This window comes from Typha angustifolia, chromosome 7 (genome assembly GCF_048772165.1).
Source record: "Typha angustifolia cultivar Huaian chromosome 7, ASM4877216v1, whole genome shotgun sequence".
In the NCBI taxonomy this organism is placed as follows: Eukaryota; Viridiplantae; Streptophyta; class Magnoliopsida; order Poales; family Typhaceae; genus Typha; species Typha angustifolia.
Window position 1 is genome coordinate 15624372 of NC_133245.1, and position 202987 is coordinate 15827358.

At 38.6% G+C, this 202987-nt stretch overlaps 34 protein-coding genes, 4 non-coding genes and 1 pseudogene across 54 annotated transcripts; 20 read left to right on the forward strand and 19 right to left on the reverse strand.

Moving 5' to 3' along the window:
* Window positions 1-1579: 1579 nt before the first annotated feature.
* Window positions 1580-2422, reverse strand: LOC140763066 (CDGSH iron-sulfur domain-containing protein NEET). The gene is made up of 2 exons (XM_073101101.1): window positions 1993-2422; window positions 1580-1918 (listed from the first exon to the last, which is right to left on the reverse strand). The coding sequence occupies exons 1-2, from the start codon at window positions 2226-2228 to the stop codon at window positions 1813-1815; spliced, it is 342 nt and encodes a 113-aa protein (XP_072957202.1). The 5' UTR covers window positions 2229-2422; the 3' UTR covers window positions 1580-1812.
* Window positions 2423-3462: 1040 nt separating this feature from the next.
* Window positions 3463-5125, reverse strand: LOC140763064 (fasciclin-like arabinogalactan protein 8). Its single transcript, XM_073101099.1, has one exon. The coding sequence runs from the start codon at window positions 5024-5026 to the stop codon at window positions 3755-3757; it is 1272 nt and encodes a 423-aa protein (XP_072957200.1). The 5' UTR covers window positions 5027-5125; the 3' UTR covers window positions 3463-3754.
* Window positions 5126-10413: 5288 nt separating this feature from the next.
* LOC140763223 (growth-regulating factor 12-like) lies at window positions 10414-11724 on the forward strand. The gene is made up of 3 exons (XM_073101311.1): window positions 10414-10648; window positions 10727-10966; window positions 11060-11724. The coding sequence occupies exons 1-3, from the start codon at window positions 10549-10551 to the stop codon at window positions 11485-11487; spliced, it is 768 nt and encodes a 255-aa protein (XP_072957412.1). The 5' UTR covers window positions 10414-10548; the 3' UTR covers window positions 11488-11724.
* A 2267-nt stretch (window positions 11725-13991) lies between these two features.
* LOC140763757 (uncharacterized) lies at window positions 13992-18850 on the forward strand. The gene is made up of 7 exons (XM_073102094.1): window positions 13992-14388; window positions 15120-15580; window positions 16548-16662; window positions 16951-17607; window positions 17967-18041; window positions 18305-18424; window positions 18513-18850. Exons 1-7 carry the CDS (start codon window positions 14071-14073, stop codon window positions 18777-18779), a joined length of 2013 nt encoding a protein of 670 aa, XP_072958195.1. The 5' UTR covers window positions 13992-14070; the 3' UTR covers window positions 18780-18850.
* A 1601-nt stretch (window positions 18851-20451) lies between these two features.
* On the forward strand, window positions 20452-27194 carry LOC140763143 (uncharacterized). 2 transcript variants are annotated; one of them, XM_073101204.1, is made up of 13 exons: window positions 20452-20790; window positions 20890-21074; window positions 21154-21257; window positions 22214-22297; window positions 23313-23416; window positions 23493-23579; window positions 23966-24168; window positions 24413-24614; window positions 24721-24771; window positions 24865-24963; window positions 25185-25244; window positions 25398-25522; window positions 25836-27194. In XM_073101204.1, the coding sequence occupies exons 1-13, from the start codon at window positions 20587-20589 to the stop codon at window positions 26941-26943; spliced, it is 2616 nt and encodes an 871-aa protein (XP_072957305.1). In that variant the 5' UTR covers window positions 20452-20586; the 3' UTR covers window positions 26944-27194. The 2 variants fall into 2 exon arrangements, with proteins under 2 accessions (XP_072957305.1, XP_072957307.1); XM_073101206.1 differs by having other exon boundaries at window positions 25401-25522.
* Window positions 27195-28040: 846 nt separating this feature from the next.
* On the reverse strand, window positions 28041-30683 carry LOC140763762 (4-hydroxy-tetrahydrodipicolinate synthase, chloroplastic). Its single transcript, XM_073102099.1, has 3 exons — window positions 30255-30683; window positions 29493-29573; window positions 28041-29141 (listed from the first exon to the last, which is right to left on the reverse strand). The coding sequence occupies exons 1-3, from the start codon at window positions 30356-30358 to the stop codon at window positions 28214-28216; spliced, it is 1113 nt and encodes a 370-aa protein (XP_072958200.1). The 5' UTR covers window positions 30359-30683; the 3' UTR covers window positions 28041-28213.
* A 1692-nt stretch (window positions 30684-32375) lies between these two features.
* Window positions 32376-37001, reverse strand: LOC140764041 (bZIP transcription factor 29-like). Its single transcript, XM_073102489.1, has 4 exons — window positions 35556-37001; window positions 35301-35433; window positions 35080-35164; window positions 32376-32717 (listed from the first exon to the last, which is right to left on the reverse strand). The coding sequence occupies exons 1-4, from the start codon at window positions 36572-36574 to the stop codon at window positions 32497-32499; spliced, it is 1458 nt and encodes a 485-aa protein (XP_072958590.1). The 5' UTR covers window positions 36575-37001; the 3' UTR covers window positions 32376-32496.
* A 969-nt stretch (window positions 37002-37970) lies between these two features.
* Window positions 37971-38061, forward strand: LOC140764092 (small nucleolar RNA R38). Its single transcript, XR_012104968.1, has one exon. It is a non-coding gene; the product is annotated as a small nucleolar RNA R38 (small nucleolar RNA).
* A 165-nt stretch (window positions 38062-38226) lies between these two features.
* Window positions 38227-38312, forward strand: LOC140764097 (small nucleolar RNA snoR20a). The gene has a single exon (XR_012104973.1). It is a non-coding gene; the product is annotated as a small nucleolar RNA snoR20a (small nucleolar RNA).
* A 4344-nt stretch (window positions 38313-42656) lies between these two features.
* On the forward strand, window positions 42657-46685 carry LOC140763480 (NAC domain-containing protein 37-like). Of its 2 annotated transcripts, none has more exons than XM_073101686.1 (4): window positions 42657-42781; window positions 44620-44785; window positions 44904-45179; window positions 45941-46685. In XM_073101686.1, the coding sequence occupies exons 2-4, from the start codon at window positions 44623-44625 to the stop codon at window positions 46441-46443; spliced, it is 942 nt and encodes a 313-aa protein (XP_072957787.1). In that variant the 5' UTR covers window positions 42657-42781; window positions 44620-44622; the 3' UTR covers window positions 46444-46685. The 2 variants fall into 2 exon arrangements, with proteins under 2 accessions (XP_072957787.1, XP_072957788.1); XM_073101687.1 differs by lacking the exon at window positions 42657-42781 and adding an exon at window positions 44482-44537.
* A 1602-nt stretch (window positions 46686-48287) lies between these two features.
* On the reverse strand, window positions 48288-48812 carry LOC140763551 (histone H3.3-like). Its single transcript, XM_073101795.1, has 2 exons — window positions 48741-48812; window positions 48288-48638 (listed from the first exon to the last, which is right to left on the reverse strand). The coding sequence occupies exons 1-2, from the start codon at window positions 48810-48812 to the stop codon at window positions 48288-48290; spliced, it is 423 nt and encodes a 140-aa protein (XP_072957896.1).
* Window positions 48813-49052: 240 nt separating this feature from the next.
* LOC140763525 (histone H3.3a-like) lies at window positions 49053-49759 on the reverse strand. The gene is made up of 2 exons (XM_073101746.1): window positions 49646-49759; window positions 49053-49523 (listed from the first exon to the last, which is right to left on the reverse strand). Exons 1-2 carry the CDS (start codon window positions 49715-49717, stop codon window positions 49185-49187), a joined length of 411 nt encoding a protein of 136 aa, XP_072957847.1. The 5' UTR covers window positions 49718-49759; the 3' UTR covers window positions 49053-49184.
* Window positions 49760-53008: 3249 nt separating this feature from the next.
* Window positions 53009-54898, reverse strand: LOC140762599 (arginine decarboxylase 2-like; annotated as a pseudogene).
* Window positions 54899-56219: 1321 nt separating this feature from the next.
* Window positions 56220-58421, reverse strand: LOC140762723 (arginine decarboxylase 2-like). Its single transcript, XM_073100638.1, has one exon. It carries the CDS (start codon window positions 58362-58364, stop codon window positions 56508-56510), a length of 1857 nt encoding a protein of 618 aa, XP_072956739.1. The 5' UTR covers window positions 58365-58421; the 3' UTR covers window positions 56220-56507.
* A 1908-nt stretch (window positions 58422-60329) lies between these two features.
* LOC140763382 (arginine decarboxylase 2-like) lies at window positions 60330-62518 on the reverse strand. Its single transcript, XM_073101556.1, has one exon. It carries the CDS (start codon window positions 62458-62460, stop codon window positions 60598-60600), a length of 1863 nt encoding a protein of 620 aa, XP_072957657.1. The 5' UTR covers window positions 62461-62518; the 3' UTR covers window positions 60330-60597.
* Window positions 62519-64249: 1731 nt separating this feature from the next.
* LOC140763900 (V-type proton ATPase subunit c1) lies at window positions 64250-67290 on the reverse strand. The gene is made up of 3 exons (XM_073102276.1): window positions 67073-67290; window positions 66705-66990; window positions 64250-64646 (listed from the first exon to the last, which is right to left on the reverse strand). Exons 1-3 carry the CDS (start codon window positions 67146-67148, stop codon window positions 64514-64516), a joined length of 495 nt encoding a protein of 164 aa, XP_072958377.1. The 5' UTR covers window positions 67149-67290; the 3' UTR covers window positions 64250-64513.
* A 401-nt stretch (window positions 67291-67691) lies between these two features.
* Window positions 67692-72168, forward strand: LOC140762785 (uncharacterized). 4 transcript variants are annotated; one of them, XM_073100733.1, is made up of 9 exons: window positions 67692-68736; window positions 68856-68933; window positions 69465-69600; window positions 69720-69839; window positions 69949-70015; window positions 70189-70416; window positions 70723-70771; window positions 70839-71103; window positions 71997-72168. In XM_073100733.1, exons 3-6 carry the CDS (start codon window positions 69550-69552, stop codon window positions 70374-70376), a joined length of 426 nt encoding a protein of 141 aa, XP_072956834.1. In that variant the 5' UTR covers window positions 67692-68736; window positions 68856-68933; window positions 69465-69549; the 3' UTR covers window positions 70377-70416; window positions 70723-70771; window positions 70839-71103; window positions 71997-72168. The 4 variants fall into 4 exon arrangements, with proteins under 4 accessions (XP_072956834.1, XP_072956835.1, XP_072956833.1 ...); XM_073100734.1 differs by lacking the exon at window positions 70723-70771 and having other exon boundaries at window positions 67697-68736; window positions 69450-69600; XM_073100732.1 differs by lacking the exon at window positions 70723-70771 and having other exon boundaries at window positions 67701-68736.
* A 2030-nt stretch (window positions 72169-74198) lies between these two features.
* LOC140762784 (rho GTPase-activating protein 3-like) lies at window positions 74199-79135 on the forward strand. The gene is made up of 5 exons (XM_073100731.1): window positions 74199-74925; window positions 75886-76006; window positions 76081-76200; window positions 77947-78177; window positions 78276-79135. Exons 1-5 carry the CDS (start codon window positions 74471-74473, stop codon window positions 78846-78848), a joined length of 1500 nt encoding a protein of 499 aa, XP_072956832.1. The 5' UTR covers window positions 74199-74470; the 3' UTR covers window positions 78849-79135.
* Window positions 79136-81564: 2429 nt separating this feature from the next.
* LOC140763305 (transcription factor bHLH14-like) lies at window positions 81565-83121 on the forward strand. The gene is made up of 2 exons (XM_073101431.1): window positions 81565-81881; window positions 81976-83121. The coding sequence occupies exons 1-2, from the start codon at window positions 81619-81621 to the stop codon at window positions 82970-82972; spliced, it is 1260 nt and encodes a 419-aa protein (XP_072957532.1). The 5' UTR covers window positions 81565-81618; the 3' UTR covers window positions 82973-83121.
* A 51-nt stretch (window positions 83122-83172) lies between these two features.
* LOC140763306 (GDSL esterase/lipase At5g41890) lies at window positions 83173-84679 on the reverse strand. Its single transcript, XM_073101432.1, has 5 exons — window positions 84434-84679; window positions 84218-84348; window positions 83877-84119; window positions 83525-83780; window positions 83173-83427 (listed from the first exon to the last, which is right to left on the reverse strand). The coding sequence occupies exons 1-5, from the start codon at window positions 84675-84677 to the stop codon at window positions 83189-83191; spliced, it is 1113 nt and encodes a 370-aa protein (XP_072957533.1). The 5' UTR covers window positions 84678-84679; the 3' UTR covers window positions 83173-83188.
* A 1130-nt stretch (window positions 84680-85809) lies between these two features.
* Window positions 85810-88249, forward strand: LOC140763427 (probable lysophospholipase BODYGUARD 3). Its single transcript, XM_073101618.1, has 4 exons — window positions 85810-86451; window positions 86529-86863; window positions 86950-87149; window positions 87681-88249. Exons 1-4 carry the CDS (start codon window positions 85896-85898, stop codon window positions 88003-88005), a joined length of 1416 nt encoding a protein of 471 aa, XP_072957719.1. The 5' UTR covers window positions 85810-85895; the 3' UTR covers window positions 88006-88249.
* A 277-nt stretch (window positions 88250-88526) lies between these two features.
* LOC140763882 (probable protein S-acyltransferase 12) lies at window positions 88527-92827 on the forward strand. The gene is made up of 7 exons (XM_073102257.1): window positions 88527-88917; window positions 89576-89828; window positions 90548-90639; window positions 91427-91553; window positions 91639-91724; window positions 91896-91961; window positions 92624-92827. The coding sequence occupies exons 1-7, from the start codon at window positions 88717-88719 to the stop codon at window positions 92738-92740; spliced, it is 942 nt and encodes a 313-aa protein (XP_072958358.1). The 5' UTR covers window positions 88527-88716; the 3' UTR covers window positions 92741-92827.
* A 10240-nt stretch (window positions 92828-103067) lies between these two features.
* Window positions 103068-108225, forward strand: LOC140762239 (CBL-interacting protein kinase 9-like). 2 transcript variants are annotated; one of them, XM_073099912.1, is made up of 15 exons: window positions 103071-103439; window positions 104040-104102; window positions 104609-104680; window positions 104887-104994; window positions 105092-105172; window positions 105717-105770; window positions 105862-105987; window positions 106064-106153; window positions 106322-106444; window positions 106588-106695; window positions 107232-107348; window positions 107444-107500; window positions 107754-107828; window positions 107911-108015; window positions 108084-108225. In XM_073099912.1, exons 1-14 carry the CDS (start codon window positions 103269-103271, stop codon window positions 107980-107982), a joined length of 1317 nt encoding a protein of 438 aa, XP_072956013.1. In that variant the 5' UTR covers window positions 103071-103268; the 3' UTR covers window positions 107983-108015; window positions 108084-108225. The 2 variants fall into 2 exon arrangements, 1 of the variants encoding a protein (XP_072956013.1); XR_012104710.1 differs by lacking the exons at window positions 107232-107348; window positions 107444-107500; window positions 107754-107828; window positions 107911-108015; window positions 108084-108225 and having other exon boundaries at window positions 103068-103439; window positions 106296-106444; window positions 106588-106613.
* Window positions 108226-108441: 216 nt separating this feature from the next.
* On the reverse strand, window positions 108442-111720 carry LOC140762240 (uncharacterized). 2 transcript variants are annotated; one of them, XM_073099914.1, is made up of 8 exons: window positions 111512-111718; window positions 111363-111436; window positions 111197-111278; window positions 110708-110758; window positions 110305-110405; window positions 109640-109793; window positions 109371-109553; window positions 108442-108580 (listed from the first exon to the last, which is right to left on the reverse strand). In XM_073099914.1, the coding sequence occupies exons 1-8, from the start codon at window positions 111659-111661 to the stop codon at window positions 108467-108469; spliced, it is 909 nt and encodes a 302-aa protein (XP_072956015.1). In that variant the 5' UTR covers window positions 111662-111718; the 3' UTR covers window positions 108442-108466. The 2 variants fall into 2 exon arrangements, with proteins under 2 accessions (XP_072956015.1, XP_072956016.1); XM_073099915.1 differs by lacking the exon at window positions 108442-108580 and having other exon boundaries at window positions 109377-109539; window positions 111512-111720.
* Window positions 111721-121849: 10129 nt separating this feature from the next.
* Window positions 121850-122883, forward strand: LOC140762819 (uncharacterized). Its single transcript, XM_073100775.1, has one exon. The coding sequence runs from the start codon at window positions 122075-122077 to the stop codon at window positions 122780-122782; it is 708 nt and encodes a 235-aa protein (XP_072956876.1). The 5' UTR covers window positions 121850-122074; the 3' UTR covers window positions 122783-122883.
* Window positions 122884-123175: 292 nt separating this feature from the next.
* On the reverse strand, window positions 123176-124398 carry LOC140762820 (protein FATTY ACID EXPORT 4, chloroplastic). The gene is made up of 4 exons (XM_073100776.1): window positions 123960-124398; window positions 123822-123886; window positions 123642-123729; window positions 123176-123561 (listed from the first exon to the last, which is right to left on the reverse strand). The coding sequence occupies exons 1-4, from the start codon at window positions 124186-124188 to the stop codon at window positions 123452-123454; spliced, it is 492 nt and encodes a 163-aa protein (XP_072956877.1). The 5' UTR covers window positions 124189-124398; the 3' UTR covers window positions 123176-123451.
* A 341-nt stretch (window positions 124399-124739) lies between these two features.
* On the reverse strand, window positions 124740-125552 carry LOC140763645 (uncharacterized). The gene is made up of 2 exons (XM_073101931.1): window positions 125061-125552; window positions 124740-124975 (listed from the first exon to the last, which is right to left on the reverse strand). The coding sequence occupies exons 1-2, from the start codon at window positions 125507-125509 to the stop codon at window positions 124879-124881; spliced, it is 546 nt and encodes a 181-aa protein (XP_072958032.1). The 5' UTR covers window positions 125510-125552; the 3' UTR covers window positions 124740-124878.
* Window positions 125553-126506: 954 nt separating this feature from the next.
* Window positions 126507-135382, reverse strand: LOC140763258 (DUF21 domain-containing protein At2g14520-like). Its single transcript, XM_073101364.1, has 13 exons — window positions 135053-135382; window positions 134872-134948; window positions 134668-134751; window positions 134451-134564; window positions 133205-133291; window positions 132308-132447; window positions 132131-132218; window positions 131749-131822; window positions 130866-131038; window positions 130430-130698; window positions 128730-128776; window positions 128408-128654; window positions 126507-126844 (listed from the first exon to the last, which is right to left on the reverse strand). The coding sequence occupies exons 1-13, from the start codon at window positions 135228-135230 to the stop codon at window positions 126791-126793; spliced, it is 1632 nt and encodes a 543-aa protein (XP_072957465.1). The 5' UTR covers window positions 135231-135382; the 3' UTR covers window positions 126507-126790.
* Window positions 135383-137667: 2285 nt separating this feature from the next.
* On the forward strand, window positions 137668-153667 carry LOC140762086 (uncharacterized). Of its 3 annotated transcripts, none has more exons than XM_073099699.1 (14): window positions 137668-137830; window positions 137914-138056; window positions 138739-138908; window positions 138999-139145; window positions 139369-139420; window positions 140403-140577; window positions 141716-141798; window positions 142468-142680; window positions 143527-143649; window positions 144469-144604; window positions 148680-148787; window positions 151449-151514; window positions 151595-151860; window positions 152425-153667. In XM_073099699.1, exons 1-14 carry the CDS (start codon window positions 137761-137763, stop codon window positions 152503-152505), a joined length of 1833 nt encoding a protein of 610 aa, XP_072955800.1. In that variant the 5' UTR covers window positions 137668-137760; the 3' UTR covers window positions 152506-153667. The 3 variants fall into 3 exon arrangements, with proteins under 3 accessions (XP_072955800.1, XP_072955801.1, XP_072955802.1); XM_073099700.1 differs by having other exon boundaries at window positions 143527-143643; XM_073099701.1 differs by lacking the exons at window positions 137668-137830; window positions 137914-138056 and adding an exon at window positions 138389-138442.
* Window positions 153668-154866: 1199 nt separating this feature from the next.
* Window positions 154867-158237, reverse strand: LOC140762088 (probable serine/threonine-protein kinase At1g01540). 2 transcript variants are annotated; one of them, XM_073099703.1, is made up of 7 exons: window positions 157386-158234; window positions 157117-157221; window positions 156883-157005; window positions 155808-155978; window positions 155603-155732; window positions 155305-155514; window positions 154867-155213 (listed from the first exon to the last, which is right to left on the reverse strand). In XM_073099703.1, the coding sequence occupies exons 1-7, from the start codon at window positions 158021-158023 to the stop codon at window positions 155109-155111; spliced, it is 1482 nt and encodes a 493-aa protein (XP_072955804.1). In that variant the 5' UTR covers window positions 158024-158234; the 3' UTR covers window positions 154867-155108. The 2 variants fall into 2 exon arrangements, with proteins under 2 accessions (XP_072955804.1, XP_072955803.1); XM_073099702.1 differs by having other exon boundaries at window positions 155603-155978; window positions 157386-158237.
* A 1913-nt stretch (window positions 158238-160150) lies between these two features.
* Window positions 160151-164412, forward strand: LOC140762089 (uncharacterized). 3 transcript variants are annotated; one of them, XM_073099705.1, is made up of 6 exons: window positions 160155-160677; window positions 161748-161902; window positions 162114-162180; window positions 162402-162453; window positions 162557-162658; window positions 164201-164412. In XM_073099705.1, exons 1-5 carry the CDS (start codon window positions 160341-160343, stop codon window positions 162639-162641), a joined length of 696 nt encoding a protein of 231 aa, XP_072955806.1. In that variant the 5' UTR covers window positions 160155-160340; the 3' UTR covers window positions 162642-162658; window positions 164201-164412. The 3 variants fall into 3 exon arrangements, with proteins under 3 accessions (XP_072955808.1, XP_072955806.1, XP_072955805.1); XM_073099707.1 differs by having other exon boundaries at window positions 160151-160677; window positions 161802-161902; window positions 162557-164412; XM_073099704.1 differs by having other exon boundaries at window positions 162557-164412.
* On the forward strand, window positions 163650-163731 carry LOC140764089 (small nucleolar RNA Z199). The gene has a single exon (XR_012104965.1). It is a non-coding gene; the product is annotated as a small nucleolar RNA Z199 (small nucleolar RNA).
* Window positions 163982-164075, forward strand: LOC140764093 (small nucleolar RNA R64/Z200 family). Its single transcript, XR_012104969.1, has one exon. It is a non-coding gene; the product is annotated as a small nucleolar RNA R64/Z200 family (small nucleolar RNA).
* A 680-nt stretch (window positions 164413-165092) lies between the features above and the next one.
* LOC140763738 (protein REVEILLE 5-like) lies at window positions 165093-174253 on the reverse strand. 2 transcript variants are annotated; one of them, XM_073102066.1, is made up of 9 exons: window positions 173846-174253; window positions 171958-172015; window positions 169732-169855; window positions 169484-169660; window positions 169259-169378; window positions 168553-168662; window positions 167583-167642; window positions 165595-165695; window positions 165093-165498 (listed from the first exon to the last, which is right to left on the reverse strand). In XM_073102066.1, exons 1-9 carry the CDS (start codon window positions 174115-174117, stop codon window positions 165483-165485), a joined length of 1038 nt encoding a protein of 345 aa, XP_072958167.1. In that variant the 5' UTR covers window positions 174118-174253; the 3' UTR covers window positions 165093-165482. The 2 variants fall into 2 exon arrangements, with proteins under 2 accessions (XP_072958167.1, XP_072958166.1); XM_073102065.1 differs by having other exon boundaries at window positions 169259-169381; window positions 173846-174245.
* Window positions 174254-175869: 1616 nt separating this feature from the next.
* LOC140763739 (beta-carotene 3-hydroxylase 1, chloroplastic-like) lies at window positions 175870-178841 on the forward strand. Of its 2 annotated transcripts, XM_073102069.1 has the most exons (7): window positions 175870-176444; window positions 176536-176595; window positions 176702-176908; window positions 177124-177249; window positions 177345-177401; window positions 177533-177625; window positions 178707-178841. In XM_073102069.1, the coding sequence occupies exons 1-6, from the start codon at window positions 176025-176027 to the stop codon at window positions 177611-177613; spliced, it is 951 nt and encodes a 316-aa protein (XP_072958170.1). In that variant the 5' UTR covers window positions 175870-176024; the 3' UTR covers window positions 177614-177625; window positions 178707-178841. The 2 variants fall into 2 exon arrangements, with proteins under 2 accessions (XP_072958170.1, XP_072958168.1); XM_073102067.1 differs by lacking the exon at window positions 178707-178841 and having other exon boundaries at window positions 175871-176444; window positions 177533-177917.
* Window positions 178842-178897: 56 nt separating this feature from the next.
* Window positions 178898-182604, forward strand: LOC140763736 (mitogen-activated protein kinase homolog MMK2-like). Of its 2 annotated transcripts, none has more exons than XM_073102063.1 (6): window positions 178898-179058; window positions 179457-179586; window positions 180351-180488; window positions 181082-181414; window positions 181926-182109; window positions 182193-182604. In XM_073102063.1, the coding sequence occupies exons 1-6, from the start codon at window positions 178898-178900 to the stop codon at window positions 182360-182362; spliced, it is 1116 nt and encodes a 371-aa protein (XP_072958164.1). In that variant the 3' UTR covers window positions 182363-182604. The 2 variants fall into 2 exon arrangements, with proteins under 2 accessions (XP_072958164.1, XP_072958165.1); XM_073102064.1 differs by having other exon boundaries at window positions 180351-180413.
* Window positions 182605-183370: 766 nt separating this feature from the next.
* On the reverse strand, window positions 183371-188157 carry LOC140763735 (ferric reduction oxidase 2-like). Its single transcript, XM_073102062.1, has 9 exons — window positions 187794-188157; window positions 186203-186379; window positions 186006-186102; window positions 185728-185910; window positions 185388-185622; window positions 184905-185232; window positions 184582-184825; window positions 183789-184498; window positions 183371-183701 (listed from the first exon to the last, which is right to left on the reverse strand). The coding sequence occupies exons 1-9, from the start codon at window positions 187819-187821 to the stop codon at window positions 183562-183564; spliced, it is 2142 nt and encodes a 713-aa protein (XP_072958163.1). The 5' UTR covers window positions 187822-188157; the 3' UTR covers window positions 183371-183561.
* Window positions 188158-189275: 1118 nt separating this feature from the next.
* On the forward strand, window positions 189276-195486 carry LOC140763830 (mechanosensitive ion channel protein 1, mitochondrial-like). Its single transcript, XM_073102194.1, has 7 exons — window positions 189276-189483; window positions 190016-190924; window positions 192175-192446; window positions 192973-193073; window positions 193889-193996; window positions 194528-194749; window positions 195343-195486. The coding sequence occupies exons 2-7, from the start codon at window positions 190086-190088 to the stop codon at window positions 195445-195447; spliced, it is 1647 nt and encodes a 548-aa protein (XP_072958295.1). The 5' UTR covers window positions 189276-189483; window positions 190016-190085; the 3' UTR covers window positions 195448-195486.
* A 1246-nt stretch (window positions 195487-196732) lies between these two features.
* LOC140761879 (uncharacterized) lies at window positions 196733-199387 on the reverse strand. 2 transcript variants are annotated; one of them, XM_073099398.1, is made up of 3 exons: window positions 197680-199387; window positions 197204-197328; window positions 196733-197115 (listed from the first exon to the last, which is right to left on the reverse strand). In XM_073099398.1, exons 1-2 carry the CDS (start codon window positions 199195-199197, stop codon window positions 197212-197214), a joined length of 1635 nt encoding a protein of 544 aa, XP_072955499.1. In that variant the 5' UTR covers window positions 199198-199387; the 3' UTR covers window positions 196733-197115; window positions 197204-197211. The 2 variants fall into 2 exon arrangements, with proteins under 2 accessions (XP_072955499.1, XP_072955498.1); XM_073099397.1 differs by lacking the exon at window positions 196733-197115 and having other exon boundaries at window positions 197203-197328.
* Window positions 199388-202987: the final 3600 nt, after the last annotated feature.

Sequence of the window (202987 nt, forward strand, 5' to 3'; positions counted from 1 at the left end):
TACTTTAATCAAAATTCTCGCAGTAAAATATTCACATCTCTCTGCTAAGTTTGTAATGGACCAAGCTTTTTTCAATTCGAAGTACCAAGAGGTTTGTGCAGGCAACCAATTAACATGCATACCCATCACAACATGCTCGAAAAGAGAGCTTTAATTTTGATCTACACCAGTAACATTTTCTAAATTATGCATCTTATGCAGAGATTAATGTCACTTGTTGATATAATGATCCTAACCCGAATTCAATGAATAGCTAATGACAGTCATTAGCTGCATTACATTATGGTCCTGCAGTACTTTCTAATGAATAATCTAATGCAAAATACAAGGAAACCTATAGTATAAGTGGTGCATCAGACAGTAATTGTCGAAAGCAATAAAGTTCTACGAAAACTGAAATAATAGTCAATACCAAACCAAACATGAAGCCGTCATAATTTTCAGGCAGTATGCTACTAAACTAAACATCTTCCAATGCCGTCTAATTATGTGATTTACCAAAAATTTTGAATCACCAAAGAATACATCATTTTCCATCTGTAATTTTCATTTGGTGACAGTCTTGGATCAAAGAACACATCGAGTGGCCCAATTTGTACACCCAACAAGATACGCCTTGGCTTAAGGCCCTCCTTTGTTAAGACAAATTCTGACTGAACAGTTGCCCTCAAATTAGCTCACACCTACTCGGCTTTTGGAAAGGTGAACAACATTCTTATTCTTCTATTGCTGAACTTGAGTCTCAATTTCTCAAAATTGACAGCATGGGATCAACAATCATCATCAAATGGCCAATACCGAAGTATATACAAAACCTTGAACCCACTTCCTGCTGTCAAGCCAAATGAAATTCACTATGCGATTCTATGCTACCATCTTCTGAGATATTTTATAATATTAAACAAGAAAATTAGACCTGTCTTAACTAATTCAGTTCAAAAGTTCGCCTATCATATAGCAAAGAATATAAGATATTCGCCATGCCATCCATCCAAAGAGTCTTCTCCGTAGAACAGCCATCTCCAATTCATTCAACCACATCATCTGATAATTATTTTAAAACTCACGAATACAACCACCAATGCTATTTAGTATTCATTAAGCTATCATGTTGATTATTGTTCCTATAGACATTTGATACCATTAAGCATATCATATGATATTTCTATTAAATTGGTAGCACCAATTGTAAGTTATGTCTATTCGATGAGCTTAACAATCTCCTTAAAATGTTTGTCCACAAATTCACATCCAACACCTAAATAGCAGTTTTGACGGAACTGAAGGAAAAAGAAAGGAACATATGTTACTCTTCTTCTGCAGGGTGATTTAGGAAGATGAAAATGCAAGGTTTCCTGAAAAGATTGGGTTCCTACCAGTTTTCGAGTAAAGGTACTCTTAGTACAAAATCCCGATACATGTTGATCTTTTATACTAAGATGTAGCCTAACATCATCATTTAGGTTAATGGAACAATCAAAAGAAATGAACTACTAAAAGTATGATATATTAAGATTTTGAAACAATAGATTCACTCGCTCGAAAGTGTACATAAATATGAATTTAAGTGATATAGATCTGACAGTCAACTATAAATCCTCTAATCAAGCAATAAAATGGCATCCAATAGAATAACAAGTAGGGCAATGCATCCAAGACATGTATCATACTCAAGACACCCAATTAACATAATAAAAGTAAGAAAATTAGAGCACAGTAGCGATGACTCTTTGCCTCAAGTCCATCAAACTTATAACATGCAAGAAGATGTTTGATACCATGCCGAAAAGAGGAGAATTAAGGAAAAAGACCTCATTTTTCCTTCTTGAGAAGCAACGGACCCACGTTATCCCCGGTGGCCTTGTTGTGCTTCACATGGCTTCCATCGCACCGCGGAAACGTACCCGACCTCCAACACCTATATATAAAAGCTAGATTGTTACAGGAACCATAAGAGCAAAAAAGGAGTTTACGCATGGATTATTTAAGTACCGGCAATAGGCGGTGAGGGGCTTGGAGAGATCGGCGAGGACCACGGAGTCGACGACCTTGCCCTCTTCCTTCCGGATCGCGGGGTTAATTCCGCCCTCCGCCCTCACGATGGCCACGTGGCGGCGGCGAGAAGGAGGAGGAGGGAGGGATTGGATTCGGCTCTTGTGAAGGATCTCCGAGGACGCGGTGTAGGAGACTCGAGCTCCGATCGCATCGCACACCATGGAAGCTGCCATCTCCCGGTCTGCTGTAGTGGTGTTAGGTGAATTGCTCTACTTTTTTCTTGGAGGCAGGGGAAGGTGGGAGAGATGAGGACGGCTTTGATTGTGTGGCGAACACGAGCTCTTTCGCAGCTTTGGTGGGACCAATGACTGAGACGTCATTAGTCCATATGGGCCGGCCCGTTAGGACGTGGGCGACGATCCAGGCCGAGGCTCAAATGGACTCCTCCTAGTTCTTAAAAATAGCATATCTACCGAAATATTACAACTTCGGGTAGTACTAAGATAACGCACAATGATGTTATTATGTTTTAATCGTTCACTTCGAGCTCAATTCTGAACTAAACGATGCCACTTAGGTAGAATAACAACATAAGATGCAGGGAAGTTTCGAGAATGGGCCCAATGAGACCGACTCGGCCGGGAATAATGACTGCGTGTCCGCGTGCTTCAGCAAAGGAGACCGTAAGCCTTTTACCAGTGCGTGAAACGATTCTGACACCACCTCAAAGGCCTGGACCAAAGAGAGTGGCCATTATGCACGCCAATCCATTCGTACCTTTCTTTCAGATTTACACCCCTGCGAGGCTAACACAGTTGGCTCGAGTGGTCAAGGAATACCCAACTAAAAGGTCAGGACGGTCTAAGGACCTCCTTTCCAAAAATAATTAAATAAATAAAATTAAAAGGTCAGGTTAGCATGATATACATTACACCTCACTGATTGTGTATTTCCTGTGCAACAAGCACATCAGGCTCGACCATTTGATTCCTGAGAAATAGAAAAAGAAACCACCATTTTGCATTTTTGCTGGTACATTACATTATGAATAACTACAAAATGCCGACAGAGTTAATTATGGTTCATGAGTGGCATCCATTTGTTAATTACTGACAGAAGCATTTAACTGTTCCACTTCAGTCAACAAGCTAAGTGTGGTTAAGTACAAATCGTCTATTACATGTTCTTACACCAGCATTAACTATTCTAAAGAAACACCCAAACCACTTCTAAATCTTAATAACAAAAGCTAAACGGCGACCACATAATGAAAGAAGCTCCATCTCGGTGGGCTCCCACTTCTATGAAGAAGCGCACATGGGCTCTGCGGCCACCTCAAAATCTACTTCATTCTTTCAAAATGGTTCAACCGTCGGGTCCAATTCTGACCTTTAAATCATATTATAAGAAACATAAAGAAAACGTAAACATAGATTACGTGGGAACCACGCCTGTCATCAAGAAAAATAAAGGAAAATCTCGGATAAATGCCCCCAACCAAAGCAATATTTCAAACCCTAAATGGAAGGGTAAGATGAACTCAGAAGAAGGAGATGGTTGTTCCTAAACAACACAAGAATTAGCAAATCACAAGCGAAACGAGAAGCAACACATCGATCAGACTAACAAAAAAATTCGAACAAACAGCCCGTAATAACCGAGAAAGAGATAAAAGGATAGAGAAGTCATCAGTTGACGGGAGACGGCAAATGGTAAATGACGCACTCACTCTACGTGATCTTAAGGGGATCAAACACGCTCACAAGATGGATGCGATCGCCCACGAAGCCAAGACCACCGTCCCTAGGGTTCCGACCGACCTCGCCACCACCGCTGCCGAAATCTTCTCATCCGCCTTGTCTGCCTCCGACACAGGTGCATCCGACGGCGATGACTCCGGCGCGGACATCGGCGGCGCCGGTGGGGATAGAGCCGCCGGAGACGGTGCCTTAGCCTTCCCCTTCTTCTTCTTTGCCGGCGCCGGAGCCGTGGCGGCCGGGGATGGCGACGGCGTCAACGCAATCGGCCCAGGAGCCGGTGCCGGCGCTCCTCCAAATAGCTCGCTCGGGAGTAAGAGGTTGTCGACGGTGAGGACGCACACTGGGGTATCATCGAGAACAGTAGATGCTATACGTGAGGTGTCAACGCCGGTGTCAAGGGAGATGTCGTCGCCGCGAGAGATGACGGAGAGGTCGTACTTCCCAGAGGCGCTCGAGGCCATGGTAGAGATCGTTCCCTTCGCCGTCTTAAGCGAATCCTTAGGAGTATAGGAAGGCAAAGCATGGTACTGGAGGAGAGTGACCAGATCAGCACTGGAGAGAGAGTTGACATCCGGAGCGTCTTTAGCCTTAAAGGCCTCATCGTTGGGCGCGAAGAGAGTTAACCCCTTGTCCATGGCGGACTGATAGATCTTAAGCACACCGGAGGTGACGATAAGCGACGCGAAGGTCTTGCAACCGGCCTTCTCAAGAAGCGCTGTGAGGTTAGCCGACGAAGCCGACGGCGCATCGAGAAGCCCCGGGAAAATAATCGGCGCCGAGATCTCGAGCACGGAGAGGTTGTACGGGATCTGCTTCACCGACTTCGTGTACGAAGCGTCGAACTTCGCTCCGGGCGCGGCGGAAGCGAAGCCGACCTTACCGCCGCGGAGGTTGGTGATGTTGACGAACCCCAGGTTCCCGGCGGCGTTGCCGGTGGTCTGGTAGAGCGTGGTGGTGAGCGTGGTGCCGCGTGGCAGGTCATGGAGCTTCTGAGGGTCGAAGTAGTCCAAGAGGTTGAGGAGACGAAGGGCATTCTTGATCCCGGCCAAGCTCTGCTTGGAGGATAGCGCAGCCATGGCGGAGTTGGGGAGAACGAGACAGGTAACCGTCTCCCTTGAGTTGATCTCATCGCATACCTTGGTCTGGGTTAAGTAGCTATTGTACAAAGAGTAATCGGGGTACTTATCAAGGATCGCCGTGATATTGTGGCCATTTGTTGCTGCTAAGAGGAGGAAGAAGGTGAGAAACAGTAGAAGGAGAGAGGAAGCCATGGCGAGTAAGTGGGAGACAGAGGCCAGGGGTTTAGGAAAGAAGGGAGCAAAATACCACAGAGTAGGATGGGTAAAATGGGAATAAAAAGGAAGGCATGCAGTGGGAGTTAGGGGTTAAGGACTACGGAGGGTTTATTTTTAACCACAGTTGAGAGTTAACTCGAAAGTGATGAATGAGCACATGAGAGTGCCGATATAGGAGAGTAGAGGCCGGTGCATAGGTAAGCGAGCCGGTGGTGCAGGATGACTCTGTGATTAGGTAATACTTCTACGACGTGCCTATAGAAACTTTCTATGCTACTGCTTTATCTGTCGTAAGATTAATGAATTGAGATTAAGGAGTAGTGTCATTAACGGTTGTGATATGTTTATCGTATAAGAATGAGTTTGTATGAATGGGTGCGAGAAGGATAGGAGCGTCCGTCGGTCACAGCTGGAAAAGGTAAATATCAGGGTTAAAGTTTCGGAGCTCGAAGCTTTCAATTGGATCCCGTCACCTCCGGTTAGCCGGTCACTAAACTGTTTTTGTTTGACGTGTCACTGAAATACTAACTACTTGTCTACGAGAAAGGAGTTAGATTATGAATTTTAACATTTAATCTAATTTTGGATTGTATTTATAAAATTCTTGTCGTAAAAAATTTGTACTCAAATCTTCAACAAAGACGAAGAGAGACAGTGTTAGTGTGTTTTGGTTGTTATAAAAGATTTACTATTTTATGATGTTTAAAATGAAAGCTAAGAGTGAGACGATATTTATAGACTTCTTTAAACTAATTTTACTTCCTCTTTTAATATATGAGTGTACTATCTTCTTTTATTATTATTATTATAACTATATTTTGTCGATATATTATTATAAATTTTGATACTGCTACTTTAAACTAATTGGAATAGCGAGTCTACACAACTAAGCCGAATTATTAATTTAAGTTATCAAAACACCGCAATAATCATTTTGAATAAAAATTAATCCTACAAACTCTATAGTTATACATAATGATACCTATCAACTCTATGTTAACTAGTTATTATATTATCTTTTTTCCTTACATACCAATACCCACCTTTGAATTAGATAATTAAATAAATCCCGGTAATAATTAACACCGTCACCCGTTTAACAATTAATTTAGACAACCAATCTATCAACAACTCAAATCTGATTAAATTAAATCTAAATCTTTTTAAAAAAAGAATAATGGGTTAAATCGAGGGGAGGCTTAACTTGCATAGTCAGGACGTCGGATCCAACCAATGTTTTCTTCAATTTGGATCACATGCACACTCCGTATGATAGAATATGTCATGTACAATCCTGAGCTACAGCTACCAGCGTTGGATTCCATTTCTAGTTCCGCCACCCGCGCCAACCTCCGACACCCCTGTCGCAAGTTTCAACTGGCAGGCTAATGAACGCGAAACCCAGAATCCAGCACTAATTCCAACTTCTCCGATCCGAATCTCGAAGGCCCCCCGATCCAACTTTTCTTCACGAAGGAGGAACTCTATCTCTATGTCTATCTCTCTCTCTCTCTCTCTCACACACCCACACGCACACACACGTAAAGAAGATCCCTAACCAAAAGACTCGCATCTGAAGAAGGAAAGAGGAGGAAGTGCCATAATCATAACTTATTATAAAGTTAGACCACTACTTTTTTCCTTTTCACTTTTCATCAATCGAACACATGTAATTTGTATATATAGGATAACGCATGTGGAAGGTGGGCTGAGCTGAGAATGCAATCTCGCCCAACAGTCGTTCCTTTTAATAATTGTCATGAATACGTGCATGTGTAGAATTAAGTCTCCTCGAAGTGTTCCGGTAATTCAACTTAAGAGACGAGAACACGTGGATGAAGTAGTTCTTATAGTGCCGAGATGGAGACGGCAGTCAAAGCTATAAATAAATGCAATGCATCATTATATATGGAAAATAGTACATAAAACCAGTCATTTATTCAATAAAATAATTAGGCAGAGTAGCATCTTCTCCGCTATATCAGGGAAGAGCAGCGTCGTCGACTAGGAGAACGAATTCCCAGAAATAATACCTAAAAATGTGGTATGCGAGCCAAGTTTCGGGCCAACTCTGAACTCTCCACAACTTGGATAAAAGAACCAAGACTGGGGCCCAATTAAATGTGGGCTTAGGCCGATATTTCACAATGCCGAGACACGGCCTGCTAAAGATCGTTTTGCCTCCTCTGCTTTGATCGACGACCTTCTCTAATCTCTAGAGGTTCTCGTTAGGAATCTCGCCATGGCTTCGTCTCGCGATAGCTTTCCCGTGGAAGAGCTCTCAAAAGAAGAGGTATGGGATTCCATTGGTGTACGCTATGGGATTTCATTTTCGTCGACTCTATGTGCCCTTTCATGTCGATCTTTGTGACGGTAATTTTATCTTTCTTGTTAGGGAGGTTTCAAGATAACTAGTGAGTTTCATCAGCTATTCATTGCATATAATTGAATCGAATATATAAGCTTTATATTACCTCCTTATTTATAAGTTCTCTCACAAAGAGAATCTGCTTCACAATTAATGCTCGTCAGAATGGAATACTTTAGTATTGGCAAGAGTCGAGAGTTTTTCTCTCGCTGTGTATATTTTCTTCTGCTCACAGGAATACAGGATATATCAACTATGCTTCAAGTATACAACATGTAAGTGAACAACTATGACATTCTTTAGAACAGTAATGGTGTCCTTGAACTCCCAGGATCATAAGTTATGGTTCCATAGGAAATTCAAGTGAAAAACAAAGAAGATTAACTATTCTGAGCATTTTCTAGCTTCTTGGATCCCCTTAGCAGGGTAAGCTACCCCATATAAGCCTCATCCTCATTTGGTGTACCTGGTTATCACTCTGGATTTTCTTTTTCTTTAAAAATAAAAATAAAATAGAATTAGCTGTTTCATCTGACTTGCAAATATATGCCAAAGATCAACGGTATCTATAGAATTTAAAAAAATGACAAGACGATCAAGTACAGCTTTAGTTTTGGAGGCCGTTTTAGATCCTCATAATCCTGCAGGCCATCCGTCTCCTCTAATAATAGTTCTACGAAGAAACAATATTATTATGATATAAAATATAATTTTAAGAAATAGTATTTATATTTTTAAAGTATAATAATTATAATGTTTAACTGTTAAATTATGTTTTAGAATAAATCGAGGTTCAGAAAACTAAGATACTTGATACCTCGAGGTGCCTTCCGGGTGACACCCAAAATATACGTCATAAGCTCGCATCTTTTTATCCACGTTTATGGAACTAAGCCGTTGCATCGCGGTAAGTGAGGATGGACACGACTATAAAATGAACGGCAGTTGTAAATTGCCAGTTGCCATATAGAAAACTATCACTAAGTCTTGTTTAAAAATTTGAACTGAGGTAAGCAACAAAGCCTGACATCTGGCAGGGTGTCAGACGTGGTCCTCGTTTAGCACGTGATTCCAGAATAAAAACTATACGGAATAGTTATCGTTATCCTCTACTTCGGATAACAAAACTGTTGTATTTTTACTTCCACGCCGACTCAGAACCCGAGAAGCCGTCCGCGAAGGGACAAGATTCAACATCTAGAATGATTTAACGGTGGACCTTGGATGCCGCATATAAAATGCCTATGGGGAACAACTTTACCGTACTTATGGGCAGCTGGCGTCTGTCATGGAAGAGTGGGCAAAGGCGGGGAGCCACGCGGTCCTCTCGACCCGAAGCGTGAAGTCTTTTCACGTGACCAGGAGAAGCACCGCCCGATCTCCACCGTCCAGTTCAACTCACGGAATCTCTCTCCGTTGCTCCCCCCCATCTTTTCCTGTAGGGATCCCCGGAGAGACTCCCTCGCCTCGTTTTCTGCACGCATATTGAAGGACACATGGCAGATGCCTAGGCACGGTTGGATCCTTGCTTAGCAAGGAAGGGTTGGTGGAGAAATGGCGGGCCGCGAAGAGGCGGTGGGGGCCACAGACCGGGAAATCACGCAGTCCGATGTGGGATGGGGCGGAGTTGACGTTGTTCACGGTGGGTTGCGGAGGAGGGCGGGAGGAGGGTGGTCTGCCCGCAGATAGAAAAAGAAGAAAAAGGCTGACCGATGTCAGAGAAGTGACCCTACGACCCTACGTGTACCGTACACAGACACATGCGCCGCGCCCTCCTCTCTCGTCTGAAGCTCCTTCGCTCTCTCTCTCTCTCTCTCTCTCTCTCTCTCTCTCTCTCTCTGGTCTCTACGCATTTGAATTCTAACGGACGTTATCACGATCGTTATTAATCTGGCACGGCTTATAAAACACGGGTTGGTATTTGGACCGTGTAAAGGCGGTTTAAGCGCACCATTAGCCTCTCAAATTTATGTTTTCTTAATGCAATTAAAATTATTAAATACGTGTGATTGGTATATTAACACACAGCTAACGACACGACTAAATAAATACTGTATACTTCAGCCGCACTTAATCTACTGTGCCCTCTGTAGAAACACAACCTATCCTGGTTTTGAGTTTGTGGCTTTGAAGACATGCCTCGTCTATATAGGCTTTTGTTCTTTTTGACCGGTCTGGTGTTACTATAGTTCGACTGTTAGCAGCAACTTTTTATATGAAAAAAAAAACATAACTAATCCTGAGTTCTTAGAGATGGTTTCTCAAACATAAGAAAGCAGTAGGCGAAATATAAAAAACAATGTAGTTACATCTCGACCATCTCAATTATTACTATGTCATCTTCATCCTTTAAAAAAAAATAACAAACTTTATAAATTATTTAAATGTATTACTAAGTTTTCTCATCAATCTCATTAGAAATTTTGATATAAATAATTTTTAAAATTTCCTTCTATTAGGAGAGGAAAAAAGAATTTCTAACATAATTCCTCTACTTAGTTAGTTAATTATGTTAATTTTTTTATATGATTTCTAATAGAACGGTCTTAATAATATGACTAGATAATTTAGAAAGTATATAGGTTTTTATTTTTGAGACAGTAAAAGTGATGCGAAGTGAGTTGAGAGTGAACAAAATTTTAAGTTAAAAAAAAAAACAAAGAAAACTAGGTAGCCAATACAGCAACGAAATTGAAATTTACGTAGTCGTAGTGGTGATTCAAGAGTATCTGCTTATTAAAGATTCACTCGCTCACTCTTTATTACCGCATAGGACGGCAGCGCGCTGTATACCTATCCATCAATGTGTTCGAGAAAATAAACTTTGCTTCTCTCTTTGTCATGCTGCTTTTCTTGGAAGTCTTATGCATTGATTTCCTTGGAAGCCGCCATGATGACTGCCATTACGGTTAATCCCGTCAGAATCCGTTAGGTTGTAACGTCAGGCCTTATATAAACCCTTTTAGACTGCCATCTCTGACCGCTCCCCCCCGCCCACCCCCCCCCCCCTCTCTCTCTCTCTCTCTCTCTCTCTCATCAATATCTTCTCACACAAACGGCTCTTGTCGCCAAACGTTAAGCCAAAACCATGACCGCCATTTCAAGCAACTAAGAAGAAACCCACAACGCCATGGCTCTAGTCGAATCCAAGACAGCTGAAGAAGAGCAGTACCAAAACGCACTTCCACCCCCCTCTAAAGTCCCTCGCCTCTCTTCAGATTCAAATTCAGGTAATCTTTTTGTTTTATTTTATTTTTACTATTCCACTCTTCTTCTTCTCTTGATTTTTTCCCTTTGGGTTGTTGTAGGGGTTGTAACTATGGCGGCTTCGTCTCCATTGCTTCTTGGCCTCGGACTTGGGCTTGGGGCTTCCCCTGCTTCGTGCTCTCAGAAGCGAGCCTTCACATTTATGCAACTGCAAGAGTTAGAACACCAAGCCCTCATCTACAAGTACATGGCCGCAGGCGTCCCTGTCCCTGTCCACCTCGTTCTCCCCATTTGGAAAAGCGTCGCCGCCTCCTCCTTCGGACCCCACCACTACCCCTCTCGTAAGCCCTCCCCTTCTTCTCCTTCCACTATTTCCTTTCCATAAGCAATCCATTGTAAAAAATCACAAGGGTTGGTGGTTGATTTGAATGCAGTGATGGGATTCGCGAGCCTCTGCTTGGACTACAGGAATAGCATGGAGCCAGAGCCAGGTCGGTGCCGGCGAACGGACGGGAAGAAGTGGCGGTGCTCGAGGGACGTGGTGCCGGACCAGAAGTACTGCGAGCGGCACATGCATCGCGGCCGGAACCGTTCAAGAAAGCCTGTGGAAGTAGCAGGTGGAGGTGGAGTTGCCGCCATCGTCCAAGACCATATGAAGGATCACGTCAATGGCACAAATAGCAGCATTAGCAGTGGCACGCAGCTCTCGATCTCAGTTGCAACCAATGGGTTAAAGTTGACGCCTTCCGCTACTAATGGCAGTGTTAGTAATAGTAGCAGTAGCAGCAACAATGTTTCGCCGCCAAGGCTTGGATTCTCACCCACCAGCGTCTTGAATGTTTGCAAAACTGGGCCTATTTAGTTTATCATCTTGCGTTCGTTGTGATCCTTTTCGGGTTTGGAGTTGTAGTACTTTGTAGGTTAGATGTTTGCGTTTAATTTTGGAGGAAGGAAGAATGCACGAGTGTTTGTTGATGTGCTATTCGATTTCAGGGAGAGAAACCCAAGGAGACTTCCTCTGTTATTAACTCTCCATATGTTTTATCTATTCGGAGAACTTCTTATTTCATTCATATGGCTTAATTATTTTATTTGTCTACCTCCGTCTCTTTCTTTCTCTTATTTTTTTGGTAGATGGTGTAGATGTTAATGTGCTTCCAGTTTTGTTCTGTAGCAGAGCGTGTTGTTGGGTCATGAGATCAATGGTTGGACCTTGTCAGGGGGCGGTGTGGGTTCGTACAGCTTGTTGTTTGTATGACAGTAGTATGAATACAGTGTCTTTGAGATAGGACTCGCCAGTTCATTGGATGGTCGTAATTTCGTATTCAGAATAGGGTTTAAGCCTTTGCTGCCGTGTTGCTATTTACTCTTCTGCAAAGCTGTCTCAGAGCTAGACGACACACAGGCTTGATCAGCAGTAATCCTAAGATATCAAACACACTTCCTGAGTCAACATCCGAAGTCATGGTTTCGAATTTTGATTTCGTTTTCGATCCGTTCTGGCTATTATAGTGTGTTGAACTAAAAGTTGATAATCATTTATATGCCTTATTATTTTGACTCAACGCTAAAACTTCAGTTACCGCCCTCCAGTTTCACCTGTTTGAAGTATTTTTACTTACAATATTGCAATATAGTGCATGAAGCGTATCCATCTAGCAGTAGGCGATGATTGAATTTTAATTGTTTGAAGTATTTATAGAAAAACTAGACTCCTACAAAAGTATATAGATGTTATATTAATTTTATTATAAATAGACTAATACACCTTTTTATTTTATTATAATTGATTATATTTTTATTAGTTAAGGGGTATTCGTGGGTAATAAAATTTTTTGGCGAATGTATGTAAAAATAGTGATAATTCAAAGGTTAGGGGGTAGGGTTTAAGCCTTTGCTGCCGTGTTGCTATTTACTCTTCTGCAAAGCTGTCTCAGAGCTAGACGATACACAGCCTTGATCAGCAATAATCCTGAGATATCAAACACACTTCCTGAGTCAACATCCGAAGTCATTGTTTCGAATTTTGATTTCGTTTTCGATCCGTTCTGTTTATTATAGTGTGTCGAACTAAAAGCCGAGAATCATTTATATGCCTTATTATTTTAACTCAACACTAAAACTTCAGTTACCGCGTGTTGCCGCTCCTTCAGTTTCACCTGTTTGAAGTATTTTTACTTACAATATTGCGGTATAGTGTATGAATCGTACCCTTCGGGCAGTAGGTGATGATTGAATTTTAATTGTTTGAAGTATTTATTGAAAAACTAGACTCCTACAAAAGAATATAGATGTTATATTAATTTTATTATAAATAGACTAATACACCTTTTTATTTTATTATAATTGATTATATTTTTATTAGTTAAGGGGTATACCGTATACGTGGTTAATAAAAAATTTTAAGGAATGTATGTAAAAATAGTGATAATTCAAAGGTTAGGGGGTGGGGTCAAGTAGAGCTTGATCGAGTCGGTCTCTCATCAAGCTTGAATTAGAATTAATTTTGAGTCTATATTTATAATCAATTTTAAATTAAAATTATTTTAATTCGAAGCAATTTTAAACTAATATAGAGTTCGAGCCTAAACAAGTTGATAAATAAATAATTTCAAATCTTACTTAGTATAAGCTAAAATTTGAGCTTGAACCAGCTTGAGTTAAATTAAACTTAATTTAGGTTTGGTTCTAAGTTTAAAATATTAACTCACAGGATTAAAATTTCATAACTAAACTCTATAAGATCATAGTATAAAACAATCCACTTAAGTTAATCTTAAAAATATAATACTTATTATATATATAATAATTATTATTTTGAGTCTCATCGAGCTTATTTAATTGAGTCAGCTAATAATCAAGCTTAGCTTGAAATTATTTTTAAGCTGAGTTTGATTGAGTTTTATCAAGCTGAGCTCGAGCCTGACTTGATTATTTTGACGGCCCTATTAACGGTCTAAGTAAAATAAATTTTAATTGTTATTATCATGTTTTACGATTACCAGTATTATTATAGCAAATAATGTGTTATTGCCGGTTGATTTTCTTTTATGCTATATTATTAATAATTATTTATCAATCACAAATACATACGTTATAAGCTAGACAAAATAGCTAGTATCTCTGATATATTAATTAGATAAATGAATCAATTTCATGAACAACAACAAGAAAAAGAAAGAAGAAAAACGTATATAACAATCTGACTTGTAAGACAAGTATAAAATGAATCCGACTTAGAGAAAAGAAAATATACTTCCTTTTGTTTGCCCAAATCACCCACCCAATTAAGCTTATACACGTCGAGTGTATAAATGCATTTCTGAACACTTGGGAGGATTAATAGGAAAAACATAGGGTCCATAAAACAAACCGGCTCGCATGATCTTTAGCAAGTTAAAAGGAGTCCAGTCGACGGGTCCCTTCCCCTCGCCCTTTGGATACGATGGCGGCGAGCGAGACGAGTCGGTCGGAGAAGAAACCCCGCTCTCTCTTCGATCTGCCATCCGATTTCTTCAACGGTTGCCGCCTACTCCGTGCTCATCCCTCGGAAATCCTTCCTCCAATCCCTTCTCCTCCTCCCTCCTCGACCGTTGACGGAGAAGGCGTAGGAGAAGAGGAAGCAGGACTCGATTCGAAGCGGGAACCGGAGAAGGCTAAAGAGACCTCGTCGTCGCGGTGCACGTGTAACATTTGCAAGGCCGAGTTCGACTCCTTCCATGACCAGCGCTCCCACTTCAAATCCGATCTCCACCGACTCAATGTAATGTTAACACTCTCGTCCTCGCTTTATCTCTACTTCTTTATTCATAAATTAGATTTATAGATCACTCGAGAATTTGAGAGCTTTATGACTGGATTTAGTTGTTTATTGAGATGCAATTAGCTAAGTCTGCAATCAGTAAGTATGTATTGTGTTATTAATCAGTACGTTATGAAAATTTTCTCAATTGATTGCAGTTATGAGTTATGACTGCTGAAGAGTTTAACTTTTATTTATACTTGTAACTTTTACGTATCAGCCAAGGAAATTTCCTTCTTCCTAAAATTAGGATAAATGATCATAATAAGCTTCTTCATTTATTACTTCGTATAGATTTTAAAGATTGATCAAAGGTGGATTGGATGGTTTGTCCTTGTAGTGTCTCTTATCTTATCATATGAAGCTAACATAATGTTTATTTGGGGTCTAAGATGTAAAAATAGTTCTGCCCTGATAATTCTTATATCTGTTGAATAGAATAATCCCATTTCTTTTCCAACTAGGTGTTTTTAAGTTTATCATGCGTCATCAGACAAGAACTTTCCCCTGAAGTTTTGAAAGGACGGTGCTTCTGTTGAGTTTAATAACTGATATACTTTGGGAGACTATATTTTGAAGATAATATTTGTACGCTATGTTTGCATTCAATATACGCCCTCACATTTCCTGTCATATTTTTGCCACCATTATGTTTTAATCCATCCACTTCTTTGTTCTTACATGTTTCTTAGGTTAAGCTGAGTATTGCTGGCAAAAACACTATCAAGGAAGAGGACTTTGATGAGTTGGATACTGATTCTTTATTCGAGGACATGGAAATATCTAGTATATCAGGTTCAGAAGATGAGTTGGAAAATGGACCTATATCTAATCAAGGATTATCAGGGAAAGGCAGGGAAGAGTTCAGACAAAAGTTGTATTTCCGTTTCAATTCAGGAGATACTGTTTCTGTTTATAGGTGCTTGCTGTTGGATGAATCTGAAGAACCATTTGGCAACAATAAGTTAAATGTGGGGATTTCTGGATGTACCTCATATGTTGAGGATACCGAGTTGATTAACAGATTGAAGCACTTAATATCTGAGCCTCGAGATAAGAGGCATTTACGGATAGTTTTACTTGCTTGTGGTGGACATTTTGCTGGATGCGTTTTCGATGGGAATTCAATTATAGCACATAAAACATTTCATAGGTAGGTGGAACACTTTCTTAATCCTTCATGCTTATGATCTTTTTGTACTAATTCACTATATTTGTAGATTGTACAATTATTCATGCTGTTGCATACTTGCATAGTGGGCTTATTGCAAAATTGCATTGTGTCTTTATATGAGCTGATTATTCTTGGAATTCAGAATACTGTCTATGAAACACTTAAACATAAAATATCGTATGTATATAGATGATTTTTATTCTTCTTGTTCATCAAATCACCGTTAAGATACTTATCCAATTAGCTTATACTTATACCAAACGTGGACTTGATACCTTTTGAGTTGCTACTAATTTGAGAAATACTTAGTAGATTCTTAAATAATTTTTCTTATGTTCTCTTTTTTGTTTTTGGTTCCTTTATGACTATTTTCTATTAGCTGTGCATTTTACATATTTTGTGATATAGACAATTTGGAGCGCATATGTAGCTGGTATGTCTTTTGCTAGCTACCAAATATTCATTATTGGACCTTGGTCACCAGCATTCTGCGGCAATCAGTTCTTACTTTACTTTAGCTAAAATACTTTGTTTTCTGATACTCATTTTGGTTGATTGTGACCTTCAATTTGAGAGAGGCCTATAAGGGTGATGCTATTCTATCTGGACCATAATGAAAAACTTGTATGTGCTTTTCCTAGTTCTGGTCAAGTTATTCACAGCTTAAAATAAGATTTTATGGTGATGATCTTTAAGCTATTCTAAGTTTGAGTTTGAGGTCTCATGTTTTTGTGTCATAGATAGAGCAAGGAAAATGTGCAGTTATTGTTGTAAATTATTAAATCAATTGTTATTCTAGCTTAATATTCTCTCCCTCTTTACATGCAAATGCAGGCCTAATTGCACAGGGAAACTATTGCCAGTCTGTGCATTTGTTATTTCTTTTATTTGGAATACTGCATTTAATTGCGTCCTATTAACCACTAAATTTGTATTCAACTTGTAGATATGTTGTAAGGGCAAAAGCTGGCAGGAAACAATCTGCCAAAGATGCGACTGGGAAGGCTGCAAATTCAGCTGGCTCGTCTCTTCGACGGCATAATGAAGCAGCATTAAAGAAGGTGCCAATTGATCAGCTTGTAACACTGCCTTGTGCTGTTTTACTTCCTTGCATGCATTACTGCATGCATTACTCAGGGCAGTTCTATGCAGACAATGGGACTCACTATTTTCTGCTGCTAATTGGTTAAATACCTTCCAATTGGCTCAGTAACTTAATACACCATTAAATATGAATCTGATGTTGGACAAAGAGTACAACTATTAGCATTTGAAGCTTCAAATTTGTTTTGATATTTCTGGCTATTCTTCTTAAATATATAAGTTGATTTTAAAACTTGTTGTTGCAGGAAATTCAAGAACTAATTGTTTCTTGGAAGCCATACTTTGATTCCTGCTCATCTGTTTTCTTGCATGCTCCATCAAAAAACCGTCAATTACTTTTTGATGGGGAAAAACCTAATATAAGTTTCCACGGCTGCAATATTCAACATGTCCCATTGACAGTCCATCGACCAACCTTGAAGGAAGTCAAACGAGTATATAACCAATTGACTTACATAACCTACGAGATAGCAACTGCTGTTGTAAAGGAAGTTTTGCCTTCTGTGGATGACGAAAGTAGCATTCAACACTCTGATGACGTAAAGCTGGATAACTACTCTGAACTCGTGGAGCCTAGTTCCAAGTCATGTTCCAGTGTAGAATGTCTGCCAAGTAACAATGAAGTCAGAAGCTTATCATTTACTGAAAGTGAAACAACACCTTTACACGAGGCAGCAAAATCTGGTGATGCTCAACGAACTCTGGAGCTGCTCGAGCAGGGTCTGAATCCTTGTATTAAGGACTCAAGAGGTCGAACTGCATACATGATGGCAACAGAGAAGGAAGTCAGAAACACATTTAGAAGATATATGGCTTTAAACCTTGATAAGTGGGACTGGCATGCTGCTAATGTGCCCAGTCCGTTGACAAAGGAAATGGAAGAATCTCAGGCCGCAAAACAGGTCTATTCATGCTTTTGCAATTAAACAAACTTAACTTGCAACGTTACCAGTAATAGCTCAAACATGTTCCTTTAGATTATGCTGTCACTAGTGATAACTGTTGTTTTTAATAGGATCCTTTATGATCTACTTAGTTAGGCTCATGTGTGTAATTTCTCTTATCTACAATTTCTACGAGGTTCAGAAGCATAACAAAAGTAGCTATGCTTTACGCATCTAACTAGTAAAATATAACAGTGCTGTAGTTTCTGTAGTATTTAAACACGGAGGTTATGTAATATCTGCATTCCTCAAATACTCTTGTAAAGATCTACTCCCTTAATTATTACAAGTAGACATAATGCTGGTTGTATATGCAGGCAGAGAAGGATGCCAAGAGGAAGGCTAAAGCAAAAGAATTGAAGAAACTGAAGAAAGCAAAAGAAAAGGCGAAGGTCGTAGTTCCTTTACTTATATACTCTCAGTCAAGATAATGTACATGTACTTTTAATATCACATTTTTGATGTTGAATGTATTATTGTTCTTTACTATCTTAGTTAATTTTCGTAATGGGTGATGGTAAATGGAAGTTCAGATATATTGCATATTGATGCAGGACTAGCACTCTACTTCTTGTAGGCATTAGGGCGAAACAAACTTGAAATGTAGCATATTCTTTCATCTGATTTATTTTTTCCCCTGTTTTTGAAACTGCAGGCACAGGCATCCCCATCACAAAATGCCCAACCAGCCGTTTCACACAGCCAAGCAGTCGTGCCAGTTTCAGCTGTAAAGCAACAGCCACAATCTTCCCATTCTGTTACCATTTCAAAGGAGGTGAGACATAAACTAAAGGATCCTGCTCATCTTCTAAACTTGCAGAATTGATGTCCTTTTCTCTAAGCTTTGTGCATCTACTGCTCAGGAGGAACAGAAACGGGCACTAGCAGAAGCGAGAGAAAAAAGAGCAGCTGCAGCAGAAAGAAGAATAGCTGCTCTTACAGTTCAGGCATCTAGCACCACAGCAGCTCCGGCAAGTAGCTTGGTAGAGCCCAAAGGTGGACCAAGTGATATTACCTGCTCATGCTGTAATGCTTCCTTGGCTGGGAAAGTCCCCTTCCACAGGTATCACTACAAGTATTGCAGTACCTCATGCATGCATGTTCACAGGGAGATACTAGAAGATGGATGAACATGATACCTCTTATTTTAGATTCTTTGATACAAAAGTAGACTGACGTAAGTATTTCCCAATTTGTCTTATATATATTGTCAAGTTAAAACTGGGTTGGAGCATTTCGTTGAAATAGACTTGACAGGATCAGTACATAAAATGGATGGGCCTGCTATCCTTTAGCAGAATAAAAGATTAAAAAAAATAGAATAACTTGTCATAATGAAATCAATAGCAAATGCAAACAGCATATGAGAGTGACTCCACAAGAATTAATTACAGTTAAGAGCACCTAGTTAAGCGTCCGTGAAACAGTAATATTCATAGATAGTTAAGGCTGCAGTTGCAACTGAAATTACAATGCCGAAGATGCTATTATTGATGACCTGCTGCATTGAGACGTGAGAGGTCTCCATCCTTCTGGGCTGCATTAGCCAAGCAGCGGAACAGTCTCCCACTGTGATATGCACAATAACAAACAAGGTCATGGCAACGTATGCACAGATCTTCTTCGCATTTAAAAGGATGTGTATGTGATTTAAACTACAGAGGTAACTGAAGAAAAGATCAAGTGACAAGCCAGTATTAGATGTGCATGCAAGAAGCTTGTTGATGGAGAAGCAATTGTGTTTAGATAGATAGAGAGAGAGATAACGAACCTGTAGATTACGAGGAAAGTTTCATGCAGTGTTCCAACCACTGAACCAGTTATATGTGGACCATATTTAACATCTGAAGTCACGGAAGCATATTGAAAAGGACGTACGGAAATGGAGAAATCCTGATTAACGCAATGGCCCTTAATTGGTGAAACCAATCTCCGTCACCAGCCACCCTAACAACAGCTGCTTTCTTCGGCCAATTTTCCAGCCAACCCTGTGTATCAAGTAGAAAAGAGACTTGTTGAAGAACTAATTTAAATTATCAGTTGAAACTTATTTAGAGCTTCCAGCCAACCCTGAGAGTAATATATGTATTGATATTTTTTTACTGTTAACTTGATGAAAGATTAATAAAATTTATCTCTTTTATATATATATATGAAGATTGATTTAAACTAAAATTTGATAACAAATAGAGAATTAAATTTAGAATTGAAGTCTATCTCATATAAAAATAAAAAGTCAAATTTAAATTACTAGTATTAGTGATATTTCATCTAATTAACACATAACTATATCTATTAGCATAAGAAAGAAAAATCTCAACAAAATAAAATAATATAATTTAATCTTATTGAACTAATATATTCTTTTTTAACGTAACGTGGTGTTGGAACCGGATATAAAAGTCTATTATAACTATTAGATTATAATTATAAATTTTAGAAAAATATTAAAATATTTATAATTTATATGCATTATCACGTGCTTTCGAATTCGCATTTGACCGGCCCGATGGTCCCATCTTCCTGACGAGATGCCCGACTGTGGTCAAAACTCAAAATTTCCTATTCCAAAGTATTCATAATTTTCTAAAGAATATTAAAAATATAAATGTATTATATGACATGGATTCGAGTAGTGATTAATGGTTTGATATGTGAATATGTAGTATAGATACTAAGAGATTCCATCAATTATAAACATTATTTAGATATTTAGATGTTAAAGAGAAAATTAAAATATTGCAAAAAATAAATAAGAGGATATATTACATACGATTAAGCAAACGAGTTAGAGATGTCTGTGCAAACATATGGGTTCGATTCCCAATTCAACGGAAACCACAACGAATCCAATTACTAAAACCAACTCCTCCTGTTCCCTTCCTTTCCTCAGATTCCACGGCCACCGCTCTGGGATACCGAGAGGAGAAGACGGCAATGGCGGTTGAACCCACCGGTGACCCCGCCGCGAGGGACGAAGTGTCGCCACGTACGCCGTTAGTTCCTAAACCTATGCCGACATCCGAGGACGAGATCCGAGCCGTCGCTCGCAAGTTCTCCGACCAACCCGTCCAAAACCCCGACCCCGGCGTCTGGGCCGTCCTCACCGCCATCTCCAAGAACTCGCGCCTACGACCTCAGGTTTAAAGTTTTAAACCTTTTCACCTCAAATCCTTAAACCCTAACTTTGATTAATTATACACTCCGTCCAACGCTATCGCCTTTCTTGTTTCATTATAGGGCATGAATATTCTCTTGAGTTCGGACGAGCACTGCCTTGGCCGATGCGTAGAGGACACGCGTTTTCAGATCGCGGCGATCGCGGTGAGCGCGAACCATTGCAGAATCTTTAGGGATTCTGTTGCGGTTGGTGATGGTGAATTGGACCCAACTTTGCCTGTGCCAGTTTTTATCAAGGATACAAGGTTTTTGTGTATACCGACTCTCCTAGATGCTTTTAGAATATAAAACTTACGTTTCTTAGTGTAAATTTTTGGTGTGCAGCACGAATGGGACATTTCTTAATTGGACGAAGCTAAGAAAGCGTTCTCCTCAAGCTAGGCTGCAGCACGGTGATATTATAGCTTTTGTTGCTCCTCCTCAAGACGGTAATGCACCACTGCTACTGTAATTCTTGATAAATTTGATTGTGTTAGTTTCTTAATAAGATTTGTGATGAATGTTTTGTGTTTGATATGCATGTAGCAGTTATAATCACTATAAAGAAGTCATAACGGAATAAGGTGAAACTTATTGAAAAGAAGAAAATTTTGTGCTGATTATACAATAAATGTCGACATAACTAGGTCAAATCAAGAAACATTTTCTTAATACGAGCTACACAAAGGACACTACTGAAGCACTTGGAAGAGAGATTTAAAGCATTTTAGGATGTAGTTATATTATGGGTGATTTATAAATGCTGTTAGTCATCTGGATACAATGCTGGAATCACAATTTCGTTTTATACTTCCTGTATTTACATCTTTTGCACAAGGGCTTTCTTGTAAAGTTTACTTATAGAAATCTTATACTTCATTTTCCTTATAGGTGTAAGAGTTTTTATTTGATATAACATATATCACTTCTTTGCAAACCTATGCGATATAATTGTAGTGTGCAATATATTTGTGTGTCTTTCTAATTATCTCTGCGTTCCATTTCGTTAGAGGGTGTGGCTACTGTATTTTATTTGTATAACATTTAGATACTTCAATATGCTCATCTCTATAACACATAGAAAACCTCCATGTAAACAGTGTCTATTGATTTGTACTTTGAAGCAACTTTATTTCCCTAATTCATGTGATGTTTGAATTTTCTTCATTTCTTTGTGTCTATTAGTTTGTTTAAGAGCTTCATTAATATTCATATGTATATTTCTTGCTGCTTTGTATATTTGGTACCCTGGTTTGCTTTCTGATGTTGTTTTTTTTGTTATAATTGTCATGTTTCTAATGCATTATGATGCTCATTAATAACCTTTGAAATGGTTAATGGCTTATGATTTTCATGGCCTTCTTTCATTTCACTTAATTTCTTCTTTATTTTATGTGCTTTTCAGATAACTCCTATGCCTTTGTATATCGTGAAGTTTGTAGGCTCTCTTCCATGGAAAATGGAGGAGCAGGTTTGAAAAGAAAGTCAGGTAACTAATAACAAGTATGTCAGTGATGTGCATCCATTCATTCATGAGCTTGTGTTCAAAAACGTGTGCTCGTCTGTGCGCTTCTCTTTCTACGTGAAAAGCTGACCAGTCAAAGTTCTAGTAGTTTTTCTCACAATGGACAGTTTCTATTGATTTGAGGGTGAAATTGGACATTGATAGGCATCTTTTTTTCCCTCATACTGTTATTTGGTTATTGACGCTCTATTTTCACACTTGTGAATTTTGGGAGTGTTAAAGAACTAGGAAATGCTTACATAATCTCAATTAGATTAAAGCTTCTTATAGTGAGAATCTACTTTTTTTTTATTACTTGGATACTTTTCACAATGAAACTCACATTTGGTTGTTAATACGAGTCAATTATTTCCTTTCCTATTATGAATAGACTCCTAGCTTGGAAAGATGGACAAGGAAGGTTGGATCTCATGGAACTTTGTTTGGGTGTTACTGGTTTTCTTTTGTTTGAGGCTTGGATTTAACATTCAGAAATCAACAATGATTATCTTGAATAAAGGATACTGATAGTTGGCTAGTTGCATGAGTTTCGCTTTTATCTGGGTGGATAATTTCAGGACTCTGACTCTTTTTTATCTTTACCTTATGTGCATACGCTATTGTCTTGTAAAATTTTCATATCTTAGTTAGTTTTCTGCCTTTTTATTTAAGCCCCTGTTTGCTTCAGGATTATCTTTTTCTTTGTTCTAGGTTAGGGAACACTATTCTAGTTTAAAAAAGAAATATCAAATTATTCTTACTCTAACTTAGAAACATTATTCAAATTATTCCACACATAAACTGAGTTATAATTTTTCTCTTAATTTAGTTAAAGTTATTTTAAAATCATTCTTTTTTTTCTATCACTCCCTATCTCATTCCACAAACCAAAAGCTCTCGCTCGAAATTTCAACCGAATTTTCCCGCACAAATTTGCCCCACCTATGGCATTGCATCACTAAATTCTGGCATATCCCATTTCTTGCATGTAATCTTGAAGAGGAGTCTTGTGCTGATAACAAGAGACTTAAGGGTATTGGTATTGGTGCTCCAGATGGGCCTGTTTCACTTGATGATGTTCGAAGTCTTCAAAGATCTAACACGGTATCTCCCAAAAGTGTAGACAAGATGTTGTTATAATGGTTATCCTCTTAACTGATCGATTTTATAAAATATTCAGGAACTTAGGCAGCAGTTGGAATCACATGTTTTGACCATTGAGAGACTGAGCAGTGAAAGCCGTGCATCCTCAGATCGGCATGAAAATGTATGGTCTGCTTTATCTGCAGCATTTTTGTGTGCAATGCTTAAGATTATCTGTATCTTTGCACACAGCAGGAGCAAAATTGATAAAATAGTCTCTAAATCCGCTTGCATAAGTATACTTTTGAACTTTATATGCCCGTTCTCAGCATTTCATCTACTGAAATTGTCCTTAGACACCAGATCTGAAGTTCTTGAACTAATGTACCTTGGGGTAAAGCATTTTAATTCCTAAGACTCATCATTCCTTTTACCTCTTTTTTTCACCAACTTGTACTTCTGTAGCAGGCCAGGATATTAACTTCTACTTATTGATATACTAATAACAATTATATACTCTCTGTCTCTCTCTCAAATTTATACTCGTTCATGAATAATTTAATTTTCTAGGAACTGAGGGAGCTAAAGGAAGTGATGTCAAACTCTTACATCGATCAAATTAAAGAGCTTCAACATTCATTAGATGATAAGAAAGGGGAAGTGGATGTGCTTAGTGCATTGACTGTGGAACTGCGGAGTTCTATTAAAGATCTTAATGAGAGGCTTACTGCATCCAAGCAATCACGTCTTGATGCTGATGAGATAATTCAGAGGTAAAATTGCGATAATGGCCATATCTTTTTTCCTGTCAGATAAGAGGTGCACAAGTGACACAAAGTACAATCGTCTTTCTTTTGCTTGAGTTGATATGCCATGGATCTCCCTGCCTCTGTTCTAATGATGACTTCCTAAGAATAAATAATAGATTGTACCCCAAATAGTGAAAGCTGGATTCTGAGATTATCAACATGTGCTTTGTTGTAAGTAGTAACATCTATGCAAAACTGATTTTGGCAGCCAGAAAGCAACTATATCTGAACTTGAGGTACAGCTAGATGAAGAAAGGAATCTGAGAAGAGAGGAGAGGGAAAATGCTGCTGCAGATTTGAAATCTGCACTACAGAAAGTTCAGGCTGAGGCTCAAGAGGAAATAAAACGGCACGCTGATGTTTATGCTAGACAACATAGAGAGCAACAAGAAGTAATTAGTAAGCTTCAGGTTGGTACTTTTAGCACAAGTCTAAGTTTAGGTATCTGCCAGAAAAGAAACACTATATAAGCAAGCAATTTACTAGGTGTTACATTTACTTATTTTGGCTTTTCAGGAGTCAGAAAAAGACAGCCGGTTGCTTGTGGAAACATTAAGATCCAAACTGGTAGAAGCTTTACTGAGCAACAAATTATCTTTATAAATCAGCATATCTCTGTATTCCCCTGTTATGTGATATAACCCTGCCCCTGTCATACAGGAAGATGCACGGGAAAGCCTTGTTACATCAGAGAAGAAAGTTAGGCAGCTAGAAATTCAGGTTCAAGATGAACAGCTTGCCTCTGCTAACATCAGAAAAGTATGCTCAAACTGATCCCATTTAGTGTATGAAAATTAATTATTATGCTTTTCTATATATTGGAAGAACATTTTCTCCACATAAATGGGCTAGCTGTAAACTATTACTGTCTCCTGATCTTAGACTAGCTCATACAGTATCAGTAGAAATTAAACAGCATATCTATAGAATATTTTGTTTGTATGTGAGGCCTCATTCTTATTACTGATTTTGTCTGACAGAAATCAGAAACACTGGAATCGGAATTGAAAATATTGAAGAGTGAACTTGAAAGTGAAAAGGTAGGAATAATGTCTTTGTCACAATTGTCATTCAAGAAATGTGACTTAAAGCTCTCCTAACTATCCCTAATAGCATTATCTTATTAGAGCATTACATTTTTTTTTAAAAAAAATTCTTCCATCTTTATCTGAGAATTCAGTATGTTGTCTTAGCAGGTAGCCCGGGAAGAAGCATGGGCTAAAGTCTCTGCACTTGAACTTGAAATATCTGCTGCAATTCGGGATCTCTCTATTGAGAAACAGAGGTTTCAGGGAGCAAGGGAAAGAATAATTCTTCGGTAAGGATTGGAATTCTTCTTTCTTAGCACTACAAGCAAGGATTTAAGTGCCACCGACATTGGTTGTACCGGTGACCTGTTGGCAACTCGGCATGATGCGCTGGGTGATACAGCCTGTGCTGCTTGCCATTGCCATAGTGTTTGCTGACAAAGGGCGTGACTGTTTTTCTTATTCTTTTTTGTTTGGTGGGGAAACGGGTGAGATGAAGCTGTGGATGTGCAGGAGAGAAGATTGTACAGTCATCATCAAACAATTCAATTTTTTATTTTGTAATATTGTTCTTTCTTTAACCCACTTTTTGCTTACTTGTAGGGAGACCCAATTGCGTGCCTTCTATTCAACGACTGAGGAAATCTCTGCAATGTTTGCAAAACAACAGGAACAACTGAAGGCAATGCAAAAGACTTTGGAGGATGAGGACAACTATGATAATGCATTAGTTGATATTGATTTAAATGCACGATCTAGAAGCCTAAACATTGTCTATCCAAGAGGAACAGAAGAAGCTCATGCGAACAACAATGCGAGAGAAACTTCTGGTGCTTCTACCCCAAAGGGTGTGCAGGCTACCTATGTTAGCTCGAGTGACGATGATATCAGTAGTACGGAAAAGCACGATTGTGAAATTGGAAGCCAAGATGGCAACACCCAAGACCTAGAATGCACAAGTGCAGATAGATTACCGAACGCATTTGGTTCAGATATTGATGGTGTTGGGACAGCAGTAGTTCCTGGTGAGGACCCAACAGACACTGAGCGTGTCCTTGGAACAGAGAGCCAGGTGGCAGATGCTGGCTTTGATGAACGGAATACTATATTGCATAAATGCAGCAATCTGGGAGGAGACACAATGCAGCTTGACGATGAAGTCCAGGTCCAAGAAAACATGGAACCCTTACTGAAGCTTCAAGGTGTCAGCGGTGGTTGCTCTCAAGCAAGACTGGAGGATACAGAGACCGGCACAGTTAGGACTGCTGATCTTTTGGCCTCAGAAGTTGCTGGCAGCTGGGCAGTGAGCACTGCTCCATCTGTCAATGGGGAGAACGAGTCTCCAAGGAGCATGGCAGATGATGGTGATGATGAGGATGCTAATGCTGCTGCAGCGCCTTGCTCGGACGGCCAAGCGGCAGGTAGCCAAAGCAATATAGTCAGTGGGATCATAAGGCTATCCGAAGAACATCATGCACTTAATGCCATGATAGGAATAGTTGCACCTGATTTCAGGCAGCAATTCCAGGATAGTGGATGTGAGGGACAAAAGAGTGATTCTATGTCAGATGCAGAGACAGAGGAAGGTAGCAACAATGGTGATGGCCATGAGGCCAGTGATGGTGATGAGGATGCTGAAGATAGCAGTGATGGTGGTGACGACCCTACGGAGGGCGCCAATGAGGTAACAATTGAAGATTCTGTCGGATAGTATGGAGCTACATATCTCGAGTGGTTTTTGTTATGTCATCATTTTGTTTAAAATCTCTTAGCTCTCTTTTCCTCTCTCTTTTCCTTCGCTGATTTTCATGTATAGTAGTAGTCTACTTTTGCCCATCCAACGGAAGGGGAAATATGTATTTCCTACTGTGATTTGGTATGGGTTTAGCAAATGGCCTACCGGCGCATGATGTTTGACTAGCGATCTCTTGTTCATAATTTAATATTTCTGCAAAGCCTTACAAATCATGCGTTCTACTTGTGAAATTCGAAGGGCCTCTTATCATTTGTAGAATAATTTTTATTCTAGTATTAATTCTTTTATACTAGTATAAGTAATAATTACTTATCTCAATGTAAGTTTATTAATATTTACTCCTATCTTTACTTATCCTTCATATAATATATTTATATTTATTAAAAAAATATTATTTAAAAATAATTTCTCTCTTACCTCTTCTCTCCGGTCCACTTATTCTCCGTTCATTATAAAAAATAATTTAGCAATCTATCAAATTATTATATACTATATTAGTTTATAAAGAAACATCATAAAAAATTGTATTATATTTTTCTATATAAATTTAATAAATAAGCGTAGCTATATCTCTATAAAACTTATCTCACAAATACATATGGAACTTATTTCATTAAGTGAATGCCCAGGAATTTGTATCATGGAACCTCCATTTGTTTAAATGCTCGGATTCTTATTGTGAAATGAGAACGACTAATCTAAAGAGTAGAGGTATCTAGGGCGGCTGGGGAAGGAGGTTAGTTAAAGAATAACTATGCGCCAATTGACTAAATTTCTGAATTGGCTCTTTATGCCTGCATGCAAATAGACAGCAATTTATATGAAAGCTTTTACACAAAGCCATCGAACGTGAACGAAAAAGAGGGCCTCCCACAGCCAAATAGAATTCAAGCTATGGAGTATCACTCTCTTGCCAAAGACTTATTTAAATGAGAATAATATAATATAAAAAAGCACGTACGTTGAAAAACAAACTGCACCACAGCTTACCAGTGATTGCTCAAGAACCTCTTTAGGGCATTTAGTGTTGTTAAATCTCTAAAGAAAATCAGTCATTGTTAACACCAAGAAGTATTATTGATCTTATGTAATGAGTTTAAAACTAGGGCTCACAAACATACATACATTGCAATCCAACAACCCAAGTTACCATCATTACTCTCTCAAAAAAGTTATAATCACTACTACAGAGCTACTTAAACAGCTTACAATAAGATAACCTACACTAATACCTACTGATCAACACAAAATCATCATCATCAAGAACTTGCACATCTTTTCCCCCCACAAAATTCTCGCGTCCTATTGCTTCAACTATTCTGACAAATTCAATTCTCTTTGCAAGGGGAAGAGGAACATAAGGCAACCTGAAAACAGGTCTTATCACCCCAAGCTGAGCTAGAGCAGTATTAACACCTATAGGATTTGGCTCGCAGAATAGCCATTTAATTAAAGGCATCAGCTTTGCATTCAATGAAGAATTCTTCCCCTCAAACATGAGGTCATGCATCAGACCAGGAACAAGGTTACTTGTAACAGAAATAACTCCAGTGGCACCATATTCCCACCTAGAATCATGACACTCGTCGTCATTCCCACTCCATATCACTATACCTCGATCTACATAAGCTTTAATCCTATCATTTCCGACACACTCCTTAACACCTGCCATATTTGCATTCTCGGAAACTGTATGTATAACAGGAGGAGGAATGTCTTGCCCAGTCCTAGAGGGCACATTGTAAATGATTGTTGGGCCCATTGAGAGGACAGTCTCAAAATGAGAGACCAATCCTTGCATCGATGTCTTTCCATAGTAAGGATTAATATGAAGAGCTGCATGCATACCTACAGCAAAGCCCTGCTCAGTTGCATGAACCGCTTCTCTTGTCGAATTGCTTCCTGTGTTGCCTATCACTTTGATTGATGTGCCAAAGCAATTAACAGTATGCCCAATGAGCATGATATGTTCATCCCAGCTCATGAGGTGACCTTCTCCTGTTGTTCCTCCAACAATTACCCCTTCAGCACCACCAAGAATCTGCATGTGCATCAAGGAATCATATGCTTCTAGGTCAAATCTTCCATCCGGCAAATAAGGGGTTTTTATTGCTGTAATTAGTCGGAGGCTTTTAATATCATCCACTGAGGTTCTGCAGAGCCAAAACTAAGAGTTCAGCAGAAGATTATGTAGGTGGGAAGAAAGCCTTCAAACAATCATGTGCACAATGGAGCTTTCTAATAGTTGTTTAACATGATAATGACAAATATATATGTCAAACAAAATCATAAGTTCCTTAAAATTTAAGTAAAGAAAGAAAGATAACTTATCACAGAAATGCAAATGCCAATTCCAGACAAAATCCAACAGAACCTCTTTGGACAAATACTGATAGATTCTTGAATTCGCTATATCATTTATAGAGATATGGAGGATGCACAAAAGGCAGAACAATAAGACGACTGAAAAAGCACTTCACATCTCCTTCAAGTATATCGGAAACCTGTTCTTAATCTCGAGACTCCGCATAGGAAGATGATGATTTAGAGTAACAGCTGCTTCTGGAGATGTCCATCTTCTGGTCCTGGATGAGTATATGAGGATAAAACATTAGATCACACACATATATTTGTGAAATCAAACAGGCTGAGAAAAAGTCTTAGACAATTATTGAGCTCTGTTAAACTTCCTTTAGTAGAAAATGCTCCCAACTCATATGAGAGATGATGCACCCTAAATCAAAGTTTGTGAGAACTGCCTTGTAAAAGATAACGAAATAATATAGCTGAACCTAAATATCATATCGCAATGAGAAAAGGGCAAAAAAGTATCTATGAACATAATAATACAGATTAGTAAGCATGCAAGTTCTCTACAAGGGTTTAATTATTCAAAAATGGAGATAATTGAAACCTAAAAGCATATGAAACGTGAGTTAACTTTGGTCAAAGACGGATTTAATATATTTTAAAAGGTAAACTAAGTCAATAACACAACTCTGCCAAAAATTCTTCTTTCCAGTGGCATTTGCTGATTTCTCTATTCCTCTTCAAGAAAATGCAACGACACTAGCCATTGCTCTATCTAGGTCATCACTGCGATCCTCACTAGTATATGCGGTCACAAAATCCCTAAAGCATTATTAAAAACACATCTATACCTTATCGATTAAAAAAGAATCCCTTTTTAGTAATAGAATACATTTCAGATCTTAGAAGCAACTCATCTACATTAAAAAAGAAAAAACCGATGCAAAGAAGCCCACCTTTGATAGGTGCCCCCTGCGGGAGAACAGGGTTTCAGCCCGAATCTCAAGGATGAGGCATCCCTGGAGCACAAGCTTTGGTTCATCAGCAACACAGACGACATCCTTATATGCTAATCTCTCCCAGTCGCCAAGAGTAAGAACAAAAACAAAAAAGGTATCAGCAGCTTTCGAACGGCGAAGCGAGGGCAAAGGATTCAAATCAAAGAAGCACGAATCGAAGTCGGAGGAGTGGCGGTTGTGGTGGCAGCCGAGGAGGAGAAGTAGATGAGAGACGAGTCGTGAGAGATGAGCATTAGGAAGGAGTTCACCATGGTATGGGTTATTCGAGACTGGTGTATTTCCGATGGGGAGGCGCAGGAAGAGGTTGTGGGCGGGGAAAGAGCGCGACTATTTTTAGGGTTTCCGCTTTATAGCGCAGCGCTAAAAGCCTTAAAGAGTTAACTCCATTAACGTAGGATTTGTCACTTTTAATTAGGGCTGTAAATAAACGAGCAGCTCGGGCTCGGCTCGGCTCGTTGTGAGCTGAGCCGAGCCTGAGCCTAAATTTGAGGCTCGAAATTAATTTCGAGCCGAGCCTGAGCTTGAGTTGGCTCGCTCAGGCTCGGTTCGATATGCTCGGTTTATATAAAAAAATTAGTATTCACAGTCACACAGCTTAAATTTTCCAAATCTTACCCTCACTCAGTTGCGCCTCGTCGTCTTCCTCCTCAAGCCATCGCCGCCTCGTCCTCCTCATTAATCGGTCGCCGCCTCGTCCTCCTCCTCAAGCCGTCGCCGCCTCGTCCTCCTCAATCGGTTGCCGCCTCGTCCTCCTCATCCAGCCGTCGCCGCCTCGTCCTCCATTGGCAAGCCGCGCATCATCCCGATGGAGGAGAGCCTCGCCGGAGGGGAGTAGAAAGTAGTCTTCTCCTTCGTCACTGCTCCATCGACGAGCTCGAGAAGCTTCGCCTCCCCCTCGCTGTGCCCCTAGGAGGTCTCCCCCCACCACCACCGAAATATGAGGAGAAGAGAGCTGAGGGTTTCGTGGAGGATCTGCTATTTGGACTTGTGATTTGTTGATCTCTTTGGTCATGGTGGGTTTAGAGTATTTGGTATTTTGGTTTGATTGATTCGAGATGCAGTTTTGAGGGAGAAGCTGAAGAAGATCCTAGCGTCGGACTTCTTCACCACCATCCATTTCACCGTTGCCATTGCCTCCTCCTCCTCCTCCTCTAATAAAGCTCGGGCTCGGCTCGAGTTGAATAGAACCGAGCTTGAGCCTAAATTTGAGGCTCGAAATTAATTTCGAGCCGAGCCTGAGCTAGGGTCGGCTCACTCAGGCTCGGCTCATTTACACCCCTACTTTTAATGCGTAGATTGTAATATTCATCCAGTAACAGTAAACTTGTGATTCTAATCATCAATAATATTAACTTATTGGAGTATATATATATATATATATTTCTTTGATTAAATTATTTTTATCTCGTATAACAAATTATTTTTCCCACATGAATTTTGTTTTATATCACTTAAGCTTAAATTACAAATACAGAAGGTGTTAGCTCATGACGAAACAATTTAAATGATCATATCTTTCTTAAATAAATATGTATTCTTAGATGAAGTTTTAAGTGGCTTAGTCATACTAAATAAAAGTTTTCTGTGGGTAAAATTATTCTCTTTAAACCGATAATAATTTTAAAATTAAGAATGGCACGAACACTTAAAACTAATTTTAAAATTAATTTTAAAATTAAGAATGACTAACCTAACGTCTGCAATTTAATGAAAAGTGCAGATGTGGGGATGCAAAATAATTTTCTCGCTAAGAACAGGGATAAAATATATTTAGCCCTATTTATTTTTGTATATAATTCTTTTTTTGTTCTAATAGTAATTTGAATTTATCTTATATCTCAATGCTATTGACGACTGGGACTTTTTATATGATAGAACTATGTGCAGTCCATTAATAGCGCTGCTGTAAGTAATAATATATTGTGACATGGTGTATTCCGTAAGAAATGGATGTTATTTCACATATTGCACATATGTAGATGCATTCATGTCAATTCCGACTACCCAAAAAAGAATTATTAAATATTTGAAAGAATATTAAACATCAGAAATTAGATACAAACAGTTATTTCCAAAGTAAATATATCTCTGAGTTGGCTTGACAGAATTAAACAAATAAAGTGAAACCTTTTGATCAATGTCCGCAATCTACTATGTATATCTTTTGGAGCTAATCAAATCATTTGTTTGATTCATTATTTGTGGCAGCACCATTCTGCTGCTGCTGCTGCAAGCGGTAGAAGGGGATCTGTGCAGATTGTTGTTGCTGCTGATGCAATTGAAACATCTGAGAGTTGATTGGCATCTGCTGTGGCAAATTATTTGAAGAGCGAGAATCGCTCAGCTCTCTAGCAGCAAGTTTTAGACGTTGCACTTCAGCAGTCAGCGCCTCATTCAGAGCTGAAAAATGAATACAACTACTTAGCATGCAATTTAAAATTATGAAGGATTAACAGGTCAAAGTAGTCATTATCATTTCGATCAAAAACTACATTTAGAATGGCAGAAAGGATTAACAGGAAATAACTTGCATGAGCCATCCAACAGTAATAACTTAATTGCTAGTAGATGAGCATTAGGACTTCATGTACAATAATGGATGCAGATAGATGGAGACAGGTGTACAAGCAATCATTTAATAGAAATAGCAAAAGTGAATTATCTCTTGTAGTAGAAATAGCAAGTGGAACTCAGGTTTGGTGCAACATCATTTATCTGGTACTATCTGGTACCTAATATATCGCAAGTTTTTTTTTGTCTTCTGTGTTCATGTAATCTTGATAAACACTTGTGGTGAATTAGAATGGACTTATTCACGCAGGTAGTGAAATGATTTGTGCTATATGTTGATTTGGTGGCTATGTTATAAGCAATTAGGCATTTAAATCCTGTGTTTAGCAATTTGGACAATGCAGAATCTGAAACTATATGCATGTTTTTCGAGGTCATCTTTCTAGAATGCTTTTACATCTCAAACTTCCTACAGTTTCCCACTGGAGAAGGTTGAGAGAACTAATGTGCAGCACATACTGATCTTTACTTTTTTGTCCTGGCCATAAAACCCATGAATAAGTATCAATCTTTAAGTAAAGAACAGTAATAGCCAATACCATAAGCTTTGGTTGTAATATGTCAAACAATTAGGCTCACTCAGTTAATAGAGGCTTAATTCATTGCAGAACTTCAGTTATTGAATGAAGGAGTAAGAAATCACAATTAATAGCAGGGAAAATTGGACGTGCCCAAGTGAATAACATAAGATTTTTAACTACATATCTACCATACATATATAACGAAGAGCTTAGTTTCTCTCCAAGCAAACCTCGTGTGGGTCGATTTGAGTGGCTGCCAGATATGTGCCAATGCATAAGTTATGCACCTCCAATAGCTCTGATCGTGTTTGAATGCAGGTACAAGGAGGTGTTAGATGTGATAGGCGTGATTAGAGTGATTGGATGTGTGTGACTTATTCATTGGCGCATATCCAATGACTCGTGCGGACTAACCCAGCTCGGACATAACCCCAATCCATAAGGAAGTCACCTAGGAGGAAGGATGGCAAGTATAAACTTACATAGGAAAGGCCACCGTTTTCTCTTTTTGGCCACTTTAGATAAACGGAGAAACTGAATAACATCACCAGGGCATGACATATCAAAATAATACAACCTTCTAACCTATTTGGCAAAAGCAGATAGGAGGGGTTATCCCTGATAAACCCCCTTTCTCATTTTAAACCTATTTCCCATATTTCTCCCCAAAAGCAAAAAAAAAAAAAAAAAAATCTATTCACATTAAACTAGACAAAAAAAGGCCAATTTTATCAATTTTATTTCTTATCTATCATGACCAAACACCATTCTTATCTTATATTATTATTCAACACTTATCGTAATTTTTCCAACCAAACATGCAAAAATAAATTGGGATAGAAATTTCTTTTATCCCCGGATAAGCTATCATTTTATCTCAATCCTAATTCTTTACTATCCTGCAATCAAACTGGACTCTCAATAGTAACTGGTAAGGGAAGTCACACCATATTCAACGATAAATTCAGAAAATGAAGATTATGCAGTTATTTAGAAATCTCAAGAACTTAGTATGAGGGTAGATTTGATTCAACATTGTGGCCATGTAAGCATTAATAAACACCAAAGGGCACCATGAATCAGTAACAAAGACAGTCTATTTGCATAAAACCAATCTTCTATCACAAAGACAAACAGGATCAATCTATAGTTGGAAAAGATATAACTCAATGAAAGTGTCTAGCTCCAATGGATAATTCATCAATGCTGAAATTTTCCTGATCAAGAGAACACAATCTCGCAGGGGTTGGAGAAGACAAACAGAAAAAATTGCACCATTATTTGAATTTCTCAGTCCATAAGGATTTTTCATAAGTAATGATACTATCTCAAAGTCTACACATATTTACATGTAATTTGGTTGCAAAGGAAGCAGGGGACTGTAGATTTTTATAAGACATCTAATATATGAAAGAAATGTGTGAGTGTTGCCTCAATCTTTAAGTTGTGTGGTTCTATTTAAGTTGTCCCATTCACCCACTTTATAGAACTAGAATGCTTAGGCTAACAAAAAACAACTACTGATATGACTAAGTCAGTGATTCCAACAAAGTCAAAATGGCACCTAAAATTCTCGATACAGTTCATTAAGAAATCTAAGGTTGCAATTTGTTCCTGTCCACTACAAGATCAATAACTGAAAAATGATGTTTTGACTCAAAGGAACTTACCATCTCTTAATTGTGCCTGTTGCTCCATGGCCTGAAGGCGGAACTTTAGTTCACTGTTCTGATTTGCAAGCCCAGCCGAGTCTCTCTGAAAAAGATTGATAGAGTCAACATAAGGGATCTAACATATATCTTATCTACTGTAACAGATAATTCAAACAGAATCATTGCTTTCGATCATAATTAAGGCCCATCATAGCAGTGGAAAATGCATAGATAACTACCTGCATCAAAGTCAGCTGCGCTGACAATGTCGTGGACTCTGTCTGCAATGTCTGCACCTTGTGCTCCAATTCTGCAATATACCTCATCTTCCTTTCCTTGGAACGCGCCGCAGATTGCCGATTTGCCAATATCCTGTCAAGAAGAAACACCACAATGAAATTGATCTCAATTCATCTTCGTAGGCAATATAAGATTCAAGAACAGACGCACAATCCTACTAGGAGATACAAAGATTGTTTTTTTTTTTACAGCACCTCTTGACCCGTTTCGGATCGGCAGATGCCATCTCTGCCAGCTTCTCATTCGACATGATCTTCTTCATCTCCGCCGCACTGAATTCCCCATTCCCAAACTCCAGAGTAAACTTGCCGAATGCCCCATCCATCCCATTGGCCTTTGAGCCCTGACCTCCACGCCGCCCCATGGAAGAAGGCGGCGGCTTTGGTGACTCCTCGCCAAAGCTCAACTTACCAATCAAGCTATCCATGGAAAGACTCCTACAATGGCGGGGTGCCGCCGCCACAGTACCCGAAGGAGGAAACGCCGCCTTCTTCTCCACATGATTGGCCCAAAACAGCGCACTACTCCCGCCGCTGTCGTTGGCGCTGCTCTCGCCTTCATTCTCACTACTGTCCGCGCCATTCGTCTTCATGCTGCTTCCTCGGCTATCCAATTCCTCGCGCTTATCATCGTCCAGGCCCTCAAGATTCAAGAAGGCGGTGAACAAGTCGTCGCCGGGGTCCCCTTCGCCTTTCTTCTCTCCGTTTGCTTCGCCAGTTGTAGCGTCGAAACTGAGACCCCAACCAGCCTCCAGCTTCACCGCGGGCGCTGGCGGCAATGGCGGGGAAGATTGGAGGAACCCGAACGCGATGTCGCTCCGGGAGCGGCGGTGGGATTTCCGAGGCGGGAGACCGGAGCTGGGTTTCGGGATGGTAGTGGAGGAGTGAGAGGTGGAGGAGTGGTCATGGTCGTCCATGGAGGCGTCATTGGAGTCGGAGAGGGAGGAAGGAGTCAGAGAAGGGAGGGAATCGAGGGAGAAGAAAGCCGGCTGGGAGTGGGAGCGCGAGTGGAACCCGCCATGGCTAATGCTTGGGGTCGGCGCAAAGCTCTGCGGGGAATTGAAGGGTGGAGTCGGCGGAAAACCGTGCCGCTTGCCCATTCCACCGCCGACTTCCGGGTTGTGACTCGCCGGGAAGTGAGCGTTCGGCATTGGGTTCTGGTACGAGTGGCTTCCTTGCAACTGCTGCATCATTGCATTCTGGGTCTGCTCCATTTACCTCTTGTTCTTAAGAGAAACAAACAAAACCTATGGCAATCGACGATGTCTCCTTTGTCGGAGATTTTAACGGTGGTGTCACTCGATAAATTGTTTAGATGTATAAGTTTATCAGGAGACGCGTTGATATCTAAGCAATAGTACTGCAATGGCTTTAATGAGCTTTAATCACGCTTTAAGAGCCTTTACACTACCGTGTGGAGCCCATAGAGTAATAAGGGAAAGCAAAATCGCGAATATATGAGGAAGGTGATCATGGCCGTGGATTTGGACATCCAGCGGCGTTAACTGCGTATTCCTGTGAATTAATGAGTGGATATTGGTGGGGGATGGTGGAGATCACATTGTTCGACGTGCGAAATCGTCCGGAGGAAAGAAGAAGAAGAGGAAGAAGAAGAAGAAGAAGAGGAAGGTGGTATGTGTGGTGTTTTATTTGGTTGTTAATGTTTCCCATATTTTTATCGTCGCATGAGGGGGGGAAGGGTGATTCGTTCGCCGGCTGTTTGACCCGGGACACGGAGGAAGGGTAGCACGTTCTCATCCCACGTGGCGACGGTGGGAGGAACCGTCCCCGTGAATCTTCACGTGGTAGTATGGCAAGTGGGGCCAGCTTTGGCCTCCGACTGAAGCTTCCAAATTAGACTTGAAACAATGAACCCAGACCAAGAACTTTTGGTTCACCATGCACTTGGAAATCACCCAACTATACTATATACTGCTTTTTATTAGGATATTTCCATCTAGCAGGACATAGGACATGAATATAATATATCTAGAAAGATGATGAATAGTAGCAGAAATAAGAGTGTAATAACATAACAAGGTTGTTAGTGTTACAGCTTTAGTTATGCCATATTATGGAGGGGATTAGCAACGCGAGCAAGAGGACCAATAGAGCCCAAGAAGGAGAAGGCTCAGTGCCCGGCCCAATAATAATATCGCTCTACTTCCGCAGCAATCGTAACCGTCCAATCAAATCTCTCTTGCCAAACATTAAAAAGCATCGGAGCCGCTCAATTCGGCCAAAACCCTAGCCTCCCTCGCCTCTACAATCCCTTTAAATTTAAGTCTCCTGCTCACCCGTAGAAAACCAACCGCAGCCGCTCCCTTCTCCCAATTTGCACCATTGGTGCATCCATAGGTAGTCTCCCAGTCCCAGTCTTTCGTTCCTCCCTTCTCGTTTCCTTTTTCTTTTTGGGATCTAAATGACGAGAACTATCTGAAAGGAGCACCCAGTTTATAGATTGGGTGTGATGATACTTATTCTTTCGATTGAATAGGAAGATCTGATAGATTCCCCTACTTTGCTTCTATTATTTTTGAAAGTTTGCAAGGATTTTTGTATATGTTTATGCTAATCTATAAGGTTCTTGCTTTAAGATTAAGATAGCAGCGATGTGGATGATGAGAACATAAGCCAAATACAGTTATCCCTGTCTGACGAAATCACACGGATGCTGAAAAATACGCGATCTGACACATCCTTGATGTTTAGATTCTCTTTATTTTATGTATATTTCTTCTTCTTCGTTTGAGAGGTTTGATCTCCCGATTTCACGGCACATTATACAAAACTTTCTACTAGCTCTATATTGATATTTGTGAGTTTTTATATATTTCTTATATTTTAATCTTCTAATTCTCTTGGTGCCGATGATGACATGCTAAGAATCTGAAAGCAGATTATTCAATCTGCGATCTTGTTGAAAATTCAAGAACTAGGACGGTCTGAGGCATGTTATTGATGAAGAAAATGTTTCGATTTGAATGTTTTTAAAACCAAAGTAGTTGTTTTATAGCCTAAGCCATAACCCAATGTACACCTAATTTAAATTCCAGATTACAGTTCAGTTGGGAGATCATGAAGGAAATTATAAGTGCAAAAAGCAATAGTATTTTATTGTCTCTAATATATATTGTCATAAATATTATAAAATAATTAATTATTTTTACCACCTATAAAATTAAATTATATTACGTTTGGAGAGTTATAATTTTTCTAAGTTTATAATCTGCGCTCCCTTGCGAGTTCATGATACCTTCCAAGTAATCTTATCATTGTAAAGTAAAGCATAATTTGTCTGGCAATTATGTGGAATTTTCTTCCACAAATTACATAGAACAGTCTTCAAGGAATCATCACTCTCCAATGGTGTACATTTAATTAAGTTGGTTTAAATTTATGATATTTGAATGGCAATACAATTATTGCTATCTCGGTTCTCCGGGAAATATTTTTTGGGCCCCCTCCTTAATCATCAAATTATCAAACATTTAGAGTTATCTTAACCAACCACCACCAAATCTCATATGAAGCTGCCAGTTAACTTCATCGTACAATGAGGATAAAATCCATCTAACATTGCCTGCAACAATTAATCATCGAAAAGGACATGTAATTAGATCTTCACTTAGTTGTCAATCAGCTCAAGCAACCAAAGGATTTATTTTAGGATGTCATTCTTCCATTGCTTTAAAAGACAGGAGGCACGGGTCAAAATCACTATTGATTCTTGATCAGATAGCCCCTAAAAGCTTTTAAGTAAGGTAAACTAAATCACTCTACAAGTATACCCCTCTATAAATTAGATTAATAATAAATTGTTAAATTTTTTGAATATCGATTTACAACTTTACAGAGTGAATATAAATTAATATATTAGTTTTGTGTGCTAATTTCATTATTTTAGATAATTCTACCAATGCTTTCAAGAGATTCTAAATATTTATTCCATCTTTATATTTAAGGGGACATACATGCAAGAACAGTAGAACACCAGGAGCAATTTGTAAGTCGCATATTCCTCTCTTAAAGCTGCGGTGTTAACTGTTAAGTTAGTTTTTAATAAAACCATAATAACTAAAACACTATTGTTTATTAAAGTTTAGAATGTAAAATATTAATGAATAATTTTTCTCTTACAAAAAGATAGTTTTTTTTCCTAGTATTATGATATTCGTAACATTAAACATCTTAGCTTTTAGATAATTTATATAGGGGCAAATGATATTTCAAGGGTGATTACTTACGGGATGGTATTTTTGAAAATGTTCACTGGTAATTAAGATAATATTTTGATAATTTTGAAAATGTTTATTAATATTTTCAGTAGTAATTATGTAAAAAATTCTAAAATTGTGCATGGAGATCCATTAGATCCAAATTTGTTTCTGATGAACTGTCGGCCAAGTGTTGGGCCGCAAACTTTGGGCCTTCTCTGGCTTAGGCCCGACAATTATTTTCTCTGGATCGAAGTGGAGTCATTAAGGCCCAACTCAGGCTTAGCCTTCCTTCTCTCTCTCTCTCTCTCTCTCTCTCTCTCTCTCTCTCTCTCTCTCTCTCTCTCTCTCTCTCTATATATATATATATATTATATTCATGGGATTAGACAGTCTATTTCTCAACAGTATTAATATGAGGTGTAACTTAAAAGATAATACGCAAAAGTACTCGCTTTAAAACGCTGCTAGTCTTTTAGAGTCGCATCTAAATATCTAATCCTGCCTCATTATTCTGGAAAAAGCCATATTGTACAATAAACATCAAACTTATTTGCTACCATATCATTGCTTCATTTACCTAGGGGAAAGGCCATCGATGGCTTTCGAGAACAAATAACCAACTGAATAATTCCTTCCACTCAACTCTGTGCCTTTCGAATTGGCAAATGAGAGGCATAACAGTAGAAGTTTCTTCATGCGAGCAATCACATCTGACACAAGCTCTCATATATCCACGCATCTTAGCAGAGGCCAAGATGCATGTCTCTCTAGCTCTAGCAGAACCACACCATGAGCTAGTTGATCTCAACGTACCTTCCATCTACTCACTGGACCCTCACCTCAAAGTGATCTACAAAGTGGATAGCACACGCATTTATCATTCAAGTCTAGTATGTATGTATGTATGTATGTATGTACGTATGCATGTATGTATGCCACCAGTTACCTCTCTTCACCTTTCTATTCATCTCTTTCCACACACTACTGATAGTAAAAGTTGTCACACTCCATTGCTCCTTCTCCACTCCCTCTCTTGTTTCTGAATCTTTCTATGACATTAATCATTCCTACATCCAGGCCAAGGCTGGCAAGTTGGCTATAACATCAGTAAGTCTACTTCTCAACAGTTGACAAACCCAAGGGAAAACAGGGTGAAGAAAAGATCAGTAGAGTTAGCAATCTGAGAGTAGCTAGGTTGAATGTACCTAACTGGCTAACTACTAATTAATTTCTTCTTTTCCAAATCACTCAGCACTTCACCGGCATTATCCCGTATAGGAAGGCAATGATAAGCCAGGGCCTAAAGATAGAGGCTTGAGGCTCACAACCACACCACACCACACCACACCAAAAATGGGACAGGAGTATAACTCAAGTGTTTGGCTTAGGCCGTCCATTTTTCCTCGTTCCATTCATTATAGTATTGTACCCAAACTCCTTTTACCGACCTCCATCAATCCATCCATGGATGCAACGAAAGTTTATATACTATATACTATAACCGGCAGCATCAAAATTCTACACATGAACTGATATCTGATATGATAAAATAAGAATATTAATGAAAAACTCGTCTCAAAATTGACACTAAATTCTATAAGCATTACAGCAAAGTCTGCTGCCTTTTCTATTATTTTATTTTAGGTATGAGTGGAATAGTGAAAAATAAAATAATATTGCTATCCAATATGGGCCCATAATGTGGTCCGCCCCATGATTGGAGGAGCTCGGATAGATCGGCGCCGTCCATTTTGCCATCACACCGCCCCACTCCTGTGGAATTTACAAGCTTAATCATTCAGAAATGTTATCTTGATATTTGGACTAATTTGCTTAAGGATAGCAAATTCATATAGATAATTTTGGAATGATTAAAAGGAGAAAAAAAAGAAAGAAGAAGAAGTTAGGACCAACAAAATATAATCGATTATGAACTAAGTATCCTTTTAAACTGCAGCTCAGTGGGATATATTTGATGATAGGCTGGTAGATGGATGACCACATGTCGTTATATGGGTTTATATCTAGCTATCTTTCAAGCAAAGCTAACACAAAGACATCATGCTCTAATACAAATAGCACTTTCATGACATCTAGCTGTTCTACGTATTAGCAAGGCATTAGTGGCTACCGGAGATGTTAATACCTGCTAATTAACTGGGATATAATCCATTTAATTACGGTTGGGCCGCATTAAGAGCCCAATTTAGATAGCATCTTAGCGAGAAAGCATCTCAAATGGGGGCCATTAGAGAACAATTTGGTAGAAGATCACTTGCGAATCCATATTGGTTTAGAACTCGCAGTGCATCGATCTTTTTATCCCTTTGATATGTTTATCTTCTACGTAAAGTACTTTCCTCTCGACCTACCGGAGAGTAACACGTGGGCCGACCAACATCGGCATACGTAGATTTGTCATCTTCCGCCAATTCCTTATTCGAGAGACATGTCTCTTCGTATCCTTTATTATTATTTTTTCGTTCCACATACACATAAACACGTGTTGTTCTCAGAACTAGCGTATGACTTAGAAAAAATCCATTATCGATCACATTATTATTGCCTCATTAATGAGTCTTAGTTGTTAATATCACCGTGAAATATCTCACTTACAAATGATAAATGAGCTGTTATACGAGCCAACAAAGTTTGCCATCATAAGATTAGTACATCCAATGAGGGGAACAACCCAAAATAAAAAATAAAAAATAAAAAGAAAAAAGAATTTATGGGAAGAAAGAGTGTTGCTATAGAGGACTGCAGTAAACGCACGATTCCCAATAAACCACAATCGCTAACCAATAATACGCCTGATGTTAAGATTATTAGGGCCTGGATGTGATTGTACCCCAAGGGACCCTTTTATGATTAAGATAGATCAAAAGGTGCTGCCCAAAAGAATACTAGTGTAGTCTAGTGCAGTGTAGTAGTGGTGGGGGAGGTGTGACGTCAGCCCTTTCATTCCATCAACCCACGCGCAATCGAAAGGAGGGACCTCCTTCTTTTCTTTTTATATATATCCCCTTCACTCTTCTCTCCTTTCTCCTCCTCTTCTAATTAATAGAGAATTCTCTTTTCTTCTCATTCGTTCTCACTACTACTCGATCTCCTTTTAAGAAGTATTTGTATGGCTTCTTTGTCTTTCTTTGTTGTGTAACTCCTTGCTGTAGAAGAAGAGGCTAGGAATTGTGCTTTAAGGTCAGTTTCAGTCATCCTCATGGTTGTTTGGTCCTTCGTTTTTCTTTGGATGTGTGTGTGTGTGTGTGTGTGTGCATTTGGTGATTATATTTGGTCTGATTATGATGGCATCAGCGTGATCATCTTTGGAAATGGAGCACTTGGTTCTGTCTGAAAGAGAACAAACAACTTGCACTAGATGTCCTTCTATTGTGCGACGGTTTCGTCTATATAGCATGTTCTGCTGCAGTTTTTAAAAACTAAAGCATTCTTTGTCCTTTTCCATTGTTGCATGGGCTAGTTCCATGGGGTTTTCTTTGTAGTCTTGATACTTGTATATGGTTTTTGTGGCTATCAATCTTGAAAAGTTATAGGGCATTGGAGAAACTAATAGTATCTTGCGTATACAATCTGATAATGATAGTAAATTTATCTAAAATCAACTTTATCTTTAAGAATTATGAGTTGGTTATGACATATGCATGGCTTCTCTTTGGTATCTGCATTCATTTGAAATCCAAAAACTCAGCACAATTACCACTTTTAGATGGTGAATGAGTCTTATGGATCCGAAATTTAACCGGATGAAATACTAATTTTTCTGATTGTCTGGAAGAATCCAGCATAATGCTCCTTTCCAATTTTCAGAATGAGTATATTTCCCTATAAATTATCTTTCATTAACTACTTTGGAAGAAAGTCTACCTATTCTTGTTATTCTTGAATTTGTTGCTGCTGATCTATCTTCTATCTCCAGTATGTTTTTATAGATATTTGAAGGATATATCTATCCTTCCCACTCTTCCTCGCGGGCAGAAACTCTAGTTATGACCGCCTCTCTCTCTCTCTCTCTCTCTCTCTCTCTCTCTCTCTCTCTCTTACACACACACACCTACACGCACACGCGCGCGCGCGCGCGCACACAGAGGCACACATTGCAAAGGCATTCGCACCCACATTGCAAACACTAATCTCCAAGAGGATTGACCCCCTCTATAGACTTCTTTCCTTCTTAAACTATGCTTGTTAATATGAGTGGATAAGATGTCACCTGGAGACTTTGGAGTCAGTAAATTACAAAGCCCAAAGTCAGCATATGCCACAAAATTCCTAGACAAAGGGACAAAGTGGTCAGAGAATGCCGTGTAGAGCTCATACTTGCCAAGCCTGATCCAAGAAAGTTCGCCCCTTTCTCCTCATGCATATTCCTTTTGCTCCCACAGCATCTCTTTTTTTATACGCTTTAACAAGAAGCGCGTGCTATCTATCGTAGCAAAACTCAATTATTCTTTTCCATCCTCTATTTGTCTCAGTTTAGTTACCACTTCCTTTCTCTCTCCCATTCTTGGTTCAAAAATAATGTAGCTGATGTAAAGATACTCGTAAATATGTGACTCATGTGCAGGACACTATCTTCTTTCTATGCTAAAGAATTAACTGGTTAATGATAAACTCAAATACTATTTTGCATCTTCTATTGTCTGTTTAGTATCGTGCCTTTGATTTCCTGTAGACTGTCACAGGGTACATGTTGTTGGTGAATCATTTCCACCACCACCTGGAACAGACATAATCATTAGAAGGACTGCAACATTTGTCTGGTTCATATTGAAACTTGGCATGGCCAACCGCCAGCATAGCAACCACCGCAACTTCCTTCCAATTTTATCACACAGAAACCCACGAAATAAGTACTCTTTTATGCCGGCGTTGGTCTTCAGGTGTAGGATAGGTGCAAGTGGTCAGTTTAAAAGGGTTTCATGACGCATGGCATTATGTGATTTGGAATTCTCTTCACTATATTTGTTGCTGTTTGAGCTACAGGTGTTTAAGTGACAGGTTTGGTGAATTTTATGTAGGTGATGGACTCCATGGAATCATGCATTCCTCCTGGGTTTAGATTCCATCCGACTGACGAGGAGCTTGTTGGTTATTATCTTAAGAAAAAAATTGCTTCTCAAAAGATAGATCTTGATGTCATCAGAGACATTGATCTCTACAGAATCGAGCCATGGGATCTCCAAGGTTAGAACTTGCAAGTTTGACAATCACTTGTATTGGTCTCTTAAATATCCTGCTAGCTATGTAGCATTATAAACTAGTCATTATGATCTTTTCTCACTTGATTGTTTGTGTTTTGAAGAACGCTGCAGGATTGGGTATGAAGAGCAAAGTGAATGGTACTTCTTCAGTCACAAGGATAGAAAGTATCCTACAGGGACAAGGACAAACCGAGCGACGATTGCGGGTTTTTGGAAGGCGACAGGGAGAGATAAGGCCGTCCATGACAAGAACAAGCTCATCGGCATGAGAAAGACTCTTGTCTTTTACAAAGGGAGAGCACCCAATGGGAAGAAGACTGACTGGATCATGCATGAGTACAGGCTAGAGTCTGAAGAGAATGGACCACCACAGGCAAGTTCAACAACATACATTATTACCGCACTTATGCATCCGATCGTGTCTACTTAGGGCGTTTGTAGATGTAGTTGATCGACAAGTACCATAAGTGGGGCAACTAAAGTTTGGTAGACAATTACTGTAGATGCATGCAGTACAAGTAGATTAAAAGGTGAAGAAGCCCTTAGAACATCTTTTATCTTCAGGATAAGAGACTGTTACTTTTCTACCTCCTGAATTCTTTACTATTTTAGACTAAGTATGCATTCGTACAGAGAACAACAAATAAGAAAACCAGTCATTAGAAAAACTTTTTTTTTCAAAAAAAAAAAAAAAAAAAAAACAGAGTGAGAGAAACACTTTTTGAAGTTACACCATGCCGATGCCCTTGTGCTTGAGAAAGACTTGCGTAGAGAATCTTCTAAGAGTTGTGAACAGTCTTGTCTCGGAAGAGGAGAAAACTAAGTGAACACGGCAATTTTTTTTTCTCTGCCCCAATTGCAACATGTGAAAAGCTTCCATCCCACTAAAACTCAGAAAGAGCACTAGCTTCTGTTTAAAGAAACACCTAGCTTTTGAGCAAGTTTCCTTTGGTCCTCACTTTTACATGCCTATTCCTTAAACTGTGGTCTATTAGGTTGTACCATCTTATCAAACAGTTTGAAGTGTCTCCGCCTCATTCCAACACCCTTTTCGAGAGAAGAAAACACTTACAAGTTACAAGAGTAACTCTTCATCTCTGAGTTCTGTGTTTTTTAACTGTGTGTCTTCTTCAGGAAGAAGGATGGGTTGTGTGCCGAGCTTTCAAGAAGCGAACGAGCTTCAGCTACTACGGTGAGAGCAGCCGGATGAGCTCCATCATCGTCGATCCTATTGAATACTTACAGGGGCAACCAAAGGCTCTTCCTTGCAAGCATGAGTCTGAGCTCGACAATCTGAACTTGTTGAACTCAGACGACTTCATCCAGCTCCCGCAGTTAGAGAGCACCAACCTGCCAATAGCGAAACAGCCAAGCCAATCATCAAGACCCTCCGAGATCGGCGACGAAGAGCAACTACTGAGAGGACACCATTCTCTTGGCAAGGTGACAGATTGGAGAGCGCTCGACAAGTTCGTCGCTTCACAGTTGAGTCCTGAGGAAAGATTCGGAGTTGATCAGGTCGTCGCAAACTACGCTGACCATGAATCTGAAATGGAGCTGATGTTGCTCCAGAGTGGAAGTGGGTTCTTGAGCTCCGGTGGATCCGAGCGCGATATAGGCATCTGCATATTTGAGAAATGAGTATTCGGGGTCTAAGAAAATTAGCCGCTTTCGTTTTTAACTTGATTTATCTATCTTTATCCTATGATCTATGTATGTTTGGTATTGTTTACAAGTGGTCGTGGCCCTGTGCAGTGAAGAAAGGAGCTACAAATAGCTCTTTGTGCAGCTTTCTTCTCTCTCTATCGGCCTATTTGTTGCTGTTTATCTTCTTGTCCAATATGTCTTCCAGCATGAATGGAGAACTTGCGTATTAAAACGGAAGAAAGTACTTAACATGTCATGAGAAATTTAGGACGATACAATTAGTACACGCAGATGTGCAATAGGTGGTGGTACGATTACCACTGTTATTTGTTTTTCTGGCGGGTAGGCAATAATTAGCTGAAGATATTGTACGCTCAGGCATTTCAGCGAACAGGTTACATGCGTTACTCTACCATAAACAGTGAACGAAAAAATTACATCACCTCTTTATGGAAATGTCCAAACTGTATATTTCCAGCTACATCACCGCATTTCTGACGAATACGAGTAGGGTTGCTCATATTTTACTTGTGTTTTGCTCCTTCCGCCCGTGGGTTATTTATGTTCCATGCTCATGCATGATGCATCCTTGGATCCGTCCTGAGGTTATATATGATAAGCTTCTTCTCTAAAAGACTTCTATAAAGGCTCCCAAAATTTAAGTGAGGGCCGAACATATTCAGTTTTAACCCAGCCCATTCGCATGAAGGTCCACTGGATAACAAGAGTCAAGAAGTACTCGCTTCGGATGAGAGAGAGAAACCCCAACTAACAAACTGATTCCCTTTTTTTTTATAAAAGAAAATCAACAATAAAATCGCTTTAAAAATATAATGAAGCCTCAAGCCTGCATAAAAATTTCACTTCTCTTGAATTCCATATGACAAAGAAACATAACTCTTAAAAGAAAAGGTCTCCCAGCAATACTGCTGTTGAAAAGATATGCACATCGTTATCTCTATGGTCAAATTAAACGACAATAAATACAATATTTTCTGTATAGGTTTAATTTGCACTGTCAAGTTTCAAGCAACATCACAATAGATATATCATAACAAAATAGACGGTTCATGTTGGTCATACTCCGAGAATATAACAAACATGGAGAAGAACTATATAAGACTAAAACAAGCGTACAACTACAAAAAATTTCAATCAAGGAGAAAGCACTGAATCACGAGTATAAGACTAACTTTGAAGATCGAAAGAACTGAAACCGAATCTTTCCAGCTTGAAGAAAAAAAGAAGCTGGGCGACATTCCTGTAATTCCATTTTGTACGGTGCCTTTGCGCGATTCCAACAATCCCACATTTATTTAAAGTAGCTATTATCCATACCAATAAGCATGAGATTATAAATATTTCAAGAAGATCCGCAAATGAAGCATTATCATACTATTCAATCAAGACGAGCCTGCTACAGAATCAAGAATAGGAGTGCAAACCGCATAAGATCGAGAAAGATAACAAAGAATTAAAACTCGTCCGAGAAGCCAACTTGATACTATCGCGAGCGCGAAAGCAATCACCCCTTGAGCAGAGCCCAAAGTATCCAGATGAGTTCTAGAAGTTTTCAGAACAAGGTAGAACGGAAACAAATTGCAATATTTATGAAACGCATATTTCCTACAATGAACAAGAAATTCTTCACCGCCATGTCGATTTCTACAATTTTTATTTATCAAGGAAACTAACAAGCACTAACAACGCCAAAGAGGAACGCGAATGAAACGATCAGAAATTCCAGTGCAGGAAAGCAGACAAATGAGATCGCTCAGAAAGAAATGGAAAAGATACGATCACCAACGCAACTGGCCGAGGGTAGCTCGCGGGGATTGCTAAGCTCTCTCGCCACGGATGCGCCGAGAGAGCTGAATATCCTTGGTCATGATGGTGACGCGCTTGGCGTGGATGGCGCAGAGATTGGCATCCTCGAACATGCCGACAATGTAGGACTCCGCCGCCTCCTGGAGGGCGAGCACTGCGTGACTCTGGAATCGGAGGTCCATCTTGAAGTCCTGCGCGATCTCACGCACCAATCGCTGGAACGGCATCTTGCGGATCAGCAGCTCAGTCGTCTTCTGGAACTTCCGGATCTCCCGCAGCGCCACCGTGCCTGGACGGAAGCGGTGGGGCCTCTTCAGCCTCCCCAGTTTGGGGTTGCGGATCGTCTTCCCGGACCTCGCAGCCTATTGACTCAAAATTAGGTAAGAGTAGGGGTTCGATCGGATCGTAGATATAAGAGATCGGAAGCAAGAAAGGTCGATGGGGAGAGGAAGGATGATTGATACCTTTTGCGCGAGTTCTTTACGGGGAGCGCTGCCTCCGGTGGACTTGCGGGCGGTTTGCTTCGTACGAGCCATGGGCGACGAGGGAGTGGAATGGAGTGGTCAATTGCATGGGGTAGTTTATATAGTGAGCGAAGACCCTAGGTCCTAGGATTCGTTTGGCGACGGTTATGGAGTGGGCCCACCTCGCCAGCTGTGATTACTAGTGGGAATCGCACGGTCGTGATTGGGTTTCGACAAGCACGCTGTCAATACACTCTTTAGTCTTTATTCGTTCTTTGTAAATTTCCGTCTCCTTCTATCATTTATTAATAGAATAACAAAAAATTGTATAGATCGAAAATTCTTAAGACAAGTACAAGAAAAGAAACTAAAATCTATCAACTAATTACGCCATCGGAGTTCTATGCTGAGAACTAAGTAAAGATATAATTTTGTTAATAAGAACTAAGATCGCTCGCCACGGATGCGGCGCGCGAGCTGCAAATCCTTAGGCATGATGGTGAGGCGCTTGGCGTGGAGGGCGCAGAGGTTGGTGTCCTCAAAGAGGCCGACGAGGTAGGCCTCCGCCGCCTCCTGGAGCGCCAGCACGCCGTGACTCTGGAACCGGAGTTCTGTCTTGTAGTTCTGCGCGATCTCCCGGGCTAGTCTCTGGAAAGGCAGCTTTCGGATCAGCAAATCCGTCGTCTTCTGGTACTTCCGGATCTCCCGCAGCGCCACCGTTCCCGGTCGATATCTGTGCGCCCTCTTCACTGCTCCGGACCTCGGCGCCGACGTCCTTGCAGCCTTCGCAATCAATAAAATTAAATAATAAATTTCACATTAATTTCTTCAAAAGCTTAAGCCGTAGTAATATATTATAAAACTATATATATATATATATATATATATATATATATAAGATATACCTTGGTGGCGAGTTCCTTCCGCGGAGCCTTGCCGCCTGTGGATTTGCGAGCAGTTTGCTTGGTGCGAGCCATGGGAGTGTGGAAGGGAAGAAGTTAAAAGAAGAAAGAATCAAAATAGCTTTGTGTAATGAGGAGGTAAGAGCTACATACGTATGGGCTATATATATATATATATATATATATATGTGGATGAGAGAAAGGATATGCCAAACAGAGTCGGCGTTGGGAGAGGAACAGAATTCGGATTAGTGAAATCGGACGGTGAGAGGTGGGTTTGGTTTGGATGCACGTCCGAGTCGAACTCGGAGCCTAACCCGTCAGGACGGCTCCTTTCAGCTACATACGTAACCTAATCTGATGTAATTTCTAAAATAGATTCCTGAGTCCGAGTTCGAGTCGGAGTCATTTACACTATTTTACTTTACCTTTTGTCTTCTCCAACAGTTCAATAAGATCGTTCTTATCAACCTATCTATTACTTGCAAATAAGAAGATAAACTTAAATTAATTATAAATTTACTTACGATTACACCCCATTAATAGTAGAGTAGCATCGTCTCTCCCGTCTTTCCTCTCCTTCCCCACCGAAACCTCCGTCTTCGCCGCCACCCCATGGACTGGAAAGAATGAGGCATATTCAAGGCCGACCTCCCAGGACTCAAGGAGGAGGAGATGAAGGTGACGGTGGAGGAGCGCAACGTCCTCCACATCAGCGTCGAGCGCAATAGTGGCAAGTTTACGTGGCGTTTACGGTTGCCGGAAAATGCTAAGATGAATCAGGTCAAAGCCACCATGGAGAACTGGAAAGGAGCAGGTCAATAAGCCCGAGGTCAAATCCATCACGATCTCTGGCTAATCAGAATCTGTCATTTTGAACAAAGGATATCAACGAATATGGAGCAATCATGGTGTATATTAGTGTCCTTTGTATTAGTATGTGCTCATGTGCAGTTAAATATTTTGTTTTTGAGAGTCGAGAATATTAGTTGTAAGGTATTTTGATGTGCAAATAAAGCATGGTATTGTGCTCCCTTATCTAACTTATTTTTGTAAGACTATCTTTCATTTTAGCCGATCACTACTTAACTGAGTTCAGAGTAATACTATCTCTTTTAGCTGATTATTTATATGGTATACCTCAAATTTAAAAATTGATTGGCTTTGTTATATGCCATTTTCGGATCAACCCGAAGATGGGAGTGCAAAAGTTTATATTTAGATTTGAATTGGGACTGAGGAGGATTAGACTTAGGTTGGGTTTGGGTGAGAAAGAAGAAAGCTTTTGTTTAAGGTGGAGAAAGAAAATGAAAAAAAAAATGAGCGCAGAAGTTAAAGTGTACTTTGATCATATGTTAAAATAAATTTTATTCTAAGGGCATAGTTATTGTAAATCTCTCACATGTACAACTATGCTATTAAACAGGTTTGCTCGTTTCGGAATTATATTGATTAAATTCAAATACGAGCCAGATTAAAAAATTTAAAAAGTACGAGCTGAAATCGTAGCTCATGTTTAATGAAATGAATTCGAGCAAGCTCGTGAACAGCTCGCTTGACTTAACGAGCTGAACACGTGTTGATAAAAAATTATTATTATTATTATTTTTATATTATCTCTAGAAAATGCACAATAATATTCTTAGGCATGAGATGTGATAGTGGATATATCACTGCACACAATATCATATCTAACAAATCAAATCAATGAGTGCAAAGTCAAACCAAATAGTTGAGAAACCTTAAATTTGACCCGGATAGCTTACCGATCAGCAATCTAGTTAATCTTACTCCGAGCACCCATTCTACTATGTATTTCTCCTTGTATAAATACTTCAATTTTTTTATAAAATATAAATTTCTGAGTAGTATTTTTCTTATCTAGAAATATAATTTCTTATTTTAGAATAACAGCTAAATATTATAATAACTATGTTCTAAAATATAAATATATTTATTCATCAAAATTACATCTTAATACAACACACTAATCCAATTACTAATTTATTTTTGATATCTATCCCATCGATCCACTCTATATCAAATCAAAGGGTATTCATAATAATTTTATAAAAATAAAATAAATTTTCATCTATTTTTTAATTTATATTACATAAAAAATAATTATTGCTCCTCATTCTAAAATAAATTTTTTATTTTAAAAATAATAAAAAAATAATTATTTTAAAATAAAAATTATTTATAAAATAAACAAGTTCTTATAAATATAGTGTAGCTGGTGAACATATTCATTGTTATATATATATATATATATTATAAGCCTTGTACGAATCCACTTTCCTGGGGTTAGAAATTTTTGGCGAACCTAATAAGCAAAAATCCAAGAGAATCTACCACCCAGCGAATGAATTATTATGATCATCTATCGCTAAGTACCATGGACATGGTCCAACATAGTCACACTTGCATTTAACATTTACGATGCTTCATGCCTGCGAATCCTAAACATCCAATGGGATAGTTCCACAGAAGATAATCTCTGTCCTAGCTGGTCCATTCGGCATATGTCCGAATAAGGAGAATAAGGACCACATATATTAAAGTAATTCATTGTATCCATCATATAAGTTAACTCTCCAGGCTACTATTTATTCCATGTAATTAATGCTCCGTGGAATATACGTAGCTTTATACTCTGGCGTATACATATATATATAATGCCTAGTATATATGTACTAACTACATGGTGGCTCATGCCTAGTATATATATACCTAAATTATATTAGCAATATTCTTAGGGTGGCCAAAGATTAAAGAATCGCTCGTGACGAAATTAAGCAATTAATTAAGGATTAAGAAGGATTATGAATGAATGATGCAAGGGGGAGGGTTCATATATTATAAATGCGATTCCATACATAGCAAGACATAGCATTCAAATTGGCAAATAAGTTGTGTGTTTTCTTTCTGGTACTAGTAATTGCACATTAATTCTCGTACCTTTATCATCACATGGTGGTGTAAGGCTAATAATGTGAAGCAACCCGAGGGATAGTAAACCAACTGTACAAGTGAAGGTCTTTCTACTATCGTATATGGAACGATGTGGGCAAATCACAACGTCAGACACACGTTTAAATAGATAGTAACAACTTCTTCACAATAAGATACATAGAAATCATAAAGTATTTTGATTAAAGAGCACAAATCTTATATATAGCCAACAAGACAACTCGTTACAGCAAATCCAACAACTGACCACACAAATAGGTATCCAGCTTAAACGACAGCCATACACATGCATGGCTTTTATTTAGTAGATAACCAACTCCGCGCTAAGAAACCCTAGGGTCGACCACAACATGGCAAAGCGTTGATTAGCCGCTTAATTACACCGCAAACCACCTATTTGTTATCATTAGTTAAAGGCGCGACCTTCACTTCTGGGAAGAGGTAAGGCATGGTCCCAAAAACCCTAGTTAAGAGTTCTTGCTCAAAACTAGCCCAGTGCCCTTCTTCCTTTGCACGCTCCCCAATCGCCGCGTACATCACTCTAGGGTCGTGCATAAAATTCTTAAGGCTGTCGGCCGCCGTGGTGCCAGAATCCAGCATCGTGATCTTAAAGCCGGAGCTACCATCACTCTCCACCCTAGTAATAGTCGGGCCCCCGAATAGGTTGTGCCTGTTCCCAAGAGCCTCCTGGTACGCACCTGCCAGGAAAATACCAACGTAGTAACTGTGCCCGTTTAGATCGTGCAGGGGAAGTGTTTGAGCTCCTCCGATGAATTGGTCGATCTTGCCGTCGCTGTCGCAAGTGAGGTCGACGAGAGTCCCTTTCTTCGCCGGCTTCTCGTTGAGCCGGTGTATCGGTGTCGTGGGAAACAGCTGCTTGATGCCCCAGAAATCGGGAGTTAACGAGAAGACTGATAGGTTCATGTGGTAGTTGTAGGTCGTCTCCTCCCCCGCGTAGAGCTTCTTCAAGAGACGCTTGCTAAGCTTGAAGATTTCCACTCCGTGCTTCTTGAGGTCCACCGCGTGGGTGAGAGAAGACTCGTGTCTGGCAGCGAAGGAGGACCTGATATTGCTATGAAGAGTCATCGGATTTCCGACGAGCCCCCCGATCTTTTCCATTAGCTGCTGCGAGTCGAGGGAGTCGCTTGGCTCCTCAACAGCGGAGAGGGCCTCGAGGATTAGGACCGAGTGGTGCGACACGAGCGCGCGGCCGCTCTCGCTGCAGAGGACCGGATGCGCCACGCCATTCAGGTCGCACTCGAACCTCGCCGCCTGCACCACAGCCGCCGCGTACTCCTCGATGTCGTACTCCACCGACATGTCCGAGTTCGCCGATCGTGTCCCGTCGTAGTCGATTCCGAGGCCGCCGCCTACGTCGAGTTTGCCCGTGGGAGCACCCATCTTGACAAGGTTGCAGTAGTATCCGACGGCCTCGCGAACCGCTTCTTCGACTTTGGATATGGTCGGGATTTGGGATCCGATGTGGAAGTGGAGTAGCTCCAGGCAATCTAGCATGCCGGCCGTCTTCAACCGGTTCGCCACGGTGTAGATCTCCTCCTCGAGGAACCCGAACTTGCCGTGCTTCCCCGAGGTAGACCCGAAGTGCCCCGGATTGGTCGTCAGCAGTTGGCTCGAATCCCGATGACGGGTTTCACGCCGAGCTGCTTGCTCGCCGCGATCACCGTGTCGAGCTCGTCCTCCATCTCTAACACGATGATGGTGTTCAACTTAATGGCGCGCGCTATTAGCGCGAGCTTGATGTAGTCCGCGTCCTTGTAGCCGTTGCATACGAGGAAGGCGTCAGGGCTACCGTCGATCAAGCATTTCATGGCGAGCAAGAGCTCGGGCTTGGATCCGGCCTCGAGCCCGAACGCGTAATCTTTACCGAACCTCACCAAATCCTCCACGACGACTCGGTTCTGGTTCACCTTCACCGGGAAGACGCCTTGGTAGTGAGAGTTGTAGCCCTTGTACTTGATGGCTTTCTCGAAGGCGGCGTTAAGGGATTGGAGACGGTGTTTGAGGACGTCAGGGAAACGGACGATGAGCGGAAATTGGAGGAAACCACTACTGGCACTTTGGATTGCACCTTGAATGGCCTCATAGAGGTCGATCTCTTGTTTGGGATTGGTCTCAACCCCGTTGATCTTAACAGAGATGTTCCCCTTTGAGTTAACGGTGAAGTATGGCTCACCCCACCCTCGGATGTTGTAGAGATGTCCAAAGTTGGTCGACATTATTACTCACGATTTCAAAAGTTTAGGATAGGAGAAGGTTTGTAGAGAGCTGTGCATGAGGAGGCAATGCCGAGGGGTTTATATAGAACGTTCGAAGAGATAATACCGGGCGAGATCTTTATTGCCTCCATTGACGGTCCAGATAGATTGTATTTTTTTTTGCATTTATTGAACTGGTGTTGATTAACTCCATGAAATGACACTGTTAGCATGTGCTTGTCCTTTCTGTGCGCTATATAGTTTCCACGCAATAATGTGCGTGCGTATGTCCAAAGTTTTTCAAAACAATCGTCCTCTCACAAATATCAATCGGCAGATTTTTATATCATTATCATAAACTCGAGATAGGCTCGGGAGCCCGCCTATTGTTACTAACTATAAATTGTCGTGCCTCGGACCCACCCAATGTCCTAGAATTGGACCTTGCCTGGCCCATGTATGGAGAAAAAAAAAAAATAGGGTAATTTTTTTTTCACCCCTTGAACTATTTTTTTTTATAAATAACCCTTTGGGTTTTTTTAGACACACACTAACCCCCTTAATAATTAGAAATACCTCACCCCTTAATGCTGTTGATGGAGTCAGTGAATTGACCAAATTGCCCACCCACTTATAATGGCAAAATAGGTATGTGGTTTAGCTAATATTAAATATTTTTTAATTTTTTTATTACTCTATTAATGTTACAAAGAAAAAGAGGAATAGTTCACACTTTGTTGTTCTTTTATCCCTCCGTCATCTCAAGCCCCTATTATTGAAGAACTCACAAAACGAAGGAGTCTTCATGAAGTAACTTGAATCCCAAGGAGGAGGAGGAGACAAAGATTTGAAAAGCTATTGGCTTTTTTTATTATTGTCTCCTTTTAGTTTGATTTTTGTTAAGGTTCTCTTATATGGGTTAATGGGTGGGGGATAGGAGGCTCATTGGAGTGCTTTAATGGTGGAAAAAAAAGTTTAGGGCCAAAATTATTAAGAGGATTTTTTTTTTTTTTTTTTGAAGTCTATATGATTGATACGAGGATATGAGATTAGGTCAGCTTTTATTTGAAAATCTAAAATAAGATGGGAGAACGGGTCTATACGATGCTTCTGCTTAAATTTAAAAACAAAAGTGGAGTTTTTCTTAATGGAGGTGAGAAGTTGAAAATTTTAGAGAATGATGGGATGTTGCAGAAATTTAAAAAAGAGAGATGGAATCTAAGGGGTTTTTTTGTCAGTGCAACATTATCGATCTCATTGGATGACGAGAGCCATATATGCGCAATGAACATGGAATATAGAGTTCGAGGTTGGCGTAGATCGTTTGGTCCATTCAAGCTTGGGTTTCAAACTTGTGAATAGTAGTGCATAGATGGATGTAATACTCATGCATCCGAAGCTCATACACTAGTTCCACTACATATTGATGCATTGAAGTGCTTAATAATACTTCTAACATACGCAACACGTCCACTAAGAGCGATAGCGCCACATGAACGCATAGCCATCCATATACCTGGCTTTTTATTGATCGGTTAGATGACCAACCCTTACCTGAATTACTAAGAAACCCTAGACTCGAGCTAGCCTAGATAACATGGCAAAGCCTTATTCCATTGCAGCAAACTTACCAGCCGAGTCACATACAGGGGACATCAGTACCCAGCAAACTCTATCTAATTTTTGTACTTCACCCCATTGACGTAGGACTTCGTCACTGGCTTTTTTGGGATGAGGTAAGGCATGGTCTCGAACACGTTCTTCACTAGTTTCTGGTCATCTTCATTCCAGTGCCCTTCCTTCTTGGCATGCTCACCAATTGCCTCATACATCTTTTCCGGGTCATGCATAAAAGCCCGAAGGTTCTCAGACGCCGTGGCTCCACTATCCAACATTGTGATCTTAAACCCGTAGCTCTCATCACTCTCCACCCTCGCAATAGTCGGGCTTCCGAAGAGGTTATGCCTGTTCCCAAGAGCCTCCTGGTATGCACCTGCAAGAAACGTGCCAGCGTAGTAACTCTTATCATTGATATCGTGCAAGAGAAGGGTTTGGCTCCCCCCTATGAACTGGTCGATCTTGCCGTCGCTGTCGCAGGTGAGATCGATCAGCGTCGCTTTCTTCGTCGGCCTCTCGTTGAGGCGATGTATGGGCATGATCGGAAACAGCTGCTTGATGCTCCAGAAATCGGGAGTTAACGAGAAGACGGATAGGTTCATGTGGTAGGCATAGGTCGTCTCATCCGCCGCGGATAACTGCTTCGAAAGCCGCTTGCTCAGCTTAAAGATCTCAACGCCGTGCTTCTTGAGCTGGTCTGCGTGTGCTAGAGAAGAATTATCCTTAGTACGAACAGCTGATCTGAGGTTGCGGTGAAGGGTAACTGGATTTCCAACGAGCTCCTCGATCTTCTCCATTAGTTGGGCGGAGTCGAGCGAGTCGCTCGGTTCCTCCACTGCGGAGAGTGCCTCGAGGACAAGGACAGAGTGGTGCGACACCAGTGCACGACCACTCTCACTACAAAGGATTGGATGCTGGACGTTATTATTGTCGCACACCAACCTCGACGCCTGCACCACCGTCGACGCATATTGTTCGAGTCCGTATGCCACCGACATATCCGAGTTGCCCGACCGGGTGCCGTCGTAGTCGATTCCAAGGCCACCGCCAACGTCGAGGATACCCATGGGAGCACCGTTCTTGACAAGGTTGCAGTAGTAACCGACCGCCTCGCGCACCGCATCGCCTATAATGTCGGTCGTCGGGATCTGAGATCCGATGTGAAAGTGCAATAGCTTCAGACATTCGAGCATGCCATTCTCCTTCAGCCGGTCCGCCACGGCGTAGATCTGATCCTCGAGGAGCCCGAACTTGCCGTGCTTCCCCGAGGTGGACCCGAAGTGACCCGGGTTGGTCGTCAACAGCTTGGCGCGAATTCCGATGACGGGGAGCACGCCGACCTCCTGGCTCGCCTCGATCACCAAGTCGAGCTCCTCCTCCATTTCTAGCACGATGATCGTGTTCAGCCCAATGGCGCGCGCAAGGAGCGCGAGCTTGATGTAGTCCTTGTCCTTGTACCCGTTGCAGACGAGGAAAGCGTCAGGGCTACCATCGATTAAACATTTCATGGCGAGTAGGAGCTCGGGCTTGGACCCGGCCTCGAGCCCGAACCCGTAAGATTTGCCATACGTAACGATATCCTCCACCACGACTCGGTTCTGATTCACTTTTACCGGGAAGACGCCTTGATAATTGGAGGTGTAGCCGGTGTACTTGATTGCCTCGGCGAAGGCGGTGTTGAGGGATTCGAGGCGGTGCTTAAGGACTTCCGGGAACCGGACGATGAGTGGTAATTGGAGGAAACCATTACTGGCACTTTGGATTGCACCTTGAATGGCCTCATAGAGGTCTATCTCTTGTTTGGGATTGGTCTCAACCCCGTTGATCTTAACAGAGATGTTCCCCTTTGAATTAACGGTGAAGTATGGCTCACCCCACCCTCGGATGTTGTAGAGATGTCCAAAGTTGGTCGACATTATCACTCACGATTTCAAAAGTTTAGGATAGAAGAAGGTTTATAGAGAGCTGTGCATGAGAAGGATGGAATGGCAAGGGGTTTATATAGAGCGATCGGAGGATAACACCGGGCGAGATCTATATTGCCTCCATTGACGGTCCAGATATATTGTATTTTTTTGCATTTATTTGAACGGTGTTGATTAACTCCATGAAATGACACTATTAGCATGTGCTTGTCCTATCTGTGAGCTATACAGTTTCCACGCAATAATGTGCGTATGTCCAAAGTTTGTCAAAACAATCGTCCTTTCAATCACGTGCTTTTTTTATCGAATCATCAGACTGTCGCGGCAAACGACGACGCGTGTTTCTCGTACCAGTTTGTGTGACCACTTCGTACCAATACCATCCACTAGGAGGCGAGCCTCGGCGTCCTTTTATGAAATTATTGTAACGGGAGGTAGCATATTTAGATTCCACGTTAAAAAAGATAGATGAATAAACTCCTCCCACAAATACCAGTCGGCAGAATTTTAGATCCTTATCAAAAACTCGACAAGCTCGGGATCGGGAGCCAGCCCAATGTTATTAAATTTATTATAATTTCTGGTGCCTTGGGCCCACCCAATTTCCTAGAGGAACTTGCCAGGCCCATTTAAGGAGAAAAAAATAGTAAATTGAGTAATTCTTTTTTCATCCCTCGGAGCATCATCCTTTTTTAACACTCTAAACTTTTTTTTAAGTTAAATACTAACCCCTAAATTATTAGAAATACCTCACTCCTTATAATGACAGAATAGATGTATAGCTTAGCTAATAATAGATATATATATTTTTTAATTTCTTTATTACTCAATTAATGTTAGAAAGATGGATTGAAAGAGTTTATAAGCCTTCACACTTTGTTGTTCTTTTATTCCTCCATCATCTCAAGCCTCTATCTTTCCCTCTGTTGTTGAAGAATTTGGCAAAATGAAGGAGTCTTCATAGAGTAACTCGAATCCCAAGTAGGAGGAAACAAAGATTTGAAAAGCTACTCGCTTTCTTTTGTTATCGTCTGCTTTTAGTTCGATATTTTTTAAGGTTCTTTTATATGAGTTGGTGGGTGGAGATCAAGAGCTCCATTGGGGTGCTTTAATGGTGGAAGAGAAAGTTTGGAGCCAAAATTATTAAGAGAAAAAAAAGCTTTTCAAGTTTATATGATTGATATGAGGAGATGGAATTGGGTTTGAAAATCTAGAACGAGATGAGAGAACTAGTCTACATGATTCTACAACTTGAAGAATAAAATAAGAGTTTTTTTAACGGAGGGAGGAGGTTGAAAATCTTAGTAAATGGTTGGGATGCTATAGAAATTGAAAAAGATGATGGGATCTAAGGATTTTTTCGTCATCATAAAAATTTCTTTTGAGTTACACATGACTTGCACATACATATCAAGTTATTTATTAACATATCGTTATTATGTAATCACTTATGGATGAAAATAGATAAGGAAACTCTAATGGAATGAGATATTTCTGATAGATAATGGTGTCATTGTGTACAAAAAAATATATTTAGGGGGTAATTATAAAAAATAATGATAATTTAGGGGAGTGAAAATTGAATTGATCCAAAATAAATATATAAGAAGAGGTACATATCAATGATTTTAGACAAAATTTTAATTATTATAAAAATAGAATAAATGAGAGTAAATAAATAACTCCACGTGTATCAAAACGTCAGGCTATGAACATGGCAATATATTTGCCTTTCTTTGTCACTACTTTAATGGTTCCAAATGAAGACTCCACCAGTGCTATATTATCATGAAAGGAGGATCTCATTGGATGACGAGAGCCATATATGCGCAATGAACATGGAATATAGAGTTCGAGGTTGGCGTAGATCGTTTGGTCCATTCAAGCTCGGGTTTCAAACTTGTGAATAGTAGTGCATAGATGGATGTAATACTCATGCATCCGAAGCTCATACACTAGTTCCACTACATATTGATGCATTGAAGTGCTTAATAATACTTCTAACATACGCAACACGTCCACTAAGAGCGATAGCGCCACATGAACGCTTAGCCATCTATATACCTGGCTTTTTATCGATCGGTTGGATGACCAACCCTTACCTGAATTACTAAGAAACCCTAGACTCGAGCTAGCCTAGATAACGTGGCAAAGCCTTATTCCATTGCAACAAAGTTACCAACCTAGTCACATACAGGGGAGATCAGTACCCAGCAAACTCCATCTAGTTTTTGTACTTCACCCCATTGACGTAGGACTTCGTCACTGGCTTATTTGGGATGAGGTAAGGCATGGTCTCGAACACGTTCTTCACTAGTTTCTGGTCATCTTCATTCCAGTGCCCTTCCTTCTTGGCATGCTCACCAATTGCCTCATACATCTTTTCCGGGTCATGCATAAAAGCCCGAAGGTTCTCAGACGCCGTGGCTCCACTATCCAACATTGTGATCTTAAACCCGTAGCTCTCATCACTCTCCACCCTCGCAATAGTTGGGCCTCCGAAGAGGTTATGCCTGTTCCCAAGAGCCTCCTGGTATGCACCTGCAAGAAACGTGCCAGCGTAGTAACTCTTATCATTGATATCGTGCAAGAGAAGGGTTTGGCTCCCCCCTATGAACTGGTCGATCTTGCCGTCGCTGTCGCAGGTGAGGTCGATCAGCGTCGCTTTCTTCGTCGGCCTCTCGTTGAGGCGATGTATGGGCATGATCGGAAACAGCTGCTTGATGCCCCAGAAATCGGGAGTTAACGAGAAGACGGATAGGTTCATGTGGTAGGCGTAGGTCGTCTTATCAGCCGCGGATAACTGCTTCGAGAGCCGCTTGCTCAGCTTAAAGATCTCAACGCCGTGCTTCTTGAGCTGGTCTGCGTGTGCTAGAGATGAATTATCCTTAGTACGAACAGCTGATCTGAGGTTGCGGTGAAGGGTAACTGGATTTCCAACGAGCTCCTCGATCTTCTCCATTAGTTGGGCGGAGTCGAGCGAGTCGCTCGGTTCCTCCACTGCGGAGAGTGCCTCGAGGACAAGGACAGAGTGGTGCGACACCAGTGCACGACCACTCTCACTACAAAGGATTGGATGCTGGACGTTATTATTGTCGCACACCAACCTCGACGCCTGCACCACCGTCGACGCATATTGTTCGAGTCCGTATGCCACCGACATATCCGAGTTGCCCGATCGGGTGCCGTCGTAGTCGATTCCAAGGCCACCGCCAACGTCGAGGATACCCATGGGAGCACCGTTCTTGACAAGGTTGCAGTAGTAACCGACCGCCTCGCGCACCGCATCGCCTATAATGTCGGTCGTCGGGATCTGAGATCCGATGTGAAAGTGCAATAGCTTCAGACATTCGAGCATGCCATTCTCCTTCAGCCGGTCCGCCACGGCGTAGATCTGATCCTCGAGGAGCCCGAACTTGCCGTGCTTCCCCGAGGTGGACCCGAAGTGACCCGGGTTGGTCGTCAACAGCTTGGCGCGAATTCCGATGACGGGGAGCACGCCGACCTCCTGGCTCGCCTCGATCACCAAGTCGAGCTCCTCCTCCATTTCTAGCACGATGATCGTGTTCAGCCCAATGGCGCGGGCAAGGAGCGCGAGCTTGATGTAGTCCTTGTCCTTGTACCCGTTGCAGACGAGGAAAGCGTCAGGGCTACCATCGATTAAACATTTCATGGCGAGTAGGAGCTCGGGCTTGGACCCGGCCTCGAGCCCGAACCCGTAAGATTTGCCATACGTAACGATATCCTCCACCACGACTCGGTTCTGATTCACTTTTACCGGGAAGACGCCTTGATATTTGGATGTGTAGCCGGTGTACTTGATTGCCTCGGCGAAGGCGGTGTTGAGGGATTCGAGGCGGTGCTTGAGGACTTCCGGGAACCGGACGATGAGTGGGAACTGGACAGGCTTTCCGATGCTTGCCTCCTCTTCTCGCGTCGCAGCCACCACATCCGCAAGGTCGATCTCTTGCTTGGAAGTGGTTTCGACGCCGTTGATCTTGACAGAGATGTTTCCTTTTGAATTAACAGCGAAGTAGGGCTCGCCCCACCCTCTTATATTGTAGATACTTCCGAAGTTGGTCGACATGGTTGCTAGATGAACAAGAGAGTGCTCACAGGTTTAGCATTAATATAGCGAAGGTGGAGAGAACTGCATGAGAAGGGAGGTGGGAGTAAAGGGGTTTATATAGGGAACTCGAAGGATAGCACCGGGCGAGATACATCCATTACGCTCGCTTTTTATACGGGCGAGTGTGATTCATTCGTGTCCCACGTTCTTGTTCTTTTCCCTTATTTATTGGAGAGCAGCGGCAGAATATTTGGGGAAGTCAAGAGCGTTTTACCCCCGCAAACCAAACGTAGGATTCAAGATCCACGTTCTCTTAATTATTTTTTAATAAGAACGTTTTTTTAATAACTAAATTTAAAAATATCTATGAGAGATAAAATTATAATGAATTGAATAAATTTTAACAGCGATGGAAGTTCATACGCCTCCCCTATGGCCACAAAAACATGTGATAAAAATACTAAACATGTATTATAACCATAATCTATTGTTACACAAAAATATATTTGCTCAATAATTACTTTAGACAAATATGTTAATATAAAATTAAATTATATGAAAAATGCCGAGTAGTAATAATAAGTTTATTTAGATAAAATGATGGTGAGAAAATGTAAAGAAGAAGACAAATATTTAATTCCTTGGTTAAAAAGGTATTGGTTTCTCAAAAAAATAATATAGTTTCTTTTTTCATGTTCGGCTAATATTAAGGGATATGTTTACCGTGGTTATGCATAAATTTACTTTTTTTATATAGAAATACTGAGAACTTAATAAGCTTCTTAGTTAAACTGATGCTATTGGCATTTGAAGGGGGTAGACTCATCCAACATAACCTATTTAGCTATTTGTGCACCAAATTAAAAAAAATATATAATCAACCTTTTCTATGTATGTAAAATAATACTAAATTTAATTTTATATTACGAACGACAGATTTCCCTCGGATGTGGAGGACTTGATATCGGGGTGCATCACCTCGCCGGCGAGGTTCTCGGTAGATCTCCGATCTTCTCGGATCCGAAGTTCACGGACTCGTTCTATCAAGACATATTTACATGCTTAATAGTACGATAACATAAATGACAAATTGACACCTCCATATTTACATGCTTAATCATATTCAGTAATTAAATATTATTCTATTTCTAATCAAATTCAAGAGATGAGAGAAGAGAGAGAGAGAAATAAAATAAATCTAAAGATAAACTGTTCTTAACTTACAAATTTGCCCTTGAAAAGTCTATTACTTATCTTTTACGATTTTAATAATAATGTTGTGACTCTAACATTATTAATTTTTCTTCAAAATTGATATTTTCTTTTTATTTTATATCATATTAAAATAAAAATAATACCCTTATTGCAAAGTAATAAATTTGCCTAGGACGGAACTTTTCAATTTAATTATAACATTTTTAACAGATAAAATTAAGTTTAAAAAACTAAGCACATATATTTTAATAGTCGAAATATATTTTATTACAATAAGGTACATAAAACTTATATATATAATCCACAAACTAGAACTCATTATTGCCAATAAAATATTTAAAATGCAAAAGTCTTCGGATAGCACTAGTCCATTTACAGAGTTGTTAATTGCGAGAACTTTTCGCCGTCATATCCTCTAGAGGTTTTACTATTACCAAAGTATCCAATGAGTTAGTATACTAATACTAACACTGAATAAAGAGACAAAAAGGGTAAACTCTCTGCTATAATAACCTTTATGAAAGCAGTACCATGATGATGATCGTCAACAGGGAAGGAGGAAAAGTAAAACTTGACGACAGATTTCAAAAAATATCGCAAAGTTTAAAATGGTTATTCCCACAACTGCTCAAACTTGGTTTCAGTTGTACACCCTCGAAAAAGTACAAGCCTCTTGGCTTTTATTTGCATGCATAGAAAACGTATTAAAAAGGCTATCTGCAATGACAAGAATAACAATTTGAACAGATTACAAGGAGATATCCAGTTGCATAACCGGTGCCAACTTGAGGAAAAAAGAACTAGCATGCCCCCAAGCATAAAAAGCATGAACTAGCCCTGTTTTATCTCGCATGTCTTAATCTGCTCTTGATTGGCCAGCACGAGAAGATAAAATGATGCCAACTATGAGGCCATACAAAGCCAGTGCTTCAGCAAAGATGAGGATGAGAATCATTCCAACAAAGAGTTTTGGTTGTTGCGCATTTGCTCTGCAAAAATCATAAAAAACAGGAAGCATAAAGATCAAACTCAATCAAATTGGGAAAGACAAATATCTTGTAGTGGTTTGTATTGTGATCAATGTTAAGTCGCAAATCTTGAAAGTAGTTCTCCATTTAAAATTTCATCTACATCTATGATCACATTTTTCAATGGTTGTTAAAACAGATTTTCCAGGAAATGTAGGAGATTTTGATCATCAAAAGAAACTCTACACTAGCATAGTGTCTGCCATTCACCCAACACAGATACTCTTGTCGCCCAAACAATCAAATATGTGGGACTATTGGCTTGTATGCATATCTACTAATCTACAGATTCAGCAAGTTAGATGCACAGGAGAATATGTCGTTCTGGATAATCCAAGCTTAAAAACAGTTATGAGAAGTTTGTATGTTGCTAAAATCTAGCTACCATAGTAGCAGTATAATGTCCAACTTTTCCAAGATCTTCAAATGAGACTAGCGTTCAGAAAATGGGCAGGGCAGGGATTACTCCTCAGAGCAATCAATCATCTTCTCAAGATTTTTGAGAAAAGATGAGAACCAGAAAAGCATAATTTGCATTTTTGTACAAAAGCAGAGGAAAAATATTCTTATACATGTAGAAAAATGGATTTCAATTTTCTATTAACTTTTTCCCTGGATCTATGCAGCAATGATAGCTAAAAAGCACTAAAATAAAATTAAGTTATATGACTGTGGGATCAAGTAACTACGATAATGAATGCTTTGTAACAAGAAGTTGAACTTCTGGGAATCAAGAGGAAAGGATGTAGAATATAACTCAGCATTCATAGATGCCACTAACCACTTTTGCACAAGATTCCATTTAACCTCAAGGCAATGCTATTCAATACACAAAACTCACAAACCTGAAATGTCTAAATTACAATTTCAATATAGAGCATTAATTGTTGAAACAATAGACCTGTAACTACAATGTATCACTATGGTGCCTTATAGCGAACAACTAAGTTTTCCTATCTTACCATCTCAACAACATCACAACTAAAAATGCCATATTGCATTATACAGAAGCACGTAGCATGTATTCATCCTGAGGAGTTTCACAAGCAATAGAAAGTATCATGACCCTTAAGATATTATTTAGGGCAGCATCACGAATTGCCATCCTTTATTTTCTCCTAATTCTAACAACAAAAGTGGAATAATACTATTTGACAGAGAACATAGCATGAAAAGAATCTCAGAGGCTCAAAAGAGTTATGAAATGCCAAGCCATGACAGCGGAAGTACCTATGCTATGCCCAAGATTTGATCCTGATTCCGAACCAATTTTATTGTTAAAAGGATACTTGGTTTTCAGGAGGAGAAATGCATCCATATACTCTTAACAAACTTTGTTGTTGGAGGATGCTATTTCCTAGAAGACCTCATGATCAAGACATAATGCAATATGCGAGCCCAGTTATTTACATATTCTTATGATGAGGTGGGGGTGGGTTGGGCTGCGGCCCCTACACATCCCTTGCACTGCCACCTAAATGGCAGAACCCATCTTTCCTCCCAAACCAAGGGATAACCACAAGGACGAATCTCCAAATTACATGGGAATAATGACAAATTTTTGGCAGCATATGGATAGTTCTCTTTTAATTGGTAGTTTAGAACTAGGTTGGTTAAAAATTCGTGAGGTATCTGCTCCTGAAGACTAGTTCAATATTAGTGGATTTTTGGTGTCCTAATACATTCAGAGGTTCATGAAGCCCTATATTACAGAAGGCATAAAGTCGTTTGATTTTTAACATTTCTCAGGAAGTTCTGCTTACAGGTGATTTCTCCTAATTATGTGAAAAGAGCGAGTTAAAATCTCATGGATAGACGGCAGCCTAGCACAATGGATCTTCCTGAAGCTTAATAAGGGAACACAATCTAATAGGCATCTATTCTATTGGACTTTTTGTAAGGGTCTAGTCACCGATTCCTCTAGGCACTGACCACTCTAATAACATTAAGATCTAACAATTAGATCGATACAACATTTGATAAACAAAAAAATCGAAAGAAAAGAGGAAGAATCTTTACCTGACGCCAGCATCGCCGACGATGCCGATGGCCATGCCGGCGGAAAGGCCAGCCAGACCGCAAGCGAGACCAGAGGAGAGGTGGGCGTAGCCATCAAAGAGGTAGTAAGACTTGGCCTTAGGGTTTATTCCTGTACTAATGATGACGGCGATGATGAGGCCATAGATACCGAGAACTCCCGCCATGACCACCGGCACGATCGACTTCATCACGAGCTCCGGCCGCATCACGCCCATCGATGCCACTCCGACGCCGCTCTTCGCCGTCCCGTACGCCGCTCCCATGCCTACATCACAGAACGAAAGGCTCAGATCTAAGGATGAACGATGAGGAGAAGATGAAGAGGATAAGATCAAGGCGGGGTCTACAGGAGAAGACGAGGGCGGCGGCGGCGCCGAGGAAGCCGAAGAAGGGGGCGGTCTCGTCTCCGCTGAACGTAGACATCTTTGGAGGAGAGTAGGAGGGAGACGGCGGTGATTGGATCCTGTTTCGGTGGCTTTTTGTTTCCCCGGAGAGGAAGAGGCGTGGGAATTTTCTTCTTTTGGTTGTAGGCGTGGCGACGGAACGGCGTGCTTACCCGTACTACTACGTGTTCCTCGTGCATTGCACGTTGTATGGTCTTATGCACAGCTGGATGGTCGATCAGGCCCATCAATTACCAATTGGTTGCAAAAGACCTTGGGCCTTGCTCCGTGACCTTTAAACGGGTTTAATTTCAGCCCATCTTATTACCTATTTAAACCCGTCTGGCTAAGTATTTACCCACCATATAATGAAGTTCGAGTGATAGAGAATTTTATTTTTCTCAGAAATGAGAACTACACAAATAGGTGAGTGTATAATTTTTTCTTATTTGCGAATTAACTTTATTTTATTTAGCGCCTAAAAATCAAACGTACATACTTAAAATTATTATAATTTCGTTATATTTTTAGTTTTGAAAAAAAAAATCGATTTTACAAATATGTTAAACCGGATCCGACCCGGTTCGATTCGTACCCACCTCATCTCCATCGATTCATACATGCTTCTAGACTCTAGAGTCTTCGCTTCCACTCCGCGGAGGTTTCACGCAATCCCAACCTCCTTGTTTGAGCGGTAATCTCCTCATTCCTTACTCTCTTCTCCTGATATTGCATTGCGGATTTCCAAGTCTCGGATCGCTTCATTTTGATCCCCCGGTGAATAGCTAATAGTGCAGCCTATCTATCTCGATTTCTGAAATGTTGATCAACGATTTAGCCGTCCACTAATAAATTGCCAAACATTGAAGATTGTTTAGATAAATGTACTGTTTTGGATATCTTGGAGTTTTCTTATTTTTGGTCAATTTGGTTCTAGATTTAATAGAGAATTTTTGCTCCTAATTGTTTTCTGTGATGGTGTTAGAAGCTGCGAAATATGTTGAATCTATTCTATTTAACATCAGGAACCGGGCCTTAATTTTTATATGGTAAGGCTTTTGGATTTTATTTTATTTTATTTTAAATTGTGTTGCCAAGAAGCGACATCACTACTAGCACAGAGTTAAATTTGTTTCTGTTGAAAATGAAGAGACCAAACCAAGTAACCAAGTAGTTATGCTGAGATATTTGGCCTGAAGGGGATGACGAGTGCAATTGGTTTCATTGACCGGTTTTCGTGAATGTGAATTAAGGCAGTGTAAGAAGTTGAGCTTTCTACAAAGTCCGACTTAATGAAAGTATGCATAATCTGTTCTTCATTGATTATTGATTGATAATCAAATACGTGCTGAATATAGATATGGTGGCATAAGATATTCTTGCTTGTCTTAATTTATTTGTATGCCAGACTCGTATGAGTTGACAATATATATTGAAGTTGTTTACATTTAAAAGAAGCAGAAATATATATGCTTCTAATTTTTTAGATTATGGTTATAAATGAATTATCTTTTGTATTTTAGTTGTTTAATTTGTTGGATGTCAAATTTGGATTATAGTTTGTTTGTTAACAGGGCATCTAAAGGGATTAGTGCCAGAGATCTAGTCAAAACGGTATCACAGTTGATGTACTTCTCACAACTCGCAACAGTTCTTCCTTGCAATATGACGGATTTGTGTATATTGCATCTTAGTAATTCTCTTGTATCTTAGTTCCTAAAAAGAATTTTCTTTATATATGTTGCAGTTCTTTGGAGGATATGGCTCGTGTAGAAATTCTTTTGAGCAAAATTACCACTGTTATCCTGCATCCTTCATTGATAAGGTATGATACACCATTATAGGACTTCTTGGGTACCTGGAAGTCATACTTACATCTTTTTTTTTTTTTGTTATCACCTGTCCCCTCTGGTTAGTGTTAATCCATTTGAGTAGATGTAGAAAGATCCTTTTCAGAATATTCCTATAGAATTCAAGAAACTTGTTTGTAATTCTATATTTCTATTCTCGTTCATCTAGACACTCATGGATCCATCTCACAAATCCATGTGGTTTAATACTTTAATGTGTATTACGAACATTAAATTGATGCAGCTCAGCAACACCATGCAGAAACCATGCATAAGATAAAACTAGAATGTGTTCTTAACGTTCTTACAAGAAATCAATTTGCTCATTGAAGATTAGCTGTTTGCTGCCTATTATCTATATAAATATCATTGGCTGTTTCTATGAGATAGAAATAATTTTAAATATGTTAACATTTTCCAATTTCCCCCCTTCATATATATTGCAGTTTCAGAATGGGAGTTCTATGTTAATATGTTTATTTTTGTAACAGTTTTACTTTCCACAGGTTGAAATTGGTGATAAAGTGATGACCAGGAAATTTGTATTACACATCAATTTGGAAATTCCTTTTTGTTTGTCTGTGACTTAACATGGTTTCTGATGATCCAGTCATAATGCCTCCCTCTGATCTTGATGTCTTGGTAAATTGAAGTAATCTATCACTCCTGTTCTTATTCTTTTTAAGTTTTAACACCATCACATTTCATCTTTAAGATGCTCAGTCAGTTGTTGATTGTACATGGCTGATACTTCCTTGCAGCATTCTTGTGCATTGATTGTCCACTGTTATTTGAACTCCACAATGATGCCGCTGGATGTTTCACACTGTGGTGTGCTAGAGTTCGTAGCGGAAGAAGGCTTTATCTACATGGCTTACCAGGTAGGTATCAATATGAGAATTTTCCATTTGCTTTGATCTTAATTAAAAAAAGAGATGTTGCAGGAGCTCTATCTGTCACTTATCTTCTCCTCTTCTTTTTGATGTCTAGGTGATGCAAAATATGCTTTTACAAGAGAGGGAAACTGTCCGTGTTAAGAACGTAACCCTCCCTAAAGGTACATATGTGAAATTGCAGCCTCACAACAAAGACTTTCTAGATACTTCATTCCCAAGGTTATGCTCGTACTCTTGCTGAAATAGTCTACTTGCCTATGGTCGGGTTCTTGTTACCTTATTCAAATCTAATGTGATGCTTACTGATATAAAACTGATATCTGTCATCCTGCAGCTTGGAAACAGCTCTTAAGGAACTTCTCCTGTTTAACCACAGGCGACAATATTATGGTAGCTTACAACAATAAAAAGTACTATACAGATACTGTTGAGCTAAAGCCTGCTTCTGCGAATGGTATCATTGAGACGGAATGTGAAGGGGATTTCATACCTCCTCTTAACTATGAAGAACCTGAGAATTAGCAACGACATTTTATTTCTCTAAGCAAGGCACATGCTGAAGGTATTCTTTGTATTTTTGCTCATACAAACATAGTCTCATCTTATTTGACTTTCCGTCATATAAGTATATGATATAATTGTTGAACATGTTTTGAGTTTTCATGGCTATTGAGCAAAATTAGGGTTTAACTCCTCCTTGGAGAATACTATTATTTCTGCTCTCATCAGACATGTGGCTATTTTAGCTGCAATAGTTTGCGTGGAGCCTACTCAATCTTTGAGTTCTGCTCCACACTCCACAGGCAAGCTTTATATTGACTTTCGAGTTTGTCTGATTAAACTTCACCTGCTTCTGTATGCTAATCAGGGAGAGTCTATGTGCCTTGAATGTAACTGATGAGTAACAGAAAAGAAAGGTAGAGAATTTTCATCAAATTTTTGTTAGTCCTGTTACCCCTATAATTCCTACTTGTTATTTTTCAGATTGAGATGCTAAACCTGAACCTGGAGATGAGCCAAAATTCATTCCGTTCACTGGTACTGGAAAGCGGTTAGAGGGAAAGCTTTCAAAGCAATGGGAACAAAGAATCTCTTCTCCTACAAAAGACGAGCAGCCAGCAGTGAACATAAACATGAAGCAGCCAAGAAAAGTATGTACATCTTCACTGGATAGCAGTTCCTCTGATCAGACAACTGGAAAGCTTGTGGATGGTTCAAATGTAAATCATGCTTCAAAGAAACAGAAAAGGTGCAGTTTTTAATCAGATTGTTTTTCTTTCCTTGTGTCCCAGTCTTTTTCTTTGTGTGATTTGCAGAGTATGCTGTATGGTCCTTTATTTTTCCTGCATCAGCATGTCCTGTTAGATCATTTTCCTTTCCCTCATACGTCACACTGTTTGAAATTGGACTAGGAATTAAATAGGCTTGTGTATATATGCTTATGGTTATATCTGTGTCCATTGCAGTAATTTAGACCAGTTAATTAGGAGTATATATGCACGACTTAAGATAAGGTATACAATTATCAAATACAACAGCCTATTTAGTAGAATGAATATGTTACAGGGGAACGAGTATGCGAGGTTGTCTCTTTGTAAGCTAGGAGTTTGAACAGCAAGTAACCTTCAAATTTGAGAACACACAATTACGGAAGGTGTCCAGGGGCTGAACATTTTCCAGATCCACCACGGCAATTGTGCAACTAAATTTGGAAGGATCCTACAAAAAGTGACATAATTGCTGTGACCACCTCGAACTCGCCATCAACCCTCTGTAACCTATTAAGCAGGTCGAATATTAAGATGCTTTGATGATATGACTAAGGTACCTTGGTTAGCTGCTTCATCTAGGTGGTCATTATCCATACCGGACTTTGTCTTGGTTAACCTCTTTTAAGTTAAGCTTGAAGATTACTTAGCCAAAGATGTTAGCAGTGGAGCATGTACCTATGCAATGTATATGGGCTAGATCATCTTGTGTTTTCTCTGAAACCTTTTGTTCCAACCTGGACACCATAAACAGCAGGGGTCCATTCTACCAAACAATCCTTTTCTTTGTGAATACTTTTCTGGCGACGCCAATGAAATTCTTGTCTGGAACTTCAACTCATAGTATATTACTTTCTGCTTTCTTGTAATGTAGGTACCCACAAAAGAAATGAAGGCATATACTCCCAAGAAAGAAAGAACCTATATTCCATGCATTTACAGGAAAGAGCTACTCCTTGAAAGGTTAATCAAGACTGCACGGTTTATTCAAATCTGTTCAAGCTGGGACATTTGCAGTTATTGTACATCAAGTTCACTGATATAAGGTAATTCCACCAATCCATCTTCATCCTTTTAAAATCTTTCCAGTATGTAAATTTACATGGATGCAAGGAGTATGAGCAGATCCATAAATCTTTTTCAATCCTGTGACTTAGTCATCCTGAAATATGCACGGAAGTTCTTTGGAGTGTTCGTGAGCTTATTTCTTCCATAATGTCAAAGAAAATTATCTGCATATGAATTTAGGGCATCATATCCTCTTTGATCATTATAATTCGGGAAGCATAGTTTATCAAGTATTACAAGTATACTTCTGGAGGAAGAGCTCAACTAAGAGAACATATTTCGTCTACGAAGTCTTAGAGTTAATGTTATCTTGTTATCTGGAGCCAGAGTACGTCAGAGTTTTAAAGCATTAATTTATGTCAACTTATATGAGCCTTGATCATTTCGTTAGGTGGTTAGTTGTTACAGTTGTTCCATGACAGCGATTTGACTCCCTTATTAGTTGGCGTGGGCCTGCTCTTCTATATACCCAGTTCCAGCGAATCTGAAGCTGGAAAGAGTCTTACTTTTAATGTCTTGTTCCATAATAAAGGAATCACATACTATAGTGTACTTGTCGATCACCTATTCGTCGTTTCAGTTGTATGGTGCACTAGAAGAATCATAATATGCCCTCATCTGCATGTGCCCGTTCTTGCTAAACTTGATTCGTCGCTGCTCTTTGATTCTAGTACAGTTAATTTTTGGCTTGTCCAACCAAAAGGGCATTAATATTAATTAAGTGATTGATTTATGCAAAGAAGAAAATAATAAAGGGCATTAATATTAAGAGATGTGGATATTGGGAAGCACATGATTCTTCTACATGAGGCTCTTGATAACCCTATAACATCAGTTGTAGCTACATATTAAATTTGGATACGTTTTTCGACCTTATTCTGCAATATTGATATCTTCTCCATGCACATGCACACCCAACTTTCTTTATAGTTCAACTTTCTCTTTCAACATGGAAGTTTAAGTCCTAAGTAAAGATCATTAGCATGTGACAGGACGACTTATTGCTAAATTATAGCTAGCTTAGGGTTTTTGTTGTTGGGAATGGCCACAAGACTGCTATAAACATTGTCAAATCCAAAGCACCAGCATGATATGTCTCAATATTAAGCAACATGCATTAACTTCATTGATCAATTAAAGGGATCGTTGGGAGTTCGCATCTTCCCAGGCCCACGGCGTTCCACCACCTAAATGCGATATCTGGATTAGGCACTCTAACTTAATTATGGAATTGCCTGCCAAATAATCTTTCAATCTCTGTTAATTTAATGACTTTCTTAGCTTTTCGTGATTAACTGATCAATAGATTAAGACAGTTTTTGCTCGAACGTTTTAAAGTCAGATGTGTCGCCAATTGAATGAATACTTCTATATGATTTGCCAGCGTACCACGTCTGGTATGTGGTGGGCTTAGTTGGTTGACACGTGCACGTTCCGTATGGAACACTCAGATCCATTCTATACTCATTTCTTTTCATTTTCCATCCGAATTCGCCAGCCAAATCAAATGTTCTCCTGTCGTTATTCAAGTAGAATAACCTACTTTCAACTAGTTGCCAACCACGCTCTTCAATTTGTCACGCAATTAGACGAGCACGTACCTCTACAAAGTAGCTCGACATTACTGGGATGTATTACATTACTTTAAGAGTTTATGAAAAGTGACATATTGTCGCACAAAGAGAAAGATGAACATAAAGATTAATTAGAGGCTTGCACCTACTCTACCAAATGAAGTGCGACCTGGTCACCTAAACTACGATCAACAAAAGGCATCAGTGGACGAGAAATATCGCCATCACCGTCGACATCTATGTCGACTCTCTCTCCCCTTACAAGACTAATGAGAACAAAAAACAGCAGCGGTAATAACAAATGAAGATCGCGACTACGCATTCACTAAAATCGAAAAAAAAAATTATGATGTTATCGAGACTAAGTCAATCTATTTGCCGCTTTTCTTAATTCAAAAAAGCTTTTTGCATTAACTCATAAGGGTTAAGGGAGGGAGAAGGAAACGAAGTCACGAAGAGAGAATTAGATAATGTCTACATCAACTCCTCTGAAGTAAATCTCCACTTCTCTTCCACTACCACTACCACCACCACCACCATCACCACCTCTTCCTTCATCTCTTTTTCTCTCCAACCCACATCCACCTCAATAACTTCTCCCATTCCCCCACCCCAAGCAACCTCCTTAACCTTCTTTTCTTCTCTAAAACCCCCTTTTCCATGTGAAATCCTAACCCTAGCTTCCGATCTCCAACATCCCTGGTCCATGTCTCCGTTGCAGCTCCGCCCGAGCTTCCATCTCTCGCCCTACACCTCCGAAGAAGAGGAGGAAGAAGAGGAAGAGGAGGAAGAAGAGGAGTACGAGGAAGAGGAAGAGGAAGAGGAAGAGGAAGAGGAAGAAGAAGAAGAAGAGGAAGTGGAAGACGAATTTCCCATCTCGTCGCCGTTGATCTTGCCGGGATCGGAAGGTGGAGAGGAGGAGAGGTCGGGGAACCAGTTCTCCATCGTGGCGGCTCTCGTGGCGGCGCTAAGGAAGTCGCTGGTGATGTGCAGCGTTGGCGCCGTGGAGGACGGGGGTTGCCCTAAGTCATCGGCAATGGAGATCGGATGGCCTACCGACGTCAGGCACATCTCGCATGTCACGTTTGATCGGTTTGATGGGTTCCTCGGGCTTCCGGTGGAGTTGGAGCCAGAGGTTCCAAGGAGGGTTCCAAGTGCCAGGTCTAGATCTTGTTTAGATATGGATTTTTTTTTTCGGAATCTTAGGTTTATAGCCTTTTTCTGTTGCTGCCATGATCAATTTGCCCTTCTTAGTGGCTTTCCTGCACACTCCTTCATTTCTTCTTCATTAGCGTTTAATTCTCTGGACGAGAAAGTAATCAACGTTGAATTGGCAACATCTAGACTACTTTGGAACAATTTAAAGTGATACTGTGATTTCTTGTGATAACTGTGCTGCTCTTTGAAATTATTCATTTTCGATTGATTTTATACCCTCTTACAGTTGACGGCAGAGATAGTTGTATCCACAGTCCTAGTCTTTTCCGGGCTGCATCAACTTAATGGTTGTTCATTCATTGTGCTCTTTTCTGACATATTTCATTTTGTGGACTAGCCAAGTTGACATTTCATTAAGTATTAAAACTGAAAACTGTTTCAAGCTCTGTAGAGTGTAAAATGGGTTCATGGAAACTAGCAGCGCTTAGGAATTGAGAGGAATGCAGTGTAATCTGGAAAGCTAAGGCTGCTAAAAGCCTAAACCTTGAGGAATAATGGGGTAGGATTAGTGAACTGAGGGGTATCCTTTTCTGTGGTATCTGCCTTCCTTTCATTCACAGCTAGCCCATATCCAGTACACTCTCTAATTATTATTCCCTTTCAATAAAGTGATCAAACATCTTGTTTTTAACTTTATATCCCTGTTCAGCTATATGTCAATATAGTGGGCAGCATGGGAACATGTCCTTGTTAGCTTTTTACAGTAGTATGTTGTGTTAAATGCTACCTTTTTTTTTCTTCCTGTTTGTTTTTCAAATTTTTATGATAACACGAAGAAATACCTTCTGTTCCTATGGAGTATCATGGACAATTTAATCATTTTCTCAGTAGGCCGTCTATTGTGTTTAGACCAACTTCATTTCAGAAAGTAAAGCTCATTATTAAATCTGAACCTACGTGCAGTGCCAGTGTATTTGGAGTTTCTGCCAACTCTATGCAATGCTCATATGATAAAAGTGGGAACAGTGTGCCAACAATATTGCTCTCAATGCAAAAGCACTTGTACAGTCAAGGAGGCCTTCAGGTATGTCACTCTGCAGGAGCTGGTTGGCTTATATTTAAGTTCTGAAAATAATGATACCATTCTGCATGTGCTAGGCTGAAGGGATTTTCAGAATCAATGCAGACAATAGCCAGGAAGTTTATGTTAGGGACCAATTGAACAGAGGAGTTGTACCTCACGAGGTCGATTTGCACTGCTTAGCAGGATTGATAAAGGTAAAGATGAAGTTTCAAATCAACTTGAATAATATTCTTTGTTTAAGTTTCTGGTTAATGTCATTAAATTCATTTTGCTTTACATGTCTTCTACTCTTCCTGAAATGAAGAGATATCTTTAGGGTGAGTCTTTCATTCAATAGTTGAGAATAGACTGCTCCCAAGCTCTTTGTAAGATAATGTTGAAGCTTCATCTTTTTGTGTAACTAGTATTATGCATTTTGGCCAAACACTAGTTTTTAGTTCCTATATCCATTAAAAAGTGGAGCATATGCATAATTATTGGTGCCATTATTTCATTTATTAAACTTTTGGCATCTATATAATTTTACTAGGTCTCCCGTATTTATAATTGCATGATGTCCAGAATTTTAAATTTTAAATACTGTATGATATTGGATCATAACTTGATGTTTGCAGCAAGTAAATACTTGTGGCTAAGCAATATCTTTAGGTTGAACAAAATATTCAATAAGTTTGTCATCTGAAAAGAGCATAGTATGACTAGAATTAGAACTCAACTTGATTAGTTATCAAGTTCAGCTTCATTTCAGCCTCAAATTCAGGAATGGACTGCTCATGGAAATCGAATGGTCTATCATAGGTTATAGACTTTGAAGTCATGGTTTTGAAAGGCATCTTGGCAGCCGCTGCACAAATTGGCAATGCAGCCCACACAAGGCAAGAAGGTGGCTTTGGAGCCGACTGAGTTTAAATATTTGTTCACAACCTGATCTACCAATCACTTTTGTTGGACCAGAATACTATAGCTTGTTATCGCCCAATAGCTCATAAGATATCAGGTTTGGATCGGGCATAATAGGTCTAGCGTAATGGGCCGAATTAAAAAATATTATATCTTATTGGATCTTGCGTAATGGGCCTTCATAAAGATATTTTAGTTATCTTTCAATAGAAATATATTTATATATTAATGTTCACTTTACTAAATATTCAATGTGGAACTAAAAATAATAGGAATAGACATGCATAACAAGCTAGGCCAAGGGCAGGTGAAGTGGGTCCGGGCTTTCGGGCTGGGCCGAGCGAGTAAAGCCCTAGCCCAGGCCACCTATTATCATCTTAGGCTTAGGTCAGGCCTGGCCCGAGGCCCACTTAAAATCGGGATATATATATATATATAAATTAGGCTGTCTTGGCTCTCACCTAGGCACTAGGGAAGTGGGATGATCGTCCGCAACCGTCTTTCAATACATTAGTCCTTGTTCATGATATCATGTGCAGTAGTCAAGCAAAATTGCATTGCTATTATCTAATAAAGCTTCTACAAAATCCCAAACTTGACCAGCAAAGTAATAGGATGTAAAGTAATACTAAGTAAAGTGATAGGATGCACCAATGCAGTCTAAGATGTTTGCTGAATGTGCGCAGTTACATACTTATGTGTATCATTTTAAGTGCTATCTAAGATGCATTTCCAATGTTATAGCTGCTCCATTAAATTGCGTATGCTTAGAAACTCTCACAAATATATATAGTAGGTTCCTTTTCTACTGTGTCGTCACGCCCCTTGACATTTTGCCATGACACTACATTTCCTTTACAAAATGTGCCTTTTAATGTCAGGAATAGGCCACAGGAATTTGACATGCATACACTATTATATGTAAGTTGTATATGTAGTTGATTTCTTTCAGCAAGGCAGAAAAAAAGGGATGATTTTGTTGAAGTTTGTCCAGTTGCTGACTTCTGGGATCTCATAGCTGATCTCATATTCTTCTGTAGGCATGGTTTAGGGAACTTCCATCAGGTGTACTCGACTCGTTGACGCCAGATCAGGTGATGCACTGCAACACCGAGGAAGAATGTTTTCAACTTGCAATGATGCTACCGCCAACAGAAGCGGCATTACTTGACTGGGCTATTAATCTGATGGCAGATGTTGTGGAGCATGAACACTATAACAAGATGAATGCTCGAAACATCGCCATGGTTTTTGCACCTAACATGACTCAGGTTGTTGGAAGAACTTTCATTTGTAAGATATTGTTTTCCATATGCATAAAACAAGAAAGAACATACAATAACCACTGTTTAATATTCTTGTCTTCCAGATGGCCGATCCCTTGACTGCTTTGATTCATGCAGTTCAAGTGATGAATTTTCTGAAGACACTGATCATAAAGACCCTGAGGGAAAGGAAAGAGGCGGCTGCTTCTGCCCATTCATTGCAGTCCTGCTCTGAGTCTCCAACCGACAAAGATGAACCTAATTCATCAAAACCAGAAAAGAAATCTTGTGTTTGTGAGAGCCAGCAAACTATCGATTTCTCTGCTCTTGACAGAGCTACCTTAAACAAGTTCCTCTTAAGTGCTGGGCATGCTCTGCAGAGTGATGTTGAAGAGAATTTTCAAAGCTTTGAGAGGAAAGGTGAAGTTGATGAACATCATGATTACCCATGTGGGAAGAGTTCATCCGTAAGTAGCGAGTTAAAGGCTCTAGAGAATGGCTCTGAAAATGGATTTCATAGTGGAGATGTAGAAGGCTTGTTTGATAGACTTAACTTTAGGAGCGGTGTACGGAAACTCTGCAGCCACCCTGTGTTTCAGTTGAGCAAATCCATCAAGAAGTCGGGAGAGCTCGCCGGTGTAGATTCTAATGGAAAAGATAGAGAAAGTTGGACATGAGCTTTTGTGTAATTTCGTTGCAGTTTCAGATGTTTAGAGTTTAGATGATCTAATATTCTGCAGGATAGTTTGTAGGTAGGAAGGTTATTAAGCATTACAAAGTTCTCCGGTGTATGTCTCAGCTTCCTATCCACATTATGTGTGCCTTTGGAGACATCTCCTGTAAATAAGCCATGATGGTTTTAGATGACCCAACAGTTTCTACCACAACCATCCTTGTATTATTAGGTGTACCAAAAGATATTCAACTTCTTAATTGATGATTGATCAAATTCATAAATTCTATATCCAGCTTTGAACTTTTCTCTTCAATGCAGTGAGTACGTTCTATTACTGTTAGCTTTTCCTTGCTCTCATTCTTCACGGGTCATCTACTGCCTAGAATCCAATATAGAATGGCATCATAGTTAACGCAGCAAGCCCATGTGGTTAGCCGTTGGCCGCTCAGTGGCACAAAGCAGTTCAAGAGTAAAATATGCTCTACTAGAAGGAAACTTGTAGATGCTAAATTGCTGGATGCCAGCTATATAAGTAATTATTTTGTCCGTGTAAATTCACCAACCAGTTTAAAAGAAGTTCGTATAGTTGAGAACGATGTTTTATATATATATATATATATTTTTATCTTCTAAGATTTTCTTTCACTTTTAAATTTAATTATTTCAAGAAAAATTTATATTTCATACCTTGTATTATAATATACTTATAGTTTATACCATATATTTTTACTATTTATAAATCAAACTATATGATTTAGCGAATATGTGTATAAAATATCTTGGATTAAATTTGAACTAACATAATATTCCGTTAAGTAAGTATTTTTATAATTTTTTTAATATAGTTAATTTAACTCAGATACTCGGTTAAATTTAACTAATCTAATTAAAACACTCTACACATATTTCCTAAATCATAGAACTCAATTTACAAATAGTAAAAATATAGGATTTTAAGTTATAATTTTTTTAAAAGACAAGATTTTATATACAATTTTCTCTTATTTTAATAAAATAAAAAAATAAATTAAATAAGCAAATTTTTACATTTTAAATAACATATTGATCTAGTAAAATTCGAACTTCAGATCTTCCCTCTGATAAAATTCAAACGCAGTCTCAGCTATACTCCTGAAAGTGGCCAGAGTCACAGAGGAGACGACAACGCCGTGAATTCAGCAAACCTGGAAACAATCGGACACTACGCTGAAATATATCGTAGCACAAAAGGTAGCAAGCAGCAAGCAATGCTTTCGATAGCTCAACAGTACAAAAAAGTACCCTCAAATATTGTTGGATTATTGTTTTACTTTATGACCCCATCTAATATCCCTGACCATCCCTCTATGGCTCTGTACCGGTCCTACTCATTATATATATTCTCGTTACCCAAAGCATATCACTCTATCAGTCATCAATAAAGTTAACAGCATCACCTTCCAAGATACTTCTCGCGCAGGGCCGTAGCTCTGATTCGACCGGACTCGTTCAACGTACGTACGCACGTCCTACTCCAATTAAGCTCGTCCTGCGTGTTGCGCTGCACTGATCGAGACGTCGCCTTTCTCGCGGGAAGCTGTCGCGAAATCTCCCCCCTCGACCGAGTCCGAGCCTCAGGATCCGAGACTGCGACGCCTCCATGCATGCACGACGTACCGAGCTGGACGAACCACCGAGTACTGCTCACTATACCGGAAATGCTTGCGTCCTTCGTGATATACATCCTCTCCAAGAAGAGGACAATCTTCAACAATAATTGACAGAGGTGTAATATGGAGAACACCATTCTTTCTTTTTATTCCCTTATTTTTTATGCTTACTCGTATCGGACACATAGGATGCGAGAGATACTCCAAAACTCGGATTAAGTAGTACTACGGCCAATCATACGCAGATCAATAGGTCCACCCACGTGCTATTTTTTTGGAGCTTTTAATAGGATCTCAGACGCCCACTCTCCTCCCCTAATTGCTTGGAATCCTCGTCGTTCTAACCTCTTGCTTCACTTGCGATGGGATGGCTGACACATCTCAACCATCTAATACTTCCAAACTAAATAAATAAATAAATACCGTTAAAGAAAGTATAACGTAGGTTGTTAGACCTAAAACTTATCCTTGCCAAAGAAAAAAGAAAGTATATATAGGCTGTACCAACTTCTTATTTTTCCGATATAGGGAGAAGGTTATTAAATGATATTAATTGACATGTTTTGAAGGAAAGAAAAAAAAAAGAGATTAATAAGAAAGTAATTATCATTAAGCTATTATATTGCTAATAGATTGTTGGATCTCACTAATCAGAACAAAGTTTATAGGTTCGATTCTCTAATGTAGTGATATTTGATTTTATTATAGTGATATTTGATTTTATTATTATTATTATTATTAGAGCATTCTATACGTATAACCCTTTGTTTAACCTATTATTGATGTATGGACTAGGACTCTTAATCTAGTGAAGCTGATAAGCAAATCTATGCCTATATCCTTTAAAACTACTTAAATCTATATACATTGCCTAAAGAAAAACGGAGATAACGAGACATTAAATATGTTTGTCTGAGAGCATATGGGAGCTATATCCTAGAACGGAGCAGCTATCTCAGCGAATGGTTACGTACAGTAGTGTACTGTCAAATAGTGACAGCAGATTCCCCGCCTTGTCTTGCACACATGCATAAATCCGCTTTAATTGGGCTTGCAGAGAACTACCAAACCATTAGCTATCAGTTTCCATTTGGATTTCCAAAGCCTCTCTACTCACTCACCATGGAAGAACTCATCTCCCACTCTTCCTCCTGCTCTCCTTCTCCTCCTCCTTTCTTCTCATTCCCTTCCACTCCAACGCCGCCGCCATCTGACCTACAACACCGCCTCCAGTGCCTTCTCAGCTCCCGCCCCGAGTGGTGGGCGTACGCCATCTTCTGGCGCCCTTCTTCCAACGACGTCGACTCCTCGGGCCGCGCGCTCCTCTCTTGGGGTTGCGGCCACTTTCGCGGCTCGCGGGATGCTGACGCGCCGATTGTCGAGAGGTCTAAATTTATCATCTTCGATCTTCAAAACATTTAAGTTTACAGACTTTATATATTCCGAGCTCTCGCGCTAAAAGCATTATATTTCCAACAGGATGCTGCCCCGGGGCGGGCCCAAGGACTTGGACCAAGCTGACCACGTCATCGACGGCTGCGGCGTCACCGACGTCGAGTGGTTCTACGTCGTGTCCCTGAGCCGGTCATTCCCGACCGGGGACATGGCGGTCGTACCCACGAGTGCGTTCGGGACGATGACGCCTGTCTGGCTCGCGGGCACGCAAGCCTTGCAGGCAAGTGGTTGCTCGCGCGCCCGCGAGGCTCAGATGCACGGTCTCGAGACTCTGGTTTGCATCCCGACCACCGAGGGCGTGCTCGAGCTCGGGTCGTCCGACCTGATCCCCGAGAACTGGAACCTGATCCAACAAGCAAGGGCAGTCCTCGCCCCGTCGGGCCTTCCAACAGCAAGAAAAGAACTCTTCTCCTCGTCACTCGACTCCGAGCACTCCGACTCGGACGCCGGCCGGATCAAGAAGCGCCGTAAGAAAGCGGGAGGGAGCCGAGACGTGCCGGTGAACCACGTCGAGGCCGAGCGGCAGCGGCGGGAGAAGCTGAACCATCGGTTCTACGCGCTCCGATCGGTGGTCCCGAACGTGTCGAGGATGGACAAAGCGTCGTTGCTCGCCGACGCCGTGTCCTACATCAAGGAGCTCAAAGCCAGAGTGGCGGAGTTGGAGGAGGAGGTCAAGAAAGGTAAGAAAGGAAACACAGTGTGGAATGCTACAACAACTACTACTACTATTAGTACTAGTCATACTTCCTCAGTCGACGAAGAGAAAGGAGATGTGGTATTAGAATTAGACGTTAGGGAGGTGGGTGCCGAGGAGGCAATGATAAGGTTGCACTCTGAGAACTTGGCTCATGCGACGGCGAGGCTGATGGTTGCGTTGAGAGAGCTGGAGGTGAAAGTGCAAAGCGCAAGCATGACAAACTTGAAGGAAGTAATGGTGCAAGATGTGTTAGTGTTGCTGCCCAAGGAGTTGCAAGGTGAGGATGGACTCAAGGCTGCTCTGTTCCCAAGACTCGAGGATTAGTCAATTTAGACATAAGAAGGGAAGAAGAGTTAACTAAAGCTGCTCTTTAATTAAAATTTCTTAGGAATAAGTAGGTAGTGAGTTTAAATGATCGCTTGTTGGTGTCCTGCTTGTAGAGATCAAAGTTAATTAGCATGTAATAAAAGCTGAGAGAAATGATATCGTCTGTCACACTTGGTGATCAAAGCAAAAACACATCTTAATCCGAATTTTTATTTATAATTCATATTCATATAATTTACGGATATTGATAGGAGAAGCGATGCTTGCATCGCCATCAAGTAGTTTGTTCGCAACGATGACATTAGTAGCCTCTGTTGGATGGAATGCATCCCAAAAGACGTACTTACTACGATCTTGGCAGAGAACAGAGCTCGAGTTGGCATCATCTCCTCTAAAGCAAAGAAATGGAGGGAAGCTGCCACCGCAACAGGGATCATTTGCATTTCCAAACCCTGAAAATTTTGACTTTTCTAATCATATAATTTGCTTAATTAACACCAATGTTCATCACAATTAGGAGAAGCAAGAGGAGAAAATTGAAAAATGTACCGTATCGATGATAGTTTGTTATTACTTCTGTTACAATGTCAAAGGAGTTTGCGTGAATAAACACGCTTTCTGGTCCAAACTCCTCGTTTAGCTTGTTAATCCTCCTGCTTAATTTCATATTGTAGCCTTTGACTATTCTATTCGCGACCGGATAGCAACTTTTTAGTACCAAGTAAAGAGCACGAACATATGGAATACACCCAAGAGGTCCTACGTCCACAACGACGAACTTCCTGGCTCCTAGCTCATGTAGATGCTTAACATAGAAATCAAATAATAAAAGATCAATGTCATCAGTAGCAAAATAAAATTTAAATCACAGAGAGTGGCAAGTGCTCGAGAGAATTCCTACCTTAAGATGTAAAGTTAAGTTGGAGATCATGAGATCTTGAAGAGTAGATGGATTCAACTTGTCTCTTGCAATGAAAGGTATGGAGGGCTCAAGGAAGTCCAAGATGTCATTTGACCCAGCTGTTATGGAGAAGACTGCTCTCTTCAAGAACTCAATTGTAGCATTCTCGCCCATCAATTCGATCATTTGAGCTCTGGTCTCTTCGAAGTACTTGATCTGCTGGCTTAGAGATACTCGCCCAAGCTACTCAAGAATCACTTGCAATTAGAAGGACAGCAATTGCCAGGAATCACGATGAGATCGAGATATATAGCATAAGTAAATCCACATCAATTACGTACAAATAAAGAACCGGTCTCGTCCAAGATACCGGAAGAACCAGAAGCGTAGTTAATCCCAGTTAGTGTCATGTTGACACTAGCATCTGGAGCTAAGTAAGGTGGAGGAAAGGACCTATCCCCTAAAGCTTGACCTGAGAGCTTAGAACATCAAAGATTGGTTACTGGCATTCCGATATAACCCAACATTTTGAAAGATCATCTCGATAAATATACTACCTATGATGTCCGAAATTGTTCTGCCGTTAGTGAATCTCCCGGTCGGCCGGCCACCGGAAGGTGCGAAATCGATCCCGTAAGGTGGCGAGTCTGCTTTGGAGAGGGTGAAGATGTAGTCATTGTTCCCTGCATCTACAAGAGAGTCTCCAAATACGAAGGTAGCGTAAGGGAGTGATGAAGGCAGCTGAAGAGAGAACACCATTAATACAATTAGCAAATGAGAAGGGGATAAAGATTCAAACATGGCCATCTGATGGATGTGGGAACCGATCGAGTGGAGCATTCGCTTGACTACTCTGGTTTTATATCATCGTGGATTTGGTAGAATTAGTACACTGACGTACTTGGCCGGGTGCATGCTGGTTGCATGAGCTATGAAGGGAAGTTGCTTATCTTGACAAGGTCATGTTGTTGAACGGTTCCAGGAGGGCTGGAGAAAGTACACAGCTTGAGGTCTTCCAATGTGAACATAAGAGCTTAAACAGAGCATCTTTAAATTATATTGGAAAAGTACAGATGTTAAGTGATCAAAATTTTGACCTTGTTCCATGTAGGGTTATCAAAATAATCAAAGCCAGCTCGATCAAGTTTTTTGAAATGAGTCAAATTTAAATTTGACTCCGTTTCAAATTGAGCTTGAGCATATATATATATATATATATATATATATATATATATATATATATATATATATATATCATAAATAATAAATAAATTTCCGTACACGGTTAATTTCCTTTTTATTAAATGTAGACCACCTAAGATTTGATTCAAGATTGATGCTTGATTCGAATAATTCAAGTTTGAATTATGTTTTAATTGGAATAGGCTAGAATCAGCTCATGAAACGCTGGAAACAGGCTCAAATTGAATCTAATCAGTTCAAACTTAATACTTCAATTCAAGCTTGGAACTAATTTCAACCATGCTAGAACACAGCTGGGCTCGATTACATCACTAGTTCTATATAACATCTCTACAAGGTGATTAGCTAATTACTAACTCTGGTCAAATTAAAATATGGGGATATATACCACATTATATTATTCTGTACGTGTACTCCTCGGCCAAACCAGTGATACTAGATATAGATACATATAATGTCAGTAAGTAATCTCAAAAAGGAAGTGGTTGTATCCATTGCTTCTATACTCCAGTATTTCCATTTCCTTCCCAACAACGTGTAAAGCACGTGCCTCCACTGTTGGCTAGGCAAGTGTTGGCCAGGGAGTTCAACAACTACCTACTCCACCCTGTCAAACAAAAGATTTTAATGTACTCATCAGTCGATCTCTTTTTCCCCACATCTCTAACGAAGCTTATTTCTTATATAGCCTAAGTCTTCTCTTCCCGACCCTCCCCCTAATTGCCTTTCCACTAGTTGGTTGTATGGTGGGTTACAATAAACACCCACTCACTTGGAGATCAGCATCGGTAGCAGCATCGATAACCAAACATTACGATGGGAGTGAGATCGGGGTTTGTGTTCACAGGAAGAGTAGTAAACGATGTCATAAGCTTCATAGTGTTCACATTCCTGGACCTCTCGGATGTGCTGCTGTGCTTTGTATACAAGTTTGTGGATTATGTAATTGAGGCCGAGTGGAAGCCGTGCTACTGCTCGTCGTCGTCGCCCTCCTTCTCCCCTAAGGACGTGATAACCAACGGGGGGAAGATCCTCGTGTCGGAGAACGGTGGGTCGTCGAAGGTGGTCTCTCTCTCTTCTAGCAATAAACTTCACTTGGAGGAGATCTCCGATACGCTCTACTCGCGACCGTCTCTCGTCTCCGACCTCTCGCGCTCTGCCGTCGACGGCCTTCGCAAGCTCAAGCTATTTCGCTGTCGGTTGACCACGACGACGACGTTTACGATCAACTCCACCATTGTTCAAATGCTCCATGGGAAAATTCACGGCCACGGGAGCAGCCCACCATCCCCTCGCTGGTCTGACTGTGGTTGTAAAGCCTGCAATTCCAGCTCTCCAGAAACCCTCTTTGTTCGAGCCCAGTGTCCAAAAGGTAATTCCGCTGTACAAAATGAGATATACGCATGCAGTCTTATTCACATTTCTTAAAAGATTTGATCTTTTTACTAGACGGAAGAGCTACGGAGGAGGACGTGTTGTTCATCCACGGGTTTATTTCGTCATCGCAGTTTTGGACGGAAACGGTGTTCCCGAACCTGAGCGAGGAGACGAAGGCGCGGCACCGGCTATTCGCGGTGGACTTGCTCGGCTTCGGCCGGAGCCCGAAGCCGAACGATTCGTTGTACACGCTTAGGGAGCATGTAGAGATGATCGAACGGTCCGTGTTGGAGCAGTACAAGGTGAAATCCTTCCACATCGTTGCGCATTCACTTGGAACCATCCTTGCTCTCGCTCTCGCCGTCAAGTATCCCGCCGCCGTCAAGTCCCTCACCCTTCTCGCACCGGTAAAGAGTTAAACCATTTATTTATATACACATATTAATTAATGGCAAATGTCTGATTCTTATTCTGATTCTTATTTATTTTTTAGCCGTATTTTCCGGTGGCGAAGGGGGAGTGCGGGACGCAGTATGTGCTGCGGAAGGTGGCGCCGAGAAGGGTGTGGCCGGTGATCGCTCTGGGTGCCTCCGTGGCGTGCTGGTATGAGCACTTGGGGAGGACGGTGTGTTTGGTGTTATGCAAGCACCACCGGATCTGGGAGCTCGCCTTCAAGTTGGTTACCTTCAACAGGTCGTTAGTTATATCTAAGCCCATCATCTCATATTTACTTATTTATTCGAAACAAAAATCTCACTAAAAAGAAACATACGTTAACGTTAACGTCAACTCTCTCTCTCTCTCTCTCTCTCTCTCTCTCTCTCTCTCTCTCTCTCTCTCTCTCTCTCTCTCTTATTCAATACCTACATCACGAGCAAAATGTTCTATTTCTTTAACTCTATGTGCGGTCTCGGCAAGAGTCAAAGGATTGGTCGATCTGGTCGCACCAACTAATGACCTAATTAAGGCAAAGGAAGTTATAGAACTCAAACCGGAGAAATAACGTATAGCCAGCGAGACCTAGTAGAGTCCTTGTCCTAACTCCTAATAAGAGATCTTATGGCTGGTGATCTACCAGGAGTATAGCAACAAAGGGTTGTTCACCAGTCTCGCATGTCCACCAAAGAGGGTGCCAATCATACTTTTCTTTCATGTAATTATCCAAAGTAGAGCATATTGAAATAATTATTGATAAATTCTCTAATATACATTCTTAAATGACAGGGTCAGGACATACTTGATGGATGGCTTCTTCTGCCATACACACAATGCATCATGGCATACACTCCATAACATCATCTGTGGTAGCGCTGGGAAGATCGATCACTACCTTGACATTGTGCGAGACCAGCTTAAGTGTGATGTCACGGTGTACCACGGAAGGGATGACGACCTCCTCCCCATCCATTGCAGCTACGCTGTCGGATCTAAAATCCCTCGAGCACGTGTCAGGATCGTAGACAACAAGGACCACGTCACCATCCTCGTTGGTCGCCAAAAGGCGTTCGCTAGAGAGCTCGAGAAGATCTGGAAGAGCACAAATTGCTGAGGTGTGGTAAAAGAAAAGGAAAATAACAATTAATGCACAATGAATGTAAGAGAAGAACAAATTATGGAACAATGTGAAGGTTGGACCATTTTTATTTTCATTTTGTTTTCGTTTTTCAAATTTTATAATTTGAACATAAACTTGACAATTACCTACAGCTGTGTCTGTGTTTGATGTCGTTGTTAATGTTATCATTCTTCTCCTGTAAGACCTTCTTAAGAATAATAAAGAATCACCTTCTTAAGGACTATTTTAATCATTAATAATATTATGGAAGATGTTATGGCAATTTTTTTGGTTATGGTATAGCCATGCCGGTAGCACGAAGCCGGGTTGAAAAATTAAATTTGAAACCTGGAACGTTTGAATATGATCTAATTTCATATTAATTTTGAGAAAAAAAAATTAAGGGGCATAATTCAGATACAGTGGACATACCGGGTCCAAAACCGATCCGATATAACACCGTATCGCGAACCGACAAACCGAGCGGTCCGATTAAAAAATCGAAATCACGACGTAGTACTGACGGATCCGATCCCGAAATCGATTCCCCCCCCTCTCCCCTCCTCGCGTGAGTAAGGGCGTTGTCTCCGTCTTGTAGAACAACTTAAGCTGGCCAGGTGGATCTTGAAGCGCTTGTTCCGGGCCAGAGCAAATCGGCGTAGGCCGGCCCCCGGCAACCTAGGGCTACCCCTGGCCTCCACCAACATGGATTGCTGCCGCCGCGCCAATCCCTTTATCCTCTGCTCCAGCCTCAAGGTCCTTGGCTACGCCATGGTCTTCCTCGTCGCGGCCATTGCCGCCGCCTCCTACTACGCCGTCGTCATCGTCGCCTGGGGCCCGCGCCTCTTCAGCGGCGGCCTCGTTTCCGTCCTCGCCTTCGCCATCGTCATCGTCTTCCACATCCTGGTACCTGGGATTTTATTCTCTTTAATCCAAATTGCTACCTTTGGTTTCGGCATGGATCTAGAGAGTCTAGATCTCCGAAGTCTACGATTATATTATCTCTTACTAAAAGATGGGGAAGAAATTGCAGAGATCAAATTTTACGACATGTAGATGCTTAAATTTTTGAGCCTTTCCCTTCACCCGGCCATCTTATGAAAAAAAAAAAACGAGAATAAAAATGTAGACCCTTCAATCGTAAAATCTACACATCATATCCCATATATGGGTGGTGATTTGGATCCTTCTCAAGTCTTGTTAAATGTCAATGTTGTATAATAATCTCTAGTGATGCTAATGTACAGGACGATTGAACTTTTGTTGTACTTCTTACAAATATTTCTCGAAACTAAAGCTTTTGTGCAAATCGATTTAATTGTTAAGATTGTGAAGCCTTCTATAATTTCTGGAGTTTTAAATGGTAGTAAACCCTAAGGCCCTTTGGTTGGTAAGAAAAATATAAAAGTTTCTCTATCCTTCATGTTAATCATCTTGTATTTTTAATAGTAAATTTCCTTAATGGCTTCAAAATATATATTTATCTTGTAGTTGTCATTGTTAACTAGACTATGTTTGATTCAGGTTTGTTTCGAATTCTTCAGGGATATTGTTTCTTCTGCAGCTTGCTCTGATAATATGGACGTACTTAATGGTACTCTTTCGTGATCCTGGATCTGTTCCTGAAAACTGGAGATCTAATGTTGAAGAGGGGAGTCCCGGAAATGCCAGTTCTACCACTTTTGCTAGTTATGTTGCTATTGAAACCGGGGATCCTGCATCGCCCACTTCAAATGAGCTTGAAAGAAGACCAGCTATAAGATATTGTACGCGATGTCAAAACAACAAACCCCCACGTTGCCATCATTGTTCTATCTGTAAGCTGGCACCCTGCTGTCACCTGAACTAAATTCTTGTGCAATGAATCTTGTTCTTAGTATTCTAACTGCACAATTCTATTATAACTGACTTCTTGAATGATAGGTTTCCTTTATCCACATCATGTCTTGGAGATATACTTGAATCCTTCGTAAGCTCTAGTTCCCATAGTACAGGGAGTGGTTTCTCTGGCTGAATAAGCATCAAGTGTCAGTGGAATTACATTATTTGTAAATGTGGTTTTGTTTGCTCTGTTGATCAGTGTTTTTAGTGCTAAAATAGAAATCAGATGTCAGTATCATAGTACATAAATTAGTAAGATTCATTTAATCATATAAAACAAGCTTGATCATTCAACTAGCAAGCAGTTGGAATCAACAGGGAAATCATAAAATGGTTGTAGTAACTTGTAACCATGTTGGTGCAAAAAGTCTTGGACAAAGGTGATTACGATAAGTAACCATGATACGTCTTTCAATATCTATGTTCTTTTGTTGAGGGTAACTCATGGAAAATATGTAGCATACAACCACATTTTTTATCTGAAATATATAAAACAACAATTATTTGCCAAGAAGGTAATCTTCCAGGCATCTACATCTCTTTACTTGATTATTCATTTATTTTTATCTTTAGTCTGTTATCTGCTGCAAACTTATACATACCTTGTGTGGTAGTCCTGTTTAGTTTCATATTTTCCTTCCATCTTACTTTGCAGGTGAGAGATGTGTGCTTAAGATGGACCATCATTGTGTATGGGTTGTCAATTGCGTAGGAGCACGCAACTATAAGTTCTTTCTTCTTTTTCTGGTACTTTGTAACCCCAATCTGCTAGCCTATCAACTCAGATAGTTCCTTTGGTTCCTTGATTTTGATCATTACTTGTCTTCATGTACTAGCAACAAGTTCAAGATTAGAATCAGAATTTGTAAGTTTTGGGATGATCTGAAAGCATTGTGCTTTAACACTAAGAAAGTAGCCCAGAGGATAACTAATTTTCATTTGTCTTTACATAAAAGTGACATATCTTAGACTATCATTGTCGCTTGTGTACTGAGAACCAAATCTTGATCTGTGGTATGTCCTTCATTTGTTTGACTTGTTAGGATTGTAAGGTAAAGGCCTAAAGGGGTTGAGGTTTATATCATAGAGTTTTGGGCTTCTGGACCCATCCATAATGCCCAATAAAAAGCCTACCAGGAAAAGTCATTTGAAGTTTTTGAATACATATTGACTATGAGACTTGGTAGATTATTTGTCAAGGCCAGCCTGTTGTGCCTAGGATTAGCCTTAGGAGTTTTCAAACTTATTTTGACCTTTGTCTTGTCCTGGTGTGGAATCAATAAGAAGGAAAACCAAGGGATATCTAAATCTTTATTTCTTGGTTGGTATGTTTGGCCTGCTTATGGCAATTAAACTCTATATTTGATTATTTTCCTTCTTTTAGGTGTTGTACATATTAACTGTTAGACAATGTAGAACATCTACTTGTGAACTGCTTGCTGGCTTGCTGCTAACATTTTTGATGATTTTTAATAGATTTCAGCCTGTCTCATTCTTCTGAATGTAAATGAGAAACTGACTTCTTTTTTTTCAGCTGTATACTTTCCTTGAGACAGTGTTGGACACTCTTGCATTGCTTCCACATTTTGTCCAGTTCTTTGGAGATGCAAGAAGACATTCTGTCTCACCTGGCAATCTTGCTATTACATTTCTTGCTTTTGGTGAGCCTTATCGTAAAATTGTTGATATTTTATCCTTAAAAGTATTTGCAACAGTATAACTTCAACCGGCATTTCTTTGGTGCAGTTCTTAATTTAGCTTTTGCCCTAAGCCTTCTCTGTTTCCTGGTTATGCATACGTCACTTGTGTTGAGTAATACAACTTCTATAGAGGTAATAATTATACATGAAATTTATCATCATTACGTGTTTCCGTTTATTAACTTTTTTGAAGCTATACTGTATTAAATTCTTTCTGAGTTTCTGCTTTAACTCAGCTAAGCCAAAAAAAAAATCCTACTTATCGTAACTCTCTTCCTTAATAATAAATGAAACCTATTTTAGGTTTACGAGAAGAAGAAAAGAGTGCCGTGGAAGTATGATGTGGGGAGGAGGAGGAACTTTGAACAGGTGATATTTTTTCTAAGACCTCATTTTTTGTCAATTTGGCTTACACTTCTTTTCTAAATTTTTTTTTATGAGTTAATTGCACTTTATCTCTTATGGTTTGGTTTAATTCTATAAAAATCATGCACTTTTAACTTAAGCATTTACTTCCTCTGTAATCTTAATTAAAGTGCAATTGTTATTTTTTTTTTTATATTGGTTCAAATATAGGTTGAATTTGAAGATTTCCATTATAGAGAAAGTTGCGGAGGATTAAATAAGCTTAACACATTTAAAATAATACTGATTGAATTTTAGATGACATAAATATGATAAAAACATACATATATTTAATATGTTTATTATATCTTATTATTTCAAATATGATCAATATTATTTTATATGTGTTGAAAAACTTATTTAATCCTATACAATTCTAATGGAGATCTTTAAAATCGATCTCTAGTTTAATCAAATATAATGAAAAAATCAATAATTGCACTTTACTTGATACCGCAAAGGTTAAGTACTTAAGTTAAAAGTTATATATGAGATTTGTGAAATTAAGCCAAACTATAAAGAGGTAAAATGCAATTTTCTTTTTTTATATATATGCTCATCTTTTTAGAAAAGTGAGACTTGACCCAGTTATATTTATTCAGGAATTTTTTATTTGTGTTGTTCAGGTATTTGGTACGAAAAAGCTGCTATGGTTTCTACCATTGTTCTCTGCCGATGATTTAGAAAATTTGCCTGCACTTCAAGGCCTGGATTTCCCTACTCGATCAGATGTTGAGGTATGAGGTATGGTTCATTCCAATCCATCTCCAATGCCTAACTGGTTGTCCATGGGTTCGTGTGTATTCAAATGAATCCAATTGGATTTAGATTAATAGTATGTTATATGATTTGTTATCTCTATAGAACCATTTGATTGTATTTGGGGAAACTACTAGTAGAAGTTCAATATGCTTTTCTTTCTGTGCACTATATTTCATGGATCATCAAAACCAAATAAGTGGAAAAAAAAAATTCAACTTATCTTACATCACCAATTTCAAAGAACGTGAATTAGATAGCTATAATGTTCTTGCCGTGGAGATCTCTTTGTTGATAGTTTACCAGTTGGGCTTCTCAGAAGGTGCTACTTTCAGGATAATCCCATGCATTTTTAGTTTTTACCACCATTTTGCACTCTCTGTTTTATATATTTGCAATTCTCTCCATAAACTAGATAATTGTATGCAATGTCCTACTGAGGAAGGCCACAAAAAGCAAGCTGCCTTACAAGCAGATCATTATCATGAAAGGCTTCCGACCAAAATACGAATTAAGGTAATGCTTGGATGCTCTTCTGGTGACAGTAATTGAAACTGAAAGGAGTAGAACAAGATACAGCCGGAGATGAGATACTACAGCATATCATTTTACGAATATATTCACTCGGTAAAAGAGTGTAACCAGATCAAGTTAAGCTCCATTGAATCGTGCTTGCACATAGGGAGCTCGAAACATTTAATTTCTCTGCCTGAAAGAGTGCGACGGCAATCCTGCGCTTCTCTTCCCTGGACATTTTAGACGTTCTTGGCTTTCTGCATTCCAGTTTCAGCAATGGTGCATGTGGAGTTCCGTCTCTACTCCTTCAAGGATAAAAAGCCATTCATGGAGTTCAAGAGGGAAGTAGCAAGGTATAACAGTGAACAAAGAAGGTACCTGGCGAAGTCCACCAACTTCTTAGGTTTTGGGGTGGAGAAGTCGAAGTGTAACTGTTGAGCCACAAGTGCCTGAACAGAATACGCGCAGCAGTATTGAAGAAAGGCGAACAGGAAATACGATATAAACTATTGAAGACGACGAGTTAGGGGGGGATCGATCTCACGGCACTGCGGAATGTCTTGGATACAGTAAGTAATGGCTTGAGCTCCTCATGGCTCAGTTTGCACAGGATTTGGACCTTTCACGTGCCCAACAAAGATAGAGGAAAAATATTAAGAAGACGAATAAATTTTAACGACAAGGGAGGGATTTGCTTACCAAAGCGTCCAAAGGAAGGCAGTCGATGGGGAGCATGAGAAGTTGCAGAGAAGGTGAGGCAAATCCATGCTCTGGTATGAGAGGGAAAGTTAGTTCCAATAAGACTTGATATTTGAATTATCTTAACCGCTAACACTCATCTTCTAGATCAAACAGCAGCCTAAGGCTAAGATCAGTTTGATGCTTACCAATCATCTGCACCACCCTGTCACACGGGTCGACCCTGGCATGTTTGGTTGTAGGAATAAAATAAAACATTTGTTTTGGCTTGGCTTGGCTCAAGTCAACAATGCCGTGGCTCAAAAGATCAGTTCCTTTTTTGAAAAAAAAAAAGAAAAAAGAAAAAAAGATTAGACCTGCGGTGCCGGGTTGTAGTAGTGGCTTGGAACAGTTCGATACGGGCTCAACTAATAGAGAGAGTTAGGCCCAATTGTCTGGTCCATCATTTTTTATTCTTTGATGCCTAGGTGGCTTCATATCAAGGGATAATTGGCTCTCCGTCTGAATTAGTTTGATGCTTTAGTTTCTCACTTTTGTTTAGAGAACAAAAGGAAAGTAAAAGGTAAATAATAATAATAAGAATAATAATAATAATAACAGCAGCAACAATAAGGATTCTGCATTCAGGGCCTCTTATATTTTATCAAATTTTAGTTTCAATGTCACTTTTATTTTCAGAAGAATGTATATATATATATATATATATATATATATATATATATATATATATATATAAATTAATTGCCACTGGTACAAAAAGAATTGCTAATATCAGTGATCAAAATACGTACAAGAGGATTCGAGTATATACGTACAATATGCATGGAAATTAGCCTCACGAAAAATTCAGAAAATCTAGAAAGAGGAGGAAAGAAATAATCAAATGAGAGAACCACAGTGCGTGATGAGCTATTTTCAATCTTGATAGTGCTGATGAATTCGACTCATGATGAGGTTGGGAAGCGGCTGAAACGATTTACCAAGATATGATTGGAGTTTCTTCGCTCGAATCTTAGGGTGCGGTGTTCCAACAGACCAAACCCAGCGTCGAACCAGCATCCAATAATTATAACAACTTTCCGCAATCTAGCTTCCTATTCCCGAGCCCCTACCACCAGGATCTTAATAAGAATCCCATCACTCTCACTCTCTCTCTCTCACTCTCACACTCAAGCCTCTCAGGTGTATAAACTGCTCCATATTAGTAAAAAATAAAAGAAAAAGAAAAAGAAATCCCGAACCAAGTCTCCATCACCAGATAACTCCGCCCGCCGCCCTCAATCTTTACCCCTCTTCATCTATATCGCGTCTAACGCGCGGGCACACACATAACTCCTCTTTGAATCTTCCAGCCCCCATCGATGACCGAATAATTCATGAGCACTTCCAAATCCTCCTCTTTAAGCCGGGGAGGAGGCCACAACGCCTCGCTCTCCTCCATGGAGCTGGGCCTCCAAAGCAAGGAGACCGTTATTAGCTCAACCACTGCCACAACTAGAGCCGACCTCTCGACGGGCGGCACGGTGGCGGCGACGGCGGCGGCCGCGGCGAGGGCGGTTGCGATCACGTGCCTCCTGTTGCTCGGCCTAGGTGGCGCCGCGCTGTTGGTCTGGTGGGCCCTCGCGTTCCACCAATCGAACGAGCAGCTGTGGATGGTCCCCGTCAGCCTCGTGCTCCTCGGCACGCCCGTGATCACATGGCTCTCTCTGTTCGCCTCCGCCGCTAGCAGATGATTAAAATCTTCTTACCATTAGTCTCTTGCTTCTTAATCATATTACGGTAATTACTTTCATCTCCTTTCATTTGAGTCAAATTTTTATCCTCGATCATATGGAACTGGTTTTGGTACAGATGTAATCGAATTGGGGTACTGAAAAGGATGATATCATATTTTTATTTTTCCCGAAACGAGAGAGAGAGAGAGAGAGAGAGAGCTTCTCCCACTGTAATGAACACCAAATCGCAGACCGTATGTTGGCCCAATTGCCGCAATTTCCTACATCCGGGTTACGTGTCAGACCTTGGTTGTCAAATGTCAACAATATCGTCTAGTAAAGCACACAGTTTTAGTATTAAAGCAGATGGGTTATAATTATGGATAGATAATTTTGACCGATGACTTGTCTGGTCGATTCCAAAGTCTAACGGTTCGATGGGATTATTTCTGAAGATCGATCGTATGGTTTTTATTTTTATAGAGGGGTATTGCTCGGTTACCAAATAGATAGTCCCACGATGGTCTATTAATTTGCCACTCGATATGTCAATTAACCTACGTCATAAGTGGCGGATAACTGAGAAGCCCAGGTAGAACTTCAAAATTGTTTTCTTCCTCTCTCCTCTCTTAGCAATTTTAGGTGGGAGGTGTGAGATATTTTCTACTCCTCCTCGTGATATTTTCTTTCTCCTCCTCCCTCGGTGTCCTTCTTCTTCTCTTTGTCCTACCTCAAATTCCCTGTTGGCCAAGGTTGTCGTCGTTGCTCACCTCGACGAAGTCAAATTCCCCATTGGCCAAGGTTGTCGTTGCTCACCTCCACTTCGTCGCTACCTTCTCGTTGTTGTCACTACTCCCCTCTCCTCCACCGTTGTCGCTCCATTCCTCTATCTCGTCGTTGCACCTCTCTCCTCCGCCAACATGCTTTAGGAGTAGTTGCCGAATTCGATGGAACCTTCTTTTTCCTCATTTTACGACTTGCCTAAATTTAATATGGTATGATGGAAGAACTAAAAGTTGAACATTTTACGTCTACTGTAATAGTTTGGCATGTAATTTTATTGAATTTTCGTATGCCCTTTGGGCTTGATACGTTGTTCTTTATATGGTATTATTGCTTTTGCCAATAGCGACGATTTATTTAAATTATCTCTCATTTTTTTAAAATCCGAATAAAAACTGTTCAGCCATATAAATACATTCATCTTTTATCACCAAAATGTTGAATCTATTAGAGATCAAATCCTTGGATTATTAGTTCAACCAGTGGAGCGCCTTTTTATTTAGAAATATTTTAAATATTTAAATAATGTATTCATAATTCTAAATATTTCTAAAAGCTAAAACATATATCTATAGAAAATTAAAGGTAATGGCAATTGTATTTTTTTTTCTTGTTGTGTTGCTACTTTTAAACTAATATTGTACATCAAATCATATGACTTATAACTTGTACAAAATCTTATGTTTTTAATTTTAGGACTAAATTATGCAGTACAAATAAAAGAACAATTAGATATTAAGAACTACTATACAATTCCAGAAAAATTAAGCAATCCAATTTGTATGAAAAAAAAAACCCCCTACGAGTTATACAGTTCACTTATTGGACCACCCAAAGAACAACTAAGTTCTAACGAGTTAATTGTATTTCCAATCCTATAACAAAACCGAGTAGATGCGATAATCACTTCAATCAAGGTTCAATTAAACAGTGGCAATAGTTTAACTACACGAGGTCTTTGTTCCCTTGTTCCAGGCAACCATCGGGACAAGCCTAATTAAATGAGCACCAAACTCTCACCCACATGGGATCCCAAATTCTTCTATTAATCAGTAGGTGCGATTCATTCAATTCTTTATTCCCCCTTGAGGGAAAGCTCTTGGATAAGATTCATTCAATTCAAAACCAGATTAATGTAAGTCTGATACCCATTTAAAAAGAACAGGGGAAAATATTTTGAACTAGTCTTACCAGAATATCAACTGCACATCCGAACTGCTCATGATATTAAATGCTCGTAATTTAGCTAGGTGGTTTGTATGTGGGCAAGGAGAGCCCAGGACCGGTGGGATTTGGGGGCAATGTTAACTAATTAAAAAGCCTAGAAATATAGTAGATAGTTAGCTAAGCCTAAGCAACCAGTTAAATTTAGTGTCCCTTTGACGCTACTGCATATATACCTAATTAATCTAGCTACTAGGAAGTATTAAAATATATTAATGATGAATTAATGGAGGCTGTTTGACCATCAAATACATGATGGTAACATGAGCACAGGACCTAGAATACATGCATGAATCGATCGATCCCACTACTTAGATATTATGGTTGCTAGTCGACGCTGATAGAGACATGCATATATAGCTGGGAATAACGAGTGAGATCTTTTGCTCCATTTATGAGATAATATCATAACTCCAACTATTTATCTAATATATATGCCTTTGGAGTGCCCAAAGTTTGAAATTTATTATTGATTGTGAGCCCTCTTTTGGTTTAGGATTACTTTTTTTTTCTTATTCTAATTACATAACACTATAATTTTACTATTGATTTGGCTAATATTATTTTAAAAATTATCTCTTTTTTCTCGTATAATCATGTATCTTATTCCACAAACTAAAATTTTGCTTTTTAATCTTTTGTCGATATCCTCTCTCTTATCACTTATATATTTTATTGCATATGCATTATATACCTACAAGAAATGATTTTTAATCAAAAGGCTCACGCCCTAATTCATTGCAACAAATAAGCCAACATCAAATAAGTTTTTCAAATTTCTGGGTAAACTACCCAAGAACATAATAGCAGCATATCCCTCAAAAGAGAAAAAAAAAAAAAACTAAATAGACTTTCAAAGCACTAAACAGCTATCAGAGGGAAGCAAATTATCACAGACCTATCCAAACAAAATATCACAACCACCCAACTAATCCAAATAGAAATATACAAAACACAGACACATAGACCAGAACATCACAGAGATAGTTCTATTACATCAAGTAAACAAAATGAAGTAAATTCTTTTTTAGATAAAACCACCATCCTTCAATCTTTTGTGAGGTCCAAACCTTGAGTCATCATTTTTGTCTTCTTCAACGGCTCTTCTACTTGAAGTCCTGCTTAGCAAAAGAAAAATGATGTTATTATGCTGAAGGTATTGCACGAATCTGAATTTATCTCTAAAATTTTTGTTATTTCTCTCCAGTCAAACACTCCAAACAAGAACAATAATACAAATGAGAATCCCATCCTTAATCTCTTTCTTCTATTTTAGTTTTGTATCAAAGAACCAATCTCTTGCATGATAAGGAGTACCGGTCATGCTAATAGCAATCACCACTCTGCCTATCAGCTTCTTCACATAGGTACATTGCATAAAGAGATGATCCACATATTCCTCTCTAGCGTAGAATACTCAATCAATGTTACTAGTCCTACCTCTCTTCTTCAAATTATTTTTTGTCAAAGTCTTGTTCTGACACATCAGCCACAGAAAAGCTTTAACCTGAAATTTTCAACTTCCAAATTTTTTGCATAGAATGAGAAATAACCCCACCATCATTGAGAAATCCCTAAAGGGACTTAACCATGTAAATCTTATTGCTCCCAAGCCTCAAGTTAAGCACATCCCTCTTATCAGTCAAATTTAAGCCACTATTCTCCACCATCAGCTTCATTTACTACTCATCCTCTTTTTGCTACTACGAAAGAAATCGTCTATATCTCAAGTTTCAATGAGTATTAGACCAAACCTCATGCGCTGGAGCCTTATCATCCCACGCAATTTCAAAAAGCTAGGGATATTTGATAGCCATGCTACATTCACCACTCAAGGTATCATGCTAAAACTTAATAGATTTATCATTTTAAATTGTTCAACTAGCTCCAATCTAAAATAGTCTGCTGTTTGCAAAACACGTCTTCAAAAAGGAGAGAATCTTGTAGATCTAGTCAATTGAAGTCCTCAATTTTAATATTTTTATAATATCACTGCATAACCACTGATTTTCAAAGTTAAGAAGTCGCCACCACCACTTAGCCAACATGGTTTATTCATATCTTGGAGATCAACTATCCCCAAACCTCAAAAAAATTTCTCATAGATACTTTTTTTCCATTGAACTAGAAAGTCTTTTTTTGAAACCTCTATACCTTTCCACAAAAAAGCCCTCCTCAACTTAGCAATCCTTCATTACCCATTTGACATAATAAAGGATAAAAAAAATGTAACAGAATAGAACTCAACACCTAGTTAATCAAAATAATTTTTCCTCTTAAAAATAACAAATTTTCTTTCCAACATGTAAACCTCTTTTCCTTCTTCTCTATGACCGACATCCGGTCACACTTTCACAATTTTCTGTCAAGAAAAGATAGACCCAAATACTTAATAGGAAGCTTCTCCACCTACAAGAATGATATCACTTTAATTTAAATTTATTTAATAAATAGTGAATATTTGAATCTATTTTGTCTTATTATTTATATTTTACCTCAACTTTGTGTTACATCAAAAATATTTGTTACACTATAATTTTAAATTATAAGAATATCTTACTTTAAATTAGAGGTATAATTTTAAAGTGAGAATCTAGAATACTTATCTTTAAATTATATCTTAATCTCAGAGAAAAGCGATGCCTTAGTATAAACTCTATTACATCATCAATTAACTCAAAAGCTTAATTTAAAAATATATATTTAATATTTTAACATTTTTCTTATTATTATCTTTGGGCTATAACATTTTGATTGACTGAATAATAAACTTAAATAAATAACAAATTTGATAAGTTTTAAAATTAAAGTCTCTGTTTTAATACCATGTTAACTCATAAGCTACTTCACAGTGTCAAATTCTTAGAGAGCAATATTCCCTATCTTTTGTATTAGACTCAAGACTCTTATTTTCTAAAGCTTCCAATTATTGTACGCTATAATTCGAATAACGTATGTAAGCTAAAAATATTAAGCAACTTGATTTGAATGTCGTGAAAATAATTAAATATATATATATAAGAGTCATTTTCTACTCATCCATTCCCGAACTATCCTAGAACTACAGAGATGTGATGATTTTGGCGTCCAGTCACATTCTTGACATATATTTATGAGGAAATTAATCGAGCTTGTAGACTAATATTTTAGTAATCAATTAACACCGTGACAAACAAGCCACCTTCGTTTGTGATCGAATTGATTAGTTGATTATGGATTCCGAAAGCTAGGGCTGAAAAAATTGGAACCCAAAGTATATATGCCAATTCGGGAGTCTTCGGAAGGTTCGAATATTCCCTTCCATCGTTAGCTATGTTTTGGAATTCAGCAGGATAATATAGAATCTCTTGCATCTTTGTTGTGGGGGAAAAAAGAACGAAGTATATAAAGTAGGAAATTGCTTTAATTTGAGGCTACGAGCCTGGATTGGTCCAAATGGGCAATGGGCTCATCCAAATCAGAGCCGAATCTAGCCGCAGCCCGAGCCCAATTTATTTTGGGTTAGCGAGCCTAACGAGGTCTGGTTACGATCTATATTTAGTTCGATTCCAGGGTTGCAAATATCGATTCATCTATTTAAAGCAAATAATTAAAAACTCCCTCACTCTCGCTAATGTTTACTAGTCGACCATTGCATTTTGCTTTAATAAAATAGAGAATATTTATTTAATTTTATACATAAAATAAATAAAACCTAAAGTACCTCTCATTTGATTTTTTTAATCTAATTTTTTCATTTATTATTTATATTAATCTAAAAGTTTTATTCAAGATTAGTGTCATTTACATCTTAAGTTATTTTTAACTCATCTATATAACAACTGAAGTTGATTAATAAGAACCTATATAACAGTGTGCCAATAAATAATAAAGACATAATATAGGGTTTTCAGAACAATTATCTCTAACTTCTTAATCAATCGTAATCACGGTATCATTCTCTATTATGTCGTGTCGTGGGTTTGGTCGTCTGCTATTGGTCGGTGGAAATAGGTCGGCCATGGGTCCCATGCATGTGCATAGTAATGTACAAGGAGTGATTGGCTCTTTGTGTAGGCGATAGGAAAATTCTCCAGACAAAAAGCTTTCGTTAACAAAAGGACGTGTAACCGAACATGTGGTGATGTGCTGAGGTACAGGAGGACGTTATTAGGATAGCGGCAGGCACCGATTTCATTCGTTCAATAAATAAATAAGACGAAAACCTTTTGACACAACTTTAGTTTTTCTTTTCTACAACAGTAAAACAACGTAACAATAAAAAACATAATACTAAGCCCCAGTGACGGAAAGAAGGGGGCGAAGTCCGACGAGGTGGCAACCAGGAGCTGGCGGCAAGGGAGAGGAGGGACGAGGAGGGAGGTGAGAGGAAAGTCTGCCACAACAGCGGGGAGGGGAAAGTGGGAGCAGTGCACTCAGGTTCAAAGGTAGGGACCGGAGCATGAGGGGGTCATCAGTGAGGAAAGAGGAGGGGGAGATGCGGAAGGCGAAATTAAAGAGGAAAAAAAATAAGGAAGGTATAATCCCACCTGATCCTCTCCTAGCCACACGGGCTAGGAATAGGAAAGGAAAGGAGTGGGGGAAACCTTCCTTCTTTTTGAAAAGGGGAGAAGGCTTGTGGTCAAATCCTGACAGAGAGATTGGTGCACGATGACGAAATCGGTCGGACGGTGGCATTATATTATAACCACGAGTATAATTTAAGATGAGAAAGGGGCGAGTCTCGAGACCTGAAGCTGAAAATGTTAATTGAAATAAATAGAAAAACAGAGAGTGGCAGAGTGCTCTTTTCAGACGACTCGTCAATAAAAAATATCATATCGATAAACGATAGTGGGCCGCATTGAGTGACCAGAGAGTTTTGTTGCCATCTCTATTATTGCATAATGTCACATTCTTTCTCCCGTACTGTCCTATTCCTCTTAAGACTAACAAATTTACAATTTTGTCACTCAATCATTGATGGCTCTATCGAATAAGTTGTAACTTGGATTAATTAAATCTCTCCTGTAACTATAGAAAATCTCTGACATATCGCTTTCTATAAATTATGAAATCAATGTATATTGAAAGAAAAGGTGTATATAAAAAAGTTCTTAGTGTTGTTATTTCCAAGATTTTATATAAAAGGTAGAAAGAAGTATAAGAAATTAATATTTGGCATGTACACCCTGAAACATTTATTTGTTTTTATTGGCTCCAGCCCCCGATGAGATCGCATGATTAGCTCTCAATTAAAACAGAGACATTGGAGAATAAAATGGAAACATTCGAAACACTTTGATAAAGATGCAGGGGTATTTTGGTCATAGGAACCCGGCTGGTTGGACAGAATTTATCGGGCGCCGCGGTGGACCCTGTCCAGTATCTCCTTCCTTCCCTACCTGGATAACTTCCTCCTTCAAAACCCAATGCCGTCCCCTTCTTCTCCTCCATCTCCTTCTACTTTTCTTTCTACCATTTATGGGATTATAATTACAGCCACATCAATCGCACCTCAAGAGAAGAATAAAAGAGCAGCTCTCCTCCTCACTCATCCTTCTGTGCCTCACCTCCAGTATCGCAAAGGGAAGCCATGAGCGCACCGGGTTCACGGACACGTGTCGGGAAGTACGAGCTCGGGAAGACGCTCGGGGAGGGCAGCTTCGCCAAGGTCAAGTTCGCACGCGACGTGCAGACCGGAGACGCCGTGGCGATCAAGATCTTACACAAGGATCAGGTCCTCCGCCACAAGATGGTCGAACAGGTCGTCGTCTGGTTTAATCTGAGATTAGGTTAAATCCTCGTGTTTCTTATTCTTTCTCGACGTAGTGAAGATTTGTCTTCTCGTTGTTCTTGATGAAGGATTAAGGGGATAGTGGTGGGAAATGGGGAATCCTTGGAAGGGATAGTATCTTAGAGGGGGAGTAGTGTAGGTATTAGATGGCAAACCAAGGATCCTTGACAGGAACAACAATAGGTGCGATCATATTTTATTAAAGCAGAACTACTTCACTAGGTTGGGATGAGAGTCAAACTGAATATTTCTAAAAGATGCAAGGGAGAAAATTTCGTAAAGAATTAATAGTATAATAGAAAATTTTCTTAGAATACATTCTTTGCCTCTTTTTACTCTATTTTTTAACCTCTTTATGTACGAATATTCTCTTTATTTATTTTTTTTACCGAGTGCTTTGGAGATTATTTGTAGTCTTATAGTTTTATGGCTTGTTTCGCTAAAATATACTGGGGCTTCGATTTAAGCTCCAAACTCTTTATATCAAAACTTTGTCAAGCTGGTGTGCTACTTTTTGCATGGTTTCTTTATCTTGAAACTGATTACTTGCTGTCTGCTTACTTTGGACAGATAAAAAGGGAAATTTCCACCATGAAACTGATCAAGCATCCAAATGTTGTCCAGCTTTATGAGGTACATGAACATCCTTTCATAGCTTTACTGCAGTAAATAGTTTATTAGTTTGACTGAAAACCTCCATTACTCAGAGTCACGGATAGTTTTGATCACAAGCAAGTAAACTTTCCAGGCATATAACACAAGCTCTTTTTGCTGTAAAGTGGTTGTTGCTTTCTTTAGTCAACTTGATGTTTTTAATTTGTACATCAAACACACATTCTCCACACATATGGGTCCTACCTACTTCTTGCAAGTATTCTTCAAACTGCGATGTCTTATCTTCTTACCCTCTGGACATGGTTTATGGTAATGGCACGATCTGAGAATTTTAATAAGTAATAAATTTGTCCAGTAAAGCAAACCATATAGATGGGACAAACTTTGTTGGTTAAGTTACCTCCTTTTAATCTGTTAATTCGTCTTTATATATATGTACTAGTAAGTTCTCTTAACTAAAAGATTAAATTCTTGCTGCTCACATAAGCTGCTATATCTTTGATCCCACTATGTCTAATTTTCAGGTTATGGCCAGCAAAACAAAAATATACATGGTTGTTGAATTTGTTGATGGAGGCGAGCTCTTCGACAAGATTGTAAGACTTGGGCTTTGAACGCTCAGCACTAACACTTTAACAAAGTTTTATATCGAGCTTGTAACTGACGAAGTAACTATGTTGTCTTCCACCTTTTTGTCAGACCCATTTACAGTCCCATATGCATATTACGCTTTTAGCTGGTGTTTTCTTCTTCTTCTTCTTCTTCTTTTCCTGTATTGAATTATCTGTTATTTGACTTCTAGGTCAGCAGCGGGAGGCTGAAAGAAGAGGAAGCTAGAAGATACTTCCAGCAAATTATAAATGCTGTTGACTACTGTCATAGTCGAGGAGTATATCATAGAGATCTAAAGGTTTGTTCGAGAATAATCTTTTCTTGATAACATTATATCGCTCTCACTTCTCTTCCATTAGTTGTCGTAAGATCTAATTATCTCTTTCCTTTTGCAGCCAGAAAATCTACTCCTTGATTCATATGGCGTCCTCAAAGTTTCTGACTTTGGCTTAAGTGCATTTGCACCACAAATCAAAGTAAATATTTTCTTACCAATTGCACTGAGGCTTCTTGAAATAACTGAATGTTTAGTTTGATAAGTTAATGGTCATTACTCTGCCCCGCATTATAAATTGTATGCTAATTAGTTTCCTTTTCATTCAAATCTTCAAAAGTGAGTTATATGACTTAACGTTGGGGACCATCGAAATTTGCTGAGAGAATAATGGAATAGAACCTTGAGATGCCAAGCTATAAATGGTTCACCAAGTAGATATTTTACAGGAGTAGCGAAGGCATCCGACAGTTAAAGAGAACTTATCCTAAACTTAAGATCATTGATCTTGGTCTATTCCTTGTTACTCTTGTGCAAGCCCATAAGAAGTTCATTTACATATAAGTGGGAATAATACTTCAATCTTGACAAGTTTGATTTCTCTGTCCAACTTGATGCTTAGATGAGTCAAATCCATCCATTCTGGTAGGTATTTTCCGAGCTAAATTGACTTTTACTGTGTACATGATAACATCTAAAACAGCATATTAGCAAAACCATTTTAATCCACATACTTGTCATGGCAGGAGGATGGTCTTCTACATACTGCTTGTGGGACTCCAAATTATGTGGCACCTGAGGTAGATTATGCCACTTTCAGATGCTACAATCTTCCACTGTGCAATGAATTTCAAATTTTAAAGTTTTGATGCCAGAAGCATTTCCTTTTAGGTGCTTAATGATAAAGGTTACGACGGTAAGGCTTCTGATGTGTGGTCCTGTGGTGTGATTCTGTTTGTCCTCATGGCTGGATACTTGCCCTTTGATGAGCCCGGCCTCCCAGCTTTGTACAAAAAAGTAAATATCATGTAGTTTACACAAGAATAATCTTTTCAAGAATGCTGATAATAATTTTAGTCTATGTAATCTGCAGATATGTCAGGCTAATTTTGTATGCCCGTCATGGTTTTCTGCTGGTGCAAAGAAATTAATTAAACGCATTCTAGATCCAAATCCCAATATGGTCAGTGCCAGCTACAATGATGGCTGTTCATTTTGTTATGTTTTTCTTGATTCTGTAATGTACTCAGTTTATCAACTTTTCATTTTTATTCTCATGACAGTCTTTTTATATATATATGTCAGTTGGATTCTTTTCCTTACAGCTTTGCTATTCTTATGCCGTTACCAGCGTATAACAATTCCGGAGATTTTGGAAGACGAGTGGTTTAAGAAAAATTATAAACCACCTAGTTTTGAACATGGTGAGGATGTGAGCCTTGATGATGTTGATGCTGTTTTCAATGATTCAGAGGTAATGACTCAATTTATAATTTTCTGAAATGTCCTTATTGCACTATTCTTGTAAATTCTGTTGCTTATTATTGGTTTTCGAAAATGATGAAAAGTATTATGCTGATCACTTTCTAATAAGATCTGCTGGATATTTTTTTCTAGGAACATTTAGTAACAGAAAAGAAAGAGAAACCAGAGTCTATGAATGCCTTTGCCCTTATTTCAAGATCACAAGGTTTCAACCTTGGAAACTTATTCGAGAAGCAAAATGTATGTTGGTCCTCACTTCATTATTTTATTTTACTTTATTAATCTTTATATCTTTCCCTTACCTGTTACTCATAGTTCTTGTGGCTGGCTCATAACACTTGCTTAAAATAACTTTTATTGGGCATAAAGGATAGGAAAAACACTGTAAGCCAGAATACTGTTTGTCCTGTTTTAATCTTACAGCCAACTATCACTTACATAATGAAAAGGTTGAGAAGCAAAGACTGCCTAGTCTGTGGTTTTCTGTTAATAAGTTCGCAATTTTTGTTTCCATTTGATTTCAACTTAATGAAAAAAGACCAGCAATTCCATTCCTATTTTTCCCTTGACTTCAAGGGGATGTGAGTGTGAGCATTTAGAAACTATAAAAGCATGTGAACTGGGGTAACATCGAGTTCTCGACTTCATACTGCATTCTGAAAATGAAAAATGTTGAGCTGTTGTGTTCTGTTAAATGTGCAATATTATTGTTTCTTGTTATGAAGCATTTGGTAGTACCTGAGTTCACGTTTCTGGCCTTTGTCTTTCAACTACAGGGTGTAGTGAGGCGGGAAACTAGCTTCTCTTCTAAGTGCCCTCCTAACGAGATTATGTCTAAAATCGAGGAAGCTGCTAGGCCTCTTGGTTTTAGTGTGCGTAAACACAACTACAAGGTATTTGCCATATCATAGGTTATAGCCATAGAACAAGTGCGTCAGATTTTCATAGCACAATATAATTCGTCTGGCTTTATGACATCTCCTATCAGATGAAGTTACAAGGTGGCAAGACGGGGAGAAAGGGCCACCTATCAGTAGCAACAGAGGTACTGAAATAAGTTACTTGATCTGTTAATTTTTAGTAAAACCGAACCTGTAAATCCGTGATGTATGAAAACTAGGTAAAATAGGTTGAGATGGTTATGGGATATTAGTTAATCATCATTTCTTCCCACTGGAATAACGGTCTGCAATAGATTCTTACGTGCAACTCTTGGCAGATGTTCTATGTGACTATTATTCCTTTCCACAGTTTGATACTTGGATGTTTTTTTCTTCATTTTCCATACTTGATCTCAGGTATTTGAGGTTGCTCCTTCTCTTCACATGGTTGAGCTTCGTAAAACTGGAGGTGACACGTTGGAGTTCCACAAGGCACGTCCACTGTGGATTAAAATATATTCTCGTTTTTCTTGCTGTCCATATGTAACAATTTGCTATTTAAAACAACGTGCAGTTCTATAAGAGTTTTTCCTCTGGCTTAAAAGACGTAGTTTGGAAGTCTGAAGCAATTACAGAAGAGAAGTGATTTCAATCCTATTGCATCCGGAGAAAGCTTTAGGTATGGCCATCCTTAAATTTTCCTTTTTCCAGTTTTGTTTTCCATTAATTCCTAGTTCGTTATTGCAGGTGATAACATGACAATTTTCTATGCATGTATATGAATCCCCTCCGCACATTCCTCAAAATAAGGCCTTTCGATGTAGAATGTAACTATATTGTAAATACTGTTCCATAAACACTTCCAAGACTGTTCTTGGCCATAATCTCAGTACGCTACAAAGGTTACAAAGGTAATCATCAGGTTAGAGCCAATATTAAGAAAGGGAAAGTCAGGATTTTTCCGAATTAATACAATGACAAAAAGGGAAGGGAGACTTTGATGGCATTCTAAAAGTGCTTTTTGATATAACTTCCTAATATATACATTGGTTATAAATAATTTATCCCCTAGGGAATAGAGCACAACAACACGTATACATCAATTTAAAGTATATGGACAAATTTCAACCTTAAGAATGAACTTTCGAACCAGGATAAGAGAACAAGCGAGTAGCATTTTGGCAACTCAACTCTGCAAGTTCTTCCGCAGGCATCTCGAGCAGCGCGGCGACATAATCCAAAACCTGAAAACCAATTGTTATATTTCTTGCATAATTTAGCTACAATATCCAATGTTACCACTGTTCAGAAAATGTGAGTACCTACAAACACGGTAACTATGAAATGAAGTGCTTCGTGGAAAAACATTGCTTGGTGAATTACCGCTGCAGTCTATATTGTAAAAGGTGTGTCTTGTAAAAAGCCTACATTGTCAATTGATAAGCCAATAAAACTTAAAGAGGAACTTGTTCTTCAAGACACCAAATTGTGAACTTAAGGGGCACTAGATTAGGTGAGGTTATATGGTTTAGATTTGAGTTCCCCAGTGATACTGGAAGATGAATCTCTAGACTTTTGGGTTTTTTCGGTGTTCAATTTATCTTTTTGTATAATGGAAATCTATTATTATTAAACCTTTTTCAAGAGCTAAAGTTTTTTTTTCAAGAAAAATAGGTTATTGACTGGCTTCTTCGTGTGTTGATGTTCTTCAATATCTTTATTTCATGTATTTGCAAGCCACATCTTCTGCTAACTCTCTCAGAGGGAAACCATTAGAAACCTCCCGCTCTTCTGCTGGCAACTGTATGCCATGGTGTTCACGTATACGCTAGACTCTACAAAATTAACTGGCTAGATTTCCAGTGAGGAGTGAATTTATTTTTCCTTCCAAATTGAATAAGGGAGAAGACCAAATTGACTTAAAGAATGTAAACAAGCAGACATAAAGTTGATGGTGAACCATGCCCCAAGTGCTGAAGGTTGTATGTAAGTTCTTGAATATCAATGATGCAATTATGAACCAACAACTCTTACCTTGTGAATGTTAGCAGGATGATTCAGGGCATCCTTTGTTGGCTCAGAACCTGTATCTTTGTGCTGGTTCTGTGGCTCTTCTGGATTTAAACCATAAGTAGGAACTTCTAACAAAGAATCTGAGTCCAACTTTGGCAATGCATCTGGTGCATCAGTCTCGATCAAAATTCTGTCAAGAGGTACCTAAAATGAGAGCCTATAATTTAGTAGACAATCTTTGCAAGCTAGAAACAAATGAAATCTATTAGCATAATAGCTTATCTACTTACCGATTTTACCATCTTCTTTGCCTTTTGCTTTTTCATGGTCATAAGAAATCCAGAAAATGAAAAGTAACAATTAAAATTTGCAAGGCCGGCAACCATCTCTGCAGATCCGAGATATGAATGCAAAATAACACCTGCTGGGAAAGGTCCAGTGCATCTGGCCATGAAATTCCGTGATATTTATGTGGAATAAAACAAAAGGTGCACAAAACTGTCAACTATGTCAAAAGGAGGATCACAAAAGACAAAACTATGATTATTACTGGGATGTGAATATCTGAACCATTCCTGTGGACAACACAGAGGCATACTGGAAATAAAGATCTAGAACAATTCACATATTAGAGACAGAGAGAGGAGGAAAGGAAACAGGGAGTAATCTGCTACTACTCAACGTGAAGATATAAAAGCTCTTGTATGCATAACATATATAACCTACTCCTGGATCAAATTCGAATATTCAGTCTAAGCCAACCAGATCATATATAGATATATAGGTAAACCAATAAGCATGTACGGTACTTTTCTATTACAGAAATATCTTCTCAAAAATATTTCCATGAAAAAGGAAACAGAAAAATGTTCAATATAGGTTAGAGAGTTTGCCCAAATAAAACATTTCGTGAACAGATAGAAAATTAATAGCAAAACCCTTAAATGGAACTTACTTCAATATATCCAAGAGGTCTCCAAAGGCACGTACACAATGGACACTAACTGGTCTCTCTAATTCTTTGGCAAGTTCAAGCTGTTCCTGGAAAACTTCAACCTATGGTGGAATTAAGAAGAAAAAAAGAACTGTCTGACTGCAGGCATGTTTGACATAGTGGCTATGCTAGTGAAGGATATAACTGAATTGGCAAGAAAACTGAAATAATGACAAGAAACAATATTTGCAATAATCTTATCCATCAGATGGCTGAACAAGATCCTCTAATGCTGTTCCACTTCAATCAAAGAGGTTGCATGAAAAAAAAAAAGAACAATAAAGTAGCAAGCAGAAAAAAAAAAGTTCCAAAATTTAAGCTGGACATGCTGGACAACTAAACAGAAGATTGCAATCAAGCATACCTGCTCCCCAAATTCAATAGTCTTGCCATGTGAACCCTTATCCAGACCAATCTGCACAATAAATCATATCAATTAGAAAATATGACTTGTATGACCACAACATGCGTAGCGAAACCAAAAACACTTTACCAAACACAAAGAAAGCTCAAGAATAGATTCTACAATAAGGAAATTGTAAAATTATATGAAGGGAAAAAGCAATGAGCAAGTATTCGATATCAAAAGGAAGAAGATAAGAACTAAGTGCAAACTGCAAAGCTTAACACAACTCTCATCACACTGTCGAGTATATTTCAATTCTAAAACTCCAATATGGTATGATATGATTTCATTAACAAATCGGTCTAATTTACTTCAAGCGGTTCTTAAATCAATATCGTACATTGTAGCGAGTTCTGATACAATAAACATGTACAAGTTGACTACCAAGAATCAATAACCAAGACCAAAAGAAAAATAAAAAGGAAAAGGAAACAATAGTGAACTCACCTCACCAACTGCAGCTGTAGGTGTGTCGGCAAAGAACGCTTTCAGTGATTTGAACCAATTAGGAGATCTCTCGGCGACAAACCTGCTTTAACACATATGTAGGTAAGACTTCAATCCATCTAGGGATCGTAGAGAGATCGAATACGAAATCTTCGACAAGACTTGCCAAGGATGTAGGCCAAAGCAGGGGATTATGGAAGGGTACTCCTCCGCCATCTGTTTGACGATATGCCAATCCTTCTGCATCAGATAAAAGATCGCGGGTGTCAGAATTTTCGTCTAATACCGAGATCAAGAAAGCATCCAAAACCGTACCTCGGAGACGCCATTGACAACGAAGCGAGTAACGCCGGAGTCAAGAGCCGCGCGGATGAGCTGGGGAGCGACGGCCGAGATCCTCGCGTCTTGGAGGTGGCAGTGGGCGTCGAATAGCCTCACCGCCCTCGCTCGGCACACACCGCTCATCTCTCTCTCTCTCTCTCTCTCTCTCTCTCTCTCTCGCTCGGCGGGGGTGGGGGGCGAAGGACGATTTAGACGGTTAGATTTGGCGTCCATCAACTCCAGCAACACGAGCCTGCTCAGCCCTGGGCCTTAAATTCGGAAGCCCAAAGCCCATTATGCAGGCCGGCGTTATAAGTTTGTCTTTAACCAAGCTATTATGAAGCAATAAATTCCAAAGTCTAGGTTTGACAAAGTAGTTTAACTTCACACCTGAATTAATGGATACCAGAGCCAAACTTGGCCCAAGTACGGATGATATATATATATATATATATAGTAGAACAAAATGCATGGACCGAAGTGATCAGCTAAACGCAGTAGGCCCCATCATCACCACCCCACGGCCGAAGCGCCGTTCACATGCTTTTGCTTAACATCGCATAGACCTCCATCCGCAAACCACGGTTGTCCGCACCCAGCAAACAACAAAGGATTATATTACGTAAATTAGAATGAGATCCCATTATAAAAACATTAAACATAGACATAATCCAAGGTTCCAAAGAGGAGTGGAATTGTCGTAGTAGGTTGGCGATATATTGTTATAATCTATACATTACATCAACCGGATGTAAACTACCAAAGTTTCGAGTAATCCAAAATGCAGCTTTAAGGACATGTAGTCCTTTAAAACACAGGGCTCGCCGGTTTGGGTTTATGCACTCTTTTCACTTTCTATTTTATTATTTGTGTTAATATTTTTGAACCAAGCAGGATGGACTACGGACTTCACGTGCACCCTGCATGATACCAGCATCCAGTTATGCAGTCAGGGTAATTAGTGCGAGCGAGAGAGAGAGAGAGAGAGAGAATTCATGCTGCTGTAGCAGGTCGGTTGTTCTGTTCTGGATAACCACGATAACCGAGGCACATTTTTTTTGAATCATTACTACGCATCAACCCTGACTAGAAAACTTAGAGAGAGTGAGACACAGAGATGGAGGAGGCCAAAATTTGAGCAGAGCAGCAGGCATGCAGCTACTGGTATTCGCTAGCTGGGTGTCTAAAGCTGCTGCCATATGGCCCTATTTATTGTTTTATTTGCCTACCTACCTCATGTGTCTATAAACCTTATTCTTAAGGATCCATATGAATTTAATTTGAAGTGCGTGTATGTTATACATGAGAGAGAGAGACAGACGAAGAAAAAGAAGTAGAAGATAGAAGACGAATAGAATACATGTGGCCCATCTGGTTCTTTATTACTTATAATCCAAGGTTCTCCGGGATCGGCTCGTTTGCAGCCCCAGCTTTCAGGAACTTCGATTTTTGATAGCCAGACTGGAGTAAGTTCGTGCAGCGGGGGTTGGACAAGAAGTCCGGGTTATAAATGCTTCCGAGTGACACTAGAGCTGCTACTTTGTCCGGGGGTCACTAGTAGAACAAGTTGGTCACTAAAGCCAAGAGGTGTCGTCGTTCTCTCCCTGGCCCGGTGGTTCAACTTGGCTCATCTCCTTCTCCCACACTAGCTTCAAACATGAATACAGTATATAAATAAGAAATTTGATATAATTTTGTATCAAATTATTGGATACACAAAGAGTTGGTAATTATCAAGTACAAGTACCATTGTAATACATGACAAGGCAGTGGGTGTTAGTCAAAGCGGCGTATATATATATATATATAGTTATAATCTTATTGTCATATACCCGAAGAATTTTCTTTTAAAAAAAATCCTCACTCCTTAACTTTAAGAGTCCGTTGGGTAGATGACGCCTAAAATAGTTAGGAGAACAACTTCGGCAGTAACTTAGTTTGTAAGAAATCTCGACATACATCAAAATGCTTTCTGCATGCCAAGCCAATGTTACAGAAGCTTATACACTATTCAGGAAATTATATCTGACCGTAACAGGAAGAATAAAAGGTCATGGTTTTCTCTTTTGCAGCAAAACCCTCACATTTTGAATCTCTTTTTCTTTTTCGGCTGTTTACTAATTCCTTATATGGTCACACTCACACATCTTCAATTCTAGATAAAGGGATGGCTAGAAATGTGTGAAAAAGGTCCATTCGTTTCATTCAAATTACTCGAATATAACCTTGTAGCAATGATTAACTATATAAAACTAGCATTTGATACAAATTTTTTTTTAAAAAAACCATGTAGCAGTGATTATATAAAAATAAAATTGCGAACATAAAATGGTGACATTGTAACATGTAAAAGAAACATGACAAATAAATACCAGAACGGACGAGATGGAATCAACGAGATAAAACAAAGGCGGAATTTTTTCCTTTTCCTATTGACCAGATGGTCCCTTGACTGTCGGGTTATCTTCCGTTTGAGCAGATAGCATAAAAATATGACTAACTTCCATGAGAAGCATTTGGGCCATGTCCTTCCACATATATTTTGTTACTTCATAGACAAGACCTAGAAGATTTCATCACCTATAAATGTTAACACATTCATATCTCTCTCTCTCTCTCTCTCTCTCTCTCTCTCTCTCGCTCTCTCGCTCACTCTAACCCATTTTCCATCATCAACAGAAGAGGATAGATGGAGAAGCTCAAGTCTTCCTTTAGATCTTTCCAAGAAGCCATCTCCAGCATAAAACCTACTCATCCTATTTGCATACACAAGTCCAGAACCCAGACCTGTAGAGGTGATCCATACTCCAGCATCAGTTATACCAACTGCGATGCTTCCACTTCCTCTAATTCCTCTTCTTCTTGCTCATTTGGGTTATCCCAACCCAACCAATCCGCTTACCAACAAAACCATTCTGAGGAGGATTTGATTAATTACAACAGGATCACAACTCTTCCCAGCGGCCCAGCTGTGAGCTATGACAGGTTCTTCTTCTCCCCTTGCACGACCAAAGATATAATGGAGGAGTTCAAATCCGAGATGGGTCGCGAAAAGTTGCCACCCTTGTACAAGGAGAGCATGCCAATGGTCATGGTATCAGATGACCCATACCATGATTTCCAGGCATCCATGAAGGAGATGGTGGAGGCGTACAAGCTCAAAGATTGGCCTCAGCTCCAGGAACTGTTGCATTCCTACCTGAGATTGAACGAGACGAAGACCCACAAGACCATAGTGCTTGCGTTCTATGATTTGATCATGCTCATCAAGCCGCGAGACAATAATGGCTTCTCTCAATCCCTCCCTCTCACTTCCTACCTCGACATCGATCCCTACAAGTAATTACTACATGAGTTACTAGTCCTACCTTCAAATTTCTTTGGCTGAAAGGTCTTGTCGCTTTCAGATTTGCGATACGATGTATGAAATGTCGATTAGTTAGTAATTAACAATTCTGGTAGGTGTGACAACTTTGTATTCTTTGCGATTGGTGAGAGGACGTGGCTGGTGACTAGCTGTAATTATGTACCAAGAAAGCTATAATGTCTCTTCCACAATCTTATGCTCCTCATTTTACCTATTCTATGGAGTGAGTAGTTCTCGAAGAGAATATCTTACGTGGGGTCATTAACTGTAAATATAGCCTAGTTAACACTTCCCTTAATTTTAAAATCTTTCCTTAATAATAATACTACACTATGACACTATGAATAGATCTAAATATTTTTTTTTTAAATTTTAAAATCTCGATTTTAGTTTCTTCCAAATGTTGTTCTTCTCCATAAAGAACCTATTCTGATATCCTAAACTATAACTCCATAAATATAGTATAAATATGATACACATTTTAAATTAAAATATTACTAAATAATATTATATTCTCATTTGGTCGCTGACAATAAATCCTCGCTACGCCCTCTACTACCTCATGTTTGAACCGGAAAATTAGCCCCTCCTTTCGACATCGAAAGGTAGAGAATTAATGGAGAAATGAGAGGACCACTTCATTCTACTAAACAAAAGTTAGAAAGAGCTTGGATTTTCTGTGGGTATCTTCATGCATGTTAACAGTTTTCGTGTAATTGCCGGGTTTCTAAGGAAATGTTATCGATCTCAAGGTTAGGCAAGGAGGTCAATAGTAGATCAGCAGGTGGCAACTCGGGTGTGACGGCTTACCTGTAATGTAAATTAGAAAGCTTAGGCATAACGCTAATTAGCAGCCATTAACCATCGTTTCTGAAGGTGCAATGCTTTGATTACTTTGCAACGCCCTTGTAGAATTAACTGTTTTATTTAAATAATAGTAATAATCGTATCTTTTATCATGTAGGACATTTTAATAGCTAACCAGCTGCAATTATAAAGGCATGACAAAGGACCCTAGTGCCTTTTCAATTTCATGATAAAACTTTAGAAATATATGACCACCATTAATGCATACTTGGGAATATCATAAAGATTACTAACCTCCATGACGGCTACAAGTTTTTGATGTTTGCCCATCAATAGATTCACTTATTTTGGTAAGAAAGTTTCTCTCTCTCTCTCTCTTATCTTTCTATCAGTTTGCTTTTATTCAAATAATTTATATAAACAAAGAAGCTAAAATATTAATTGTCTGTGAAAACTCTTATACAATATAAGAGCAATCTCATTGGCTTCTTTGTTGAATGTAAATTTGTGTTATATTTCTCTGCTATCTACCACTTATAAAAAGTCTGACTAAATGATAAATTTCTTTTTCTCTCATTGGGTGACAACTAGTTACCAAACTTTGCTATGACAAAAATAAAAAAGTTACCAGAGTTGGTCCACCTATGTAGACTTTGTCATCTGAGAGAGTACTATAGTCTACAAATAAATAGCTAGCTAGGTACTTTTGTTAGTTGAGTCTCATAAAATGATAAAATGGCTATAGAGAGAAAAGATTATCCTAGCAGGAAACAAAGATCTATCTAAAAGCCCTAGATGGAAATATAGTACATATCTAGCCACAGCGAAATATTTGGCAAGTACTACAATGCTATACATGTACGGTAACAAGATAATATATTTTACAACATCATATAAGTTTGAGCATAACTGTAGAAGTTGCATTGCTGCACACTAGTTGTGTCATTTTGTGCTAAAGATAGCCATTGGATAATATTCACTTTTGTCTTATGTTGCATTCCGCTGAGTTGCATTGATTGCAGAATCTTGTGTTAAGGAAAAAAACAATCTAACCTCTGTGCTGAATTTAAAGAGATAATAGGAAAAAAGAAAATTTTAATTACAGGTAGAATTCTATACTCTAGCTAATTTTTATATAACTTTCTTATTTATTTTTTTTTATGATACTTCGACACTCTCAATTGTCTAATATTTTTTATTTACAAAGACATGCAACAAAATAATATTATACATAACAACGGGAGAATACTTTTTAGAGATTTTATTTAGCTAATTAGTTCAATCGTGTAAGCATCTCCGGAAATAATAGGATTAATTTTAGTTTGGCTATGCATTTTTAATTTAAACATTTAAATCCCATATGGTATACTAAAATGTAATAGTTAATTATTTTTATAGAGAATTTAATAGGCTCTCCAACATTCAAAATAAAATCAGAATTTTAGATGATAAAAATATAATAAATACGTACACATACATGTATATATAATGTTTATCATATATTTATTTATTTTTAAAATCTGATTGATATTAGTTTATATATTAAAAAAATTTATTTAATTTTCTACAAGTTTATTTCTAATAAAAATATCTTAATTTAACCTCTAATTTAATCAAATTAACAAAAGAAATAATTATACTAGTCAAACCATAATATGTGAGTTAAGTCAAAGAGAAAAAAAAATATGATATGGTTTGTGTCAAATATAGGTAGCATTGAGATTATTGGATTGGTGGAGAGAGGATCCTGATGGCTACTTTGTAACCTAAATAATAATTAATAAATAAAATGAGGACGACGTCTCTGTTTGAAACTTTGAGCTATGGTATATAAAACCAGTTCAGCCTGGCGACCGACCACATGCGTAGAAGATGACTGCCACGTGCTCTGTACCATCCTGAAAGCTATCCGATAACTACCCCCCCTCCAAAGATATCAGCTTTAAGACTAATCCGATATCAATCTGTGTTAATTAACCAACTCGGATTCCGACCTTCATGCCAAGGAGGCAAGGAGCTTCTGCCACGTCACCGATCCGTCTTACCTTGAGATTGCCTGTCGTACACGTGGCCTCGGGAGGGACGCAGAGGATCTTTCAATCCACGCAAGCTGACATTTCATGGGATCTGGCCTTTTTAATAAACCTAGACCAGACCGTTTTGGTTCCTCTCTGCAGTACTGTCCCACCTCTCTTTACAAAAGTTAAATTAGTAATTAATTTTTTTTATTTACAAATATATGATAATTAAATGGAAGAGAAATAATGGATTTAAATCCATCCATCTTGCTTTAGATTAGTATTTGGACAGTAAACTGGTTTGAAAATAAACCTAAACTACATCCAAACGCATTGAATCATATGGTACACGTTACACGTACGCACAAAAAGTCTTGTGCTGAAGTTGACTGGTGATGTATTTATTATTAATTAGCCCGCTGGGCCTGTGAAAGGATAATTATACACCACTCAAAATGCTACCTTCTTTTCTTCATAAGCAACTCACGACGTGTATCTGTCCACTTGTCTTTAATAAGAAGATAGATCAAAACATAGTAATAAGTTAATTACCCTGGCAACTTATATCGGAAATTAAAGAATGTACAAGTTTATTGACTGAAATTATATGATTGGTCCTGCTTAAGTACTTTTGTAATTGCTTGTGTCAAGCATACTTATAGACTTTCTTTATTTATAAGAAAATTTGTATTTAACAACCTAATTTTTTAATAAATTTATAATTAATATTTTAATTATTTGTAAATCAAGTTTTATATTTTAGTAAATATGTGCGTAAAGCACTGTTATATTAGATCTATTAATTAAATTATTAATTTAAATTAATTTTACTAGAAAGATAATAAGAATGTCATCTGACTAAATAGTGTTAGTATAAATATAATTCAAAATACTTTTTGCGTATAATTTGATTTATAAATAATGAAAAATACAATACAGACTGTAAATCATTAATCAGTTAAAATGTACTTTTAAATCTATCTCGTACCTATATTTGTTTAAATATGTATATATATATATATATATATATATAAAAGAGAGTACATGGTCACTCTCCTATTCCATAGCACCGTGCAAGCCTAGGCCTGTGAATAAAATGACCTCCCAAGTGGAGTTGCTTTCAATTTTAATGGCATGGCTCCCTTCACGTGACGCCACCCTGTTCAGGAGTAATAATATCTGTACATGTAGATCTAGTGGTCCAAACTTTCAACAAATTAATAACGGTTAATTTTCATACAAATGAGCTAATTAATTATAGATCCATAATGACTTTGATGCCCTTAAATCCCTCTACTAAAGTTAATATAAAAATAAAAGAGGGCCTAAATGTATATATATATATATATATATATATATGCTTAGCATATAGCACAGGAATTTGGATTCTCGTCTGCAGTTGGGACGAAGTAGAAGTAATTGGCGGGCTCATTGGGCTCTTCCTTCTTCTTGGGCTCCGTTGCTGGGCCCACCGAGATTATATCAGTGGGCCAAGATTTTCTCAGTTTCTTTACGACGGCCACTGGATCGACGGTTCCGACCACCGTCATCTTCTTCTACGTTCGTGTCCATAGCCATGGAATCTATCCCTGTGGAATTAATAGAGAAAAAAGAACTCGACGGGGGTTAATTCAGCTACTAATAGAAAGACTAATTACAAGACGGAGGAGATAAGAAAATAAAGTTGTGATCATTCCATCAAGTGTGGAGACAGCCTTCATTGCCTTTTGTTTATCTTTATCGTCGTGCAAATGTAATTTCAGGATAATTTTCTGAAACATTTAACTCAACATTAGCATTCAAATATAAATAGTTTATATATATACACGATTATATAAAATCCTCACCTTCATGTCCCAGACTCTTTCAGCAATAAATCGAGAAATAGCGAGGAAGAAGCTAATTAATGGAGGTGAGTATTATTAGGCTTCATATGAGACACCCAAGACCCCAATCAATCAAACAAATCAACATCCCAGCATCTATTTAAGATTTATTTTCTATGCAAATTTAATTAACTCTTTTGTTCCTTATTGGAGTTTCTTGCTCATAGTTTCTTAACAGCTTATAAACAGCAGATCTCTTTTACTCTCTGACCTTTACCAGTGATTTAAAAATAAAAATAAAACGAGCTTCATACTTGATTAAAAAAAAATGAAGAGCTTAATTCTATCAGAAATGGAGAAAGACGAACAAAAAAACAAATGAGGAGGTTAAAGAAACAAAAAATGGGATGTGATGAAGACGTGGCACCCATTGCGTTGCGTCGCATAGCACAAGTTGTTTATTTAATTGAGCAATGATTCATTGCATCATTTGTCTTATTAATTTCTTTAGCACGCGTAATGTCGAAACTCGAAAGAATTGCCGTCATTTCGAATCACAGAGAGAAAAAGGAAATCATTAGTAATTTTGAGTTACTAATGATAATGATTCATTGCATCATTGTTTCATTAGGTGGGTAGGTTGCAACTGGTTGGTTGGTGAACAGAGACAGACTCAAGAGTAATCCTTAGTGGTTGCTAATACTTTTGCAAGCAAAAGATATGGAAGCACAAACGTAGACATCCATGAAAAGTTGTTCGTATAATGGATGGAACGCTTAGGGATCTCATTTCGATGATGGAGACATTTTATCAGGGCCTTTTCAGAGTTCGGACTTCGGATTGAGGCTCGGATGGACTCGAGTAAATCTAACAAGTTCATTAGGTTGAGTAAATCTAACAGACTCGAGTAAACCTATAATATTATGACTTATAACTCCTTTGTCCGATTTATATATTGAAAACAATTAATTTCTTTTTATCTAACTTATGGCCTATTATAAAAATAAAAAAAAGTACATCAACAGAAATATCAGTAAAATTTAATTATCTTTTTCAGTCATCGAACAATTTTACAATGAATGTTACATAAGAACTATCACTATGCATAATTAGGGGTATAAATGAGCTGAGATTGAGTAAAACAATTTTGGATCAGATCAGACTCGATTTGAAATTAATTTTGAACCAAATATTATGTTCATGTTTAGCTAAGCCTAAGCAAGCCAACTTCGGCTCAAAATTAGTCTGTGAGTCAAAATTAACACCTTAGGCTGCGCTCAGTTCTAACTGAGCCACAATCAAGCCGAGCAACCTCTGGTTTATTTTCCCAGCCTAAGTTTAACGGACAGAAAGAAAGGTCTTCATTTTTCGTGTTAATGGTCCAATCAATGCCGATATATATGTAGTCATATAAAGTTATAAACATCCACTGCGTGCCAGACTGCCAGCCCAAGGCGTTAAGTAGAATCAAATGAATATGATTTTGTAGGCCCATATCTTTCCCCTGAGATTAAGTCTTACGGGGAATCCAAAGACAAAACTCCCAGGTATTCCTCTACTTGAGTTGTTAACTTAGTTGATTTAGTTACAATTCAAAGCCTCAAAGTCTCCGTCATACAACGCATCCAGTGGACCTAAATCTGCCCTTGGATGCAAGCGAACTGTACACATACACTGCAGCTGTCCCTGTTTGGTTCCACCCTCTATTTTCTTCCTTGCTACTCATTATTGAACTTAGCTTGGCCCATTCTTGATGATAAATTCTGGTTCTGCCCTTTAAACCACATATATTTGTCACTTCCTAGATTACACACTATTAGGATATTTTTATATAACACCGTATATTTTTAATGAACTGTGATTAAGAGCGATTTATGGTTGAAACCACCTTTGCTTATAACTTTTGTATCAGTCTTCAGATCTCTAACAAAACGTCAACCTTTGTCTTCCTTATCCCTTTCAATATCCCTGATTCAAAGTGATCTCATAAAATCCAAATTTCCTGAAGAGTACTTTTTCTTGAGGGAATTTTAGAAGTATCGCAGTTGTATCTATTATCTTATCCAAATATTTAAAACGTACAGTAGCTTAGAAACAGAGCGTTGATCCCAAAATCACTAAAACGTGGGGTGTTCTTTATAAAATTGTAACACGAATGCTATCGGACTTAATCTAGATTGAGGAAAGGAATTAAAACCAAAGCGTAAGTTTTCGGATTAATTAAGGCATGATGGTGGTATAGTATAACGCACTCTTTACTTCATTTCATCCCTTGTCAATGCGATTATTTAAGCTCCAATCGTATGGAGGGCAGCCTGCGGGTTGAGACATCACATCGACATAAATCATGCATAATTTAGTTGCCAACTATATTCTATGCACCTACGCTAAACTTTTGCTATCGCCTGCCTCACGAAGACAAGGGAGGAGCTCCTCGTAATTCCACCCTCTCCAGCCTCTTCCAAATTAGAACTCCAGATAAGTATACAACGCGTCTCTCTGGAGATCCATCAAAGAAGAAAAGAAAAGGAAAAAGAAGATGAGTCCAAGCATGGCGAAGAAGAGGAACAACTCCATCTTTTCCCTCGGCGGCTGCGGCTGCAAGAGCTACCAATCCGTGTCTCTTCCCGTCTCGATCTCCGATACGTCGGACGAGTCCACGCCCAATCTACGTAAATTTACCAACTTGTCCTCCGCCTCCACCTCCTCCTCATGCGAGGAGGTGGCGGCGGGAGACGACGCCGACGTCTCCGGGAGCAACTCTACCTTTTCTGGCCTCCTGCGCCAGCTCAGCGAGCTGGAGCGGAGCGTGCTTGCGTTTAGCAAGACTCTCTCCGCTCCTCCTCTTCCTCCTCCTCCTCCTCCTCCTCCTCTTCCTCCTCCTTCTCGGCTTAATAGAGAAGGAATAGTAGAGAGGAAGAAGAAGAAGAAAAGTCACAGGAGGAGCAAGAGCGAGGGCGGAGGAAGGGTGGAGGAGAGCGTGGCGGTGGTGAAGGAATCGGAGGATCCGCTCGCCGACTTCCGGAGGTCGATGCTGCAGATGATCATCGAGAATGAGATCGTGACGGGGGAGGAACTGCGGCGGCTCTTGGGTCGGTTCTTGACGTTGAATTCGCCGCAGCACCACGGTCTTATCCTGCGGGCTTTCGCCGAGATCTGGGAGGACGTCTTCCTTGCCGACGGGCAGTCGCCAGAGTTCTTCCGCCCTACTTACTACCGCCGGTATCCACCACCTCGGCGACTCTAAAAAGTTGAGTCAATCTTAATTAACGATCAATCTATGTGAATCCTGTCCTCTTATCCATTTCCCGGTGTTGTTAATTTCAATGCATGTTCTGGTTTTTTAGATTTCATTTTGTTCATGTTTCTTTCTTATCTAATCTGAGGAAAAGGAGAGAGAGAGAGAGAGAGGGTGGGAGGGAAGGACGTCGATTTAGTTGTAGATAGTGAGTAAATGAAAATAATGAGGGCTAATTAAAAATTAGTAGTGGTAGTTGAGAGTTGAGGTGAAGAGGAAGAGGAATCCCGTGAGTTGTGCTGACGTTGGCTGGTTGGTGCAAAAGACAAGCACAGGCAACCTATTCTAAACAATTATACGCTACCCCTCTGATGTGATCCAAGATATTATTTTTGAGTGAAGTGCTCTAAGATAGATATTATTGGGTTAATGCGTGTTCTAGCAATTTACAACGACTCCTATTATTTAAATCCTTCTAAATATATGTATGTACGTACGGATTCCTCCGGACAGCTAAATACAACAATCACCTTAATGAGTGAATCAATCTCATACTTTTTGGTACTTGCGCGCAAATAGCTATTCATGTAGTCCTCTTAAAACAACAACACTACAAATTGCACACCGTCAGCTTAGTCTTACAAAAGTCTCACAATTCCAATACACTCCCCTCAGTAATCAAAACTTATCTTGCACATAAGCAGAGTAAAACACAGCCAAGGCACCGAGAGAGAGAGCCAAGAGAAGTCCAGAGGGCACCAATTTCCGTGTGTTATACAACCGTATACCTGGAAAAAGAATAACAACCCTAATTATGCGGTTCACCTTGGTAAGAACAAGCGCAGGGAAGAAAAAGAAAAGCAAATACCAAATACGGAAGCAAAGAGGAGAGCAGATCCGAATCCAACTGCATCGCCTACTTCCTTTGTCTCAGGTGATTGCATCAAATAAAAGGCCTTCATGAAGAGACCACCCGTAGCAATTATATGATTAAAGTTACCATAAAATTCTAGGTCACAAAATAGAGCGAGAGATTAGAGATGCTTACAACGGCCATTAGAGCAGAGCCGGAGAGACCTCCATAAATGGATCCTTTGCTTCCCGATCTCACATCTGAAAACGGGGTGTTTAATCATATATCCAAACAGCAAGGAAAGCAAGAGAGCGGGAAAGGGGAAGAGAGTACAGGCAAAGAGGCCGCCGCCGAGGAGAACGGTGCCGTAAGCGGCGGAGGCTGCCGGGGCGAGGTCCGCAAGTAGCTGGGCGTTGCAGCGAAGGCCAATCTTTGGCGAGCGCCCATCCTTGTCCTTCCTTTTGCTGAGCTGAGAAAAGCAAAGACGGGACGAAGGCGAAGCAAGGGGAGGGAGGAAGATGGGCGGTCGGAGAGGAGGAGACGAGGCGCACCACGTTGACATTGTGGGGGGAACGGCGGCGAGGGGAATCGGAGAAGAGGAAGTGAAGTGAGGATGAGTTGAGGAAGACGAGGGTGTGATGGGGTCAAAACCCCCTCCCTGCTCCCATCAGCAAACTCACGTGCCAACACCGTGCCCCTCAACTGGCAGGCGTTTGGTATTGTAGTCTTCGATCAGACCAATTTCCGTTCTGTTTACCGAAGTAGGTAATCATTGAAGTTTTTTTCTTACAAAAATCATATAAAACAAGTCCTCGTTACTTGCTATTTCTCAAAAATTACTTTCTTTCTTTAAATTTAAACTGTTTACTAAAATAGAGTAAAACATAAAGACAATATCAAAACATGAAAAGAAACGCGAGCCAAAATGTGGCACGATTTTGAAGCAACTATGATGCACAAATGACATCCGTCATCCGTGTAGTGTAAACTTGAGGACAAAGCTAGCAACGCACCATCCCAAATTTCTCTAATCAACAAAAGCAGAGAGCCATAACGAACAAGAAAATAGAACTTTTTTTGAGAAGAAACGACGAGTTAATCTATAATCTTTGATACACACATAAATGATGAAAAAAAAAAAAACACCGAGGAGAATAGAAAAGAATTAGTTAAGCTGTAGCTTAGCCCAATTCCCAAACGAATTCCCACATAAATCCAAAGCCCAGTTAGACTGCAACCTTCTCTTTCTCCTTCATCTCGCTCTTGCTATGGCCTGTGATCTCCTCGACTTCTGCCGACCTCGCTCCCATAACGCCGACCAACATCCCAACGTGACAGGCTCTGTATCCCTGAAAGAAAGATTAAACCAAACATTCTCTAATTATTTGCCATAATTAAGCAACTAATTGCAATCATGGCCACTAATTAAATTACCTCCCATTGCGTAAAGCACGGCTCGAGCTCCGCGCAGTAAGGCTCCGAGCCAGAGAAGTTGGCATGTAAAAGTTTAGAAGAACCCCATCGCTACTACTACCGCAACTACTCCCGCTGTTTGATCTCTTCTTCCTCCTCCCCACCTTCACGGCCGACGTAGTTGTCGTCCGCTTCAATTCTTCGATATCCAAAGTCTTTTCCGTCGATTTATTCGCGCCTAGTCCATTCTCGACGAGATCGGTTAGAGATAGCTCGAAATCGGATTCTGCGAGGCCGTTTAAGAGTCCGAGAAGCTCTTGGCGCCTTTTGGCTATCTCTAGCGCTCTTGCAGATGGAGGAGTAGAGGCGAACTTTTCCATTTTAGTCCCTGGAAACCAAAGAGTAGTATTGGAGAGAAGTTCACATGAGCTATGGGAATTGGATGCAAGCATGGTCTCTCTAGAACTCATAAGAGAATAATAGATAGAGGAGATGGGGATTCTTTTCCTGTTTTTGTGTCTATGTTGCTTTTCCTTTTATACAGTAAAGTTGTGTTACACTATTACCTATCGACTGATGACTGATGACTGATGAGCCATGAGAATTTTCTTTCTATGGGCACGTATGGACTGGACCTGATGTGGGGATCTAGAAGGTTTTAATATTTTAAGTGGGATCTTCTTGGAAAAAGATATAGTACTGTCAAAATCATTACGATCAACTCAAAATACTACTATCAAAAATCTTTTTGAAATAGATATAGTAATTTAGTATGTACTCTTCAGGGTAGTCCAAAGATTTTTTTTCAAATGTTGTTTGAAAACTAAACATTAGTGACTTAACAGTAATCGATGAATATGAATGGTATTAAAATATTTATGTGGAACCATCTATGCTTTATTTCCGGGAATCGGTCGTATTCGTCGCGTAAAGTTTAGTCGTCTGTTTGCTTTCCGTTAGGTAACTACCGGTCCTCCTGATTAATGTCATCATAGACTTATAAAAAAAATAATCGAAGGATCTACGGAATCTTCCCTTTGGGCTTTCTTTTTCTTCTTTTGACGGCGGGGAAAGAGGAGAAGCATCTCTACTTGCCGCGGCCCCCATGTCGTCCACCTGGCCATACATTATGGTGGAGTTCAATGGTTGGGAAAAATAATCTACGCCTCCTGTAGAAGGTTATTATCCCAGGAAAGAACTGCAGAAGATTGCTACCAAACTAATTCGAATGTTTCTAGATAGTAAGTAGTAAACAATTACGTGAACAGATCCGAAAGGGGGTAAAAGAAATTATACAGCCAGTTTAGGTTTTTGTGACACATGACAGGAGCATACCCTCCAGCCTCCAGGCAATCATCAAAATAACAAAAAGAAAAGAAAAAAATTAAAATGAAGAATGACTACTCCAAGCGTTCCTCCAGGTAATTTGTTGTATGTTCAATAATAGCATTCCATATTTCTCATTCGTTTTATAAAATAACCATATGCATTGATTGAAAACACACAGACAAACAGATCTAGTGCAGCAATTCAAGTGCATCAGTATCTCAATGTATATGCTTATATACAGAAGCAATCGATTGATAAGGTACATTTTTGTACACATGCTTCAAACTCGAAGGAGAAAAAGACTAGATCCAATGTACGCCGTAGAATTTACTACATAACCTTTAACCAACAAAAATATATGAGCACGCCCGGTAACTACACTTTGAGGAAGTTGAGCAGGACGAATGACCTTTTCCCATAGATCAATCTGTGGTCCCTTCATTTTTCTGAAGCTTCTCATGTGATTTTCTAGAAACCTACAAAGTTGGGAAACAAGATGAATGATATCGGAAAATAAGTATCAGAAGAAATAGCAACTCAAATATTCATCATAAATAATTATAATAAAATTGCTTTTCCTGGATGCGCACAAATAAACAACTCATCATTGTTGTAGTAACAGAGAATATATGCACCTAGGGATGATGCTGGTTTTGTTAAAAATACTAAGAATTCTTTAATCTAATTGCATGTTTAAGGATAAAGAAAAACAAATATTAAAGGTCTACTTAATTGTGCTGGTGAAATTGGCATGTTCCCAGCTGCAGCGCGCTGAAAAGAATAAGGCAAGGACCTTATTCCATTTCGTGAAACACAACGTTCTTTTCCTTTACCACAAATTTTTACGTTGTATAATGTATAATGATCGCAACGAGCTACAGAGAAAAGAAAAACAATATAGGGAGAAGGAAGTATAAGAAGAATTCATGATCAGATATTAATTAACCAAAAGCTGCTGAAAGAAATTGCATCTTAACAGATTTATCTTAATAAAGTCCTCAATTAAAGCATGACCTCACCAGACCTGTTATTCATAGATTATACTAGTAACATATTTCATAAATAGAGAACCCAAGTTAAGAAATTAACTTCAATAGTACAAGTGGCATTCTACTTAGCAAAAAGAATCAATAGATAACACTAAGACTGCTAACTCTGTATTGATTACAGTGGCAAGGAGAAAAAAGAAACGATTCAGAGTTTCAGTTGGCTACTTGACTTGACAATCTCAAAGCTGCAAGGTTAAGGTCTGGAATGATAAACTTTTAATATACAAAGTTGCAAAGAAACTCTGATGTGGATTATTAAAAGGTTTAATGTAAACTAGATACACAAACTCCCATATCCGCCATTTACAAACTAGAGGACAAAGTCTCCTATCAATGTGAGGTATGTTAAGTCATTGCCTTCATCTCGTCAAAATTATATTATCATACATGTATTTTAGCCATACTACTAATTGTTATTTCATTTTAGAATTGAGACCTTAGGCATATGAATGTTGTATAGAAATCAAGTGTCCAATATCAATGATGATAGAATATCAAATTATATATTTCAAAGAAATATAAAGATTGTTGTGCTTTGTTGGCAATAAAGAAATAGTACCATAGCAAGATTTCCAAAACATAATATCCTAAGCAGTTAATATAGTGGTTTCACTCATTGGCCAAACAGACACAAAGACTACAATTATAGGAACACTATAAGCTGTAATTTGGAAATCCAATCTATTAACGTCTTAAAAAATCTCTTCTCATTAAGAGGGGGCATTTACACACACACACACACACACAAAACCTTTTAGTTTTCAAGATAGAAAAAATGGGCTCTTGTGCACACTTGTGTGCATGTTTTATATAAATTGTGCACATTTCATTATAAATATATATGCATTGAGTATAAAAAAATAAAAACAATCAATTTTAAGAGCACAATCTCACTATAAAATTTAAGGTTTTTTTTTTCTGCAAATAGCCCCATTAGAAGTCGTCATTATCACAATTGCAAAACACCCCAAGGTAGAGTATTCAACTTACTTGATATGAAGCCGGAGAATCATGACCAAAAACGGTGCAATCCGGAGACTTTCCCGGAGAATTGAACACGGTTCGTGCTGTACTAGCAGCTTGAGCATTTGGTGAAACAGGCGAGCGCATCATAGTAAAATTATGATAAGGGGAAAGTGGAGATGCCGTTGGAGTTCTTCGTGGGAACTGAGAGATAGATGCAGCTACCGGAGATCTTGGGGATGATCTTCTTGGTGGTAGCATATTTATTTTGATTCTATAAGGAATATATATTATTTTCCATGGAAATACAAGAGTAAAATAATCAAGTTTCTTCAGGACAGCCACTTACTTGTTGTGTACATCTATGTACTCATCAGTTTCATCCAATATTTCTTCCTTCAAAAGCAATAAAGATACACAGTTAGCTTCACAATCTTAACATTGAGAAAGATGACATCGAGTTGCAGTATACAAGATTTGCGAAAATTTTCTAACATAGTATATCAGACTACATGCCAAAATAAGGGCTCATATTATGCTAGTTAAGTCATAGTACTGAGAACTAGTTTTCAATACATGAAACAATCAAAGAAAGCATAGTCAGGAGTAGTTTGAAATGGAGTTCTCCTTGCAGACAACACATTATTTACTGACACAAAAACTGAGTGGAAACACAACCATTTTAAAATTAGATCTTCAAAGCCTATATTTCATCATTGGATTTCTAAAAAACCTGGTTCAATCCTATTCCAAACATCAAATAATGAGCCAAGATAAGTTCAAGTTCTGATTATGAAGTAAACTTCTAGATAGAGTGCTATGATAATTTCATATGCAGCACCAGCCAATTCTTTCTTTCCCTTGTAGATCTACATTTTATATTAAAATCCAAGTAACAGTGAATGAAGAGATGGACAAAATGATAAAATTTAGGAAAGCTAGTTTAAAAGACCATGATTTGTAGAATAGACATCAAACAACTGATCTTCCTTGAGCTGAAACAAAGTGAATATCACATGATCAAGGAAACTGAAGTTGAGCACTTTTGAATCCAATCCCAAAATACATTCTGATCTTGCATCCTAAATCTTGTGTCTACTCAGATAGTATCTCATACAGTAACTATCACATGATAAAACAAGACCCTAAGGTACCAAAAACCAGAGAGCTTACAAATATAAACTTCTAGACACAAACTTCTATACTATGAATTCTTTAGCCCAACCACTCCTTACACATCCTTAAAAAGCACCCACTAAAACCAAGAACAGGAATTAAGAAAATTCAGCACACTTTGACAGCATAGCACCCAAAAAGTAAAAGATTCTCATCACTGAGGGGCGTCTTATGGGGCATGATTTGTAATTTAAGACTAATATTTACATTTAAGGCATTGATCTGAATAATCAACTAGTAGTTCTAGTGTCATTGGGACCCAGGCACAAGCTCAAAGCAGTGTTTCAAAGATCCAATCAAGAGAAAGACAAGCATGAGCAACATTTCTATTCAAAATATAGTATAAAAACAGAAATTAAATGCGGACATTAAACAATAATTAGAAAAATTGCAGTTATAAAGAGCGTATTGTAATACTTCTAAAGAGCAAATCTGACTGAAATACAGTAAGGTAAAAGCTCACACAGAGGACCAAAAGTAGCCATACATATCATTGAACAACCGATCAATTAGTATCTTATAAAAACTAGTGCCACTAGAACCTGCCCACACCAAGCTGAAAGCAGTTTTTTGAAGGTCCAAACAGGAGAAAGACAAGTTTGAGAACATGTCTATGCACAATTTAATTAACAGACGGAAATTCAACGAGGATTTAGATGAAATGTTAAACAACAATTAGATAAATTGAATGTATGCAGAGCACATTGTAATATTTCTAAAGAGCACATCTGACTGAAATATAGTAAAGGTAAAAGCTACCTAAAGTAGCCAAACATTTCATTGAACAATAAACAACCAATCAAATTGCGACAACTTGACATGGTTTAGTCTTAAGAAGTCTCTTAGAGTAATGTCCACTAAATGATTCTCAACCTGTAGCAATTCTTCCATAACATCCTCCATCGTTATAATACCAACCACTTCCTCATCTAATGAATAGCTTGCAAAGGAATCTGAATTAACATCAAGAATATTGTCATGCCTTCCACGCTCGAACTTCTTCACTTGTATACGTACATCTCCATGTTTCTCCATGTGGCTTCTTTTCAGAGGACTGTGAATTCCAGGAACACTAGAATTCAAAGGAGATGCGTTTGAAACGACACCCAAATGCTCAGCCAAAACTAAATGAGATCCATCTCCTGGAAAATCAGGAATTACTACCTCAAATAACAAACAACATAATCAACAAGCAAGAGTGAATTCCACACATTTGGGAATTAACATGTAAATTACATATGCTAAAATTAAAAAAACTAATAAAACAAACTCTGAGATAAGATGATATTGTATTTCATATAAGAAGTACCATCAGCTGGAATGTGCTTCCTACACTGGTTCACTCCATTCTCTAAAGTACTGTTCTTGGCTTTCTCTGCAGATGCTCTGCTATCCTTTGTCCGTTTAATGACAACTGCCATGTGACTGTGACCTTTCTGAAACTCATTCAGAATGTCATAAAGAGGAAGATCATCATATACCCTGATACAAGTAGCAGCACAAGATGAAAGACAAGGAATCTCCCAAAATGATAAACACGAATTTATTATGTACTGATATATTAAATTATGAAAATATGTTGGATACATGAAAATAGATACAAAGTCACAAAAACTCAAAATTATGTTAGAACTGGATAATCTTCTTTTTTAAACTTCAAAGAATATCCTTAGAATGATGCCAAGCTAACAAAATAATTTTCCTCACTATGTACAGAAATAGTCATTTGAACAAAGAAGTCCAGATTTACAGGTTAGAATCGAAGATTATTACATACAAGATAATGATGCATGTATTGACCTATCAGGCTATGGCCATAGAATGTCAGTTCACAATCCAAAGATAACATTCTATCATCTTGTGCCTTTATGCAATAGAGAATTTAAAGAAAAGAACAGCATGACCCTCTCATTGCATTACTGCTAATCAACGTTTCAGTTATGGGAACATTTATTTTGCGGAGACATCTTAGGAAGCTAATGATAACTTGTTATGTGACTGATTCTCACTTTATAGAATTTGGCTAGTTGGTGTTTGTTGTTGTTTTTTATTTTACTTACAATAGAAGCATTCCAGAGGTATCTTAAAGAAGAGGCAAACTTTTGAATTTCTTCTCAACCAATACAAAAAAGTCTAATAGAGTTACAATGGAATAAAAAATTATCATAATGTATAAAAGGAAAACGTGATACCTGGGAATTTTTCGGATGGTAACATTTCTAATGGGTACCTCATCTTCAGGTCGACAAGTTATCAAATTCTTAACCTGAAAGGAGGATCACTTATTCAGTTACCTAAATATAGAATATATAAATGAACAACAGATGTTGATAGTTGATACTCAAAATACCAATCATGATAGAACTTACAGAGCTTGAGAAGACAAATAATTATGTCCTAGCTTTATGAAGCGTATACATGGTAACTTCATTTATTACTTTCAGTTTGTTTACAAGAGGACCCAATACTGTTGTAGTTGTATGCATAGCCATATACATTACTTTGTGGTATACAATAGATTGTACATTTGTACTTGAAAGTGAAACATATTCATAAGAAAGCAATATAACTTACCAAAATAAGGCCAATAATATTAGTTGGATTCCCTGAAAAAATTGGCACACGGCTGTGCCCTTTAGTCATTATCAGTCGCATAGTATGCCTACCAAGAGATAAGATCAGTAAAGTTTATAGAATTTAAAATCCAATAATGTGTTAATTAATTAACAACAATCAGAGAAAGGCCCATACATGTCTAGCTTTAAGTTTATATCAAGTGAAAAGATATCAGATATTTCTGTCATCGAATCTTTGGCAGTCTTTTTGGTCAAATCCAGAGCTCCTGTAATGATAGTAGTTTCATCATGAGTCAACTCTCCACCTTTCCCTGCCTAACAAGCAAGTCAAAATATAAAAGTTTAATACTTTCCCTGCTTCAATTGTCAACTTTAACCTCCTATGAATATTTCAAGCCCATTATTACTATTCTTCTCTAAACTCATACTGCATGCACATAAAAAGTCATGCATCAACAGAGTAACAAATGTACTCATTGTAAAACAAATTATCTTCAGAACAGTAAATTAAGCAAATTAATTGTCATGCACAAATGGTTTTTAAAATATAACAGACGCTCCACATCTTATAATGAAGCATCATACTAAAGGATAAGAAGACTTGTCAATCAAACAGAATGATGTAGTTTCTAATCGCTTCTACGTTTAAAATTCCAAGTGAAAGATATCTAGTGACTGCTTTTGGAGCTTCAAGCAAATGTAAAGCAAGATCCAGGCCTGCAAACAGCATGCCGGGTTCTACTCTTAAAACTTACTCAAATAATAGAAAATTAGGAATTAACCATTCTAAAATTCAGCAATTAGTCAATCCTTCTAAGAGGCTCTTAACTCCAAGGGTATTGCCATCCTCAAAAATTCCCTTGAGTTGCAGGAGGCTCTTAACACCAAGAGTATTACATCAAGTCAGCAATTCAAATATACTTTACCAGTTATGTGCAGTAAAATCAGATTATGCATAACCAAGCAACACAGGATATCTACAGATTTTAGAAGTTCCATCCTAAAAGAAAAGAAAAGAAAACAAAAAATCCTACTATTTTCAAATTGTCAGACAAATGCACCTAAAACAAACCTCATTCCCGTGCATATCAACCAATGTCTTCAACTCAGCTCTTCTCATAAGCGCAAAGTGCCCCTTACCCAGCAACCTGTCCAGCAGCTGCCCAAGTTATGAACGTCAAAGTCAAGAAACATATTATTTTAAAAAAAAGAAGAATAGGAAGAAAGAGTAATAAGAAAACATCTATCCATCTACCTATCTCCATACATATATACACGTGGCTGTGTCTATTATCACATGTTATAATTTCTGGTAAAGACAAGCAGATGCTAGACATTGCTGATCATACTTCGGTTAGTATGTTAGGTGGATTGACAGAAAAACCACTTGAATGGTTACGAAAAGTGAATTCAAAAATTCAATATCAACCATCAAGCAAACAAGACGTCCTAATACTTCTGAAACTTTGACTCACAATATGAGACAATAAGAATATATATATATATATATATATATATATATATATATATATATATATATATATAACTTCATTTGTTTAACATAAAACACAAGTTCTCTGCCTATGGAGGAACTATAGAAAAGCACAGATATACAACAGGACTCTCAGATGAACATTATACTCAAAGAATGATCTGATATTTCAACTGGGTAAGCATTGAAATTTTTATAATAATAAAGAGCATGGAATTTTTCATATATGTTATACTACAGAATAATACTAGTAATAACCTTAAGGTACAAGAACTCGTTTGTGTTATCAACACTCCATTCAAGCTGACATCATTTATCTATTGATATTGTTAACAAACTTGAGATAGCACATGTTATGGCCAAATTGAACTCTATGTGCAGGAAAAGACTGACTTAACTATTTCAGTTTCCTGGAAAATCTCTCAGCCTAAAAACATTTTTTTCTAGCAACAAATAAGAGGTTTATGTGTCCTGGGAGAGTAATATACCTTATTGACACTATCTGCCACAATAATAGACAGTTTAGGAGTTCTTTAGTGGGTAGAATATATATATATATATATATATATACAAGAACAAAAAGAGCTAGATCATAAATCAAAAACCTGCAATATATTCTTAATAAACAGGACTTTGACAATTTCATTTTGTGTGCCAAATATGCTCAATGTTTTCAATTACACTGCCAATATACTTGATTCTAATGAAATAATAAACAAACAGATGATGAGCTGCAGCGGGACAGCATAGCATCACTAGTTACACCATTTGTGCTTATTCCAGATGCAAAACAGATGACTGCGCAATAAAAGAAAAAAAAAATTACCTTACTAATAGGATAAGCAACAGGGAAGAAGACGAGCAGAAGAACACGAACTACTCCAGCCAATTTGGCTCCCACGCTTAATCCATAACGGGAACATACAGCTTGAGGTATTATCTGGGACGCCGAAACAATAAACAAGTATCACAACCCACAGTACTCAGTACTCCAAAGCTACGAACAATAACTCGAGATAAAGCAACAAGACAAAAATAATTACCTCACCGAACGCAAGGATAAGTGTCACCGAAATCAAGATAGCTCCCCATGCCGGAAGCAGAGCATCCAGAAATATCGGCAGCGCCTATTCTCAACAAACATCAAAACTTAATCACTCAAATTATTAATCAAATAAACTACAAGAGAGCGGCGGGGGGGGGGGGGGGGGGGGGGGGGGGGGGGGGGGGGGCGAGAGAGAAGAAACCTCCATGGCCAGGGAGTTGCCGATGAGCAGAGTACAGAGGAGAAGGTGCTGGTTCTTGACCACAGGTTGAATCTTTTCTGCGTCCACACGAGCAAAACCACAAGCAGATGGTGTACTGTTAAGGTCTTAAGGGAAGGGAGGGAGAGGAAGCAAAGAAAGGAGAAGGAGGAGAGGGCTAAACTGGCATTGATTTGGTCCTTGGGTTGCCCGGACTTGACGAGGACCTCGAGATCGACGAGGCTAAGGGACATGAGACCTAGGGTGAGGCCGGACATGAGCCCCGCGAACATTACGAGCCCCACGCATATCATCAGATACACCCAGAACATACCACCGCAGCACGACTCCTGCGCCGACATCTCGCTCTTCTTCCTTTTTCCCCCGTTGTCTTACTCTACTACTACCACAGGTAGAATAAAGAATGGAGGAGAAGGAGGGCAAAGGGAGGAGGAAGAAGGGAGAGACTGGTGTTGGCTAGTGTCTTTTTAGACGGTTGGGTAAATCAACTTTTACGAAGAAAAAACTGCGGCTCGCAGTAGATATATAAACGGAGGGTTTAAAACATAAATATTCTTAAATGCACATGTTAACAAAAGCTCTCTAGCTCTTTTCTTTTAAACTTATTTTCCTCGTTTTTTTGTCCACGTACGATCTGGGAGGAAAAACTGCTGCTTGGTATCGAACAGTATTAGATTTTCGTAGCGCGATGGATGGCCTGTCTGGTGGGGTCCGTGAGAATTAATCTACTCGCTGTCCGGTCTGGTACCGTTAGATGCTGATAGGCAGTGAGTGTCGTTGTTTGATCTAATCTGCTCACAATGATAAACAGGATACAGCTCTCGCAACCAATCTGCTGCCTCCAATTATATATCATGGAGGACGTACGAGATGGTTATGCTATGATTTCAGACAACTTAAGATCTTGTTAGTTCGAATCTTGGGAATTGCAGGGCACAAAATGACACAGGATTACAGGAAGATAGATGGCTGTCAGATCGCACGTCTTATTTTGCTGACCGAGCTTTAATGCTAGTGTCCAGCTTTAAATGTAAGCCCATATCTGCATCAGGTTTTAGGCACTTTCTATGTCCTGTTTTAAAATGTAGCCCATATCTGCATCAGGCTACCTCCACTGTATAACTTTTCGTTTGTTGACGATAGCGATGGTTACCAACTACACATTCATCAGCAGCTGGTTAACTATGAATAAGAAGATCATAAGATGTAGACCTAGTACACGATATGAGTGATATGACGCGTTGCAAAGGCTATGTGAATTAATTTGATGGAAATAAGAAACTAAATCCACACTTAAAGACACTCCAAACTCCAAAGGCAGCAGAGCACTAAGCACTTCAAAGTTCAAACCTTTCAATTAAGCTTAAAGGAAACATAAGAAAAAAAAAGCCTCGAAAGTCATAACCTTCTACTTTAATAACGGATGCACGTGAATGTGGGGTTTAAACTTTAATATTAATTCAGGAAGTTGTAACCTGAGAAGGTACATATGTATGCATGGGATACAGCTAAGTAAGCTGCAGTGGGGATCATGCGCGCGATGATACGCTGCATGCATGCACTCTATGATGCTGGTGGGCCGGGGTTGGTTATAGAGAATTCTCTCCATTTGCACATTTATATTTATATATATATAGATATTCCCATGCAATAATGCTATTATTCTATTCATTCTATAAGGAATCAAGGCAGGAGAGATCGCCCTTTAATTCAAAAGCTCCAATGGAATCCTTATCAGAGAGAATACGATATTAGTGGGCCTAGTTGGATAGTTGCTTTACCGAATATGGTCACAACTATGTTAATTGACGAGCTTGACTAATGACAACCAATGGTTTTCTCCTTTAGTGAGTGGTGTTCTTGTGGAAGGGAAACTACCATATATTTCAATGTTGATATTGCGTTACAATCTTAATAAGCGCAAGCACCTGATAGCACCACAAACTTTTGTTTCATACGCCAACCTATACAAGCTAGTGAGGCTCAACCAGGGAAGGAAAGACTCCAAGTGACTCAAAATTAACTATGTAGAGAGTAGTCTCTTAGTTCTATTAATAGGATACATATGTATATAGCCAAGCTATGCAGATTCCCGGAAGTTAAACTATCCATAGGTTAGCTATTCTTGTGATTGTTCTAAATTTCTCAAGAACCAATAGAGTAACTAGTACGTACTTGCTAAATTAGTGCAAGTGAGTGCTGTTACGTTAAGAGGAAGTCATCTCAACCACTACCTCATAACTGTTATTATTTATTACCCAACTTTAGGCCCCATTTACTTTCCTCTACGAATAAAGTCATTTATAAAATATGTATTCTTCTTTATTATTCTCAAAATAAAAAAAGTATTTTTCTGTTTACTTTTATTCTAAAACAAAATATAATAACTATTTTGATGTGATATAAAGTAGGAAAAAATATTTTTTAAAAAATAAATTACCATAAATATCATTTAATTTAATATAAAGTAGGTTGATGATATAATATATATTTTTTATTAATAGTATTTCTATTATAGAATATAGTTATTATGGAATTAGGAGCTGTATTACAGGGAAAAAAAAATCCTGAATGGGGCTTAAGATACTCACTAATTGGGCCGGGCTGAGCTCCTCGAAGTTTACATCAGGACCACGGACCCATTAACTGCTATCGGATTCGAATCCAAAACACCGTACATGGATCAACTTACTCGATCCGTTTAAATCAGGTTCGGGTCCCCGCATAATATCCAATCCTTTAAAAGTTTCTCGCCCTCTGTCGTAGAAAACGATTCTCTTCCCGCCCGTTCGTTTCAATCTTCGAGAAAGGAGAGGAAGAAAAACCCTAGGAAGGAGATGGTGAAACCGTAGTCCTCCATCGTGTCGTACAATGTCGTACGATCCCAAGGACGATGTCGATCGTCTCTTCGCTTGCTTCAAATGCGGAGTCTCCCCTCCTCGTAAGCGTCCTCCTCCCCTCTCCCCCTCTCTTTCTCGACGACTCTGATTTCTAGAAGAATTCATGTCTGTGTACGTCTCACAGAATCCGCGGTGAAGGAAAGAAAACTGCGAGAGGAGAAATCCAAGAAACCTTCTCTTACAAAAGGGGAGTCTTCCGTGGTCTCTGAACGGGCAACACCGAACACATCCAAAGAACACGAGGATGATCCGCCGGAGATGAAAAAGGTAAGGCTTTTCTCTTCTCCACTTGAAAATTGTACGTGTTATCGTGGCCGCAATACAATATTATTATGCAAAATTTTATCTTTCAGATTAATATTATGCTGCTAGCAGAGATGAAAGGGTTCCCAGAGAGGGAAAAGGGAAAATTATTGTTCTTGATTCCAGAAAAATAAAAAATAGGTTTAGGGTATCTGTTGCTTTGCTTGGCGCTGTTTTTGTTTATGCAATTATGCTTAGGCAGTCTGGAGACATATCTCGCCATTTCTTTCAGCTCAAAGAAGATGCAGCAAGGATTTGGAGTAATGGAGTCAGGAAGAAGCCAGTGCCATATGAACTCTCCTAGCCCTAGGCATCTGCATTAGGGAGATCATTGTTTGGGCAATGCCTGGGTAATTGGAATAGACTTTGTTGCTTGTTAAAGGAGATGTAAGAGAAGATGATGTTAAGATATGTTTGGATGATGATATGGCTGTTAATAATGACATTAATCATCATACTTAATTTGTATTGTGATGTTGGACAAGGCACTCACATATTATTGTCTTTTTTGTGTGTTTTAGACTTTTAGTATATCAGGAGTCAGAAGCTCTTCTTGTTCTTCATGATTTTGACATGAAAGTTTGTAGTTGAGATTGTAAAACTTAGATGCAACTATAGATCAGTAATTCTGTATTTTCCTTTTCAGCTTAATGCATTGTCATCTACCGTCATGAAACTTAGAAGTGGCAAAAAGATTTCTCCCATTGTATTTTATGGTTCTCCTCAAGGTGCTCCGGTTAAAAAGCCATCACATTTATTCAGATTATTGCATGAAATTCGTGTTGACCTGAAAAACCAGAATGACTTGATCCCAAGGTATTAAGCTGGCAAAGTGTGCTAACACTCTTGATAGCAGATAAAAATCCTTTCTCATTGGTGCAAACCTTGTTTGACATTTTTGTACAGGGACAAAGTCTGGGCTACTTTTCCAAGACAAGAAGAGGCAATGAGATTCTCTAAAGTACATGCACAAACTAATGTCTTCAGTTATCAGGATCACTTGACTGGGCAACGAAGATATCTTGTTTCCACATATGATGAGTTCTGGAGAAGGTTGGATTCTTAATCTGCCGATGACCAAGGATTTGTGTTACTTGATAAATTCTTCTCTAGTTGTTTACCTTCTTGTTGCTAACATCATTCAACCTGGTTTAGGTAAGAAAGGGTAACAACTGTTGTGGAACAAACTTGCAGTGCTGCTAAAAGAATAAAATCTGTTCTCCAAGCTACCTGCATCTCTGTCACTCTGTGCTGACCGTTGAATGTTTTATTTTAGGTATAAAAGTATGGATTCTAGATTGCGCCATCACTATGAAGTCATTCAGGAGGTATGCTTTCCCTTGAGCAGAAATGATTAACAAATATATGACATATTACCATATTTATTTGAACTAGACTAAAATTTACTGTTCTATGGTACACACTAGAATGTCTTCCTATGCAGTAATGAACAGAGTTGAATGATACTTTGATTCATATTTTATTGCATTTAACCTTATATAAACTTGCTCAATATACTATTTTTTTGTAATTGATCTTCAAACTGAAAGAATCTTACCATTGCATCCCATTATTGTAGGATAACACAGTCAGGAATTCGTCCTTTCTAATTAAATTATATTCCAACGAAAAGAAAAGATCCAAGTAGTAATTCAGTATAATTCCATTAATTGGAAACTATATTCAACAAAATAACCTACCTTATATGCTTTTTCTGACAATTTCGTATATGAATATTTTATAGACTTATTTTTTACTTTTGTTACATAAAGATTCTATTGAAAGTTAAGATGGACGTTAAATTCTTTGGTAGTTTGGATGAAGATTATCACTGAATTATAGAAGTCATAATGTTGTATAGATATGTGTGATAGGTAGATGCAACACAGAATCTGTAGGATATTGTTAGTTTTGGCTGAAAAATAATACCCAAGCTTTATTATGATGTAAGTAGGACTTTCAATTTGTAAATACTTAGTTGCTATCATACTGTTTTTAATGAATAATGGTACAATGGTTGGAATGCTTCTTCAAGAGTGTACCATATTGAAGAGTTAAAAAAGGAAGTGAGGAGGTATTTCCTTAATTTAGTTGCGGTATATTAGCACTTTTCAACAGGAAATCTCTCTTGGCAGTAACTTTTTTGCAAGTATATCTTCTAACTGATTCACTTAATGGCTTATGCATTTGGCAGTAATAATACCATCTTTTCCGTAGCAGCAACGTAGGATGTACATTTGTTTGCATTAGAGTTCTGTTATTTTTAGCTCAAAATGTGTAACCTGCAGGCTTTACTGTTGATTTCTTTAGGGGTCACCTTGCCACTTGTATTTTGATCTAGAATTTGATAAGAATGTCAACACTGACAAAGAAGAAGATGCAATGGTGGACATATTGGTATCTATCACTTTAAATGTCTTATTTGACAAATATTCCATCAAAGGAAGTGGAGAATGCATTGTGGAGCTTGACTCATCTACCGCTGGTATAACTTTATATGTAGCGTTCCTTACCTAGCATGATTTGGTTCCTTCAGTTAATATTCAATTATTCATACATGTGTCATTTGTTCATAAACAAGAGTAGAAACAGGCCGAATAAAAGTATTTTTGGGTTGCCTCTTGAAGTTCAGCCGCGGACTCTTATGATGATGAGGCGCAAGAGTTTATTGATACCATCCATTTTCTGTTTATTAAACTTATCATTTCCTTACTCTTAAGTCATAGAGCAGGACTTCTGCATTCTCCACCAACATCTATCCTGCTCTTCTAGTCTCACTTTCATCACAGATTCTGACGGTCTTGGTGCCCTCAACCTTTTCTTTTCTTTGCTAACAACCTCCTCTACCTCCCCCTATCCTGGAATTCTCATCCACTGCTAGTTTAGCTTTTGTGAGAAATGTGTAAGCTCCTCCATTCCATTCCTGCACGCGTACTATTTAAATAAGATATGGATGTGCTGCATGTGCTTGATTTTCTTAAAATTTTCTTAAAATTCCTCCATTTCATAACTTGTAGTGTATAATTTTCTTGAGTAAATATACATGGCAATGGCAACCAAGCTGACTTTTAACTGTATCAATACAGAATCCAAAGCCTGTAACAAACAGGACCCAAAAAATCCAAGTATAAGGTCAAGCTCAGATATTAGATCAGATAGGGATATCACTATTTTCTATCTGAAATGCACGAGCCAAATTTACCTGATAGCTAATTCAGTGTGATTACTGGGATCTAAATTTGGATTTTGGTTTTTCTGACAAAAGGTTGGCAGGTAAATTAGATACACTACTCCTGCAATGATCTGGGTAATCTTTTACGATCCTTTCGATCAGCAAACCATATATACTCTCCTTCCTGGATGACTGTATGTGGCCTCTATAATGATATATTACTATGATATAGCAACTTGCAGGTGCATCTATACTTTTTCAAGTAATATTTCCTCAGGTACTTATTAGATTGCAAAATATTACTACTTACCGGGACAGACTGTTTAAAATGATATATTTCTGATTTCTTGTATGCGTGCCATTAAAGGAATTATGAAGCATTTATATGTTCCTTTTCAGTTATATTATATTACCACATACATGTTATTTTTTTCTGACTTGTTTTTGATAGAAAAATTCTCACGCCATTTGATCATTCACTTACCAAAGGCTGCATTTAAGGACAACTTACATGCTGGTGCATTTGTGTCTGAGGTACTTATTGTAAATATTGGCATCAGTAATTAGTTATTTCATTTTTATGATTCTAATTCTTAACTTTTTTACTCCTGCTATATTGCTTCTATAGTTTGACATTTAGTTGAAGAACCTTGTATTATTGGAAGACATTGAAAAGACTCACATATCTGCCTAATTGATTGGGACACAAGGCTTTGTTCTTGTTATCACTTATCACGGTTGTATTTTATTCTTATTTTTCAATGCATGCCCCATGCGCAGCACATATGTTGAATACTGGTGACTTCTTAATTCTTGTAGTTAATAGATGGACTGGGAGAGCTTGGCAGATATTTATGCTATCTGGTCGTTTTTTACAAATGCAGATTGCAATGAGCAATGGGATATATGTAAAAGTTCATTAACTTCCTAAGAAAGCACCGGTCTATGTGCAATCAAGAAAGATTGTAGTAACAAATGAGAATGCACCTAACAGTGATGACAATTAGGAGTACTTTTGTTTTTATGAAGCAAGTTTGCCAATTGAAATGCCCACAGAACTAGGTTTGCTGCCATAGTGAGGTAGCATATTCAGCTTTTATTGCTTTATTGAAAAATTGCTTTTATAATTTTATTTTTTATGTGAAGTGTCAATTTGTTTCACAAAGTGAAGATAACCTGCTGTGTAATTTTGTACTCGATTAGGTATGCTCGCGCATTGCCAGTTTACGGGGAAGTGATCCAAAGATTGATAAATTGTATATTAGGAAAGACACCAGCTTTCCTGACTCTCTCAGTCAGCTTTTTCTGGACAGTTCTGTCTATTCTCGGAATCGGTGTTTCAGGTTACCTTTTTCTTCAAAGGCTGGGAAAAGCTCTTTTCTTTCACCCACGGGACGTTTCAAATGTAAGAATATGGTACGTTTTCTGTTTCATATATAATATTATTGCTGATTTAGCATTTTACAGATGAAACAGGTTTATGTTCCTTGCAGCTTCATTACCTTCCCATGTTATGGCATATCTAGTGAAGCCATTCATATTTTTTAGGTGGATTATTCCCTAGTGTTTTTGCTGCACATGAACTTTACTGTTTGTTAGGTGGGATATATTCGATGTTAATACTTTATTTTAGTTTTCTGTTTGCTTCTTTCTTTTGTTTTGTCCAAATCCTTATATTTCACTACATAATTGTTAGATTTTTAGCAGGTGATATTTATAAGAGATTCTTAGGCAAAGAAGCATTTTGCTAGTTTGATTGGGAAATAGTACATGTTGCATGACATATATACAGTGAGAGCTACATACTAAGTGCTGGCCTTATGGTATGCATTTGTCAGAGATCATAGCGGAGCAAAATTTTTAGGGGCCCACATCATAAGGTGAACTAGAGTCAGTGGTGATGGTTAATTGGTTATAATATAGTGGGGTGGGGGGTGCCACAACTTATTATCTTACTAATTATTGATTTAGCTTGTCAATTGAGCATTACATGTCTTTCAGGAAACCAAAACAGCAAATAAGCAGAGAACCAACTAAACGAGCAATTAGGTTATGAAAGATGGCTAACAAGATCTACTTATGAACTTTACAGTGATCTTTATTTTGATAGCTTATATTATCTATGCTGTTCTTTTTCTCCTCTCTTTTACCCCATAAACATAGCTTACTGCAAAGCATAATTTGTCTGATTGAAATATACAAATCAAAGTTCAATGCTGTAATTTTATATTAATCTTGCATATTTGATGTCAATGGTTGCAGAATGAGAAGCAAGTCTTCATGGAATCACTTATCTGCAGAATGGATAAAAATTGCAACAAACTCTTAGTCTGCAAAATGGATTTGGATTGCAAGAAAACTCTGTGCTTTGATTCCGGGGTTAGTGTAAGTGCTTTTAGACATTTTTAGACTGCTTTAGTAAATTATGTCTTTTATGAGCATATAATAGGAAGTTGATTGTGACTTATGCCAGTGGATGATCCTGCATTGGTTGGCTTAAGTGGGAATACTTGATATGCAAAGAAGCTATAGTTGGACTTTAATATGCTGCATCATCATGCTTGAACTTTTTATTTTTATATCTGCTTTTCTTAGGCAAACAAATTGAAAAGGTTAATAAAATAAACAAATCATTTTTCAGTTTACTTGGTTAGTATATGTATCACGTAGAGCAAGTGACTTGATGGTGTTCAGATGTGACGCAAGAAAATACAGATTACGAATTCATACATAAAGATCATGTTAATAATTGGAGTTCCATTATTTCCTGGGTACTGCTACATTCTGATAGATGATTATAGCATTCTGTTAGTACTGGCTTCTTTCAAGCAGAATATAGTGATGGGGAGTGAATTAATGCTTTGAAACCATACTATAGAAAAATAGTGATGACAGCAGTGCTTCATATAAATAGTTGAATGCAATTTTAAATAACCGGTGCCTGTTATTGTTGAGTAGAATCTATATAGGCACTTTTTTTTAAATTAAATTATATAGGTAGTTTATAGGTGTCAATAGAGTATGATTTTCATATTTAAACACTTGCAGAATCCACATGCAGATGCATTTATTTTTATTATGTTACAAATGAATATGCACTGTTCTGATGACCTGTTCTGATGCTTCTATTATCTTGCTTGTAAATGATAACAATAAACAATTTTTTTCAGTAAATTATTTACTAATTTATCATTTTTTAGTCAGGTTCAAGAGAAAAGTTCCATTATTCCATTCGATGTCCATAGAAGTGATTTTGTTACCTCATACGTTTTGGGGAAGTCTCCTTTTCCTGCTCTGGATGCATTTGTGGAATCTATTGCCTCCATAGGAAGCGTTTCAGGTTGTTTTCTTTTCCTAAAATATTTTTATTTTAATTGAAGCATTGGGATACAACTATAAATGTGCCACTCCATTGCTTTTTTCTATTTGGAATGGTCTTGCTTTATGATAACTATATTGTACAGTAAGTTTATGTTGCACCAATTAATAGTTTTCTTAACGAGGTGTTGGGAATACATAATTTTCGAGATTTAAATAGATAACCATCCTGCATAATGAAATTATCTATTTCTTGATTCACCCAATTGCTTAAAAGGATTGTAGACTTTATGAAAATTCGGACACGACTAGTATTTAGTTTTAATTTTATCAAAGTCTGTTACTTTCACACTCATTTTTGAAAGAAGGGTCATGCGATGACTTAGTGCATTGGCAGTTTTATCCTTCACTTCAAATTCGTGTCGTGAGGTGTACATATAATCTTGGAGAATTTCGACCCACCTACCGTGTTTGATATTAAGCTTCTTCTGAGAGTTGATGTAACAAAAGGCCTTACGATTAGAGAAAATAATTAATTCTTGTGAGAGCAAGTAATGTCTCCAGTGGCAAAGAGATTGAATTACAATATAAAATTCCTTATCGTAGGTAGTGTATTGTTGCCTAGTTTTATTTAGTTTCTCACTAAAGTAGGCAATTAGATCACTCTTTTGGCTCAAAACTCCACCTATACCAATTCTTGAAGCATCATATGCAACCTCAAAATCTTTAGAAAAATTGAGGAGTCTTATGACCGGAGGTTCCACTATTTTCCTCTTGATAGCTTGGGCGACACTCTTTGACCACTTAAATTCACTCTTCTTAAGACATTCAGTTATCGGAGCCAAGATGGTATTAAACCTTTTAATGAATCGATGATAGAAGGTAGCGAGCCCGTGAAAACTTTCTACATCTTTTGTGGTACAGGGCTTAGGTCATTCATTAATAGCTTTGACCCTCTTAGGGTCGGCAAAGACTCCTTCAGATAAGACAATTAAACCCAAGAAAACACTTTGTTTGTTAGAAATATACTTTTTTGAGGGTTTTTATATAGCCATTCTTTCCTTAAGACAACACAAACTTCACGAAGATAGTCTATGTTGCTTCTGAGATTGACTGTAAATAACGATGTCATTAAAATATATGATCAAAAATTGTCCCATAAAGGGTTGTAGTACTTGAGTCATTACTCTCGTGAAAGTACTCGGAGCATTAGTTAAGACAAAACGCATAATCATCCATTAGTACAATCCATCTTCTGTTTTAAAGGCAATCTTTCATTCATCGTTAGGGTGTATGCGAATTTGGTGATTACAATTTTTTAAATCTATCTTTGAAAATATCGTGATACCTGTCATCATATTCAGCATGTCATCCAAACGATGAATAAGAAAACGATATCTTATTGTTATTCTGATAGCCTGACTGTCAACTCACATATGTCAAGTTACATCTTTTTTCGACGTTAACAATACGGGAGCCACGCAATGACTTAGGCTTTCCTTATAAAAGCCTTTTCTCAATAGCTTTTTAATTTGCCTTTTAAGTTCAATGTGTTCAGTAGGATTAAGTCGGTAATGAGACAAGTTGGGAAGAGATGCACCTAGGATAAGATCGATAGCGTGCTAAATGTCTTGCATTGGCAGTAAGAAGTGTCTTGAAGTGAGGGGTATGAGTGCTCTTTCAAGGCCAGCCTAGGAGATCTTCAGGGAAAACATCAAAGAATTCCTCAATCATGGGAGTGATTTCAAAAGAGATCGATTTATTAGGTCATTTGGAATTTTACAAGTTGTATATTTTTTGATGCTAATCAAATTGACTATATTTTTTGGCTTGGTGGTATTAGCCTTTTTTTCAGCACTGTCATTTCTAGGCTGAGAAAAGAATCATGATCTTCTTACTCTCATGTTCAAACATATATATATTTGAATGGCTATAGATATGAACATCGTTATTGAATAGTCAAGACCTTCCAAGAATAATTTGATCTACGTCTATGGTCAAAACATCGCACAAGATTTTATCTTTGTAAGTAGTGAACTAAGTTTGGACCAAATACTGCTCTTTAATCTCGAGCGTGATTGAATTGTTGTAAGAAATCTTGTAGGGATTGGTGCGGGGAATAACATTTTAGGGTTCCTCAATAGTTGAGGACACGGCATTTATACAGCTCTCACTATCTACAATCACTTTTTAATTTTTACTTCCAATTTCTGTGAATGTGTGAAAGATGGAGTTATGCCTCCAATCATTGTTAACTCTAGGTTGAGAGAGCAATTCTGATAACATGCAATTTAGTGGTGTTTATAATTTTAGGGTTCCTCAATTAAGCTGATTTTATATGAGTTTGCATAATTTGCAGCAATATGCTCATAGCCTTGACATTTATAGCATTTGACATTAATCTTAGAAAAGTCCTTCTTGACACTTTTATCCTTATAATATACCTTGAGTTGGAAAGGGCTACGGCTAGATCGGCTATAGGATTGATTGACATATTTGGTTGGCAAGGACCAGGGGAGGACTTATAAGTCTGCACCTTAATTTCTTGGCTCATAGAGAGGTGGCTAGATTCTGACTTCTCTAAGTCTTGTAAAGTTGTATGCTTTTTTCAAAGTATCAATGCTATAAGCAAAATGCTCACTCATATTTTCATGTAGCCCAACCTTAAATTTAGACAGGATTTTCATAGGGGTTTTAGTTTCAATTACGTTGCACCAAATCATCAACTCGTCAAAAGTCGCAATATAATAATCCTTAATTGACTTACTTCCTTGGGTAAGTTGGTTCCACTTGTCTAGTAATTTAGAGTGATAAGAAAGTGGAAGATATTTATGTTTCAGCCCATTCTTCTTATCAGCCCAAATCTCAATTGGTAATTCAACCCTAGGTGCTGGCAACAGTGTCGTCGGTGGCGGGTGGCGTCGTCGGGTGGAGCTATGGCGGCAAGGGCTAGGGCTCGGTATCAAGGGTGAGGGGGAAGGTTAGGGATGAGTAATTGAAGATGAGTGGCTAAAAGGTTTTGGGTTTAAGTTTAATAAGCTGGTAGAGTGGCTAATGGGTTCAAGTGATTTGAGTTGGGTTTGAAGTATTTGGTTAATGGGTTTTGGGTTTGGGTTAGTGGGTAGGGTTGGTTGAGTGAGAGGGTTTGAGTTTACATTAGTATGGTTGAGTGAGAGGGTTTGGGTTGGGGTTAATTTGGTTGGATTGGGTTCAGTTAGGGTTCGAGTATAAGTGGATTTGGGGGTGAATTTGAAATTTGGAATATTATAGGGGAGAAGAAAAAGAAAATTTTGGTAGAAAGTTTTGGAAAGAAAATGATTTGTTGGGATTTTAACAGAAAATAAGAGCCAAAATTAAAATTTTGAAATTCCTGATTTTTTTTCATGGCAAAAGGGACGTGCTCTTGTGGTTATTATTTGTTGCCTAAGTTATAGGAAGTTTCACCTAAATACCTAATGTGATGGCACAGATTGCCTCTTTGCACCCAAGTTATCATTGGGTTCAAGCCATAGAAACTACTCTGTTGTGAAGAGGTGTAAGGCACCTACTTCTTGCCGTCCTTAGACCTTACATTGGCTGGAGCCTTGTCAACTAGGAAGCTCTATATCCCATGGACTAAAATTTTTAGCTAGTCCAGCTTAACTAAGTTAATAGTACCTTTGAAAATGGTTTATGTTGTTTTTCACAGTTATGTTCAAGTTCGCTTGAAGCATTTAGAAATTAGTCATATGGCTAATATGCGGGATATGATATTTTAAAGGAGGCATGTACTTACATCCAATGCACAAATCATCAACCGAGGGTGAGGATAGTTATTATAATTGTGAGGCTACAGCTAAATAATCTGCTTTAAGTATCTGTAATAGGTACTTTGAAGCATTTTGCTTCTCTGGTGAGCATTGCGCTCTCTATTTGGTGTTTGATTATTAGGATTGTTAAGCTACGAAGAAATGGTATGCTATGAATATCTATAATGATACTCTGAAGCACTAGCTTCTCTTCTAATGAGCATATAGCATAAACTTTTGTGGAGTGTGACATTTTTCTGATTATTTGGATTTTCTTTTTTAATTGATAAAGAGCTTCTGATATTACAGGGAAAATCCGATCATGGTACTGGTTTTCACCATATGGTCTGATGGTTTACAGTATGTCAAGAAGTAGATATTGCGAGCGGATTGGAAGAGAGCATAAAAGCAATCATGGTGATTTTCTTGTTTGAATTTTTTTTTCCTGGTTATTAAGTAACCTATTCTTTTTATTGTGATTGATTTTATTTATCCTACTTGTTGGCCATATATTCTTGATTCTTATAAATACAATTCCTAAAATTTTGAAAAAAATATTGTTTTAGCCTCAATTTAACATGTGAACTCACAACATACTATTCATGATTTCATGCTAATTAGTTCGCTTCTTAGCGGACGTTAATGTCTACTGTTATTTGCTTTGACAATTTAACAGTGACAAATTAGTTAGGTTTCTTAAATTACTGCAAAGGCATTATCAGCAATAGCATATCCTGACTCTTGATGGCTAGGTTGCTATGGGTGAAAATAGATCCGATATAGATTGGATAGTGCTTAATCCATATCTGTATCTATATTTTTGGTTCAGATACAGATATTTGGTGCATGACAAAAACTAAAACTATGTCATAACTAAGCGAATACAGATATAAGTCAGATATAGATCAGATTTTAAGCGGATATGAATACAGAATGAATAAAGATTAGATCTTAATCAGATACGAATATGAACTGAATCTTTAAATAAAATGATACAATGCTAAGTAGATAAGAAATTCATTTTTTGGAACACAAGTATAAATGAACTTGCACATATACAAATAATTTTATATGTTGCTGTGAAATAAGGAATATGCACAAATATACATTCTCGTAGATAATATTAAATGGCAAAATTCTACTTAATTCTTTCTATCCATAGACTATAGTACACCTAACGATATGACTCGCACCATATAACAAAGAACTGTGACACAAATTTCAAGTGCATATAAGTATATAACTCCAATTTCTACTGCCTATATGGTTGCTCATGTTTTAATAGGTGAGCTTACTTAACCAAAATTAGTCTTGTTAAAATAGGATGAAGAACCAAGGATAAGATGGAACCATCTTCTCCACTGATGATACCTTTTACTAGAATTGGCAAGCTTGCTATAGATCTGAGCCATTATATGTCCTGAAAATGTCAGATGCTAGTTAAAAATCAAAATCATAAAATATGGATCTAATAAGTTTAATAGTATAAATATTTTCCTAAACAAGTTCCAAGCATTTAAGTCTAATTAGAAAACTAACAAACGCACCAAGAAATATGACTCCCAGAAGAGATCAATGGGGAACCTACAGTCCTAATTTTCTACATTTAGAATTGCCACATAGACGATCCCGTGACCAAAATTTAAAGATACATGGAATATTAAGAAGGACCTAAAGTCTCATATGCAAATGATTCAAGGTCAGAACCTCCATTCTGCAATGAAGCAATTGTTTCATAAATATTAAAAAAAATAAAAACGGTTGAAAGTACCAAACAAGCTCTCTTTATTCAACAAGCTGATGGCTATAGCAATGTGACAATCATAAATCTCTGTAGAACCTCCTTTCCTTCACTCCATACAAATGAGCTTCAATTTAAACAAGATCTTGTCGATGGCTTTAGCAATGTGACAATCACCAATCCCAATTTAATTTCATTAAATGAGAAGTCAAATTAGTTGATGGCTTTAGCAATGTGACAATCACCAATCCCAATTTAATTTCATCAAATGAGAAGTCAAATTAGTCGACAACAAGTCAGATTTACACCCAAAGTGCTCCTAATACTGAATTTAAGCAACATATTAACTTGTATCAAGAGAACATGGATCAAATGATAGTCTACTATGACTTGTTAATGAGAAACATCAAGCACGCTCGCCATGGAAACGATTTTGAGGGAAACAACGGTGAGCAAGCAATTGGGGAAGTGGAGGGAGTTAGGGACAAGGAAGGGGATAACGTTGTCCTTGGAGATGAAGAGGTGGGAGGAGATGGCGGTGGTAGTCGAGAAGACAGCAAGCAGAGGGAGAGGAAGGAGAGGGACTCGTCAGAGTTGATGCCGACCAGGGCGATATGATCGGGGTAGGAGGGCACATGGCAAAAGAGGAAGGACACCATAGAGCCTTAGTGGTGATTGAGTGTGGTTTGTTGGATGAACGGATAGGTTAGGTTAGGGGGTTTTGGGTTTTTATATTTAATCTGGTAAATGATAATCTGATATCTAGATCCGATTTTGACTAACTTATATAAAACCATATCCGAAACCAGATCCTTTTTTTCTTCTAAATCTCTATTTGTTTCTGGATCCGAGATTGTAGTCAAATTTGCAACCGTAATTCGGTCTGATCCAGGTACGGCTTTAGGTTGGGTCAGACTTGATTTAACCCATTTTCACCCCTATAGGTAGCTCATGAACCCACAACCTTTTAAATAACAATTTTTGTTTGATGCTCTTGTGATCCTTTTTGCATGGAAGACCATATAATTTACCATATTTGCCATTTAACTCCTGCTTAATTTTATGGCAATATTTTCTTCTTTTTGCGATCAGGTGTGGTATAGTTTATAGAATTTAGATAATGCAAGTATTATAAATATTATCCTCTTCTACATGTTTATGTTTTTTAATTCAAGTTCTTGGAATCTTATAGTTAATAGTGCATGGAAATGTTTGGTCTATGTGAATGCAGTTAGACATGCTAATTTATGTTTAGAAATTCATTGGATTCATTTCCTTTTATTTGTTCATACTTTGTGACATATATAGACTAACAGCTACACATCATGCTGCTTCAGTAATCTATGTTGTTGACCTTCAAAAAGCTGGTTACTACCAAAAATGCCATGATCCAGATTGTAGAGGTCTGTAAGCTACCACATTCAATGGTTCAACCCTTTACTTCCAATTTATTTATATACTTAAAATCCAATGGTTGCATTAGGTTACCGTTCACCCTTGCGCCCATTACCACTGGATGTGACACCTGATTGTATGGCCATTCAAGATTCAGCTGAATCAGAAAACTGCAGGAAGGTTTTGGATATTAATTTTGATCCTCAACTTGATAGTGATGAGAAGCAGCAGTATATGTGCAATGATGAGATGGTCACTGACAGCTGCAAGAAGGAATACAGCTGGTGGCAAGAAGCTGTAAGATATGCTGACTGTATTGAGAAAATGGGAGATTCGCCTAAGTTATACAAGCTGGTGAGTTTATCCTAGCTTATTATATTTCATTTTTTCCTCCATTTGTACCTCAAGCTTGATAATTTCTTAGCAATGTATCTGCTAATGTACAATTTTATTCACTTGTTTGGTCATCAGACAATATTTTCAGTGACTTTACTAATTATGCTTGACTACTTGATTTACACTGCTTTTAAAGTATATTTACCCTTATTCATGTTTCCTATGTAGGTTAAACTGCTTTTATTGATAGTACTTCTTGGTTGAACTTTATTAGTAGTTATTACATAATAACATATAATTTTCAAGATGGACTACCATTTTTCCCTTTGTGATGAAACCATTGTGATCTGATGGTTCTGATATGACTAGTTTTGAAATTCTGGCACTTTGTGTTTTCATCTCCCTTCTAGTTGGTGTCTTGTGGCTTTATACTTTTCTTTGTCTTATTTGTCTCTAAAAATTACATCTCTTTCTCTGTACTTTTGTTGCTAAGCATTTAATAGAATTTTCTTCAAAGAGTAGAACTTCATATCTTTTGGCATAATGTGCTTTCTTTCTCTTACCCTTTACTATACTTGGCAGGATGACAGCATTGGTGATGATTTCGAATGGTGGATGGATGCAGAGAAGTTTGCTTCACAGATTGAAGGACAAATTGATTGATATGTGATGGCTGAGATTATAGCTAACTTAATGCTCCGAATGTTTGTCCCTGCAGGTCTAATGTTTCTTGTCAGAAAAGGGTTTTCGTAATGGTTATTAATAAATTCTCCAATTAGGGTTATAGCGTTTGAGGCATTTTTTTGGACAACTCAGTGTTTTGCCAACAAACAAGCTCAGAATGGATGCATGCAATCAGATGGGGATGACATATTATGGTGTGAATTTGTCCTGACCCATATGGCGATCGCTTCTACCAGGTTATGTAGCACTTTACCGTCTTGGTGGCTGATCGGCCACAAAGTTTATTTTGCAGAGCACCTTAAGATGATCTTGCTCCTTAGCGCAGAAGGTAAATTTTATAAGCAGTTGTTTTAATGACAAAGCTCCTCCAGTCTCAGTTATACCCAAATTGGGATCAAGATTAGCATCAAACCATACTAAAGCTTCCACAACTTTTAAGCGACTGGTTGATTGATCTTATAGCAGTGAGGTTATATGTGAGCTACCTTAAGTTCAACTCATAATTTTCTGTCAAAATTTGTTGGTTTCCTCGGTATCAGAGGGTGCAGCTAGCAGATACTTTAGCAACAGGGATACTTATGATTTCTTGGCAGAGATCACCAGAGATCACATCCATGATTAAGGATGGCATTCTAGTGTACGCCGAGGATTTCTCAGTAAAGAGGAAGTTACTGTCTTTTCAGTTGCCGATAGCCTCTTCTGGCCCCATGTTTCTTGCTTAATGTTTCAGTTTGTGCTTCTCTGCTTGCAGTCACTTGCATGTGCAACTTGGTTGATGATATACATGTCCACAGATAAAAATTATCAGTTGCAGGTGCAGAGTTGACGCATCTTCAAACAAAGTCCCAAGCTTCCAGACAATCAGCATAGAAATCTAAGTCAAAATATGAGCAGAAACAGAGGCCACATGAAGAAAACCCGATAGAGGTCCATCCCATGGCCCATTACTCGCGTGTTGGGAGTAAAGATGGGTCAATCCAGTGCATATGTATATATGATGCTCAGCGCTAAAAAGGACTCCGGCTGAGACACCAAGGCATAACTGCGAATTTTACCTCTGCCATGTAGAAGATATTATTTAAAAGTGTACTCATGGGTAACCATATTTGGCATCTCTAATAAAGAAGATTTAATATTTAGATTGGTAGACTTTCGATTTATGAATTGACTCATCTAAAACGTTACGGGTGGCAGCGGCCAGTGGGATCGATACTTATCCTGATCTGACCAATATGGATGGTATTTGTCATATATGTGCAAGAAAATAGCCGGTGTTTCTACTCTTCCTTTGTTAACGATAAAGTCTTTTTTTATTTGTGAAAAAGAAAAATTAAATTACTTAATCACCACGGTTTACAAGTACATTAGCTTTATTGGCCTTGCATTAAGTGTCAGACTCCACCAAGGAAGATACAGACTAGGAGGCTTGTGGACCCCTTTAATAGAGTTAACCAGCAGCAGCGAGTTACAGGAGATAATAAGGTGAGAAAACTTATAATTACGAGTGGCAGCAATTACTTCAGCCATAAACACTGAAATGAACGGACCAAAGAGGCGATTCCCAGTGGATAAAGAGATTTACAGTAGAGTAAGAGAAGGCGGTTTGTACCGAGCCCCCATAGCAGCATCCTTGGTCGAGTTGAAGACAACGTCATTCCTTAACCTACCAAATATTCAAGAGAACCGCAACAATGAGTGAATGGAGCATGGCTCTCTGGGGGTTGGAAAGGTTCCCAATCCGAGGTAGGCCAGTCAAGATTCCATAGCATTTTCAGTGTGTTAACGATGAAGTCGGGAGAAATTAGATGTGGACCATCCATTTTGTGACGACCCAGACAAGCATCCTACCTTCTACTGTCAGACATATCACGTGTCACGTGGAGGTCTCATTAGAATTAAGTCAAGCCATCCATGATCCATTAGGTCTTTTGTTTTATTTTTCGTCACCAGCTAGCCAGCCTCTGTTTTTGAGTGATATACCAGCTAGCCGTTGAAAAGCTCAGCATTCAAATTCAAAGTTCATAAATGCTATATAAACGGTTGTCTAGAATCACGTGATAATCCTTATATATATAGATAGATTTGGTTGCGTAGACAGTAGGGTGTCTGACAGGTCTAGTTCTAAGCAACTAGAACTTTTCTGCCTATACAGCTAATGACAAACGTTATATACGACTCACTAAGAGGACAGAAAACAGAGAATCACAACATGTGAGTACACATTGAGACTTTATGGCACTACAGGACATGTGAGTACAAAAGAAGCATATTTATACACCAAAGTAACTAGTCTTGAAGGACTAATAGAATTTGAGAAAGGAGAGATTCACAGGGTGCATGTGTAGAATGGCAACTTGTTAGCATGAGCTGGGGCACTAAGTTATCATGCCAAGCTTTTCTTTCTTTTAAGGTGTAACCACCATAAGATGATGTCCCTATAATACAATGCTGTTGAAAAAGGCAATCAACTCCTATCAAGTTGTTGGATTGAATAATGGGGATGTGTAATAATAAATTGTTTCAGTAAATAACAAAAGGATTCAACATACTGAAGTTGTCAGTGGTTGACTTAATTGTGTCAATTATCTCCACCTTGTATCATGGTCACGCTTGCTGAAGCTTCCATTTTCTCTAGTGTTGCGTCTGTCGGATGACTCTGAAGACTCTTCCCGCCGAATCTTACGATCCTGAGATAAATATTGGATCATAAATCAAGCAACAAAGTGAGCAAGCTTACAATGCTAAGATTCATGAATTAACTAGTAGATTTGGACTTACATCCCGGAAAAGTAAATCATCCATTTCAAGCATGTGGATTACATGCCCCATTTTAGGTCTTTTAGGTCCATCAGGATCCACACATCGTAGGGCCACTAGAAGTGCCCTTTTGAGGGCCTTGGGAGATGGCTTCTCAGGCAGCTTAGGATCCACAACTAGCTCTGATTTCCTCTCTGCTACCATGTTCTTAAGCCACTCCACCAAATTAACCTGAAGAAAAGAAAAGGAGGATTGATTACTTTCTGATGATATTTAAGCAGAACAGAAGTTAAAAGTATAGTTATTATACAAAAACAACCTCCCCAGGCGGCCTTGCATAATCTACAGGCGATCTCCCAGTTATAATCTCCATGATAAGTACTCCAAAACTGTAAACATCACTCCTCTCATTAAGCATCCCAGTGCTAGCATATTCAGGTGCCACATAGCTGCAATAAAAATCAGCATTTGACATAAATCTCCAACTACATAGGAAAAAAGGAATCCTGTGAGTAGTGACTGACCCAAAGGTCCCCATGACACGAGTAGTAACATAGCTCCTCTCGGAGCACAATAGCTTTGCAAGCCCGAAGTCTGATACTTTTGGATTCCACTGCCGGTCAATAAGTATGTTGCTAGATTTCACGTCTCGGTGAACAACCTTTGGTTCAAGCCCCTCATGAAGATAGGCCAAGCTGGATACAGAATCATAAAACCTTAAGTTTTACATTTGAAGTCTTGAACTTACACTTTCAGTAAAACAAAAGATAGAGAACAGCAGATGTGAAGAATAATTTGGTGTATGTAGATGCACATGATGCTCTGATTTTGGAGCTTGATTGGTTAAGACTGTATTGGGAAAATCATGTAGATCGTGTCTCATGGTTAGACTTACAACCTGTTTTTACTGAATGAGATGCAAAGTTGTCTCTATCTTTTGGGACAAGTTTCCGTAAAGAAATAGAGGTAATGCATTTTGGGTAAGTCAAGTGTACTAATTAGCTACTATTGCCATAGAAAATTAGGGCAGAAGAAGGAATATAAGTAAGCATTCGCTGACTCTGTGAATATCTGAAGTTATATTGAAGAATAAATTAGTCTCTACCAAATGACTAAAGTTCTAAGAGGATTGGAGATCATAAGGGTTCTACAGTGACTGGGTTGGCAATTTATGATGACCTATCAACATCATGTGATTTATAATTGAATAATTTATCTTTCAATTGTTTGCTATCATTAGTTAATAAAGAATGAATAGTAGATAAAAAGGTGCTGCTCATGATTTATCGAGGATAATAAACTCCATAGTGTCTGCTGCCTCAGACAAAAGAATCTTACTAAGATCTGCTCTATGCTCCTGTAGGATATTAATGTAGTGTAACAAACACATCTATATATGGACTCAGTGTCAATACACAAGAGAACTGAAAAATCCCAAAGTCCGTATTTATGTGAGGTTTTCAACCACTCATAAATAGCATCCTTTCTCACTAATTTTTGAAGCACTTACAATAGAAGAACAATTGCCAATATATTCCCATGTCTTAGTAAAAAAAAAAAGTAAAGCCTAGAATGCAGATACTGGAAAGTAAATCTTACCCTTTGGCTGTTCCCAGTATTATGTTCATCCTGATATCCCAAGTCAGTGGACTCACTTCTCCCACATCCCCATGAAGCCACTGATCCAGATTGCCATTGTCAACATATTCGTAAACAAGCATCCTACAGCACACAAGAAATACTAAATTACTCAATCCAAAGACCATATCATGCCAACAAAACAAATCCAACAAAAGGAAAATATGCATTAATTCCCAAGATCAAGTGGAGTACCTATAAGCCCCCTCGACACAATAACCAAGCAATCTAACCAAATTCTTGTGCCTAACACGCCCAATAGCTTCCACTTCCACCTTGAATTCTTTTTCCGCTTGACCCCTGGTGGAGATGAACAAATTATATACCATTTTTGTTTTACAGATCATAGAGTTGCGATGAATAAATTGGAGAGGTCCAAAGCTTCTAACCTCAAATTGGTTCACAGAGACAAGACCAAAAGTTGCCAAATTTCAAACTTTTACAAGGATTTGGAAAGGAGATACCTGTTATTGAGCAAGTTCTTGACGGCAACCATGGTGTTATCGGGCATCACGCCACGGTACACGATCCCGTACCCTCCTTCTCCGATCACATTCTCCTCGACGAGGCCGCCGGTGGCTTCCTCGAGCTCTCGTAGCGTGTACCAGTGTCCCCACCCGAGATGAGACACCTCCGGCGGCCCCCCGCTCCCGGTCATCGACGGCGTCGTCTCCCCGCTGGCCGTCCCCGTCGTCGACCCCGACGGCGGCGCCGCATCCGGCCGCCGATGATCGCCGATCACCACCCGGTGCTCCGCCTTGCCGATCTCGATCTGGACGTCGGGCGGCTGCTGCTGCTGCTGCTGCTGGCGGTGGTCGTAGTGGTGGACGATCTCGGGGATGTCTTTGGAGACGGGAGGGGTGGGGTCGTGGAGGTGGAGCTTAAGGGGTTTCCTGGAACTCCCTCCGATGCCGCCGGCGGCCGACGAGGAGGAAGAGCGAGGAGAGCGACGGCGAGAGGTGAGGCAGAGGGAGAGGAGGAAGAGGACGAGGACGATGGAGGCGCCGATGCAGATCCCGATGACTACCCACAATCTGAGCCCAAAAATTGAAGTTTTCCTCGACAACTCATCGTTAAGAAATCCACCATTCCAGAACGACATTGTTAAGAGTAGATCGGACGGAACTCGTCAAATATTTCTCATCATATCACGGAGAGGAGTGGAGAGGGAGAGAGAGCAAGAACTAGAAGAGTGGGAGTCCAAGTGGAGGTATTTAATCTATAGCTAATCTTATTCCATGGAAAATTATTAATTTAAGAGCTGAAATAAAGCCGGAGAGGAGGAAGACGAGGGAAGAGGAGCGTGGAATCTAGAATGCTTGCTGTCTGGGTTTTTTGAATGCTCGTGGATAGTGAGAGAAGATGACGTGTGCTTTGTCCGAGGGAGTGACAGCTCATTGCCAACTCACACTTTAGTATGCGACTGCTGGGACCAACAATTACACTTGGGTAGGACCCCGAGGGCGTTAAACACTTGAACTAGCCCAGCCTTATCTATCTTACTTGGGTTTTGAACTGTGGGACCCCAAGCTTCTGGGTTGCAAGGGAGGTGTCCATATGCCGGGTGCCATTAGGTCGACATCTAACCGGATCCAGGTTGGGTCGGATCAACGGTCGTTTCACCTTTTACCTTCAAATCAAACCCGACCCACTTAGTTATCGTATATAGATTTTCTTTTAAAAATAAAATGAAGTAAATTTTATTTTAAATTAGCTATCCCAGTTATACAAATTCTCACTGAGATTCTCAGTGATGCAAAAAATTGAAGCAGGAATCCCCGTAATGGGTACCGGTGGTAGCTTAAAGCTCTCCCATGACCTTTTTTTTTTTCTTTTGTTTTTAAGCTCTCCCATAACTTGCTATCGAATTTGTTGGTTTCCTGAAGAGACGAGAGATCTTGAAATTTGCATGAGTAGAACTAAATCCAGGTTAAGTTTGCGGAGTATCTTTACTTGCAGGATAGCGTAGGATGCTGGGAGTATTCAATTAAGACTATCCGATTGATGACAAATGCTACATCGCTGTCATCTTTCCAAAATCTATAAAGCGTAGCATAGTGGTAAGCAAGTACAAGCTCATAGCGCCCATAATAATAGTGAAAAGCTAAGCTGTCGCATATTATCTGATGCGGATAGCTGCTCCCAAGACATTCCGAGATGATAGTCTGCAGAACCGATTGCAGGAGTTCTTGCATTCCAAGTAGATGATAGTCAGTGACTGTAGAATTAATCAATTAAGAGGCAGGGAATGAAGTTTTTTTTGCTAAAAACTAGAAAGACTGTAGACAGATAATTGCATTAAATCCAGTCAAATTTTTAAGCTCGATACACAAAGGAAAAGATAAGATATTTTGAAAACAAGCAACTAATTTTTGTAAAGGAGGTTATAAGATCGATTTCAATTCAAAATAATTATTGTAGAGAAAATTATTTAGTTACTAAATTCAAATGATAGTTTAACGGTGCGATTATCTCGAAAGAATATTTTAACGATGTTACAACTTATAGTAAGTTTTAACAATATTTAGTTTATAATTATAGTTCAGTAACGTACGTAATTTGAAGTCTAAATTAGATAGAGTGAAACCTAAGTGCCTCTACATCTAAATTTTTTTTAACCATTTGTTTAACTTACATCTAGCTTTTAGGCTCTAGAATGATAAATAAATAAATAACTATATTTTGAAGATCCCTTCTACCAACACTATAAGAAAAACAAATATAAATTCTCAAGATAAACATATTATAATAATAAACACTGAAAATATCTAAAATTTAGGGGCTAACATTAGCGAAGCTAAGGTGAGAAAACAATTAGGGCGACTCTGTGGTAGAGAATGAAGAAGGGGATTGCAGGCGATCTTGCTAGAGCCTTTTCTACTATTCCTTCGGGTCCAATTGAAGATGCATCCGTTTTTTTAGGAGCAGTGGGACATCAGAAAGGATTCTTTGCATGTAATTGTCGAATTTGGCCATCTAATTTTTGGCTTATAAGACGATGCCTTCTCCCATTCCATTTGGTCAACACTCACATTCAACGGTGAAATGGTAAGGCATGTCATCCACTCATTCATCACAATCCAGATAAGATAAAACAGTGAAACATCGTATCTTATTTGATGGATGATACAAAAAAGGCATCACATCTTACTGTGCGTAGTTTAATGAGTAGAAAAGACAACATAACACGTATATATATACTAAACACAACAAGTGAGATATGACCAATATTTGGTAGAAGATATCATCACTCTGTGAGTATATGGCTCCCGTTATTCTTGCTTTTATTAGTTTTCTTGTCCACCGATCTAAATTTGTTTAGGAATCAACGTAGACACTATCTCATTCTTTTCCACTCGTATTAAGAAAAATGAAATAATTCTTTTGTAAATTAAACTCGTCGACCCTGAACACTCCGAATGGCTTCTGCTCTCCGCCCTACTCCCGTCACCCGCCCTGGATACGGCCGCAGGATCGATACCACGTGGCATCGGCAGCTTTGTTATTCCCGCGATTTCCGACGGCACGGGAAGAAGCCCGGCTCGACGGAAGGCATCGAAGGCTCGCAATCGGAGAACGCGGTGCTGAGGCTGGCGTGGTATGGCTCGGAGCTCCTCGGCGTCGCCGCCTCCTTGTTCCGGCCTCCTCAGCCGGCGGAGGTGCTTGTCGGAGATGGCGACGGGTTGGGGGAAATGGGGCGCGCCATGGTGGCGGAAGCCATCAAGGAGGATTTCCAGCGGTCTTACTTCGTTACAGGTTCGAGATTTACTCCAATTACTTTACCCGACTGAAAATTAAGTCCTAATTTGACTATCGAATTTGGCTTTAGTTAGTTTGTTACTATTAATTTTCAAGAGTAGTTCTTTGGTTAAATTGATCGCAGTTGTTTATCTTGAATCTAAAGGGAAAATAAGGAAACTGATGTTTTATGTACTGTTAGTTGATTAAAGTGTGAGTAGAAGAGGCGTGAAATGCAAGAATCGACTTGCAACATACTAATTACTTGAGGAAACTTTGAGTAAGTTATTCGGTTGATAAATTAACCGATGGTACACCTCCATGAGACTTCGTTATTGTACTATCTTGGAGAGAAACTTGGAAATTATGAAGCTGGTTAAGCAGCATTATAGAAGGTTCTCCGTTCTTGCTATCATTGTTTTGTATAATGCAAATTGTGATTGATATAGTTTTCCAGTTGGATAAAAAAGTTGATTCTCTCATCACTTCCTGTTAGGTATTCACTTTCTATGCGGATACAAGTTGCAGGCGTTAATAGGATTCAGACTCCATTTAGATAAGTTCTTCAATTTCCAATCAAATTATCTGTGGGCATTGGATTCACAAGATTTTGCTCTTTTTCGTGGGGGTTACTTCAGTATCACGTAAAAATTCCCTTCCATGGGCACTGTTATTGCCATAACTAGAGAAGGGATTGTGATTTGGAGTTCTTTCACCATCCACTGCTAGTTGTAAGATATAGCGGGATGGGGGTGGCAGGTCAATATTTGTTTCTTATAAGTCAGCAAGCTATTCAACGTTGTTCAACAGGCTAGTTTGAAATCCATATCTTTTCTAGTCCTTTTTTGGGAGTGCAATTTTCGTTGATGTATAAGCTACATGGCTCCTAGTCTATTTTTCTTTGCTGAAGAAAAAGGATACATACTATGTTCCTGAAAACAACTGATGTCCGTATTCTTTATTTACTTAACGAACGCCAGACAGTGGTGGTGACTTACGCACAATCTGAGATACTGAATGTAATGCATTCATGTTATTTACTAAGTGGATTTTCAATCTTCTAGGTTTATAAAGATATTATTTTTCAGGAAATTTGACTATCAAGGCATACGAAGATGACTGCGAATTTGCTGACCCAGCAGGTTCATTCAGAGGTCTTCGACGTTTCAAAAGAAATTGCACAAATTTTGGGTCTCTCCTAGAAAAATCTAATATGAAACTCACAAAGTGGGAGGACTTTGAGGTGAAACCCTATCTTCATTTGCTCATTGACTTTTTGGAATACAAATCTTAGTCGAAATTTTGTACTGTTATCTTATGTGAACCAACATGATTTTATTACTCTAGTCTCATCACTGTCCTGGACTTCATTTCGTATCATTGCTCTTAACTTATTAAGATTTCAGGTGGTAAAATTAATTCTAAGTAATAATTATCAGTAAAACTTCTTGCAGGATAGGTCAATTGGACATTGGCGTTTTAGTTGTATCATGTCATTCCCCTGGCGGCCTATTCTTTCTGGTATATTTCGACACACTTACAGTAAAAACTGGTTTTAGCTGTTGCCATTGACGGATCTTATTTTAATCAACTGTCTATTATGCTGTTGTTTCATTCAAGGGGCATTTCAATTTCTTCAACTGCACCAGACAATTGTTAAAGCTAGTTTTCTAGAGCTTTTTCTTAGGGGGTTTCCTTGAAGGGTTTATAATGTTCTCTTTTTGTTTTTTCTCCCCTTTCAGCCACTGGGTACACTGAGTACTACTTTGATGCTCAGTCAGGGAGAGTGTGCAAGTAATGAGATTCTTTTACTCTTGCTAATTATTTAGCTTGAATTATGTATATATTCATAGAGTGATGCCCACATAGATAATCTTACCGTTCCCTTTGCATTTAGGCATGTAGAACATTGGAATGTTCCCAAGATGGCACTTCTCAAGCAAATATTCAGGCCAAGCCGTTGGGTATGGGAAAAGCGCTGAAAGCTTTCAATTACCAGGTGCATGTTGCAGTAATTTAAGAGATCAAACTGTAAACCTACTGCCAGTGATCATTTACTTACCCTTCCTTTATACTTCATGTATATATCTGTTGGTTAAGAATGATGCAGAAGTAGTAGATAGATATTTGGTCTTTTGATGAAATTTGCATGCTTCTAATGTACTCGGTTAGATCACTTTTATGTCCATATTGGTACATATTCCACAGATAACTAGATTGAAAGAAGCATATAATGTGAGTGTGAAGGATTTATTTTTTCTTTTTTTTTTTTGAGAAAAGGTGAAGGATTTCTTTGTCCACATTGACATCACAGCTTTATTCTATTAAGATAAGATCCTTTGCAGCAGAAAAGTATGGAAGTGAGAAATCTCATTTTATCATTTTATACTGTGTTTGGATGGAGAGAAGAGAATTTAGTTTTTTCTTTCTTTCTTTCTTTTTCTCTTCCTTTCTCTCCAAGTCGTTTTTTTTTCTTCTCTCGCTTTCCCTCTCATTCTCTTCTAAAATATCTATTCAAATGGGAGAAAATATTTCTTTTTATTTTTTTCTTCTTTTTCTCTTCTGTACTCTTCGTCTAAAATTGAAAATAAGAGTAACATTTGAATTGAATTAAAGCGAATCGACTAATTATCAAGCAAACACGAAGCCAGATTGATGAAATTTAGCCCTAGAATATACTATAAGCTAGCTGTTATCAAACCAAAACTGATCCGAGTATGAACGGCTACGATCATTGAAGCCTACGATCACCACCGTCCGCTTGTTCTTTCCCGTTTATGCCCTAACTCTTCGTGCGCCTTTTCTCGCTTCGGGGGATTTTTTAGGGTTTCTTCGGAGTCTATAAAAGAGGGCACAAGAGCGACTTCTCGGCACCACAGCCGTCTTCTCCGAGCTACCATCTTCTCGACTTTCAAACTTTCAGATCATCTGAACGCTATTCTTTGGTGTCGATTTTTAAGTTTCTTATCTTCTTATCTTCTTATGTTCCGGGATCAAGTGATGAGGAAAAACTGCAACAATATGACGGAATAATCCATTCTGTGATTCCTAGTATTTAAGTCTCTGATGATCCTTTTTCTTTAATTTTTTTCTCTCTTTTTCGTTTGACTAGCTACTATTTATTTTTTTATCTCTAATTGCAAACTGTATCATGAGCGGGAGATGATGAAGAAATTTGGTCCGTGTTTCTGATTGATCAGTGACGATTACCTTGTTTCATCTCTGATCCCACTACGAGTCTCACATTGATGTGCTAGTATTCTGTTTATTTTGAAAGGAAAAAGTAGACTTTTTTTTATTCTTTTGTTCTATTTTTTTATTGTAGTCGCTATGATGATTTGTGTGTAATCTTCGCATGTCAGACTTCAGAGATGCTACGGCGTCAATGAGAAGACAACCACGATTCTGAGCAACGATTTTCTCTTCTTGTCTTTTAACTTTGAATTATTAAATGTTGTTTGCTTATGAAACTGAGTAGCTTATGGTATAATAAGGAGCATCTTGTTCGGCATAATACTTCGTATTTTGTTGGATTTTGAAGGTGGCTGGCTGTTGCGGTTCCTGTGGAGATCTTTGTTTAGCCGTGATGGATCGCCACGGATGAGCGCTTTGCGGGAGAAATCAAATGGCGATCTTTTTGTATTTATTTGTTGTTATCGGATAAATTGAAGTATGTTATGTGATTTGGAATTTCAAGTTAGATGGAGATAAAGGCCATTATTGAAGTAAAAAACTTTTGCCGTTACGTACTAAGTATACATCGATGCACTAATATAAAGTAATTCTAACTAGATTCTTTCGACTAAATTGTTTACTTATCTGCAATTCGTTTCAGAATTGATTTACGTTATACGATAATCTACACAACTACTGCTCTTTTATTTCAGTGTTAGCCCTCTTATAATAGCAGGTAAATTACTATTTATTTAATATTAGTGTATTACTATTTCCTTTTCTTTTCTTTTCTTATCATGCAGTAATTCTATATTTATTTTAAAAAATAATATTATTTTAGTTATTCTCTATTTTTCCCTTCAATCCTCATCCGTCAATTTATCTCCTCAGTAATCATGAAGGGTAATACTTTCTCTCTTCATATATCATAAAGGGTATTATTCGTTTTGCCAAACTATTATTTTAATTTTGTATCACATTAAATATAAATATTATAAACTCTACTAGTTTAGAAAGAAAGGTGAAAATAATTAGACTAGAATAAACTCTCTAATACTAACATTAAAAATTATTAAAACTTTTTCTACAAGCGAAAGAAGTTAGAGTAATAAAAATCTATTTTATTAATTTAAAATGCTCTCATCAAATAATCACTACATAATCAAAAAGTGATATATTTACAGCAATTTACCTCGGTTTATCTTTATCTATTCTAGTTAAAATTTCAAATGAAGAGCAATGCAGGATCTATAGCAGACTTTCTGGTCCAAACAATCCATAGTTCTCTTTTTGCTACCAGTAATAGACCTATCCTTACACGATACAAAGAACTGAGGAACTACTCCTGAACATCTCCAGAAACATGGTTATCTGGATTCTGCTGCCGCAATAATATACACAAACCTCACAACTCAACCCTCAGAATGGAGGTGTTACAAACCTGTACAAGGATGTGATTCTAGTTATTCACGAAGATTACAATGACATATTACAGCAGTCAAGGCTTCTGCTGTTAAGTTACACTAAAAGGCTGAAATGGTGATGAGACTCTCCATTTCACAAAGATCAGAATTAACATCGCTGCCTCGAGGAGGTATAATACAACAGTTCGAGTCTTCTGCATGATATAAAATATTATTTTGATGCCTTCACTCCCCTTTCACCCTGTATTAGTACCTTCCATGTTCAGTGGATTATGTAGGAATGTGCATATTTACAGGTATAATGATGCAAGTAAATATAGTTTTAGTTTGAGCTTACATGAAAGGAGCACTCATGGACCTATCTGCCAGAAATGTTCTGTTAGCACTTTCTACTTTATAGTCGTCTGTAACCACTTCATATGACGAAAGCAATTGTCTCTGCATTATTAGGACACAGGTTATGTGCTGATCCTGCTATACACTAGCAAAAAGTTGAAAAGAATTGAAATTCCTTGAATTGTGGAGAAAAATTTCTAAATAACACAACTATGCAAACAAATTAATGGCTAATGCTTGCCAATTATAATGCCGCTTGGTTTAAATACAAACTGTCTTTATAGTGTTGAGTAGAATATCAAAATCAAACTGCTACTAAACTATAAAGAGGTACTCAAATTCAAAATGACTGCCCAGCCACTTTAACTTATTACTGGAATTCTGTTAGGCATGATCGTTATTGAGGCAGGAAGTAGGATGTAAGCAAAATCTTTTGAGATGCATAACTATTTGAGCAAATGCATGGACAGGCATACAACATGCACCACACCCATAAAACATATGTGAGATTAACATAGAAGGGCTAAAAAGGCAAAAATTTAGTATCTATGCAATACAAAAAGAGGAACTTTAAGGTGTTGTTTGATTCTGAGTCCAAGGATTTTTTTCTTAACTTAGTTAGGGACCACTAATCATGTTTAGTAACTAAAATGGTAGTTTATTTATAATCAAGTTCAAAAAGTTGAGAGACGGGATAGAAAAATAAAATAGGTCTAAGTTTAAACTATTCTCAAATTACAAAATTATCTTCAAAATGACTTGCACTTATCTTTTCTAATAATATTTTGTACTACATTCTTAATTTCTCTCTAAAGCTAATGTTTTTCACTTTTATATGTCACATAAAATTTATTAATAAAGACACCTCTATTTTAAATTTCTTGCATATTATCAATTTTCCTCTAAAATATATATTTTTTTTCTTTTTATATCACATCAAAGATGAGTCGAACTTACAAGCCTACAAGCATGTAGGAATTCTTTCAACAAAAAGAATATAATCTTACACTTTTACGTGAGGGTTTGCAAACCCATGACCATGAGGACTTAATAAGCCCGCATCAAAAATAAAATTTTAATAATAATATTTTGGTATTAACATATTTCAAAGTCAATGGGCATTTTAGCCTATTCATATGATATGTCATTAATTTTCCTTCAGATTCAATATGTTTTTTACCTTTTTATATCATATCAAAGATAATAATAGCACTCGTCTAGATCACAACTAAAGACCTAATTTTCATAGACTAATTTAAGCCACCTAAGATGAGGCTAAGAAATAAATCCAATTTCTGCGTTTAAATGTTACACTCATTCCAAACAGAGGCTAAAAAAACCACCAGCATGGTGACCAAATTATGTAAAAGTAGCTTTTCTAAACTTTTTAACTCCTGGCCTTCAGAAGAACTGAAGAGATGTAGAACAGAAAAGTTGAGCTCTAAGTCTTAATAAAATATTGTTCAATTACCACATGTAGCTTCTATTTAATATATTCTTAACATTCTTCAATTTTCAGAACTTTCAGTACTTAGTAGTTAGTACATGGTACTTTCAGAATATTTCAAGTACAGAACTGAAGATGGTCCAGTCATAACTAAAAAGAAATTAAGTTCCTAAACTGCAAATTTTGATGGTGGATATTTGTTAATACACCAACCCAGAAGAGAACAAAATCATAGAGGCATAGTGCGTCTCAAAAATTAAACTAAAGAAGGGAGATTAATCCAGAGGTAAATGCTTTAAATGTAATCTACTATTTGAGTAAGCAGGAATCAAAAGGCAAGCATACTGTTTGTTTATGCAGTCCAGTGCTATTGAAAGATGACCGTCTAAAGTAACATTATAATCCTAATTAAGCATGTAACAAGAAACATACCAATTACAATTCATCTGAAGCAAAGAGAAAAAGAAAACGATATCTAGATCCAAAATATGAAAGAATATACAATAACATTCTCAAGGAGGGGATCAAGAGAAGGCACTTACATGATCCTCAAAATCAGGGCTAGTCAAATTAATCGAGAGATTTCTCATCAACAATAAAACCTAGAAAAATAATCAACAGAGGTGTCAAATTTTATTTGAGAAAAATTCATGGAATATGAAATCCTCAGATTGAAATAATCTAGTACATGGAGTAGTGAATATTAAAAAAACTAAAGAATAAATCGAAATTTACTTTGGTAAAAGTTTTATATGCAATAAGGAATATATAATAGGTTAAATTGTCATTAGAGAGATAAATACTAAATCGAAATCTATTTTAGTAAAAGTTTCTAGCTGGTAAATATTCTCCATCAAAGTATATTATTTCATGGAGTGGGCAGGTAAATTAAGATAAAGACATTAAGTAAGTTTGAGGATGGATTAGAAGTTGACTTGATGCTTCCTTTATTTAAGCTAGTCAAATTTGTTGAAATTTCTGACATCTAAAGTGGAGCATCTAAATGATGGTCATTTTATTTAGTCTTTTCCCTCCACATGGCTTTTCCATCATATGTATGTTCACAGAAAACCAATAGTATTATCAGAAAAGAATGAAAAATTGTTATCTTGGACGCTAAATATGTTCTTCTCTAACCAAGGATCAATGTTTTGTGTATTCTGCTTGTGTAGCAATTAAGGAAATGAAGGCTGATATATTAAGCATGAAAACAAGTCTGATATTTTCTATCAATATCCAATTCCCTATTGAGCTTGACCAAATACAGTTATGGATCGGTAAAACAACTACTCAATGGAAGAATGTTATACTGCAACCTAAATGATAGTCTACTTGGTGAATGAGGACATACTCTATGGATATTGTCCTACTAAATTATAATAAATATAAGCAGTTAGATGGCATGCTAACCTAGGATAAGAGAGCAATCTACTCAAAATTGTGATGATCAAGAAAAGAGAAACTTTAAATTGACATTTATTATGATAAACTTGTCTTATGTAAATGATATACCGTTTCAACATCAATAGGATCCATCTCCTTCAGTTTCTGCAAATGACCACTCGTACTTGGATCAAAAACACTGCCTAAAAAGCTGTATACTTGTGCAAAATCTGGCATAACTTCATGAAACAAAACAAAAAAGTGAGGCCAATGATATCTTTTTCAGGATGTGTACAAATACACAGCATGAGCAAATTGACAACTAGCATGCCATATATCAAACTATCAAGACTACCTTTTGATATAAAAATGAAAAAAGAAGAAAATATAGCAAGCCATAGGGAAATCACTTTATACAGGTCCTTAGTCTTCATAAAATGGAGCAGAAGTTGTGATAACTATGGAATCTAGTTTCTTGTCTTCAACATAAGCTTTCACAAGCTTAGTTCAACAAATTAGTGTCTTGAATCCTATATGGTGTAGATGTTATAAAACATTTGTTTATTTCTTTAAGCAGCATGAGGATAAATCTTTTAAGATATCTCTCTCTTGGCAAGCCTGTTATATATACTTTGTATTTGATGCCTACTATAAAGAAGAGCAATTTCAAGTGCTTTCAAGGTTCCAAGCTATTGGAGAGGAGAAAAGATACTAGAAATGAGCAATGGAGTCTAGACTACAGGTAAAACCTATATTAAGTACTAGCAGTCTTCATATCAAATTTCATACATGGAGATCTGGGGTATTAATAAATAAAGTGCAAAGAGGCACTGACCACGGAGCGATGGGACTTGATTTACTTGATCAGTGGTTTCACAAGGTGGCCGTGCCCTAGTAGGGCCCTCAGTGCCACTGCAACTGCAATTGTTAGCCTCTCTAGCTCCAGCATCTATACCTTCTGTAAGAGAAGAAGTTAAGCTTTGAATGTTCTGTTGAGAAGAGAGTTCTTAAGATGAGGGCAAGAAAAGGAGATCAAGAGAAAAGGAAAAAATAATTAAACCTTTCATCATAGATGAGGCACCAACAGGCTGAACAGAATTATAAGCCCAGGAAGAGACAGTGGGATTGGTAGTAGAGTTTCTAAGCATGGAAGATGAATCTGTCCTAAGTGCATAGCCTGGTTCGACCACACAGGAGGAAGCTTGGTATACTGTTTGTGGTTGACCCAACAAGGGAGCTGCCAAGTTCCAATATACCTCCAGTTAGCTCCGATACACAAAGAAAGATAATAAGTTTAAAGAGTCGAACCATTTTTAGGAGCTTTTTGGGGATATGGATGAGCTGCTTTACGCTTGGGCCTAGGAGGTGGAACATGTTCAGGGGTCCCACTTTTCTGAACCTTCAAAAAGTATTTCTGTGCATGGCTCCTTATCTGCGCATGGAAGTCTTCAGAATCATGACCTTTAGTCAAAAGCTCTAAGCATGTATCACTTCAAAGTGTGCCCAGATAAAATAGTAGCATCTTAAGCATAGTGCAATTCCATCAGTGCCCAAACTAAATTAAAAATAATATAACATTTAGCATACCGAAAGGGATCATCAAATGATTCTATTGAAAGAATGAAAAAGAAAGCATAAATGGATAATATTTCATCAATCCTAGAGTTTGCATCTCACCAAAACTCGTATTTGATTGATGGATAGTGTCTCCTCAATCCAAGAGTTCGGCATCTCATAAAAACTCACACCTAAATCACTCTAAGCCAAGATGTCTCATCTCAAATCTCTCTCAATATATGAAAAAAGGGAACTTTACTGATTATATGCCTAACAAAAGAATCTAGTATATATTTATAGTTTCTCTCCACAAGTAATCAATCTTCAGCAAGCTCTGATAAAAAAACTCTTAACCTAAATTAACTCTAAAACATAAGGCATCGTTTGTTTTGAGTTTAGGGACCCTCCCTGAATTAGTTCAGGGACCTTTTGATATCTAATCAAATTTACTTTTTAAAAAATCAAGGTTAAAAAATGAGACTAACTAATCGAGTTTGGGACTGTCTCAAACTAAACAAGGCCTAAAGAAACTCATATTCTAAGACAACTCTAAACATAATTTCAATTAGGACTCTCTAAAATAAACTTATCGTGGATTCTAAAATATAAATTCAAACTCAATTTGGAATTTTTAACATAATCTACGACAGATGTTTGAATGGAAGTTGCAAATTTCCTGCGCCAAATTTTCCTCCTGTCCAACCAGAATTAAACTCCGACAAATTTGCTGCAACATACTCAAAAAGATCTAGAATGAAATGTTGTAGTTCTTTAACTTTGATTCAAGAACAATCAAAATTGCTCAATCAGGCTCTGTACCAAATTGGCATAGTTGATAAGGAGAATCATCGAATGATTCTCTTCAAGGGCGAGATATAAGATAAGATAAACTGATGACATCTCACTAATCTAAGAGTTTGGAGTCTCACCAAAATTCACACTTAAAATTACACTAAGCTAAGGCATTCCACCTCAAATCTCTCATAATATACGAAAAAAAGAACTTTATTAAATAAGAATAACATTATATGCCTACCACAAGGATCTAGTACATTTTTATAGTTTCTCTCCACGTGTTAGCAATCTTGAACAAGCACTAAAAAATAAACTCATAATCTAAAACAACTTTAAAAGATAAAACTCTTATTCTAAGTTAATTTGAAACATAATTTCAACTAGACTCTGAAAAAATAAACTTGATAGGATTCTAAAAGATAAATCTAAACCTAATTTGGACATAATCTACAATGGATATTTGAATGACGGAATCGGCAATTTCCTACGTCACAAAATCGGCAACTGGATCTTCTCATGCTATGTCAAACAACAAACCTAGCTAACAATTGAAAATACTTAAAGAGTTCAGTACTTCTTTTTAACCGGCCAAAAGAACAAGAAAAAGCATCTCTCTTTAATACATAAGAGTATGTTGACAAAATAATCTGTCTTCTTTTCTGTTAGATTTAGAGTGCAATATGATGTGCAAACCTTTTACTTGACTGGGCCGAGAAAACTGACATTAGTCATATGACTGAATGTAACAATACAATTAAGTTTTCAGGAGTCCCAACTAGCATAGAGAAAAAATGGTTACCCAATTGCATCCATCAAAGATCCTTCTATAGGGGAATGATGTTTCAGTTTCATCTCTTGATGTATAGTGAAGGTCATGTAGCTGTAAGGTTTTTGGACAATTTAAACTGTCCATGATGGGCAGATGATGCTGTAATTAAATTATTTTTTCATAATGAATCAGAACATGTGGGCTTTCCTTTTGAGAAAATTATAAGATTCTCTCTAGAATTAAGTAAATAGATATTAGTCTTAAATATCACATGGAGATATTTCCGGACAAAATATTTATCATCAATAAGCTTAATTGGATATGGTGCTAGGATAAAAAGATAGACATGATACTTAATTTATAAGCCAGATCTCTTGACAACAAGGACAAGCTCTTAGCTCATGAAATAATACCTGGATTACTGTCTTTGAACCAATAAATGCTTCTATCTTTTTCCAGTCACGGTCAAAACTGCAACAAAGTGATTAGATTAATCATCTTAGGTATGTTCCTTAAATATGATTGAACTGCAGTATAAGATGGCATGGCTCCCATGCCAGTATTAGATTATATAAAATTATAAATGAATCTTTTGGTCTAGAAATACAGTGAAACAGCAAAGACAGATATTGCATATTACTGAATGCCTCAGGGTTGCTGGAGGTCAAGACAATAATGACAAGAAGTAACCCTTAAGTAAAAGAGAGATGCACTGTATGCATACATTCAGACACACACACACAAGCCCCACAACCTAATCATTAAATAATGAAAGATAACCACATGCTAGCATGTGTATATAAAGCATTAGATAAAAAAGACATTATCTATGGTTCATCTATAACAAATATCATGGTACTCTCAATTCTTTTACTTCTTAATCAAGGATGGCCCTGCTAGTTGGAACTATCCCACTCATATCATATTGAAGAAGTTGTGCTTACTATCACTACACGGGTCGAACTAAATTGTTGTAAGTTTAGACAATCTACCATTTTACTGAAAGAAATAAGTAAAAATACTAGAAAGCCGACTTTGCATTCATGTATTTAATTTAATTAGAAAGAGTACAACAGATTCGGTTAGAGAATACAATACAAGGGTTTCCTTTTCCCACCAAATAGAAGCAATCATGGATCCTCAATTATAACCTCCATACTACTGGTTCATACACTGTATTGAAATTAGGTCCACAAGTCTTCGCACGAGACTGGGGAAATGAAATTACGAATCCACAGCTTGCCTTCGAACTAAACCTACCACAAGTTTATTAGAGTTCTGACAGTCTCAATCAAGTCCACTTTCATCTGGAGAAAGCTATAAGACCATTGATTCAGGGTAGTGGAAAAGGAAAAACTGAAAAAGTGCTTCTATCGGTTCCAACAGCAAACAGAAACTCTTGTTTAGATCAAGAAATGCAACTCAGAACTCCTTCTCCAAATTAAAACGAAACAGGCTAGCACTCAACAGTCAAATCATTTGATATATAGGGAAGGCCACCAAATTGAATACATGTGGTCCACTAGAAGCCTCTCCACTAAGAAGCACGACAGACATCCTTTCTAGGCCTAATTAAACTCTTCCTCTAAACTGGAAACCCGAGATTTTTGAGTCTCAAGAGTTAATTGAAAGCCAAAAGAAGAAAACAAGTTGAAGTATGCTATTAGAAAAGTATATAGAACTTATACTATTTCAGAAACCTATAATTACAGCACCAAAAGACTATAATTGAGAACTTTAAACCTCATATGGAGATAATAACAGAAAGCAAGGAAATCCAAATCTCAGGTATTCATGACGGGAAGACAATAGTAGCTCTAGCAAAATGCACAAAACGCGTGACTAATGTATTCTGCCGCAACAATTGAATCTTCCAACCTCATAAGCTAATAAGAGGGGAAACACATGAGACCTAATTGTCTTGCGTCTACGATGGCAAGGATTAAAGGAGTATCCAGTAAAACCCATTATCCCAATCCAAAACAAAAAAATCATCATGAATTAGTAACCTTCTTGCAAAACCCAAAATGCTAATTCGCAGCACGATACATCTTCTCGACTGCGGAATGAAAACTTTACTTCATCGCACCAATAAAGCCACAAAAGCAATGAAACCAACTCCAAATGCTCTTGCTGACACCTCAAAATAAAATTTCTATCCCCTGTGCACGACCAAAAGCGAAATATCTCTAAAATCCGACTACTATCGGTTCCAAAATGCCCAATTCCCATCACACACACACACACATACAGAGAGAGAGAGAGAGAGAGAGAGAGAGAGAGAGAGAGAGAGAGGATTACAGGTGAAGAGCCTCGAGGAACTTGTCGTGCTCCTGCTCGGTCCAGCTCTCCCTCGATTTGGTGATGGTGTACGGCTTCCGGACTTTCTTACTCGGGTCCTCGCCGGACGACACCGTGGCGGTGGCGGCGGCGGTCACGTGACCCGGAAGGGCCATACCCAAATGACTACTACTGCTCTGCTGCTGCTGCTGAGAAGTAGAATAAAAGCCTCCACCTTCGCTTCCGCTTCCGCTTCCGCCTGCGCATTCGATTGCCGGATTAACGCAGACCATGGAGACTTCGATGCTGCGGATAAAGCAGGGAGGAGGTTGGGTGTGTGGCGTGGACTCGCTCTCGTTATTTTGCTTGCTTTCTTGTGCGATACTAAAACGGGGGCGGAGTGGGTCGCTGATTTGTGTGGCAATGCGAGGCCAACAAACCTTCCCCCACTTGTGCTACCTGTTGGCCTCACATTGGATTGAATACCACTCCATCCTTGGGTTTACGAGGGATTTCGAATCCACAGTTGTGATTGGGTGGCTGTGATATTTCAACTAATAGGACAAAGGGTTTGATTTGTACCTTTAGATGGTAGAGTTATTCCTCTACTTGGTACGGTGAAACATTAGGCACTCATGTGAGATTGTGGTTGGAAAAGGACTGGGACGAATTCGGTGAGCTTAGGCTGGAAATACCTTTTTGGTTTTGACGAGCAACTTGACTGCGGACTGTTCCATCTTATCCTTTTGGCGTGTTCTTTTATTTTTTATTTATTTATTTTTCCCTATAATTTTAGTGAATGATAATAATAACTACATACAAAGCTCATGGGCCGACCGCCGTCCAGCCAAAGCCTGACCCAAATAGGCTTCAGCTTGGTTGTCCATAACTAGAGCACAAAGGTAGCATACGCTCTTAAGCTGGATTTACTCCAAACTAATGTTTACTTTAAGATTTTCATGAATATATTACACCATAGGTAATTCAAGCTGAACCTAGTAGAGATCAGCTCCAACACTTAGACCAATAGGATGTCATCTCAACCAGACATGGAATATGTGGTGGTGCTCTCCTACAGATGACAATTAAGGTTGATGTGTTGGGTTTAGTAGCTAGGACTCATCGACAACCGTTCAGCCAAATTTCGTCTCCAACTTACACAAAGACTGAAGACCTCTTCGGTACGTGGGACCATCCAACATGTGCTGCTGTTCTAAACAGCTACCACATGTCTTGTATATTCTCCATTCGTTAACGCTGTCCTCTTAATAGAACCTTGTACTTACCAAATCGATGTAATAGTAGTGGTCAGAGTTGAACTATTAATTTCCACCTAGCTAACAACACGTCATGCCAAATTAGCCACGACGCTGCCCATGACTGTGAACACCAAGCATGTAGATGTACGCATCGTTTCTTCACTTTGTTATGTGAAACAGGTGGCAGAGGCATGTTCGGGTGACTAGCTAGTGGTTTCACACTAACCCAACATGGCCGCGTGGATAGCAAATGGGCGGGAGAAGGTCGATAGGCGAAAAGGCAATGGCGAAGCGTCAACGCGTGTCATTCCCCGATTAAACTGCGTAACACGAAAGTGCGTACCGAAGGAAATGATTTAAGTATCACAAGAAAAGTATTTAAAGGAAGAAGTTAAACTTTTTATTATTAAAAATAAAACAAGATGTTTTGGAGGAGTTGGATGTGAGTTAACTCCTCTGTATGGATTAGATTGAGTGCTATACATATTAATCTATCGATTGTATATATTTAAAGACGGTTTAAATTCTCCATTCACCTGGATTATACTTTCAACCGTGATTAGAGCTCACACAAGGCCATGCGGAAATGCAAGCAAGTTGATTAATATGCAAAGTGCCACGTCATCCTTGGTCAGTCAGAGGCAACAAATTAGATGCACTGGACAGTGGTACTTCTGTGAAATTAAACTGAAGGGAGTCATTTTATGTAGAGCGTATCCTTTTAAACCATCCTCTCGCCCTCCCGTGGCCATTCATTCCCACTTCTTTTAACGAGGTTCAAGTCTCTCTACCCCCCACCCAACCCGCCCCCCCAAACTCACACTTCGAATCTCTCTCTCTCTCTCTCTCTCTCCGTCCTTTTGTTAATTTAAAGCTCTAATCCAAGGAAAGGAAAGGGATAGGGGAGTCGAAACTCACCTCCAAAAGCGGAAAGAAGAACCATGGCGGCCGGAATGACATCAGCCTGTACGAGCCTCGGCGGTAATCTCTTCGTGAACGCCGCGTCGCGCCGCTTCTTTTCGGCCAGAAGCGGCAGCTACCGAATGCTGCTCCTCTCGCCTTTCTCCACCGCAGCGCCACCGCTGCGGCGGCGCCGGCGGCGGGGCACGGCGGTGTATTTCCTCTTGCAGAAGGAGAAGACGGCCGCAGAGCCAGCCGACGGGCTCCTCGAGGAAGGAGGGGAATCCACCGATGTGGTGAGATTTAGGGAAGCAGAGGAGGCGGAGCGGCGGATCTCGGAGAGGATGGCGAGGAAGCAATCGGAGCGGCGGACTTACCTCGTCGCGGCGGTGATGTCGAGCTTGGGAATTACTTCCATGGCCGTTGCCGCCGTATACTACCGCTTCGCCTGGCAAATGGAGGTCCGTCGTCCTTAAGTTACTAAAAATTGTAAAGATGCGCCTCCTGACATGTAAGTAAAATTACTAACTAATTCGGATTTTGGGGGAGCAGGGGGGAGAGGTGCCGATGACCGAAATGTTCGGAACCTTCGCCCTTTCTGTGGGCGCAGCTGTAAGTTTTCTCTCTACTCTGCCAAATTAATTTACAAATCAAGAGGGCCTTAATTGAATAATTTATCGGAAGCGGCGGCTAAATATTTATGGCGGCGGTGGAGCAGGTGGGGATGGAGTTTTGGGCGCGTTGGGCGCACAAGGCGCTGTGGCATGCATCACTCTGGCACATGCACGAGTCGCACCACCGCCCACGCGACGGCCCCTTCGAGCTCAACGACGTCTTCGCCGTCGTCAACGCCGTCCCAGCCATCTCTCTCCTAGCCTACGGCTTCTTCAACCGGGGCCTCGTCCCCGGCCTCTGCTTCGGCGCCGTAAGTTAGAATATTCACTCCAGTAAAACTCCCAAATAGTTCCCTTTCGTTTTTTAGCTTGTTAACATTTTGATTCAAAATTATCAATTTGGTAAATAACGTGTAATTATTTGGCAAGATATTCGCTTTCTCCTCCTATCTCTTCACCAGTCTCTCTCTCTCTTCCTCGGGATTCTGTGTGGGTGATCTCACTTCCACGTGTCGATTTCTCACAGGGCCTGGGGATTACGATATTCGGGATGGCCTACATGTTCGTCCACGATGGACTCGTCCACCGACGATTCCCCGTGGGCCCCATCGCCGACGTGCCCTACTTCCGAAAAGTCGCGGCCGCACATCAGGTGTGCAGAGTGCAGTCACCTCGCAAATCTCATTCTACACATTTCTTTTTCTCTAGAATTAAATAATGTGCCGTATATGTTTGATAAAATGGCAGATCCACCACATGGACAAGTTCGAAGGGGTGCCGTACGGTCTGTTCTTGGGACCAAAGGTGAGCAGTGTGGTTCATGTTTCTTTGTCTTTTCTCGATCGGCAAATAGACATTACATGGCAAGTTTCCAGATACGTCGCTCTGTCAGTGGGATCTGGTTATAATTTGTGTCTCTGTGCGGTTGCTTGCAGGAGCTGGAAGAGGTGGGCGGCATGGAGGAGTTGGAGAAGGAGATTAGCAGAAGGATCAAGCGGAACGCAAGCTTGGATTGATTTATTTTATAGGTGGAGTAAAACAAGAGCATTCTTTTGACTAGTCTCGATTTGACGAGTCGGTTCAGTTTTAGCTTATTTTAATGTTTAGAAACACGACAGTGTAGGCATAGTCTGGATAGTGGACGGGAAAAGGAGAAAATTGTTGCCTGATGCTGTGCAGGGTGTAATTGTGTCTGTGAACGAGAGTGTCAATAGGGAGGGGAAGCGTTAAAGGAAAATTAAGAAGAAAATGTAGTTTTGTCATTTGTGAACTAGTTTCTTTCACAGATAGAATTCGGTAGTACCTAATTAAATTCTGTCATCAATGTCATTAATTTGCGCCTTACGCGTTCTAACTGTATTCTGTGGACTGGGATTAGGATTTTAATGGTCATGCAATTTCATAGTCTTTATCCAATTTATCAATAGTCGATTACTTTGCACTGTCGCAATCGGATTCAAATAGACTAACAAACCTGAATTTAGATAAGTCTACCATTTGTTATATACTCCTATGCTCAATTATTCCATGAGTTTTTAAGTATTCCTAAATTAGTACCACGGTTTTCCAGAAGATTAACGGGCAACGGGGGGTGGGGGACATATTCTGCGGTACGCGATGAAGCCCGTACGTTTTTGAAATAAGAAAAAGGAAAAAATTTAACAATTTCATTCAAGTTGCATGGTCAACTGATTAAATTAGCTGGTTCACAATTTCATTCTCTATTAAAAAAAATAAATAAATTTGAAGAGCGTTTAAAAAGGTGGTTCACCCTCCACCGTTCAATTATTGTATCAACGGTCACTATCTTATCCTCACTCACATCTTAGTTCAAAGATTTTTTATACGGCCCAATGCAAAATGGGCTCAGTTATATTTTTCTATATTCCTTCTCTTAATCTAATAGAAAATACGAGGCCACGGCCTCTAACAACTCTAATGCATATAATTATATAAATCTTATACAGCATTGAGAGGAAAGGAAAGCGATAGATTTCCAAACCTCTCTTCCAACTCCTACCAATTTTTATTGAGAAGTCCAATATTTTTTTATTTATCGGGTCAATATGCTCTATCTAATCCTTCCTCGGTTTACTTTTCCATCTTCAGCGCGCACGGGCTCCCCGGTCAATTCTCTCTTCGCCCCTTTTTCCGAGTCAAGGCCAAGTCTACGCCGATGAAGCCGATGGAGAATAAGGTCTCACGAATCTTCAGAGCTCAAGCTCGCTCCTTATCCTATCTTCCTCATCCCCCCTCTTCTATCGGCTTCTCTCCTATTCCCGGATACCCAGATAAAGGAGATGGAATCCGAGTCTGCTTCCTGGGACAGCAATATAACAGGAGTGCTCACCAATTGCGGCCGTTACGTGACGTATGATATCTACGGATATCTTTTCGAGCTTCCAAAGAAGTACGTGCCTCCGATTCGGCCTATTGGAAAAGGGGCTTATGGCTTTGTTTGGTGAGCAATTTTGTATCGTAATCATAAGCATGATCCTTCTGAAAAAAAAAAGAAAAAAAGAAAAGAGTTTTTGTGGGACGGGATGGTTTAATACGTTTAGATCATAATTGGGTTTTCATTTGGCTTAAGTTTTGGTGGATGGTGCTCATTGATCATTTCTTTCTTAGATAAATAACAAAGAAAATGGAGGAAACAGAGAACCTTTTTATGGGGTAGAAATAAGACATGGGTCTATCTGTATAACACTTGGGAGCTTTCTGTGATGTTTTAGTTTTGATCCCTACATGCACTTGGGAGGGATGTCTTTATATGTCTTAACTTTTTCTTTGTAACATCTGCAAGCTAACCTGTATACATGAGAATCGGAAGATTAAATACAATAAGTTTCTTTTGCGTAGTGCGGCCGTGAACTCGCAAACAGGTGAAGAAGTGGCTATCAAGAAGATTGGTAATGCATTTGCCGACCGCGATGATGCTAAAAAAACTTTAAGAGAAATAAAGATTCTTCGTCAAATGGATCATCAAAATGTAAGATTTCTTTTGTTGTTGGCTTGCTGATTTACATATCTTTTGAGTTTTACGCATGATAAATCTGTTTTTAACTAGAGCAGTAAAGAAATTCGAAGTGGTTCTTAATCCTGAAAGTTTGAAACTGAAACTACTGCTATTACTACTAGAATACTAAGTTGATATCAAAAATACTTTACATTGTATCATCTGTAGATTTCTGATATTTCATCAGTTGTTGCTTTGCAAAGTATTATTTTATTAATTGCAAAGCCATTTAGATCTACAGGATATTAAAGGTGTTCTCTCAAGATATATTCTTATTGGACTTTTAATTGCTTGATGTGATACCTCCTTTTAAGAATATAGCTTATAATATGTAAGAAATTGGTACTAATTCATGATATCCACCTCTAAGGATGTATATTGAACCATTATGCGCCGACCTCTTGGGCTCATCCAATTATGAGTGTTTGTGGTTTAAGTAAGTGATACATGATATTACTCCAATACTTGCTTCTTAAAGTTGTCTGAATTTGTTGGTTGCTCCTAACTCCTAGGAGGCATGTAACATGTTGAACAGAAGAGATCCCCTGATTGCAGAAAACCAATAAAAGACTGGAATGAAAATTGTAAGATACTGTTTTAGAGAATCTGATAAACAACTCACTATTAACACAGTGCTTAACTCAGATACAGTTTGCCAGGATCGAATATGTTCATCTGTCCTGCTTCTTCTAAATCTGATTTGCTTGACAAGGTCTTTCTTTCTGAATCCTGCACAGATTATTTCCATCAAGGATCTTGTACGCTCTTCGCAGAGGGACAACTTTCATGATGTTTACATTGTAAGTGAACTAATGGATACTGATCTCCATCATATAATATGTTCTGATCAGCCATTGACCAATGACCATTGCAAGGTTTGGCCCCTTCAATATTCTGTAGAGCAATTTGTATTCTTTTGATGTATAATGAATAAATTGTACGTTATCTTTTGTTGTGTCTATAGCTTTCCCATTGCACAATTAGACTTAAAGAAGAAGAGTTTGCAATATGTTAAGGAACTATTTCTACTAGTCATGGAGATTAACATTTTTTTTTCTCTTTTTACTTCAAATGGTTATTCTGTTTGTCATATGCTGTACCATATTCTTATAGTGCAAAATAATTCTTTTCTTTTCTGATTCTAGCATAACATATTAAGCATCATCTATGCTTATCTATTCTTAGATTGAATTAATGAATTCCTCAATTACTATGGAAAACAACCTGATGTTTCAAGTTATATTATTATGCCTCCATTGATAAATTTCAAAATCATGTTTTACCTTTGGATTTTGTTTCTTAACAAATTGGTATGATAAGTTCTATTGGAACATATTTTCTGTTAATCTCAGAAATAAGGTCATGAACATGACTAATATGAAACATTTTGCACTTTCATTCAAATGAATGTTACCTTTTAGCTAGTGCCATAAATTCTTTTTTTTTTTTAAAAGTTTCTATTTTGCAGTTTTTCCTGTATCAGTTACTTCGAGGCTTGAAATATGTGCACTCAGCAAATGTCTTGCACCGTGATCTTAAACCCAGCAATCTGCTCTTAAATGCAAATTGTGACTTAAAGATAGGAGACTTTGGATTAGCCAGGACAACCTCTGAAACAGACCGAATGACGCTGTATGTTGTTACCCTTTGGTATCGGGCACCTGAGTTGCTTCTTAATTGTTCAGCATACACTGCTGCTATTGATGTTTGGTCTGTGGGATGCATACTTGGTGAAATTGTGACCCGTAAACCATTATTTCCAGGAAAAGACTATACCCAACAGCTAAAATTGATCACAGAGGTATGGCTCAGGATATTGTATCTTATAACTGAAAGTAGTCTTGGTTGTATTTGTAACAAGAATTATTCCATTGAAGGAGGAAAACTGTCGTTCTGTTATTTCGTTAATATCATTGCCAGTAAAATATTGTAATTTCAGAAATTGTGGTGTTCGACGAGATGGTCTCTGGGTTATCAATTATTCATGTTACTTTAATTCGGGTTTCTCTTGGAAGCAACCATAAAAAATTAAATGCTTGCTCTGTCAATCTATGAAATGAAATGCTAGAAAAGTTACTAATGTGCTTTTAAGTGGTCTTTAATGTTGTAGACTAGTAAGTAGTAACTATTCGTTTCTTGTTCAAATTTCCTAGTGCAATTTAACAAACTACATATGTTAGCTAGTTAATTGGAGGGGATATTTTCCATATGCATAACAGCCATAGTAATCTTGCTGATACTCTGGATGCTAAAAGTTATTTTCTGAAAGCTTGACATAAATTCTGACGAATGTCTTCCATTTTGCTAAAAAGCTAATAGGTTCACCAGATGATGCAAACCTATGGTTTGTAGAAAGGGATGATGCAAGACGACATGTGAAACAGCTCCCAAAATGTCCAAAGCAGAACTTTTCTGTTAGGTTCCCCACCATGCATCCTGAGGCCATTGATTTGTTAGAGAGAATGCTTGTGTTTGATCCAAGTGAAAGGATCACAGGTAGGATGAACTTTTGCTGATTCATTAGAACTTGGTTCTGAGTTCTCTCTTAATGCATATTCAATATTGTATTCTTTCCGCAGTCGATGAAGCTCTACGTCACCCATATCTGGCTTCTCTTCATGACGTAAATGATGAGCCTGTCTGCCAGGCACCTTTGAGTTTTGATTTCGAGCAGTCATCATTAACCGAAGAAGATATTAAGGAAGCCATCTGGAGAGAAACTCTAGACTTCTATCCAGATCCAAATTGAGGCGTGTACAATATGTAACTGATATACATTAAAGCCTGTCTTCAGAGCGATGCCATGACTATTGTGACCTTGGATACTGGAAGAAGAGTTTACTTGTGTAAATTTTTTCTTTTTATTAGAAATATTTATCTTGGATTATACTGGAAGAAAGGTGTTACTGGATTATTTGTACAGAGCTCCTTACCTGGAAGAGAGGTAACTTTGAACTCGATGCATTAAGTAAGTATATGAATTATTTCTTTACACCATACACCATCTTTTTTATATGGTTTGCCAAAACTAGTATTGGCTCTGTTTCGTCCGATACAGATAGTTTATCTAATCACAGCCAAATTTAAGGTGAATGGACTGCTAAGATAATCGATTATCTTTCAGGTTTTAAATCAACCCATGCTCTCGAATTCTCTGTGATGCCAGCATTGGTTGCTTAACTTTAATTTCTTTCCGTTTCTAGCCAATATTGATTCCTTCTGAGTCCTGATACATAAATGAGTTCTATTAGGTAATACCGAATCTAATTTTCTCAAGTCTGTGCAATAACCATGCATCAAATATGGAGAAGAATGGTGCAGGGAAGAGCTCTAGAATCTGTGAGGAAAGAGATACCCGAGCAATTCAAACAGAGCAAATATATTTATCTACACTTCACTAGTCCCAGTAAGAAAAAGTAACAGATAACGAGATTAAAATTTTCTCAACCATAAAGAGAAGAGAATAGATGCCAATGGATAATATGTAAATTTTATTCTCTTTGCAACAGATCTAACATTGGCCTTTGACACTGTCCAGGGATATATTAATCACAAGACATTCTCGTCCAATTATCATCCATGAAATAATAATATAATATAATCATATCAATTCTCGTTCTTACGTGCCTGTAATTTTCTCAAGTCCAATATTGACGATCAAATTAGGATAATAATTCTCGTAAAATAACACTACTGAGCTCCCATTAGATACCAAATATATGGAGGTAGATGACGAAATTAAAAGACTGGCCGGCCCTTCAACAAAACAATTAATTAAAATAAGGACAATCAACCAGTTCACACTTCTTATTACATTTGCAAAATAAGCACCTCTCTCACATTCACACACGAACACGTTTGCACATGCACACAAATCTTCTTCTTTCTTTCTTTTTTCTCTGATGAATGCACACTGATGTATAGGAAGGAGCACAGATACATATACCTTCACCAACTAAAGCTAATGGATTCGAAGTGAAGGTTATCCGCCAGACCCGACGAGCAGATAGCTGCAACCTCGTGCCGCATCCCACGGGGCCCACTCGCCATCACCCCAACATTAGAGCCATCGATCTCAAGCAAAATCTCTGCATGAACTCAAGACAATACCCACTTAGCTCCCATCGCAAATTAATATATAATATAGGGTGTGGAATGGAAAAAGGGATTCTTACTCTTGAGGTCAGGCCGCCCACCAAAGTGCACTTTGGTTGCTTTAACCAGCGACTCTTGTGGGACGCTTTCCAGCTCTCTATCCGCGTTATAAAACCAAGAACTCGGCGACGTTGTCGGCGTTGGCGCATCCGTGCTCTGTATCTGCTTCGCTTCCTTCGAGTAATTCCCACTCTTATTCCACAAAAAGCCCGCACTTGCTGCGGCAGCTATGCAGACGCATATGAACAACAAATTCAAAACGGCCCTCGTCGAATACGAATACACGGTATTGGTGTTCTGCTCAATTGGGTTGATATAGTAACGTTGAAGGATGCCAATGAGCAAGAGAAACGCAACGAAGGAGGACGACACGATTGCGCCCAGCCAGAGCCAACTGTTGGGTCCGAGAACAGGGGCTATGGGCTTGTCTGAAGGGATTGGCTTGAACCAGATCGTTCTGATGAGGCTCTGGGATTCGTCGGTGGCCGCTTCTTCTCGCGTGACGAAGGCTTCGATGCGGAGCTGGAGGCGAGAGAGGTCGGAGACGTCGCCGGAGATCGGGAGGAGGAGATCTAGCATTGTTAGATCTACTGAGGTCTTAAATGCACAGATTAGGAGAACGCTTGGGGTGGGGGCGTTGAGTGTGTTGACGCGGTAGATGAGCTCTCGGATGATCGACATGAAGGGGGTAATTCCACTGCCACCACTCACCATCACTAGTGAATCATACCTGCCATGATCAAATTGATTCTATTTTTAAGCGTGTGCATCTATTTAGGAATTAGAAACTTTGACAGGGGTATTCTTCCAAACCTTAGGAAGTTCATGGAAGTAGGACTGTAAGGCCCTTCTACTGAAACGTCGAGGCGATCGTTAGGAAGCGGCGAGGAGAGAGTCCTGTATAGCTTCTGAGTCCAGCTTCCTTCTTTCTTGATGATGACGCTAAGCCTCTCGGGCTCTAAGTTGCTGCTGGAGCTCACGGTGTAAGGGTGCCATTGGAGTGATGACACGCTTGGCACGTTGATGAACACCGTGCTTAAAGGGTTGTACCCAAATCCTAGAAATATATTGACAAAAGTGAGCAACTTTAATCATCATCATGCGTATATAAGATGTAAATCTTTGACCTCGATCACCTGAGCTTTTGGAGAAGTTTAGCTCGATTGCTTCGGATGGCAAAAGCCGAGCAGAAACTAGCCTAACTTTCGTTCGAGATTGCAAGAATCTCAAGTATCGATCTATCATGAAGAGGTATATGCCAGGAAGAATATAACAGAAGAAAGAGATCCCAACGTGTAGTAGGTAAAAGAAGAGGAACAGGATGTAGAGTTGATGGCTGTAGAAGAAGAGCTCGAACATCTTGCGCCTTATGCGAGGAAAGGTCGTAGCCCACAAGATTAATCCACAGATTAAAGCTAATTCCCCAGGCACATTTGCTATCCCATTGTTACCCCATTCAATCATCTGCACTCAAAATATAGAAATATCTCTATGGTTAATAAGACGGGATTGAACTGCAGTTTATGCTAAAGATTAAAGAGAGCTGCCTCCATATATATATATATATATATATATATATATATATATATATATATATATATAATCTTCTAAAAAATTACCTCATCCATCTGATTGGTGACAGCCCAGTATAAAATATAACATACGCCATGAGCACTGAAGATAACCATGACAATATGGCCTAGCCATACGTGATACTTGATGCTTGATTCGGACGTAAGACCAATGAGTGGCAGAAGAGAGGAGCCTCTTGTAACCGGAAAGAAGAGGAAAGCGCAGCACAAATTTCCAATCAAACCGAGTCTTAAACCCGTGACCTCCAACTTAGCTTCCCACCTGCAATTAAGATTAGAGTAACTTATAATGCCAATGTTTGGGATTATTAATTAACTATGGGGGATATCTCACATAGTGGAAAAGAAAAGGAATTGCGACCCTTACAATTTCTCTTTGTCATTCTGATGAAGTTTGGCGAAGCTAATGGTTAAATAGGAGGAGAAGCACCATATAAGGAGTGCAAGAAACAAGAGAGAGAAAGCCAACTCTATGGCTGAAACAATTCCAAGGGGACCTTTCACCAGAACAGGCCTCTTCCATGCTGCGAGACGTGAACTTGATTTACCCCTGTAAAATTTCACATGAAAAATAGCATCACAAACATTTTAAAGAAAAAATACAATCAGAAAGAAGAATAAGAAGAAGAAGTAGATAATACTTACCGTTCTGTGTTCCCACTTTTCTTCAACAAGTGCAGGTAAATGCATCCAAGAACAGAAATGAATAAGATGGGGAATGCGTATATTAAGATGTTCGTCCCTGTAATTAGCCAAAGAAAAGAAAAGGGTTGATGGTTAGAAGACCTATAAATTGAATGTTCTCATAATCTTCTCTCGAAATAATTTGATAACTAGAGAACCTTGTTTCCCGAAGTATGTGGAATTAGTATCAGAAATGAGCTTGGGAGACCAGTCGTTTCTGTAAATGTTTGTGGGTCTCATGATCCATACCAGCAGCCATCCCGCAAATACCAAGCCAAGTAACAGCCGCAATGCTTTGAGAACCAATGAACTCTCCATCTCGTCTTCTTCAACTCCTGCTTGTTTCGATACCTCATCAAATGAGTTAGTGCCTTATTTATAGAAGAGCTTGTGTAACAACCCATAATTTTAAAACGTAAATAAATAAAATATAATAAATATTTAAATAATGAAGAGTTTTATTTTATTCTTTAAAATTTAGGATTCATATTAAATTAAATTAAATTTTTAGGTATATCTTTAAGATATTAAAATTTATATTTTAATAGGACTCTTATTATTTTCTTTTAACTATAAAAATGGGTCTAAAAAAAAGAAAACTTAAATGAGATTTTGAAGAGAGAAGGTAGAGGATGAAAATTAAATTATTTTTAAATTGAGTGATGAGGTTTTCTCATATTTTATTAAATTTTTATTATTAAAATAGAATTGATAATTGAAAATTATTTCTTTTTATTTATTCTTATTATGTTTAATTTTATGAGATAAATAAATTATAATATGATGATCATGTATTGAAAAATTAAGAAATTTATTACTTTAAGGATTTTTAATAAAAAATTTGAGATGTTAAGATTATTTGTATTTTATACAATTTTATTGTTTATATGATCAATTTTCATTTTATTCCAGAAAATAATATATAAATGGAAATATTTCAAGATTTTGGATTTGTAAAAATATTTAATATTATATTTTATTTTAGAAAATAACAGAGGAATTCTTTATGCTAATATAAGAGATTTTTTATTAAGAAAGAACATTTTTGAGAAGACAATCACAAATAAAATATTAGTTTGAGATGTGAAATTTTATAACATCAATTGTTAGATTATTATTTATATATGTTTTCTAACTTATTAATAATAATTATATATATATATATTAGAGGAAATAAATAATATTTAGATTTATGGATTATTCATACATATTGTATATAAAGAATCAAGAATTTTAATGATTGAATAATTTGATAATTGAGATTCAAAATGAATAGATATAATTGAATACTGATAAAAGTAAGAATACGCTAAAAATATCTTATTTACTTATATGCCCAATTTAAAATTTATTTACATGATTACCCTTCTATAATATTCTATCAGTATATATATATATATATATATATATATCCTTCTAAAATTAATATTTCTCTAGAAATTATTTTTGCAACTAGACGTTCAATTTTTGTTATTTACGTATGATTTTAATATCTATAATTACTCTTCACATCATTTTTTTTATAATTATATTATCTTAGTAATTTATCATAAAAAATAACATGCATACTCTTAACTCATAGTAATATATATATTTTTTAATAATTTATCACATTTAATGTCTAAGATAGAGAGAAGTCTGAAAAGAAGAAAAGAACATGAATTAGAAGAAGTATTTTGCCTTTGGTATTTTGGGGGACCATATTACAGATAAGATTGTGAAATTTGAGAGAGGTATAGAAATATTTGCCTTTATGAAAGAATGGAGCAGAAGGCATGCTTCACGTCCTCCGTCGATCCATCCACCTCGTGGTACCCTCTACATGCCGCCGCGTGTAAGTCAACTGCCATTTTGGTGCAAACCCACCCAGCTGACCATTCCATTAGTATTGAGGTCAACTTGCATAGCTCCCACCCTTTCGCGTCATTCTTTCCACCTTTTCGCTTTCGCAATATTCCATATCTCTCAATCCCTTCTTGTCTCTTGTGCTCCTTCCCCTCCTGGGTAATGTGAGACGTCAGCTCAGAGACGAAGGCAGGCAAGACTCATGAGGTGCATCCAAGTCGTTCACAGTGCGTGCTATCGTGGCGTGGTGGAAAACGCTGTGGTGGTGCATGCAACTGTTTCCTTGTAAAGCTCACACACTCGTTGCGTTATCCTGCGGCCCTCCTGGACTTGTGCAGTAGAATATGGCCGAATGCTTAGAGCCTACGTTGCCCAGTGGGGGGAGCGTGCCGGCACCGGCTAGGCACACGTCCGCGCGTGTCCTTGACAAGCGAATTAAGATCCATCGCGAGCAACGACTTGGATCATGCCGCCCACTGGCTATTTGGGCCTGGCCCGGCCCGACCCGACCCGAGTCCGGCGGCCACGACTCGAGCCGAGCAGGCTTCTCTGTCATCCGTGAGCTGTCTAAATTTCTATCTAAATTCGTAGGAATTTGGGTTTTCTTTAAAAAAAGTTGGAAGGAAAGATATTCTTTTTCTTCTAAATGAGTATTTGGATGAAAATTCTGAAATACTTTCTGCTAAGAAAGAATGAAAAGGAAATTTCACTCCAGCTTTAATTTTTTTTTTTTTTAAGCTCTCTTGCTAGCTCTGTTCTCTCCCTTACTCTTTCGCCTTTTATCTTCTAATTATTAGTAATTTTTTCTCCACCCACTTCATGATTATTACATTTTCCACTACTACATGTGCGTAATAAACAAATTTAAAAAATATATTAGAGATAATTATATTTAAGTCTTTAATTATTGCTTATTTTCACATAAACATCCTCGTTTATTTCTTGTAACACATTAACCTCCTTTTAACTATGTAAAATCTCTCAAAAATTCTTTATACTAATTTTAAAAAAAATAATATATGAATGTCATACGATGAATATTAGGATCTATGTGTGTACCATTTAATCCTTACTAGAGGAAAGAAAAATAAATAAAATAATTATTTAATATTTTTTGTTAATACCATTAGACATTTTTTATAAGAATCAATGTGTAAAGGATAAAAAGGGTACATTACATTTTAAAACTTCAAGACTGTTACAAAAAGAGGGTTTATAATTTAATTGTGTTTAAGTTTTTGATAATCTAAGATGATAAATTCTAATATGCATTATATTTATAAATTATGTACATTCTATTATAATAAAATATACATCTAAATTTATAAATTAATTTTAAAAAATAAATATAGTTAAATTGCAAAAGCTCCTCTTTAGGAAGTTTATTATTACGTTGCAATCGATTGCTTGGGAACACCGCAAGGCGCAAAGCGGAGGTCAGAGGAGAACAAGTGCAGAGCACAGTGGCGGTTCTCGATTTCTCTCGACTGTCCTCAAGAGCTCCTCTCGTCCACCGCCAGATTCGCCGTTCCGTTCCTCCGCTGGGCAGTTCTATTCTCTCTGTCTTCATGGCATCTAAGATTTAGCTTGTTCGGTGAGAACAAATCTTGCTTCTATTTCTTCTCAAGAAATCTGTCGTTCTTCGACTTCTTTTCGTTACAATAAAACGAAGGAAAGGAAAAATAAAAATAAACGAAAGCTACGATAATTGAGGGAATAAGAAAGATGAGATCCATACCGATTTTTTTTTTTTCTTTCGCTGGAGTGGGATGATTGCTTGTGCCATCTATTATTCTGCAATTCATACCTTGTGTTTTTGGTGGTTGATATGCTAGGATTAGGATCTTGTTCTTTTGCTAGATTAAGATTCTAATCTTTCTCAAAGAGTGAGGTCGGGAAGCAGTCAATCTAGATCCCCTTCCTTTAATAGTTGGATATGGAACCATGCTATAGGATTCACTGCCAGTAAAATTATTTAGTTAGTGGCGTTAAATAGAAAAGGCATTCTTCGCAATAAGTTTGCTTTCGACATTATTTGCTTTCTGGGTCTTGAGTAACCACCACGATACATATATATAGATTTCCATCTTTTTATGAGTACATCAGTGACTCTTTTTACCTTGCAGAGTGACTCTCACGAGATGCTGAGTTGCTGGTGATAGATTAGTGGTGAATTTGGATACACTACATTGAGCAATGTTGGAAGTCAGAGCAATATTACATAAGTCATATGCTGCTGTCACTAATCCTTGCTTTAGGACAAGGCATGTTCAATCATATGGTTCTTCCATTACTTCTTCAAGGTTCAGGAGCAATCATCTTTCAACCACACCAGGCATTTTAGCAGCTAACAGGCTAATGGCTGTAGATTGGCATCCGCGGTATCAGGGAAAGGGAAATAACATAATGTTGGGCCTTTCATCTCTTCTAGAAGATCAAGGATGTCAAACTGATTCTTATGCCCGATTTTCACAAAAATCCTCAGATAGCAGTTGGTTCCTAAAAAGTATGCCACACTCTCGCTGCATTCCATTCAGCGCAAGTTTAAGTATGATGACCTGCAGTCGAGCATATTCATCACATGTGGGAGGAAAACCAGATGGTGCACAACATGCTGTTTCCAATAATGTGCCTGCAGAAGTCTCCAGTGCTAAAACTGCTGATGCTGTTGGAAATGATTGGGTTGATATGTTGGATCACGTTCGTCGATCTGCCGTAGATACTGTCACTACCGCAGGCCAGAAATCAAAAGAATTGTCTGATTCAGTCATGCCTTACATACAGCAGTTATATGATTCATATCCATATTTAGAAAAGGTAATTGTTCCAGTCGGTGGGACTTTATTTGGTACAATACTGGCCTGGTTTGTCATGCCTAGGATTTTTAGGAAACTTCACAAATATGCATCGGAAAGTCCTCTTACAGTGTTACTTGGAAGCTCAAGTAAGGAACAAGTTCCCTATCAGTACAGCATGTGGAGTGCTCTGGAAGACCCTGCAAGATATCTTATTACCTTTTTGGCATTTTCTCAACTGTAAGACTCAACTCATATTCAATATTCAGAAATAATAAAATCTCCTTTGTTCTTCAGTTATTTATTACTCAAATTGAATTGAATAATTTTTTTTCAGTTCTTTCTTACTTGAAATTGAATTATGTATTATCACTAACTTTATTATTTCAATGAAGAACTTTTAAATATTAGATATTTGTTGATTGCTCAACAATTCTTGCCATGAATTGCTTTGTCCCATATCAAAAAAATTAAATGTCAAGTCCCTACATGAAATTTCTTCTTTTATCTGTGAAGTTCAAATAGTTGCTAGAAATTTCAATAGCAACCTACAGTTCTTGTTCTTGATGGCAATTAGGGGTTTTGTGGAATTAGATGGATATTACCATTTCAGTTGACATTTGTTATCACTTATCACTTTGAAATTTGAACTCCTATCTTAATAGAATGCCTGTTCGCCATTCTAATATTACAAATCCCTGCTTAGGAATAAATTCCCTATGTCATTGTTGTGATAGGGACTTGAATCTAAACAATTCTTCTGCTCATATCCTTACATTAAAGATAATTTCTTCCATTATCAAGACGAAACTTATTCTTTGTTGACCATTTGAATTATTAAATATGTTGTTATAAATCGATAAACTGGCAGAGCATACTGTGAATTTATTTTGTCAATAGTTTCTTCAAATACTTTGAAGTCAAGGTTGAAAGAATTAAATTATAAAAAAAAGAAAAGATGCAGGCAAGTCCTCCTTAAGCTTAAAGTCTAACAAAAACTGGAAACTAAAAAAATTGCATATCTACATAAGGATGACTACCGGTGATTAACAGATTAAGTTGATGAATTTTCTATCTTTTGGTTACCTCAACAGTCTGGACTCACCAATGGTCTTGTTAGGAGAAAGATTTATTTGTTGATTTGTTAGATTGGTTAAAAACTTAAAATTAATAGGCATCATGGATTCTGTCAGTTTTGTGTCCCCACCTAAAATTTATTTGCATAAGGTGTTGAAGTAAAGCTATAACAAGAAATGTAAAAGGGTATCTTCAGCACTTCATGCTTGAAATCTAAGGCAATTGCCTATTCTGTACATAATAGGATGTATATTAGCTGTTGATATAAGTTTCCTTTTTCCTAAGCTATATATTGTTTTCTTGTACACATATTGGTATATGGTGTTAAATTAACTTTGCTTTATTATAAGTTATTAAATGTTGATTCTAAGCATTCCGCCTGAATTAATTTATTATGATTTTGTCTTATGCAGAGGTCTTATAATTGCACCAAGCACTTCAGAATATCTTCCACAGGCATGGAGAGGTGCAATTGTTCTTTCATTTGTGTGGTTTCTTCACAGGTGGAAAACCAATTTTTTTACCAGTGTTATGTTCAACAAAGTCACAGTAGGGCTTGATCAAGACAAATTGTCTGCACTAGAAAAGGTGTCGTCCTTAGGCCTAATTGTACTGGGGGTAATGGCTTTGGCTGAAGCTTGTGGTGTGGCTGTGCAATCAATTTTGACTGTTGGTGGAATTGGAGGTAACTGTAAATTGAAATAGAGATTATGCTACATTTCTTTGCTGCAGCAAGTATTTTGTTACTAATTATTGTTGTGTATGCCTTAGTCTTTAATTCTTTTTGTAATCTTCAGGTTATATATAAGCGCTTTAACATATCTGTGCTGAACAATGCAGCATACATTTTGAAATTTCTCTTCAAATATATTAATTCAAAATGAAACTTTCTCTTGAGATAGCTGTAGTGTTTGCTAGTTTATGATTATAGATCTTCAAAATCGTGAAGTGTGAAGAGAGTAAAAAGAGGAAGAAATTAAAGGTGGAAAAGGATGCCATTTTAAGTCTTGGGGTTGATGAGTGTCAGTCAAAGGATCAAAGGCTGTCAAAATATCTTGCTTACACCTAAATAAAGAAAAGAAAAGGAGTACATTTAGTCTCATTAATATTGTGTATTCCTTTAGCTCTTCGAAACATGGATTCTAATTTTTTTGATGCAATATGCAAGTTTCATTTTCATATGATGAAAATCCTTGTGTGCCTTTTTGTAGGTGTGGCTACTGCTTTTGCTGCCAGAGATATACTTGGTAACATGCTCAGTGGATTCTCTTTGCAATTGTCAAAGCCTTTTTCAGTGGGGGATAATATAAAAGTATTTTTCTTCTTTCATTCTAATCCTTTGCAGAATTTGTTAACTCATACTTTATAATGCCCTCTAGTGGTTTTAGATAAGCATTATTCTAATATTTTCAATCTGGAGATATCGTTAGCATAGATTGTGGAGAACATTGTGGTTAATTTAGGAGGCGTAAAAGTTCCAGTCCAATGTTCATTCCGCATTGATATGGATGTCATTTAAGAATGATTCAAGTGAGAGATTGTACTGTAGGTGTAGGAGTCATTGCTGTCAGAGTAATGAAAGTAATTGAGATTTACTAGGTAAAAATAATGCATACAACATAAGCAGTTACAATCTTGTAGCAGCTTAAATATTTGTATATAATTTGGGTTGAGCAACATTATCCTTCCACCTATAGTTGAACATGGTAATTGGACGTCGGTTTTGTTGTGTGAAAGTATGGCCTTCTTATCTTGTCAGCTTCACTGTTGGCCTATGCACACTTATTTATCATAATGTTCATGGTTGGTTCGTATATATGGATTTTGAGTGTTCCATCTTCTACTGAATTATATCAAAATGATTTTTTTTTCATGCAAAGGAGAAGAAAATGAGCCCTGGACTTGTAGATGTATTGCATTTCCACATGGATTGTGCATCTGTGAAATCTAAAACTATATTAGAGTACATTATCCATCCATTGGTTTTTGCACAACTTCTGTGAAATTCTTTTGTTTGTCTAATGTACATTAATATTCTTTCAATCTGTTGCTAATTAGGTTTATGATTAATTTATTTTTTCTCAAATTTGGAAATGTTAATTATTTTCATGTGTATTGAATTTGCAGGCTGGATCAATAGAGGGACAAGTGGTGGAAATTGGACTCACTACCACTTCTTTGATTAATCCAGAAAAGTTTCCTGTCATAGTTCCAAATTCGCTATTCTCCAGCCAGGTGTGCAAAAGTACATGTCTCTTTTTCTGTGATTAGTGTTTTAACATTTAAGACTTTTATTACTTTGGGGTTCGCTAATTGCAATTTGGTTTCTCGTTGTAGCACACCTATTCTCTTAGATTTCATTCATTCAGTTTCAGCTTCTGAATAAAATAGACTTCAAGAGCTGTACTCTTTCTTCCTTAATTCATCTTTCTCTTACTCTTTCAGTATCCTCTCTTCATATGCACCCTCGTACATTCTTCTATCTGTCTGTACGAGTGAGTGCATGCAGAAGAATAACCGAGACTAGATTTTCACTATTAGTCAAGAGTTAGAATCCTTATTTGAAAGTTCAGGTGGTCCTCTGATATGTTTTTATTCTGGTATACCTGTTAGATTAGCTTAGTTCCACAGAGTTTGATAGAATGTATTACAAGTACATGGTGTTTGGTTTATACATCTGTTAATCAAGGAAATTGAGTAAAAACATTTGACTTATTAGTCTGGAAGGCAATCTTCATAAATGGATCCTTGTTACAAAACTTACAGGTGATAGTCAATAAATCCCGTGCTCAATGGCGTGCTAGTGTGACCAAAATCCCTGTACGAATTGAGGATATAGAAAAGATTCCCCTTGTATCTGAGGCGATAAAGTCAATGCTAAGATCCACTCCACAAGTTTTCTTAGAAAAGGATGCACCTTACTGCTATCTCTCTCGATTAGAGAATTCATTTGGGGAGCTTACTATTGGATGCAACCTCAAAAATATGGTATGCGCTCATGCTCTTTCTCATTATTTTTAACTGCTTTATAATATGAGACATCATTTGAGGAACTGCTGGATATATTCTATTCAACAAATGGACTTGTTTATTTATTTATTTTTATTTTTTTGAGAAATAAATGGACTTGTTTAATTGCTGTTTTCTAGGTGTATATGTGCCTATATAGTAAGAACATCCTATGTTATTAAATAGAAACTATGTCAGGCCAGGATGTATCCTATAGCAAATGATTTTTTGAAACCAATTAGTGGCTTGCTAATAAAAAAAATGAGATCATTATGAATACAGATTGTTGCCAATAACTGTTACTATTGGAGACTTCTGTTTCATCTCAGGCAGGAATTTACAAATTTTCACTTATTGCTAACCCTTGACATGAGACATATTTTTGGGGATTACAAGTTTTCTTCTCTCTAAATTTGAGATGAGAAATAGGCTGCACCAAATGCCAACTAGTCTCCCCTCATTCGTAGTCTTCATGAATGCAATCATGTTGACCTTCTAGTGCACTATAATTCCTATATGTTATAGATGTCTTTTTTTAACCTGCATTAACACTACTTAATCAATTATTGTAGAGAAAAGATGAGTTGTTTGCCGCAGAACAAGATATTATCCTAAAAGCTGCAAGGATTATCAGGCAACATGGTGCTGAACTTGGAAGCACTCTACAATGTTGTTAAGTTTGTAAATGAAAAGCCTTCTACTACAAAAGGACTATAGTAAGTTTTTTTTTTTTCTTCTTTTGCTTCACATATCTGTGTCTACATCTTACACTGTGATCATAGATGTGCCCAAAAATAACAAAGTTCTCCAGTTATTTGTAGCTCTAGGCATTTTCATTCATTTCTGGAATCCAACTCTATCTATTTCTATGTTTAGGGCCCACCACCACCCCCTCAGTTGAATCTATAAACGAATTTAATTGTTCTTCTAAATTCAAATGGACACTAAGCAGCTGTGCGCACGCGCACCCGAAAGAGAGGGACCAACCCATGACCACCAACTGTGTTTATTACTTCTTAGAAACAACAAGACGAGCGTGGGCGCATCACACATCCGAAAGAGACGTAAAGCCACAGCAGTGAACGGCTCGAATTGACTTCCACAAACAGCTGCTATCATCCTCACAAAGAAGAAGAGAACCGCCTCGGTTTTTTGTTATTTTACCAGATTGCTATGCTTTCGACGAGTCTTCCGTCATCAAACGTCAGTCCGTCGCGTGTTAATCTCGGATTAAGCTCAACAAACACCTTTTTTTTTATTTAATACTTGTAGAATAAGAATAGTATTTGTTTTTTGGTAGGCTGTTTTTTTTTTATTTAATACTTTTTTATATTAAAAATTAGGATACTTTTTTTTGTGAATTTATCATGGCGTAAGAATAGTAAATTAGTATAACTTCTAAGCTTTTTTAATATTTAGTCCTCTCCTGATCATTTGTCATCTCTTTTATTTTTTCAAATGATCATCTTTCTCATATTTGTCTCTCATTCCTCGTTCTCCTTCCTATACTTCCTCTGCTCTATCCCCTCCGATCAAAATCAGCTCTTCTCTCTCACCCTACGCACACCGCCTCTTCCTCTTCTCACCCCCTCTTTCTCTAAAATTAGATCTAAATATCTTCCCTCTCCCTCTCCCTCTCTAATCCCATGTTGACCTCATTGCTGGGAGGAAGAAATGGTCCAACTCAATAGCGCGATGGAGGAAGGGATAGGTTGGTGCTGATAAAATGGGAAAAGGGAAGGCGGAGAAGGGAGAGAGCTAAGTATGTTTGGTAGTAGAGAAAAGAGGAGAGGAGAGGAGAGGGAAGAGAGTTGGATGAGGTTAAGAGAAAGGATAGTTTTGATTGAAGGAGGGAGGGATAAGAGAGGGGAGCAAAGAAACAGAGAGAGAGAAAAGATGAAACGAAATTGAATAAGATATCAAATGATTCAGAGAAAGCACAAATTTATAAATAGTGTTGCTATTTAGAAGAAGAAAAAAAACGTACGTAAAGCTTAAAGAGTGCAAATTATCTAAATTTGACATAAAAATCTTCTACAGAAGTTGGTAACATCGTATTCATAAAAAGGAAAATTGTAGTTCTGACTCTCTTCATATCTCGGGGCTAAATAGATGCCGCTGCAGAAAAGAGTCACGGCAAAAGTTGGAGCTCGGTGCACTGCATCCTTATCTCGTGACTACCTGCTACCAGCTTCCGTAGCGTAGCTACAACACGCGTAGCACACTACCACTCAGTCCCAACCACGCTACACTCCATTTATCCCGGTTTTTATTATTATTATTATTGTTATCTAAAATAGAAGTCTAGAGAGCCAATACGTGATGAAAAGAATTCGTTTTTTTCCCTGAAAAGAAGGCAATCAAAGTAATTTACACTCTTGTGGAGATCAAAGCAACAAGTAAAATTAATGCGGAAAAAAGAAGACATACGACCTATATAACTATATTTTACTTGTCTCCCCATCCCTGCACACACCCACATCGACAGTCATGGTTCGATCCCCCTTCTTCCCCCCCTTGGGTGACAACACCACTCTGCAGCAATTCCTCCTGGGAGACTGCATCGATATTTAAACAAGAAGATAATTAGTACTAATCAAAGCCACACGACATTCGTAAGACAAGAGTACTAAGCAACTACTTTCTTTTATTTTTGAAAGAATTTGCATATAAGCCCTACGCTCAAGAGAATCTGTCTATCTGCAAGTCCCATCCGACTTTGATAAGAGCGAATCAGTTTGAACAAAACTTTTAATTGTGTAGTTCAATCTAGGTCAGGAGCTCTTTGCGTATTTTATAGAAAAGGCGGTACGATTTGTAAATGTATGAAAATTTTATTAAATGTAGGGGGTCATATGCAAAGTTTGCAGGAAAAAGTAAAAAAAAAGAGTAAAGAATGCGAGGAATACCCGGTTCCAAAGTCCAGGGTCTGGCTTTTTGAAAACGACGACGCGGTCGAGCAGCGCGGCGGGGTCGGCGATCTTCCAACGGCACGAGGGGCGCTTACCCTCGTCGCGGTGGCGGTCATACTGCGTCACGGTGGTCCGCCTCCCGGCGTCGACCCGCGCCCTCGAGAGGTAGTAGACGTACGGCTTCTGGCACGGGTTCCGCGCCACGGGACGCGTGTTGAAGGCGTACGCCGTGTAGTCCGCCCTCTTATGCCAATTTAAGAACGTCCTCGCCGGCATCTCCATCTCCCTCGGTGACATTACTCCCCTCACCACTATCACCGCGAACCCCCACGACACCGACACCGTCCACCGCCGCTCCACGTCGTAGCAGATCGATTGCTGCATCACCCCCGCCGCGTCCAACCTCACCGGCCCATCGAGCAGCTGCCGTACTGCTGCGGCGCGCGATGGCGCCGACGGGAACACGGGCTGCACCACGTCAAGATGGTGGAGCGAGACGAGCGGTGCAACCGGGTGAGCGGCGAGGAGGCCGAGGAGGTCCCCGTAGACGTCGTACTGGTGGAACCCTGGGTGGCGCGTCAGGGGCACGCCGAGCTCGGCCATGCACGCGTGGATCCGATCGTCACTACCGTAGAGTGCCGGGTAGCGGCGGAGGCACCCGTCTTGGACTTTTGCGAGCGCGGCTGCGAGGGGGTAGCTGATGGCGAAGCCGCCGCCGCCGAAGGCCATGCCGTAGGAGAAGTAAATATTCTGTAAGTGGCTTTCGGAGAGGGAGCCGATGTAGTAAGGTTGGCGGTGGTCGAACTTTGAGAGGACTTTGACCAAGTTGTCCGAGATGAAGACAGTGTCATCGTCGCCCATGACGAACCACCGGACGTTTGGGAGGCCGAGGCGGAAGGTCTCGGAGACGATGCGGGAGATGCGGATGGCGGAGCGGTGGCCCTGGCGGTGGGTGTAGGGAAACTTAGAGGTGTCGCCGGAGATCTTAAGGACGGGGAGAGTGAGGTCGCGGGAGGATGGGTACTTGTACTCCTTGACCGGCTTGTCGAGCCACACGAAGCCGCGCATGGCGCCGGGGCGGAACCAGAGCTTGATGTAGTCCTTGCGCTTCTCCCAGAGGTTTGCGGAGGCGGCGATGCCGAAGACGATGTGCTGGATCCCGGTGGCAGCGGCGGATTCCGGAGGAGGTGGCGACGGGGGTGGTAAGGCAGAGTCATTGGAGGGGTAGAGAAGGCGGATGATGGAATCGTTGGAAATGGCAGCGGCGGCGGCCGCGGTGGTGGTTGGGCAAGGTGGGGAAGAGGAGAGGAGGAGGTTGAGGGTGTAGAAGATGTAGAGGGCGGTGATGGGGAGGATGAGGTAGATCATGGAACGGGGATGGAAGAAGGAGCGATTTGGTAGAGGCCATATAAAAGGTGGAGTTTTTTTCGCGTTATTGTTGTAGTCTTCGTTCGCTTCTTTATGGATTACCCCTCCACCACCTTTCATCTCTTTCTTCCACTCCTCAAATCTCATGGGATATGATCGATTTCATGGGGGGGGAGGTGATTAAAACACTGTTGAAGAGATTGGGGATTGAGAAGGACGAAGTAAGAAGAGGCCAAGGAAGGAGGAGGACAAAAGAGAGGGGTCGGCGTGGCTTTGTTGCGTTTCCTCCATGTATGCGCTTCCCCAACCTTACTAAAATTATCGGTTTATTTCGTTAATTAGGAAATTGCTATATATGTCTACGAGAACGAAAGAGAACTCGTCCTATGTGAGAAATCGTCTTAGTTGTGTAGAAATATTGATTTTAAAAACAAAATGGCGTGTTTTGCGACCATAGTGACACCTGTTACGCTGCCGTAACCTACGAACAAGTGGGTCCTTTGGGGCGGGGGGGTGGGGCTCTTCGGAGAGTGGCAGACCGGTCAAATGACCAAAATGGCCTCCTTTCTTTTGCCTCTTTCAATGACACCATCAGTTGGAAGAGTTAAAAGTAGATTAATAAAGGAATATTTAATAATAAATAAGGATTCCCATATAAATCACGATTTAGAATGGTATTCTATCAGTAGCTTGGAAAAAAGCGACATCTGCTCTCTTATGTTCGTCGTCGTCAAAGCATTGAAAAGATATGTTCATTCTGCGGGCATTGTAATCTTTATTATGTCGTCCAAGTTAAAAATGACGCATGATATTTTTAAAATAAATGAATAAATCTTAAACTAAGGTGAAGTTTAACGCAAACAATTGGCGAAGATCTCCCCGTGCGGCATTGTCTATCTCCCTCTACTATATAAATTCCCTTTCTCCCAACCAAAGGCCAGGCCTTTGATTAATATTAAGGATTTTTTTTTTCGGATAGAAAAAATAAGATATTGCCATATAAGCAGGGTATGACTCTTAGAGAGGCTTATGTCATTCTACAAAAGAGTGTTACAGCGAGACTGAATGTAACCCTCCCAAATGGTGACATAAGCGAGAGTTTTTCTCGGTTGTGAAAACCAATTGATAACTTCATTAGTTTCGCACTTTCGCTGTAGATGAAGTGGACATTGATGATATTCGAACTCCTGAGCAGAGTTTAGATATCCTCAATGAGGTACAGAACGCGGCAAAGAGTTACCATTTTGCCGGCCGATATAAGAGCGACTGATTGGCAGTCATTTTTCGCAGGGTGATTGGATAGGCCTCATTCAAACTATTTGGAGAGGGCATTCTGTAGAGATTGGATTGGCAACTTCTGTGTGAAGAGCATCCTCCACAGTGAGGTTGCATGCAGCAGCGAAAGAGGACTCACCTTTGAATTCTTGTGATGAACCCTGCACCACTCGCCTTGATGGAAGACGAGAGTGCACCATCTACGTTCAACTTCAGATCGGTAGTGGATAGAGAAGCCTGCACCACCAGCCTTGATGGAAGATGAGAGGGCACCCTCTACGTTCTAACTTTAGATCAGTAGTGGATAGAGGTGATCATCCTATGGGTCGGATCGAGTTCTGACCCATTGGATCAACTAGGCTGGGCACTCATTTCGCTAACCTACTCATAAGTGGATCTAGAATAATCTAGCCTATTATCTCGAGTGAGAGAGTGGGTCGAGCTTAATAGAATTTTTAAAATATTTTTAGTTACGTTTCACCGTTAGACTTATTTTTTAAAAAATAATTTTTATTTGGGCTAGACCTAGCTTAATATGGGCGGGCTTTCTGATCAGGTTTCAGATTGGGCAAAAGGCTATTTTGTTCCGTCCATTAGTAATTTGGGCTTAGGCCAAAGTTAGTCTAGGCCTAGAGAGGCATAAACGAGTTGAGTCATATAATCATCTTTAATAATAATAAAAAATTATTAAATATAAAAATTATTGTTATCTAATCGCTTAAAATTTTAGAGCATTGTGTGACTTAAAAGTCCAGAAACCATCTTTATATGAAAATATAAAACTTCCCTCGCTTAAATTAAATTGATTTCTTTGTCCCACCAAAATGTCTAGACTTAGGTAGAGGACGTGCAGCTAAGCGCAAGCAGCGACTCGGCCTACGTGTCAACGGAATTTGAAGAAGACTATCGGTTTAGATGGAGAACCATTAATGTTTGAACAATATGATCGCTATCTTACCATCATCACTTATATAAGAATGTTTCGAGTGCGCATTTTGATTATTTACCAGACCGGACTGCGTGACTGCTAATAAAGTAATAAGTAATAACGTATAAGTAGTGAATGTATTTAGCTAAAAAGAAATGATATCCATTTGGCTTCACATCATGAGGATGAAATGTATAATTAATGAATGTATCATCTAACATATGGTTAAGTAAACTTCCAACAAGTCCAGGCTTCCATTCAAGTGGTCAGAGAACGTGATTCTCAGCGCCGGCATCAGGCCAAAGTAGAATAGAACAAAAAGGTCTTTTTTTCAATTGGTGCGGAATGAGAACTCTCTGTTTAACAGTAGACCTACAGACAATCAAACATGCTTGTGCAGGGCTCCCTGTTTTGATATATTGGATGAGATTGCGTAGCGCTTTTATAGAGATTACAAGTAACATATATACATAAAGTTATGAGCAGAATTTGAACAGAAAACGTCTCAAACAGGTGTCCATTTTATTTTGAATTCAAATTCTAAAAGATTCGTAAGGTATCCAAAACGTCCAGCACTCGTGGGATTTTATGTCAATTTAACAAATTATTCTGACAGTAACATTTCCAGGGCCCGAAGAAAGAGTTTCCAAACTCGAGAAGGTAGACCAGCCAAAGTTGCTGCAGCTCTGGTGGCGTCATTTAAATGTTTAAGACGACCAAACTGCAACTTCCAATTTAGACGGATATCTATCATCTAAATATTGATGAACAGAAGAAGCATTTTCTTCTAAATCGCATGTCAATAGTGAGCTGAAGAACCTCAATGTCCCAGCAAGAATGCAGAAAATGATTCATTCAGGTAACTCACGTAATATGTCAATAAATGAATGCATATCAAACAAAAAAATCTCATGTAACAATGCATTCTACAGTTATTGGTGACATGAGATCAAGGTTCCATTTGGAAACTAAGCATCCTTCCAAGTTCAAGATTTTCATCAGGCTAGCCATCTCGTGGTATCTCAAAATTTTAAAAAGTTTGAGAGTATGAAGGGTATTCTTTGATCTGAGTCCTCGTTAGATAGAACTACGAGAAGGGAATTGTCAGTAGCAATTTGTTAATTGGTTACACAGGAATCAATGTGAAGCCAAACTTCAACACTTGAGCAGAGCCTGAACGAGAGTTGGTTTCTGATCAGACTCAACTCAAAATTAGTTTTGAAATTTATTATTCTTTTAAATTTAGCTCAGCTCAATTTGAACAAGCTCCGAGCTGCTCATTAGTTTACACAGTCGTACTGAATACAACACAGAAGTTAAAAGCAGGCAAGTTTAGTAATCCTTCGAGAATAGTTCGGATGCAGCATCTGTTTTAAAACCCAACACAGAGAATGACCCACAGTTGCGTCAATAAACCGTAATCAACCAAGATTGGATTCCATCAGCCTATTGATCATGTAATCAGATATAAAACAAAAAAAAAAATGGAAATACCAGTTTATTGAAAAAAAAAATTTGAAGAATACTAACGTGAAGTGGAAACATAATCACTCCAACAACTGATAAAACTCTATTTCTGCACTACGATCTCTTCAGATTACTGGCATTCAAATGGAAGTATAAGATTGAAGGAAACACATCACCAACAATATATTCACATCAATCATTTCTCTTCGTACCTAAATTTGTCTGTCTCCCTGCATATTTGGTTCACGCTGGCGTCAGAGATAGGCC

Coding starts and splice junctions, on each gene's coding strand:
- LOC140763066 (XM_073101101.1), bottom strand. CDS start 2,228: ATGGCAGCTTCCATGGTGTGCGATGCGATCGGAGCTCGAGTCTCCTAC. Junction 1,919..1,992: donor CCCCTCACCGCCTATTGCCG/GTACTTAAATAA, acceptor TTTTATATATAG/GTGTTGGAGGTCGGGTACGT.
- LOC140763064 (XM_073101099.1), bottom strand. CDS start 5,026: ATGGCTTCCTCTCTCCTTCTACTGTTTCTCACCTTCTTCCTCCTCTTA.
- LOC140763223 (XM_073101311.1), top strand. CDS start 10,549: ATGGCTCTAGTCGAATCCAAGACAGCTGAAGAAGAGCAGTACCAAAAC. Junction 10,649..10,726: donor CTCTTCAGATTCAAATTCAG/GTAATCTTTTTG, acceptor GGGTTGTTGTAG/GGGTTGTAACTATGGCGGCT. Junction 10,967..11,059: donor ACCCCACCACTACCCCTCTC/GTAAGCCCTCCC, acceptor ATTTGAATGCAG/TGATGGGATTCGCGAGCCTC.
- LOC140763757 (XM_073102094.1), top strand. CDS start 14,071: ATGGCGGCGAGCGAGACGAGTCGGTCGGAGAAGAAACCCCGCTCTCTC. Junction 16,663..16,950: donor ATGAAGCAGCATTAAAGAAG/GTGCCAATTGAT, acceptor TTGTTGTTGCAG/GAAATTCAAGAACTAATTGT. Junction 18,042..18,304: donor AAGCAAAAGAAAAGGCGAAG/GTCGTAGTTCCT, acceptor TTGAAACTGCAG/GCACAGGCATCCCCATCACA.
- LOC140763143 (XM_073101204.1), top strand. CDS start 20,587: ATGGCGGTTGAACCCACCGGTGACCCCGCCGCGAGGGACGAAGTGTCG. Junction 22,298..23,312: donor AGGTTTGAAAAGAAAGTCAG/GTAACTAATAAC, acceptor GTAATCTTGAAG/AGGAGTCTTGTGCTGATAAC. Junction 24,169..24,412: donor GCTGATGAGATAATTCAGAG/GTAAAATTGCGA, acceptor TGATTTTGGCAG/CCAGAAAGCAACTATATCTG.
- LOC140763762 (XM_073102099.1), bottom strand. CDS start 30,358: ATGTCGTCTGTGTTGCTGATGAACCAAAGCTTGTGCTCCAGGGATGCC. Junction 29,574..30,254: donor GCAGGGGGCACCTATCAAAG/GTGGGCTTCTTT, acceptor ATACTCATCCAG/GACCAGAAGATGGACATCTC. Junction 29,142..29,492: donor AGTCTCGAGATTAAGAACAG/GTTTCCGATATA, acceptor TTGGCTCTGCAG/AACCTCAGTGGATGATATTA.
- LOC140764041 (XM_073102489.1), bottom strand. CDS start 36,574: ATGGAGCAGACCCAGAATGCAATGATGCAGCAGTTGCAAGGAAGCCAC. Junction 35,434..35,555: donor GATCCGAAACGGGTCAAGAG/GTGCTGTAAAAA, acceptor TCTTCTTGACAG/GATATTGGCAAATCGGCAAT. Junction 35,165..35,300: donor CGCAGCTGACTTTGATGCAG/GTAGTTATCTAT, acceptor AATCTTTTTCAG/AGAGACTCGGCTGGGCTTGC.
- LOC140763480 (XM_073101686.1), top strand. CDS start 44,623: ATGGACTCCATGGAATCATGCATTCCTCCTGGGTTTAGATTCCATCCG. Junction 44,786..44,903: donor CGAGCCATGGGATCTCCAAG/GTTAGAACTTGC, acceptor TGTGTTTTGAAG/AACGCTGCAGGATTGGGTAT. Junction 45,180..45,940: donor GAATGGACCACCACAGGCAA/GTTCAACAACAT, acceptor TTCTTCAGGAAG/AAGGATGGGTTGTGTGCCGA.
- LOC140763551 (XM_073101795.1), bottom strand. CDS start 48,812: ATGGCTCGTACGAAGCAAACCGCCCGCAAGTCCACCGGAGGCAGCGCT. Junction 48,639..48,740: donor GTAAAGAACTCGCGCAAAAG/GTATCAATCATC, acceptor TTGAGTCAATAG/GCTGCGAGGTCCGGGAAGAC.
- LOC140763525 (XM_073101746.1), bottom strand. CDS start 49,717: ATGGCTCGCACCAAGCAAACTGCTCGCAAATCCACAGGCGGCAAGGCT. Junction 49,524..49,645: donor GGAAGGAACTCGCCACCAAG/GTATATCTTATA, acceptor TTGATTGCGAAG/GCTGCAAGGACGTCGGCGCC.
- LOC140762723 (XM_073100638.1), bottom strand. CDS start 58,364: ATGTCGACCAACTTTGGACATCTCTACAACATCCGAGGGTGGGGTGAG.
- LOC140763382 (XM_073101556.1), bottom strand. CDS start 62,460: ATGTCGACCAACTTCGGAAGTATCTACAATATAAGAGGGTGGGGCGAG.
- LOC140763900 (XM_073102276.1), bottom strand. CDS start 67,148: ATGTCTACGTTCAGCGGAGACGAGACCGCCCCCTTCTTCGGCTTCCTC. Junction 66,991..67,072: donor CGCCGCCCTCGTCTTCTCCT/GTAGACCCCGCC, acceptor TCTGTGATGTAG/GCATGGGAGCGGCGTACGGG. Junction 64,647..66,704: donor GTCGGCGATGCTGGCGTCAG/GTAAAGATTCTT, acceptor TGATTTTTGCAG/AGCAAATGCGCAACAACCAA.
- LOC140762785 (XM_073100733.1), top strand. CDS start 69,550: ATGGTTTCTGATGATCCAGTCATAATGCCTCCCTCTGATCTTGATGTC. Junction 69,840..69,948: donor TTATCTACATGGCTTACCAG/GTAGGTATCAAT, acceptor TTTGATGTCTAG/GTGATGCAAAATATGCTTTT. Junction 70,016..70,188: donor GAACGTAACCCTCCCTAAAG/GTACATATGTGA, acceptor GTCATCCTGCAG/CTTGGAAACAGCTCTTAAGG.
- LOC140762784 (XM_073100731.1), top strand. CDS start 74,471: ATGTCTCCGTTGCAGCTCCGCCCGAGCTTCCATCTCTCGCCCTACACC. Junction 76,201..77,946: donor GCTTAGCAGGATTGATAAAG/GTAAAGATGAAG, acceptor ATTCTTCTGTAG/GCATGGTTTAGGGAACTTCC. Junction 78,178..78,275: donor TTGCACCTAACATGACTCAG/GTTGTTGGAAGA, acceptor CTTGTCTTCCAG/ATGGCCGATCCCTTGACTGC.
- LOC140763305 (XM_073101431.1), top strand. CDS start 81,619: ATGGAAGAACTCATCTCCCACTCTTCCTCCTGCTCTCCTTCTCCTCCT. Junction 81,882..81,975: donor GACGCGCCGATTGTCGAGAG/GTCTAAATTTAT, acceptor TATTTCCAACAG/GATGCTGCCCCGGGGCGGGC.
- LOC140763306 (XM_073101432.1), bottom strand. CDS start 84,677: ATGTTTGAATCTTTATCCCCTTCTCATTTGCTAATTGTATTAATGGTG. Junction 84,349..84,433: donor AACAATTTCGGACATCATAG/GTAGTATATTTA, acceptor CTAAGCTCTCAG/GTCAAGCTTTAGGGGATAGG. Junction 83,781..83,876: donor ACTTAACTTTACATCTTAAG/GTAGGAATTCTC, acceptor TTCTATGTTAAG/CATCTACATGAGCTAGGAGC.
- LOC140763427 (XM_073101618.1), top strand. CDS start 85,896: ATGGGAGTGAGATCGGGGTTTGTGTTCACAGGAAGAGTAGTAAACGAT. Junction 86,452..86,528: donor TCGAGCCCAGTGTCCAAAAG/GTAATTCCGCTG, acceptor TCTTTTTACTAG/ACGGAAGAGCTACGGAGGAG. Junction 86,864..86,949: donor CCCTCACCCTTCTCGCACCG/GTAAAGAGTTAA, acceptor TTTATTTTTTAG/CCGTATTTTCCGGTGGCGAA.
- LOC140763882 (XM_073102257.1), top strand. CDS start 88,717: ATGGATTGCTGCCGCCGCGCCAATCCCTTTATCCTCTGCTCCAGCCTC. Junction 91,554..91,638: donor TATTACATTTCTTGCTTTTG/GTGAGCCTTATC, acceptor TCTTTGGTGCAG/TTCTTAATTTAGCTTTTGCC. Junction 91,962..92,623: donor GGAGGAGGAACTTTGAACAG/GTGATATTTTTT, acceptor TGTGTTGTTCAG/GTATTTGGTACGAAAAAGCT.
- LOC140762239 (XM_073099912.1), top strand. CDS start 103,269: ATGAGCGCACCGGGTTCACGGACACGTGTCGGGAAGTACGAGCTCGGG. Junction 103,440..104,039: donor GCCACAAGATGGTCGAACAG/GTCGTCGTCTGG, acceptor TACTTTGGACAG/ATAAAAAGGGAAATTTCCAC. Junction 106,445..106,587: donor CTGTTTTCAATGATTCAGAG/GTAATGACTCAA, acceptor ATTTTTTTCTAG/GAACATTTAGTAACAGAAAA.
- LOC140762240 (XM_073099914.1), bottom strand. CDS start 111,661: ATGAGCGGTGTGTGCCGAGCGAGGGCGGTGAGGCTATTCGACGCCCAC. Junction 109,794..110,304: donor GACCTCTTGGATATATTGAA/GTAAGTTCCATT, acceptor TTTCATGGCCAG/ATGCACTGGACCTTTCCCAG. Junction 109,554..109,639: donor CAAAGAAGATGGTAAAATCG/GTAAGTAGATAA, acceptor CTCTCATTTTAG/GTACCTCTTGACAGAATTTT.
- LOC140762819 (XM_073100775.1), top strand. CDS start 122,075: ATGAGTCCAAGCATGGCGAAGAAGAGGAACAACTCCATCTTTTCCCTC.
- LOC140762820 (XM_073100776.1), bottom strand. CDS start 124,188: ATGTCAACGTGGTGCGCCTCGTCTCCTCCTCTCCGACCGCCCATCTTC. Junction 123,887..123,959: donor CGGCGGCGGCCTCTTTGCCT/GTACTCTCTTCC, acceptor CCCCGTTTTCAG/ATGTGAGATCGGGAAGCAAA. Junction 123,562..123,641: donor CCTCTTTGCTTCCGTATTTG/GTATTTGCTTTT, acceptor TTCTTTTTCCAG/GTATACGGTTGTATAACACA.
- LOC140763645 (XM_073101931.1), bottom strand. CDS start 125,509: ATGAGTTCTAGAGAGACCATGCTTGCATCCAATTCCCATAGCTCATGT. Junction 124,976..125,060: donor CGTGCTTTACGCAATGGGAG/GTAATTTAATTA, acceptor TCTTTCTTTCAG/GGATACAGAGCCTGTCACGT.
- LOC140763258 (XM_073101364.1), bottom strand. CDS start 135,230: ATGTCGGCGCAGGAGTCGTGCTGCGGTGGTATGTTCTGGGTGTATCTG. Junction 132,448..133,204: donor TTGATATGCACGGGAATGAG/GTTTGTTTTAGG, acceptor CTTGCTTGTTAG/GCAGGGAAAGGTGGAGAGTT. Junction 131,039..131,748: donor ACCATCCGAAAAATTCCCAG/GTATCACGTTTT, acceptor TACTTGTATCAG/GGTATATGATGATCTTCCTC.
- LOC140762086 (XM_073099699.1), top strand. CDS start 137,761: ATGTCGTACGATCCCAAGGACGATGTCGATCGTCTCTTCGCTTGCTTC. Junction 148,788..151,448: donor AGAGCATAAAAGCAATCATG/GTGATTTTCTTG, acceptor ATGCTGCTTCAG/TAATCTATGTTGTTGACCTT. Junction 151,861..152,424: donor CGCCTAAGTTATACAAGCTG/GTGAGTTTATCC, acceptor TATACTTGGCAG/GATGACAGCATTGGTGATGA.
- LOC140762088 (XM_073099702.1), bottom strand. CDS start 158,023: ATGTCGTTCTGGAATGGTGGATTTCTTAACGATGAGTTGTCGAGGAAA. Junction 157,222..157,385: donor AAGAACTTGCTCAATAACAG/GTATCTCCTTTC, acceptor CATCTCCACCAG/GGGTCAAGCGGAAAAAGAAT. Junction 155,515..155,602: donor ATGCAAGGCCGCCTGGGGAG/GTTGTTTTTGTA, acceptor TCTTTTCTTCAG/GTTAATTTGGTGGAGTGGCT.
- LOC140762089 (XM_073099704.1), top strand. CDS start 160,341: ATGGCTTCTGCTCTCCGCCCTACTCCCGTCACCCGCCCTGGATACGGC. Junction 162,181..162,401: donor CTGGCGGCCTATTCTTTCTG/GTATATTTCGAC, acceptor CTCCCCTTTCAG/CCACTGGGTACACTGAGTAC. Junction 162,454..162,556: donor CAGTCAGGGAGAGTGTGCAA/GTAATGAGATTC, acceptor CTTTGCATTTAG/GCATGTAGAACATTGGAATG.
- LOC140763738 (XM_073102065.1), bottom strand. CDS start 174,117: ATGGTCTGCGTTAATCCGGCAATCGAATGCGCAGGCGGAAGCGGAAGC. Junction 169,661..169,731: donor CCAAAAAGCTCCTAAAAATG/GTTCGACTCTTT, acceptor GGAACTTGGCAG/CTCCCTTGTTGGGTCAACCA. Junction 165,696..167,582: donor GCCCTGATTTTGAGGATCAT/GTAAGTGCCTTC, acceptor CTAATAATGCAG/AGACAATTGCTTTCGTCATA.
- LOC140763739 (XM_073102069.1), top strand. CDS start 176,025: ATGGCGGCCGGAATGACATCAGCCTGTACGAGCCTCGGCGGTAATCTC. Junction 176,596..176,701: donor CCCTTTCTGTGGGCGCAGCT/GTAAGTTTTCTC, acceptor GCGGTGGAGCAG/GTGGGGATGGAGTTTTGGGC. Junction 177,402..177,532: donor GTCTGTTCTTGGGACCAAAG/GTGAGCAGTGTG, acceptor GGTTGCTTGCAG/GAGCTGGAAGAGGTGGGCGG.
- LOC140763736 (XM_073102063.1), top strand. CDS start 178,898: ATGGAATCCGAGTCTGCTTCCTGGGACAGCAATATAACAGGAGTGCTC. Junction 181,415..181,925: donor AGCTAAAATTGATCACAGAG/GTATGGCTCAGG, acceptor TTTGCTAAAAAG/CTAATAGGTTCACCAGATGA. Junction 182,110..182,192: donor TCCAAGTGAAAGGATCACAG/GTAGGATGAACT, acceptor TTCTTTCCGCAG/TCGATGAAGCTCTACGTCAC.
- LOC140763735 (XM_073102062.1), bottom strand. CDS start 187,821: ATGCCTTCTGCTCCATTCTTTCATAAAG. Junction 186,380..187,793: donor TGCTCCATTCTTTCATAAAG/GCAAATATTTCT, acceptor CGAAACAAGCAG/GAGTTGAAGAAGACGAGATG. Junction 184,826..184,904: donor AAACTTCTCCAAAAGCTCAG/GTGATCGAGGTC, acceptor ATATATTTCTAG/GATTTGGGTACAACCCTTTA.
- LOC140763830 (XM_073102194.1), top strand. CDS start 190,086: ATGTTGGAAGTCAGAGCAATATTACATAAGTCATATGCTGCTGTCACT. Junction 193,074..193,888: donor CAGTGGGGGATAATATAAAA/GTATTTTTCTTC, acceptor TTGAATTTGCAG/GCTGGATCAATAGAGGGACA. Junction 194,750..195,342: donor GATGCAACCTCAAAAATATG/GTATGCGCTCAT, acceptor CAATTATTGTAG/AGAAAAGATGAGTTGTTTGC.
- LOC140761879 (XM_073099398.1), bottom strand. CDS start 199,197: ATGAGATTTGAGGAGTGGAAGAAAGAGATGAAAGGTGGTGGAGGGGTA. Junction 197,329..197,679: donor ACCCTGGACTTTGGAACCGG/GTATTCCTCGCA, acceptor ATATCGATGCAG/TCTCCCAGGAGGAATTGCTG.